The sequence below is a fragment of the Thunnus albacares genome, chromosome 12 (assembly GCF_914725855.1).
Source record: "Thunnus albacares chromosome 12, fThuAlb1.1, whole genome shotgun sequence".
NCBI lineage: Eukaryota > Metazoa > Chordata > Actinopteri > Scombriformes > Scombridae > Thunnus > Thunnus albacares.
The window spans coordinates 9,746,258-9,988,250 of record NC_058117.1 but is presented as its reverse complement, the minus strand read 5'-3'; the positions used below and the strand labels follow the sequence as shown (position 1 = coordinate 9,988,250).

At 39.8% G+C, this 241,993-nt stretch overlaps 15 protein-coding genes and 4 long non-coding RNA genes across 28 annotated transcripts; 8 read left to right on the top strand and 11 right to left on the bottom strand.

Moving 5' to 3' along the window:
• Positions 1–1,308: 1,308 nt before the first annotated feature.
• kcnmb3 (potassium calcium-activated channel subfamily M regulatory beta subunit 3) lies at positions 1,309–5,671 on the bottom strand. Of its 2 annotated transcripts, none has more exons than XM_044368821.1 (4): positions 5,574–5,671; positions 3,747–3,953; positions 2,431–2,602; positions 1,309–1,804 (listed from the first exon to the last, which is right to left on the bottom strand). In XM_044368821.1, exons 1-4 carry the CDS (start codon positions 5,600–5,602, stop codon positions 1,436–1,438), a joined length of 777 nt encoding a protein of 258 aa, XP_044224756.1. In that variant the 5' UTR covers positions 5,603–5,671; the 3' UTR covers positions 1,309–1,435. The 2 variants fall into 2 exon arrangements, with proteins under 2 accessions (XP_044224756.1, XP_044224757.1); XM_044368822.1 differs by lacking the exon at positions 5,574–5,671 and adding an exon at positions 4,945–5,225 and having other exon boundaries at positions 3,747–3,947.
• A 352-nt stretch (positions 5,672–6,023) lies between these two features.
• mfsd8l2 (major facilitator superfamily domain containing 8-like 2) lies at positions 6,024–16,992 on the top strand. Its single transcript, XM_044368355.1, has 11 exons — positions 6,024–6,689; positions 6,935–7,120; positions 8,582–8,644; positions 8,798–8,917; positions 9,148–9,227; positions 9,684–9,966; positions 12,392–12,465; positions 12,929–13,142; positions 14,137–14,259; positions 14,426–14,556; positions 16,482–16,992. Exons 1-11 carry the CDS (start codon positions 6,614–6,616, stop codon positions 16,560–16,562), a joined length of 1,431 nt encoding a protein of 476 aa, XP_044224290.1. The 5' UTR covers positions 6,024–6,613; the 3' UTR covers positions 16,563–16,992.
• A 22,230-nt stretch (positions 16,993–39,222) lies between these two features.
• On the bottom strand, positions 39,223–69,742 carry ephb3a (eph receptor B3a). The gene is made up of 15 exons (XM_044368784.1): positions 68,904–69,742; positions 63,280–63,344; positions 60,473–61,145; positions 58,253–58,408; positions 56,385–56,720; positions 55,532–55,656; positions 53,370–53,526; positions 53,065–53,173; positions 52,713–52,765; positions 51,551–51,673; positions 50,579–50,826; positions 45,099–45,314; positions 44,647–44,796; positions 43,177–43,370; positions 39,223–41,015 (listed from the first exon to the last, which is right to left on the bottom strand). The coding sequence occupies exons 1-15, from the start codon at positions 68,965–68,967 to the stop codon at positions 40,904–40,906; spliced, it is 2,781 nt and encodes a 926-aa protein (XP_044224719.1). The 5' UTR covers positions 68,968–69,742; the 3' UTR covers positions 39,223–40,903.
• Positions 69,743–86,450: 16,708 nt separating this feature from the next.
• Positions 86,451–92,112, top strand: nmur1b (neuromedin U receptor 1b). The gene is made up of 4 exons (XM_044368404.1): positions 86,451–86,569; positions 87,856–88,580; positions 89,121–89,354; positions 89,664–92,112. The coding sequence occupies exons 2-4, from the start codon at positions 87,893–87,895 to the stop codon at positions 89,957–89,959; spliced, it is 1,218 nt and encodes a 405-aa protein (XP_044224339.1). The 5' UTR covers positions 86,451–86,569; positions 87,856–87,892; the 3' UTR covers positions 89,960–92,112.
• A 6,441-nt stretch (positions 92,113–98,553) lies between these two features.
• LOC122994591 (CPD photolyase) lies at positions 98,554–106,757 on the bottom strand. Its single transcript, XM_044369344.1, has 10 exons — positions 106,574–106,757; positions 105,993–106,363; positions 105,734–105,882; positions 104,741–104,923; positions 104,364–104,522; positions 103,060–103,258; positions 99,884–100,036; positions 99,622–99,743; positions 99,335–99,494; positions 98,554–99,230 (listed from the first exon to the last, which is right to left on the bottom strand). The coding sequence occupies exons 1-10, from the start codon at positions 106,594–106,596 to the stop codon at positions 99,082–99,084; spliced, it is 1,668 nt and encodes a 555-aa protein (XP_044225279.1). The 5' UTR covers positions 106,597–106,757; the 3' UTR covers positions 98,554–99,081.
• A 108-nt stretch (positions 106,758–106,865) lies between these two features.
• Positions 106,866–112,116, top strand: LOC122994592 (UAP56-interacting factor-like). Of its 2 annotated transcripts, none has more exons than XM_044369346.1 (9): positions 106,866–107,037; positions 107,182–107,322; positions 107,408–107,571; positions 109,260–109,408; positions 109,721–109,793; positions 109,936–109,991; positions 110,210–110,284; positions 110,483–110,609; positions 110,778–112,116. In XM_044369346.1, exons 1-9 carry the CDS (start codon positions 106,965–106,967, stop codon positions 110,874–110,876), a joined length of 957 nt encoding a protein of 318 aa, XP_044225281.1. In that variant the 5' UTR covers positions 106,866–106,964; the 3' UTR covers positions 110,877–112,116. The 2 variants fall into 2 exon arrangements, with proteins under 2 accessions (XP_044225281.1, XP_044225280.1); XM_044369345.1 differs by having other exon boundaries at positions 110,775–112,116.
• A 254-nt stretch (positions 112,117–112,370) lies between these two features.
• LOC122994590 (TSC22 domain family protein 2-like) lies at positions 112,371–134,654 on the bottom strand. Of its 2 annotated transcripts, XM_044369342.1 has the most exons (4): positions 132,100–134,654; positions 124,112–124,186; positions 114,142–114,193; positions 112,371–113,725 (listed from the first exon to the last, which is right to left on the bottom strand). In XM_044369342.1, exons 1-4 carry the CDS (start codon positions 133,965–133,967, stop codon positions 113,348–113,350), a joined length of 2,373 nt encoding a protein of 790 aa, XP_044225277.1. In that variant the 5' UTR covers positions 133,968–134,654; the 3' UTR covers positions 112,371–113,347. The 2 variants fall into 2 exon arrangements, with proteins under 2 accessions (XP_044225277.1, XP_044225278.1); XM_044369343.1 differs by lacking the exon at positions 124,112–124,186 and having other exon boundaries at positions 132,100–134,650.
• A 6,337-nt stretch (positions 134,655–140,991) lies between these two features.
• On the top strand, positions 140,992–146,719 carry LOC122993789 (profilin-2-like). 2 transcript variants are annotated; one of them, XM_044368236.1, is made up of 3 exons: positions 140,992–141,374; positions 142,703–142,895; positions 144,591–144,907. In XM_044368236.1, exons 1-3 carry the CDS (start codon positions 141,246–141,248, stop codon positions 144,686–144,688), a joined length of 420 nt encoding a protein of 139 aa, XP_044224171.1. In that variant the 5' UTR covers positions 140,992–141,245; the 3' UTR covers positions 144,689–144,907. The 2 variants fall into 2 exon arrangements, with proteins under 2 accessions (XP_044224171.1, XP_044224170.1); XM_044368235.1 differs by lacking the exon at positions 144,591–144,907 and adding an exon at positions 144,919–146,719 and having other exon boundaries at positions 140,993–141,374.
• Positions 146,720–147,750: 1,031 nt separating this feature from the next.
• Positions 147,751–154,332, top strand: LOC122994219 (titin-like). 3 transcript variants are annotated; one of them, XM_044368795.1, is made up of 8 exons: positions 147,751–148,123; positions 148,296–148,472; positions 148,604–148,725; positions 148,803–148,968; positions 149,718–149,833; positions 149,912–150,773; positions 151,152–154,154; positions 154,245–154,332. In XM_044368795.1, exons 1-8 carry the CDS (start codon positions 147,856–147,858, stop codon positions 154,292–154,294), a joined length of 4,764 nt encoding a protein of 1,587 aa, XP_044224730.1. In that variant the 5' UTR covers positions 147,751–147,855; the 3' UTR covers positions 154,295–154,332. The 3 variants fall into 3 exon arrangements, with proteins under 3 accessions (XP_044224730.1, XP_044224731.1, XP_044224732.1); XM_044368796.1 differs by having other exon boundaries at positions 149,912–150,789; positions 151,168–154,154; XM_044368797.1 differs by having other exon boundaries at positions 147,752–148,123; positions 151,152–154,147.
• Positions 154,333–155,153: 821 nt separating this feature from the next.
• Positions 155,154–161,656, bottom strand: ahsg2 (alpha-2-HS-glycoprotein 2). 2 transcript variants are annotated; one of them, XM_044367643.1, is made up of 9 exons: positions 160,256–161,656; positions 158,225–158,452; positions 157,621–157,820; positions 157,064–157,174; positions 156,828–156,909; positions 156,547–156,701; positions 156,356–156,451; positions 156,056–156,127; positions 155,154–155,943 (listed from the first exon to the last, which is right to left on the bottom strand). In XM_044367643.1, exons 3-9 carry the CDS (start codon positions 157,816–157,818, stop codon positions 155,500–155,502), a joined length of 1,158 nt encoding a protein of 385 aa, XP_044223578.1. In that variant the 5' UTR covers positions 157,819–157,820; positions 158,225–158,452; positions 160,256–161,656; the 3' UTR covers positions 155,154–155,499. The 2 variants fall into 2 exon arrangements, with proteins under 2 accessions (XP_044223578.1, XP_044223579.1); XM_044367644.1 differs by lacking the exons at positions 158,225–158,452; positions 160,256–161,656 and having other exon boundaries at positions 157,621–157,963.
• LOC122993473 (sentrin-specific protease 5-like) lies at positions 159,848–166,223 on the top strand. Of its 2 annotated transcripts, none has more exons than XM_044367642.1 (10): positions 159,848–160,042; positions 161,672–162,842; positions 162,961–163,066; positions 163,533–163,680; positions 163,809–163,856; positions 164,535–164,612; positions 164,787–164,924; positions 165,064–165,147; positions 165,323–165,373; positions 165,488–166,223. In XM_044367642.1, exons 2-10 carry the CDS (start codon positions 162,023–162,025, stop codon positions 165,602–165,604), a joined length of 1,590 nt encoding a protein of 529 aa, XP_044223577.1. In that variant the 5' UTR covers positions 159,848–160,042; positions 161,672–162,022; the 3' UTR covers positions 165,605–166,223. The 2 variants fall into 2 exon arrangements, with proteins under 2 accessions (XP_044223577.1, XP_044223576.1); XM_044367641.1 differs by having other exon boundaries at positions 161,669–162,842.
• LOC122993470 (protein crumbs homolog 1-like) lies at positions 166,022–174,159 on the bottom strand. Its single transcript, XM_044367638.1, has 7 exons — positions 173,109–174,159; positions 171,581–172,131; positions 171,266–171,431; positions 168,683–169,580; positions 168,533–168,574; positions 168,294–168,413; positions 166,022–167,424 (listed from the first exon to the last, which is right to left on the bottom strand). The coding sequence occupies exons 1-7, from the start codon at positions 174,151–174,153 to the stop codon at positions 167,172–167,174; spliced, it is 3,075 nt and encodes a 1,024-aa protein (XP_044223573.1). The 5' UTR covers positions 174,154–174,159; the 3' UTR covers positions 166,022–167,171.
• On the top strand, positions 169,367–185,404 carry zbtb41 (zinc finger and BTB domain containing 41). 2 transcript variants are annotated; one of them, XM_044367640.1, is made up of 11 exons: positions 169,367–169,428; positions 178,260–179,540; positions 180,379–180,586; positions 180,974–181,043; positions 181,193–181,340; positions 181,585–181,714; positions 181,896–181,991; positions 182,109–182,215; positions 182,658–182,763; positions 182,910–182,998; positions 183,163–185,404. In XM_044367640.1, the coding sequence occupies exons 2-11, from the start codon at positions 178,292–178,294 to the stop codon at positions 183,795–183,797; spliced, it is 2,838 nt and encodes a 945-aa protein (XP_044223575.1). In that variant the 5' UTR covers positions 169,367–169,428; positions 178,260–178,291; the 3' UTR covers positions 183,798–185,404. The 2 variants fall into 2 exon arrangements, with proteins under 2 accessions (XP_044223575.1, XP_044223574.1); XM_044367639.1 differs by lacking the exon at positions 169,367–169,428 and adding an exon at positions 177,378–177,766.
• A 149-nt stretch (positions 185,405–185,553) lies between these two features.
• Positions 185,554–186,270, bottom strand: LOC122994580. Its single transcript, XR_006406621.1, has 2 exons — positions 186,030–186,270; positions 185,554–185,844 (listed from the first exon to the last, which is right to left on the bottom strand). It is a non-coding gene; the product is annotated as an uncharacterized LOC122994580 (long non-coding RNA).
• A 956-nt stretch (positions 186,271–187,226) lies between these two features.
• On the bottom strand, positions 187,227–205,823 carry LOC122993369 (complement factor H-like). The gene is made up of 13 exons (XM_044367497.1): positions 205,585–205,823; positions 205,302–205,493; positions 191,871–192,047; positions 191,530–191,721; positions 190,656–190,712; positions 190,153–190,209; positions 189,633–189,689; positions 189,130–189,186; positions 188,610–188,666; positions 188,330–188,386; positions 187,896–188,057; positions 187,643–187,813; positions 187,227–187,243 (listed from the first exon to the last, which is right to left on the bottom strand). Exons 1-13 carry the CDS (start codon positions 205,640–205,642, stop codon positions 187,227–187,229), a joined length of 1,311 nt encoding a protein of 436 aa, XP_044223432.1. The 5' UTR covers positions 205,643–205,823.
• On the top strand, positions 196,766–201,314 carry LOC122994596. The gene is made up of 4 exons (XR_006406631.1): positions 196,766–197,160; positions 197,735–197,791; positions 198,672–198,741; positions 201,229–201,314. It is a non-coding gene; the product is annotated as an uncharacterized LOC122994596 (long non-coding RNA).
• Positions 198,875–199,445, bottom strand: LOC122994598. The gene is made up of 2 exons (XR_006406633.1): positions 199,350–199,445; positions 198,875–199,164 (listed from the first exon to the last, which is right to left on the bottom strand). It is a non-coding gene; the product is annotated as an uncharacterized LOC122994598 (long non-coding RNA).
• Positions 205,824–207,659: 1,836 nt separating the features above from the next.
• LOC122993368 (complement factor H-like) lies at positions 207,660–237,971 on the bottom strand. Its single transcript, XM_044367496.1, has 16 exons — positions 237,868–237,971; positions 237,590–237,775; positions 234,543–234,707; positions 234,225–234,416; positions 233,232–233,309; positions 232,215–232,298; positions 231,210–231,287; positions 222,363–222,410; positions 221,933–222,094; positions 220,616–220,663; positions 220,186–220,347; positions 211,859–211,906; positions 210,079–210,240; positions 209,820–209,978; positions 207,869–207,894; positions 207,660–207,701 (listed from the first exon to the last, which is right to left on the bottom strand). Exons 1-16 carry the CDS (start codon positions 237,920–237,922, stop codon positions 207,660–207,662), a joined length of 1,695 nt encoding a protein of 564 aa, XP_044223431.1. The 5' UTR covers positions 237,923–237,971.
• On the bottom strand, positions 216,979–220,145 carry LOC122994597. The gene is made up of 3 exons (XR_006406632.1): positions 219,927–220,145; positions 218,019–218,044; positions 216,979–217,851 (listed from the first exon to the last, which is right to left on the bottom strand). It is a non-coding gene; the product is annotated as an uncharacterized LOC122994597 (long non-coding RNA).
• Positions 237,972–241,993: the final 4,022 nt, after the last annotated feature.

Here is a 241,993-nt window from a genome sequence, read left to right as displayed (position 1 = left end):
GGTAAACTGAGCTGATATGTATACATTTGCAAAGAAATTGTTTTGGGAATAGTCCCAAATAAATTCTTAGTAAAAAAGTAGGACGTAGTAGATACCTAAAGTAACTTGAGTACAATCATATCGACCTAAAATTTCCTCCCACAAGCACTGAATTCAGCTAATAGCAGCTTCATACACGCCTTGTCATGATGAAAGTTAAAGGATAGGTTCACAATTTTTCAAGTCTGTCTTAAAACAATAGTCAGGTACAACATGAACAATGAAACAGGTTTTTCTTGCTGTAATCATTCCTCCTGTTCATACTGGCCACTTAAAGATCCTTTCCTAATGCACTTTCAATGTAAGTGATAGGGGACGAAATCCACATCCCTCTTTTTGTGCAAAAGTGTATTTAAAATTTTATGTGAAACTGATATGAAGCTGTCCAAATTAGTCAAATCAAGTGGATATCCCTCAAAGTTAGTCTTTTTAGTACCAAAGTCCCATTTTTCCCATTTTCCCAAATTCCCATTTTTGTTATGATCCTTCCACTACAGCTGAGACAGAGTGAATTATATATTAAAAAGAAGATATACACTTGATTTGACTAACTCAGACTACTGAAGCATCATATTAGCTTCATATAAACTTTTGAAAACATTTTTGCATGAAAGGAGAAGGAGGGTTGTGGATTTTGTCCCTCATCACTTACACTGACAGCGCATTAGGAAAGGATGGTCAGTATGAACAGCAGGAAAACCCAGTTTAATGTTAATATGGGAACCTGACTATTGTTTTAAGACAGACTTGAAAAACTGTGAACTTATCCTTTAAGACTACTCGTCATTCATTGTATCCAACCTTATATATGCTTGAATAATATTGAAGCACTCAAGAACAAAGCTTATATAAAATATTTCCCTCTACAGTTATTTTGACAACATCATGTAAGATATTTAGGATATTATTCCTAAAAAATAAAGTAACACCAGGCTGAAAAGTTGTGTTTCACTGTCCTTTCTGGTTGAAAGTTTTGAGTCTGGTTCACCAGTGTGCTCTCTTGCACCTGTAACCACACCGAGCAGTGATGTCACAGTGTACTGAAACACCCTGGAGTACATTTCTACATCACTGCAGCAAGGTGAGAAGTTAAACTTAAGACTGGAGATCAGCAAAACAAGATTTTCAGATGGTGTTAGGTTAGTCTTAAAAGAAGTCAGAGAAGGATATAGTAATCATTTGAAGTGAAAACTTCTATGGATGTTTGCAGGTTTCTGCATGACAATGATTGTTAATTGTAAGAATAACAGCAAAATTTAATTTTGATGCGCTTAAGAGCAAAATTTTATGCTTTTATACATACTGGCCCTAGTTAACAGTATGTACCAGTTACATGATAACAATCTGTATTTTTGGCTTGTTGCTACAGTCCTTGGCAACAGTAACACTGGTTATCTCATGAGGGAGACTGCACGCTGGACCTCTGCATAAGTTTGTACAGGTTGCCCTGGGTGTGTCTTGAAGTCAGCTTGTTTCCTGCAGTCTCACTGCACATCTCAGGGGACAGCTGAGCAAGGTACTGTGTCAGCTTCACAAGGCCCACCAGCAGAGCTCCGCCACCCAGCATCAAACCAGGCCACGTCAATGCAAACAAGGTCTTCCTCAAAGTGTACTTCCTGCTCAGGATGACGTCATTTGGGTGCCTTGTGAGGTCAACAAAACATGATGATTTGCTCCCTAGGTGAGCGTCCAAGCTCTTTTTTACTCTCTGGACTTCATCTTGAAGTTCTGTCCGATCCATCCGACATTTGGGTATGTAGAAACACTGTGGAAAAAAGGATATGATTCAAGTGTCATTTTTATCAAGTGACCTGCTTGTCACAGTTGGAAGTGCTGATTGCAATCAGCAAGACGAGCTGCAAGGTTCTTTTTTGATTCAGTTTTTTGTCTGTTAAAGATTGAACAGTCCCTCTTTGCTTCCACGCTGCACTGATACTGAAAATTGTTTCATACAATTCCTCTGAATGGAGCAGGAGTTCAGCATGAGAGCAGCAAGCATCTTCCAATAATGTCTGCTGGCTTATTCACAAGCACACATGAATCATGAGCACTGCTACTTTTTCATCCCGTGAGCTTGTTCACTGAAGTTTTTTACCTTTATTACTTTCACAGGTATAAGTCCCTGCTATGGCTATGGCTATAATATGAAAACTAGGATGTCCTGAGTCCTGAGTAGCAGAATTTAGAGCTACTGTGCCTAGTGGTCCTACATGTCAGTTGTACATAGACATAAAGCCCTAAAGCTCTTATCCACTCGAGGGTTACTATCTTGCAGGCGTTCTTCCCTGACAGTCGACAATCCACACCTGGTGTGAAGTAGATCCAAACCTGACGCCAGTAAAGCTCTAAGGTAAGACCTAAAACCTGGAATTTGCTTCCATAAATCCCCACCTCAGGAGCGAGAAGAACCGACTCCTCGTCAAAGTGTAGAGAAGCCGTCTTATTGGAGTCTGTGAGGTTAACCGTCACATCGAGGCACGGCACAGTGCTCACACCCCTGCAGTCCACCCACTCCTGCAGGATTTCTGTCTTCAGCAGCACACAGCTGGCCTCCTTCCAGTTACTGGAAGACAAGAGCCAGGAAAAGTTCAAGGTACCCAATCCACGTGTCCCCCAACACATGCAAATAAACTCACACCAGAAAGACAACTGATGTTTCTTATTAGATCTCTGATGATAGGTGAAATGGAAACTTATACCCTTATGTTGTGGTCTTAGGATTATGTTATACTGCCTTTATTGCCCAAAGCACATTATAAGACTTTTCTCTCACTGCTGCCTGTGTGAAGATGTTCCCAACAGGTACCATCAAAGGTGAGCTGTGGGACTTGGTCACTGTTACTTTACTGCTCATTAGACAGAGGCAGAGGAGGAAACTTCTTAGGGAGGAAAGGCAGATAAGGATTCAGCTTTCAACTTTTAATTCTCAGGAGACGAAAGAAACTCCCTACAGAGACGGTGAATTAATTAAAAGGAACCTATTAGGGTGACGAATATGGGATGATAATGACGCATGTAGCTGTGTGTACAAATACTGACACTGAACTTCATACAGTATCTCTTCAGCATAGCAAACTGGGGGATCCGCATATGCAAATGTGAACTGGTTACTGCAATGAAACTCTGAAAGACAACTTGCTCTCTGTGAATTCATCTTTAAATTTCCCTGACAATAGGCCTTATGGAAGCTCATCTCTGCCAGGAGAATAAAAAGATGAAAACGTGTGCATAATAAAACAAACTAACAAAAAATCAAATCAAAACTATGAGGTACTTACTATCCCATAATTTTGACTTTATTTTTTATTTCGTCTCTGCAGTTTGGCCGTTTCTCTTTTTCACTTACTTCTGCTTGATCTGGAGAGGAGTTTCTCCATAATATCTAAACTGTGAGTCATAAAATGACTTTATTCAGACAGAATTCGAATCATCAGTTTTGATGATTGAAAAAAAAACCCCAGAAAAACTAATATTTGCTGGTTCCAGCTTCACAAATGTAAAACTTTGCTACAGTTTTGGACTGTTGGTGAGGCATTTTTAGAAATGATTTCTCAATCAATCAAAAAATAGAAAATGTAAATCTACCACCGTTACCTTTATGAAGCTATTTGCATGAGTAAACCAATGTGTAATAACATCTCTACTATAATCCTTCATATTACTGTGTTATATACAGTATCCTCTAGCAGGAACAGACTACAGTGTACCTGTTAACATAAGGTTTGATTATAGCGATGCCGACCACAAACAACATGAGCACCGAGAAGGCCATCATGGTGAAGCCCAGCAGGATGGCTCTGTCCTCCCCGACACTTGACACCAGCAAGGTACGAGCTCGCTGACCCCCACGTCCACCCACACCTCTGCTCCACTCCTGCTCCTGTGCTCCCACTGTGTGGATGAACTCCCTGTGTCTTTCATACACACACATACACACACACACACACACACACACACACACACACACACACAAATTCAAAAACTTCAAATATCTGAACAGATCCAGTCAGATTTATATTTAAGTAAAAAAACATGTATGCCTAACACCAACACCAAGGTCATTTTCAAGGTCAAACTTTGGCATCTCAATATCTCCATATGATATTTTCAACATCTTCCTGGATAGATCATGTAAATGACCAAACCACAAAAATAAAAAAACTATTCAACAAAAAAACTATAACTAACTACATTCTTCCTTTAGCATTTCCTCTTTATATTTAGCTTTGCACAACAGAGAACTCATTAAACATTTAGCCAGTCAAAACTAGTGCTTTTTACGACATTTCTTAGCAGTATAAACACAAGTCAATAGGTAATGTTTCAATGACAAGACACACTTTAAAGGGGCACTCCAGAAATGTAGTTATACTACCACCTGAATTGTGAGAGACAGACTTAAAAAAAAAAAAAAGATCAAAATCGAAGCAGCAGAGACCAAGATATCTGTCTTTCAGCTCTAAAAACACCGGACCCTACATTTCCCATAATGCAACAATGTGACAGCATCTTTCATTGGACCCTCTAAGCCTGGTAAATACACACATCATCAATTCCACAACCCCAGTTCATAACACAGGCTCTCTGGAAGATTTAAGACTTCAAGCCCAATGAAAGATTATTTTCTCAGAGAGCTCCAGGGAGCCGCAGAAGACATTTTACAACTATTTACCATCTCTTCATGACAAGTAAACTGAACTTAAGGTGTAAAATCAACGGGATATTCATTTGTTTTTTTACAACCCTAACATACAGTATGTACAATCATGGATACTCATATATGCTCAAGCTCAGTTAGAAATCTGAATGTGAAGCTTTATTAAACAATGTTTTTCCTTCACAATAAACTATTTCCATCAGTAGTCTCAAAGCCTTGCCGGCTGACCCAGTCGATTGCCCTCTTACCGTGTCTGCCGCCTACGAGCACCCTGCAGGTTGATGTTAATGGGGATACTGAACGACCTCCGGGGAGAAGCTGTGTTCAAGAACATGCCCACTCCTATCTCAGTCACCACCCAGCCCCAAGTATCTGTATCCACCTAACAAGCTCTTCTCTCTCTATCTGAAAGTCAAATGTCCCTCTGTCAGCAGCTGATCATTTCGTATCTCCGTCAGGCTCCAGTGCAGTGAACGCAGTGACTGACTGAGTGGACTAGATTGCAGTTTATTCTTAGGGGAACACCTTGCTGTTTACCAAGGCTCAAAGGTGAGTGCAAAAACACCTTCCACCCTCTTGTCTGTTTCTATAGAAACCAACACAGGTAAGCCAGGTAGGATGCTAATGGCCTTTCAGTGGGCCCGTGAGATTCAGCTACATGCAGCAGTTGATGGAAAAGTCACGGAAAAGCAGAGTTGCATGAATCCTTTCTCGATTATTAACTTTTAAAACAGAATAAAACAGCATGATTACACTGTTCAGAGTCAGAAAATATTCTCTGTGAAGTCAGCTTTAATGGGCATTAAGTAGCAATTGTGTGCCAAATCAATAATCTTTACACACACTCACATTCACACACCACAGAAGACGTACTGACCCAAACACATGAGTCCTACGACATCCCATTATGCCGTTGGCCTGTTAAGCGTGAAACCTCTCGGACCCGGCAGTCCCGACGCTGTGTGATATGAGAGGAAGATGCTGAGTGAGTTTATATGTGTTATTCAAACAATCGGAACTTCTTGTATTATTCATGGGTTGCAGGAAAAACATATGGAGGTATTGTGACATTTCTGTTTAATATAACATGCCCAAGGCTAGGAACACCACAGCAGGTTGAAAATGGAGCCAACCATTCAATAACACGGACAGCACTGTCATACCAATTTATTCAGTATTGAATACAATACAAGTGTTATTTTGAATATTTTCCATACACCCTGGTGTTAAAGCTTCATATTCTCAGAAATGTACTTTGGTTTATCCAATATATTATATTACTTGTATGTTTTCATGACTTGTATTTATTTATTGTATTTGTGGCAAATGGAGTCTCTTTTTTTTTGTAAAACAGCAAAGTTATTCATACCTGTAACCTACTAGAGGGCAGATAAGCCTGGCACATTTCACCCCAGCGTCTCCTCAGGGTTGCGGGAGAATCAAGTGCTTTTGATGAAACTGAAGAAAACAAGATTAAATATGTATAGAGCTCAGTGTACTTTACCTCAACCTGGTAACCTGAGACATTGCCTTGACCGTGAGGCTCACGGCTTGGTGCTGCAATGCGGACGTGACTCTACTAGAACATAACATAAATGCCTAATGCAAACGGACTACTGCAATCATTTCAGGCTGCACTGTTTTCTTTCCGACGCTGATTTGAATTATTCTGCCCTGTGTCGCCCCTGCTGAGCCTCCTCTATAGGAGAAACCTCACATGATCTCTGTTTTCCACTTCTAAGAAGTTCTGAGATGACCTTGTACAATGGTGCGACAAATTCCTCTGATTATCCGGACTAGCAGTTGTAATTGGACGCACAGTGTCTCTTGTTATCTGATTATGCCACTGAACAACATTTCGGAACAACATGCGCAGACAGAGGTCGGTGTATAAAAGGCAGCAAGTCACTGAGCAAAATGGATAATCACCAAAAGAAGAATCTAACTTTTCTAACCATTGGACTGATATTTATGCTGAGCGGCATAGAGTACGGTAAGTTCATTATGACAGCTTTATAGACTTGAAGACATGAGATAATGGTCTCATTAGAGCAGACTGGAATAAGAATCTGCCCGGCATTTTTGGCTGTGTGCTCACATCACAGAGGATATCGCATCAGATTTAATTGAAATATATTTTGCTGTGGGTAAATGAGGCATGTCATTTGCTCCCCTCCCTCCCCCCTGGTTTTCTTTCCTCCACACTTATCCTCCTCCATCCATTTCTGATGGTCTCAGCTGTCATTCTGCCAACAATATGGAGGTATCTCCAGATTTTGGAGGCCCCTCCATACTTCCTGGGTCTGGGTCTGTCAGCGTTCAGTCTGAGCGGGCTGCTCACGGGCCCGCTGTTTGGGGTCTGGTCAGACCGGAGCAAAACTACGAAGTCCATCATCCTGTTCTCCAATTTCTTTGAGATTGTCGGTGAGTCGCCGAACCACAAGACAAATCACATGACAAAAAGGGTCAGATTTTAGAAGACACTGGCATGACTGTATGTTTGTCTGTTATGTGAAAGTCTGTAGCTCCTATTTGGGCTTCGTCAGAAATTATTCACTTACTTATTTACTATTCACTCCATACCATAATGGTAAGTCAACGAAGAGGATTATAAATGGCTTTAGATGGCAAAATAAAAACAATGTCAGGTCATTTCTTTCATCTGGCAGCCTGAGCAAGACATGATAGTGGTTACCTTTCACCTACAACAACACTACAACAGCCAGGAGCACTAATGAACCAAGTGGTATCTATAACCTTGATAACGACCCCACAGAGGTTAAATATCTGCAACTCCCTATCAGTCAGTTAGAACTGAAGAAGCCCCTTGAATGAGGGCTGAAACAGCTTCATCTTCAACCAAATCCAGTTACCCTCAATAACTGATAATCTTCATATAGTTACCTTTCAGTTAGTGACCATGAATTCTACACTGTATACTTTTTTTTTTTTTTTTTTTTTTACAATACATTGTAGAGATAATTTGAGGTTAAAAAAGAAGACATGATGCTTACAAGACATTTGGGCAACACTACAGCTTAGCAAACACACTAGTAGACTAAAGTTAGTAACAAGAGTCTACAGCCATGCTAGCAGCTCTGTGAGGCTATATTATATCATGGATGTATTAAAAAAACTGGATTCAGCAACGCCACTCAGCCTTGCAGCCAATTTTTTTCCAATTTTTTTCCTCAAACTGCAAATAAGATGAATTATTACTCTTTTTATGATGAATTTTCAATCCATGTAAAACTTTCCTGGAGCCTAGAAAAGCTTGCTGCACATATTCAGTGGGCTGCACAACTGGGAAGGAAACCAGGAAGCTAGAAAACTTTTTTGGCTTATGTGCCAGGCAAATGATTGAACACGTCTGACATCCAGTTCCTATAATACATACATTAGCTATACTTAGACATGTTGGTGTTTGCTAAATGCAAATGCCAGCATGCTAACACCCTCACACTGACGATGCTAACATGCTGATGTGTAGCAGCTATAGTTTTTACTATGGTCACCATCAAGTTTAGCAATTTAGCATACTAACATTTGGTAATTAACACTAAATAAAGGCATAAATGGAAATATTGGTCAAATTAAAAATTTGACCTGATGGTGGCAGTAGATGAAAAGTTAAGGGGTCCCCATAGTTATCACTGTTCATCCTGAGGGAGACATGAGTGTGTGTACATAATTTCATAACAATCCATCCAATTGTTGTTGAAATATTTCAGTCTGGACCAAATCAGTGGACCCATTTGTCGGACCGTCACGCCGCCAGCATTGCTAAAAACAATTTTTGGATACAACCTTCAAGTCAAGCATTTGTTTCACACCTGAGAAGCATTTTGTTTCCCAAACATGATTTTCATTTTTATTTGTCCTCAGGAAACTTCATGTATTTTCTTGGATATTCAAAGTGGCTGTTGTTGTGCAGTCGGCTTGTAGCAGGTAACACACACACACACACACACACACACACACATACATACACACACACACACATACATACATGCATGCAGTGAAATAACACCCAAACATGCACTATATCAGCATGTGTGGAAGGTGTGAAGGTGAAACAGAAGGATGCTGTTTTCCTCTCAGGTATCGGTGCAGGAGCAGGCTCCTCCATCTTTGGTTTCCTGACTCGGAGCACTCGGCCAGAGGAGCGAGCGGGTATCTTCGCAGCCATCATGGCGTGTCGACAAGCCGGCCTCCTTGTCGGTCAGTTTCCCCTCTTCATCCTAACAGTGAGACTGGTGTCATTTCTCTATCTCCTCTGTCTTCTGAAAAATATCAGACACCAGGAAGAATTTTGTGATGTCCTCTTTGATGTTTAGTTTCAACTGTGAGCAGGAGACACTCAATAAAATCACTAAGGTGGAGGCTACTGTATCCACGTCTTCTGTTTTTATTCCATCTCCTCTTCAAAGTGCTTCCTCCTGTCTCTCCAGGGCCGGCGTTCAACCTGTTCCTGAGGCTGTGTGATTTCAAACTGGGGCCCTTTGTTGTGAACAAGTATACGTCTCCTGGGGTAACAGCATCCAGATAATCAGTAATCTAAGGTTCTCCGAAAGCCTCATGAATACAGAAACAATCTTCAGAAATAGTCGCTCCTCTTTCTGCACTCATGTATTTTTTTCTTTGTTCTCTTCAGAGTAAGAGGAATACAAAACACCTGCAGCGATACTCAGGCCCGTAACAACCTGTATCGATCTATTTCCGTCTCATGAGTCTTTCTGAATAAAACACCTGTAGCACGGATGTAGCTTAAATGAGATATAACAAAGCAACTCTACGCCTACTTCCATTTTCCACATAATTTGACACTGCACGTCTCTCTTGATTTCACTGTGGCAGGTTATATTATTCTTTGAGCACTCATAGTCTCTCTCTCCAGATAGTTTTCTGGTATTTTGATATTGTAAAAAGAACTTTCTTTTTTTGGCTGTTAACTTATAAAATATTTAAGGGCACTTTTTTTTCTCAGATCTTCATGTGCCTGTTGTGGGTGCTGCTCCAGTTTGCTGTCCTGGCTATGTACTGGGATGTACCACCCATCAGCTCCACAGAGGGGGGAGCGGCGATGATGGAGATGAAACAGGAGGAGGATGAGGAGGAGATGCCGCTGATGGGGTCCGACGAAGAGCCGGTGCACACCTACAGAGCTGTCATCTCCGACCAATCGGAGACCTCCGCCTCATCTGAAATGCAGCCCTTCCACGGCGCCTCGGCGGTTTCAAACCCTTTCAAAAACTTCAGCGCCAGCAGAGGTGAGTGAGGAGGTTTGACTGCCTGTCCTAAGCAATGATTGTCAGCTTTCCTCTGCCCTGTTTGTGGGATTCAGGTAGGATGAGGTGTCACTGCCAATGCACATGTTTCGTATCTGCTCTATTGATTTTCTCGCATGCACACACACACTTTCAATGCTCCAGGTCTCTCTGTGGATTGGTGTGTGGCATGTCAGATCAGATTCCCCATGTATTGATTGGACCTGTGTGTATATGTCTGTTTTATGTCAGATTGTGTGTATATATGTGATGTCAGATGTCTTATTGGATTAGTGTCATAGTAAATTTACATAGGATGCAAGCAGTGATTGTGTGCCGCTATTGATTGACTTTTTCTGTACTTTGTTAGTCTCCAAACTGTGTGTGTGTGTGTGTTTGTGTGCACGTGTCAAACCTTGGTATCGATTCTCTCACTCTTTGAAGATGTGGCAAAGGGATGGATAACAGACTTCCTTTTTTATTGACTTGCTTGCTGTGGTTGACTTGTGGATGAAATGGAGACAGAATTGGTAATGTGGCCAACATTCGTCTTATTGATTCCTTTTTGTTTTGAAGAAAATCTACAACACCAGAAACTCCAGAGCAAAACTGGAGGATGTCTGCAGCTCTTGCACATACTGTAGCAGTGCCTGTTGGCTGTTAGCAGTGTGCCTGGTATTCGCTTTCCTGAATTATTGATCTTCCCTGACTTTTTGTGTATCGGTGAGGAACCTTTGAAACTCAAGCAGATCTTTCACTTTCTTTCATTCAGTTTTTTCTATTCCCGATCAGAGCACAAAAAACACAAGTAAAAGCTGTGAGATTTTTTTTATTTTTTATTTTTGGGAAGGAAGGAGAATGATACAAGTGTGTCAAATGTTTTTTTCCCTCTACCCCTGGTACCTACGCTTTGGCAACAGTGTGACAGTTGAAAGTCACACTGTTGCCAAAGCGTTGGGTCTGAGTTGGGTCAGTATTTCTTATTTAGCATTAATAAGTATACAAACAATTAATAATGGTTTAAAGGAACAGTCTGACATTTTAGGAAATACACTAGGTAGATTTTTTAACCGCTGACAGAGCCAGGCTAGCTGATTCCTCCTGTTTCCAGTCTTTGTGCTAAGCTAAGCTAACCGGCTCTTGACTGTAGCTTCATATTTAACCGACTCATATGAGTGTGGTATCAAAATTCTCATCTAATTTTCAGAATGAAAGTGAGTGAGAATATTTTCCAAAATGTTGAATTGTTCCTTTAATTAATGCTTTTTTTAAGTAAAACATAATTCTTATCATATGTAATGAAAGGTGGTTTAAACACATTTATGAATGGTTTTAAACCTGCCATTTGTACATGTGTACAGTTAATAATGCTTTAAATAACACACTGTAAAATTGTTTTTAGCCACTATACAAATTTCTTTTTAATGGGTTATACAAAAAATATTTTTAAGTTAAAAGTGTTACTCCACCAGTTTTACAGATGAAGATTAGATTACTTTTCATGAGGTGTACTGCTCAGCTCTGGAGGAGCCTTCAGTGTTGGAGTTACACATTTTTAACAGAAAGTCTGAATTACAAACTAGGGGCATGGAGTTGTGGGTGTTTACCAGGCAGGGAGGATCTGAAGGAAATACTCTGGGAGCTTGACCAATTTCTAGACGCTAAAAGTCAGGATATCTCAGCCTCTGCTTTGTTTTTCTTTTAATCTGTCTCTGCAAGGCCTCCAACTTTAAGGAAATACAATACTAAATGATTTGAGGTCCCCTTTAAACCCATATAATAAATATTAAAACACATAACCTTTATTTACCTTCAAAGAACATGTCCACGGGCCTCTGTATTTATGCACACATGCGCATGCAGTGGCTTACTAAAATTAAATCTCATAAATAATAGTGCACCACACTAATAACTGAACCATAGTAGATCACACACTGATAACTGAACCATAGAAGATCACACACTGTAATATTGAGCCATTCCTCCAGCCATCTGGCACATACTTCCAAATTTAGCAGCAAGCCCAGCTCATTTTTCCTCCTCTCCAAGTCCATAATGGAGATTTTGTTCCAGAAAAAAGCTGGTATCAAAATTTGGAATTCATTAAAAAAAATTTTTTCTGTGTTATCATGTTTTGAACATAAGAAAAAAGCAGAACTCTCACTTATCTCTTCCAAAAGAAATAGACAGTTTATTGAACCAGAGGATCAACATGACCAACCAGCCAGGATTCGTCACACCTCCCTCTTTCAATCTTGACATTACTTTCAGATAGTCCAAGTTTTCATTTCTCTTTAAACTTCTTTATCTCAACATAGCTTGCCAGTTGAAACTTTCAATTTATTGGTGCCACTTGAGCTCGTTTTATGGGTTTTCTCTTTGGTTTTCTGGTTTTATCCAGTATATCTCTCTGTCTTTCACTCTGTAGAGTTCCTGAGAGAGGAGGTGGTTGTACTCCTCACGGCTCAGTTCATCACTCTCTTCAATCAGACAGCGCTGGAGGTGAGAGCAGCCACCGTTGAGATCCATCAGCCAGAGTTTCCAAACATTTCACACAATGTCAAACTATTTTACCCTGGATTTCTTCCACACTGCATCAATCTGGGCCTTACCTGGAAAGACCTGCTCTGTTAGAATATAATCAAGTATCATTTAATACTCAGAGTAAAACTGATGTAACAAGTGAACCTAATCAGTCTCTGTGTCCTGAACATGAAGAGTGAAGACACCTTCTCTCCTCTCATTAAATCGTGGTGACTGGATAGTCGCACAGTGCTGACCTGGATTGTAAAATCGCTTTAATATCAAAACAGAACAATTCTTTTGATCTGGCCTGAGTGAAACATTTGAAGGACTTAAAAAGGTGCTCATTTCAGCTCTAATAAGAGTCTCTCCTCTTCTACCACTGACTGAATCACTTTATCTAACTGACTGACCTTGCAAACATCTTTCTAAAACCCCCCAGACCATGGTGACTCCTCTGACGCAGCGCTACTTCAGCTTTAGTGAGCTGGGCAACAGCCTGATGTACAGCTTGTGTGGGGTGGAGGTCATCCTGGGCTTCTTCTTTGTGCGCTGGCTGAGCAGGAAGGTGGCGGACCGCGTCGTGCTGGCCGTGGGCCTGGTCATCTGCTGCGCCGCCTGTATCTGGTGCCTCATCTTCCTCTGCAAACCTCGAGGTGCTACCCTGCCCGGGACACATACAAACACACAAACAGACACACTCATGCAAAGGTACACACAGGCTCAAAAACGCATCAATTTCTGTGCCAGATCCTTTCTGTGAGGCTGGTGTTGGTGTATAGAGCACAGCGGAGCCAATATTGGGTTACACACTGGCTGAATTGACTGTGCTCTGTAAATGATATCGCTTAGCTCTCGCAGGCCAGCAGGAGATCATACAGGCAAACTGGATCCTGTATGTTCATGTTGGCCTGCGTCTGTTGCAGCTCGTCACGTTTATCGCTCTGATTACAAGTGACAGGTGCTGGAGCCAGGGAGTGCCTGAGTACATATAAAAGGATTACAGTAATCTAATTAGACAAAAATGCTATTTGTTAAAGCATATCCTACATTTGTTTGCTATTTGTTACAGTTACAGTTAAAACAGCCAAACAAAGAAACAAAACCTAAAAGGGGAGATACCTGCAAAAAATTATTTTCATTTGGACCACTAAGAAACATGTTTGATTGGTGAAATTGCATTTTGATAATAAGATTATAGGCTTCCAGCTTAGACGGGAACATCCAACATTTTGAGTGGGCACAAATTCACACAAACATGTGCATGATGCAAAGCAGCAGAGAACAAAAATCTAGTGGCTGCCAGCTTGGCAGTGGTTTCGTCTTCAGATAGAGCTATCTCTGGTGGTGCCAACTCATTTGTGGAAGGAACTTAAAAACCAAGAGAAGAGAGGCTTGATAACTGAAGTATGATCTGTCACATATACTCTGATACATTATCATTATGTACCATAAATAAAAAGCAACAAAAACTAATTGAATAGCTGTGTTTTACCAAATATATGAATCTTATGAATCTTAATCATATGTGAGAGATTGGGTTAGATGACAGTCTGTAAATATCATTGTGCAGTGTTGTAATCCATATAATTTTGGGGCAAACTATTGTGATTCAGTAAAACCTCAGTATTATCTTTCGGTCCCTGCCAGGTGGTTATGGATGGGAGCTGTCGGCCTTCATCATCGGAGTGTTTCTGCAGCTGTTGGGGCTTCCCTTTGTGGCCGTGTCTCAGGTGTCTCTCTTCTCCAAAGTCACTGCAGAAAAAACACAAGGTTGGCTCATTTTACCATGGCACCTTTTGCATGTTTCAACATATTAAAACAACAGACTGCTATTTGATATAAAGAAACGGTTATACATACAGTACTTTGAAACCATATTTTAATGTCTGGACATGAGGGAAATAAGCTTTAATTCTTTGTGATGTGTCACCAAAAGGATTCAGCCAAGGTGTCAGACGCTCAGTTGGGGGCTTGGCCACCATCTTGGGTCCTCTGTGGGCTGGAGGATTGACCAATAATTTATACATAATGCTGGGCATGATGCTAGCTCTCCTCATAATGATCACAGTAAGTAGAATACAGCTCATTATATTATTTCATAGCATCAAACAGATTGAAAATTGCCAACATGAATTAAAGGTATTGTTTGAAATATTGGGGAACACGTTTATTTGCTTTCTTGCTGTCCAAAGGTAACAAAATCAGACTGCCAGCACCTCTAACGCTCATTATTAAGCTTATATCTTGTTTTTTTAATCCGTACAAAAACCAAATGTAAAGATAAAAAGCTATAGTCCTGTCATCACTGTAAAATTGTTATTTTTACACTTTGCCTTTTCTACAGATAAAACAACCCAGATGTAATATGTTATTTAGTGAGCTTTAGAGGTGCTGATAGTCTGGTTTTACTTCTCGGACAGAGCCAGACTAGCTGTTTCTCTCTGATTCCAGTCTTTTTGCTATACTAAGCTAAGCCAATCATCTCCTGGCCATGGCCTCATATTTAACAGACAGATATGACAGTGGTATTGAATCTTCTCATCTAACTTTCAGCAAGAAAGTAAATAGGGGAGAACTGGGTCGAAAGTAACACAGTAATTTTCTCAGAGCCCATACAAGTTTGATATGTCTAACTGTGTCAGCACGCAACACTTACCAGAACCGCAAAAAATCATGTGGATACTTTCACAGAGTTTTACCTGATGACGGTAAGTAAATTCACTCATGTGGTGAATTTTTTTAAATGACAAGTTGTGTTTATTGTTTCATGTGTCACAGTCATGATTTTAACAGGTGTCTCTTCAGTCCCTCTACAGTAGTAATGTCATCTTCATCATCGACGAGGTCGAAAGTAACAATGTGCAAGTTCCAGTCAAAGTCAAATTATACCGAAGTCGTTCCACATTTGTACAAAATAGCACCTGTCTGTAATGTTAAAAATGACGTTTATCTGAAAAGTATTACATTTGTCCTGGTTCTCCCCTAAGTGTATTTCTCAAAATATTTAACTATTGAGTTAATTTTAATAGTGTGAAGAAGCTGGAACTGACATAATTAAAACATTATCTCAATGCTTTTACTTTCCTACCCTATAAGTACATTTTCTATTAGAAACCAATCAAAACTGGCTTAAGAAAACAGATTTTTCCCCCATTCCCAAATTGAAAAATAGTAGCTTCAGGGGTGCGCTTGCTTATAAAATCCTTAAAAGTATACTATGCAGGATTTTCCTAAAAAACAATGTACAGACTCATACAAAAATAATCCCTCTCAATCATCACTTATGACCCACTAGAATTGTGTGGTGGTGTATTTATCTGAAGAAACCCTTCCCTCTGCCTGTATTTTCTTATTATTTAAGTATTCAGGACATCTTCTGGGCATCGACCTTTGGGCAGTGGGTGTGTAGCCTCTAGCTAATAACAGCACGCAGGTGTGAGGTCGGGACTCGTAGCATAGAGACCAGGTTACATCACTGTCTCCGTCTCTCTCCTCTGCTCCGCTCTGCCCTCTGTCTCTGTGTCACGGATGTAAAAAGAGCTGCAGGTCTGTGTGTCTGCTTGACGGAAGGTGAGGCTGAGCGACACACACACAGAGCAGAGAGGCCACAGGATGAAGCTCTAAATTCACATAAAATCCGGCAATACGGCACCTTCCTGCAGGGTTGTGCGGAGATGTGGGCGTATTTATTTGTGCTTTAGAATGTAACCACCATGAAACAATAAGAAAATAATGTTTTATTTATCTGATTCACGGCTTTGTTCTCGCCAGTGCTGCTCCCTCTTTTCATTCACTCCCTAGCTCTCTCTCTCTCTCTCTGTCTCTCGCTCGCTTGTTGAGCCGGGGAGGAGAGGCCAACTTTACAAACACACAGCATTCAAACTGACAAATCCTGCATAGTATTCCTTTAACTCAGCACGCCTTTGATGGCCTCTTCTTATTGCTTGGAGCTCTCTATTCTCTAAAGCGATATCATGCTGTACATTTTACAGGTTATGACGGTGCTGTCCTACGACCGCCTGACTGAGCCCAGGGCAGTGCAGTGCGCCCAGAGCTGTGACAACGGAGGATAGAGCTGCAGTTTGTCTGAAGAGCCGGAGAGGCTAAAGACAGACAGCATGAATGCCCTTCACTTCTGAGAGAATCAGTATAAGTTTACTGCAGAGGAAAGTGTACGACTGCGGAATAAAAATGTTCAGATAACATATGTACCTCAGAGCCTGTCATAGAGGGGATCTTCAGATTTTATTAGAATCTATCTTGTATGCACATCACTATTAGACTATTAATTATATTTTACACAAGGGGGCACCATTGCTCTCATATTGAATATTCAGAGGCGTAATTGAAGATGAAAGCCATTATTTTTAAACTAAACTATTTATACTCCCAGGTGTTGATGAAAAGATAAGAGAGCAGATTCTTCCATGTGACCTGTGTATCAAATTTTCATTTCTTGTCCCTCATCTTTCTTTCTCCAGAAAAAACAAACAAACAAACAAACAAAAAAAAACACATGCTGACAATGAAACAGTTGACACAATGAGTGCAGAAGTGGAGTTGTCAACATTTTAGCAGCTCCATATCAGTGGAGCTGATAGAAGAAGAAGGTGAAAGAGAGTGATGAAATACATATTTGGAGATATTTATTTGTACAGTGTTGGAGACTAAATGCATTTACATGGTTCAAATAAAACTCAAAGCCTTGTGTGTGTCTAATCCGTTCCCCCATATCATATGTGCAAATGAGGAACTCCTGAATTAAAACCAAATCTAAAAAATGTTAATTTGTAATCTCTATTGTTTTGTTTTTTTTAAATCTTTTTAAAGTTTAATCACCTGCATTGATAATACAAAACATGACGAGGTGTGACTTGTGTATAGTCAGCTGTTCTAGCCTGTATTCTCCTGTAGGATGTGCTGTATGCTACACATCTGCATCTGAGAGGAGAATGCTGTAAGCAACATCAATGCATTGTAGATTCCCTTTGTACCAATGAATATGGGTTTGGCCAATCTCTGTGTTTTTGCATAATTGCAGATAAGGCTCAGTAACCTTTCCAGTTTTCTACACTCAGCATGTGATGTTTGGCTTTCCAGAGGCTTTTTCGCCTGAAATGGAAATTCTAATCTCTAGGACTGAAGGACATAATATTTATAAGTACTTTCATGCCCTGATCAGCGTATTCAGGTACTTGACATTTTAAGGGAGATAACAGGGTGTATAGAATCAGGTCAAACCTGAATTCACTCTCTTTGAACTAGCTCGCTTTTTCAGCATGATTCCAGCTGCTTTGTGTTCGTGAGGAAATGCCTATACAACAACCCCCTGAAAACTCAGATTTAAATCATGAGTATTTCTCTATAACATTAAATATTAATGAATAAATAAGCATCATTCAAAGTTAAAGTTAAAAAACACAGCATTAGTTAATATTTATTAATGGTTTAACACTCAAAATGTCATCTTACCTGCTTCATTAGGACTGTGTAGGTGTGATTTGAACAGATTCTAGGTGAACTGAGTGCAGAAGTAAACCAGCTGCAATCACTGTGGTAACCCCTCTGCTTAAACCTACGTGATAAAATGATATAAAAGAAGTTTATTTCTAAAGGCTTTTGTCAAGAAATTTGACCACGTGTAGAAATTGTTGCTTGTTGAAAACATGGTTGTCAAAGTGACATTGAAATGAAGGTTATAATTTAAAACACTTAGAACACGAAATTTAGTCCAGTTTTAAAGGAGAGGTTCACAATTCTTCAAGTATGTCTTTAAACAACAGTCAGGAGCCCAAATGAGCATTGAAACAGATTTTTCTTGCTGTAATCATTCTTCATACTGACCATTAGAAGATCCCCTCGAAAATTATTTTAAACGTTTATCTGAAGCTAATATGAGGCTTCAGTCGACCACATTAGTCAGAATAAGTGGATATCCTCCAAAGTGTTTTTAGTATAAAACTCCCTCATCATGTTTCCATGGACAGTGTTTCTCTGTTGAGTGGCAGTGAGAGGATAGTAATAAAAAGAGGGAAATTTGCAAGTATAAAGGTGGTAACTTTGGAACATGTCCACTTGATTCTACTAGTTTGGACCACCAAAGCTTCACATTAGCTTCTGATTAACTTTCAAATACATTTTTATACAAAACAAGGACTTTGAATTTTGGCCCCCATCACTTACATTGAAGTCACATTAAGAATGGATCTTTTAATGGTCAGTATGAACAAGAGGAATGATTACAGCAAGCAAAACCACTTTCAATGTTCATTCTGGCACCTGACTATCATTTTAAGACAAACTTGGGAAATTGTGAACCTGTCCTTTAATAGCTGCTAGGCCTCTGCTATATGACATTAATTTCAATTTACTTTATCTCCATTATATCCTCACTTTAGCATTTTGAGCAACATGTTGACAATGAGCCTATCAGACACTGCTAAACACAGATGTATCTGATCTCTTGCTAGCTGAGTTCATCCTGTTTTTTGTTAAAACTTCCACTACATGTGTTTCCGATTTTTTATTAAATGATATATTGCATCAGATTACAACACAAGAAATAATGGATTGCAAGCTTGTTGATTTATGACCATAAGCTAGCCGGTAATGTTGGCCAGGTTTAATTACTACACAGCGCTTTCACATCCTCCCCAAGGAGCTCGGAGCATTTTTTTCCCCCAAAGCTATCACAATCGATTTCAAACTAGTGATCTGAGACTGAAAAACTTCCACCATTACTTGGGTCCATGGCTAATTTCATTTATCAGGGGGGGTGATCGCTGACTGCAGTCAATCCAAACTTATTTCAGAGTCAGTTTGATTGTGCCACTGCAGTAATGGTGGCATCACTAGAGAGCACAACACTTAAAGATGACCTCCAGACATGCTTTAAGAAATGTAAAAAATACTCTGCTTGGAAAAATAATGTGTTTCTGACATAGTTTTTCTACAAAAAAAGTTGAATAACCTTGTTAAAATCCTTAAAATCATATCTACTCTGTCTCCATCATTGAAACATCCAGAATCTATGAATATGCAAATATTGTTTGTTTCACAAGTTTAACTGCTGGACTCAAGTTGTCTCCTACCTCACTGTAAAGTCTCAGTGTTTTTGCACTGGAGGCTTTGAATTTCTACATCACACTTGTGAATGTTATATACTGGACCATGACTGGCTTTCAAAACAGGTTGTGATGTCACAAATCGTGCTCTATGGTACACGTGTTAAACTGAGATTCAAGGAGAGCCCAGAGAAACTTTCCCTCTTCAGCAGATGAAAGTGAAATCAGCCTTCTAGTGTCAAACTCAGCATATAAATCATTCTGCACAGTGAAGCTCAAACATCAGATTGAAGGAACAGGAATAAAAATATATATTCGAGTGGAAGGGGGACTTTAAACTTTAAATTCGTCTACAGACTGAGCTGGCCACATATAGCAAACAACCCCACAACTATCACTATCACATTTGGATTCAAATGTTTCTAAACTCTGATTGGTGCACAGAAGTACATTACATCAACTTTTTCCAGTTGAGCCCCACCCACTTAAAGCCAATAAGAAAAGCAAGAACAAAAACGCAAATACAGAAATCTTTCACTTTAAATAACCAAAACTGTTCTAAGTTTGGCAGGAAATAGTGTGTTCATGTGGGACCCCATCACTCAGAGTGAGGAGCTGATTGAGAAAATATGTTTTCTGGCCTCTAAATGTATAGTCTCGTTAATATAATTCAAAATAACTGATCAGATGTGGCACCAGCATATGAGGCACAAACCAAGACAAAGTGCTTGTGTTCTGTATAGTGCTTCTCCTGATTTCATACAAAGATTGTCTGGATCGGTGCATCAACTCATCCTCTGTAACGGCCTATAGAGGTGGCACACAACCCCCCCGAGGACATAAATAGAAAAGTCACAGGCCTTGGGCTTTTATGTTAAATATACCAAAGGTAGGCACAGACGCACAAGTTATGAAATTTTAAAGATACACAGAACAACCATTTGATGCAGGAGGCAACAATTATTTCTGTGAACCATGGACGAGGGTCTGTCGCTATGGAGATGGGATTTTGTGAGGTAAGTAAAAGCCAGAGATAAAATAATGTTATGTAATTGAAGAGTGGAAACCCTGGTTGCTCTCGTGTGGAGCCGGTCGAGGAACAGATGCAGGTGTAGAGGAAGGATGTGCAAGTTGTACTACTATGTGACTATAAATGACTCAATCTGCTTTCCGTACACTACGATATTTTCATGCCAGGTTGAGGAAGAATAACTCGGCAGCTGCCAGCGGTTATTTTAGTTATTCAGTAGAGTGTGAAAATATGTTGGTAGCTTTAACCATAATTAAGTGTTTACTATTTTTGTGTTGCTGCATATGTGCAATGAACTGAACTGTAAACAGTGAAGTAACTACAGTTCAGAGGTGGTCCAGCTCACTCACCACTTAAGTGGCTTATCTTTAATAAATATCCTCTTTTTATCAAAGGGAAATTTACCAGAGGCTGTTTTCACTTATTTGCATTGACTAGCTCTGAAGGCAAATTGATGCTGTCATCTAACAAAGATAAAGGTAATTGGTTGCAAAGAGAAAAACAGCATTTGACTGGAGCCAATGTATAACAATTATGTTAGCGGCAGCAGAGGGGCAGAGTGGCTCTTCTCTTCCTGATGGTATTAGCTGGATTGAAGATGGTTGTTAATGGCTCGTAGATGATAGATGAGTTATAGTCTGGCGAAAAACATGAAGGGGGGTGAAATCAGGCCAGCTATATTCATTCCATGATTCATTTTCCTCTGCTGCTATCTATATTTTGTGCGGAAAGATTTGTCCTTACAAATCATTTATTAAGAGATTTAATTTTACAAGAATATATTTATTCAGGGTGTCATTTTGTTTCCGCGGTTAAGGCGATTCATTAAAAAAATCTTTTAAATAGATGTCAGGGGTTGGTCAACAGCCAGCTCGGTCAAAGATTTACTGTTTCACCGTCATTGTTGCTGACTTAAGAACCTGACTTCTGGATGTCTTTGCCAGGGTGTGGCTCCAGTCCAATGATGCGCATGTGTGTGTGTGTGTGTGTGTGTGTGAGAGAGAGATTTAGAGGAACTGCTTGTCACATACACGGAGAGAAATTTGTGACCAATTATGTGAAAGTTTTTCTTGATCTAATTCACGGTGTTATAAGTGCGAGCAGGCATAATTGGATGAGGGTTTGGATAACTACACCTTATAGCAATATCGAGATGGGCTACTAATGAGCTGACAGGGGAGTGGGGGGAAAAAAGAGAAGGAGAGGAGAGGGGACAGTGTGTGCTCATGGCTCGCTATTGGTAATACAAATCACAATTTTTCATGTCTCTTTCTTATAAGCAGTTTCAGATTCAAAAACAGGACTCGCTGGTGGGAAGGCAAATGATTTGATTTATTGCATGTGAAGCCGGCGCTCTGGGGTTTGTGTATGTGCAGAGGCAACAGTCGCTCAGGTAGCCCCCTTCTTGCATTTCTTATAGCTCCCATGACTGTGTGTTTGTATTCCGCACGGCTGGCATCGCCTCAGATACATTGAATCAATTGCCTCCACCCACACCGACCATCCACCCCCGTACTCATATATGAGCCTTGGTGAAATGAATGCCTTTGGGACACACACATACACGTAGTTTAAGGCATCCTCGCTCATTGATTGGAGCCCATTGTAATATCAATGGAAATATATTCAGATAATTATCAGGCTCATTTAGATATGTGGCTGAACCTTGTGTTGCTTTGTGCAGACACACAGAGAGAGTTTCTTTTTGTAGCAGCAGCAGCAGCAGCAGCAGCAGCAGAGAGCCTCAGAGCTGACAGTAAATTTGCTCATCAACCAGTTTCGTTCCAGTGTGAGGTAAAATTATCCAATATTTCACGGTCTGGCCCTTTTGAAGGTGGTGTTACTCAGCAAAGCTCGATTTGCTATGAAGCCAATAAATAGTGCTCCAACCAACACTTTATTTTCATGGGTAGATGCAGGCCTGTCCATCCTGCCGGCGGTAAACAAATCAAGTAAACAGCTAATCCTCATGTTTCACTTCACCCTCCTTCATCCTCCTTTCATCCTCCTGTGGCTGTAAAAAGCTCGGTCATGCTTGTTGTCTGACAGCGTTAAGGTCAAGGTTTATCTGTGGATGGACCTGTGGGAGCCCACTGATCTCATTAACAGTATGTGTGAAGAATATTATAAAATGATGAGAACTTCATAGGAGGTCAGCCAAGGATCAATATTAAATCCTATCTCATTTATAATCCTGCTGAGCAGAGGCTCTGCGGGGCTTAGCTGCTTAAAGAAGACAGCATTTGACAATTTACTTTAATGCTCATATGAATAGATGTAATGACACACAAATGCTTTGAGATGGATTTTTTTATTGTCTGTTTGCAGGCACTTTAGTACTGTTCAATTGTCATCAAATGCACTATAAATACACTGATGGATGATGGAGAAGCTTGACCACGGAGTGCACACACACGCACACACACACGCACACACACACGCATGCACACACACACACACACACACACACACACACACACATACATACACACACACACACACACAACACACAACACACAACACAGACACACAAACAAATATGATCAAGGAAAGTATTGACATAATGTAGCAGCAATTTGAAATTAAAATCAATTCATTAGATGTTTGTTACATCTGCTGCCATCTATTTTTAAGGAGATTTGGCTGCTCTTATCTGTTATCTCCACCCTCTTAGACACAGAATCTTCAGATCAAGGATTAAGCTTCTCATTATACATATCACTTAGAGGATTAACCCTTTCGCACACTCTCATCTCCCCAAGTTATGAATCTGACCACTGATGGATGCAAAATTTGATGGGGGAGGGTTGATTTTGAGACAAATACCAGCAGCAGGCAACTGCGAAGAAACTTTTTCACCCGCTTCTCTCCCAAAATCTAGAGAATTTAACCTTTGATTTTGTATGTTTCTGAGCCAATTAAGCTGTGAGATTTGTTTGAAGTCGTGGATTGAAAGGAAAGCTCGCCGGTTGCAGGACGAAACAGTGAAGGGAGACCACAGGGGTCCAGGTTCCCAGAGCCTGCATGTGTAATCCAGTCTAACATGCATGCAAATCTCATCTGTGCCCGCACACAATGGCCTGTCTGTGTGGAGGAGGGAGCGAGGGAAGGGGAAGCACAGAGAGAGATGAAAAAGCTGTAAGTGTGTGTCCACTGTGCCAGAGCATATGCCATGATAGATCTTGGGAGACAGCGCACACACAAAGTAAGGTTCACAGACTAGTAGTGTTTAGTGGGGTTGATATTTAAACATCTGCATAATTAATCCAATATCTGCGAAGCTCTCTGAGGAGACAAAACACAGCATCGCCTGTGGTAAAGAGAGCATTGTAAATTCCTGGCACTGCTCTGAGTGTAGTTCTACTTCTCCGCCACGTAAAAACAAAAGTTGGCAACCCAGATCTCAGGGGAAATTAAAAATCTTTGTCTTATCCAGCCAATTAAATGAAATACACTTTCTGTACATGGCTGGAGCTGGCCCCCGGAATCTATTTATGACTGTGTTGTGGTTACCACTTCTACTACGATCTTCACCGCACAGTTTCACTTCACTTCACAACGCAGGGGGTGAGGTATACAAGCTGGAAATCAGGGGTTTGGGTGAGAGGTGTGGGGTATTTTTTTTTTTTTTTTCCCAGAGGCAGAGACACAGAGAACTTACTTTCCATCTGTCTCAATCATATAGATTTATAGGATTAGGCCAAATGCTGTTTTAGTCCTCAGCAGAGGCTCAACTCTTTCATGTGAAACATTGGATTAGATAGCAAGGGAGCCTTTGTGTGTGTTGTCTCTGCTTCTTCCAATGGCTCCTTTTTTCTCTGGCATCTTATCATTGTGTGCGAGGGTCTTTCTGTATGCACGCCACGCCTTGAACTTTATTACATTTCGATAACTTTATACATGTGTGTGTGTGTGTGTGTCTTTATTCTCCCAAGCTAGCACCTCTGCTCTATTGGGACCCCAGTGGGCAGACCATAGCTCAGCAGGGGGCCTTCACTCCAATTTGCCATCGTTTGTCACCATTTGTTCGTCCTGACAAACAAAATGTTGGCCCTCGCTCCCCTCCCGTCGGCCACATTCGCACATGAGATCAGCTGCTCTCCTCTTCTCATGGCTCTATCGCCTCTCTTTTACTGAATAACTGGGCTCCACATGCTAGCAGGGCAGACGTGCTTAAAATAGTTTCCCCCCCGTCTAATTACCTCATTTCATCTGACATTAATATTGTAGCATGTTACTGTTGCATTATTGATACAGTGTTTGTCTTGGTCTTGGAGATGTTAATTAAAAGATAAACTGGAGCTGCGGCTGTATGACAGTTTCTTTTCTCTAACCCTGTCTCCTCAGTCTATTGTTGATGCAGTCAGATGTCTCCTCTAGCCTCAGCGTCATTGTGCACTCGGTGAATATCTCTATTACAGAGCCCTTAGATTCCAAGGTAATTGCATAATGCAATTTAAAGCCAGTTTTATGATAAACTACAGCTGGACAGGCCTGCATGCACAACAGGCCAGCTGGGCTGAGCACTGACAAATGTGGTCGAGATGTTTTGGGCTGATACCGGGCTCTGTGTAGCAGACCATCTCCGCGGTCAGATAGCTGATGCTGATTTCAAGCCTCATGTCACATCTTGCATCTTAGCCGGTGTAGCAGAGAAACTAAAACATGTTAAATTGCTCCTCAGCTCCATAAAAACACAGGAAGGTCAAGCAGTTAAGGAGCTTTCTGAAGCTTCCTGGGAGAGTAGAGCCTCTCTTTGGATTGCTTGCAAATGGACAGGCAATAAACTTTAGGTGACTTTACGGTGTTAACAGCAAGGAGTGAATCCAGTCAGGGATTTGGTTTCACTCTCCCTCCTCCTCCTCTTCCACCGCTCCTCTCTGATGTTCAGTGTCGTAAGGTTTTAGCTGTGAGTTGCGAGATGAACCGACAGATGACCGTACCATTAGGCTGAGTGGCTGGCTGGTTCTCTGGTCAATGAGGCCACAGTGACAAATATGTTGGCAAAGATTTAGACAGAGGCTCCTTGGCACCAAGGCCCTGGCTGCTTCTTTTTTCGGCCCAATGAGGGACGAAGAACAGATGTCTGGTTTAAAGCCACAGAGTTTCTCTTTAGCTGCAAATTTTGTCTTGTTTGAAGTGAGCCCCGAGGCATATCTCATTTTCAGCCCTTGTACCAAATCATATGCATACCTTTATTCACATCTTGAAGACTCTCATTACGTGAAATGAAGAGTGTCAGATATGGAGGAAGCTATTAAGGAAGAGCAGCGAGCCCAGTGGTCTGTCGTAATTGGAGACACTAGTGTTGAGATGAGCTTTATATTACCAACGCCAGAGTAAATACTGACCTTGCTGTTTTCATGTTTGTAGCCTCGAGGGCGTTTTTAGTCTCTAGTTGTGATTCATGGAAAAGTAATAGTGAAACATAAATTCAGTCTCAGGAAAATACAAGAGCAAATATGTTGGCTTTGGCCAAACAGAACAAAAAGATGTCTTGATCATTAAAAGGATTTATGTATTAGAAACTCACCACGCTCAGAGGATAAATCTGGTGGTATGTATTTTGTTATTGTCAACAATTCCCACGAAAAGATCAAAACCAAGAATGTATTCATCTACTAACAAGTATTGTCTGTGTCGCCAGAGCCTGATATATGTTATTCCTCTGTGTCACAGAGCTCCGTTGTTGTCCAAAAACAATTAAAATCACATCAATGAGCCACACTATCACACTAACTGACATGTTCCTTCATTACGATGAACATAGTTTATTTCACACATGCACTGTTCTCCTGCTGTAAATACTCACTTAGAGCGCCAAATGTGTATTAATCGCCAGCTGAAAATGATTATTAAAAAATGCACTATTTACTCCTGCTTAAGTCAAATATGCTAAAAAGTACAGTGCCCAGCTGTTTTAGGAAATTACTGAGGCTTTTTTAACCAGACTAAAGCCTCATTCGGACTGGATTACCAGCAAGTGAGGAGGACCAGCGAGTTCCCCACAAAACAGAAGATCATTTCAGCCGTAATTATCACCGACCCACACACGTGCTCCGGACATTAGAAAATGCATTCAAAACCAAGATCCTCAATATGGTCATTACTCTCTGTAGGAGCATTTGTTCCATATGGCTTTACTACTTACTTTACTTTATTTTAATTTAACTTCAGTTATTGAATTAAATAGCAACAATAAAGTCTCATCAGCAGATTCATTTTAACTGACAGAAACAAGGGGATAGTTTTGTCCCGCTTCAGCTGATTTATGTTTTAGGTGGGTTTTTATTGGCGTTGAAATACACCCTAGGGGCATTAATGTGAAATGATCTCCATTTATAAATTCTCTTTTCACTTAACCCTCCTCCACAGGGAGGGTCAGAGGTCTGAGTCCTTATTCGGACTCAGTGTTTTGCTCTCCAACAGAGGATTGAAAGTGCCCTGTCTCCTCTCTTTTCAGTGCACCACACTGCGGCCACAACATCCATATATCATCAATCTGATGTAAGTTGATGCAATGTTGGTAAAAAGCAACCACTCCTGAAATAGGCGAGCACAGTTCTCAGAGTGTTGATACTTTTTTTTAAAAAGTAGATGAATGATTTTGAGGTTGTATAAATGCTTGTAATGTAAATTATAAGTTAATACTTGTTGGTGTCGGTGTTAAAGGGTCTGTTTTAGGAGAAGTGCAATCAGTGACTGTAGTACAAAACACTTCCAACTTCAATTAACAGAGGTATTCTAGCCTACATTTCATAACTATGCACCATTTTCTAATCAAATCGCTTTCATCAGGAGCTCATCTAGTTGTTGTAAACTATGTTAATGTGTTAAAATGAGCAGAGGATTCACCAGTGCAGTTGCAATCAGCACAGACTTTCATTACTGTATGTTAGAAAATAATGGGAAGGCACAGCCGAGGAAAAACAAGACGATTATGAGTAGCAGCGGGAAAAAATCTTCCTCCTAATTAAATCAAGTGTGCCCTTCACTAAACTTTCATATCTTGTTTTGATCGTGCAGTGACTGCTGGTAACCTGCACGGGACATTTGAAAAATAAAGTCTCAGCTTTAAGCTTGCAGAATGAGGTTAAACTCTGGTGCTTGCTGTATTCATCAGCATCCTCAAATGGAAATCGCTCAAGAAGAAGGTGTGTTTTGTGTCGACAGAAGGTCGCTTCATCTTGGACCTCTAACTGGCAGCTATAAGACACAGACTTCAAATAGAGGCTTAACCACTGCATTTCAAAAGGGGCTTAAAAAGAAATTGATTAATCTTTTTCAATGTTTTCTTCTTCACTCACAGCAAACACCAGGATAGTTCACATTCAATTATAGATATATAATACATCACATTATTAGAACTGTGTTGGGATACATTTAATGAAACTTCTGTCCTCTAAACGGCTGCACATCTTGCTATGAAGTGTATTTGCATATTGGGGAATATGCATTGCATGCCAAGTGAATTGTTTTGCAGGACTTCATCTGCAGAATATGGTCATGATTTCAAATTATGGTATCACTTTTCTTATTTACTGATGCTATAAACACCAATATTGTGAGTCATTCAAACACAACAGCTTGGCTTGTTTGAAGTTATAAATATATAAGTGATTAATAATTATAATAATTATGAATTGTTAATAATTGTATAGTGTCATTCATTCAACACTCCCTGCTTAGTAAATGCATACATTCAAATACCACGCGTCCAGGTTGTAAAGCAGGTTTTTCTTATTCATTTGTAGCCTCAAAGCCCAAGCAGATAACCCTGATGACATCACTATGACATCATCCGGGCTGTTTTCTAAGCCTTGTATTTTGTATTTATGTATTTATTGGGACCATGTACAGTGTTAAACATAAATGTTACAATTTGTTGTACTGTACCAGAGTTAGCTTATAGCTAATTTTCATCTGCAGTCCCTTCAGCAAGTCATGATTAAAACATATAACAGCACAATAACAAACAGTACAAAGCAAAAAAACACACAGGACACAGTCCTGACAAAGCTCCTCCAGAGACAACGTTATACAACTGTTTTCACAAACCGATTCGTTCTTGTGGCCTTTAAGTTGACTTGGAAGGATCGATATACAGTAATACAACATTATCATGTGACTGTAGAGGTCGAAATGTTGTTTATGATTATTTACTGTGTGAAAACAGCTTCACCTTCTATATGCATCCTCTTTATATTAACACACATCTGCACACGCACAGCAAACATCTCTCTTGCGTTTTCTCTCAGCTGCCTGATTGTTTATACTAAAACCAGCAGGAAAGTATCTTTCTCAACAGTCTCCCTAAAATCAGATTACAGGCAGTCTGAATTCCTGCCTTTGATGACCAGGACACGATGAAGACATGAAGATTTACACAAAAACATCTTTTCTTAGAACTTCATGGAAACAGAAAATGTATTTAGCTACACTGAGTTTAACTTGGTAAATAAAAAAAAGGGTCAATATCTGTTTTCAGCAACATGGCAAATAAAAGCTTTCAGGCTATCAGCAGTCAGCATCAAGAGGGCAGCGCTGTTGTCCTTCAGAGTGACCGTCATTTATAGATCCAGTACAGGAAGTGGTAAGTATGAGCAACAAGCTTTGCTGCCAAAGAGAAGCATCTGTCAGTGTAACATTGACAACACTCTGACTATAAATAATTAATTCTTAAAGAGTTAAATTAGTTTAATTATGTCAGACAAATGACAGATTTAACAGGTTTTTTAGCATACTGCTAATTGAGATTACTTCTATATAAGAGGAAACTGGATTATAAAGGGTGAGCATGTCATGCATTGTACTGTTTCTGAAATATTTTTCATTTAGAGGACTGATTGGATTAACTATTTGACCGCAGCTACAGTAAGATGTCAGCAGCTGTGTGATTAGTGTGTGTGCAAAATGAAGATGAATATTAAAAAGACTATTCTTTTGAGAGTTTAGAAATCTATTTGGGCATATATTATATTTCTTCTTGACCGAGTGCGTGCCATGATGATTTATTTGTTTGTCAATAAGTTGGGTTTCAATGGATAAATCACTAAATAAGTCTAAAGGGACACACTATGCTACATACTGCATGATCCTGTCAGACAGATGACTGAAAAATAACAAACAAAACGCTGACACAAATGTAATGATTATAATTATCATGATCATAGTGTGTGACATGTGAAAGCATCTGTGTGTAACAACTACACTGCAACATCTGTCAGAAAAAAACACCAATCACACAATTAAGGCGATCATCACTAAGAAAAAATAAATAAATAAATAAATAAATATATATATACACTGAATGAAACCTGCCCAGCTGAAAATAAACTATGACAAACACATTTGCACAGATTTGTGTTCAGTGGAAAGATATGAAGATTCCCTGTGGACACACACAGACAAATTCACTTTATTTAACTGTTTCTACTTTGCCTTCTGGCTGTACTTTTTATTTTATTTTATTTTTTTTTAACATTTACATTTTCATTAGCATAGCAAAAAGCTCATTTACATGTTTTTAGTGAAGTCAGCTTTCAAGTTTGTTGTGTTCGTTCACTTAGCTGCAGCCGTTGTGTCAGTCTGGCTGAGATCCTGAAATCATATTTACTCTCCTTCACTGAACAAAATGTGCAAATGATGTTTTCTGTCTTATGAAATGCCTAGTGTGATTCCATAGCTTGATTTTAACAGAAGAGATTTACCATTTAGCTGTAAATCATGTATTGCTGTCCATGGAAATTGGAGGTTTAAGGGCTGCTACAACACTTGCTGGACAACATGTTGTTCAGTGAAGAACAAGTCCTGCAGTCCTCATGCTGAATCTCCCATCTTCTCCTGACTTTTCATTATCCTTACAAATCTCCCAGTGTGCTAACAAGCCGCTACGCTCACTGAGTGAACAGACGGAGCTAAGGGGGGAGAAGAGGATCAGAGAGACTTGGAGCTCTTGGGTTGGTGTGTGCTTAGAGATTCACATCTCTCTTTTTTTTTGAACATACAGCTGGGGCTCAATTAGTGTCCATTTTTACTAATTAAGTACACTCTGCCTGAATCAGTGGTGCAAAAACTAACGTTGTTTGTCAAATCATACGCTGTATCCGGCTTGCTGCCCCTGAGGCAGGCTGGAGGCCCTTCTACTGTACGTTGCTCTTCCTCTTCCTCCTTTCTCTCTCTGCTCATGTGTTCAGAGACAAATAGGGGAAATAAAGGATTCCCAGCGGTTTTCCATAGCTAGTAAGTCTTTTTTTTTCAATCTTGTTTACACAAAGTCCTGCTTGCAAGGAGTGCACTTTTAACAAATAAGGGAAGAACTAGAGTGTCGATATTTAATTTGTGGCCTTATGTGACTCTGCCCGTTTAAAAACTTGAGTCCCTGATGTTGAACATCTATTTCTGCATGAGAACCGTTTTGTAGCACCGTGCTAAAGCACAGCTAAAGGCATGGTAGTGGAGTTTTGTGCATATTTTCATAACAATGTTAAACAGGGTAAGCTTGGCACAGCAGATAAATCCTAAAGGACTTGAAGAAGAGACCCACAGTCACAGACATTTACAGTGTGAAAATACCCTCACTAGTGTCTGAAGTTAACACTTTGTAGTATGATATGTGTTAAATTGCTCCCACAGGGAGAAGTGGGTCCGAGACTGTCAATCTCTACACACCATCTGCGTATGGTATTAATTTCCCAGACAAGACGACGGTCCTTCTGCAGAAGGGTCAGACTTCTCCAAAATGATCTGTCAACCCCTTCATCCCCTGTCGCACTCTTATCAGTGCCGCACACTCTCCACTGTTGCCATGGCTACGGTTTGGCAGGGATGAGTGGTATCAAAAGCGCCCTGGAGTTTAGCGAAGACTCCTCTCCACACTTACCTCTGTTATGTAGCTCTAATCCCTTCCTTTTGATCTTCTTTTGATGGAGACATTAAACCTGGAGGAATTCAGGATGTACCTTAGAAAACCTTATGCTACTGTTTGACTGGATGAGACGCCGATTCTCCTCGGACTGATGCTCTGGTCCGGCTGGGCTGCTCTCCACCGGCTACCAGATACCGTCTCATTATCTGCAGTCCACAGCTAGGGAACCTCACAGCAGCCAGGAGCACCGCTTTCTTCTACTCCACTCTTTGAAGCGGAAGCAAAAACAATGAACTTCAAAATTCCAGCTCAACGAAACCTTTAAAAAGCAGAACTCTTTGTGCCAAATTATGACTTTAAAAATACAGGCTTTGGGAAAAAGTCTGACATCTTGATGTAAGCAAGACTAAGATTCTACAGCCATGCCAGCTGCTCTGTCAGGTTGTGTTTTGAGCTAAATTTTAAATGTTAGCATGCTAATGTGCTGATGTTTATCAAGTACAATGTTAACAATGTTCACCATCTTAACATATAGATGCTGACATTTGCTAATTAGCAATAAACACAAAGTACAGCTGATGTTATTTGATGTTATTAGTTTTACAAGAAGTACAAAGTACTTGACAAAGTACGGAGCAAACTGAAATTTTGACCTGATGATGGCGCTTGACGAAAAGTTACGGAAGTTAGTTGTAAGTTATTAGAAATAATTATGAATGGAGCATGAATGTGTGTACCAAATTTCCTGATAATCCAACCAATAGTTGTTGAGACATTGAAATCCACAAATGTCAACTTCATGGTGGTGCTAGAGGAGAAGTCAGAGGACCACCAAAGTCAGTAGGATTCATCCTCTGGAGAACATGAACATCTGCAGAATATGTTACAGTAATACTTCCAATAGTTGTTGAGATATTTCAGTCTGGACTAAAGTGATGGATTGATCGACTGACAGACTGTTCAGGTACTGCACTTAAAATGGCTATAATCAATATTTTTAATAATAACAATATATCAAATGACAATACTTAATGTGAGAGATGCTACTTGAACTGATGAACCTACAGAGAATTACCACCCGACTCTGCAGCTCTGCTCGGCTTTACGGAGCTTTATAACAAGTTTCAGCTCATTGTTGAGCGGTCTGGCTGCAGCGTTACTGTTTTGGTTCACTCTCACTACTCTCATAGCGTCATTATTGGCCGCAGCAGGCAGCTGTTTTCAGAGAAAAAACTGTAAAAACCCACTGTACACTACCTACTCAGCATCAAACGGCAAACAGACACAGTTCGCGGATTGCTGGTGAACATAGTGGAGCATTTAACAGCTAAAGAGACAGATAATTCCCTCAGGAGTTGGTAGAGAGCAAAAACAGAGAACTAAAAGAGAGTGAATATTGGATTTACACTCACCAGGTAGACAGAAACACAACTCCCAATGAATGTTAATGTTTCTCTGTAACTGCTGAATGTGTAAATAAGCATGTTAGCTAACAAGTTTAAAAGGTTATGATGTGTTGTATTTGCACCTTTTTTCCGCTGCTCCAAGTGGCCAATAAACAGTTAAAGCAGGTTTAAGCACAATTTTGACATACTTATACTTGAGTATTCTCATTTTCTTGTTCTTCATATTGCTACTGTTGACTCCACTACATTTATTTGACAGCCGTAGTTACTTTGTGGATTATGATATAGATTAATATACCCGACACATATATATTATAGAGTAATTTAACTGCCAAAGTTGTGTACTTGTGTACTTTTACTTAAGCTTTGAATGCAAGACTGTACCTGAGTATTTCTATATGTGTGCTCTCACCACTGACTAAAACTGATTGCAGTCCAGTATTAAACCTCCGGTCTCTATATGCGTCCCCAGACTCAGTGTGAAGGAGTGATGAGAAGATGTGTATGACTACATCCACAAATATTTCCTCACTCCTTTCCTTCATCCTGAGCCCTGTAGCCCTTGCTGAGAAACATCAATATCACTGACAGATGGTTGAAGCACAGCGAAAGAAAAAATAACAGCACCAGCACAGTACCTACAGTAGGACTATTTGTGCTATGTGTGCAACCTTATCTAATTTAAAACCAAAGAATTTCCATTTTGTGTTAATGCTAAATGAGGCTCTGATTCCTGAATATTCATCTACCGGTGCTGCACGCTCGAGCGGCTGATAGAAACTATAGCATCTCATTAGAGTCAATGTCATCTTCACAAATTCACTTTCACCTGTCACATTAACGTTAATGACTGACAATTATTGTTGAGGATGCTGCATGATGCAACATGACACACGCACCTCCAAGCAAACGCACACACACGCAGCCGAGCTCTTTGATTCTGAGTGCATCATCATGCGCAGACATGTTTTGTGTGGCTATTTGTCAGCAGCGGGTATAAAAACTTGACTGTGTGACTTGTTGTTGTGAATATGCTGGAGTTTATATGGGCTGCATGATGAATAGCTGGTGTCAGGTGTTACCATGGGGATGATTACTTGAAAGCAGCCAAGGCAGTATAAGCATTTGGGATTTCTAGCCAACCCATCAAATGCTTGGCAGGCCATTTATTTCAAATATACAGGTAGTTTCAGGCGATAAGAATATGCGTGTGTGTGTGTTTGTGTCTCTTTGTGATATAGACAAAAAGAGATCAGGCTGTATTTCAGTCAAACAGCCTCCTCCTATTTAATTACAAACCTACGGTGAAACATATCACTGTCAACATGAGTGCGATTGACCCCGGTAACACGACTAGACAGTGTGACATACTGGCTCGCCGCTGCTCTCAGCTCGGACGGTGAGGAAGTGTTTTTGTTCCCTGTCTCTCCTCATCTTTCCAGCGAACTGTAAAGCCCTCCACATGTAGAGGAGAGTCCCTGAAGCCAGCCAGCCAGCCTTCTCACTCACGGCCTTGTTGCTAACACGCCCCACGGGCCACAACAAAAGGGCCTCTGAAAACAACCTCTCAAAACTTTGACTGGCAGCCTGGCGATGCGATCCGCCCCAACGCTCCACACAGATACTTTGCAGATTTAGGAGGATAGGAGTTAAGCTCGGGATCCACCAATCCCTTTGGTCTTCTTTTCTTTTCTTTGCCAATTTGGGACATCTGCTCTGAGACCACAGCATCATACACCCCCACTACGTTTACTCAAAAGCCTAAAGTCTGTCTCTTCCTGCTCTTCTCTATCCATGGCCTTTCCCCTCCCCTGGTGGGGATTTGTGATTCAAACTGGGTTGAGGGACCTAAACCCCTCTATCTCATCAGCAAACATACAAATGCATAATCTGTTCTTTCTTTCCAGCCCCATTCACATGCATGCTAATGATCTCTGTTGGCCCCTCTTTTCACCAAGAGCTCAACGCTTTGGTGCTTTGAAACACACCCAGGTCTTTTAGATGCTCCCTCAGACTAGATTCTGTTATATTTTACAGTGTACAATAAACAATGTCATGTCTGTTTTCTGATTTTTCACTTCATGGCAACATGACAGCATAGTCATGACGAACACACACAGAGCTCAGCAGTGAAATGTCACATCCTCACCCTGTCCAAGTCACAATTACCAGCTGCCAATTAAAGGAATAGTTCAATATTTTGGAAAAAACACTTACCAGCTTTCTCACTGAAAGTTAGATGAAATGATTAATACCATTTTTATGTCTGTATGGTAAATATGTGGCTATAGAGCCAGCAGATTAGCTTAAACTTAGCGAAAAACTGGAAAGACAGGGAAACAGCTAGCTAAAAAAAATCCAGCACCTCTAAAGTTCACTACTTAACACGTTATATCTCGATTGTTTAATCCTTACAAAAACTGTTATGTAAAAATGACAATTCAGTATTTTACAAGGGGTTATGTGCCAGACTATTTCCTGGCCAGGACCAGGAAGTTAATGGCTCCAGCCAAGAAATAGTCCAACACATTCCTTTAAACCTGTAAAATGCGAACGTCATTTTTACACTTTGGGTTTTGTACGAAAGTGTAAAAACACCAGAATAACTGTTCCCTTGTTTCCAGTCATTGTGCTAAGGTAAGCTAAGCTAAGCTAAGCTAATCAAGTGCTGGCTGTAGCTTCTTATTTACCATACAGACATAAGAGTGGCATCAATCTCTTCATCTAACATCCAGCAGTGTAATAAGCATATTTCTAGAGATGTCCAACTATTCTTTTAATTGGCTGCTGCTAATCGTGACTTGGACAGAGTGAGGATGTGACATTTCACTGCTGAGCTGTGTGTGTGTGTGTTTTTGACTGGGATGCCATGGTTACGCTGTCATGTTGCCATGAGGTGAAAAGTCAGAAATCTTTGTCCTTGTACACTGTAAAATATAACAAAATCTACAGACACGATTGAGTTGCATCAATCTTCCCGTCTAACTCCTGGCAAGAAGGCCAATGAGCATATTTCCCAAAACTATTCCTTTAACAGTGATTTATCCTCAATCTCTCATCTTTACATTTATACCCCTCTCCTCCGTCCTCCCTCGCTCCCTTCCTCCTGCCCTCATTTGCTGTCCTGTCCCTGCTGATTCTCCTCAAACTGTGGGTGGCTGTGGCCCAGAGATCAGCCACCCTGGCAGCAATAGTGTATCAGGGGTGGTGGTGGTGGTGGCGAGGGTGGGGGGTTAGCAGCTAGTAGCCACTTTTCTGATGCACAGCGCACCATCCTTCAAACCCAACAGGGTACTGACACCCGTTAATCAATGGCTGGGGCTTCAGAGGCCATTTAATGGATCACACACACTGCAGAGATGCAGCCAGAGACGGCAGAGGTGGGGAAGCCTCTCTGAGCACAAAGTGCACTGTCATGCTAATCATCAGTCCCTGCAACACTAAAGGCTTTCAGGAGGAAAGTGCTGCGAGGTAAAGGCGAAATTGGGAAGCATTATTTACCACAGCAGACATGTGTGTGTGTGTGTGTATATGTGTGTGTGCGTTTGAGGGTGTTTCTGTGTTGCGGCTTTTTTAATTAAATGTGAACAAATCATTTGAGGGGAAAATTGAGTATTTCTGTAATGAGATGTTTTGCAGCTCTCCATTTATATTTTTCATTAGAGGTGATGCTGCAGAAAAGATTACAGTGGCATTCAGTGGTAGCTGCTCTACTGAAATATATTCAGATATAATACTTGAAGACCAGGGTTACGGAGTAACGGATTATCTTTAACAAGATTACAATAATCTGGTTACAAGAAATGGTAAATGTAATCCATTAATTTGGATTAAAAAAGAAGAATGTCTCAGAACTTGTGGCTTTATTCTGAATTGAGTTAAATGTAAAATTATGGATAAATTAGAAAATTATACACCATTTTCTAAAGATTCATATTGCTTAATTAGTGTCTGTGAAAATGGATGCCTTTAGTGGGAATAAGTAAGTGCTGTAATAGATTACAGTACATAATTTTTGTCAGATATCATATAGCACAACTGCAGTAATTAATGTTTTATGCCATGTTGAGTGCAGAAAATGATCCTGTAAACGTTGCGTTCTATGATACTTCTTCTCATTCTGGTGCATATCATCAAATATATGAATATGCATGGATAAAATCTGGGTTTTATAAACTTTACTGACAATATAGCTAACCCTTTCAAAAAAACAAAAAAAGATAAACTCAAAAATGCATAACTGTCAAGGTCAAAGCCAAGCTGCTTTTAATAAAACAATAAAAAATCACATCTGATTTAAAGATAAAAGGTTTCACCTCTTGTCTGTTTGCAACGTTTCTTTCATTTGCTGCCTTCCCACCATGACACTCCTGTACAGCGTCTCAGAATATTCCATTAAAACACAGACAGTTTTACATAAAAATTATTGCTGAAAAGACTTTGATTTCCATTTGTGCTTGCGGTGCAGAGATGCAGAAATTCCTCCACACACAGTATGAAAAAGAGCCGGTACCGACTCGTTAAAAGCCTGATATTTTTGTGTCTCTCCTCACGGTTTCGGCTTAGTGCTGCATGCGCTTTACCATAAAGAGGGTAGTTTTCCATTGATGAGCCGGCACAGGCAGCTTCAGCACCACCAGCAGCAAATCACTACTCTGTTAAAAGGCCCTGATGCGTAGCAAACTCTCCTGCCAAGCCTCCTCGCTCCAAATCTGCCTGCTTGCAGACCCCCTGTAATTGGAGGCATTAAACTTGCTTTGGACAGGATGGCAAATGAATGCTTTGAGCTTGGAAGAAAACTGACTGGTGCATTCAGAAGGGGTACACAAGTAGATGCAGCTAAATCTGACAAATCACTGCCAATCCACCAGATCTGTGCGTGAAGTGGGGAGGAGGGGGGGGGGGGGTTACCAGTGTGTATAGTTATGCATATGAATATGCATTTGTATATGCAGTGCGCCTATGTGTCTTTTTTTCCTGTGTGCCCTGTCTTGGCTGGTGTTTGTGTGTGATTATGTACATCCAGTATAACGGCCCAGCTGCTGCTAATCTTGCAGTAATCGTGGGGATCACTCTGGTGATGTAGGGATTTGACGTGGAACCGCAAACTGTCTGGTCACTGAGGAGCAACCAGCAGCCATGAAATAAAAACTGTGTCATCCTGTCATCACATCCTCACTTTTCCCTCCACCGAGCACGCTCATTAAATTCTCTGTGAGAAACTGTCGCAGCTGATTTCTCATCGCTTAATGGTCTGTAATACGATAATGAGATATTTTCCTTTAGGTTTGCTGCCATTTTGCATCATCTTTAGGATGCCGTGGTGTAAAATATTACATATCTGGCTCGGCTGCGAACGTTTTCTCTGGTGAGCAGAGAGCCAGATGCTGGAAAAGCTTCAAATGTTTAATGGTAAACAGGATGCAACACTTCACTTTTGACATTGTGTCAATGAAAAATGCCAAGCAAACATTTAAAAATAGGCTCCCCTTGGTGTTTTTGGACTTGATTAAAAGCTGGGCTCCCTTCAAAATATGTCTTTTGCAGCTTTTCACTGGAAGACTTCCTCCTCAGCAGACTTGTATGCAGAATATTACTCTCCAAGGTCAAGCACATCTTCTTTTTTACATCAAGGAAAGAGCAGCTAAACCACCACAGAGCATTTATCTGCTGCCTATCTGCAAAGCTTTTGGCACACATGATAAATGCCACGCTTCGCAGGTCACCCGATGATGTTACATTCAGCGGCTCCGTGTCTGCATATATTGCGCGTTTCGATCTGTGTGCTTCTGAGGGCCTTTGTGTTCACCTGGTGTGTATAACATCCTGTGAGAGCGACAGAGATGATTAAGGAACATACAGAGAACACGACACCAGCAGCGCTCCCTTTGGTGGCTGATCATGCAGCCGTTGTCTGAGCAGCGAGTCAAAAATGGTTAAGTATGAACCCAGCGAGCCCCCCTCCCGATAGTTGAGCTTCCTCACAGTCAATAAAAACAGGAGGTGACAGCTCCACTCATCTGCATTCTCATCTGAGAGAGACCGTGTATGTGTCCCGTCTGACAGATTAAAGCCAAACAACACTGACATTTGGTGTGAAGCCAGATTAACTTTGCCTCCTTGAAGCCTCTCATGCAACAGAGGCTGAAATCCCCAGAATAGTCCTGTGGTCTCGCTAATTGGCGAGCTGCGTGGACCAGTCTTTGATTAATCTTAAAACTTAATGAGTCCATCCAAAGCTGCTGTGATATTCCGACTGAGGAGGTAAAACACACTCCCTTTTTTTTTCATCCTTTGGCTGGATGAGAGGAGACCTGGAACTTCAGCCTGGTGAACCCGCCGAGAAATCAAAGAGAATACCAGAGATCCGTTTAATAATTTATTTGCATATGATTATCGTAAAAATACTGAAACAGAAATGCTTATTTTTGTTCTAGTTTTCTGGCATTTTTTTTACAATCTAATACACCTTTAATTGCACAGGAAAAAGTCTGCCCTAACAGACACACATTTTCTTATTTCATTGTGACATATAGTTTCAGATATGTAATGACTGGACTGTAATTTCTCTCATTGTTTGCTCCTCAACAATAAACAAACAAGCATATAAACCAGGGTCATACTGTAGAGAGGCCAAAGTCAGGTCAGATAGTTGTAAATGCTGAGCGGATTGGTCTAATAGAAGTATAGTGTTATATACAAGCAGTCGTTTAAATAGGAACTGCATTGACAGCTGGCGTGCTGAAGAAAACACGTCAGGAGAAATGAACCAATGAGTGATTTGTCTTTACATTAATGTTTGTAGGTCAGGTCGATATTAAGGTCGCAAAGCCACCATCGGGATAGTGACCTTTTTAATTCCCACTGATCTGCAACACATTCGCCAAAGTAAAAATATACAACACGGCACTACCACGGGCGCTTTTCTTTTTTTTTTTTTTAAAAAAAAAGGCCAAAGAACAATCTGGACAAAGTCTTCTCGGTGTTTTTAAAAGGTAATAATTCTGTCTGAGCAGAACTTCTCCTGCTAATCTCACTCATTCATGTCTGTCTGGTTTGTTAATGACTGAAAAAAGCAAACAAACATTATAATAAAAAAGTTAAGCCCCGGCACTTGTAAAAAAAACACAAAAAACACCTCTTTGCGATAATAGATAATAACTTAGCATTCAAAACAATGCGTATATGAATCAAACAAGGTTAAGAAAACGTGGACATTAAAAGTCCTTACAGCAAACGCCACCGAAGCAACAGTTAATGTGGAACTTATTGGTACGTTTGCTTGTTTTTCTCATGAAGAAGTTTCCACTTTGGCATGCACATGACGTGTCCCGCACAGTGTCAGTGACGTCTCTCCTCTGGCAGAGAGACAACGTGAAGACTCGGATGCTTTGTACAGAATTGTAACACGTATGTCTCCCAGTACATGTGGAAGACAGTATTTAAGAGGAAGCGGATGAAAGTGTTTTTTTTTTTTTCTTTTTTTGTCTTGGTTCCAAAAAAATGTAAAACAGTAAAAGAATAGTTGGTTGGGTTAAAAAAAAAAAAAAAAAAAGAAGATTGATTGGATTGAAGGTCTACAGATGTGTGGCTGTCTTAAAGGAGTAAGTTTTAAGCAAACATTTGCTTGGTCTTGGCACTGTTGTATCTTTCTAGACACTGAATCCTATCATCTGTGTGAGCTCTCTCGTCCTCAGTGTGAGGAACCGGGCGAAGCGAAGAAAAAGACTGATTCCCAACCAGCAGAAAAACACATGCAGACATGCAAACACAACCTGAGAGGGGGGGCAACAGGAAGTTTGGCTTTATGTCAACAGTCACAAATCCACAAAGTGTCAAGTAATGAACACACACACTTGCGATGGGAAGTTCTCTTTTAACGGACATTAAATCCCCCAGTCGCTCACGGAAAGAAACGTCCGTAACGGTCCTCTCGCTGTAGCTGTAGCTTCCTTCTTTTTATTTTCTTCTTTTTATTTTACATTGAGCTCTTCACGTCAGAGTTTCTAGGTAGTTTTAAATCTGTATCCTCCAGGTTGGCAGCAGCTCACACTCTGATGGGGAGAGTTTGGCTCATCTGTTGCCGAATGACTTCCTGACTGCTGTCCGGACTCTTCCTGTTGTGTCCTGGCAGCGTGCCTCCCAGCCGCAGCAGGTCCCTGCAAACACAAAACCACACAGGTCAGCGGCAGGTTCACAGCCACTTTAAACAAAACATGCAGCTCATTGTTACTCCTCTAAGTGCTTCCAACCAGCGGATAAAGGTCTAATCCATCTTAGTGTTATATATCCCGCATAAACCTAAAACCTCATGGCTACAAACAATAAAATGCCAAATCTATTCATCACATTTTTAGTTTTAATAAAAGTTCGACATATTTCTCAGCTGTCTTGGAGAGAGCGCCGCAGCATCTGACTGTCCTTTGTTCCTCAGCCAGTGTCCTTGTTTTTAAGGCCCTCATAGCTGAAGATACTTTACAGATAGCAGTGCATCTCATATCCTCTCTCTCTCTCCGCTATCTGCCCTAACATCATTGAGCAGCCAATGGCAGGTGAGGAGCAGCGGCGATATGTGAGCGTTCGCACACGCAAACACCGGGGACGCTCTCTAAATCATGCTCTGACAACATGATCCTTTCTCTTTCCCTCTCCTCCTCCTCCTCCTGCTCCTTTTCTGTCTATCTCTCGCTGTTGCATACAGATGAGGCCATAAATTAATCATTGGCATGTCAGCGACACGAAGCATAACATGCATACACACACAAGCATCACACACACACACACACACACACACACCCTTCTCCTATTCGCCCATCACAGCATTGGGCGCGCCCTCCCCCGATGCATTAAAAAGCTCATTAGCAACCTAATTAAACACATTCCTCTCTTTTAGCTTCTCCTCAATCTCCCTTATTACTCACACTTCATCACCTCCTGCTTTTCCACATCAGCAGCTCTGGCTGCTGTCTGTCCTATCACCTACATTCCAGCATCCAGCCAAGTATAGGGGGAATTAAACCGAGGTCAGCCATTACATTTCCACACACAATTAGCTTCACTGAGCCCAAATCCTGGCATAGGAATTGCCCTTGGGGCTCGGTGTTAGAGTGAAACTGTAAGCCAAGGAGCTGGCACAAGACCTGGATACTGTACATATGAATTCTGTCTTTTGTGCCGGTTGGAAACAGGAAACTATTGCATAGGCAGAGCCACACACTTTGAGGATGTGCGCTTGGTTCATAACACATCCCTACAGTCTGAGGATCTTGCATCTAAACCAACAGCAATCATACTGTTGACTGAGTGCCAGGATAACAAAATTCAGAACAAACACGTCAGTAAGAATGGCTGGAATATTTGGAGTCACCGCGCTCAAAGCTGAAAAACAACTTTTCAGTGTGAGGACAGCTACCTATGAATAAGTCAACTTCTATACTTCCAAGGGAAGTGTCAGTGGAAAAGAGGCAGACGTCTGTCTGGCAGCGAAACCCTTCAGCTCAAAGAGGTATCCTCCCAAATCAACCAGAAGCATAAAACAAGCCAAATCCAACAACCATGAACCTTGTTGTGCCTGTCTTTAGGCCAGCCATAATTTTTTTACTGTGACATCTTATTCCAGCAACCCAGCGGCGCAGCTCTGCTCGTCTCTCCGCGAGCAGGAGTCTTCATCCTGCACTTCACAGGCGCCATACACAATACAGGAGGACGATTTCACACAAGGTGAGAGAGAAGGAATTGCATCACCTCTTTTTTATGTTTGCACTACTCTGCTGCTGCCGTGGAAAAACCTCAAAAGCATTATGCATATATTTTCCACAACTGTAGCTGCCAAGTCAGCCAACAGCACAACAAACTGCAACGAATACTGACTTTCTGTTTAGGCTTCCTGTGAATTTGTTAACAAATACAACAAAATGTCTACCACTGGAGTCTGCATTTAAAGCCTGGTTGCTGTTGTAACTGCTGAAGTCACACTCCATGTGATGTATGCTCCTCTAAAAAAACCAAAATGACCAGATGTTGCGAGATAATTTTGCAGTAATTTCCACATCTATTTAGTGCAATCCTCTATAGAATATAAACTCAGTCAGATTTAAAGCTGCAGCTATTTAGAAAATAAACTCAGCAACCAAGTCTGTAAATTTCCTAAATCTTGCAACAGACATGCCAAGGTGTCATCAGTGAAATTCCTAAAAAGAGCTGAGATATAACACGTTTCCAAAAGCAGAGACTTGCCATCCACCTTGCAACTTCTCCACATTCACTTCAACGTAAGAAAGGCAGTTCTGATTCAAGGCTTGTTCCTGTGTGTCAACTCACCCTGAGTAGGTGCTGGTCACCACCTTGAGGCTGGCGGCGTTGCGGAGCAGCTTGTCCAGGGTGCTGACGATGCGGGAGAACTTGGGCCTTAGGTTTCTCTCCTTCATCCAGCACTCCAGCATCAGCTGGTGCAGCACCATGGGACAGTCCATGGGCGGGGGCAGCCGGTAGTCCTGCTCTACTGCCGTCATCACCTGAGGGACAGGAAGTCATTGTTAAAAACATGGAATTAATAGAAAATATATATATATATTAGTATTGACCCAGAATATAGTCCACACAAGGGTTTAAGCAGATTTCATGTGTGTGTGTGTTAACATTTGGCTCTGACTCATTTGTATTATGTTCATTCTGTTTGGCCTTTGTTAACGCGGTGGAAAAATAATCCCCAGTTACTGTATTATGGATTACATTAGACAGTTTCTCGGCCCATGCTGTCACATATTCCAATCTTCCTTTCAGTATCTGTACGAAACCATAAAAACAATATTCTCAAGTATTCTCAAACTTGTCACTTCAAAACCGGTGTGATTGATGGGAGAGACAATAAGTGGAGGATGGAAACGTTTGCTCATTGATTTGATTTCGCCTAGCAACTGCATTTCTATCCATAAGCTCCGTATGGGTTTTAACTCCCCACAACAATAAAAAAACGCCATTTGGGAACAATAAAGCATTTCTGCTGCACTCCTCTTCTCCTGCTGCTCGTCCTTTGATTTTGATGTCGTGCTTCTCGTCGGCGAGTACCTCTGTTTATATCTTGTATTTGTTGGCTCTGTTGCTTATTGAGCGATGACTGTGGCACAAAGGCTATTGGGAACAATAGAGGGCCTCCACTTTGATGCTTTCATTACTGCATGTGGGTTTTGTTATGAAAGTTATACATACATTACTGGCATTTTTCATTCTGGCTCCTCTTTGCTTTATTGCTATCAGCGTTCCAACTCTCTTTTTGAAGCACAATACAGAGCAGCTATTCCACAGAGAATAAAGTGGAGGTGTACACATTGCTTCAGTACTTTGTTCAGGGAGGAGGAACCAAGAGATTTCTTTCTCTTTCCTGCGAGCTCACTGCTGTAGTTACGATGTCTGTGCAGTGCAGATAGCCTACAGGTAACAACATCCGTAAAAAAAACCTTTTCCTGAGTATGCCTTTGTGTGTATGTCTGTGAGTGTGTCAGGAGGGAGCTTTGCAGTATGGATTTGTAGGGGGTGGGCAGGCTAGGGCTGTAAATAAGGTGGTAAAAACTAGAACACAGGCACACAGCTGCACCAGCATCTGCTGTGAGGAGATAAAGACAGCAGAGCAGGCCCAGGTCCAACATGTCACGCTGGAAATCAAAGCCACAACGGCTCAGCTGAAACTCCCAGCTAGCCCTAAACTTAGACATAAAACTCCCCGCATGAGCATTTGGTCTATAGATATGTGTTTGTAGCATGTTTGCTCATGAGGCTGTCGGGTTAACTCACATCCTGGTTGCTCATATCCCAGTAAGGCCTCTCTCCATACGACACCACCTCCCACATGACGATGCCGTAACTCCAGACGTCACTGGCAGAGGTGAACTTCCTGAAGGCGATGGCCTCTGGCGCCGTCCACCGAATGGGAATCTTCCCTCCCTGCTCACACACACACGAACACACAAACACAAAGAGGGGGATGGTATCAACACCCTGGGAGACACTGTAGTCACATAACAACACACACTTGCAGAAGCTAATGCAAATTTCACAGACGGTCTTGCGTGCTAACGCAAATATTGGCACACATGAGCAGTCACACATGCATCCATATGCACATGTGAAACAACTGAACGAGATCAAATTAACAAGCTCAATTAAACTTGCGCAGAGTATGCAAACACAGAGCAGAGTTAGCACACAAACACACACTCACACACTCACATACACACATTACTAACCAGGGAGCTTGTGTACGTGGGGTCAGCTGAAGTGTCGTCCAGAAAACGTGACAGGCCAAAGTCAGAGACCTTGCAGACCAAGTTACTGTTGACCAGGATATTCCGGGCAGCGAGGTCTCTGTGAACATAGTTCATGTCCGACAGGTATTTCATCCCTGCAGCGATGCCACGCAGCATCCCGACCAGCTGTGTCATCGTGAAGCGCCCGTCGTTCAGCTACAAAAACACAGCCAAAGCGTGAGGGAGAGAGGATAAGAAAAGACAGTTAATGAACATAGAGGAAAACGAAGGAGTGAAAAATGATAAAGAGAATAAAAAATGTGTTGAAATATGAAGAAGTAGAAAATAGAAGCGCGTGTATGAGATAAGGGGGAGGGAGAAAGCACCAGAGACGGCCAATCAGTCACTGAGGCCACATAAACATGACATCTGTCATAATGCTTCATGGCTGTTCCTGACAGTCAGTGACAGCTGACCTTTTCATGCATGCTGTCCAATTAGCTGATTAATTAGACTCTTTACTGTTGTACTAAAGCCATTAAGGCCCAATATTGAACCCAGATGAAAACAGAGAAGGAGCTCCAACCCTCAAATCAAAAACAGACAACAGCAGTTATTTTTTTCTCTCTAAAACTAGTTGCAGGTACTGGCAGTGCACGGTTGTTAACATGACTTCCTCAGGCGAAAAGCTTTGTTTGCATTTTTTTTTTTTGTTTGTGAACATTAAAGCAAAACTGGCCCGTTGACTGAATAAGAATGGCATGTTGCTCAAAGCTCATTTTCCCATTTGAAAGCCCTCGATTTGCAGAATTTTCCCTTTTGTGTTAACATTCGAGAAGCATGAAACAAATCTGAGATTAGGGCTTTCAGGGTTTAATTTACAATTCTCTACATTTATGAAGCGTGCCACAGTAGGATAAACTCTAGATCGTAATAAATCAGCACTCCAACCTGTGAGGGCATGTGAAACCTGAGGTGTGTGAATTAAACTAATCAATGCCAAGTCAATACACAATTAAGGGCTGGAAAAAAATGTGGAAAATTTCTGCAAAGCTGAGACTACAGTGAGCTTCTATTTCTTGACCTGAATACTTAATTCAAGTAGGATTTGGAAGAGAAAAAAAAAACAGTTTTCAACATAATCAATCCCTTCTTTGACTCCACAAAAAGAAAGCAAAGAATTCAAGACGTGACATGACAAAACCATAAACATTCGGCTTTGTAGTCTGCACACTCCAATGAAGTCTGACAGCAAAATAAGCCGGGATAGATGGATGTATAAACAACCATGATTCATAGCAGGCCTTCAGAGCCATGGTGGTGTGTACGCATGAGTGTGTATCTGTTATGTTTCTACATGTGCATATGTCGTGTGTGTGTGTAAGTGTGTCCGTGTCTCCGGGGAGCTGAAGTACGAGCTCTCCTGTGTGTGTGACACACATGAACAGTTTGTGTGAGTCTCTAAAGTCTCCTCATTAGACCAGAACTCCGATTCCCTGTGAGTCACAGGCAGCGTGTCAGTGGCGGGAGCGGGGGTGAGTGCAGCACAGTACTGGACAGGCCGTGGAGTTGTTTGTAGGACAGCTGACTGAGAGGAGTGAGTGAGAAGGAGGGAAGAGGCTCAGACTGGACACTCAAATGTAGGTCTGCAACAAATGATTGTTTTCATTATCATTTGATCTACTGATTATTTTCTAAATTAATTGTTTAAAAAATGTCAGCAAATAGAGAAAAATGCGGACTGAGAAAATATTCACTTTTGAGAAGCAGGAACCAGTCAGTTTTCCATATTTTTTGCTTAAAAACTACTCAAACAATCAATCGTCTATCAAAAATGCTGATGATGAATTTTACTGTAATCAACAAATTGTTTCAGCTGAAATTGTTATCATTACCAATTAATCAGTTGATTGTTTTTTCAATGAATTGATAAATTATTTGGTCAATAAAATGGCAGAAAGTAGTAGAAATGACCCACAAATTCCCAGTGCTCAAGGTGACGTCTTATTTTGCTGGAACAAAACCCAAAGATATTCAATCTTCAAAGCTGACTAAAGCAGCAAATTGGTAAGCCATCGAGATCCCCTCCAGTTTTAAAACATTTAAAAATACTCTGCTTGTAGTAATTAATTGTGTCTGATATGGTTTTTCCACAAAAAATGCTCAATATTTTGTTAAAATCCTTAAAATTCCATCTACTCATTTTAACTCTACTCTACTCCTTTTAAAAATCCAGACTCTATGAATATGTAATCATTTTAAGTTTCAAAAGTTTAACCACTGAACAAACATGTGTGCACTGGAGGCTTCAAGTTTCCACATCGCACTTTCTGCAAATTGCATACTAGACCACGATTGGCTATAAACTAGTTGTGATGTCAGAAATCCTGCTCGTAGGTACACGCCTTAAACTCTGATTTTCCGTGAGAACAGAGAAACTTTCCACTTTCAGCAGATGAATGTGAAAACAGACTTCTAGTATCAAACTCTGCACATACATCATTCTGCACTGTGAAGCCTAAAAATTCAAGTCAAGTAACTATAAGCAAAACACATTTTTGAGTGGAGGGGGACTTTAATAAATTACTTAAATAATCAAACATTTGCCAAAATGTGTCTGCAGCCACAAGAATCAACAGCTGTCAAGTACCAAAAGTTAAAACTGAATGTCTGGTCAGATTTGTAGTTTTGTTTACTTATAATTTAATCGTATATTCACTGATTTGCTTTTTTGTAATGACTGAAATGTGTTGGTAGCACTGAGTTCTGATTTCGAGAATCAGGCTCATAATCTCTTGTGTTCTTTCTTTATTTTATTTAGCCACACTTGTAAAACTACTTGTGTTTTGACAACATTTAACATTTGAGAAGTTTGTTAAATAGCAATAGTATTGAAAATTTCAAACAATACCCAGCCCTACAAAATGATCAAAGGTCCAATCATTTTTATAAAATTTCTCGGTAATTTTTTCCTTAATGTGTACCAACAGACAGGAAACATGGTCACTCACTAAAGCAAAGAGATATTAGGACAAGATGATCATTGTCAAGGCTCATCAGTTTTATTGAAAACACTACCCAAAATTCCTCATCATCTCTGGTAACAATCAGCTGTACTGTCACTGAAACAACAACTGTGTTTAAAAGACTAGTGCAGTGCCTGTTCAAAAGGTGCCTGTTCAAAACGGGGTGATTGCTTATTATTTCTCGAGAACTATATATATATGTATATGTATATATATATAAATGTGACAAATGTATCAATTACAATGATAAGGATTTAATAAATTAGATGGTTTTAATCCAGACAGACACTTAACCAGTGAGACTAAACAGAGGTTGAACCATAGAAACAGTTTACGGCCTTCCATTGGTTGATTCTGCTGCCAATCAAACGTATCTGCGTATCTGGGTAGTTTTACTGTCTCCGGCTCCTGTGTGTGCTCATTCTTCCCTCTCCGGCAGTTTAACTGAGTGGGGCTCATGCCTTTGTCCTGCTCACCCTCTCTCTCTCTTTTTCTCATCTTTTTTAAAATGAGTCGGGAAACCCACAACAAATCCTAACTTTTAACGTCATCAAACAAAGAGAGATGGTGTCCCCTCATATCTCTCATGGCAGGGTTGTACAGCTCTGATCATGACATGCAGTCGCAGAGCCCAGAGGCCCCGCCCAGCTGCTGCAGAGCAGAGTCTGATTGCTTTTTTATTCAGAGTTAAACTTTATTAATATTAATCATGCCGCATTTCCAAATTGCCCCCAAAGTCGACACTGCACTCCCTTTGTTCCCCAGCAATGCACCCGCCAAGTGTGGAGTTGATTGGATGAACAGTTCAAGACACAGGTGAAGGACATACAGACAGAGATTCCTTCCTTTAGTAGATAGATATGGCTGGCAATTTTTTCTATTTTTGTTTTTGTCAACAAATCTCATGTCAGAGCCAAACCAACAATGAATGTGCATAAATTTACTTTGTGCTACATTGTATATCACTTAAATAACTTTGGTGTAAAGTCCAGACGTTGTGATATGTAACACAACAAGATGGAAGAGCGTTCCCATGCATGCACAATGGCGTCTGCCTTACACAGAACTACTCTCCAGAGACTGAAAACATGATCGCTGTTATAAGTCTTTGAAGCCGTTTCTAAACAAACATGCCCACACACACACACAATACGTGTAAGTAGGATGAGTTCATTGTTGGTTTGGCTTTGCACATGATATTTGTTGACAATAATGAAAACATAGAAAATCACCAGCCATATCCTTTAAGACCAGCAACATTGCATTGATTCAGCACAGGCATTAAAGGCATACTATGCAGGATTTGGGGGTTGGCATTTGTAAACACACAGTATTCAAAGTTGGCCCCTCCTCCCTGGCTCAACAAGCGAGAGAGAGAGAGAGCAGGGGTGGTCCAGTGAGTTAGAGAGTGAATGAAGAGATGGAGTGGCACTGGTGAAAACAAAGCCGTGAATCAGAGAAATAAAACGTTATTTTCCGATTGTTTCACGTCGGTTACGTTCTAAAGCACCAATAAACACGCCCACACCTCTGCACCATCTTGTGGGACGGTGCAGAATTAAATGAATGCAGTGCTTCATCCTGTCCGCTGTGGCCTCTCTGCTCTGCGTGTGTGTAGCTCAGCCCCGCCCTCAGGACACAGAGAGCAGAGTGGAGCAGAGGAGAGAGACAGAGACAGCGATGTAACCTGGTTGCTTCACTATGAGTCTCGACCTCACACCCTGCATGCTGTTATTGGCTGCAGGCTGCACACCCATACAGGCAGCGGGCAGGGTCTCTGCAGATAAATACAGTGCCACACACCTTCACTGGGTCATTATTTTCATTATTTTTGTATGAGTCTAAACATTGTTTTTTAGGAAAATCCTGCATAGTATACTTTTAAGTAACCTCATCCAGCCTAACAGCTACAGTAACTACACTTCTTCACAGTGTAGCCATGCAAGAAAACACATTTTATTAAATGTAATTGACATGTAATAGCCCCCACACAGCTGAGGAAGTACTGTGTGACACCTCATTTCTCATCTTGCCTTTGTTCAGCGTTTTGTGTAGGTGTTGTGTGGTGGTGGTCTAAACCGAAAACTCTGATCAGTAATGTATTCTGTAGTCATACAAAGACGCTCTAATACACTGAAGCAAACCTATCCAAAGGTCTGGTGTGTGACAGTTTTCCACTAGGAGTTTGTACATTTGAAAACCTGTCAGCATCAGTCAGTCACGTCAAGCCGAGACACTATGCCTGTCTCCAGGCGTTATATTGCACATTTAATCTCCATCACTCAGCAAGTGAGCGCCTCGGGGTGTTTTACAGAGAGTAAAACATTCCGATAACCCAGAGGTGTCGTGATCGTGAATGACTGTCAGTGTGTGTGTTCCTCTCATCTTTGATACAAACAGAAAGTAATCTTCTCTGTCAGAGGTGTTGCAGCACGCACCTCCTGCCATACTTACCCTGAGGAAGGAATCGAGTGCTCCATTCTCCATGAATTCAGTGATGATGAGGACAGGGCAACTTCGCGTCAGGACACCTTCCAGTCGGATCACGTTTGGGTGGTCAAACTGGCCCATGATTGAGGCCTCGGCAAGGAAATCCCGCCTCTGGCGCTCAGTGTAGCCGGCTTTCAGTGTCTTAATCGCCACCACCATCTCCCTGCGGCCAGGTTGCTTGAGCCGTCCGCGGCACACTTCGCCGAATTCACCTGGGGTAAGACAACAGGGTGGGGGCGAGGGGAAGGGGAGGGGGGTGAGGGTGATGGGGGAGAGGGGTTGAGTGAGCAGAGGAAAGAAGAGGAGGGGTGGAGGGAAAGAGGAGGTTGGGGAAAGTGCAGGGAGAGGGAACATTACTGGTCGGATTCGGGAGTGAGGGAGCTGATTTGAAAGAGTCGGGGTCGGCTTCAACTGTGGAGGAGGATTAGAAAAGAGGAGAGGAAAGACCGACAGGCAGGAGGTCAAGGGTCAAAGATGTTGGGGAGAGAGGGAGTGACTGGTATCGATCGAGTGAACAACCTCGGAGCAGTGGAGGGAGAGAGAGGATGGGCGAGGAACCTGGGGGTTTTGCGTTTGGTGCCTGAGTACAAATGTTTACGAGGGAGAGAGAAAGAGAAAGAAAGACAGAAAAGACAGGGAGGGAGGAAGGTTGAACGAGCAGGAGCAGACTGTCATTTGAGGTGAAGTTAGGACACAACATGCCACTGGAGAGAAAAAAAAACAGACTAGAGGGGAAGAGCTACAGAGAAGATTTTCACTTCAGTCCTTCCCACCCGCAGCTCTCAAGCACACTCTGAATCCTAACCCTTTTCTCCCAGAGAAGACTCTCTTACAGAGCAGACCTCGGGGCTTGATGGCACACTCCTGTTCAAATAAATGATTAATTAACCTGAATCCTTCTCCGTCCCCTTGGACAAAAACAACGTCTGTGTTTACCTGCACCAATGACTTCTTCTATTTTCACGCAGGAGATGTCTATTTCTTTGGCAAACTCGTGGATGGCGTCGTTGGGGTCCTCGTAGGTGAATGGGTCGATGTACACTTTGACCCCTGGAGAAACTGAGGCAGAAAGGGAAAAGTGCCTTTATAATATGGCTGAAATCAATGTCACAATATTAACAAATTTTATTGTATCAAACCTACATCATAATATGGGAAACAAATTACTATAAATGATCATAAAAAAATTACACATGAAATACTTAAAACTGATGTTCAATAAGAACAGCAGCCAGTTAGCTTAGCTTAGCATAGAGACTGGGAACAGGGGGAAACAGCTAGCCCAAAGCTCACTAATTAACAAGTTCTAGCCATACTTATACACTTATATGCAAAAACAACAATTTGTGTTTTTGCAGGGCATTATGTGCCAGTCTGTTTCTGGGCTGGAGTCTGAGCTGGTTGGCTGGTGACGGTGAAAACAAGACTACCAGTGCCTGGCAACTTCATTTTATTTAATGACTTAAATAAATGAGATACGTGATAATTAGTGAGTTTAAGAGGTGCTGGTGGGCTGATTTTTTATCTTCGGACAGAGCCAGGTTAGCTGTTGTCCAGTTTCCAGGCTTTATGCTAAGCTAACCATCTGGTGGCTATAGCTTCATATAAATATGAGAAGGGTACTGATCTTCGTGCAGCAAGAAAACAAATAAGTATATCTCCCAAAATGTTGAATTATTTCTTTAATTGCAACAGAGTTTTGTACAATTTAACATGATATGATACAATCATATCAGCCTGATGCAATTCAATAGAAAGTTGATATAGAATAATCTATATGTGTCTTCTTTTTATTTTACAACTGATATAATCTGTTTGATCTTAAATTCATCTATTTTTGAATTTCATTAGTTTACTGATCAGGGGCAATGCTCACAGAGGAATGTTACAAAGACACTCTAAACAACATATCTTATACACAACATATAAAAAAGGATTGTGTGGACAACATGGTCACGGCTTCCTCTGAGCAAACACAGAAATGGTTTCCTGCCTCAATCAGGTGATTGGATAATTGATTGAATCAGTTGGTTAACTGTACTGGCGTGACCAACAGACTGCAGAGGAGACGGTTCCCAAGGAGAACACATAAACTTACTGTATTGCTGCAGTTTCTCAGTGTACTCCAGCTCTGAGCCGCTGCGCTGCTTCCTGTAAACAAGCAGCACATAAACAAAGTCACATTCACATAATCAGTCTTGACCCTTTCAAGGTACAGCGAATCAAACTAATATCTAACGTTACTATCAGATGAATCCACATACTGCCAGGGAAAGAACACACAGAGCAGTTCTGTTTCTTTTTTCTTCCAAAGCTCCTTTTTGAAGCTTAAGAGTAAGTATACACCCTTTGAAAGCATGTAAAAATTTAATGAGCCTCTTTGTTCAGACTCTAACTAACAAAATGAAACATGTAGTTCAGGCTGTCAGTAATAAAAATCAAACACTTACTTAAGGCAGACAACAGCGATTACCACCAAGGCAACAATGACCACCAGACCTGCGGAGGCCGAGCCGATGATGAGAGGCAGCTGGTCCTGCACTGACTTCTGAGGGTCACCTGGACCAGATAACACACACAGACACAAATGAGTAAATAACAGCTGAAAAACGACTTGAGGGATTAGAGGGTAGCCTGTGCTGCATGGGTAATGGCTACCAATTAAGGCAGCCATAAAAACTATTAAGTCTGAACCCTCATCAAGAAAACTGTAGCAGCAGATCATCAAGAACAGAAGCAGAGAGGTTGTCCGTACTGTGTAGGCTGGTGCTGAAATCCATGGGGTTGCTGTAGCGTCCGTATCCAGCAACAGTGCGAGCTCGGACCTGCACCACGTAGGGTGTGGCGGCCCTCAGCCCCTCCACCCTGGCTGAGCTGCGCTGGGATGTTACAGTGTGCGACATCGCCTGGCCCTGAAATACAACAAAAGACGTTTATAAAGTAACAATTGTCAAGTTCTTCCTGATAATTTTCAGATGCCACATGTGAGGAATCCAGCTTTTTTTCTTTCTCAGTTAATATCATGATAAAAAACTAAATTGGACCACTGCTGACAATGAATAAATGACCCTTTTTTAGCCTAAAGCTGAATGTTTTGCTTGCTAGCAAGACAATGTAACTATATAGTTAAAAGTTGAATTCATAAAACGCACTTTTGCTCATTTCAATACACACAGGGGTTTTGCTGCTACAGCCTCAATTGGTCTGGTATGAGAGGTAGCTTATGGTAGCTTATGGTAGCTAACATAGGATACTGCTGAGTAACTGATATTACTGAGTCACTTTGCTGATCATATGACTCCTCTCTACTTGTGTGACTGACTACATTTTGGAATTAGCCGTTATCCGGTAATTGTCACTTGTGGTTTAACATAAGTTACACTGACTACATTTACATGCACAAAATATTCCAGTTTTTGCCCTTATTCTGAAAAAGACAATATTCCTACTAAGCTGTTTACATGGTTAATGAAAATGAATATTCCATTAATATTTCCGTTTACACGCAGAGGGTTTTCAGGGTTTCCCTCTGCTCCAGTGGGAACTGGATTCACAAGATCTCCACAGGCAGTTAAGTAAACCAGCGAGGTGGAAAACATTAGTGAGCTGCTGCCAGATATTTATAAGTGATATTGATATGAGTGATATAAATTTATAGTTACAGGCACATCCAGTACCAAGGTTATCCCATGATGTTTACTTCACTGCTGAGTGTTTTTGGTGCATCACACCGAGTCGTCACTGTCAGTCTATGGCTGCATGTCAGGATAATAACCAATCCCCTCCGTCCCCGTCATGGAGAAGGTACGCTTTGTTTTTCCAGCCCGCCCTGAACAGCTCTCTGCTCTCCTCTCATTCCTGTCCTCTGTCTGCCTTCCCACTCCAGCACAGAAGTGCTTTACACAGCCAGCCCGTCATGCATCTCTATCCCAGACTCCCCAACTAACTGTTGGCTAGTTGGTTTGTTTACAACGCACGGGGCTGATCGCAAACAGGCAAGAGGCAGTGTGTCAAAAACTGCGGTTAAAACCCCAAGTGAGACACATATTCTGAATGTGCTGTATACATGTCCAAAGAATGCTCCTAAAACCCGAATAATATTGGCTTATCCCATGTGTACTACATTCTGAATAAGGCCAATTCGGAATATCTAAATGTAATATGCTGTTTACATGATCCGTATCAAATTTGGAATATTCTTATATTCGGAATAATAGTGGAATATTATTGTGCATGTAAATGTAGTCACTGTCTAAGTATACAGCTATGTAGCTTTTCAAAAAATAAATAACACAGTAATCCTAAAACAAAGAAAAAGTTTAATTCATAAGCAATAAAACACAACTTCTTCATTTCATTAGACTCAGTTTCTTTTGATGGCTAACCTTACTTAACGTTAGCTAACTCTAGTTAACGTTAGCTAACTCTAGTTAACGTTAGCTAACTTGTAATAGCTATTGATAACCAACACAACTGAGTCAGTTTGATTTTATGATGCTTCTCGACTTGTGCAACTGCTACACTACGTTTTAGCATATAGCCATTATCCCATATTTATAGCTTGTGACAACAGTGGTTTAGGAAAGTACACACTTTTGGCCAATCATGTCCTGTTAGACTTTACTTTTACCATCAAAGGTATTAAAATGGCCATATATATCTGCAGGGCATTACTAGGAAATTTGATCAATATCAATGACTCAACACTCACACCAGTGGCTGAAACTGACCAGTACATACTCCAACAATAGAAACTTGTACATTCCCCCAATCTCCCACACAAATCATTTCAAAATTACATTTCTCAGCATCTACAAAAATGTTGCCCTCTGCACAAGGCTGGAAAAGTAGATTTTCAAATTCAATAAGGCGCACTGTCACCTCCATTAAGGCAACAGCTAAAAAGTCAGTGCTTACCCTCTCATGGTATTTAATCTCATAGTCGAGGATGACCCCGTTGGGTTTCTCAGGGGGCAGCCACGACAGGCTGAGGGTGTCTGAGGTGGAGCGCATCAGATGGACGGTCGGCACTGCTGAAGGTGCTGCGGGTGGACATCAAAGAGGAGACAAATTTACATTTTACTGTTAGGCACCAGAAAGTTACTTCACCTACGAGTGTTGGGATTGTAACTTCAAGTTCTGAGTCGCTAGGATCTTCTCTTATTCACAAACCATCACAGTAAGATAATCATTATTCAAAATTCTCCAACCGGAGTGGTTTTAGAAAAACGGTACATGTTTCACCTTCACTGTTCTGCAGTTTATTGATTTGTGAGGCCTGAAAGTGACTCAATTGACAGTCATTGTCCTGGGTCCATAAACTGCAGTAAGGTGGATTAAGTGCAGGTTAACTGGGAGAGTAATTATAGTCTATGAAAGGTGCTAAGCAGTTTGGTTGATGATGACGCTGCAAATATTAAGAGGAGATGTTCAAAGGTGACATTGTCAAGATGCCTGGTTGACAATGTGCTGAATGCTGACGGTGGAGATAAAAAGTATACTTTGCGTTTTATCTGCCTGTCTCAGAAAAGCAGAGAATTTTTTTTCCATCTGTTGCTCTCACTGAGCTTGTTCGACAATCTTTTTTGCTAGTGTTAATACCACTCTGGATACTGAGAGCTCATTAAGACACTCACTAACATTGACTGAATGTAGGATCCACTAACCAGCCTGTTTCATCGTGATGTTAAGTGGTATTGATCAGGGTAAGCTATATGAATTAACTTGGTTTGTGGACACATTCAATGTCATTGACAGATCTTCTACTGACCGGCTTGGTTAGTGGTGATGTTGACTGTGGAGTAGCTGGGTGAGGTGGGGTTCTTCCCGGAGACCCCGTTGACAGCCTGCACCTCGAAGCTGTAGCGGGTATGAGCCTGCAGATTCCTCACCACCACCTTCCTCTGCCTCAGCCCCAGCCTGCGAGGAGCGATGTCCACATTGTCGTCGCAGCGCGTGCATGGACTCCGGTCTCGCAGACATTTCTTACACACCACGTTATACACCAGGTCACTCCTCCCACCTGTGTCCTCGGGTTCCTCCCACTCCAAGGACAGCGAGGTCTCATTCACGCTGGATATAACGTTGCGAGGCGCTGAGGGGATAGCTGCACAAACACACACACGTTAAAGAAGGTGGGCAGAGTAAAGAAACATACAACATAGGCTTTAGTCATGCTCCCTATGCAGTGCTTACATTATCTTACCTCCACAATGATGACAGAGAAAAGCTTAATACCTATATAAGAAGGCAACAAGGCGTAGTACTTAATGTACAGAAATAGGCAAATATCATAATCCTCTTCTGTTTATAGAGGCCTTTTGCACAAATAAAATGCTCCACACAAATCCTCAAGATGCAGCAACGCACGTGGATACATGTAAAACACCACAATAGGGAAAAATCTTTTCATGGTGCAAATAAATAAATCAACACATTCAGAAACAGGAGGATAAATACAACTTGTCATGCACAAACAGAACACCACTCATCATCATTTAGTAATGTTCCTTAAAGAAAAGCAGAATCCTGTGCAGCTCTGCAGTGTGACCATTTCTATGCATAAACCTTCTCGGTGCTTGTGGAACTGGGCTAATCCACTCTGATAGAAAGTCATGTTCTTATATCAGTATAACCCAAGGCCACCGCGTTTCAATAAGCAGTGCTGCGTTTTGAGTGACAAGTGTTTGAAACCTGGATAAAGTACGATAACTACAGAGGGAGGCAACAAAGATTGCTTCTGCAAACGCGCTTTTCATCCTATTACAGCGAAAAAAAAAGAGAAGGGCTCTCTCTCTCTGAGCTTCCAGTGGCAGAAAGTCTAACCTGTCTCGAAGCAAGAAGAGAGAGAGAGAGAGAGCGAGAGAGAGAGAGGGAAGGGAAAGCTCTCAGGGCATCGGCTCTTCTCGGCCAAATATGCCTGTCCGCTGAATTCAGCCCCTCAGCCGGCTTGCTCTGAGCCGCAATTCCACTCGCCCTGTCCTTTCTAATTAGGCAGAATCAGTTCAGAGTGGAGGCTCTTCTAATTGGACACCCATCTAAAACACACGCTGAGCCCAAGCTGCCGGCCATTGACTGGCTGAGCCTCGCTTGTGCAACACACCGCTTCCAACACAAAGCACAGGCTGCCTGGCACAAGCTCTGACAGACCGCAGGGACAGAACTGTCAGGCCTGTGTGTGTGTGTGTATGTATGTGTGTGTGTGTGTGTTTAGTTGGAGGTGGTGCTTGTGTCCCTGCCCAGCCTGTCTGTGCGCGCTGGTCAATGTCAGAGTCCACACTGTTCCTGTGACGAGGATCTGGGGAAGACAGTCGCGGGCTGCGTGTGTCATTTAATGCGGCGAAAAGCCCCTAGGGGGTGATTTTACACAGTCAAGGCAGCACATCGCTCTCCATCAGCACAACTGCTGGGACTTCTCTTAAAGGTCTGGACAGGCTGGTCAACACCAGACCGGCTTAGTTACCACATATCCATTTGAAACATGCAGCTGCAGATTTGTCATTTGAAACAAAATGACAGCGAGAACCTGGCGCGGATAACCTAGTACATTACTAGAGTTCTTGTCTTACTTTTCAAAAAAAGACTCAGCACTAAAAAACCTGAGGATTTTTTCAGTCTGTGCAGCAGAGGATGACTTACTGGTGCAGGCAGAGTCAGGGGGGTCACTGTCAGCGCGGTAGAAACCATTCTGGCAGGGGCAAATATTGGCTCCTCGGGCGCTGGTGCGACTGTTGGAAGGGCAGGGAGCACAGGATCCCTCCCCGAATTTGGATTTGAAAGTCCCAGGGATGCAAGCTGGATGAAAGGGAGAGAAAATAAAAAAAGACAATAAGGACAAAAAAATAAAAACTTAACAAAGCTGTCACTCGTGTAAAAGACAAGCAGCTATCACATCTGTCACGGATCAAAAAATGTACAGACGGAGCCCGATATTTATGGAGAAAATGTTGATACGTAAGTGAGGAATGGCGAACACATGAGCATAAGGTCTTATCTATACATTTGCATCTGCTCTCTCATTTTCACACTCCACTCCAGGTGACATTAATCTCCCACCAAAAAGAGCACCGGGGTGACAGCAAAGTTTCATGTTGAAGAGGAGGAAAAGGAGGATAAAGATGGAGATAGACTGCTGACAGGAGATTGCTGTTGTCAGACAAACAGGGATGGAGAATGCTTCTGAGAAAAGGGATACACCCTAAACCCATCAATCAGTGTCTGTTCAGTCCTCAGCTCTCCAAACCACACCGCTGCATACAAACAAGGCCTCTAAATGCATGCAGAGCAGCTCCATAATAAGCCAATAAATCAATTCAAATGAAGGGACATCAGACCAGACATAAATTAGCTGAGATGAGTTATTAGAAAAATATACAAAGTACGGTAATCTTAGACGATGTGTCCAAGCATTTCATTTGAATTCCAAAGTGTCACGCAGAAGGTTGGCTGATATCAAGTCTAAAGGATAAACCAGCATAAGCCGAGACTAAAGAAGGATTCAGATAAAGGGGATTAGCAGCAAAAGGTTTGGATATATCAGCCTCCAGAGCCCCGCGTTTTACTGTTTGCCACATTCCTAACTGATGGTGTAAAAGTGGGGTCTCTGGCAAACATCTGTCCTGTCAGCGTGAGGGCTCATAAAACGCAGTCAGTGAGAGAGAAAGTGTGTGATTAACTAGTTGGGCTAAGTGGTCTTTCCATCCTAATTCCCAACAATGGCACTTTTAGGAAAATCAGCGCAGCTAATGGCCCCCGCATTGTAGCTCTAAAACCGTGCAATAAATAGCAAAAGAAGATAAGATGAAAATGTACTCTTTTTTTTTTTTCTCTCATAATGCACCGAGACCTTTAGGCCCTACACTCTCTGATCTGATTTATTTTTCTTCTATTACACAGTGCATCATCATTATATTTTATTTGTTTGTTTTCCTCGCTTCTTTCGAGAGGGTGCTGAATCACCCCCACTGTCTTGCTTCAATCCATTAACCTCTTTGGAGGGCACGATGATTTCCCTGTTTTTGATACACTAATGTTTCCCTCTCTTCTAATGTCGGTCTCTCTTCCGCTCCTCTTTTCTCCTCTGCTCTTCTTCTCTGCCTTCTCTCCATCTCATGCGGCGTTTGGCTCCGAGCGGCGGCGGGACTGAGGTAAGAAATGAAATGTCTCAGTGATTAATGTTAGCGTGGCAGTGTTGGCTCACGTTGGTCTGAATGGTGTTAATGAGTGTGGCCGCCTGTAGATTAACTAACGGGAGGCCGCGGAGGAAATTACACTTCCTCATCGCAACCGCTGGCTGAGGCCCTAGAGAGCTTTTTATCAGGCATTGGCGGCAAGCTTTTAACCTTGAGCCGCCAAATGGCAACGAATGAGCTCTCCAGCGCGTGTTAGACACTATTTCTCACGCCCAGGTGAGAGAAGGCTTTGCTTGTCTGTCTTTGACTTCCTGCAGCCCTCCTCCCTTTTCATTCTTCCTCTTTCTGCAGCTGTTTCCGTCCCATCCTTGGCAATGTGCACCTTTTAACTCGCGCTATCTCTCTTTCTCTGTTAATATCTCTTTTCTCTGGGCTCCAAACGCCTATCCCTCCTATTATCTGCATTTTCCTCGCGCAAATCTATTGGCTCTCCATTTTGTGCCTTCCCACTATCTTTCTCTCCCTTCTGTCCTGCTCTCACAATATTTGTATGCTGCTCCTCTCTGCAACACCTCATTAATTCATACTCTCCTCCACCCTCCTTCACCCCCTTTCAGGAGCCACACAATAAATGCAGAGAAGAGGGCACAGACGGAGGTGACTTGCACTGAGCATATAAAGGAGGTTTGGTTAAATAAAAGTCCAAATGTCTGTTAAATACACATACCCTGGCACTGAGTGCTGTCTGCAGAAGGTTCGAAGCCAGCGACGCAGGTGCACGAGCCCACGGGAACCATCCACTCGCCGTCCCCGTTGCAGTAAAGTTTCAGAGGGACAGACACCTCCATGGCATTGGTCACACAGGCCCCCGGAGCAATCACTAAGGAAGTAGCTTCTGCACCTGTAGCGGTCTCAGGGAAGACGGCGAAATTGGCAATGGTGGTGGAGCACTTCTTGAAGAAAACCCTGACTGAGATGAGTGACATGCAGGCGCCGAGGTCCTGGAATGCCAGGTAGAAGCCGGCCTTAGAGAGCGGACCGAAGCTGCGTACTTTGGTGTTGATCCTTCCCGCTTCCAGAAGAGAGAAACTCTCATCTGGGGCTATAGTATCCACCTTCACATATGGGTTCTCCCTCCACAGAGGGCTGGTGTCTGTAGCTGTGTCCCCTTCTGACTCATAGTAAAACAGATTAAAGGTCTCTTTACAGGAGCCCGGGATGTTGGGGATGCTGGCGCAGTCACGGACGGAAAACTTGAGCTCCACGTAGACACGCAGCACGCCCTTGCGGGGGATAAAGTCTGTCCTCAGCCAGTTGTTCTGGTTGGGCTGTCGGACATTACACACCTGGTAGGTTCTGATTGGGCTCATGGAGTCATCATAGCCACTAACCTCCTCCCACTGTGGAAACAACAGAGACATACTGTGACACAAGAGGATATGACAGCAGGGAAATTCAGAATCTCAAAGACAACTGATGGAGGCAATGAGTAGAATAACGTTAAGCGCATTTTAATTGATAATCTAATGTTTTTTTCTTAATGCGATAACAGTCCTACTTCTCATTGAGAAACAACTGAACTCACTTATCTAATATGTTGTTAATTAATAGTGAGTAATGTTAAATGCAGAGCAACAGAATGGAAACCATTCAAGCATACAGGGCATTAAAAACAGTAAAGTGAAATCTGATATACACATAATATAAAAATGCAACACACATATTCCCACAGTGTGATGTGTATGTGCGGCCTGTGAGGAATCATTTGCAGCTAAAATGTTTCTAATTGCATGAATCATTCAGAAAATTCCAATCATTACGGACTATTAATAGAAAACATTTCCCCATTAAAACACATTTCACGCATTATGCCTATTTGACTAACAGTTATGATGCTGATCACGTGTCAGCAGTTTGGAGGTTGTTTTGCATCGAGGATCATCATAAATATATTGGTGAGGGCTTTATCTACCTGTAAAAGCTATGAAATAAACCACAGACGCGTCTATAGGAAACAGCTATTATGTCTATAACTGCTGCAGAACAGATCGAAACAGACTCAAAAGGAGATTTGGTGTCTATAACATATAAATTTGTTATCTGCACTAAGAGATGAGAGTATAAAACTGTACATCCTCATATATCTATAATACAAACAGTAAGTTATTTATTAAAATGGCCATCTAAATGCAATGCTGTGAGTGTGATTGCACCATGGCAGCACTCCTGAGCACTTCAGGTTATACAGATTATATTATAGTTATTTTCTCATGCCTACACATATAGTCTGAGTGCAGGTATTTGCATCTGTTGTGTTTAATATACCAGGTAGACTGATGTCTTTTTACCTCATGTAGCTTTCACTTTAGTAATTTAATCATTGATTGATTGATTTTTTTAATATGTGTCAATATCAAAAGATCAGAACCATGGATAGTTTTATATGGTGGTAACAGTGGTCTTGGTAACTAACATTACAGTCTATGATAAATGGTCCAATTGGTCAATAAATTTAGTCCATTAGGAAATAACCTTGTGAGAAGTCAATCTTTTTTGATTTTTTTCCTAATTCCCCCATGGACTGAATGCTTCGTTTCCATAACAAATGAGGTTCCTAGAAATTGATTATTTCAACTGGAAGAAAATAATGCATAACTCATCTCACGTCTCTGAGCTCCTGTGCAATTTATTCCCAAACGATGAGCCCAAGAGTCAGCATTAGATGTCGTAAATCACCGGCAACACGTTGATGCACTACCTGACAAATATGATAATTGCCGGCCCCCGAACGTATGGGCTTGTCAGGCATGAGGAGAGGGGCTGCCTCACCAGTCGTGACATATGACTTCATGGATGCTAGGACATTCAGACTCGGCCCTTGTAGGGAAAGGAAAGAGCCGGGGCTGCCGAAGATCGTTTCCATGGAAACCCACCATTTCCATTGACTGACTTTGCGCTCACGTAGCGAAGACAAATTACACTGGCCGGGAGTGGGGGAGGTCTGTCAGGCTGTTAGCCCTGGGGTCAAATTCATGTTGTTTTATTTTCTCACCATTCCTATAGGGGGTATCAACTGAAAACCTTAATTTCTGCCTGTAATGCGCTCTTGGGCCCATATTATAAAAGACACAGACACATGCTTTCAATTATCAGGCTCTCTATCCTGGGGAGGCGTGCAAGGTGGAGCCTACCTAATAGTCCTCACACACTGGGGGATTTTCTTTTTGTATCTGCATGTTTGCTCACTTGTTTGTTTAGATTCTTTGCAGTTCATCAAGCATTTTACATTTTGCTAAATACTGAAAATCTACTGAAAAAATTTCTTCCCCCACAATGTCACACAGTGTGTTTCTCATTTGTTTTTTAGTATCCAAGAAAGCAAACATACACTGCAAAAACAAAGATATAAAACAGTAGGAGGTGAGCTGTTCAAGGAAGACTGGGCTCTATTAACTAGCAAATGGAACAAACGTTATTAAAGAAAAAAAGGGCAGACAAAAGAAACCAAACACACACACGCACACACTTACTCACCCCGCTCTCTGGAAATGTGGTCCAGGCTAGCTCTGTGGTTGCCCACCGACTGTCCATAAGGGTTTCTGCAAATTAAGAGTAGGAGGAAGGTTGACAAACTGGTATTAAATGGTGTGAAGAGGGAAAAGCAAATTGCTGTACAGCATTAAAGACCACACACACACACACACACACACACACACACACACACACACAAGTTCCCTCCCTCTGCTTGACAAAGGATGCAGGTAAAACTTCCTCTCCCTCTCTTTCATAACCTCCACCCACATGCACTCAGATTTTGAAAGCCTCGCTACTCTGACAATCACGGCATATCTGTGATGTCGCCTAATTAAGGCTTTCTCTCTCTGAAAAATAAAAATGTGTATTTGGCACACGCAAATGCACTTCTTTCAATGTTCCTTTGTGGAGATAAGAACAAAGCATCCTCAAAAGATGCCTTCAGAGGGTTCAGAGAGGTCATATAAGCACCGGGGCATAAATCTGACACCTGAAATTCGACTTAAGACGTTATCTCAGAGGTCGTTTTCTTCACCTACGGCTGTTTACGACTTTGCGAGGAGGTGAGAGCAGGACAGACAATCAGAGGACAGATGAAGAATAAACAGCAGGATCAATGGGCATTGTTGTCAGCTTGCCAATCAGTTGTCGCATGGTCCAGTGAGTTCACTACACCTCAGAAGAACCAACCTCTCAATGTTCTCAACATACAGCTGTTGCCGTGTTGACTCCCATTGTTATGTTGCTGTTAGCACATAATTACTGAAACAATTACACTTTCTTCATGGAGACTCAATGACACGACGCCTGCTGTGCACCATTTGCTCACAAGTTGTTGATAACGGCGCTAAAGGAGGGTGTGAGAGGGTAAACAAATAACATGTCCTGTGTAGAAAAACAGTAACATGGCAGTAAAATGAAGCTGCGCTCTTTCCAAGAAATGTGGCTTTTTGTTCCGGGCCCATACTGTTGGTTGATGTTTTTGTTTCAAAGGTAGAAGACAATGCAGTTAAAAGTACAATGTGTCCTTGGCTTTGTGTGTCAATAATAGACGTTGTTTGATTGAGTGAATAGATCACTGGTCCATCTGTAGCTGCTGAGCTGGAGATTGCACAGTGTTTACAGTCTGTGCTGCAGTGTTCATTAGAGAAACCACAATGGCTCATTTTTCCTTTTAGAAGACTGAGGGATAATGAATAGTGATCTGTGCATCCAACAAGATAGATTACATCTGAGGGATTCAACTGAGTCAACAGTGTATTTGAATCCTAACCAAAGACTGTAGAAAGATGCAGGTAGTGAGAGAAGTAAATACAGTTCTCTGTCCTCGTTTTACATCTCTGTATGGTGAAACTCACACTGCAGTCATAGAGGAAAAACTAGTAAGATTTGTTTCTATGCAAATTTGCCTGCTTTGTGTGTTAATGGGAGCACGAGTTGACAACTAGTATCTGATGTACAGGGATAAACTACTTGTGTAATGCTCTCAGAACCATTTGTTCCTCTTGAAAACAATGGTTAGTTTGGCAGATCATAGTCCAAGGTTGGGAACACTTAACGAGAAGGGTACAAAACAGATGCTACAGTAATGCATAACTAAAGCATGATTCATGAGGATTTAATGCATGAATTAACGTGAATTCCTGTTGCTCACCATTAAAAAATGAGCAAGTCAAAATTAGTTTACGTGATTTGTTCACACAATTACCATCAGTGACCACTGGGTCATGCAGCAACATATAGATGTTTGTAGAACTGCAACGATTAGTCGATTAATCAATTAGTTGCCAACCATTAAATGAATCGCCAACTATTTTGACAATCGATTAATCTTTTTGAGTCATTTTTTTTAAAGAAAATAAAAGTCCAAATTCCCTGATTCCAGCTTCTCAAATGTGAATATTTTCTGGTTTCTTTGGTCCTTTTCTATGACAGTAAACTAAATATTTTTGGGTTGTGGACTGTCGGGACAAAAGAATTTGAGGATGTCATCACCTTGGGCTTTGGAAAATGTGATCAACATTTGTCACTTTCACCACTTAAATTTTATACACCAAACAACTTCGAGAAAAATCGAGAAAATAATCAACAGATTAATCAATAATGAAAATGATCATTAGTTGCAGCCCTAGATGTTTGTATTTCACCACTGCTTTGATAAAAAAAAACAGCTTCATATTTCTATTAAAACAGGTACTGCTCTGCTTTCATAAAGGCTGATCAAATGCACGGATCTGAAATGCTTTTTTCTATGTAACTGGATTCCAGTTCATTTGATGGCATATAAATCAAAGTAACTGTGAAAAAACAATCATTAATAGATGGTTCATTAAGCATTAACTAAACATAAACACTAGTCTCAGTCATGACACATCCTGCATTAATTCATGCATTAAATCACCATAAATCAGGCTTAAGTCATGTATAGAATGCAATATTTCAAGAGATGAAAAGTGAGTGGGTAGGTTTGAATAAACAGATGAATAGCACTGCATAAAGTAAAAATCGTTCAATTTAAAAAGAAATAAGTGGCTCAGTCTTTGTGGACGGTGGGGATCACATTTATCTCTGCATGACATTTAATAACTAATAATCATGCACAAAAGAAATTTGGCACTACAATAACTGACAGGGCTTTAAATACAAAAGCAAAGTCTTGTAGCTCGTTTCTAAAAGACTTCTCAGTCTTCTAAAGACATGAACGACAGCAGTTAATAACTTCAGTTGTCGAGTTTAAATACACGATTGGGAACGAAGTTGTTTTACTGATTAGCACGACTTGAGCCGGAGAGGAGGAACTAATCAGTACAACTAATCAGTGAATCAGCGGCTGTTGTGTTTGCTTGGCTACACTCGGCCCTCGGTGGCACACAGCTGACTGCTGCTGGACTACACGCTGCTGATCCATGTATCACACTCGTCCCTTGAGTGTCTGATCCAGCTAACCACCGGTCTGACCTGATGCTCCTTTAAACAGGCTTCACCTCACACTATGCACATGCAGGGGCAGCAGGGTGACCATCCTGCATCTGTAAAAGCTAGGTTCAAGCCCCCATGAAAGCAGGATTTTACCCTGCTGAAGCATCCAACATCCCTAGCAGCTCCAGAGGTGTCCTCCCTGTGCAAGAAAAGTAAGGAATCCTGGTATTGTTACAAAAACTATTGTTACCCAGCAGGAGTGGATGACACTGTATATCCTCAAGCTTGACATTTAAGTTCAGGCTCGCTGTAATACACTAAAATTTCAGTACAATACAAAGGTTTTTGTTCATGCTATCGTCAACTCACTCAATCCTAGAAACCGGTTAAGATTGAAAAAGATCCCATTTGTTCCACAGCTCCCCCCTCTCTGTTAAATTTACAATGCCTTTGAGATTGCCTCGCTGCCATAACTCAAATCCAGAAATCTCCCCCCTCTCCCATAAAACTACAGCAGCGGTGGAGTCACTCTGCTCCTGGGTAAAGAAAACAATGCTGCAGTGGCAACTTTAGAGCATCACCACCCGTGGCATTTTGATCACCAGAGCCAAAATGCCACACATCTCTGAATTCTCAGTGCGCTTTGGGAGCTCACACATGCTTATGTTTTATTCACTTTGTGAGAGCGGGTGCATCATGAAAGGGAGGCCTCGCCTCGTACTACACTGACACTCGCTGCCAACAAGCAAACATATGAAATATTAACAGCCAAACATCATCATCATCAGTGATCGGAGGATGATCAAATGTGTGGATATAAATAGGTGAAGAAAATCTGAGGTTTGGGCTCAAACATTCGACTTCTGGACTCACACGGAGCAACGGTTCATTTGTACATAAGTGCATGTTTCTCTGTATAGAATCTCAGCGAGTGTGACGCTTCATTTGTCACTTGATGAGGAGTTTTTGAACAAGTCAAGCTGACCTAATTCCATCTCTCTTCCGGGCTGCTTACATCTGCCTTTACAGGTCAACAAATAATTATTCTTGCTGATATTCTGATTTATAGAAAGCAGGGAAATGTGAATAAAGCTCTCTTTCAACGTGAAAATTATCTAATGATTCTTCTACAGTACATACATCCTTTAGATTATTTCATAAATACTTTCTGAGTGGTCATCCGTCTAGTTTACGAGCTTTTAAAATAACAGTAAACACCGACTGTAAATGAGAGTAATACAGCATAAAAATGTCACAGTTGCTGAGGCTTTTACTGCAGTCTGTTGGTGCGAGCTGGAGATAACTCATCACTTGGAGCTTTTGTAAATAAGCACACACTTCAAGTTGCAGTCCAGCTTGCATCATCCATGCGCAAACACTTGCCAATCTGAAAAAACAAATTCCAGATTCCAGCCATGTGTTGAAATCTACCGAGTAAGCAGCTAAATAACGGCAGGCAACCTGCTGAAAAAGGCCTCCCTTTTCCACTCATTTAAACCCATCCGACGATCTGCCCTTCATGTTTATCCTCAGAGGACAAACATTAGTTAACCCCTGAGCCTTGAGTAACAGTAAGTGGCCGGGTTGGGAAACGGGCTGATCATCTCTGCGTGAGAGTCCACTGGGACTCGGAGGGCTGCTGCCGCTGCATTGATTTACTTGCTGACACCAGAATTGATGAGGGATCAGGCTGGCCATGGTCCAGGAGAGGCAGATTGGACAGGGAGGAAAAAGGAGGCAAAGCAGAGAAATGTAGCTACAGCTCAGAGAGGAGGAGCCGGGTGGGTGGGTGGGTAGCGGAGCAGGCAGAGGGTGGGCTTCTCCCCGGAGCAACAATCCCTCGGTGATGGAGAGAGCTTCGGGGGCTGCAGCATACTTGTTAAGCCATTGACCTTTAATTCACACTTGTCATCTAATATGTTTCACATGTGTGTCCCTGTGGCGCTTCAGGGGGGCCGGGATTGATCCGCTCTGGTCTGTGTTTAAGCATCCACAGCACTGATTGGTAGTGGGTGAACCCAACCAGCAGGTTTTAAACCTTTTGGCGTGCATCATATGAGCAGTGTATTTCTATTTTACAGTGGCAGCAGAGGAAAAACCCACTCTGCTGTCTCTGTGGGGTGAATGGAACCTCTGTGGGGCTGTGGGGGGAGGAAAGGTGGGGCAGGTGGGCACCCTCACACTTAGCTTGTGGGTGTGACAACAACAGGGACAATAGCAACAGGGCAGTCCTTCAGCCGCAATGGGAACACTGGGATGTCATCACACACATACACACACACACACACACACACCAAACACACCACACACAGAGGGAACGGGACGTGCTGATACATGTGTACATGGATTAGAATCAGCAAGCAAATTGATACTCAGCATAATTGCCTATTTAACAGAGCGGGACCCGCATGATATTAACAGCTTTAATTAACCAAAACATGAAGGGAGTCTTGCTTACAGATCTGATTCCACCTATAGAAACATGCATAAATGACTGATGTGGTGATTAAACTGACGGGATGGACTGACCCAAATATGATTTAAATGATCAGATGTATACACACACTCTCTACTTTTTCTCTCTGTGCATTGTATATCTTGTATCTTGTGTTTTTATTGCCAAATTCAGATCCAGCTTAACAGTCCATTGTTCATCAGCGGGAGAAAAAAAAAAAAAGTAGTGATCAAAATATAAAGCGACATACCTTCTACAGCCAGCACCACAGGAACAATGAGGCTGCACACCCACAGCAAGTAATCCATTGTCATAAAACTGGCTTTTGCAACATGAATAAAGGTGTGTAGACTGGACCCTTCGGATGGATGGAGACTCAAACACAGACCACCGCAGCCGAGCTTTTTGTTCCTCTCCCAATTCTCATGTCTTCAGTTACCAGGAGGGCTCTCATCGCCCCATTTCTACCAAAAAAATCCACACAAAATAAGCAAACGCGTCTTTTTTTTCTCCCCCATTCAACCAGGTCCCGTTATTCCTCCGGAGTTGTGAATGCGATGGTACAGGAGCGCTACACTGCGTCCTTTCTCAGTCTCATTCTCTTTATCTGACTTTACGGACACCGAGCCTCTGTCCAGGGGCGCATCTCTCGGCTGCTGCCCTCCCCGAGCAGAGGATGGAAACCTGGATCTGAGACCGTCTCTGTCCGCAGGGGGGGATGCAGTGTATGTACTTTGTATGTGTAAAGTCCACTTTGACCAAGCTGTTGCTCCTCTCCGAGGGATGTGCGTCGGAATGGCAGCACTGGGACAGAGACACAGAAGGGGGCTGGGGGCTCAGGCGGGGTCAAGACAGAAACAATGAACAGCCCGCTTCCAGTTAAGATTTTCAAAATGATAGCACACATTACTTTATTTATCAGGGGCAGCATCAATATGGTGTAAATGTGCCAGACTTAACCAAAAAAAACCAGCATTGTCACTTTTTAATACCATTGTAATAACAGTAAATGTAAAAGGGAAAATAATGTATAATGGTCTGTTGTATTATATTACAACCTCCTTGTCTCCTTAATTTATTGTGTGAATTCACTTCATAGTTAGCAACTCTTTATGTTTGGTGCAGTCCATATAATATTCATTACTTTGTTATTATTGTTTTTGCATAAATCATTTGATTGTATGCAGTATTCTTCTTTATAGGCCTATAATATTCTACATCTGCTACTATAGCACTTTGATTTTCCTGCATGGGATCTTTATCTTATCTCATCTCAACAGAAAAGTCTGATTTGTATGTTTGATGTAAAATGTAGATAATCTTTACAAACAGCTGTGTTGCTTCTTTGATTGCAATTTACTTTCCCCCTCTATTTTATAGCAGTCATCCTTCTTTATTATTCTATGTTGTGATGTTAATCACACATTTTCTGTGCCAAAGCAGTAATCACAGATTAGTTTAGTTATAATATATGCTAACAGACAATATAAATGAATGAATTGGGAATTTATTTCTTAAGGCTATTTTTGTTCAGACCAGCAACTTATATCTTAGCCCAGTGGTTCTCATACTTTTTCACGTCAAGGACCCCTAAACGTTATTACACCTTATTACAGAGAGTATATGAAATCCATGATCAAAATAGTCATACATTCTGTCATTATTACTTATAGAGGGAATGACAGTGAAAATAAATTATTCACCTTTTGCTGGGGCCCCCCTGGAACCCTCTCAAGGGCCCACTTTGAAAACCACTGCTTCAGTCTATCTATTAGGCACTTCCTCATCACAAAATTCCAGTTTTTTTTCACAATACAGTAAACTTCTGAACCATTGTTCATTGTTTCACCTCATATTAATTAGATAGCAATTCAGCAGCTGTCCAAAGATGACCTCATCCTAAATGGTGATGTCATGGCAGATGTTTTCCATCACCTGTCTAATTACCTTGCTCTGACATCACTGGTTGGAGGTGACGTAATTCATCGCTAATTCATTCCATCAATCATCTATTCCCCCCAAATATTGTTTATCACAAAGCATATTTAACCTTCTATTGTGAAGTCAAAACAGCCACACTTCCGGCTTTCCTCCGGATGTCTCTGCTTCACTTGACGAAGCTGGCGGAGGATGAGGGGGTGAGGAGGAGGAGGAGGAGGAGGAGGGTGAGGAGGAGGAGGAGGAGGCTTGTTGGCCAGCAGACTGAGGCGGCCACCAGCCCGCAGTGTTTGTCCGTCCTGGCAGCAGCTATCACCGGCCTGGACGCTCCGCTCACCGCCGTTAAGCGTCGATCAATTCTGTTATTAAATGGCTTGTGGTCGCACTGACGGAGAACGTCAATACGAGCGCTGATAACAATGGATAGACAGCGCCTCCCGCGGGTTATTGAATAGCCTTTGAGGCTGATACTGCATAATAACCATCTGTGGGTTGAGTTGCACATGGTGATTTAACAAAAGCAAATTCACAGATCTGACTCTGTCTTACCAAATCAATCAGGATGATGGAAATCATAGTAAATATTAGAGGATTAGGCTATTTGATTAATTTCACAATAATGTAGACCTACAATAAGGCCACTGAAGCCTCATTATTGAGTAGCACAGACACGCTGAAGCCCATAGACATACAGTCAGAACACAGACGGGGTTTCCTTTGGGGATTTTAAGAAAGGAGGTAAAGTTTACTACTCGTCAAAGTGATATCTTCAATGCAAAAGCAATGTCTTGACAGTCTGCCTCCCCTCGTTAGTTCATGTCATACTTTGACCTTTTGCAGTCTCTGTCTCACAGTCTCTCCTTTTAGGTCCCTCTCCACCGGACCCACCCAGTCTTTTGTCCCTCTGCGGGCTCCAGCAGAGAGTATGTGAGTGCTGGCTGGTAGTAGCTCTCAGCTCAGGGACAAGGCTCCCCTTCACACTGCTAATTCATCTGTCTGTACCCCCCCTCCCTCCCCTCCCTCCCACTGCTTCAACCCCCTCCCCTGCTGTACCCCTACACACAGGATCACACACACACACAAACACACACACACACACACACACACACAAAGTTTCCCCCCAAAAGTCTCTCTGTCTTACGAACTCAAGATCCCCCACCTAACCCCCCTCTCTCCCAAATCTTCACCCCCTCCGCTCCCCCCAAAGTTTCTTTGTCCCCCCGGCTTTGTGCACTAATTAACTACAGTTCAGTTCCCAGCAGGCTTGGGTCAGCCTGCACTACTGAAACCAGTGATGGACAGCTTCCTTTAACCAGCTATATTCAAACTAAGACAAAAAAAAAGGACAGACAGTGTCCTTCATGGCAGCATCGGTACAGTCGTTATAAACAGGTCATGTAAATAATGACGTACAGAAAGTGCAGAAATCAGCTGCTGCTGCTGTATTTGTTAAATATCCCTCATTGACTGCAGTTTGCTTATTTATGTGTATTTTCTAAGAAGCTCCTTCGAGACTAAAGAGAGTGTTTTGACAAAATTCTGCTTGTGAATTCAGCCTCGCGACAGTCCTTGAATTCCCCCAGTATCCTAAAGCATACAGTGCAGGGAGGAATTTCAACCTGTTAATGGATTTTAAAAAAAATCCAATATCACTGCCATGTTTTCTATTACTATGAAATATCCTGACAAGCAAACATTTGACTGATGGGGATTGCAGAGTGTACAAAGCCGATTAAATTTGATGTCCTTTTGTGGGGGGAAAAAAGTGTCCAACTTTATCTCTCTGACTACAGAGGGACCCCATGTAGTCATGCCTTCAAGTTCATCCGTGCTGTATCTTCAGGTGTTGTTCCACTGCAGACTCTGACCTCCTCAGATATGATGAACTGGCAGTCAAATCCCGAGCTTTACAGTTGCTGACTGGACTGGGATTGTGTGTGCTTCAGTTGTTGCTGTGACAGGTGGAATAAAGAATTGCTGCTCTGGAGAGTCTTTCCATCCTGCTGCAGATGAGAAATCAGTTCTTTACCTCAGGGGGAAAAATACATATTTTACAGAGCATGGAGAGGAGACATGAAGAGCCAAGGATGAGGTGGAGGGAATGAAAACTAGCTCTGTGGGACAACAGTGTTAAGCTGACAAGATGGGATGACAGAACATCTCCACAAAGCCAGACTGTCTCCTGCAAACTACTCGTGAATTATGGAGTCTGTCCAGCACACCATACTGTGTGTGTATGTGTGTGTGTGTGTGTGTGTGTGTGTGTGTGTGTGTTATAAACATGCACATGCACATATAACTTGTGTGCATGTTGTACTTGTGGATTTGTGTTAGACACATGCAGCCATTTTCCTTAGTGATGTTTTAGGCTTATGCTCTATGTATGTTAAATGTTTCTGTCTTCTGCAAAACAGCTATCGTGTGAATTTTAAAAAATCAAACACACAAAAACAATCTTTATTCATACTCATTCATTTATTCATGATGTTCTTCCTACAGGCATAATTTACAATAATATACAGCAGGGAGCACATGGCTATGTGAACTAGTCATTGACAAGTGGAATCTTTCAAATAAAATCTGTTTAAATCCAACAAAGAATATCAATAACTTCTGGTTATTTGTAATGTTAAACTGCAATCTGTTCCACCAAAAAAATTTAAATTAACCTTGAACATAAAAAATTCAGCACAAGGTCTGGAGCTTTTGATCATATCCCCTGATTTTCATCAGCAGATGGAGTTTGCACAGTTGTAATGAAATTGTTGAAGGGTTACTAAATGCTGAGATTGTTTTCTGTTGTTTTCTGCCAAACTTTGAACTTCGGTTGAACATAAAAGTTTAGATACGCTTGCAGCAAGCCAGTAAAACATGACCTGCAACTATAAACAGCTATAAACAGCTATGTGAATGGTTTCTTTCTTAGTGATGGACTCAAAGAGAATAATCACCTGACTTTGCAGATATACGTGGCCCTAATGTGCGTCTTTCATGCATTAGCATTACTTTCGAGTCACAGAGCTACAAGCATCTGATTTGCCAAAAATAAACACCTTGTAATCTTTGAAAAACACTAACAATCTGGATGAATGAATATTCTGCCTGCTGCACAAAAATACTGATTTTTCATAATAGAAACAAAGATGTTAGCTGGAAATGTTCGATTTTTATAATGGGAACCAAAATTAAACTTTATTATCAGTTATACTGGTATATACTGATGTTTTCCCCCCAATCATTGCCAGGTATTTATTTTTCAGAAAATTGGATGCCTGGCTCAGTAAATCTGTATTGGCAATAATACAAAACTGCGGCTAAACTCTCTGAGCTTTTTTTTTTTTTTTTTTTTTACTGTTTTCATCTCTTAGTTTTGGATTTCTGGCTTGCACCAGCAGCTGTTTTCAGTGAAAGCTCTTAAAACTCAAAGTATGCTACCTGCACAACCAAAAGGCAGACAGACAAAATAATAACTAGCTACCTGGTGAACAGAGTGGAGCTTTAGCAGCTGAAGAGACAGATATATCCCTCAGGAGTTGGTGGGCTACAAATAAAACTAGAAGGAGAGTGAATATCAGACTTACATTCAGCAGGTCACCAGATGTGACTTCAAATGAATGCTAATGTCTCTCCGTATCTGCTGGAGGTGGAAATAAGCACCTGTTTGCTAACACTATATCAACATATTAAAATACAGGTATTTCAGGTTTAAATACAGCAAATATTTAATCTGCTTAATCCTCTATGTCACAATAAAAATATAAGCACAACTGTGGCAAAGCTGCTAAAAAGCCAGGCTATAAAACACTTTCAATTCTCTCTTTTCACGACAAAAAACTTTCAGATGATCTGTTTTCTTCGGGGCTGCTGATGTGAGAAAACCAGAAAATGATCTGTCAACAAAACACTGGGGGACAAAGTTAATGGGGAACAACAGTGACAGATAATGAGGGAGAAACAATCAGGAAAAGATTCTCTCACATAATCCTGCATCTATTTGAATGTTTGTCATTGTCTGTCTGAGCTCCTTGTTTGCTAACAAGGCCAAAATAAAGAGCTCGGAGTCCTCACAAGTGCTGCTAAAACGAGACATGAAGTGGTGCAGGAGTGGCGTTTTGCTCCATTGATTGGAAAAGTAATGATTCATGATTATGTTCAGACAGGTAGCTGGCTGTTAGCTGGTGCTTAAGGGCACGGGCGATGCTGGGCTGTTCACAAACTGTTGTCAGTGTGTTGTTCTGTGCAAAGCTGATTGACTGAATATGTATCCGTGTTGGTTTTGGGTGAGCTCGACATGTTTGTCTCACCGAAAACTGCTCCAGAATCGACACTTCTTGTGATGCTGCGAGTGTCAGCCACAGCTCCGGGTTGGGGTATGCAGAGAGCTCCACCACATACCGGCTGCACTTCCTCTGACTCCCCCAAACTTCACAGCTAATCAGAGGAAAGCTGTCAGTTATTTCATAGGAACTTGAATAATGGGGGATTTCAGCGGGAGATTTCAGGATTGCAGGTAATCTAAGCTGAAAATGAGCGGAGCCTGCTTGTGAAATAATGAGTGCTCATCCAGAGAGTGAGGCAACACACAGCAAAAACTAATTAAGAACAATTCCATTTTAGTGGGCACTAAAATGTTTTTCAGCAGAAGTCTTTTTCCTTCAGAATTATTCACAGGAGGTGTTATTGATGATTCGCCACATTCGGCAATTTTCCCACCATTCTCCTCCTCCATTATTCATCCACCTCTACTTTTTAATCTCCTGTGAGCTGACTCAGAACTCCACTTCCATTTGCAGACTGTTCCTCCTCTATGCTCATGTCTGCAGCATTGATTAAATGGACCCCAGTGGGCTGGGGATTACATCGGGGTCTATTTGAAATGGCATTTCTACAGTGTTTTTCCATTACTGAGCATAGTATTGGAATTTAGATAAACTGGGTATAGGTTTGTTTATTTCTGAGTTTATTTGGCTGGTTCACATGGGGTCCATTTGCTGCAATTTAACAATTACTGGCTTTAGCGTGTTTGCTAATTTTCTATGTTCATGTCCCTCACCAGTCCAGAGCGCAGCCAACTGGGCTCCCACAGGAAGACACAGGAGAGGAGAAGGGAATAGCGGAGGCAGAAAATGAATACAGACAATTGTTTTCCATCAGCTGAGATGGAGCAGGGACACGATCAAACAGGAATGAGACAAATTAGATAAGAGATGACTGGGAGTGAAAGACAGCATGTCTACTGTTTCTGCTGCTGGTTCTATCTTGTAAACATATTTTTGGTTTTAACTATGAGCTCAACGCTGGTTGTTATTGGATGATTGGCTCCCACATACTTTCAAATGGAGAAATAGTTTTACTGTTTGCTGCCACAACAGGTCAAAGTGAAGTAGCCCAGTGGTCATTACATGTGCGTCAGTTCACTCTGTTTACTCACACTGTACACAACTAAATGCATATATGTTCACGAGAGCAGGCCCGTCATGTAATTCATTTTCTGGTCATGTTGCATATCTGAGTCTCTCATGCTGAGGAACGTGACATCCACAGCTTTTTCTACATCTATTATTAACACTTGCTAATGATCAGTATCCAAGAAACCCGAAGGTGTTTGACCCCTTTATCACAGATGATTTTCCCTGACAAAGTGTCCAGTTAAGCTGTGTCTGCCACACTATCCGACAGCTTCTCCACTCCCACCACAGGTGGAGTAATTGGTGTCAGATGGTTTCCACACTTTAACAGAGTATTTCCTCACCCTGCACAGACTGCAAAATGATTTGAGTAAGGCAGCATCCTCCACTTCAGTTTCTACTCAAGCACAAAAATGATCATGCAGGCTGAGCAGATTGCTGCAGAGCCGGCTCGTGTGTTCCCTGAGGCTAAACTCAGCCGATACAAGAGGTTATGTCTCCTTGACTGTTAGAGCCGTGGACACATGACAAGCAGGTCAATCCCAAAATGCCACAAAATGTAATGTATCATAAGTTCTTATGATGATTCCTGTAATTTTTATTGGTCAGCACAGGGCACATAGTGGTCAGATATCATGTACTTATGTTTTCTTTAATACAGCTGATAGTGTATTTTCAAAGCTTCTTTGTGGGAACATAAAAAATAAACTGAACATGTCACATAATGCTTTCTGATGCTCTGTTATTCTTTCCTATGAATACAAATCAGATATGGTTTGTTTTTATGGAGTCCCAAAGTGTTCAATATAATTTAAATACATATAACATTATGAAATAAACATTCATATGAATAAATAGAAACTATATGAAACAACTACACAACAAGTTGTAAAATAACATACTCAGCACATTACAATGATTTTTTTTTCAGCAATAATTTCAGTTTTATTGGAGTTGTTGTTTCTTTACAGAATTTCTTATTTCAAAATGCCATTTTTCAAACATATCATTTTTTCCTAATGACACTTTCATTTCATATTGTGACTTTTCATGACAGCGGTGTTGCCACCTTTCAGCAAATCACATGTCCTCTGCTAGACAACCAGCTAGCTCCTGTTGGCTAAAACAACCAAAGAGAAAGATTCTGTGTGTTTATGCTCTTCACAAAATTGTGTCTTTCTCTGAGGAACATTTTTAGAATCAAAACGCTGCCAAGGTAACTCTAAATTAGCTGGTCCCACTAGAATTACTTTGTTGTAGCTCTGCCCAACTGGCTAAATTTGGTAGGATGTGTTGAGCTTGCTAAAAGAGGCTGATCGGCCGCTATGAGAAAAAAACCTGAAACATTTGTAAAGGACATTCTGAAATTAATATATATGTGGCGGTATAAAAATGAACTCCCAGTAAGCTATATCTATTTCTAACTCTATTTGTATTTTCATATGATGATTTATTTCATGAAGTCTTGTTTATTGATTTGATATTGAACAGTTGGGGCTCCATATGTTTTATCTTCCATAAACTCGTATTGTGTTTGCCCCCATAGAGCAAGACTTTTAGTCCCTCCATCAACAGCAGGAGCTGTGTATCAAACATCACTTTCCCCCTGGAGACCCACCTGACCTCATGATCCTCATCTTGGAGGAAGAAGCAGAGGAGTCGATCTGTGGGTCGAAGGCTGTCTGAAACCTTTTCATAATGAGGTCAGGGTGATGCCGTGTGCCCCATGTGTGTATGAGTCAAACGCCTTGAGAACGGTTTATTTCATGTTTGAGTGGATTAGCCAGGCGAGACCCCCTGGGAGAAACGTGGGTTGCAATAACTTACACGTGGCAGCAATGACTCCACAGCCAGATATAAAGCTAGTGGTGATGATGATGAGCACTTCTGACTGTCTGCCCCCTCTGAGCCTCCCGCTTCCTTTCATACCTGCGACGGGTGGTGACACAGAACGAGGGGAGGGAGAAGTCTTGTTACGCAAACTGAAATTTGGGTTGGGACTCGGTAATTTTATCTGGCATGAGGACACAGGGAATATTACATCATGATGCAACCTGCTGTATGCTTCAGTAGGTCTGCATATGCCTCATGCCTTCAGCGGATGATTGTTCACTCATGGACCATGAGCGCCTCCTACTGTCACACAAGTTAAGTGCAATAACTAAACTCCATAATACAAACTCATTCTAAGCTGGATTTAAATGAATAGAGGGTGAAGTCAGTATCAGTACATAATAAATCTGTGTGATTTTTGAGTGTAGTGTTGATTATGTTGATATGTTGCAGATTGCATTTTGCATGCAAGGTGCTTTATTGTTTATACAAACATCATGCATCATTGATAAAAAAAACAAAAAACAAAAAACATAATAATGAAGACTAAAGAAACACAAAATATAAAATAAGTAAAAATTAAATTTGGCTGCATCTATATACAGCCTCACAGAGCTGCTAGCATGGCTGTAGACTTTTATTTATGTTATCTTATGGATGTTATGGTCATTTTATACTGTTGTTTCATATTTGTGTGATTGTCTTCTGCACTGGAAAGCTCCTTGTTTGAAAAGTGTTATATAAAATAACAAATAGTTTCAGCATCATTTATGAAATTGTGACACAGCTTCATTAATTGATGGAGACTGAAGGGCAAAGTAAATACAGATTTTTTTTAAAAATTACATGTGATGCAAATATGGTGTCTTTTTATGTTCAGCCTCACAATGAAAAGACCAAGAGGACTTTGTTTCTTTTTGTGTGAAGTCAAGGGCTTGCAGGCTTGCCTTCAGTGCTCGTCCCATGAGAAGTGGGCCTGTAAACAAAGCTGTCATGTTATTGTAAAGGCTATAGTACAAAGGGGCTACTGAACCCTGCTCTGTAATGTTGGAGGAAGAATCAAAAGCTCATTTTAAGGGCAACAACTGAATCCTCCCCATGTGGCAGTGAAACAAAGGCATATAAACAAAACAGGGACCAGCAGGGCGCTCTGAGTCGTGCAATTATGCTCCAGGTGACAGTAAGTCTAACACACCCATCATATCTCCTGGCATTGATTTGGTAGTCTATTTAAAGGCCTTCATGCTCACATTGTAAATGTGAGAGAGCTTGTGAGAAACTTGCGCTGCGCTGTTGCCCCTTTCACCCGGATATCCTCACTGGAACATGGTCTTCATCGCTCTATTATTTCCCACAGGGAGATCATTTATGAAGCTGCTTGCATGTTGTTTATCACAGTGTATTCAATACTGTCACGCAATGTTAACACAACTGAAAGCATCTGTAAGAGCAGAAGCACACCATCAAGTCACACTATACCGTCGCCTGATTTTGTGAATGATCCCTGGCAGGCCTTTCTGAAGAATTTCCTTAAGAACCAATCATGAGAGTGTTTGAAGTGAGTGAATATCTGGCACCCAGGCAACATACTCTTTTGTAAACTGTGGCTGATTCTAAAAAAAGCTCATACCCAAGTTTGGAGAAGCAATAGTATGGCAGTATCACTACTGCCCTTTCTATTCAAGTCAGTAGCGATGACAGAAAGTCTTACATCCTCTGCAAAAGGGGGGATAAACATAATTATGGATTACACAGTTTTGAGCTGTTGAAGCAGACAGATAGCTGAATTGCACCAGCAGTATGCCGCACTGAGTAAATTATCTAGCATACATACCCTGCATGATTCTGAGGTTACATCAGGTCACCCTGAAATCTGCCTGTTCACTGTCATGCAATGTTTTCTGTTTGTGAAGACACCTGTTGGCGTTCAGTCTTCATTCAAATCTTTCTGTTTAATGAACCAACCCGTAAGACCCATCATGAATTTATTCAACTCCAGCAGCGTTTTGCACTTTCAGACTAGCAGTCTATCAGCATGACATAAATATATAATTTAAACTCTAATATACATATTCTAGCTGTTGAGTTGAATCCTTGTGTGCATGTTTTTTTTTTGTTATTGTTGTAGTCAGGAACCAAGGCAGTGGTGCAGTTTTCAGCTTGAATGGCATAAGCAGTGATAGGCGTTCAAATTGGGGCTTATATAAGTACAAGGGTTATTGACATTTTATAATAACCAACGGTAAGTGGTTCTTCAAAAGAAGTTAAACAATAAAGTTCCCCATTACCAGTAAAAAATAAACCACTTGTATTAAAATTCTCTTTTATAAAAGGATCTTAAAGTTTTTTGTCTTTTCATCACTATCATCAGGTTGACACATGGCCGCAGTGTGTGAACATGTGTGCATTTAAGAAAATGGACTGACTGAAGGCTTGAATCTAAAAAAAACACTGACTCATGCAAGACCTTGGATATTGAAGGTCCTCTTGTATTTTGTTCAGTAGCACATTCGCCACATTTATGTCAATTGTTACATTCATGTCTATTTGTATAAGTAATGTGAAATAATTGAACAAACTGCTGTGGTGAAATAATTCTGCATTCATATGCATAACGCTATTTGTGGTGTATTGCAGATGCTATAGCTACCTCTTAGCTGACACTGATTAAAGGCCTGTGAAAGAAACACACATTGTTATGATTGTTGGGTAACATTCGCCGAAAATGATTAAATTGAGTGTTTGTCATTTGTGAAATTATTTAACTCTGCTGCTTTGATTTTGACCGTTATTTTAAAAATGTCTCTTGTGAGTCCTCCTAATTTCTGGAGTACCTCTTAAAGTCAGTCAGAATCATGAATCATGTTTGTTGCATGTGTATTATGTTAATGTTGGTAAAAAAAAAAAAAAAAGAGAGAGAGAGAAGAAAAAAGAAAGCCCACTGCTTCAAGCCCCCTTGCAATGAAAATCCAGCCACTAAACAAGAAAATCATGAAATACAACAAACGTTTTCCAATGTCCCCTCAGAATGTCAATGTCACTTCAGAAAAAAAAACCCAAGAAGAAAGGAAGGAAGTAAGAAAATAAACAGTATGTACCTATACAGCTGTGCCCACCCAGAACAAAATATATTGCTGCCACAATATTTACATAGACACTGTTGTCATGCTGGTTGTCTGCTCTCAGCTAGTGGTTCACTTTATCCTTTTTTGTGCTTTGTTTACAATATTTTCTTAATGCACAATGTTGCTGCAACTATTTATTCGACAAAACACCAGAGAATAGTGAAAAATGACAAAAACAAAAAGGGTTTTTCAAAATTTCCCAAAGCCTAAGGCCCATGTTGCATCTTTTGCACAACAAACAGTCCAAATCCCTAAAATATTTTGTTTACAAACTGTCACACATCCTATCATTGGAGGAGCTGAAACCAGAGAATGTTTTGCTGGATAATTTATTCAAATGTTTAATAATCTCACTAATACTATATTCATGTTCATTTACACATACATACAAACAATCTAAAATCAACGTGAAACAAGTCTGTAAATGCAACCCTGAAACACCAGTTGGAGTCAGAAAGCCATTTTACCATCTATGTGTTCATCAGGGGATATATCTCCACCATGCACCCAGCAGCTGCACCTCTGAGGAGCCACTAGACACAGTGTGACACCGGACACACTCCAACAGCCTCCCCAACTGTGTCTCCGTTCATAACGGACACTGTGATGGAGGTGTGCTGCTTGGACTGACTCACAGGGAGGATGTAAAAACTGAGACTGACCTTTATAATAGACTGACTCATTTAACAGTAGTGCATGCGAAGTGTATGTTAGTACGTTAAAGATGCAATTAGAAACATCGAGAGAGTGCTCTTAAATGTGATTTGTGTAGAAGTAGATGTATTCACTGCTGTAAAAATGCCAGCGTATAAATACCCTTCTGCCATGCTGTCAGTGTATAAACAAGGACCCTTCATTAAAGGCTGTCAGTAACTCAAATTTTAAAATTTTCTCTCTCCTTTCTTTTTACAATAGAATGGACCCAGTGAGTTTACATGTGTTCCTAAGGTAGCAGTTTTAGCACATGTGTTGATTTTTCTTTTTTAAAAAAAGAGGTTTAATATGTAATTAAGCTCTCACTGTGAAATGGCACACAATTACTTACTCCTATAATAAAAATCACTCACCAGGAAACCATGAAAATACTATACAGTAGATTAATGGATTAGCACAAGTGTGCACCCATTGAATATGCACAAGAAGAGCGATGGGAAGCCTTCAAGAGCTGTTTACAGCAATTGACCTATCACAACGTTCATTTTGGACAGAGTTCACATTTTAAAGACTCCTCCACTTACAGTAAATTAAATCTGCAAGTCGGTGATGAGTGAGCACGTCGTTCCCATTAACAAAATGATAACAAACATATAAACCACACTGAGTCCAGGCTGGGTTTTATTTCCATGCCTTCATGCAGCCTCCATGGGTACAGGTGGAGCCCAAGAGGAGCTGTCTGCAATTAAAATAAATTCTCCTGACATAAATCCTCTTGATATCCATTCTTCTGGGATGCTGCAAACAAAACGATGCCGGCATGGAGGAAATGTCACACTGTGAGCCGCCTTCAGGATGGTTTGCCTTCAGGATAATATATTTTAAAAAAACCAGGGCGACATTATTATTTGGGACACTTTTTCTTACATCACGCTGCTGTTGTATGCCACAGGTCCAAAAAACAATCCTAGAATCTCAAATCTGTTCCTTCCACCTTGTTTGCTATTCTTCAGCCATACTGAAAAGTTTTTCCTTATCACAGAGGAGAAGGAGCAGTATGTGACAGAATTTCATACGAGAAGGAAAATTGTCTCCCTGGCAAGACATGTTTGTGCTGTCTGTGACAGTGGCAGCAGGCTAAGACAGTACAGGTGATGAGTGAGTGGATCTTTCATTCTCGTGTGTTAATCTGTCTGCTGTTCCTTGATTTACATGGTTAATATACATGATATTGTATTTTCAATTACAGTTACAGTTAACAATGTGTAGAGTTTGGTGTGAAGGGCGTGTAGTCCCTGATTCACTGCAGAAGCAAGTTTTGATAGTAAGAAAACAAGGAGATTGTTTGTTTCTTCTTCTTTCCTATCTTCTTAACCATCTTGCAACCCCTCAGATTTATGTTATTACCTTTTAGGGGGTTAGTGGTTTTTATCCATGTGGATAGCTTTGGTTTTCTTTGGCCAGGATCTGATAAAACTGTCTCTGACACCAAAACAATTGTGGCGAGTGGAATTTTGTTTGGGGTACTAAGCTGATTACATCATCAACAGAAAGTAGTTCCAATGAAAACTCTTAACAAGGAGATTTGTGGAGTATCCAGAGAAACAGGGACATAGTTGCTGGAAAGATAAGTTGAAAGACAAATAAAACCAAAACTATCTAAGTTTTCTTTTTAATTTACAAAGTAAAGTCATTGCATCGTTTTGGATCATAACATACTGCGTGTACGTTTGTACAGTTCACAGTGTGACATTTGGTTATGTTGTCACAGTCTGGGAATTTGGGATTTTTTACTCATCTTTTAGGAGAAACTGCACTCGTCACACATTGAAATGACAAATCACTGTGAAGCCAAATTAAGAAAAAGCCAGCGTTGACCAGGGAGGATGTTGAGGGAGTCTCGTCACAATCAAAACTTTTTGTCTTAGTCAGTCTGACACAGAAGCCTAATTAATGTTTGGCTAAATGGAGGCACCAATCAGAACATGTCAGTTTCCTGCTGGGGAAGTATTGGAGCAACTGCATTGGGATTAAAAGATGTGATTGAATTAGGCACCACCACACAGGGAGGCAGAGAAATGGAGAGCATGGATGGGAGGCTTCAAGTCATATGATTCTGTGCAACTGTGAAGTTTGTGCCCTCTGACAGGAGTTCTGTTGATGATTTATTACACACAGAACTCCCTGTTCCTGTCCTTGCTTGCCTGTAAATGCGCTGCGTAGGATGTGTCTCATTGGGCTGATCTATTAGCCAAACAATACTCAGCATGTCAGATGTTTCCTCAACTCTGCCTTGGACACATGCAGGAATATCCCCCCACTTTGCTCTTCTTCTTCATCATTCTTTTAGTTTGGCAGTAGGGAAATTACTCCTCTGAGCCTCATGGATGAAAGTATTTTACTTTGCAAACATAGCAAGACACCTGATGACTCACATGTTGTATGTTTAATGCAGAAAGACAAAGTACTGTATAGTCACACTGAGATATTTTTACCTGGATTTTCAATCTCTGCCAACAAGAAGTGACTGCAGATGGAATGAAATAAGATGTAATGCAAATATGCTGATCACAGTGCTGCTTAGATTAGATAGCCTACTTAATTTTGTTTAAAAAATGAAAATAATGCAAAACTGTAACCATACCTATAGTTTGACACATACCAATTTGCTACAAGAAAAACCTAATAAAAACCTATTAATTCAGTAGCAGCACTGCTCATTGCTTGAGGTCCATCTCAGTGGTTGGTATTTGACTGAAATGTAGCACACAAATATTAAATATATCTCTTCCTGCATATTTTTCATGTACTTGCTAATTTGTGGTTAGCATGTACTTGCTAATCTGTGCTAGTAAGGCAATATGCTCATGATGACAATGCAAACATGTTTAGCATGTTTAGCAGGTATAATGTTTATTATGTTCACCATCTTGGTTTAGCATGTTAATATGTGTTACCATATATCTGTGCACCAGAACTGTTTTTAAGTCTTTTGGTCCAAGTCTGCGTCAAGTCTCAGGTCTTTGAGATATGACTTGCAAGTCAAAAAAGAAGTATTTTGTTCTATCAAGGATTTCAAGGAATTCCATTAGCAGATGGCCAAAATCAAAACAGATACTTATGTAGAGTTCAATGTAGTGTTTTCATCGGAACACATCCTTGCTTGGTCACATTAAATCAAGGATCAGTGACAAGTTGTGATGATTAAGCAGCATAGTGTACTTAAAACTGATTTACTGTAAAAGTATTAAGAAACAGTCTGACTCTGGTGCTTTATTCTGGCGCTAGCAGCTGCAACTGAAAATGTGTATTGGGTTATGGAGACATTGTGCATTGGCAGTGCTCCAAAAGGCTCAGTATGTCCAGTGTAGCAGTACAGTGCATTTGGACCATGGTGGTGGACCAACCAACTGGTCATGTCACATTGCACTAGTTACAAAAACAACAGAACAAAAATGGGAAAAAAATGTGATGCATGACAAATCTAAAGCTTTTAAGCTGTGATCTATACTACACCGTGTTCAAATTAAACCTTTATTTTATATGTGATGCAAAATTTCAACAAATAAGTGACACGCATCTGTTTGTTTGTTTGTTTGTTTGTTTGTTTGTTTTATTTGTTGTATTGCAGTTATTGTCACCATTTGCTGCCTATTCTCTGGGCAACTTGAAAAAATAGGATAGGTGTATGTATGTATGTATATGTATATATGTATGTGTGTGTACACACACACATACATATATACATATACATACACATATATATACATACCTACACACACGTATGTATTAGGGATGTGCAGAGGGCCCAGTATTTTTATTTGTATCTTATTTGTTGAGGCAGCAAAAATTATTTGCATTTGTATTTGTATTCGAATAAAAGTGGAAAGAGGTTTAAAAATCCTGTTTTTGTTTTTATTATGCTTTTAATTTTAGAAAATTAAAGTGTTACATTAAGCATTCATGAAGTGTTCCCTTGGGAACACTTTACTTGTGTCAGTAGCTCAGCTTTATCTATGGGGAACACCCCCGACTCCGGGAGTGATGTCCAAATTAGGAAATGTGCGTCATATAGCTGGTGGATGTGACTCCTCTCGTTGAGACCTGCTGATAGACGTAACAGTGGAACAGAGGAGAGAGACTGACATAGTGACAACTGACCTGTGCGCTGGTATTTAACATGTTTTATTTTTTCTTCCTGAAAACTAATAATTTTTAAAATATTTGTATGAAACAAATATTCGTAAAAAACCCACTATTTGTGCTTTGGTGAATAGCGTATTTGTATTCAGGCACACCTGTAATATGTATGTATGTATGGGTGTATGTGTGTGTGTGTGTGTGTGTGTGTGCATATATATATATATATATATATATATATACTACTCTGTATACTGCAGAGTACTGTGTAATCTGTATATTTTTTTTTCTATACTCCCACACTCCACATACACATTCAGGCCGCAGGGTTGCAGGGTCAAAGCAATCTCAACCTTAATTTTCACACTGGCGCAATACGTGGTCTTTCAATGGGAAAAGTAATAGAATGGAGGATGACAAGGTATAGAATCTCTATGGGTCCACATATAAAGATAATAAAAGAGTGTGTTTATCTGAATGAGAGCGAGAGAGAAAAAACGGTGAGAGGAAGTTGATTGAATGGGAGTCGAGAAAGATGAAGAAGGCAGCTAATGGTGAGGCCTGCAAACAAGATGATCTGGTGATGAAGAGAGAGAGAGCGAGAGAAAGAGAGAGAGAGAGAGAGAGGTGGGGTAAACACAAGCACTCAAATACGGAAAGTCGAGGCAGCTGTGACACAGTGAAGCACTAAAGCAGCAAGATAAAGTGCCAGAATAAAGAGGAATATGATGATCACGCATCTTCTTACATTTCTTCAAATGTTGTTCATCTTGTCAAAAAGAAGAGGATAAATACCTGGAGGACTCCACAAATTACAGGTGATTTTTTATGTTATTAACATGAACTTGTCTTAATAATTATACTTGCATGTTAAATAGGTAAACAAATCCAGTGTGGGAATCTAAACAAAATTCTTTCTGGAATCTGTGTTGAGCTGGACACAAATTTCTAATCCACAAACACTTTGACCGCTTTGTTAATCTTGAAGTCATTTTTCTGAGTGTGAAGACAAGCAAGTATACCAAACATAGTCAAAAAATATAGAAAGTTACATGTCTAAGCCGAAGAGAACACTCATTTGAAAGGATTTTATTGCTGCTGTGGTGATTCATCATCTACCATTCATTAATCAAATGGATTAGACAGCTTTTTGTCTGCATGCTGCTTCCACATATAAACATAATGAACATAGTTTCACTGCTAGTTTCTGTAGGTGAGGGCTACAGTAATTTACAACTGCCTGGTAACAGGAGTCTGCGTTGTGAATACTGTATATGAAATGGTGAACTGAAATTAGTATATCACTGTTTAAGTATTACATGCCTTTGGGGGGGATTCTTTTTTGGTAGAATGTAAAGTGTAGGGGTCCAAATATATTGTTATATATCTGAATACTATTGCAATTAATAGAGTCAGTAGCAAGAAATCATTGTTCAAGTCCAACAGCCCTCAAATGTAGTGTTTAAGGAAACATAAGTAGCCGCAAGCAACAAAAAAACATTCTGCCCTATTACTGGCTCTCATTCTGAGTCTCATTTTCATTCTTATTCTCCACTTTCATAAGACAAATAGGAATTTTGTGGGCGACAAGGTAACAGTGTAATGCATCTGTGCCTTTCTCTGCTTAAAGGAGTATTCCAGGCTGATTTAGTATTCCACTTCCAAAAGGTTTGGGGGACTCACAGGATGAGGATTTAAATCTCCTCTCTTTTAGTCTTTACTATGGGTCAAGCTCTAAATCCACTGGATCCTACAATTCCCATGATGCCACTGGCTAATGTCTTTTGTTAGCCCATCATTGCCTGGTGACCACATTGGGGGGCAGGGACAACCACATCTTTCAAACTCCACATCTCCAGTTTTTAATGTAGGTTTTCTGTTATAGACTGTCAGTGAGTGTAAGCTGAATATGAAAAAACAACCCAGATGATGTCATCAGGGTAATTTTTTCAGAGAGCTCCCTCCAGAGCCACAACAGCCACACGTTAAACAATTGTTTTCACAGGCTGAGCAGCACTCCTCATGATGAGTAAACTGAACTGTATTTGTAAAAATCAATGAAGTGCCCCTTTAAAATCCACAGTCTCTTTATTCTTCCCATTAGGTTTAAAATCCATCCAACCTTCCTGCCAATCACCAAGATGCTAGGACTGAATTGCTCCTATGCAGCTCTTTTCACAACTGAGGACACAGTTTTCAATGGCTCAGGCTGCCCTGAAGCTGCTGTGATATGCGGGATGAATATCTCCTGGTTATTGGCTAACAGTTCTGTGCAGGATGTAGAAGAAATGTGCATGAGCGAGGAGGAGTACCTGGCCTTACGAAGGGGGCTTCCAAGGTCCCCTGTGTTCCTTCCAGTCTGCGTCACCTACCTCATCATCTTCATGGTGGGCGTCCTGGGCAATGCCCTGACCTGCACGGTCATTTTGCGCTACAGGGTGATGCAGACGCCCACCAACTACTACCTGCTAAGCCTGGCGGTGTCTGACCTGCTAGTTCTGCTGTTTGGCATGCCATTAGAGCTCTACGATATGTGGCAGAACTACCCTTTCCTGCTCGGGGAGGTTGGCTGCTACTTCAAAACCTTCCTGTTTGAGACTGTGTGCTTCGCCTCCATCCTCAACGTCACAGCACTCAGTGTGGAGCGTTACTTGGCGGTGGTGCACCCCCTCAAAGTCAAACACATGACCACACGTGCCCATGTCAAGAGGGTCATCATCATGCTGTGGGTGCTGTCCATGGTGTGTGCTGTGCCCAACACAAGTCTGCATGGGATTTCGGTGCTGCCGCCAAAGTTTGGACGACAGTTCCCTCGATCTGCTATGTGTTGTATGTATAGAACTGTTATTATTGCTGCACTTGCAGATAGAAAGGGCTTTGCATTGGTATATTAAAGTTGAGATGAAATGAAAAATGCCTTTTTAACCCTTTTAGATCACATCCCTGGTCATATTGTGCACCTATTTAACAATATATGCCAAAAAAATACAATTTTTATATCAAAATCCAATCATGTTTTCTTCCTGTAAAACAAAATATGACATGTCCTTATATAGGCTTGAACCAATCAGTTTCAACCAATAACATCATGACATCCACCCATCAATCAATCTTCAAGTTTTAGCAGCACAGAGCTAAGATTTATTATGACACGCCCACTTTTCAATGTTCAAATCAAATTCCTCCCAGCGTTATGTCCCCCCGTCTATCCTGTTTCACTCGGAAATACATCACGATACGAAAGCTAGATACTCTCAAAATGCTGTTTCATCTGAACTTTAATCTATAACATCCATGGTGTACCTGGGATCATGCCCAGACTCAAATCTTCTTACTGTTAATAAAATACAAATCCATCTCAATCCTCAGCTTTGGTCAAGCCCCCCTGGATGTACAAGCTGATCATCCTGATTTCCACGCTGGCCTTCTTCTTCCTGCCCATGCTGATAATCAGCATTCTCTACCTACTTATTGGCATGCAGCTGCATAGGGAGAAGGTATTGACCATGGTGGACAACAGGTGCAGCTTTGGATCCGACGGTCTCTCTAGGTCCCACAAGCAGAAGATGTGCAAACGCAACGTGCAAATTACCAAAATGCTGTGTGGGTGCCATTTTAATTGTTTTCTCCAAATTACCATGGAGCAGAAAACAGAATTTGAATTGACTGTGTGTATGTGTGTACAGATATGAATATTAATATCCATTGGGGCCATATGCATTTGTTATTTTTCAGCCTATTTTCCATTTTACTATTTTTAACTTACATGCATATCTGTCTCAGCTTTGTCTTGTCGTCTGCCACACGCTGGTGATTGAAGACATGATTTGCAGCATTTCTAGGAATATCATGGATGTGTGCATGTGTGGTTACATTTGCCTGTTGTCTATTTGTCTACCTTACCCTATCCAGGTGTGCTGGTGGTTGTGTTTGGCTTTTGCTGGGCTCCCTTCCACGTGGACCGCCTGATATGGAACTACATTGACAATTCATTCGAACAGCACGCCGAGATCTTTGGGTATATCCACATTGTCTCCGGAGTCTGCTTCTACTTGAGCTCTGCCATCAACCCCATCCTCTACAACCTCATGTCCACCAGGTTCAGAGAAATGTTCAGTCACGTCTGTTACTCTAAAACCTGGAAGCCAAGCTCTAGCATACAGATGAGCCAACGTAGCGCCTTAAGCGAGAGAACAACCTGTGGTTAGAAATGGACTTAAACCTCTTTGAGCAAATCTGCGGCAAAGCAAGTCGAAGTACATTTAACACAGATGAGTGACAAATTAAAGCAAAAATCAGAATAAACTTGATTGCAGATGTTTTCCATACAGGGCACAAGGGCTCATTGAATGGTTTGATGACTACAGCATAAAAATGATGTGAATTACCTGCTATGGCTTAAGAAGTCACCAGATTGCAACCCAATTAGACAGCTGTGGGAGATTTTGGACCAACATGTTAGAAAGGAAAGGAGCAAAATAAGGGAACATATTTTGGAAGAACAGTGTTCAAGAGACTTGGAGAATCTTTGCCAAGAAGCACTGAAGCGGTTTGGGAGGCTTGCAGTGCCTCAACAGCTTACTGAGGCAATTATGTTGGTTTTTCCTTAGATTTTAGTCACCCTTTTGTATATAAAAGCAGCCTAGAGACTTGAAAATGGGAAGGTCTTAGTCCCACATAGAAAGATATCACTCTACACATGAATGTGACGAGATGTTGCCCTAAAGATTTCTTGCATGCTGCAAATTTTCTGTATATTTAGACTCTCCTACTGTGTTTGGAGGTCCTCCAAGCTGCAGAAATACACAGCAACAGTGTTTAGATGAACAATGAAATTATCATACAAATGATACAACCGTATTTTGATGAATATGTAATGTAACCCATCCGCTTCCTCAAAAGTAAATAATTTCTGTTTGAGTATTAGGTGAATGTTTTCATTGTATATACTGTATAATGTGAAAGGAGTCATTTCCATCCTTTCCCATTTCCTGCTGTACAGCTCCCAGTGCCGACATTAACATGCTTTCACGGCAAAGAATGAATGCATATTAACTCTGGTGTGTAAGCAAGAGTGCTTTTTTTGTCTGAACACTGGGAATGAATGTGAGGTGAAAATGAAAGTCAATTAGGTATAAGAGAGGAATAAACCTGGATGGTTTGTTTGTGGTATTTATAGCCTGCTGTGACAAAGCTGAATAGTCATGTGCCTTACAAGTATTCAAATTCTATTCTGAAAATACTTGGGGTAAAATGATTTCATAAGCCAGTTGCCACATACTGTGGCATATTTGATAAGTGTACTGTGTAATTAGTCATACAATGTACAAACATACTGTTTTAAACATAGTGAAGAAAATATCCATCATAATTTTAGAAAGTACGTAAAAGCTTTTAATGGAGCTTATAAATGTGTTGACAGATTCTCTTAAAGGCAGCACCTGTATATAGGACATGTGAATATTTATCAACTCTTGTATTCATGCACAGGATCTGTGGCAGCGCTCTCGACTATTTAATGAAAGCATGTATGTTTTTCTCAATGTGTACCCTCGAAACAGCCATATGATTCCATGACGTGCTTTTGAACATCAGTGCTGCTGGTAAGATGTGCCGGCAGAGTTATTGAGCTTCATTCACCAATCGTTCATGGAGAAGGAAGTTCTTCTCAAAATCCACTTATGCAGTTTTCACGAAGATTCTGACATTCACCAATGTTCTCTTATTTGGGATTCGTTCTTAATTAAGAACAAATCACACACTCAAGAGCACACTTACACACATTTGAGTGTTGACATGTTCATGTGCAAAATAATTGGTTATTGCGTTTTCTTCAATTCTACAGCTGTATAACATTGTGGGATTTAAATTACAATAATATTTTTATCATTGAAAATATTTGTAATAATTATTTTTTATTATTTTACAAAGCATTATGGTCTTTTAAAACAAATAAACAACAAGAGGATGTGTGTCCTCACTCACTCCAGGGACAACAGACTTGCTGTCCAAGTGCGACAGCAATTAATTGCTTTTTTTTTCTAAAATCAATTTTGCAGTGTGATTACTTATAGCTTACAATTAATCTCAAGAAAGAAACACATCACTTAAGAAATTAAGTTTCAGTGCATGTCTTTATATGTATTATTATATTATTATTTCTATTAATTTCTTCAAGTGTCTCAGAGTGTGTGGTCAGTGTAGAGACTATCTGTGAAGGTGTTTGGGCCTTTCTCTCCTGGTTGTCCAGGATCACATCTGAGATCAGACATGGGACAGTTGAACAGGAGACACACATGGAGGTACTGTTGCAGGAAGGTACTGGCTGAGAGATGCTGGGTTCAGCCTCAGAGATTTGTTGCCTCATCAGGAATCCATATGTAAATAAATCATAAAAATCAAACCATTGTAGTGGGTTTTTATTTTTATAGGAGGTTTCAGTTATGCAATGTTTGGTCTATGTTGCAAAAACAAATGTTTAAATTTTAAAACTAAGCACTTAGGTAACACTTTCACACATGTTGAAGAGGAGAACACTTATCACACAAATAATCACCCGCCTTTAGGTTTGACACACTGGTGCTTACATGTTAAATGTGTCACATGTTCGATGGTTTTACAGATACAGCTTTTAGATCAAATATACCATCAAATTGTATTAATTCTGAAAAAAAAACAGCTTACCTTCTGATTCTGCGATAGGAGATGAAACCACTGACACGGGCCCCAGGTCTGTGTCCAGATGCTCAACTGACGGCACACCCGAGAGCAATGTCTCTCCAATAACGGCTCCTACACGCTGGTCCGGCTCAGATAAGTCTCCAGTGGTCAGCATCTCTCTTCTGTCTTTGGCAATATCTTTTTTGGCCTCAGATTTGAGATCAAAATTTTTTTTTTGCTTCATCAGCTGTGTGCCCTTCTCCGGATACAGCGTTTACTGAATGAGTAATAGTAAAAGTAATCTCATGCATATTTTTCTGTTATTTTATATCCACTTCTGACGCTGCTGCATATGACAGCTCGTTTGATGTTCACTTCCTGCAGCAGAACCTCCACTTCACAACTATTGAAGTTTTTTTTCACATTTGGAGTCCGGTGCTCCACCCTCTTTAGACTTTGGGACTTCTCTCAATTTTTCTTTTCAATTTCTGTGTGTGGTTTCCGTGTGTGCACACAGCCCTGAGGTCTCATGCCCTTTTATGTGGATTGGTGTGGCGTTTACCTCCACTAATTAGGATCACTTGGCATATGCTTTCAACTTATTACGAGGACAATGGGATTCATCATTATAAGAGCATATGTACAAACAATTCTGTGGTTTAAGAACATGTCATGAATCTGATATTTTTAGGACCTTTCTTAAGAAAAAAATTAAGAAAAAAGAAGATATTGGTGAATATTCCTGGTTTAACTACTGTAAGGAGTCTTTGAACTTGTTTTTTTATGTTCAGAGTCCGATCATCCAGCTCCAGGACAGAAATTTCTCCTGTGTAAACACCAAGTTCTGCCCTGAACAATACAAGTTATTTAGGATTAATAAGAATCTTTCCACTAGGCTGTCTCATTTCAACTTTATGTGACCCACAGTGCAGAAGACATGGTAAATTGTACAAATAGATATGATTATGAGGGGTAGAGAGGGAAGAGGAAAGCTGATGTCACCAGGTCAATAATTTGGAAAGAAAAAATGAAATAATGAATGCGTAGATGAAGTAGGAGGAAGACAGAAGTCAAAGATGAGCTAACTGATGGAAAGTGACAAATCAGTTTGTAATGACAGAGTGTTATCAGTGTGCCACACCAGCACTAATGAACAGCAATCTACCCACAACTTCCATCATCATAACAGTGATGTACACTGTTTACCCACTGGCTCTGCAAATAGATTCATTTAAGAGGCTGCATTACAGTATCGCTCAATAGCCCAGTTATTACTACCACCCATGGCACTTTGATATGACAATATGAAGCAGACAATATCATTTAACTTTAAGGAATTATGTAAGCAGAATGTGGGCGCTGTGAAATTAAAGTACAAATCAAGACAAATGAGAAATATGATGTGTTTCATTTGACTTTCTCCCACAGAAATTAGCAAAGATTTGGAAATGTCTGCATGTGGAAGAACCATAAAATCCCACAATTGGAAACATTAAAAAGTCAATGTGATGCTCTGTAGGAGTTTAAGGAGAGACAAATCGCAAAGTTTTTGGCTTCACATCAGTGCTTTTGTTGTTCAAATCCAACCTTCAGAGAAATTTGTGTTAGTAATTTACATGCATCATCCTGACATGTTTTGACTCATAACATAATGACAAGTAGTGGGTTACAATTTTTAATTTAGAAACTTAATTGCCACAGTGAATGCAACCGTAAACCCATATGTAATGTCTATTAAAGCAGCGGATGATAAGGGATGGAAACCTAAGAGCTACAGCACTCCTACAATATTCTTATGACAGCGAGACAATAATTTGACACGAAGTGAGTGCTAGGAGAGGAAGTAATGTAAAAGTGACAAAGAAATATGAGGATGATGTGAGGTGTCCTGATGTCTTAAGCAGAGAGAAACAACAGGGACTGGGCTGTGACCTATAGCTTTACAGGCGTTGGTGGTGTTAAATTCAGTACCAACAGCCACAGGTAGCACTGCATAAACTGAACTTAAAGCTGCACTAATCAATATTTTTATATTAACAACAGATCAATTATTGTAATGTGTAATGTAAAAGCGGCTGCTGTATATAGGCAGCTCCCCTTGACTTTATAGAGCTTGTTAGCGTCTTTTACAGCCCACAAATTAGCTGTCACCCACTCTCATCTACCTTGTTTCTGGCAGTATTCTGCTAAAGCTACTCTATGTTACCTGCTTAGCACCAAATGGCGAACAAACTGTTAATGGTTAGCTAGTGAATGGTGGAAGAGTCAGATATTTTTCTTAGAAGTTGGTGGAGACAAAAACGGAGCTAAAAGGAGAGTGAACATTGGACTTACATTCACCAGGTGGACAGAAACATGATTCCAAATGAAGGTCTATTTTGCTCAGTGTCCAGCAGACAAACAGCAAAATGAGCGTTCAATAGTGTAACTAGGCAACTTTATAAGATGGTAATATGTCAGTGTTGTGGTCACAGCTTGCCCCCTGGAGGCTGAAATAAAACCAAAACAAAAAAACACAATTAATGCTACTTTTGGCTCAATTTAGATGCACTTACAAGATTAACAGCTCTTATATTTGGGTTCCTGTAATTGCAAAACGCTTCTTCTTCTACATTTCTGCAACTTCTTAGCTTCACAACCTTTAAACATGAGCAGCTAAAAAGCCTTCAGATTTTTTGCTTGATTCATTCTTTGACATTAAATCTACTAATAAAGAAACCATAGGGTTAATATACTCCCAAATATCTATATACTGTATATTGTGTATATGTTTTTACAGGTTTTGAGTGACTCTGTCTACACTGGAAGAGAAGCGATAGCAGCAGTGCAGCAGCAGTAGCATCGGTCCTAAAGCACTAAATTAACTTCACACAAACCTCTGTTTTAAATGTAGTATAAGTCCTCATTTCACCACTTGTGAAACTATTAAAATGAGAAAATGATATATATTGTATATATATATATATATACAATACTGTGCAAAAGTTTTAGGCACTAAAAGTCCATTACAGGACTCTTTTTTCTTCTTGTTGATGAAGATAGTTCTTTATAACTGTGGCTGTATGTTTGGGGTTGTTGACATGCTGTGGAATACATTTGGGACTGATCAAAGGCCTCCCTGATGGTATTGCGTGACGGATACGAATCTAAACATCTAAAGTGCCTAAAATGTTTGCACAGTGAATCACTGTTTAGCACTGTTGCCTCACCCAATATAAACCTACAGTGTTATTTTTGTATGCTTTCCATGTTCTCTCTGTATGTGGTTTTCTTGTCACAGTCCAAAGACATGCAGGTAAGGTTGATTAAAAAACTCAACATAGGGTGTATCATTGGCCTCTCAGCTAGTGCATGCTACCACCTCCTCCTCCTCCAGTGACCCTGAACACAGGAACCAGGTGTAGAGAATGAATGGCTAGAAAATAATTGTGGAAAAATGCCAGAATACAAATATGTGACCTCTGATTCCAGGAAAAATGTAGAGCTATGATGAATGAATTTCCCTTTAAAGAAACCTGGTCATGATAATGTAAGAAATCCTATTTGAAGGAGTTTCCTCTCCCTCCCTCCTGTAAATTGCTTGTACCGACCAGTACTGGGGTGTCAAGGTTGTTCCACATCATTATTCAGCTGGGTAGCTGGTGCAAATCTCACTTACTTGCAGAAAAATGCATCTAACATTACAGCAAATGTCAGTGTGAGCAAAAAGTAATTGAGGAACTGTAAATATTGGTTGATAAAAGGGAAAAGGGATATCAACAGCACATTGATTAAACTCTGGCACCGCTTCCCTGTTTTCATTTTGTCCTTGTTACACCAGTCTTAGTGGGTGAGATTAGCTCTGCACTCAATTTTACACAAGCTATTTCACAAAAGACAAATAAATCCTAGGACTCAGGAGTTCTGCTGTGATTGCATTCTTCCTACGTCTATGATGCTCTTGCGCTGAAATGACTCATACACCTGCAAAGTCAAGTGGGAGAAAGTCCCCAGGAGAGCAGGAGAAAGTCACAGTTCACATATCTCATCTTCTTGTTTTCAGCCACACTAGCAGCTCTAGGGCTGTTGGTCCAACACTTGATAAAATATCTCAACAACTATAGGATGATTCCCATTAAACTTTGTACGTACATTCATTAACCAAATGACTTTGGTGACCCCCTGACTTTTTCTATATTTCCTATATATATAAAATGTCTTGATAACTGTGAAATGGATTACCATGAAATTGGTGCACACATTCATGTCCCCTTCAAGATAAATTAGAACTACTCTGGTGGTCCCAACTACCTGCAAAGCTAATGACATTCCCCTCAGTTGTACTTTGTTTTTAGAGCTAATTAGCTTATGGTAGCATGCAGAAATGCTCTGTGTAATTTTGTAAAATCCCTATGGTGATGTAGTTTTAATAATTCATTGGAAATAAAGCACAGGCCTGGCCAAAAAAAAAAAAAAACCCAAAGAAAAATTTTAACAGGTAAACATCAGCATATTAACATTCTCATTGTGAGCATTTAGCTAAAAGCACTCCTGTGCCTAAGTACAGCCTCACAGGGCTACTAGCATGACTCTTGACAGTCACCTAGCAACAGGACTACTGAAGAGATGTGAGCATTTAAAAAGTTCAAAGACAGAGTTTATAGTCAGTTTATATGTGAGAAGCAGCACAAGCACAAGAGATGTGATTGGTAGAATTACACAAATGATCTAATTTCAGATGTGTAATCTTCATTAATTCTAAAACCTTTTGTGAAGCCCTAAAAGACTCAGCTGCATATTTTCCTTCCAGAAACCAAAGATCTGCCACAATAATTATGGCAGTAACTTCAAACCTCAGTGAAAAAATACTATGACTGATCTTCACACAGGAAGTGACTTCCAGTAGTTTTCTGTCACTCAGCCATGAACTTTTTCATAAAGCAGAAGAGCCAGTGTAGTCCACCCACCAAAAATAACTTGAAGATTACCAGCATAATCCTTGATGTACCTATGTTTGTGAAATGTTCAGTGTTAAAGTCAAACATGGATATTCCAGTGGGTCTATTGTTTCAGCACTAGATAAAGAAGTCAGTACATAAAACATGGTGCATGTTTACAGTTGCACTACAGCATCTATATATGGACATCTTCGGCAGCTCATATATCCACACTGGTCACCATTTTAACAACAACTCTATTAATGGACTGGTTAGGGGAACACATCGAATAAGATTCATATATACCAAAAGTAGTGATAACTTGTTTTTACTGTACATTTTGCTTCTTGAGTTTAAGCGACAAAATCTAATTTCCTCTAGGAAGGTAATTAGTATGTGAAAACTCAGCCCTTAATACAACTCAATCTTTTCCTCTAATCGTTGTGTGATTTATGTCGTTCTGATCTCATGTTCATCTTCAACAGTATGTGGAGGTACATTGACCAGTATGAAACTCAGAACTAAGTCCTGAGGAGCTCGAAAGCAGTAAATTAAAGTATATCACACTGTAATATTCTTATTCCCTATAACCATACCAGAGACTAGTTTCAGCTAATTAGTACAAAAAAACAATCTTGGGAGACATGGATCTCTTTCTTCTGAAATGAACTAACATTACAAAAAGGCCCATAGCATAGAGAGAGATTCATATTGTAATTTGCGAAATGGTTTTAAGTGTGTTGTTTCCTGAAGGGATTGTTTTCATCTACTGTTGAGGGTGCAGTTAATTAGGTTGGGCGGAGGTGGTTTTTGTTTCGATGCATTATGTCAGTGTTCACTACAACCACATTTGCAATGGTGATGCAACTCAGTCTCTGCTAATGTGACCATATAATACTGCACATATTTGTCTTCTTTTTGTTTCCCTTTTTGGATTAGAGAATACGTACATGGAATAAAGAGTTTCTTAAATCCAAATTATTTTCTGTCATCCATTCTTGGTTTAAAAAAAGAAAAAAAAAATCATGAATATGTGTTTAAGAAACAATCGCATCACTGTGCTGAACTGATAACATTATTTTGAAACACACTGATCTATCACAGTAGCTTGTAGACAACAATACATAAAAGTGTGGCTATACTTAAATCTAAATTCAATTTAAAGATAATCGAGTCTTAATGATTGTGGGTGCATATAATCTTTTAAGTAAAGAACACTCACACACTTTTAATGTAACATATGATGTATTGCAGGTCTTACAGACAGATGATAATGAGAGAACTGCAAACAAATAAAAAAAAATTGTGACTTACAGAAAGTATACAGAAAAAGTCAAATCTCCTAAAAGAAAAGCATGTTTTGTTGAGCCACTATATCCATAAACAAGGCATAATGTGTAGAAAATTAAATATAAAAAGTAAAAAGCAGTACTAATAAAAAAGTAATAAAGTAAAAAGGCCTTTCTCATCCTCGCCAAGTAGGCACCACAGATAATCATCTAAATGATGAGCTCACTTTACAGTAAAATACCAGCTTACAGTCTTGATAAGCATAAACATGTCTGAATATTCAGTAAAAGCAACAGCCCATAAAAATTTATACTGAAAGTTTTTTGACAAGACAAACAGCGAAGAACAAAGAAAAAGAAGAACATCAGCAGCTAAAAGGCTGTAAAAATGCTCCCTGAGGTAAAAGGTGTAGGAGATGTAGGCTGTCAGGCATTTTACTCTTGTCCTTGAAAACATTTCATACTTCAAAGGTTTTTGGGACAGTACTTTCTCTCAAACCGAGCTACGTCAAACTTCCTGAGGCAGCCTTTGTAGTTCATGTATCGGATCTTTCCGAAAACGGGTCTCTCTGCCCAGCCCTGGTCATGGATGCCACAAATAGACCACATGCAACCTAAGAAGAAGGGTAAACACAGCGGAGAGGGCATGGATTAGAGAGACGAGGAATTCAGTAAACAAGTAGCCACCCTTACATGTATGAGGTCATCTGTGCCTTACCGACAAAGCCGTTGGGGTCCTGGCCATCCAACTCGTAGCGATCGTTGAGGTACAGGGCAATTGAGAGCGCCTCCTCTGGTGAAGAAGTCCACTCCAGAATCTTTTTGGCCCAGTACATCCTCAGGAAACCGTGCATCTTCCCCTCACTGACCATCTGATACTAATGAAGTGATGCAATAAACAGCGGTAAGAAAAAAATGTGTTTTAATCCCTCAGATAATTGAAACACTTTGAATAAAAAGGGCACTGTGAGATCTGTTGGCTGTGTTTTAGACTAAATGCTGCACCTGAGCTCCGTTCCACAGCTTGTCATGTGTCTTTGCTTTCTCCAGCTGTTCTCGTGTATAGAGATATGGCCTCTTGTCTTTGGCGTGATCTTTCAAGGTCTTCTGTGCCCACTCATAAGCACCTGAATACAACATAAAAAAAAAGAGTTGAGACATACTCTGAAACATATTGTGAGCAGATGATTCAACTGAACAATGTCACAAATGGGACACTCATCACAACGGAGTGAACCGTATGAAATTTCATGAGATCTGAACCGACCCTCCACGCTGTCGTATTTCTTGTTGTAGAAGCAGAAGTTGTCTGTCAGCTCCCTGCGAACCACCAGCTCTTCGATGAAGGAGGGGACAGACTGACCTGCGTTCTTCCCACTTCGCTGAACTTGCAGTGCCACACGCTGGGCTGACAGGTGTCCTGATGGGATGGAGGAGAGATGGATGAAAAGGATGAGAAAGGAGGCAGATGACAGAAGATGGACAGAATGAGGAGGCAAAGATAAAAGGGTCCACAATGACGAAGATGGAGGAAGTTTTACCTAATCAGGAACTCAAGATGTCTTTTACAAGAGAGACCTCAGAAGACAAGGTGTGTCCAAACTTTTGACTGGTACTTTATGTGGTGACTGGTACTGATCCAGATTACCTACAATCATAAACCTTCATTGCAATCCACTCCGAATAAGATGGCGTTAATCTATGCAAGGTCGGCGTGTGATAAAACTTTTGTTTCTCATGATGTGGATTTTTGGTTTATTACTGAGAACTGGATGAAATGTGGTGACAACATGGCCTTGACTGAACTGGGTCCCATAGACTTTGTCAGTGCGCCCAGGATGTCCGGTCGCGGAGGAGGCCTAGCTGCTGCTACATGGACATAGTAGAGTTCAACACTTTTGAAGTGTATATGCTCAGGATGGGACCAACTAATCCTTTTTACTGTGTGTTGATTTACTGCCCACCTGGCCCAAATGAAGGCTTTCTACTTGAATTTGCAGAGTTTTTATCTTCAGTGGTTATTAAATTTAAGCACCACTCAGTTGTTAAATTTAATGCGACATGTATCAGGGCCAAGCCACAATCATAGTCACACTCTTGATTTGGTTTTTACTTTAGGTCTGAATCTTAAGCTTCATTAATACTCCCGAGTGGACGCATACACGGACAGCTGCGGACACCACAGACAGATAGTTGTTCTGTTTATACTACTTTCTGGGGTCCGCTTGGAGGATGCGTTCCACACATGTGCAGCAGATTGGCATCTACAGGGAGATAGCAGAGTGACAGCACGGACGCAACAGATGTCCACATGGAGCCTATGCACACACCCTGTGATGACGAAATTTATGTCACACAGACCCTAGCGGACCCTCACAGATGCAGAAACTATGATTTCAGCTTATAGGGCTTTTTCGTATCTGACCACAAATGTATTATTTTTTGATACTTTCTTCAACGCTGACACTCAATCCATAAAAACGCATGACCCGTTCTCGCACTCTCAGCAGCCACTTTGCAGACAAATTTGCCTCTGTCTTTGCAGACCTTAATAAGGATATTGCTTTCCCTGCCCAGACTAATGACATAGTCTGCTCCTTTAATAACATCTGTTTGTCGACTCTAGATGTGTTGCTCCACTTAAAAACAAATCCATTCGTTGTCATTTTATTTACATGAAGGAACTACTTTTGTCTTTTAATAAGAAAATGAACGACAAAAAAAGAGGTTAGAACTGCTTTTTTTTCTTATTTGATTGATTGCCATAAAAAAAAAAAATCCCAGAGCTTTGATTAGCACTATTGATAGATTGGTTTACCCTGCCCCTTCCCCTGTATCGCTCTTTTCAAATAATGACTGTGAAATGTTTTTATCATTTTTTGTGGACAAGGTCACTGATATAAGGTCTAAAATATTGCCTTCTTGTTCCCCTGGAATAGACTGTCTGGCCCGTGTTTCTTTATTGAGCCAGTTTAGCCCAATATCATTGCAAGATCTCACAGCCATTGTCTCTCCACACCCCTCCTCTAGCTCTCTTGACATTGTTCCATCCTTTTTGTAAAAATGTTTTGAGTTCCTTAAGACCATATTTCCTCTCTATTGTAAATAGTTCCCTTAGCTTTGGCTGTGTGCCCGATTATTATGAGCATGCAATTATTCAGCCACTCTTAAAAAAGCCAAGCCTCAACCCGCTGCCTCTTGGTAACTACAGACCTATTTCAAAACTTCCTTTTATTTCCAAGGTCTTGGAAGTAGTTTGTTATTATTACTATTTATACATGTCCTGGACAGCAATGAAATCTTTGATAAGTACCAGTCTGGTTTTCGTGTGGGGCACAGTACTGAAACTGCTTAGGCTTTCAAACGATATTTTAACGCGTGCCAAGGTTGGCGAATGTTCAGTTCTGTTGCTGCTTGACCTAAGTGCAGCTTTCCAATCAGCGTTGCTGATTGATGTCACACTAGCAGAGACCAGAAAAAAAAACAATACGTCGCTTTACAGACAATCGTATTGAAGAGCAAGTCTGGTGCGTTGGCTCCACCTACCCTCTCTGGCAGATCAACGACTGGATGATGGAAAACACATCACAAAATGCGTCACTTGTGATTGGAATGCATGGCGGGAAAGTTGCCACTGACAACTGTTTAATAATAATCATAATACTGGGAATGCAAGAGCTTTCATCAGTGGGCCTTATGATTAATCACCATTGTGTTACCTCATCTGGCGAAAGATTGTGACTTAACAGACATTTATTTAAATGGAAATCTTTGGAGATATTCGAGATTGCCCCTTTAAAATCAATTATCCAACCAAATTCTGATGTATTGTAATGGAAATCAAATAGATACAGTGCAGAATCATGAGTATGATGGAGTAGGAACATCAAAACTGTTGTTAAATGCCTCAATATGGTCTTTTTAAAAATTTAAAACAGTATTTAAATTAATAAAGAAGGTTTGAAGGTCCTCAAAAGCAGACTGTAACCTGGACAAAGCCTGGTTTTTAGTAGACCTGATTGTAAATGGTATCATCAGCATAAAAATTAACATCACATCAGTTGGAGAAAAAAACAAAACAAAAAAGAGGTAAACAGCAGGGGGCCTAATACTGATCATTGTGGGACACCTTGAATCTAAACCAGCAGCAGTAACACTCTGAACTCAGTCTGAACAGAACCAATGGAAAGCAGCTTATTTAACAAAGCATGCTGCTTTTTATCAAGTCTGCCATCCTCAAGCTCAGTTGCAAGAGTATAGTTGATTAGATCACAAGTGCAGAAGAAAGTGGATGTTAATGTGAGAAAGAGGTAATGATAATATAAATAACACATTTATAAGTGCTAATACAGAGTTGCTGCAGATTTTTACAAAACCACATTTTTTCCCCAATGATATATGTGAAATTCACATGCACTATTTTTTTTTCATGGTAGTACTGACCAAAGCGGATCCAGGGGGAGAGCTGGCTGAGGGCGGCAGCGTTTGGGTCGTTGCGTTGGGTGCCGAACATTTTGAGCCGTACATCAATGAAGGACTCCAACATGGCAATCCCCGCCTTGGTGCCTGGCTTAGCCCACTCCGGCTCTCCTACTGTTCTGTCCACCTGCAGGGAGGCCAGGGTTTCTGCCCAGTCTACTGGCTGTAAGGTGAAGATGGGAGAGAAGAGAAAAACTCAGCAGGGGTCACAGCTGACAGTAATGAGCTCAAATATACATTCTGGTGTTAAAAAAGAAATGCGAGATTCAAAATTTGTGAAAAAAGTCTAAAGCCTTTCACATAGCTCACATAATCTGGAGGCTAAAACCATTGAACGGCATATCAAGTGCAAATCTGCAGTGAGAGCACACACCCTGCAGCTTTAATATCTGGTGCTGGGAAAGAAATGTAAACAGTGGACAGTCACAAAAAACCTACTGTTTATATTCAGTTGTCAACAAGTATGGGATGATGTGAAAATTTCATGTCATGATTATTCAGATCATGCTTAAAACTCTTAACATGGCACTAAAACATACTGGAATCACTTAACCTTACATTCTGTTAAGATACAAATATTTTTATTGCATCTTAGGACACGTCTTGTTTTTCTGAACATCCTTTTTAGTGAAACACAAGCAATGCCAGATTCAGACTCTCCTCAACACCCACAAGGTAATCACAATGAGAGAGAGAAAAAAATCCATCAATAAAAAGAATCTACTATCAACCTGATATTCAAGCTTTCACATTCTGAGCCTTCAGCCATGGTGATAAATGACAGGAAAGATGTGAGCTCCCCCTTGTGGCAAATGGCAATTCAAACTAACTCAGGAAATCAATAGTACTGTATGTTAGAGAGCTAGACAACTTTTTCAAGTCACTCATGTGATATTCATGATTATCCTGATAATGGACCACGATTAAATTCTTGTGTTTTTATCCCAGTATAAGACCAAATCTTAAATCCTCCCATCCCTCATCATCAATAAATAATGTGAGAGGAGAGAAAGCGCCTGAAGGTTGAAAGGAAGTGCTTTATTGAAGCAGTCTGACTTCCAAATCCTCCCCCATCAATGAGCCCACTGACAGCTTACTTTTCCATGTATTGATCTTAGAAAACATTTCCAAAGCAGTGAATGTTTCCAGGAAAAAATATTGAAAGACACGTCATGAATGTGCTGTCTTGGCTGATTTTTTTTCTTACAAAAGCATATTTATAATCACAGCAGTCTGAATGTGACCTTCACCGTTGCTGCAGCACTTACTTTGGCGGTTCTTGTAGCTGTGTAGGGGTGTTTCCCTACCAGGGGAAAATCGGTGAGGAACTCTGGCAAGAGATTGGTAATTTTTCCCCGGATCGTTCTGGCGGAGTACTCAAGTTTAGGAGATGCTACCCAGCAGGGAACAATATTGTGGGCATCAACCTATGAATGGAAAAGAGGTGTTCAACTCATATGACAGATAATAAAACAGTAGTGAGCGCACATATGGACACACATGAAAGCAACAGGCATTAAATGAGAATTGAATCCTTTTTCATAATCAGTTCTTTGTGAAAATGATGAGGACAACAAATGATCAGGGAAAGGCAGGAGGACAATCAAACAAAAATATCCGACAGAAAGTTCAGAGTTTTTTTTACCTGTATGAGGGGAATGTCCTTTGGAAGCTTCTTTTTCAAATCCTCCAACCACTGCAGTGGCTCCCTGAGAGGGGAGAAGTCTGTCACCACCGCCCCCAGGCCACGGTCAGACACAAAGCCAGGCAGTACTTCCCCCCCTGAACCGTGCAGCAGATGGAACTGGATGCCTAAGTGTTTACATTTCTGTTTGGCAGGGGCAGAATGACAGCACTAAGTCTCAAAGACTTCAATGTGGGTTCAACTATATGCATCACAAACCACTGAGGAAAGTGTTGAGGACATTGGATGGCATGTATGCAGTGTGTTTGACTTGTGTGCCATCTAAATGGCCCAATCCACACACCTACACTTATACTCAGTAAGGAAAGACGTGATGACTTCCTTATTCTGACTGTTCTAATGATTGTTTTTTCTCATCTTATTACTTGTTTAACTAGTGCTGGAATTACTTTTATTATCCATTGATTGGTTGAATTTTTTTTAATTAATCAATTTATTGTTTAGACTATAAAACCTAAGAAATTCGTGAAAAAAAGCCTGTCCCAATTTTCCAGAGACCAAGGTAACATCTTCAAATTGCTTGCTTTGACTGACAATTTGTCTAAAACCCTAGGATATTTCATTTTCAATTATTAAATACAAAGAAAAAACAACAAATCCTGTCATTTGAAAAGCTGGAACTAGAGAGTTTTTAGCATTTTTGCTTGATAATAGACTTTAATGATTAGTAGACAGAACAAATCTTACCAGAGTAACATGAAATTCATCGTATAATAATGATTAAGTCTGGAAAATGTTCATTTTATGATTAAAGTCCCTTTTGTTGATCCCTCGAGTGTCTGGTGTTACTATTTGCTTAGTTAACATATTACAATATAATTGGAAATATATTACAATGATGGCAATAAAATTAACATGGATTAATTAAATCTTTTCTGCACTACTTGAATCTATAGCTGGAGTCAGTGCTTCAAATAATCATGAAGTTTGTACCTTTTCAACTTCTTCCAGACCTTTCAGCATAAAGCTGTAATGTCTGAGGGTGGACAGCTCTGATTTTGGGACAACCAGGCAGACACAGACATGCAGAGGAAGGTCCTCTTTTAAAGCAAGCCGCTGAGCGTAGATCATTGCCCAGTTATCTGTAACAGAAAGTTAAAACACACAACAAAACATATCAAACATGGAGGAAATGGTTAAATGGTTAAAATGGTTTCTTCTTACAGGATTGATAGTTGTTATAGGTATTTACCTTGTACTCTGTGGTCTCTTGACATCCAGTACAAAACACCCTCTGAGCCTTGTTTTATCTTCTGGGTGTCAGATAGAAAACGCAGACGCTTCTTGTTGAATTTCATCTCCTTCTTCTCTGTCCTCTGCTGTCTCACAAGCTCTTGCAGCCAACCAGCAGCTCTCTGCGTCTTCTCCTCCTTCATGGGAGCCAACTTCTGCTGCTTGGCACTGGGCTCTTTAGCCACAGCAGATGTTGCCTTGCGTTTTTTGTCTGCCATGGTGTTTTCACTGGTGAATGAGTTGGTAAGGCAGGAGAAAACTGAGCCGGGCCTCTGTCTATTGTGGATAACAAGCCTCAGGTACAGCCTCGGTGAAGACGAAAAAGGTGAGCTGCAGGTAAACCACAGTGAGAGTTGTGAAAAGCTCGATAAAACTCGGCGGCCGTTTGCAAAACAGAAAAAAAAACTACAAATGTAAGACAAAATTGTGAAGAAATAAATATACATCAAGAAACACAGGCAGTTTTCATGTTAAGGTAAACTGGCTAACAACACGACAACACTGGAATCCCTTCATTCATATAAACGGTGTTTCACTTACCTCCTACAAAAGCAATGCAACATACAGGGTGCAAAAACTAAAAGTACCAAGTTATGTAAAGTTAAACTGCCAAAACTCTAATGTGAGATAGATTTGAAGCCAAGGAAGTAGCAGCCCAGCCACAGAAACACTGTCGTCTTTCCCCTTTACACAACCAGTTACATGAGCACGCTGATGTTCAGGTTTTGTAACACTGTGTTTTTGTTGGGTTGAACTACATTTCCCACAATGCAGCTGTACTGTCTTTACAGAGCATGCGCAGCGCAGTTTACGTTAGGAGGAGGTTTGTTCGGACTGCCGTAGCTTTAGAGGGGACGAGCAGTTAGCCAGGGTACCAACTGCTGTTGTGCTTCTTGTTGCCCCCGGTGTCGTCTGTCGGTTTTTTTTAAGTATGAACAGGGGTGATTTTACAGCAGGTCGGGGGAGAAAACCAGCGGTTCCCGATAAAGTCGACATGTCACTAGGTAAGGTCCTCGACATAAAACGTTACAGAAATAAAGTAGCTACTAACGTTAGCTATCGTTAATGTTAGCTAACTTAACAGTTACTCAGCTAGATCATTTGAGGATTCAGACGTTTATCATTGCTCGTGTGATAACTTTTAACAGATGACATCATTCGGTTGAACAAAAAAGAGCAACAGTTAAAAAGAAGACAGGCCACCATGAACCGCCGACCAGTGAAGAAGAAAGGCCTGTTAACCCAGGGGAAGGGAGTTTCGTCGAGGACTGGTGGACCAGTCCAAAGAGGTTTGTACCAACCCTGTTGTTTATTTTTTTTTCCTGGCGATTCATCTCTGTGCATGTGTAATGTAGCTAATATTATCTTTAACAGGAGGTGGCGTGTCCCGAGGAGGAGCATCCAAATTAAGAAACAGAAGGGTCCCTCCCCTCCCGGGTCGACGGCGGGGTCAGGGGGTTATCACTGGGCTGGCAGCCAGGAGGCCAGCTGCCCTGCTCAAACGAGTCGGCACACTCAACAGAGCAGCAATCAACCAGGTACTACAGGACATACTGCAGTGCACAGCAAGCCACGCACTGATATTATCCTCTGACATTTGCCTGAAACTTCATTGTAGACCACTAGCAGCACCGGCCCTTCTGCACAGATCTTGATTGCTCAGAATATAGGATTCATCACTATATACCCATCCTCCAGACTGTGTCCAGGGCTGGTCCTGACTATGTTGGTGCCCTAGGTGAGATTTTAGATTGAGACACTTGTTTTCTAACATAGTGTTAACGTTTTATAATCAATTTGCACAGGCACATAGACACAGGATGCATGCTCACACGCACTGAATGCGCTGCCATATATAGTAAATAACACTATTGTAAAGTTAGCAATTGGTGAGCACTTAGTTTTTACAACTTAGCTCTGTCCCTCAGCAGAAAATCTACACAGGGAAGGCGTTTTCCAGTCCATCTGTGCTTTGTTCTGACAAATCTGTTCAAAACACATTGGTTCTTGTGCAGCTATGATTTTGGTTTTGGTAGCAAAAATGCCATGTGGGTGGCGTTGCCTTATATTTAAAAAAAAAAAAAAAAAAAAAAAAAAGTAAAACATCCCAGTTGTTTGGCGCCCTAGGTGACCACCTATGTGTCCTATGCCACAGGCCGCCCCTGACTGTGTCTCTGTGATGGTGTAAGATGTAAGTACAGCAAGCAGGCAAAATATATTGAGAAATCTGACATGGAGCATACTTTAAACGGTTAAGGTATCTCTTGTGTCTGACTGACAAATGCAAACACTGATACAGCGTTACATACATCTTTCTAAAGCAATGTTCAAGTACCTTGTGCAGCCCTAAAATAGTATGTCAACTCCAAACTAGTGGAGCAAATCCTTTTCTCCTGGTGAAATGACAAATGTATAAAACTCACCTGTTTCTTTAAAAAAAGAAACATTAAACAACCAAAGTACAGAGAAAGTAAAATGAAAAAAGGGAAGAAACCGTACCAAAGATTAAACATTGAATATTGAGTCTACAATGAAACTTTGTCTATGCAGTGCTGGCATTGTACTGAAGCTTGATCCACTTCTGCAAGACCTTATTCCTACACTAGATGACAAAGAAAGACTCAAAAAGCACAGAGCTGAAATACTTAACAAAAACATCTGTATCATTATTTGTTACACTGGTAACAAAAGCTAGTCTTTCTTGTCTTGTCTACAATCAAGCACACTGTACTCCTCCTGCTTTGATGACCTGGATCTGCCTGACCTCTGTCACACCCAGAGGCAGAATTTTCTCCACATACTGTTGCCTGGCAACAGACATCAGCAGCCGCCTTTTGATATCCTCTCCTCCTGTTGTCTTGTCCAAACTGCTCTAGAAAGTTGTCCATTTTGCTGCCCATCATCGCAGAATGATCAGCTGTTGCTGAATCCACAACATCCTTAGTCTTTTTGTTTCTGTTTTTCCATCTTGAATGTGAGCACATGATTGTTAGCTGATTTACCTACTAAATATTCAGTTATGGTATTTACTTTCTTTTAGTTGTTATCAAAGTTAAACTGAAGTTTAAAAAAAGTGGATTTCTATTTTTAACCAAACAACTTAAAATTACCTTTTTGTTTTGATCCTTTATCTCACTCAGCAGGATGTAGTAGCATTTGGTTTTTCAAGCATTTCCCCTTTGCCTATATCTATATTAAAGATCATCCACTGCACCTCCCTTTTCAGAAAATGAGACAGAGAACAAGGCCGTTCATTCAACGCACTGAAACCCAGTACAGGAAGCCAGAGGTCCAGAGGCGGCCGTACAGGCAGCCCGATTTACAGAGAACCCAGAACGCACCAGCAGTCAGGAGACCATTTCAGCTGCGACGGCGGTGAGTACACCTCACAACAACTTGTATACAGTCCCACGGTGCACTGTGACAATGTGTTTTTTCTCTGTGAAAGAATGGAGAACAGTGTTGTTGGGATATGTTGCATTTATTTACATTTAGTTTGAAGTTGCAAGTATTCTGAAGAAGTTTGTTTGCACACTGGTAGAGAGGAGTGAAGACATAACCACATAAAGTGATACGTTTGGGTTTAACTGCACTGCGCATACACTATTACACACAATGAACTGTGATAGACCTACATTGATTACACAGCTGTTTTTCAATGCAGTCTTTTGTGTTCCGCTCATGCAGACCGCTGCCGCCTGTCCAGCAGACTCAGAGGGAAGCGCGCCAGGCCACATTTCTTTTCCGCAGAGGACTCAAAGTACGAGATGTTCACGCATTGACCTTGAGAGTTGATACATTTATCTGCAGATTAAAACTGAAAGTGTTGAGGATTTCCTGTGTGCGCTGTCAACGCCTCACTGTGTTAATTCTTGTGTCTTGTCCTTTGCTCCACATCTCAGGTACAAGCCCAGGTGCAAAAACCAATTCCTCGTGCTCCTCCAGTCAGAACTCGCCAGTGAGTTTTCTTACACCTCACAGTCTGTATTGGCTTTAGTTGTCAAAGTGTCTTGACTCCTTGTGTCACTCACTGTTGTACGTGCTCGTGTGAGGGAGAGGAAACTGCACTGCGGATATGAATCATTTGGAGGGGCAAGAAGACCATTGTTTGCCATTTCAGGGTCAGTGTCTGTGGTGTCTGTGAGATACCTTACACCTTTTCTGTTTATCCACTAGGTGGCGTACATCAACAACCAACAATGGAATCTTGACTGTTTCAATTGACAACCCCACAGCCAGGACCCAGCCGGAGTACGTATCAGTCAACACAAACCCTGCAGAATCCTTACACACTGGTTGAAGACATCATTTAGGAAATCACTGTTTTTATTCATATTGTTATTAATAAAGTGCTGTATCATGGTGATATGATGTTGATTATGACATTAAAACACCACCTTTAAGAAACTTGTAGATAAAACAATGACTGTTTGTGTGACTTCTCCGTAGGCCTCCCACCGCTTGGACCCTGCATCCCCCGACTGCCAGCTCTGCTTCTGTCAAGGTGGAAACTGTGGAGAAGAAAATACCAAAAGGAGTGCCTCTCCAATTTGACATCAACAGTGTTGGGAAACCGGTGAGAGCAGAGAGAGATTTCTGTATGGCTGAATGCTCACAGATCATTGGACATGTGTTCATAAACGAGGTTCACCAGCAATTACAGAACTCAAAATTTAGATCGATTGAGCATCATATGCTAACACGTCTCCCCTGCATTTTTTATTTTTATTTCTATCCACAGCAGACATCGATGACCTTGAATGAGCGATTCCGTATCCTAAAAGATCAGCGCACCGCCACAGCACAGAGTGGCAAAGGCAGCCGATTCGTTACCGTGGGTTAGACGGCAAGAAGAGGGTGACTAATAATACTCTGAAGCCCTTTTTTTGTCCTGCCCAGACCTGCGCAGTGAACCCCACCCTTCTATGGATGGATGGTACGTGCTGACCCACTAATTGACTTTACTAACAGGAGGGAGAGCAACTGTGGGACAAATGAGTACAGAGTGCACAATTGCTCTACTGTGAGAACTCAAGTGTGCAAGTGTCACTGGAAGAGTTTGTTTTAAATCAGTTCCCATTCTCTGTTCATATCATTGTACTCAGCTGTGTGTGTTGTGGATGTCCAATACCGGGATAGAGTCATTTTATCCCCTTTGGACATGGAACTGTTGACACTATTTTGAAGACTGCTTGAAAGTATTTCTTTTCAGAGAAGATTGCTATGTATTTGCTATGGAGGCATGTATGTCCTGAGTACCTTTTTTGACATTTTTGAGAATTGTTTTGTAATGTTTATTCAAATAAATGAGTTTCTCTTGTAAAAAAAAAAAAAAAAAAGTGTATATTTACTGTAGCTTGAGATTAGTTTGTTTCAAACTGCTGTCTTCTCTTGTCATCAAACAGTACCATCAAGCTGTGAAACATATTCTTTGAATCTGTAAATTGCATCCCGGTGTAGCTGTCGGGTTTATGAACAGGAGAAAGAGGAAACGTGATGCTTTATCAAGAACACTCTGAGCTTCCACAAGTTCATCTTTTTCAGGTGGTTTCCCAGTGAACAGTAAAAGGTTTCAAATGTCCGTACAACTATTAGATTTGACAAAAAACAGACACACTTTGGAATCTGAATATTGCTTTTATTTAAATACATTAAAATTTGCAATGTAACAAAACTATTGGCATATGAAATTCAAACACCATTTAAATGAACAAAACATGGCTCACTTCATTTTCTGTGACTAGTGTCAGTAACACTAGGTTATTTTTCTCTCTGCCGCCGCCAACACTCTGCTCGACATCGTTTCCCCCCCCCCCCCCTCACCCCCATTTACACTGTTCACAGACTATCTTACAATAAGAGTGCTGAATAAAAATGAGGTAAGAAAGTGGTTTGAAGATTACAGATCATGCAGAACATGCTGAACAGCAACAAAATATTTTGTGATGGAGGAAGTAACAAAAAAAAAAAAAAAACATGAGTGTGCATTTAAAAGTAATCAATTTACACAGCTTTGCATCTTTGGTTACAAAGTAGGTTGAATGATTTCACAGCTTTTCCCCCCCTGGCCCCCTCAGGAAAAACATTGGAGAAAAAAAAACATGAAGTAAGGAAGGGGGGTATGGCAATACTAAATTCACTCTTAGATTAACTAGCAACAGAATTCAATCTTCATCAAATGCCTTCTGTTGACTCACGTTAAGATTTGATATCAACAGGTGAAGAGTCACCCATCAAGGCTCTTAATACTTTATACTATACAAAAAAAATGTACATTCATACTGGATCTTGACTTGAGCTATGAATTGGCAACTGCAGCGTAAAATTTGAGTTAGTGTTAAACATTTGTCAGAATTTCTTTTTGCCCACATTTTTTTTTTTTTTTTTAGCAATTCCATATAAAGCATTGCCCCTGGGAAGTGTGGCCTATCGTTTGAAACACTGTAAAGGAAAAGAGGAAATAAGTCAACGGGCTACTGTTAAGCAGGTTTTGTGAAATTGTTCATTTATGAAAATAGCAGCCCCGTAATAAATAAAACACTTAACAGTAGAACTCAAAAAAAGACTGATGCAAGGGTTGGACTTCATGTGAAAGTAACGGCAGCGGTAGCGCTCCGAAAAAACAGACTCTCTCTCTCTCTCTCTCTCTCTCCCACTTCTTACGTTATAACATGAAACAGCAAGGCTAAAAATGCCCCTTTACCCCACTCAATTATCTCATTTAAAAAAATATCGCTCTCTTTTGACAATCACTCCTGTTTGTCCCTTATGTGATGCGAACTCCTCCCTTTCCACACCCGTGGGTTGAAAGCAGGTTTCAGGTCAGGTCGCGGGTCGGTCTGGCTCAGGCTTCGTCTGAGAAGAAGCATCCTGTCCCACAAGCTTGGACCCAGCGGTCAACCAATCCGGGAAGCTGGCCAAGATCCAAATAAACACCCAGAACCTTCCCTGACACTCTGTCTCTACACACACTTTCTCTCTCTATCCAAGTCTCTCTGTCTCTCTCTCGATGATTGCATTAACACTGGAAAGGCCCACAGTACAGATGCATACGCACTTACATTCCGACACCGATTCACAGTCACGCCTGTTTGCGAACTCACCCTGACATGGACACACATACACACGCACGCACGCACGCACACTCACAAGCACTGTACTTTGTGGTCAAGCTGGTGGCTAAGAAGACAAAGTTTGTTTTTTTTTCTTCTTTTTAATTTCACATACACTAATTGTAATAAGTTGTAGAGAAGATGCTCTTCTTTTTTCTTTTCTTTTTTTTTTCTGCCCTATGCGAAGCAGGGCAGATGCACTTCAAGCGGAGGTGACGTTGGGTTGCAGCTGTTGGCTGGGATCGAGCTGAGTCTGGAGCTGCTGGGGTTTGGGGTGGGGTTGGAGCTGGGGGTGCGACTGCGACTGCGGCTGAGCTTGAAGTGGAGGCTGGGCCTGCTGCTGGGCCTGCTGCTGGGACAGCGCCTGAGGCTGGCTGAGTCCTTGCAGGGGGGGCGTGGTGCCGGAGCTGGTGGCCGACTGGGCAGGCAGCTGAGACAGCTGCTCGCTGTTGGCCAGAGATTTCAACACAGCGTTCTCCCTCTCCAGCACAGAGTTCCTCTCAAACAGCTCCTTGATCTGCTCCTTTAAGACCTCCACCTCTTCACGCACCGCATACATCAGATGGCTTTTCACCAGGTCCTGGAGGAGAGGAGAGCAGGACATGAAATGTGCCACTGTGTCAACAACATATAGTATCTGACAGGAGGCAGAGCAGTCATATAACGTTATATATACTGTTACAACACGCACCCGACAAAGATGTCAGAGAGAAGCTCTGGGCTTAAGGCTACAGTTTTTCATGTATTCGTTCTAGCTGTGCATTCAGTGGAACAGTATGTTTATGCTTTAAGGCAAAGACAAACAGAATATAAAAAGCTTATAGTTCTTCAACTCCTTCCAAGAATATTAAGTAGGAAAATGACCCAAATGACTTAAAATTATGAAAAATGTGCCTGTCTTCCTATTTAACTGAATACCTTGATACATTTTAAGCTGAAATGTGAGGCAGCATTTTACTCAGCAGGTGTATAATCACTGGTGAACGGAGTACTCACCATTGCCTGTTCAATTTTATTATCAATGGCAACAACATTGGTTCCAGAGGCACTGTAAAAAAAAAAAAAGAAGAGACAGATAAGGTCATGTTAGAATTAATCTCATAGTTTCCGGGGTTTGTTTAAGGATTCAAAACCTCATAGGGAAAACCATTTCTCTGCTCTCGACATAGTTCTGCTTTCTTGCCTTTTTCATTAAAAGATAATAAAAGCAGTGAACATTGGAAAACATGCAGAGGAACAAGAATCTCCCTTTGAAACAAATGATGAATTAAATTAAAAAAAAATATGTGAAATATTGTCGGTCGAGCCACCTGTCCTCAGCTCACCACTGGAATCTAGGACAGATGATATAAAATGACCTGTCATTACATTATAACTCCAATCTAGGTCAGACCACTGAGTTTAAAAGGAGAGAAGCTTGGCTGCAGGCAACACGACAGATCCAAGTTGATGCATATAATGTGTTTTGTTATATTCAGTGTAGATGTGGTAATGTGTCAAATGGCAAACAGCCAGCAATCCCAACAGCATGTAAAACACTGAGAAAAATACCTGCAACATCTTCCACCATGAATCAATATAAAAAGCTTTGATTAGTCGCATGATTCTTTGATCAGACTCCTTTGACTCCATCTGAATTAATTTTTTGCAGACACAGCAACAGGTACTGTGCATGTGGAGTGCAGCATGGACCCAGCAGCCTGCTGTTACCTGCGGCGTGTCCGATGGGAGAACGGCGGGTCACAGGTCGCATGCCGGGTCGCCTCTTCGGGGCAGCACGGTGGTTTATAGGAAAACGTACACGGCATGATTTGTCTGTGAGCACAGACCGCTTCATCGGCAGCGACGGAGAGAAGGCCACCGTAAGGACAGGAGGCAGTTAGTGGCGTAACTGTGACCACATTTAGAAGAAAGAAACATGAACCGTCGGCTGGAGAAGAAAGAGGAGCTGACAGGAGGCGGGGAGATATCTCTGAAATGATCTCTGGCTCCGCCCGCTTCATAGTGACATTACTGTATGTGTCTGCAGGGGGGAGTGTTACTACATACTGTGTCTGCCATGAATCCATTCAGAAAGGTGCAAACAGATGGGTACTTGGATGAAATCAACAATTTTAAATTCTATTAATAAATTAACTGAAAAAAGGATTTGTAGTGTAATGTTCTATTAAATCTTTGTTAAATGATTTATAATATTATTACAAAGTTAAAGAAGAATTTTACAATCTGTCAATGAACCAGTATTTAATTATTATTTAATTTTTTCACTGTGGGGCCAAACTATTTTCAGACATGTGTCACAGAGGTCGTCTTTTAGTTTAGTTTGTCACGACTACTTATTATTACAAGTGGTGATTGATCGAACCAGTTTGATATTAAAACTGGCATACAGCCAGCCTTCTTCCAAAGATTTATCTAAAAAAAGATCATGGAAAGCACCACTTACAAAATAAACATGAGTCTACAGCCACACTAGCAGTTCTGCGAGGCTAAGCACCACTGTGCCTTGTGTCAGCATGCTAACATGCTGATGTTCAGCAGGAATAATGTTTACCATGTTCATCATCTTAGTTTAACGAGGAAGCATTCTAACGTGCTAATTAGCACTAAACACAAAATACAGCTGAGGTGGATGGGAATATCATTAGTTTTGCAGGTATTTGGTCGTAAACCAAAGTATTGGACAAGCTGATTTTGACCAAATGATGGAGCCAGAGGAAGTCAGGGCATCACCAAAGTTATCACAATTCATCCTGAGGAGACTATGAACACCTTTAACAAATTTTCTGCCAACCATCGATAAATGGATGTGGAGATATTGAACTCACAACCAAAAACGTCTCCCTCATGGCGGCGCAAGGGAAAAGGCAGGAGATCACCAAAGTGATTAGGAGTCAACCACTGGGGACCATGAATGTCTGTACGTGATTTCATGACAATCCATCCAATAGTTGGTTAGATATTTCAGTCTGGATCAAAGTGGAAATGTCTTGTTGCTAACGTGGATAAAAATTATTAGCAGATATTAACTTATCACAGATGTATTCGTATCAGCAGATCTATCAGTTGATTAGTAGAATTGTTCCAATACCGATACCAGTAAAACACAGCAGCTTACAAAGCAAGATGCACTGTGCAGCCACTGGCAACAACTGTTTTAGAGCAGTGAAGAAGAATTGATCTCCGATAAATAGTGTAATGTTAGTCGTTAGTTATCAATTAGTAACAAATAGTTGCAGATTAAAAATACCGAAAATACTATACAGTATTGTTATAGGTATGTTAGAAATGATATTGCCATTACACAGTTTGTCCACCAGAGGGTGGTTTTCATCTATGAAATGATCTGCTCAGCACATACCTGAAACAATCACTACATACTGATACTGTGTACATACACAATGAATTTTTTTACCCTTGAACATACTGGTATCAACAATCCAGTATCATTCGAGCCGCAATAAAAATAAAAAAACCCCAACAAAAACGTAAATGTAGGGTGATCACCTAGTTTCATAGACCCGATGATCAGTGCCACCATGTGGTAGGAAGATGCCTGCGAGTAGACGCAGCGTTGACTATAGACTCCCCTGGAGGACAAGATGTTCTGTTCCTCCACACCATCCAATTTATGTGTGTGAGGCCAGCGGAAGCACTCAGTAGATTGTTATCAGCGGGCTGCACCAGGGAAGGAATGTTCCCCATACCTCTGCTGCTACGTAACGCCGTCACTCACATCACTTGTCCTATACTACCGCCTTTGATCTGACAGATATGACAGTGTCTTACATGAGCTACATGCAAGTACATCAGACAATGACCAAAGCTGACATGTGTTGAATATGATATACATGCTGTCACACTGACACACACACAAACACACCATCGCTTCAAGAGATACATTTCAAACAAGAATGCACACTTGAGCAGCCACTATTCACTCATTAGTATGTCTTTCTCTCCCTCAGACCACATTATGTGCCCCCCCACAAGTGGTTACATAACCAAACGTTGCATCAACCTCAGCTTCACCCTGCTGCAAATGTGTGTTTAATTTAGATGAGGCGTCACACACAGGCCCCTCGTATAGTTTTCCTCCCTAACAGGAGTTTTCAAGAGGCGTGTGCCCAGAGGAATCTCTCACTCTATAAAACACAGACCCTGGATGGACTCTCTGGGCTACACCCTTGTTGCTTCACCAGCAGCATCAGACTGTACGGAAGACAAAAGCCTCCATTAACAGAATTCCACTTTATAGAAGTAAAACACGCTGTGCACTATATTTCACGCACACAGTGACGTGTAAAAATGGACGCAATACAACTATTTTTTTTCCTGGAACCTAAATGACATCAAGTCATTTTTTGACAAAAAAAGAACAAGGAATAAGAGATGGGAATTTTAAGTTTGTAAGTTCATAGCAAACAAAAGGAAAATTAAGATCCACTTTGTATTAATGTAAAATGCAGGACAACAATTCATTACTGCATGATTTAGACCCACACATGTAGATACTTTATTTTTTGGGAATTTGGATGAAATTGGGCTACGAAATATGAAGAGAATGCATAATTACTGGTTATTAAAGTCATTTGAATGGTTGTCATGGTCTTTTTTGTGCAAGAATGCAAAGTGGAGTATATCAGGAAGTACAACACCACATTCTGTATGTAAACTTCATATTTGAATAAGCAGTTGGGGACTGACATGCTAATGATCCACATTTAGATATCAGGGGTTTACAGTAGTTCACATAATTTCACTACAGATAGCTGGAAAAACATTAAAACATAATTTATTATAGGTTAAACTAATTATTGCTTTCTTGATTATCTAATTAATTGTTCGGTCTATAATTTTAGAGAACAGTCAAATATGCTCATTACAGTTTCCAAGAATGCAATTTACTGTTTTCAAATTGCTTGTTCTGTCTGACTAAAAACATAATATTCAGTTTACTAAAATAGAAAACAAAGAAATGAAGCTTGAACCAGTAAATTTTAGTCATATTTGCTTGAAAATAAAATACCAATTAGTTCATTTGTAACTGTTTCAGCTGTATTGTCATCTAAACTTGAAAGTGATACTTGGTCTTGGTTCCTTATGTCTGAATGACTGTGAATGTCATTAGTGCCATGAAATCAGAGAGTATGAAGCTGTTTCTCTTGAGGTTTTCCTCCAGCTGGCTTCAGTATGGAGATGTAGTGAGACTACTGAGATCCAAGTGGAGAATAACACGCATATGTACTGTCAAGTGGGACATGTGACAGGCTAGTGATGGGTTTGTAACTATGGAGCCTGGAAAACATCAATAACGCAATAATACTTTTTCAAAGTGCCTTGAGATAGATTTTCACAGTGCCGGGAGCCAAGACTTGGAAGATAAACTGTAGTCCTGCTTCCTGGAGTCAAAGTGGGTAAGATGAGTAGGGGCTGATTTGGTCATGTCAAGTCATGATGGTTTGGACGGCTTCTCTTTACTTCAGCTGCAAACGTACTTGGTACAGTGAAGTGAGCAGGGATCACAATCAAGTCAAACCATATTAGGACACCATCTGGTACTCCAAGTAGAACTTCCAAGAACAACTGGCACAGGGGGGAAGATTTTGGAAACTACAGTATGAGTGAGTAGTGTTTTGGAGTAGTTGTACTTTTGTCAGCTATTTTTTAATTTAATAATTTTAGTCTTGTGTCAAATGTCCTTCTTAGTTTTTATCATATTTAGTCAACGTCATCCTGGTTTTTGTTTTGAGTTTTAGTTCACTGAAAGTCTTTTAGTCTTATCTTAGTCAATGAAAACCATAACTATTTTAGTTGTGTTAATCAATGAAAACTGTTGATATTTTAGTCTTTTAGCCATCAGATTATATTAAACATCTCAGTCAATTTAGTTTATTATTTGACATAAGATTGTATCTTATTATCTGATGAAAAACAAAGGTTGAATGATTAAGAACGCAGCTTTACAGAAAGTGTCTGGTCTGATGGTAATTTAAGGAATACATCCAGACATGGAAAATATTCTGATTTGCTTATTTATTTTGAACCAACACAATTCATCAACTGGGAACCAATAACTACTATTATTATTAAACTATTATAAAACAATGAGAGCTGTACATACAATAAAATGTTTTGAAACTAATTTTTTGGCTGCACAAAGTACAAACTGACCTTTCTGTTCTGAACACGGAAATAAAACTAGTTAGCCTAATAAAACTGAAAAGAATACTGTACACACACCGATTACAATCTACTGGCATTAAAGTTTCACATCGGCATTCCCCCGCATATAACCGACACACTCTCTCTCTCTCTCTCTCTTTCATACACACGGATATTTGGATTGTAATTCAGAAAAAAAAAAAAACAGTCTATAATATTTTGTCTCCTCTTTTTTTGTCAACGAAAACAAAAAGATATTTTGGAAAAGTTTTTATTTTAGTCTTGTCTTTTTTCATCAACAATATTGCATGTTGATATAGTCAGTCAGTGTTTAATGATGTCAGTGCCATCTCGTCATCGTCTCGACTCAAGTCATGGAAAAAAAAGGTTGTTCACAACATTTTGAGTCAAAGTTTTCATTAACAATATTAACACTATTTTGGAGCTCAACAGAGCGACTGTGCTTGCTCAAAGCGCCACTCCTGACACACATGATCTTGTTTAAGCCTCTAGAGCTCATGTCAAAGCCACGGACTTGTTTGAGCGCCTGACTTTAAAACAAAACATGTTGAATACATCCTGTTTTACCAGCGTAAAAAAGTAAACAGTATATAACTACTGATGTAAGTAAGGTCAAGCCCCAGAGGGCTGAGGGGCCGGGCTGAGATAAAACAGAAGGCTAATGAGGGCTTGAACTTATCCTGCCACTGATTACGCAAGCATTGCCTCTGTAAACTTCACCTTCTACATTAACAAGACTTCGGGTAGAGTTTGGTGCTTCCCTGTACAGTGTTCGCTGTAAAATAGGAATGTCAATAAAAAAAGTCCATTAGAGACAGGAAAGTTTACACTCACATGGACTGTGGGCAAGCGGAGCAATGAGGGTGAACAACTCATCTGAACATCAAATAGTTGTCATTCCTTGCCTCTGGCAGAACTGCTGGCATATGTAAGAGCAGTAGGCCTCCTTCAGCAACACAGTAAAAACAAAGCTACGTCTGTTTAACTAAGCCTGAGACATGATAAAACAAGTTCAGAGCTTAAAAATAGAGGTAGGCCCAAGGACAACAGGTGCACAAGTCAATCTTACCTAAACACTTGTAAACCATGAATACCTCTTTATTTTAAAGCAGAAATGCAAGTCTTTGTTAATCTGTGCTTATATGTCTTTCTCACACTCATATCAAATGTGCATATATTTACTTTCATTTTACCCCAGTCCCAACAACTTCCACTATTAATGCTACATTACATTACACAGCAGTGAATGTAAAACTGCACTGAAATTAAAAGGCAGAGAACAAATGTGGAAGTGCTAAAGCAACAATCGAGCAAACATCAAGGTTATCTGAGAATGGCAGGATGACTCAGGTCTAACTGCAGAGTGAGAAGGAAATATTTATTACAAAAGGTTGGTTTATGAGGGATTTATATGTAGTTTACATTGTTTGCACCCAGGCAAGGAAGACATAAGCTACAGTGAAGCAATTAGCGAACCACATATAATGGAAAAGATATAAATATAGGATCTAAATCAAGCAGCAACCTCCGGGGCTGAAAAATGACACCAATGCAGAAGTGCGAAAAACTGCAGTTCCTCGAATGGCCACTTGAGGCTCCAAAAGCGAGTCAATCCCCATAGACCACCATGTTAAAATGCCAAACTTTACAGCAGAAATTAACATGTTTACAGCCTGGTACAAAAAAGGGTTTTGGTCTCTATAGCTAATTTCCCCTTTCATGACAACTGTACCGGGGTCGATGTTTTTATAACTCACCCGTTTAAATTTTATTAAGCATATGCATAATTAAGGATGTGGCCTCTTTGAGGTCGCTAACCGCTAGGTGGCTTGTTTCAGCAACCAGGCTTCATTCGGCCTGCTTCAGCTCCGCCTCTTTGACCACTTTGGATTAGCTGGGAATTAGGCAGAGTCAAGCTCTGCCAAGATGGCGACAGCCAGAGCCGCCCACTTTGAGCTTCAAAACCGCTCTTCAGAAACCAATGGGTGATGTCACGATGGCTACGTCCATATTTTTTACAGTCAAAAGAATACAGTCAATATGTACATCAGGTTTGGTAGCATTTGGACATAACATTTTGGAGCTGACTAATTTTGCATATTAAAGAAAAAAACAGCAATAAACTTCTTTGAATCTGTCTGCAAAGTTTGGTTGTTGTTGCTTGTTTACTTGCACAGAATAAGATTCATCAGAATAGTAACAGTAACAATTCAAACAACTCCAGTAAGTGTAGTACTGTCTCTCTGTCTCTTCAGTATGCTGACCCCTACATATCAGCACGTATGTCTGTATTGCCTAAAGCTAGTGCCTGTATAATTTTCTTTTTGAGATAGATTGATTGCCAAGATTGATGAGGAAGGAAAAACGAAAAAGAAATAAGTTGTCTGCCAGGAACAGTGCTAAATGAGCCACAAGGATGCCCAAATGAAGGACTTCTATTTTGACAGTGCAGTGCATCTGTTCTAGTTCTACTGAGGGGCAGTCGGTCAGGCTTAAAGGACCAGTGTGTAGAATTTAGTGGCATCTAGCAGTGAGGTTGCAGATTACAACCAACTGATAACCCCTCCCCTCCCTTCCCCTTCCCCTTCACAAAAAATGCGAAAGGCCCTCTCTAGAGCCAGTGTTTGGTTTTTCTGTTGTGGGCTACTGTAGCAACATGAAAGTGCAACATAGCGGGCTCCGTGGAAGAAGAGCCACTCCCTATGTAGATATAAAGGGCTCATTCTAAGGTAACGAAAACACAACAATTCTTATTTTCGGGTGATTATAGACTAATTAAAACATACTTATGAATATTTATGAATATATCTGTTCCACTAGATGCCACTAAATTCTACACACTGCACCTTTAAAATATCAATTACAGTAACGTTACAGTCGTAAACAAATATACATTAGTATAATAAATGTATGTTTTCTATACGTTACATACATACATTTTATATACATTTGACTACAGGTGTTAAATAGCTGACCATGTGGTCTGACTCTCATGGTGCAGAGATTTCCATATAGGGATTTATAAAGAACCATATTATGGAAAAAATGTGGAGAAAAAAAAAGTGTGTTGCTCTGCCAAAATGTCATAAATATTTGAGTAAAATTTCACTTTCACAATCTCTTTTATGACTACATTTAGCTCTCTGACATAATCCCAAAAGGACCTGAATAAAATAAACTGATTGAGGAGTCAATACCAAAGGCCATCGTCAAGATCAACCAAACACAGACACTAAAACAAAGCTCTGGTTATCTTTGCTTCCATGGAAACAAAAGCAGCCCTAGTTGGCAGAACAGTGTATCCACAACAGCACGGCTGAAAAAAAAAAAAAAAAAAAAAAAAAAAAAGAAGTGAAGCACACAGTTCATAGCAGCACTATTTGTGTCATCCTGCCATTTTGCTGCCCTCCTTTGAGAGTGGAAATCACATTAAAATGGGCAAATGAAGGTAGCAAAACATTAAGAATGAATAAAAGTTAAACAAAAAATATAAGTAATAACACTACACACAGCATCTCAGCTTAGATAATGCCATCACAATGTTGATTTACCTGTTTATATCTCTACACCAAGGCAGAAAATGGACTGAACTTATATGTGTGTGTGTGTGTGTGTGAGTGTGTGTGTGCGTGCACGGTTCCTCAGTGACTGGTGATGGTATGTCAGCTGTATATTTCTCTAAAAGCAGTTTCATTTCCTGTCGCTCAGATAGAGTTTCACATGCTTCCCTTTTCATATTGGTAAAAAGGCATTATAAAAAGTGTTTTGCCCTTTTGAAGGCTGATAATGTGACAGAATTAACAGTTTGTGTGTCACCGAGTGTCTGTGGGTCCAGACACTTCCAGTGCCACTTATAAATGTAGTAATTTAATGATAAATTTAAAATGCAGCTGTGAATAAAAGTCATTTGACAGAAGCAGTGACTCAGTGGAGAGAGTGAGAGTGATGCACTAGAAACCGGGCCTTGCTCAGGTTGTCATTTAAGATCCGTGTCTAGAGGTTATAGATAGCATGCACACACTCTTCAGCCTCGTGGACTGCTTGAAAGCTGAAAGCAACAAGTTGAAGATGCCAAAAAAACAGATTTTCCAACAATTATCTTCATAGTTTCAGCCATTCGTATAAATTATTCATTAAAAAGCTTTTACGTAACGGATAAACTGCTGAGATTTTTTGGACATGGAGACTAAAACTGGGTCTAATACTGCAGGCAACATGAACCGTCAGATGATCAGGCAGGTCGTCAGTCTTACCAGATTACTTACTGGGAAGTGAAAATAAACGTGGTGAATGTGAACTTTCATACCAAGTGTCTGTTGTACATAATTAGACTGCAGAACTACTTCCTGATTCAATTTAGATCCTCTCATCTGTGCTTAAAGTGTCAACCTATTACAAAATATGGTCTGACCACTCGTGTTGCTTGCTGTATTTCGCTTAATTCTCTCTGTATTACAAGATCTCAGCAATTAGGGAGGCGACTAATGGTAGGCAGTGGCCAAACCTATGAAAAATAACCCCCAGGCAGTAAACATAACAGGATTTTTAAGTGACACATACAGAAAGAGAGAGTGTCAAAGACAGAACCAGAGTGAGATTAAGAGAAAGACAGAGATGTTGTTGAGAAGTCTATTGGCCAATCCTGTGCTTGCTGCCAGGCTCCGTTTTCCAAACTCAATCCATGCACGTGGAGGAAGCAAAGCTCACTACTACTGAACACTGCACACACATTGTTACACTCTTGCAGGCCTGTCCAGTCCAATCCAGTATAGTACTGTACCTATCACTGTGGGCCTTTGAGTCCCTTAATCTGCTGCCAGACTGGAAGGCCTGGTAGAAAGCCTTGGAGGGGTTCCTGTGTCAACCAGATTCGGGAGAAGAGAGAAGAGACAGAGATATGAAGAGCTATAAACAGTGAAACCAGACTACAGTTTGCCATCTCAAATGTGATTCCTAGAAATGTTCCCTTGGGTAACTTCACTGCCTGTCAGAAAACTCCTTCTGTGCTCGTATTGTGAGGTTAACTTGGCTGGAGAAAAGGCTCTTAGCCTTTGATAAAACATGTGGGACATTTGAACAGTTCAAAGTGAAGGGGCAGGGGGGGAAAGAGAGTCTTGACCTAAACATAGTATGTTGAGAGGTGGAAACAGCTTCATAAACTTGAAGGGCCTCCCTCAGGCTGTTCACCGACAGTATGCTGCCTATCTCTCATGCTTAGGTTGTTTTCCTCAAGAGCAAATATACAAGAAAAGAAAAACCTCTGGTGTATTTAAATAAGTTAGAATCCTTTTTATTTGTGTCGAGAAATGACTGGTTCATTCACAGAGTTGAAGCTGAAATTTGTTCACTTTTTTTGGTTCAAATACTGACAAATTAACTTTACCTCCTATATGTCTGGTGATTAACTATGAGTACACTATGTTCTATGTCAAGGGATGTATGTCGGGAAGGGGAAAGGAAATCCCTACTCTGACCCCTACATTCACTTATATACACACACATACACATACACACACACACACACACACACACACACTTCATCTACTCCCAGCTTGTCCCTTTCAAAACTAACTGCTTCTCTCTCAACTTCACACTAAATGTAAACGCACACTGACATGAGCATATGCGCGCACATAAAGCAGCATGCCAACACACCCAGAGTTCCACATACACATGGACGTGCACACACGCACGCAGCACAGGGGAATAAGGAGTTGATTTACAGCATGTGTGTGAATATTATAGCGCAGCCAAGGCTCCTTTCCTAGAAATCTTTGGCACAAACTCTCTTTGTCACATTACCTCATGACTAAACACTCTCACAAACCTCCTCCTATGCCTCTGCTTAATTTTACTTTGCGGGCAATGGCAAAAAAAAAAAAACAAAAAAAAACGCACACGTGTGTAAGCACACACCTCCACAGAAAACCTCTCTCTTTCACGGATAAAACTCAGAGCTCTGTACTGGCCAGCAGTCAGCTGAAACAGTCGAGGTCATAAGACTGGGAGTCCAGCAGCCTCCTCATGAATGAGGTAAGAACTGGAAGAGTCATCATTCCCTGTTTTTAAGTAGCAAACACTCGCCTCTCAATGGTTCTCTTTGTAACTCTAAAATGTAACATGTCAATATCCATTTATGAAAGGCCTCTTTGTAAATCTTAAACCAGTCAATGTGCCATCTCCCTCATAAACCCTGGTTATGGAGCGCGTGGACGACAGAAAGACAAGGAAGTAACCTATCAGACATGTACAACCCAAGAGCAAAATCTCCTTTCTCTTTCTAAAACTCTCTCTCAAAGCTAAACTGACACAAAAACCATGGTTGCACAATACTCAGGCTATGCCCCGATACTGCCCCAAAGCAAATGTATGACCTGGCAGTGGACGAAAATAACCTTCTGGTGCATTCTTGCTAGCTGATGTCATACATCTCTCTGGAGCATGACACATGGTTTTTCCTTCAGTGTGCCTGCGCTGCAAACCAGTGGCCGCGTCAAAAGGTTCAGTTTCATGGGTGCTGAACCTCTTAATAACCTTGCTAACTCATCAAGCACGTGAAAACCTGCAGTAGCCTTAAATGATGAGCGCAGAGAGGAGGATGAGGAGGAGGAGGAGGGGTTGGGGGGAGGTTCTTCTGAGGAGGGAAGTGCAAGTAAAAGTGCAAGAAGAGAAAATGGGAGAGAGCAAAGAGCGAGAGGAAAGTACACAGCAAGACAAAAGGTGTCAAAATATACTTCTGCATCAACATGTTGCGGAGGCGTCATGGGCTCCACCAAGGCTGACACTTTGAAACTTAACTACAGGTTGGGGCTGTGCAAGCTTCTGTGATTGGTCGACTTGGGCTGCTTATGTTTTCTTATATGTTTCCAGTTCCACTGAAGAGTGTTGATATGAAGAATTTCCAACCTTCCCATTCTACTCTATTTAACAAAGTGAGTGACTTGGTGAGGCTTTAGTGTGTTGAAGCACAGAGAAGTACGCTGAGGGATAACTGGCAAAGTGGGAGTGGCAGTGGATGGGCAAGTAGAGTAATTGGGAGGCAGGAGGAAGAGGGAGAGGTTAACATAGACTGTTGAAAGCTCTCACTGTTGGTGCTCAAGGTTCTCAGCGCACAGCCACAGAGCAGAAGTAGGTCAAAACTATTTAGATTTCAGCTGCCCAGTGGGAGTTTCTTTCAACAGGTTCTGGGTTGGAAATGAGGGAGATGGAGTACAGGGAGGACCCGGTACCACTGTGCGATTACAACATGACCACCAGAGGAGATTGGGAGCTTGGATGCTAAGATCCCACTAGCATAAGCCAGTGCAAGGGAACCTGGGAACTTTCTGAAGAAATCAGGAACTGAAAACTCCCTCGCTATAGTTCCCCCAAAAGTCCCTTCTTCCAATGTACTTCCCAGAACTATGGAGGTGGAATTTTGCAGTACTGAACGACACCGATTGGTCACACACAAGCTGATCCCACTGATGTATGAACAATAGTTGGGCAGCTGACTTCCCAAACTGAAAAATTGAGAAAAAGTGTTCAAACTTATTAGAAAACAAAGTTAGACTTTATTTTCCAATAGTTTCATAGCAGCAATGCCTTAAAAGGGACAGGAAGAAGAAAAAAAGTTAGCATATCCTTGCTACTTGGATTTTTTTTGCATTTGACCCTGATCCTTTTCAGCACTGCATTGCTCCTTTGCAACTCTCAGACTTCTATCAGCTACAAGTTATAAAGGAAACACAATGACCTCAACCTCATCCATGTTTATTGCATGGTCTGATTACGTGCAAAAATAATGTCTTAACCTGGTCACTTTCTCATCTGTTATTGCCTAATCTTTGCCATTCTGGAGATGAAATGTGCTAAACAAACTTCTTGCCCCTGTTATACTTTGGTCTGAAACCATTTGTTCAAAACTATGGACAAAAACCTATCATTTTTACTTAGATGATTACATGACATTTGTATTCTTTTCCGATTTATAAAACACTTAATTAATTAATGAAAAACATAATAATTTATCATTAAAACAAGTATTTGTCTCAAACCCAACACTTCTTAATCTCAAATCTGCCAGCTAGCACAAATCCAGAAGTACAAAATAGCTGAAAAGTGAGTCTTCAACATAATCCTTTGAGTCACTGAAGTGTCACTTTCCAAAAACAAGATAACAAGCAAATTCTCAGCTGAGCTTATCTACAGCACAGCACATCCCCAGCTTAAAGCGTGGCTCAAGCCATTAAAACTTTGAGTGAGTTGGTTGTGTTCTCCTTCTTGTCGGAACAATGGAAGGCCTTCGTACCTGGGGTGGAGGTGATGACTGACGCAAAGCCTACAGACCTACAGACTCCAAGCATCAGTCCAACTAGGACAATACGTCTTTCTTTTGAAAATAGCTTTAAGGCAGACAGGAGGCTGGGGTCACACAGGATGAACAACTTCAACTAGTGTGAACAGAAACAGTGTTAGAGAAGCAGAAGATTATTTATTACACTGTTGCTAAATATACTCATTTGCCAGTTTATTAGGTGCTGTATCTAAAAACTACTGCAGTCATACACCACAGCCTTGCAATAAATCCTACCTTCATGAAGGTTATAATGCTCAGTTTTTTGCTGAAATTGCTGTAGCGAGGTGTTGATTCAACTTTTTGGAGGTTGTAGTTTTAGTGCTATTCAATTGTATTTAAATTATTACAGAGAAGTACTAGAAACACCTTTCAGTTTAACAGTTTCAACAAAAACTGAACATTATATTCTTCATGAGGATACGATTTATTGCAGGGCTGTTGAGTTAGTTTTAGCTATGTACAGGTAACGGTTGTGGCACTGCATTGCTCAAAAAGTAAAGTTTTAAAACATTAAAGCTTGCAGCCGGGGTTAGTACTCTGATTTTTTACTGAGGCCACCGATGTGCAACAAAGAATGTGTGTACCTTCAGCTCTGTGAGGCACTCTGGATAAAATGTGCCCACCAAATGTCATATGATATGACCAGAGAGCCCCAGCACGGAAGTGGGGAGTGAGCTGAGGAATATGAAATGAATAGAAGGTGGAGAGCAGTGCGAGGGACTCTTGACTGAAAACAGGATACAGCAGTAAAGCAGAGGTCACAGTGGAGAGGGAAAGACCCTGTGGTACATGTTGTCTCTTTGTGTCACTCTCTAACACACACACACACACACACACACCCACCCACTTCCACCACAACATTATACGAATAAGCTTGTTGAATGTCTACGGTGAAGTTAAATGCCACACAATGCAACTTTCCTCAGCGAGAGGCCCCCACCCCCAACATGGATACTTCTGCACACACTACTGAGCCAACCCATCCCCTTCTGAAGACACACCCCTTTTCCACCCACACAGACACAGTCTCTCAATTCACAGTGGCAGCAACTGCTTCGCTACACCGAAGACCTGCCTCCCCCTCCCCTCCCCTACCTCCTAAAGAGTCTGATTTAACATAAGCTGCCATTATGTGAGGACAATAAAACATACCTCCTCAGCATGAGTTCGATTAAACACAGGCTACAGATGCAACACATTTATGCAAATGATCCCGCAAAATAGAAGCAACTCTGCTGTGAGTACAACAAAGACATTATGACAATCCAACAATGTTATTTTACGCCCTCATTTGTTGAAGCCATCTGGGAGACATTAGGCTGAGCGAATCATATTCTAAGTATGAGGACAACATCATCAGTCTGTAGTCTATATCTCCGCTGTTTCGCTTTAATTACTTGCAGAGACAACTACAGGGTGAAGGAAGATAGGGACAAACAATCGGGCTTACCAAATGGGCAAGAAAATTGTTCCAGGTTGTGCAAGCTGTGTAAAGTCTAAATAACTCCCTTAACTGGGTGCATGTGCCCAGCTAGGTAGTACAGATTACAGATATTAGCTACTGAAGTAGTCCATTAAATGGGAAGAGTGGTTCGTCTCCAGAGGGAGATATTTTGTTGTTGTGTGGTGTTTGTTATATGGGGGCAGACAAAATAAACAGTGCAGAGGAAATGTAGAAATTAAACAAGAGACATAAAAGTGTGGGGGGAAGGAGGGGGAGGGGGGGGGGAGAGGATGGTGTATCAAGCATAGCTAAGATGCCTGCTGAAGTGAGGCACGACAAGTTTCACTCTGCAGCTTCCTCCGTGTCTTTTGAGCATACCACAGATGCTGCTGCAAGGGAATGTCATTCAGCACTTCATCTGTACATTAACAACTGTCATGCCTCGTCCGTCAGTCAGTCTGCGGGGTAGTAGGTACAAAGCACCGACTGCACTGATGCTGCGCAAGGGGTAAAACAAACTATAACCAATTACTGCAGTCAGCTATGGCCCTGAGTGACGTGTTCATAATACCCATATCTCTTACAGGGTGTGTGTGTTTAACTATTTCAAAAGGCCCTAAAATGAATATACAGTTATGTAGCTGCAGCTCACATTGCAAAAGAAAAGGGCCACAACGTGACAACAAGCACAGTTGGTTGACACACCCCACTGACAGGCCTCTTATCGGCAGAATAGGGGCACAGTGGAAAGACTACTGCTCACTGTCTGATAGGGCTTTGCTGAGGTAAGAGACCCCTGCTCTTATCAGCCTGGGAGCTGTGTCTTCTCACAAGCAATACAAAGGTACTCCAAAAACACACTTCCTTCAGTCAGAGGTATTGTCACACAAAATATTGTCACAAAATTGGAATAAGAATACATAAACTAAGTTGGGAAGATGTATTTACAAATTAACTAAGAGCTCATGTGAGGAGCATGAACATTCAAAAAGTGTTTAAATTGTCTTCAACAAGTACTTGAATAGGAGATTTTTGTAAACACTGCTTAGAGAACAACACTGGAAGTTTTCAGGAGATAAAATAAGTCTCCCATTAGTCTGAAGTGTCAAACTTACTTCTGACACTCGCCGTGCGTGTGTAAAGTAACTTAGCATTTGATGTTTGGTGGTTCGATGCTCCTAATTTGTATAAAAAGGAAAATTATAAAGTTGTGATCAGAGACGAATAAGTGTAAGCTTCCCTGAAGTGCACCTGAGACACTGAAACACTTCAAAATGTTGTTCAAGAGGTTGTCCACCCGCACGTGAAGAAAACAGTGCCAGTGTTCTGCAGTCTGAATACCCTATCTGGTCTACATTCAATGGAAACCACTGAGAGACTTCAGGCACTGTACCATTTCCGCTCATGCCTGCCATCTACTACAAGTGAAACAAAGCGCTAAAACTCAGGAATTGAGAGAAAGCTTACTTTTGGAAAGGAAGTGAATGCTGTGACACCTCAGAACTCAAAGGAGAATTACAACAATATTTCTTATGAGTCACGTCTCAACAGTCCTCCCATTTAAATTCTTAACCATCATGTCTGCTGTGGGTTATATTCCTCTGTACATTCACACACAGTCTGTGCAAAAAAAAAAAATCATCATTAGATAACATAATCTACAGTATGAAGCTATTCAACAGTTATTTTAAATCCTCTGTAAACATTTTCCTGAGTGGAGCCTCAAGGGGCTTAGAGTGGAAACCATTGATATCATAAATGTGGCAACACAAAATCAAACATTCTCAACTATGTTTGTATTAGAAAGTCTTTTCCAGAGCAGGAACTAACTTATTAAAAGGTCAGACATGCAGTATGTTTACCGAGTAGCCAGGAGTAGCCTGAGACTAACAGAAAGCTGAGCTAACTCTACACACAGTAGCAGCTAGCAACACATCTTTGATGTGTGCAGCCAAGGCCATCACCTCAGACGCTGTCCTGGAGGGTGATAGCTTAAGTGGGAGGAAGAAGACTTACTGTTTGAGACCTGAAACAAAAGCTAAACTCACGACAACAAAACACACAGCCCTCCACACAAGCAACGTCAGTATTACAGGAGTCATGTGTATGTTTAACAAGTTGTTGCCTGTGCAGTGGAAGCCATGGGTGTTTTCCTGAAGTGTGCTACACTCCACTTACTTTTTTAAGCACTAATGAGAAAAAACAAACATTATATTTCCTTCCTGTGTGCCACTTCTCTCTTCCTTCTACACCCTCCCACCAAACCTCCCTGAAACTAAGGGAAAACCCCTGCTCATCTGACAAACATAATGACGGACACTGATGTGCTGCACAGAGAGTTTATAGCTATTGCTAATTTTCAACTCTTGCCCCTAGTTGAGTTTTACATATACAGTGTGATTAAAATATACAGTTAAAACACTTCTCTACTGTTTTGCTTTAATAACTTGCAGAGACAACTACAAGAGGGAAATAGGGACAAGCAACCAAGCTTACCAAATGGACAAGAAATTGTTCCAGGTTGTGCAAGGTGTGTAAAGTAACTGGGTGCATGTGCCTTGTTAGGTAGAACAGATTATAGATATTTGCTAGTCCATTACAGGGGATGTGTGGTGCATCTTCAAAAGGAGACATTTTGTTGTTGTGTGGCGTGTGTTACATGGGGGCAGACAAAATAAACAGAGCGGAGGAAATGTAGAAATTCAGTGGGCGACTATCTAAAACACTTTGGTTCACATACCAAGATTCACCTTTCTCTGACCACAACACACACACCTGCTATGTCAGGCTTCTCCCCTGCTGTACACTGAAACAGACACAGTTAGGCCTCACACTGCCTGTATGTGACCGTTCAAAGAGTGTGTGACCAGGACAGACATGGCGATGATGCTGTAAAGCTCATCAGAGACTAGAATATCCTGATACCAAGTGATCTGTGAATAAAAATGTTCAGGGAACAGTAACATTTATGTGTGGAGGCTGTTACCTGTCCTCATCCCCGTCCACAGGTATGTGGATTCCAAACAGGCTGTTGACAGTCGGAGTGGCGAGCTGCAGGCCCTCAGGCATGAAGGGCTTCACCGCTTCCTTCCCAGGGACAACAGGAGAATGTGTGTTGAAGAGACCCTCTGACTTCCTTCCGCTGCCACCCTCCACCAGTCCAAATCCAGTTGCTGGGAGGCCCTGTGCCCCCAAAGCCCCCGGAGTCTTGCCATGGAGTATCTGAGCTGGCAAACTGGAAGTCGTCACATTTGGCATGGCTGCACTGGAGGCACTGGGCACAGCAGCGGGCACGGTGGTGGGCACACTGGAGCTCGCTGCGATGGCAGGCACATTTTGTACACCGGAGGATGCAGGGTGGAGGCCCTGTGGTTGAGGCTGTCCAGCGGCGGCGTACTGACCGACAGTCTGCTGCTGCAAAGTGGATCCTCCAACCAGTATGGAGCCCATGACACCTCCCATTCCTCCAGTCTGCTGCTGCAAGAGGCTTGGAGTAGGTACAGATCCTCCTCCGGCTCCAGCAACATCTCCGACCTGACTTGGCACCGAAGCCCCTCCAGAGCCTGGAGGCATGACCGAAGAGGGTCCTTGTCCTACATTCTGTAGCCCCGCAGCCAGACTGGATACTGACAGTGGCTGGCCAGTGGGAAGCCCTGGCTGCATGGAAGCTGGCTGCTGCTGCTGCTGCTGATAGTACTCCGTTTGGTTCTGTATCAATCCAGGCGACTGGCTGGTCAGGTGGTGCCCCATAGGAAGCTGCTGTGGCTGCTGCTGCTGCTGGGGAGGGTAAGCGATGGGCTGGGCTGAAGGGGGCATGATGGGGGACTTCTGTAAGTGGAGAACAGACTGAGGCAGGCCGTTTTGTCCGACAGGCAGCACACTCTGGGGTGCAGAGGGCTGGAGACTTCCCACGGTTGGCTGAGCCTGCTGCTGTGGGACAGCTGTGGGCTTGCTGCTGGAGAACGCACTCTGTGTAACAGACCCACTAACACCCTGTTGCCGGGTGCTGTAGTTTTGATGATGGATCTGTTGCTGCTGCTGCTGCTGCTGCTGCGGTAGTGTCTCCACTGAATGCATGCGGGGTGAGGAGAGTGAAGCATCCGCCATGGAGCCCAAGCCCTGACCTGAGTGTGTTGCCAGGGCAACCACAGAGCCTCCTGTATGCCCGAGCCCACTGTCTCTGTCCGCAGCAGGGTCCAGTGTTGCACTGGCATGTCTAATGCTATCTACAGTCCTACTAACTACAGAACCCTCAGAGTCTTTCTCATAAAACTCTGTGCACGTCCACCTGCCTCTCCGAAAGGGTTCTCCAGTACCATGATCGAGTTTAATGACCCTGAAGCGTGAAGTGAAGCTTGCCGTGGAGGTGGCAGGAGGAGGAGCTGAACTGGTCACTGTGGCTGGTTGGGATGTGTTTACTGACACACTGGCTGCTGGAGCAGGCTGTTGCTGCATTGCCCCAGGCTGAGTGATAGGGTTTAAACCGGTTGTGACGCCAATCCCCGGCGGCTGTTGACCACCGTGAGTTGAACCCACCTTTCGAAACTCCCCCACGGTGTTGCTTGACAGCGCAGGTAACTGCCCGGCTTGAGGTATGTGTGATGGGGCCATAACGCCGGTCGCCTCTGGCTCACCAACATTATTCAGGGCTTCTTCAGATGAACTTCTGTCACACGCTGGCTCGTACTCAGCCCGTGACATGTCGTATATTTCCGACGACATATCTTCAGTCCGTGACTCGTCTGGGTCGTCCAGGCTCTCCGTGTCGTCGGCAGCACCTACAGCCGCCACCTGGGCCTGTGTCACACTGGTGATCTGAAAGCAGCTCTTCTTCTTGGCCGGCATTTTCGACATATTGACAGCCTTGATTCCAAGTCTCGTATGGCTATGTTTATCCTCCGTCAAAAAAAGGGGGGAAGAGCTGGCTGCAGTTTCCAAAACGTTAAATCATATCAAAACAGCACACTTGCATCTGTTTTACTTCGCCTGGCTAACTGTAGTCGAGATGAATCTGCGCCATCCCTCTTCTTCTGTCGGTCTCCTGTTGCGTTTCATGAGCTCATAACGTAACGACACGAAGCAATGCGGCTTCAGACACTGACCCCAACAGCCTGTACGATGACTGACGCAGAGTTTTCCGTCAGTCCGGACCGGCCTGCTAGTCTCCCGGCTGTGCAGTTGTCAAACGGCCGCTGTCGCAGAGTGTGTTGCCCAGCTGCAGCCGCTACTTTAGGCTGAGGAGGGCCCACAGCCCTCCACTCACCGAGCTAGCTGCACACTCCCCCTACGTCGGGACAAGTCTGTGAGACATCTTCTCCGAAGCAGACCGTCGTAGCCGCTCACTTCACCAGCTTACAGTCACTCGGTGGCGACACTTACGTTCAAGCTAACGCTGGAGGAGGGAAAAAAACGATCATAAATTTCGCTGTTTAAAACAAGTGAGAATCCCAACAGCGCCCACAGTTACCTCCCTCACTCAGACACTCTTGACAAGATGGCTATGTTGTATGCAGCCGCGCTGCATCGTGGGTAGGTACGGTGCGCAAGGATGTTTACGTACAACGCGTTTCAGAATTCCCCTTCATGCTGCCTTCAGGAACCTCGGAAAAGATAGACCTTTACAATCTTTGTAAAGACAACCGTCTGGGAGGCGAGTATTATATTTTGATTGAACGTAAGAATGTAAGCATAATTAATTGTAAAGAAAGGCACTTGCCAAAGTATCATTTAAACCGCATATCTATATTTAAATTAATTTTGTTATTACAATCAGATGAGCCAAAAGTTATTTGTAAATTAGGTGCCTTTTTGAAAAGTACTTCGATTGTTTAAAGATCTCCTCCAGACATGTATTAAGATGTATATAAAATACTCTACTTTGAATAATAATTTGTACCTGATATGGTTTACCATGGAAAAAAGTTCAATTATCTTATTAAAATCCTTAAAATTATATCTACTCCCTCTCCCTCAATAAACATTCCAGAATCTATGAATATGCAAATATATTTCATTTCAAAAGTTTAACTGCTGGACACAACATGTCTGAGCTTCCCCCTTCACTCAAAAATATGTTTTTTTTTCTTGTTCCTACAGGTTAATGTTTAGCTTCACTTTGCGGAATTATGTATGTGCAGAGTTTGACATTTGTTTTCACATTCATCTGCTGAAAGTGGAAAGTTTCTGTGCTCACTGAAAATCCACTTTTCTGGCACAATATGTAAACATTAAAACTGAGAATTGACTTTACTGTGAAGTAGGAGACATCTTGTGTGAAGTATTTAAGCTGAAATGAAATATATTTACATACTCATAGAGTAACCCTAACCCTAACCCTTTTTAATGTGGGAGAAGGAGTAGGATTTTAACATACTTTTTTTGTGGAAAAACCAAATCAGACACACAATATTGTTCTGAGCAGAGTTTTTTAACACACCTGGAGGGGAACTTTAAGTAGAAGTACATTGGCAAAATGTACTTGAGGTATTAAAGGTAAAGGTATTTATTATACAGGCAGAATTAATCCTGTCAGCGTCACATTAATATATATTGTAACACTGGATTGTTATTACTGATAAATTAATATGCAAGCAGTACTTAACTGTTGCCGTTGGTCAGGCTGGCACTGGTTTTAACAATTTTACATATTTTTGGGTAGTTTAATCTATAACAATACATTATATTTCATAAGATGATGATACAGATTGAGTGTAAAATACTCATCTGAAAAGTAAATAGTTAAGACAAATGTAGTGGAATAAAAAGTACAACAGATCCCTCTGAAATGAAGTGGAGTTCAAGTAGGGAAGCCTAGCATAAAATAAAAATACTGAAGTAAAGTATAAGTGCATCAGAATTGTGCAATGCTTGAATGAATGTAGTTAGTTCTATTGTGCTTAAATTTCCATTTTCCGGAGCATTTTTAAGGACCTCTTGTTCATGTTGTTTTAAAAGTTCATCCTTGGATGATTCACACATCTACAGTTTCCATAACCACTGGGCTAACTCCATCTGCTGAGGAAGATCAAGAGATACGATCAGAAGTTCCAGAACAGCAACTAAATGAGCCCTGAGATGAGTTTAAATTGTCAAATCTAGCAAATGTTGTAAAAAAAACACCTTATGGCTTTGTCTGTTGACATTTTCCTAAATTGGTTATATTCCAAAACAAAATTTCTCTCAAATTAGCACAAACCAGGTGACTCACAGGAAGTTTTCAGTGTTCCTGGAGTAATGGAAGAAATTGTGGAAATAGTAATGGAATTTATTATTATCAAGTAGTGATATGTATTCTGTATGAATAAGTGGTATTGTTGCAAATTTCCCCTTGTTGTTTGATGTTGAGTTGAAATACATTTTCTCATAAACATCAGTGACATGACTTCTGCACATTTTCCATTCTATTACTATTACAGTTGTGACATTTCAATTCTTCAACACAACAGCCACCGGAATCATGAATTTTACTTGGCACTATTTTTTCCATCGTAATTTCTGCTAACTACAGAAGGCAGACTTTTTTAGAGGGCATTTGAAGGCATCAACTCTTTCCCCACCCCTCCCTCTGTATGCGGCAGTGTTACTACTATATGTTAGGTGATATTATCAGAGTACATTTTACAGAGTTGTACAGTACCCTCATAAAATTAATAGATTCTATAGTCTTGTTCTGTGAGGGTGCTTTGTTAAAAAAAAAAAATCTTAGTGGGAATTCTTTCCCTGCACTTTTATAGACTCTTGCAACGGATCATGTAACTTCTGAAGAAGGAGCTCAGCAACAACCCCTTCACTCTTCTTACACTTACAGGGTCTTTGAGCCTGCAAATAATTATCTTTACTCTGAGGTGCACATCTGAAGCCATGTGTTCAAAATGCTTTACATCTAAAAGAGTGTAAAGGAGGTTCAGTTATAGGATAAATGCATAATATTAATTGTAGAAAATTATTTTTGCCATTTTCAGGTAGTTATACATAACAGTGTTGTGTAGAATGGGATAAGGAATAGGTTACATTAGACACATATACTAGCTGATAAAACACTAATTAATGTTGCAGATGATTCAAAATATATAGTGCAAGGAAACTTTTAGACAGATTAACCTCTGTTGAAATGATCCCTCACTAACGAAGACCATGTGGTTCACAGCAGTCTATTCTGAGGTTCTGATACAGACATGTTATTTTATTATGAAATAATTATAAAATAATCCTCCTTGATATTTTCTGAGCTCTCGCCTATCGTAACCGTTATCTGTACCAGCACTGCAGTCCATCTCTGTAGGTTGTCTCTGGGCTTCAATAGTTTCTGTTTTATTTGACATCATCCAGATCCGTTGATATAAAGCTATTATTCACAATACAGCATAGGTCAGTTTATTCCTCAAACCTAACAGGCTGACCTTCAACATAAGTTACCCTAACCTTTTTTCCATGATAAAAGAAATTTTAGGTGCGCAGTTGCTCTTGTATGCTGGTCCTTACTTTGTTGGTTTTGGGGGTTGATAAGATCCAGCATGTGGCAGAGGATGCAGCAACTCCCGTGACCACCATATGACTTTGTAGTTTTTACTAATTGGTCAAGCCAAATAAAAACATTGTCAGTATGTCATAGAAAGCAGCATGTTCTAAGTGAAATGACAAGAGGCTGATTCACTGAGTTGTGGTTGAAGGAGTAGTATTTCATCATGCATGACTAAGTCATAGTACTGCATTACATCTGCAGCATTTGTTGAGGTGAAATGGGAGCTCTGCATGGGCCTTTTGCTACCCAAACTCAAAAGAAAAAGATACTTAGGTCTATATAATGTGACAAATGTTGGCAGGTATCTAAGGTTTGTCAAGTCTGAATAGAAATTTTAAATATTGTAAACAAATTATATCTTTAACATTCATAGAATGCCAGTTTCAGTTTTGTGTTTTCATTTTAAAGATGCCCTTTATCAAATATCCCTTAAATTGTCAAAGGAATAAATACATCTTTTTAAAGCTTCAGGCTTTTGGTTTAGCTCTGCACCAGAGAAATGCTGTAGAGCAGTCATGAATGTTCACAAACCATAGGGAACACTGCCCCTGGTGGCTAAGGAGTGTATTTTTCAGGGTATCATACTTCTTTTTCCTTTTTTGGTTATCTTGAATGAACCTTGAACTCTCCTCCAGCCACATCGGCTTATATGCCTGAATGCTCCGGTTAAATGCCTATTAACAGCATATCAATAGCAAATACAAATTTGTTGGTCCAACAGTGTGTATTTTAACTAGTCTATCATTGATGATCAGACAGATATGAACCCAACAACACAGTGAAAATGTACCATAATATATTTGTATTAGAAATAACACCACACATTTTACACATGTATCACCTCACATCATGTAGTTCCATCACATGCCACAGGCCAGCCCTGACTGTTAATGATCTAGTTCTCATGTACAATAAACTTCCTGACAGCCATCCCAATCATTACATTGGTCAACCCAACGAAGCCTCAAACCCATGCCCATAAAACTGAAACAAGGAAATGTGTAGCTTTTTTTTATTTTTATAATGCAGATATTTGCATTGAGTTTTACATACAGGAAAAACCTGAACACTTGTACACAATGTACAATATACTGAAATTATTGTTTTCCTCAAGAGACACATCCTTAATTTGCTCATGAAGGGATTATTTCCAATTCCCAATGATTATATGTTTAGCTGCACAAATGTGCTACATGACATGGTTCAAATCAATCTTTGTATCTGTGTGGAAAATGATAAAAGGTATAGGAGATCTACAATGTTAACTTAAAGAAAAGGAGTGAACCACTTTCACTCATCAGCTCTACCAAAAATAATCTTTTGACTTGCATTGTAATTCATGAGCCTTTATGTGGTTGGATGGTTGTGTCTTTTACTTTGATTTGCCTACAGGGGTCATAAATGAGCATGTAATGAATCTTATTATTTACGCAGTGGAGTCATAAACAGTCACTCACAGATGAAGAGAATAACAGTGTGACTCTGTGTGCATTCAGTCCAGTTTGCCAGCTTCTTCACAGAGCCTGAGTATAATAACAGATCATCTCAAATGGCGAAATCTCTTTGCTCTGGGATTATAATAAAATGACCATTTGTTTTTATCACTTAATCTGACCAGAGTAGAAGCAGAAGGAAATATGGCATTAAAGATACAGAGACTGGCCAAGGAGCCTGGTTTGATCCCTGGTTTTGATGAAGATGAAGATGGGCTGAGAAATTACTCTTTCAGAAGGCACTTTACAGCAATGCTCCACTGCATGTATGTGTATGGGAATATGGAATAAGACAAACTTTTACTTGTGTTTTCTTGAAAGTGGCTTTACTTTCTCATTGTTTGGAGTCCCACAGACCCCAATGCTCTATGTCTAATAATAATCATTATTATTATTATTTCAAAATCAACAGTGTGTTATTCCAGATATTATTTTTCTTGTCTTCTGTCCGTATTAATGTAGAAAGTGTTGAAGTGGTAACTTTTCCTTTTGCTACAAACTGAATTTGCATGTTTTATAAAGGCAATAAAATACAGGAATTAGCATAAAGCATTGATATTACACCAAGTAAGTAATAAGTATTTTATGTTTTATATATACACATAAATATAACATTTGTATGTGCATGCTTTTGATTGCCAAACAGTCATCCACATTCAAATGTATCCTGCATAGTGACGTTACTTATATTTAGGTAAAGTAAATCCCCAAAAGAACCAATTCATAATTCTCTACAGCAGACTTTTGAAAAATGTCATCTGTTCAAATCATGTTTATAAGCAAATATCATAAAATAAGGAAAAGTCATGAAGTACTAAGCTGATAAAACAACGTTAAATATACCCTCCATGTTTGCTTTATTCTACTTTGAATAATAATTTGTGTCTACTATGGTTTTTCCACAAAAAGGTCTTGTTAAAATCTCTTAAATTATACCTCTGTCCTTCTCCCTCATTGAAAAATCCAGAATGTATGAATATGCAAATGTATTTCCCCTGAAACTACTAGAAACAAGATGTCTCCTACTTCACTGAAAAGTCCTCTGTATGTGCTCTGGAGGATTGAAATTTTCACATCACACTTGTATATCACATGGTATAATATGATGCATACTGGTGATGATGCATGTTTGAAGCTTAAACTCAGATTTTGTGAGAAGTGAGCATAGAGAAACTGTTCCCCAAACTCTGCACATACATCATTCTGCACAGCTTTAACCTCTTATATTAACTTATAATGACCTTTTGGTTGTAAAATTAAAAGATTTACATTTAAAATGAGACCAGGTTTATGACTGTAATTAAAAGGGTTTATTTTGGGTAAATTATTTTCAGGCATGTGCACAAAAATGGGGTGCCTGGTAAGAAGTTAAACTAATTAGACTTTAAATAGACCCATGTTGAGCTGGAGCCTCCAGGACCCCAAAAAGAACATTAGGATTACTGCAGATACATTGTTGAGTGACATATTTGTGTATCTCAAATTCTTTTCAGTGAGTCCGTTTTAATGGGAGAAATTGGCTGATTAGCAGCCATCCGTGAGCAACTTTCAACCACGCTTGTGCCATTTCAAAGGTGTTTTTAGGAGTACTATATTTGTGAGAGTGAAAAGACCATTTTGGAATCCATCAGCCACATGGACCACAGAGCTTATTCCTGTATAGCCTTGATGGCAGTCAGCCACACAAACCTCTGGTGTGAGTATTTGTCATGTTATTCCTACAGCATGAAAACACGTCCGATGAATGAAAGACTGAAAGACTAAATGGTTCAATCAGTAAATCCCCATTAGCCTTCATGTGTACCCCGGCCTTCCCTCAAACAGTTGACTCTTGGCTGAGCTGATAAGTCCCTCTTTATTCCGCCGCCTGCTGCCATAAAAGCGCCGGGAGCTCATTGTGCGGAGGGATCTGATACGGACTACACCCAGCCGCTGCCTCACTGCCCTGGCTTTCTTTGCTGCCCCAGCCTTGACGTTGCACAACGTCGAAGTGCGGGTTAGATTGGAGACTCTAAATTCGTCTGTAGGGCTTTTCCCCCCTCAATTTGGCTGCCTCTCGTTTGGTAACCTCACTTCCAAAGCGGTAGGGCTTTTTTATACAGCATCAATTTCTTGAATATGTCTTGGCAAAGCTACGTGGAAAACCTGATGGCCGATGGCAGCTGTCAGGATAGCGCCATTGTTGGGTATACGGACGCCAAATATGTTTGGGCAGCACATGCCGGTGGTACTTTCAACAATATCACGGTAAGAAGGCAAAAATGAAGTAATTCCTGCGAAGGTATGGTTCCGTTTGACAGTGTTGTTATGAATCACCCACGCAGACGCTCGCCAGACTGAATAGCGCTAAAACCGTTACCTCGCAGGATCTACATGACGAGCGAGCTAACGGTACCGTGTTAGCGGAGGGGGCTCCAGCTAGCTTATCGGTGGCCTGCCGCGGCTATTTCCTGCTAAGGAAACATTGCAGGATTAGACCTCGTGTGGATCAGATAAGACTTCACTCATTGTAGCTTGCATGTACCTAAGGGTATAAGGCATTTAGTTACCTTCTTAATAAACACTACTCAAAAAAAAAATTAAGACACTGATAAATGAACCTAACGCTAATTTTAAACCAGCGAGTAGACGGTGTCTGACTTAAAGGAAGCGTGCATGCTTTTGTGTGCACGGCCGCTTTGATTAGTTAACGTTAAGCCGCTGCTTTACCGGCTACCTGTGGTTAAAACGGCTAACACTGCCTTGCGTTTGGTCAGTCTGCGGTAAACTCTCCCTATTGTTAACACGGGGAATGTAGCAGCATATTTACACATGAATATTCTGAGTGAGGATGTCATTGTGTGTTTTTTAATTCATTGAGAGGGCTGGCATGAGTGCTAGTCCGGTGCACACACACATACGTCACTTCACTTCCGTTACTCACTGCAGGCAGAGGCTGCAAGCTAACATTATTGCTTGGGTTGTGTAAAGTTACAGACAATTGTGATAACAGTATCTAAAGTGTTGCACGTTTCCAAGCTCTGCTCTCAAACCTCACCTCTCTCTCAATATCAGGCATGAATAATTGGTCCCAGCTTTGCAGTTTTGCCAACAAGGGCAGCAACCAGCAATTGATTTAATAACAATTATTCTGTGGAAAATGGTGAAATATGCTCACTGATTTCTTGCATATTAAAAATTGCTTGTTTTTCTGCTGACAAACAGTCCAAAACCCAAACATATTCAGTTTAGTGTCATACATGATAAAGGAAAGCAGTGTATCATCACACTTCAGAAGCTGGAATCAGCAAATATTTGACATGGTTGCTTGTTAAATGACTGAAATAATAAATTACTATGAAATTGGTTACTGATTAATTTCCTGTCAATCAACTAATCAATTAATTGACTAATAATTTCAGTTGTGTTTGGAAGTATGACAACATGAGTTGTTGTTTTTTTTAATATACTTTTGAATATTGTACTGTTGTAATATTATGAACGTTACTGGTTATCTAACTGGCAGCATATTTGTTGCATCTATCTGAGGATCCATCTGCAGTCTTTTCAATTCTGTGGCTTTGTGTGTATTTCAGTCTCAAGAAATTGATGTCCTTATCGGTAAGGACAGGGAGACCTTTTACACCAGCGGTCTCACTCTGGGCTCAAAGAAGTGTTCGGTCCTCAGAGACAGCCTCCATGACGACGGAGACTGGACAATGGACATCAGGACAAAGAGCCAAGGAGGAGAGCCTACATACAATATCTCTGTGGGGAGAGCCGGAAAAGGTAAACGTCTAGTTTCAAAACAGTTGATTTATTGCAGTTACTAAAACGCTGCTTTTGTGGGTCAGGACACCTTATTGTTTTTTTTTTTTTTTTTCCTCTATTGTGAAAACATCACATGGTACCAACCAGGTACCTGTCAACAGATAGGAAACACTTTATCATTCAAGTGATTGAGTCACACCTTTGTGACTTAGGAAAGTGCAAAATGAAAAGTGGGTCCGTTTCACCAAATTTGCAACATGAGGTTATTTTCACCTGTTTGTTTTTGATGCATGATAATCAAAACAAATAGCATACCTGTGGGCCATACCTGTATTTTCTTGATTAATTGATGAATCATTTGTTAAAAAAAAAATCCGAAAATTATTTTTAAAAAAGCCCATCTCAGTTTCCTAGAGCTCAAGTGGACATTTTCAAATTGTCTTTAATCCAATCAATAGTCCAGATTCAAAGATATTCAATTCACTTTAATGTAAGACTAGCAAAAGCAAGTTCTCACATTTGAGAAACTGGAATATTTATTAATTTTCTGTTAATCGACTAATCTTCTCAGTTCTAATGGCAACATTTTGTGATCTGCAGGTAACAGGGCTCTAAATCTTTTGTGAAACGGGCCCCAAAATCACATCATCCTACATTGCTCTCAGGCAAAGAGACATAGATGCAGACTTGTCAAGTTAAAATATTTTACATATAGTCTGATTTGCATCCTAAACCTCATGTAAGCCAAGGTTTGCCTACTCCGTCTGTTTGCCCTCGTGGTCCTCAGTGTCTGATATGCTTCAGTGTTTCTCACAATTTGAGAATTAGTGCAGGTCTGACGTCAACGACTTGGACAGTTTGTACAAAATGACATTTCTAGTCTATATAATCATACTTAATCAAGAAAACGATGGCAGACTTGTGAGAAATGCTGATTGCAATCAAAATCAAACTGTTTTTCCTTTTCATTTTCCTAAAAGGTGCTCCTTTTTTCTATTCAGAGATTTCCACCTGTCACCTTCCTGCTCTGCATGTTGTAGTTTAAGGATAGTCACAAGCACAAATGAAACATTGCATGTACCAACAAGTGCAATGAGACTCTATAGTCTTAACACATAATCGTATAGAATGCTCCTCCTTCATTAGTCTCTGGCATGTATCTTTTCATAGTCTTGATTTAACAGAATGAGCCAGTCCCGGCTTGAGTGCTGTACCCTCTGACAATAAAGGTTTTCTTTGCATTATTTTCTTTGCAGTATTCACTGGCTCATTAGTGTTAAGTTACATCTGGTTTGCTGTTAAAAGCAAGAGGTCTGTCTGGACCAGTCAAGTGTGCTTTTCTTCCCTGCAGCTTATAATGGTTACATTTATTTAAAAAAAAAAAAAGCTTCACAGGTGATATTCAGCTAAAGGCTATGGAGGATCAGGGCTGTATGGGAAATTGCTCACTTGTTCGCACATTGATTATTGAATATTTAACAACACTAGTGAGTAATAAATTACAATTTTTGAAACTACATTGTGTCAATTGGTAAAAATGACCTAGTACAGTCTACCGTTGCAAAGAACACCTGCAGACATGAGCCCTGCATATAGCACACAGTAAAATATCCCTGCACTGCACACTTCTGGTGAAAATACCTTTACTTGGAATGCCTTTCCTTTACTTTTCACTTTCTTAACTGTCCCTTTTTTCTATCTCTTCTCTTTCAGTTTTGGTTCTTGTAATGGGCAAAGAAGGGGTCCATGGAGGCGGATTGAATAAGAAGGCTTACTCAATGGCAAAATACTTGAGGGATTCAGGGTTTTAATGTTTTCAAGCTCACTTAGATAAAAATTGAGGGACAAAAAGAAGAGAAAAGAAAATATTGCTGTTAAGATTTCTCCTGCAAGCAGTCAAAATGTCTTGGAAACGTTTTAATAGCAATGAAGAGTGGTAAGATACTGTGTCACCTTTGTCCCTCCCCCCTTCATCATGTGGGGTGGGGGGGGGAGACTCTTCAATTTTGTTCATTTCTCTTTTTTTCCTTGTGTGCTCCAGTATTGGTTGTAGTCATGGGAAAGGAGGCGGTCCATGGTGGAGTTCTTAACCAGAAAGCATATTCAATGGCTGATTACCTGAGGAAGACTGGATATTAAGCAACCTCTCCACCCATCCATCAACTTAGCAGCTCACTCCCACTCACCGCATTGTGTTTGACACTACTTCCAGGATTAGATGACAAACAATGTTACTTCCTCCCCAGTGTACTTTTATACACAGCCTTTTGTTTGCTCCCTCATCCTCCTTTTGTTCCCCACTTTAACATTGTACTTCTCATGTTTTTGGCACTACAGTAATGGCATGTTCATTGAAATGGTTTAAATGTTTATTAACCAAAGGAATGTGCAAAAAAAAAATGATAGCAAAGTGTAATAAAAGTGTACAACAAATTTGGACTCGCCTTGTATAACATTCACTTAGCAAGTGGCTAATACTCCAAGGGGAAGTACACATGTAATGGTGGTGTCAGTTTGCATAGTTTTGCTTTTTGAGCATAACTAAGAGATGCCGGGTTCTTTTTGTTTTTTTTTTTTTTTCTCATCAGCATGTCGGCATTTAAAAGTTGCATGCATACTCTCTCCAGTATACAGATCCCAGCCCTGTCCCCTCTCTGTCGAAGCGTTATATTCCAGCCAAAACCATCTTCTCATCTGCCTCCATCTTCAATTTTGTTAAAGCCTCCATTAAAGAAATGACAAATTTCCTCTGACAAAGTCCTGTATGTGTGTACCAATTTGCCACCCTCAAGCGCAACTTGTTTTACCCTCCATCACATGCTTTTCGCTGTTGTACCTGAATGTGGTCTTAAAAGTTAATGATGTGGTGTTGGGCTGTTGTTTGAGTGTAGTGTAAGGTCAGCATTGCTGAAGTCTCAAGATATCGTCATAATACTTCACCACATCCTGGAGTCTCAGTGGACATTCCACCTCTGTGACAGCTCCGACATTTGTCAGTCAGCTCCTGCTATTTGTAAATTTTGCTGTAAATCACTACACACTAATGTTATGTAAAGTTTTTTTTTTTTTTCTCTCCCCTTCGGACCAATTGTCATAGAAGAGGGTTATCAGAATTGCTTCAGCTCATTCTGATAGTTGATTGTTGGCATCACTGTAAATCATTAAGGCAACTTCAGATAACTGTAAAACATTTAACTGCTTCTTTAGACTTCAACACTACTTAAACTTTTCATCACTAATTAATTTGTTGCTAACTTCATGTTCATTAACCAATGAAACGGCAATGTCATTTTACTACAGTATGAATGCATTTTGACTGTAAACCCAGGCTGTTGGACTCCAACACCTTGGAATTATTTGCCTTGTGCTTTAGTCATCAAAGGTGTATTCACAAATTGTCATAGTACGGTACTTAGAAGTATATTTAAAAGAAAAAATGATGCTGTGTACACTAAACATATTGAAAATGGTGTTGGTTGGAATAAGAACATTTGTAAGTTGTCTTGTGAAAATTTTCTGAGAATAACTGTGTATTCTGTGCCATAAAATCGATCTGATCTGTTGCTACTACGAGTTGGATTTTTAACTGCTGCCCCAGCAAGAAGTAACTTTTAATGGCACTTTCCTAAGGGATATTTTGGCATCAGTAATCTCCAGACTTTGTGGAATATGTACAGAATTAAACGACAGAAAAAAACATTTGCAATATTTTTTCTTTTTTTTTTTTTTCTTTTTTTTTGAGTTGGAAATTCCTTCCGCCACAAAATCTGCTATTTCAAATGCCATGAATTGATGAGACATCTTGTTTACAGACAGATCAAATAAAAGTTATTCCAACCAGAGGTAAAGCAAGTATGTCCCGTCTGTTGCTGTGAGTACAAACTTGTCTGTGGACTGATTCAGTCTATAGTTCAGTCTCAAGTATTCAGTTCAAAATTATTTTATCAATGACACACTACATGAAATGTTTGCTTGAAAAATTAAAGTGTTAGGGGATGTAGTCAAGTAATATCTCATTGTGTTTATGAGTGTGACTGTAAATAAGTAGCCCCAAGTTGTGAGAGAAGTCAACCACATTTTCATGGGTGACAGACTGTCATTGAAATGAATTACTTTGGAGTGACCCCACTTACTCCAGATGTGTCACACAATTTAATAATTTGCATCAGCTTTTTTTCAAAGTGAAGCTTAGACACTAACCTGACTTGTGGCTTTGAAATGAGTTGATCAGTCCAAAGGAAAGGGGACGTATTGATGTTGATTACACCAAAGGAATTAATTATTGGCTTTCACAAACAGTTTTTACCCTATTAAACTCTGAAGAAAGTGAAACCCATACACAACATGAAGAATGCTGAATCTTTAATCAGACTTTGTTAGGCTAAACATAGTAAAATATAAATAGCCTATACTGAAAAAACTAATCAGGCCATATTTTAGTGCTACAAGGTGTATATTTCCTAAAAAACTAACTCTCCCCATGTTGGTGAAACAAAACCTACAGGCCATGACCTGAAAAGTAGCTACATCCCTGCATAACACAGGTGTACAAGCAGGTAGGTAGGCCTGAAAAAGGCAGCAATAGACACCATCAACATCGTAAGTGTCTAAATTTTTTCATATGTCAAGTAATTGCCAGGGATTTTAGATTTTGAAGTTATCAAGTTATCATCAAGTTATCACAGGCTCAGGAAAACCCGGACAGATCAGGTATTCAGGCCTAAGAAAAATCAAATATCATTACTCAAGGCATGGAAATGGACAAGACTATCAAACAGGAGTTGAGTGTTCTATTTGACAATTCTGCCCCGCCCTTAATTGCGCTATAGGCAGCACCTGTTGTGGTCAGGATTTTTAATTTGTGGCTAATTAGGACCCGCGTGCTGCCAATAGGAACTATCTGCGGAGGAGAGGAGATTTCGGCGTTTTCGGCACACTGCTGAGGAAATCTTCCCGTGTGCAGTGTTTCTTTGTTCTAATGGCGTGTAGAGAGAGCGGGGGTTCCAAGATTTTACTATGTTTAGGACTTTTTGTGGTCGCTAGTTCGTTGTGCTCTTGCACAAAATTGACAAGGCTTAAGACAGTTAAATGGAGAGAAAACTCGACACTTAGTCAAAGTCAAGACATTGATCTACACCATGGAAGACTCTTAATTGGGCAAGATCCTCTGCGACATGCTAAACTCAAAGGAACCAAAGCCACAAAGAACTACATGGATGTAAATTCAGGTTACCAAGCAGACATGGGTATGTAAAATTTAAGTGCTGATTATAATTTGATACAAAATACACTGAAGTTATTAATCATTTCTACCACAGTGCTGATGACACATTTAGTCCCATGCATGCACTGTATTGTGCATCAGTGTTAAAATGGCGTTCTCTGAATTTATATAATAATACAGTCTTATTATTGAAGGCTGGGAGATGTCCAGGCAACCTAAAGGACAGGGTGATGGCTCTTCAAAGGCTGATAACTCTGCAGTGGAACAGCTGCTGAAAATGGAACCAAAGGTTGAATGTACAGGAGACTCCATGAAACTTAAAGTCCAAGATGCTGCGTCCACTTCTGGATCTCTGTTTCTTGTAGACAGAGGTGAGTTTTTTTAAATTTTTTATATGGACTCAACCCTCACAACTTTTCTACTATACACAGTACTTGAAGTATTCGCAGATTAGTTTTAATGTGAATTCTCAACTATGTTATGTTGAATTTTAATCTCTCAGGAAGTCACCTGTCTCCCTTGCCTCTGTCCAAGTTGCCATCAAGCTGTGGTTACACCATCGGATCAACACGGAGAGATATGGTCTTAGTTGCACCTTATGATGGTTGCTTTGTCACACTTGAGGTATGATTCTCTGGTCTGAAAGTGATGCACACATGTATTGTAATGTTGACTGTGTTCAAAATTCTTGCTGGTTTCAGGAAGACAGTTATGTACTCCCATTGCGTTGGTGCGGATTACCAGTGAGGATGTCATGCCCTTTGATGAGACAGTCTTCGCCTAACCCTCCAATGGTTACCTGCCATGCAGAGGGCATGGTTGTAAAAATGGAATGGGCCACATCTGTAGATAAGATTAAAGTAAAATGTAAGTTTTGTATTTTCTCAATATTCCAGTATTCTATTAAAATAAACCAACACTTAATAAAAGCTTAGATGATGCTCACATTTTGACTGTCAAACGCTGGTGTAGCTAATCACAAATAATGGCTGCATCCATTGAGGTGTTGGGACCCTTGTATTGTCTATGCTGGCTTACTGGCACACCAAAATGAAACAGAGCCATCATTAGTGACACCTGTGCTTATCTTGCTATGTCTGCAATGAGAAAGGACTGTTTGAAACTGTGACACTATTGGGTTGCTTTATGAAATATCATAGCTGTCACAACTCTAACACAAGGCAATGAAAGCTGTATTTGAGCATATTCTATTTTTCAGTCTTTTTTGTTAAACTTTTATTTCTGACTCATAAGAACGGGCCATGATTTTTCAATTTAAATTTAATCATTTTCTTAGCCATAAGTGGTGTGACTAAACTTGTAGATGCTTTTACCTACTGGTAAGCTGCTTTCATATAAAAACGGTCTGATAACCCTCTATTGTGTGTTTTAACAGTAGCACTGAAATTACACATTAATGGGAAATGCTTAGGAGGATGGATATTCATTGTGCAATCTATTACAAGATATGTCAAATGAGGCCTATTTAAATTATACAATTTAAATAAGTAAGCCCCCTTCAGTGGCTTACTTTTTGGCATCTAATTCATTTTGAGACAGGAAGACTTGATCACTACTTTTGAAAGTGTGCTTGACAGTAATGTATTACTGTGTAGTGTATGGCAGCTGGGAGCCACTGATGAGGGAATCGCCCAGATGTGGCTTCAGTGTAGTTGTCCATCCTGAAGGTGTGGTCATCTCGGTTCGCTATGCACCCTGTGTGGAGAAAAAGGTAAAGGCACACATTTCTTCATAATTATGATATCCCCTTTTTAAATGTTTAGTTAAACATTGACATTTTGTGTCCCAGGATGGAATGTACACCATTGAACTGGCTGGAGATGGAGAAACCAAGATTTCCTGCCCAGCATTGTCACCAGCTCAACCTGGACCCACAAAAAGCCCAATAAAGGGCCCACAACAGCAAACTGAAATACCAGGCAAAGGGGTGTATCCCTCTAACCAATCACATAACTTGCCTTCAACTCGTGCTCCTGATCAAACCCTGAAAAATCCGGTGCAAACTGTAGTTCCCCAGGTCCCAGGCATTCCTCAGAATCCAGAGGTTCCTAACCAGAAACAAAATCAGGGGCCAAAAGATGTTGTTCAGCCTCAGTTACCTTACTTTTACCCCAATTTCTTTTACCCCCAGCCTGCAAATCCAGAAAATAGACCCACTGTACAGCCAAACCCCACTCCTGTAACAAAGAAAAAGGAGTCACAACAAACAATCCCTGCAAAGCTGCCGGTGACTCCTGAGGGACAAGTGCCCCAATTAATTTCTTTACCGTTTTACCCCTGGCCAGCCAAGCCTGAGGTGCCTGTTAAAGAAACTCCCGTGCTGCCTCGAGCCACCCAACCACCTAATAGCCAAGTGGAACAACCTTTTTACCCTTATCCATTCTACGTTATGCCAAACCCTGATGTTGCTCCTGCACACAGGACTGAACTGAAACCTACACCTACATCTCCTCCAGTTACCCAAACTACTCAAGGCCAAAGAAAGCAACCTTTCTACCCTTTACCATTTTATCCTCAACCTGCTAAGCCTGACAATCCCCCAACACAGCCACCAGTAACTAAGCATTTCCTCCCATATCCGTCTAACCCCCCATCTGGGCCTACCCAGAAACCTGTAGAACCACCTGCAAGCCAGTCTGAAGCCCCTCAGGGTCAAGTGCACCAGACATTTTACCCCTATCCCTTCTACCCTGTGCCAGTGCCTGAAAATCAACCTGCTACAAAGCCCACTGCTGCTCCAGAGCCTCCAAAACCACCACAGCCTGAAGACCCTCAGGGTCAAGTGCACCAGACATTTTACCCCTATCCCTTCTACCCTGTGCCAGTGCCTGAAAATCAACCAGCTACAAAGCCCACTGCTGTTCCAGAGCCTCCAAAACCACCACAGCCTGAAGACCCTCAGGGTCAAGTGCAGCAGCCATTTTACCCCCATCCCTTCTACCCTGTGCCAGTGCCTGAAAATCAACCTGCTACAAAGCCCACTGCTGCTCCAGAGCCTCCAAAACCACCACAGTCTGAAGACCCTCAGGGTCAAGTGCACCAGACATTTTACCCCTATCCCTTCTACCCTGTGCCAGTGCCTGAAAATCAACCAGCTACAAAGCCCACTGCTGTTCCAGAGCCTCCAAAACCACCACAGCCTGAAGACCCTCAGGGTCAAGTGCAGCAGCCATTTTACCCCCATCCCTTCTACCCTGTGCCAGTGCCTGAAAATCAACCTGCTACAAAGCCCACTGCTGCTCCAGAGCCTCCAAAACCACCACAGCCTGAAGCCCCTCAGGGTCAAGTGCACCAGACATCATACCCCTATCCCCTCTACCCTGTGCCAGTGCCTGAAAATCAACCTGCTACAAAGCCCACTGCTGCTCCAGAGCCTCCAAAACCACCACAGCCTGAAGACCCTCAGGGTCAAGTGCAGCAGCCATTGTACCCCTATCCCTTCTACCCTGTGCCAGTGCCTGAAAATCAACCAGCTTCAAAGCCCACCGCTGCTCCAGAGCCTCCAAAACCACCACAGCCTGAAGACCCTCAGGGTCAAGTGCAGCAGCCATTGTACCCCTATCCCTTCTACCCTGTGCCAGTGCCTGAAAATCAACCAGCTACAAAGCCCACTGCTGCTCCAGAGCCTCCAAAACCACCACAGCCTGAAGCCCCTCAGGGTCAAGTGCAGCAGCCATTGTACCCCTATCCCTTCTACCCTGTGCCAGTGCCTGAAAATCAACCAGCTACAAAGCCCACTGCTGCTCCAGAGCCTCCAAAACCACCACAGCCTGAAGCCCCTCAGGGTCAAGTGCAGCAGCCATCGTACCCCTATCCCTTCTACCCTGTGCCAGTGCCTGAAAATCAACCAGCTACAAAGCCCACTGCTGCTCCAGAGCCTCCAAAACCACCACAGCCTGAAGCCCCTCAGGGTCAAGTGCAGCAGCCATCGTACCCCTATCCCTTCTACCCTGTGCCAGTGCCTGAAAATCAAGCAGCTTCAAAGCCCACTGCTGCTCCAGAGCCTCCAAAACCACCACAGCCTGAAGCCCCTCAGGGTCAAGTGCAGCAGCCATTGTACCCCTATCCCTTCTACCCTGTGCCAGTGCCTGAAAATCAACCAGCTACAAAGCCCACTGCTGCTCCAGAGCCTCCAAAACCACCACAGCCTGAAGCCCCTCAGGGTCAAGTGCAGCAGCCATTGTACCCCTATCCCTTCTACCCTGTGCCAGTGCCTGAAAATCAACCAGCTACAAAGCCCACTGCTGCTCCAGAGCCTCCAAAACCACCACAGCCTGAAGCCCCTCAGGGTCAAGTGCAGCAGCCATTGTACCCCTATCCCTTCTACCCTGTGCCAGTGCCTGAAAATCAACCAGCTACAAAGCCCACTGCTGCTCCAGAGCCTCCAAAACCACCACAGCCTGAAGCCCCTCAGGGTCAAGTGCAGCAGCCATTGTACCCCTATCCCTTCTACCCTGTGCCAGTGCCTGAAAATCAACCAGCTACAAAGCCCACCTCTTTTACAGAGTCCCCAGCAACTGAAACTCCTAAGGGACAGCCTGTAACATTACCCCCAACTTCCTCTGCCCAGCAACCACAATGGATCACTCCAGCCAGTGATCAAAAAACCCCGGGGTCCACCATTCAACAACCTAGTAATGTTATAGTCCCACAAGGTCCTCAACCGGGCACTCCAAATATGCCACCGGTTTATTGCCCCCAGGTTTGCCCATCTGGATTTTCTAATTGTTGTCCACAAATTGCTTTTCATCAACATCTCCATCATATTGTCCCTGCTGGACTTGGCAGTAAAGATACACCTCCAATATATACAGGACTTCCATTCCTTTCTCCAATGTCATATTATGTATTTGGCAATGGCTTAAGTTCTGCTCCTCTTCCTCAAAAACCAAATGGAGAAACAAAAATTGAAGCTGGGATCACCTCTGCACCTATTTCACCTCAGTCCTTTCCATCTGAAAATAGAAAGCAGCCCCATCTCCAGCCACCAGATGGCAACCCTGCTGCACTACCTGGGAGTAATCCAACCAAGCCAACACACCCTGCACTACCAATTTACCCTTATTTTGTACCCAATTCTGATTGGCGATATCTACCACAAAATGGTGACTGGCAAAATTTACCACAAAGCCAATCACAAACTCGCTTTAATGTGCCCTCTACACCTCAGACTTCAGTTAATGACCCGGTAAATCCAGTGGTGCAATATGAATTATATAATGTACAGCCTCCAAAGCAGCAAAATGGCCAACTGTCATCTTATGTTGCCCAATATCTACAACGGCAATATACAAAGAATCAAAATAAACCTACAGTCAAGGAAGTGCAGCCATCTAACAAAAAACCCAGTGAATCTAAATCACCAGCACATCATAAGGCTCAAAGTGAACTTGATCCTCGTTTGTTCCCTTACTACATGCTTCAAGATGCTCAAGCACCTACTCATAACAAGTCATTGTTCCCTAACAACTCTTTACAACCACCGCCATCAGTGAGTGGCTCAAAGAATTCCTCTAAACATGAACAGACTGTGCACTCCTATTCTGAGCCAAAGAGTTATATTCTCCTACAGCATGGTCCACCAGGTAGAGAGCCTAATGGTTTTGCTAAATCTCCGCAGCCTTTTAGGGATCTGGTTCGTGACACAAATGTCCTAGCACAAAACTTTGCAACGCATCACAATAGTGAAGCCCAACATCCTCAGGGTTTAAGCCTACAACAAGGGAAACCCCAAAACCTTAAATGGTTGGACAAAGGAATGACTAATCCCTTACCTGGTAATGTCAACTACATGCCAAGGCCTGGTGATAGATCAGGTTTGCCATTTTTCACAGCTTTGGATGGAGTTCATTCAGTGCCTTTGCCTCAGGACCTCTCTTTCAGTGCAACACAAAAAAAACCTAAATTCCTAGACTCTTTCAAAGACTCCTGGAAGCCCATTGCACCCCTAGGCTCCAGCCGCAGGACTCCACCACATGTTCCTAGAAAGGCATTTCAACAATGGAGCTCTGCAGCTGACCACCAGGTAAATGGTATGTTAATGTTTTTTGTTTTGTTTTTGTTTGCTTGTTTTTTTTCTGTATAAACCTAATCATTCATACTAATATACTTGTTTCTTGCAGGGCTGAACCAACCCATCCAGAGAGAAGGTGGAAATCAGAAGCAGAAATGAGTTGCCTTCAATATGAATAAACAGTTTAGACTACCTGAGCTTGTGCTGTGTGTGGTTTTATTTTAAATGACCATAGGAGTTGGTGTTTCAGAGTGTGGGAGTGTAAGAGCAGAATGTTACAGAAGTCATGTCTTTTGGCATGGGCAGTCAAGGACTTCATTTTTCTTTCTTTGACTAGTTTCAAAGTATAAGTTTACTCTGTACCTTTTTAGCATGATATACTTTTGATTTAAAAGAGGAGGAAAAAAAGTGCATTGCCCTTGTACTTATTTGTCTGGTTTATTTCGCCTCACCATGAACTGGTGCTCCCTGAACATTGACCCATTCATGTAAATACACTTACTAGAATTTAACCTTTTATCAACTGTGGCCTCAGAAAGTGCAACCCTAAAATCTTGTTTATAAAGCTTTTCTTGACGTTTCAATAACCCACAGTGTTAGTACAGTCACTTCTTACTTTTTCTTATTCTTAGCTGTGTTGTTACAGGTTAACTGTTAAGAGATGTTGTAAGGTAAAGGCTTTTTCCTCATTTTAACATTTTGATCATAAAATGGAAATTTTTAATGACTTAATTCATGTAACTGAACTGCCCTTCAAAAGACTTGAACTTTGGCTGTTAAAGAATCTGTGTAAACACACATTTAAAATGTTTAAAATATTGAACAGTCTTACACATGGAGTCATGCAGGTTTGATTTTGACATGATTTAGGTCATGGATTGTTTTATTTTTTTTGCTGTTAGTGGAAATGCCAATGGGTTCATAGGAGTGTCATTGGCATGAGTCAACACAATCAGCAAACAGCTCTGTTTTGCAATCACCCTTGGAGATGCATTTTGGTACCAGTGTTTTCATTCAGTTTTCCATATAGAGTATTAGTATCATGCATTTTTAAAAACATAACGTGTGATACTAAACAAAAGAGATGAGAGATTGAGATGAGATATTAAGTAGCATTAAATGCAAATCTTTATTCATTTTACAGAGGTTTCAACAGTTATGCAATACATAATGCTCGTGTGATTTGGTGATTTGATTTCAGTTAACAGACTATTCCTTCATAGCAGGCCAGCTGTATTGGTGTTACATCCACCTACCACAAGACATATTCTTTTATGAATGACAGTTACTAGTTACACTAGTGCCAGTGTTTCTGAAAGAGGCCAGGATAGAGAGTCTGTGTGCCATGGAAGGGATCTGAAATCTTAGAAGAATCTGATCCTTCCTGGGCAAGTTGGCACGAGAACAATGGGGTCTGTTTGGACCACAGGGGCACCAAAAATCACAGAGGCGGGTGAGGCAGGTACATCTCTCTTAAATTTAATAGTACGCTCCATACTATTCTCAGACTTAGATCCACTGTCAGCAGCTGGAGCAGGGTCTGCAGCTGGTGCAGGATCAGCTGCAGGTGCAGCTGGATCAGCAGCTGGTGGAGCAGCTGCAGCGGCATCAACTACTGCAGGGACCACAGGTACCACTTCAGCTGACTCTGCTGACTCCGCAGACAAAAATCCGCTTAGCAGAGGGTCATGGAGAGTAGTGAGTTGGTGGTGTCTCAGACCGTGCTTGCGTGACAGGCTGCCAGCATGTATGTGGACTGTTGGTGGCAAGGCAGGAGCTGCAGTACTGTTGGCATCTACAACAGGTATCTGAAAAGATGAATGCATCAACAGAGGCTTAGAAAAAAACATCTATATAAATGTAGTATGGTAAAGTAAATACTCATTGTTGGTCATATTTGGACAAGTGAATATGTTTTACCAGAGTGGGAAACATCTTGCAGTCGACTTGAGGAGCAGTGCTCTGGCCGGTAGCAGTACAAATACCATGTTCCTGATAGAGAAAGCAAAGACATGATTTTTTCCCAAAGTTTTGTCAAATTTTAACTGTTGCAAGGGGCATTTGGTGACCAGATTTATTATTTCCCTATCCTCTTGGATAAGCTTGTGAGCAGGGTTAAAATGTACATAATCAATTATTCAAAGAACTACTCCTTCAAAAACTTTGTTTTAAAATGTTGTCTTTCTTGTGGAAAACTAAACCAGTGCTTTGTGTACTTACAGCCATGGTATCATTCAGGGGCACACAGGCATCATCGGTGCAATTAGCCTCAACGACAACATATTCTACTGAATAGACTGGTCCACCAACCGCAAACTGAAACAAGTTATTGAGAACAATAATGTGTTGACAGGCACAAAGAAAAACGTGCAGGTGCATTAAAATTGTAAAAAATTTATGCTTGAGCCCACCCGTGATGACATCCTTCCAACCTCAAGAACAGTGTATGTTACATTGTCTGTAATGTTGTTGAAGGTTGCCAGAGAAACATGGACAAAGTCCAGCGCAAGGGTATCATTCAGGGGAAGGAGGAATGAACAGCCTGGACAAATGTCCTCTGTTGATTCTATATGTCATCAAAGAGAAGAAAGTGTAGGTTTTTGTCTGGAGGGTTACACATGTGGGGCGTATTGTGTAAGTATGTGTGTATGTCTGTGTTCATATAGTTAAGAGTATGATCTTTAAGTTTTACCCTCTGTTTTGCACTTGAATGCTGTGACAGTCAGAGCTCCTCCAACCCTCTTCAGCACCACATCACAGTCTCCTTCTACAGCCTGATTTGAGACAAGGAATCAATACAAATAGCACAAAAAGTATTTGATGATATTTTTCAGTATTATTATCCTAAACTTGTAATTATCTTTACATTTGGTTGAATTCCTGCAGCTCAAGTATGAGAGCTTCTGTGTACGAAGCATGCAGTCTCACCGTCAAAAATTTGGACCTGACTGTGCAGTTGGCAACAGGTGTAGGGTCCAACACGTGACAGTCTGTCTCCAGCAGGTTGATTTCCATGACATATATGTCATCTCCAACAGGCTAAGGGGTGAGACAAAACATTGCTTTTATTTTTTTTAAATCTACTGTATCAGACACATATTTGACAGAAATCTGCTGTACCTTGTATATACATATATCATGTCAATGGTGTCATATTTGCCTGAATGAAGATGCATACCTAGTGTCTAATAACACTGGGAAATAGAGTGTAGTTCAAATGTTAGATGTATTATGTCTTAATTGGGGTGCTGACAAGTAACACAATGTGTCTACATCATCTCAATACAAAGTCACACATTCATATCATAGTTCTTCTGCCAAATTGTGTGACCCTTTTATCCAGTGGTCAAGAGGAAATACATGTAATACACTACCGTATTTTGCTATATTCTGCATTTTATGTTCAAAGTTGAAAAACAGTAATAATCTGTATAAATGTGTTTGCCATGTTTCTCACTACACAACCTCTACACTCGCTGACTCACCCCAGGGTGGATCTTGATGTCCTCGATCCTGTTCAGTGCATACTTGTAGCCATGAGTGTGCTGGGCATTGAGGTAATCCTGAGCCACCAGAGCAGCCTCCTCTGCCTCAAGGGAGTCGCACTGAGGCCGTAGCGTAACAACCTGAGCCCATGCCCCCACCAGTAGTCCCAGAACCACAGTGATGCCCAGGGGATTCATTTCTGTGAGAGATAAACGCGTAAGAGGAATCAGAGTAGTTGAGCAGATATGACAATGAAGGACAGGAAGAGCACATGCAGCCTGTGGTGTATATATCTTGTACTTTAAACAGGAAAACAGCCAAGTTAAACACTGTGGTCATCCCTTGTGACTCCTGCGTCACATGTGGGTCGTACACTGTTTTAGGATTTCTGCCAAAACAAATGTAAGCTGACAAAGTCTGGCGTGGGATGAATGGACTCCAGTTTAAAACATTCACTGTGAGATATGGCAAGATCAATGAAGCTAGAAACATCTCTACTATGTGTGATTTGCATTTGATAGCTATGACCATATCTGGCATGAATGTTTCTAGCATTTAAATATCATACAAAATATGTGAAGGGTTCCATGTTCATATACCCACACTGGGTAACCAGCTGTCTCTCCACAGAGGTCAGAGGATAGGTCAGCATAGAGCAGGGCACCACCGTCAGCAGGAATTCAGAGATTTGCTCAATGACACTTCAGCAAAAAGGATGTTTGCCAACTGGGGAGCGTAGTTAGGGACAGGGACACTCATTGATGGTGCCCACATATTTGCTCTGCCGCGGATCTGCAAAATACACTGGTGTCAGTCCAGGTCAGGACCAAGCTACAAACAGAGATAGTGATGAAAGAATGATGAGTAAAAAGGGCAGTGTCGTCTCAAATTCAGCACCATCCTGATTTCAGCCATAAACCACAGACAAAAGACATCTATATTTTATTTATTTCCACAGCTATTTGAGATCACAGTGTTGCCAATCTCACTAGAATTCCTTTATGACTTCTACAGAATATATAGCTGTTTCATCCGCATTTAAAGCGCATATAGAATACTTTGAGTGACCTATTGAGACACCTTAAGTGGTGGTTTAACACTGATTTTAATGACAGGTAGATTTTAGGCCACATGTACTGGTGTAGTGTTGTGTGGTTTGGTAATGCATCAGTAGTGGAGTGCTAAGATTTCAAAACAATGTAAGATTTGTTAACTAGAATGAGACCATATGAGACAATATTATTAAAAATTACCAAGTAAAGTGAACATTTAAAATAGGAATATGTAAAAGAATACATGTATGTTACATCAGAAGGAAACAAATATAATTGAATTATCTATATAGTTAAGTCAGTTATGTTTGTGTTGGCCTTTGGATTGAATGCATGTAGTTGCTGTCTATAATGGCAGTGAGAATGATTTTTGAGAGAGAACAAAAATAAATGTTATTGCTTAATTCTCAGCAATGGGGTGTATTTTTCGTTTTCAATTGTATTGTGATATATGATATTGTAATTGAACATTTCAACACAGTATAGACTTTTAATAAACGTCAACATCTTTTAATGTCTTGTTTTATTAGTTGTTAACTTTAGTTTCCCTCTGTAAAAAGTGTAAATTATTATTCCAGCAGAAAAAAACATTCATGTTGTCCATTTTATTTATTTATTTATTTCTCAAATGTATTGACAACATTCAAACTCAAACAACAGTAACATATAAGCAAGTTTTAAGAATGAAAAGAGGAAACAAAGTGCCAGGGAATTCAGTTATGACATAAAAAATAAAATAAAAAAACATTCGATAAAGGGACTGTGCAAGAAGCTTTACATTCAATAAAAGCAAAACAATAGGAGGATAAATAAATAAATACATAAAGGGGCACAGATCGATAATTAAGTAACTAACATTAGTCGATAATTTTATGTGTTTCAAATGTTGTTTGGGTCTTTGTCGCTTTTCTATTTTTCAGCTTGACCACAGAATTGTAATAGAGGTTAATATCAATTAGAAATAAGGTAACGTTTGGTTTTCTATTGGTCCATTTAATTTTCTATAGATTAAATTTACCAAAAATTATAAATAGTTGGATTAAAACGCTAACATTGTTGTCCTTGGGTTAATTTCAAGATGAATTAAGATATCACTACCATAAAGCATGACCGTTTGGTTTGTTTTTTATTCTTCTTTTTGTCCATTTTATTTGAGTAAACTCTAATTGGTCGGTGCGCGAGTGACGCAATCCACACGCGACTACCAACGTGCAACGACTTGTATTCATGACACCAAACGCGGTGCAGGTTGAGGGGTCAAACAGCTAAACACGCCGTGAAATGAATTGTTTAGTAGTTAATTTTCTGAGCATTATCAAACAAGAGTTCACCCCGTGCCGAGGTTTCAGTGAGCCAGGCGAGACTAACGGTAAGGCAGAGTGGTTAACGTCATGGCTAGCAGCTCACCATTTGTTACACACAGTTGTTGTAGCAGCTATGTTAACTGATGTAGCAAGGCTCTTTGCTTGGAAACACGTGTCGAGAAGAAAAAAAAACTGAACAAAACCATGAGCCATGTCTAGTCTAACAGCCTGGAGAGAATCAAATAACTTTATTGTAGCCAAGCAGCTTGTTAACTTACCTTACTGTGATATGTGTGGAAGCCCAGACTCTCTCTCTCTCTCACACACACGCACACACACACACACACACTAGGTCTTATAGCTGTTGAATTTTACTAAAGCATTTCTTTGTGAAAATACTTGTTGCTAATACATCTGTATCACAGATGTTTTGTGCAGCTGCAAATGCACTCCCAAGTTGCAGTGATCCAACTCAGTGGCAGCAGTGGAAGAAGTATTCAGATCATTAAAGTAAAAGTAGCAAAAGTCCAACAGTCAAATCCTTCCTGAAGTAAAAGTACTCAACAAAATGTGCTTAAAGCATCAAAAGTGTGTACTATGTAGCAGGATTCCCCCTGTCAATGTTATGTTATTGTATATTATATTATATCATCATAATTCCTGATGTGTTAACATGTTTGCATCTTTTCCATGTTGCTGCTGATCAACTGAGATCTGAGATTTTAATTGCATAATATATGTGTTTGGTAGTTTAATTTGTAACCATGTTTAAATGTTACACATTGACCATAGGTTTTATATGTCAAATCTATAAAGTAACCAATATCTACAGCTGTCAAACAATTTGTAGATGGTGGAGTAAAAGGTGCAATATTTTCCTCTGAAATGTCACAGTACAATTATGAAGCAGCGGAAAATGGAAATAAAGCAACACTCAAGTATCTCAAAATTGGGCTTTAGCCGTCACGTTCATGCATAACATTGAAAGCTGATCAAAATCTTATAAATCGGGGGGGGAAAACATCTTTATTGGTCAAAGTGTGTGAAAGTTATAATTTAAGTCAGATGAATATGTGTTGGAGCTGTGTGTTTAATCTGAGAAGAAGAGGCGATGTGAATACCCTCCTGCTCCAAAGAGAGAGTTAGTGTCAATTTTCTTGATGTTACATGATGTAGTTAATATTTTATAGAAGGGAGGTGTTTTCTTGCACAAAAATTTCCCTTCCCTCTAGCTTATTATGGTATATTTTTGAACATATGTGATGTTGATTTTAATACATGTGATGATGAATCTGATGTCTTTGATTTTTTATATTTTTCATAGAATTGTTTTTTGAGGTATGGCATTGCTATTCCTGCTCTTTTTTGATGTACTCTATGTAATTGTTAATTGCTTTGAGGTGTTTATCACCGTGGGCGGGTTGAATGATTGACCACACTTGTCATCATAGAGCTTGTCAGCCTATTGGTATGAATGGATGTATAAATATAGGTGTGTTTTTCCATTTTCACAAAGGAAGATCCAAGCATGATTGAAAGTTGCCCTGATTAAATTTTGTGGCTTGGAGTAAGTGTGTAAGCGTTACTTTGTTCATTGACACTGCTTTCTAATAGCCTTGCACCTACGTGATGTGTGTATAATTACTCTCCCTCAGCCCTGTGTGTAATGACGCATTTGTTCTGTTTTGCAGCAGATGTTCACACTGTGCATGACTTTACTGGGAAAGCCATCAGAAGCAGAAACAAATACAAGGACAGCTAGGTGGGGTATGAAAATCCAACACTAGTATTCACCTTTTTCACTCAAGGTCCACTCTGAAGCAGTGTGTAGCAGCGGACCCATCAACAGAAAGTTAAACCGGAGACAGAGACAGTGGACCATGGCTTTGAAATTGAGAGTCCCTCTGTTACAAAGAAGACACAAACAAATCCAGATTCAGCACTGTTGTGTGCGAGCTGTCTGACTCAGACCTGCTGTTCCAGCAGCGGAAAGGATACTCATAATTCCATGTTCTCATGTGACCCTCCATTGTTTACTCAAATCAATGGTCAATTTCTCCCAAATGCACCGAACACAGAGCTACCGGAGTAAAGCAAAATACCTAAAGAGAAGGAAGGCATTCATGTCTTCAGTCAAGGGAGTTTCTCATCTCTCTAGGCGAGCCAAGAGACGCTTGTATTGTAAATTGCAGCTTTGGATGTGGAGGAAGTGGAGAGAGAAATGCCGTTTTGGGATAGTAAGAGGCAAGAAACTAGCAAGTGGCATCAGCTCCAGGTCCTGCCTCAATTTAAAGACAGAATCGCGGAAAAATAAAAGGAAACTTCCAACCTACGGTACACCAAACCTAGAACATTCACAAGTCAGAACATCTGTTCTTGTATCACCTCTGGGATGTGATACTGAAGATTCAGTGCTTAGAAGACAGAATTGCCTTGTGAAACCATGTGAATCTGTCAGTCTGTCAGAAACATGCATCGCCTCAAACCTGCTGCAGAACCCGGTTACGGACACAGATGTTGCTGCAGATGCCATCAGTCAAACCACGCCAACAGCAATGGCGCTGTCTCAAAGAACGGAAATCTGTGTACAGTTTGGTAAAATAGGCGACCTGTCAGAACTTTCTTACACTGTCAAACCCCTGCGGAGCACAGACAGTGATGCATGTGGGGTAATTACTCATTTTAAGAAACCAAGGACAGTGATACCAGCTGAAATGCTTGAGATTAATGGCCCAGCAGGACAACACACTACCATCTCTCAGGACCAGGCTACAAACAGGGATCCTGATAAGAAAATCACCAGCAAAAAGACAGTGTCCCCTCAGACTGATGCTGGCCTTAAAGCACTGACAAAAGACATCCATGGTATATCTTTTTTTTAAATTTTTTTTTTTAACATATATACTCTTTTCTCCTTGTCTTTTGGTTTACATTTCTGGTTTTTTGCAGCTATTTCAAATCACAATGTTTTCAATCTCTCTAGAATTTCTCGATGACTTCTACAGAATATACGGAAGTTTCATCCCTCTACAGAAGAGTGACGTGTTCAGACACCTGAAGAGGAAGTTTAACACTGATTTCAATGACAGGTAAATGTTTGGCCCTCATGTCTAAGTTAAGGCATCAGTATGCTTCAGACGAAGTACGTGTCAGATTTCTTTTTTTAAGAATTTTTTTTGGCATTTTGCCTTTATTTGAGAGTCAATGTAGTCAACAAGGGTCCCCTGGCTGGGAATCAAACCATGAACGTTGCAGTTATATGTTTTGTGCCTAAACCATTAGGCCACCAGAGTGCCCCGCATGTCAGATTTTCTAACATCTGAAGCCTTTCCAATGTCAGAATTTGGGGGGGGGGGGGGGTCTCATGAACACTCTGTCGAGCTTACTTTTTCATTCAGATTAAATATCCAAAGGTAAAAAATCTTAATCCCTCTTTCTTGAATCTCTAATTGTGTGATAGAACTTTTCCTTTTGTGTTTATGGTTGGAACATTCAGAGTTGTCTGTAATGATTTTATTCCCAGACCAGTCATTTGAAATTTCTCTACTCGTGCAGGAAAAATCTCGCCCTATCAGAGGTTAACAAATACCGAACTGCCATGGTTCAGAAACCTATTCCCTCCTTCCAAGTGGTCTACAAGAAACACACTCTGACACTGGATGATTTGTTGACACTGGCGGATCAGAACTGGCTCAACGACCAGGTTACCATCTAACACAGAGCATTTCAGTTTGTCATGCAGATTTTTGACTGGAAAGATTTATGTGGTGAACAAAACCCTGCATGTTTATGCTGAATGTAACTGGTATGTATTTCTTGTTTCTGCTGAAGGTCATGAACATGTATGGCGAATTGATTATGGAATCTGCCCATCATAAGGTAATCTTAAATGCTATGTCGATGACAAACTGTTTTTTCTTTTCTAATTATACCTGAACCTCCAGATGGGTCAAGTTCGTATTGCCAGGCTTTTTCAAATATTGTCACTGATTGAAGGCAAAGTTTGACATTTTGGGAAAATTTGGGAAGATTGATATCACTCTCATGCCTACATGGTAAATATGAAGCTACCAGCAGTTGATGCTTAGCTTAGCATTAAGACTGGAAACAGGGAGACGGCTACTACCACCTGTATTGTTTTTTTAATCCATGCAAAAACTGAAGTGTAAAAATGGCAATGTGTGGTTTTATGGAGGCTTATGTGTGAGACTATTTCACTGTCAGGTGCAGGGATCTCCAGAAGACTTGTCATCACCCACATGACAAACATGTTTCCCAAAAATGTTGAACTATTCCTTGTCTTCCTTGTCTGTGATATTGATTGTGTCACAGTCAGAGAATTGTCCTATCTTTTGAGTATTTGAAGAACCTTAAGACAATAACAATTTTGCAAGTGCTGGCCCAGGTCTATTTGTTTTGAAGCTGACCCAATGTGTTTGACTTGACATAATCTGACTAGAATAGGTTTTAAACAAATAAGCACACATGTAAGACACACATAGACCTGTTGTCTCATAATTGTAGTTTGATTTTTATCCCTGTTTTTATCACTCCCAGGTCCATTTTCTCAACAGCTTCTTCCACCGGCAGCTCATGACCAAAGGATATGATGGCGTTAAGAGATGGACAAAGCAGGTTAGGTCTAAGATGGTTTGCAATATAGATTGCTGTTGTCGTGTAGATTTGGAAAAAAAACAGAGAATAAATAACTTTAACATGATCAGTTTTTAAAAGGTGAGAGTGACTTTAGAAATTGAGAGAGAATGCTGTGAGTGGATTTAACCCGACCCTGGGTCTCTTCTTGGGCAGGTTGATTTGTTTTCAAAGAGCCTGCTTTTGGTGCCCATCCACCTGGAGGTTCACTGGTGTCTGGTGACTGCTGACATTGTCAAAAAGAAGATCTGCCTTTACGACTCTCAAGGGAATGCGCTCCAGAAGGTTGCAAGGGTAATAACATATTCTTTATATTTTCAGTCACTCCACCAGTATCCATAATAAATATTTAATTAGCTTCCCCTGAAGTGGTTATAAGTCAATGTATGTAAGACATTGTAAAACTGTTTACTTTATGTTTTTGTTTCAATAGAACATCTTGAAATACTTGATGACAGAAGCAAAAGAGAAGCAGCAAACAGCATTTGAAAATGGTTGGACAGTGTCGTTCGATGAGGTATGTTTCATTGATGTGATATCCCATAATAACAGACTACAAAAGCTTGTGGCACAAAAGGAACAAAATGTATGTGCCAGAGGCCATATCAGGGATAAAAACGTCACCTGCTGCTCACTTTCAGCTGACACACTCACTGACATGATGTCTTGTCTCCCCCTGCTGTTCTTCACAGAAAATCCCACAACAGACCAATGAAAATGACTGTGGAGTTTTTGTCTTGGAGGTACCAGAATTCTTTTTTTCATCTTAGTATGCCCGACTCCAATCGTTATTGTGTCTGATTTGTTTTCATCCATTCATATATTACATCATCACTCCCTTCTGCCCTCTCTCTCAGTATTCCAGATGCCTTGCCCTGGCACAACCACTCCAGTTTTCACAGAAAGACATACCAAAGATACGTAAGAGGATCTACAAGGAGCTCTGTGATTGTAAACTCCATGAACAGGGCTGAGGAGTATCTTGCAGTTACATGTACAATATGTATTGCTGATAATATGTGCTGCTTCCCATTAGGGTATGAAATCATCATTCAACACTTGTCTGTTTAAGGCTCCATTGCTGTTCTGTAGCACTGTGAGTGCATATGGATGATCCCAGTCAGTCTTGTAGCAGATGCACTGTTCATGCTAAATCCTAATCTTTATACGATCACTGTATTTATATTATCTGTATTTAATCAGGCATGTTATTTAAGAGAAAAATTGTATTGTTCATGTAACAGTTCAAACATCTACTGAAGGAAACGGTGCAACGACAGAGCCTTATTAAATGGACTGATCTTATAGATTATAACTCTCTAAATAACTGTCTGTTGAAATGGATTTAATCTTTCATCATTTGTTTCTGTGGTTAGGTGTAACTTATTTTCTGTAGAGATATTTATACACCTTATTTGCACATTTTTTAAGTCTAATTGCATTATCCCCTTGTGGTTTGGGATGTTTTTGCGTTGTAGTTCATCCGTTAGCACCAGGTGATGGAATAGATGCTGTGTGTATTTTGTTTGTGAAGAAAGTTAAGTTGTCCAAACTATTGTTTTTATTTGTTGCTCAATAGAAATATGTACAAAAAGGTTTAAATAAAAGCAGACAGTTTGCAACAAAGTTTATTTTATGTTTTCATCTTACATGTCAGGTACTGCATGCACTGCATCCAGAGTTGCCTTCATCAATTTATCATAGAGTGAATAAATTACTTTCTAGCTATAGACAGATATTTTATTAATCTCCAGTGGATTATAACTGTATGTGAATGTGTCCCTGAACAGTTATAAGACATGCACTGATTAGAAAGCAGTGCTCAGGATAAAAGGTGGAGATTTAAGGCACAAGAGGAACTCTCTCTAACGTGTGGTTTTCAGTATGAGAACCAGATAAAATGCATTATTATACTGAGTGAAATATGGTGCAATATGTAACATTCAATCGCATAAATCTGTTCACAACAGACACATTTCTACTGACCTTGTCAGTACACTAGTTATTATGAGTTACAGTTTCACAGATAATATATATTTATTGCACAAAATGCAACTTTTTCCTGTCTCTTGTTTTTTTAATAATCCAAAAGAAAATTATTAAACAATTTTAGTTCTTGTGTTAATGGTTCTTTATAGAGCTGAGAGCACAACAACTGTCCTTGGTGTAAGACTATCAAGAAAACTGGTCAGAACAATCTGACTCATATAATGGAGTGGCACTGGATGTGTGCACATAGGGAACTAGTTTTACACCAGTTTTTAGAACCAATACATAGCCTCTTGGTTTACTGTCAAAGAGGATTAATGATAACCTATGCAGCAGTAAACAAGTGGTCTGTCCCCAAAAATCTGGATTCACCGGCAGTTGTTTTAGTTCTTTTGTCCTTTTGGTATTTTTTGGTGTAATGGGCCTATTGATGTACCATGTGCAGTTTACAACAAATCATTTCTGTGTATTGACATTTTTAAAAATGTAATTCAGTGTAACACCTTATCCAGATTTATAGTCCAGTTTGATCACACTATCCCAGCAGGAGTCCTAATCATTGACGTGGAATCCCCACTCAATTTCTGGCTCATCATCGAGGCGTATGATAAGGTAGGACATCAGCTGGAACAGGTTCTGCCACAGGCCCAAGAAGATGTACAAGTAGAAGTCACTGACATCCATTTGGCAGTGTATCCCTGAGTAATTCATATCACACACACACTCAAAACTGTTCACGTAATTGATACAGAAGCCTCCATTCAGACACGGCTCCGAGGCACATTCATCCACATCCTTCTCACACCTAGAAGGAGGAGAAAGAATGAGAGAAGAATTAAGAACATGAAACACCGTGTAACTTAATAGTTCTTATGATACATTCATGTGCTGCACATGTCTAAGAAAGTGTTGAAATTTTACACAAAATCCAAATCGGAAATTTAAACATGCAGTAATTAATTTTTTGGCCACTTGGGAGCAGCGGAAACAAGCTGATCCCAACACAACATTGACCAGTAGATACATGGCAAACTTGTTACAATATGGTGGCATTTTTACACATCCAGCAGATATGAAGCAACAGTAGCATTTATTTGTAATTATTCTTTTGGCCACCTGATGAATGTAAGTCTTTGTTTTTAAAAAATGGATTTTTGAGTTTTTTCGCTGAGCAGCTGCATCTAAAAGCGACACAGATGAGAGCAGTGAGAATGAACCACAACAGTAAAGTTGCTGGTCAGAAAACCAAAACAAATAATATAATAAAAAATAATTTGGTTTGGTTTGGTGATAATTTTCTGTGGGTTCGTCACTTCAAGCAACACCTTTAACATAACACCTAGTCATTAGAGCCATTGTTAATATAGACATATTGATTACAGCAGATTTAAACGCAGGCTTTAGTGCAGAGTTTTATCAACCTTTTCTGGCTCATGACCCTGGTTTCAGGTCTCAAAAGTCTCTTGTGTCGAGGTAACCTAGATTTTTTTTTACATTTAATTTAAAGAATACACGGACGTCAATATACCAGTCTTAAATCTAATATGAGCATCCCTGTTTGCATGTCTAGCAACCTCATGTGGTACCATTTGGTCCTAACGTGGAGTGTGAGGAACCTCGGGGTCAGGACCTTCGGGCGGCAAAGAGGATTAAGAATCATGATGCATGACCTACCACTGTCCTGTGAAACCAGGCAGGCAGTAGCAGGCGTCTGCTTCAGAACAGTTCCCTCCATTAAAGCAGCTGTAGTTCCATCTTGTTCCCATGCACGTAGATACAGGCAACCGAGGAAGTCTTGATAGATCGACGAATAAAAACAATGTCAATGCCATCATCAATTATTTAGTAGTACATTAGTATAGCGAAACAAAGGAAATGTGTTTATTTTTGGTATTTAATGTAAAAACACTTACGGGTTTGTCTCAATGTACCATGGGATCTCAGGAATCTTCTCACTGTTAGAGACAAGTTAGTGCCATATAGTACAATTCTGGTTAGTAAAATTCTGGTTTTAGGTTGTGCTACTGTAACTTTGTTGTTATTAACAAAGTGGAAGAACTCACTCGCAGTATTGGCCTGTCAGATTCTGGGGGCAGAGGCATGTGTAGCTTTGGAAACCTTTGAGGCACGTGGCACCACTGCTGCAATTGCTATTTTCACACAAATCAACTTCTGTCTCACACTGTTCACCAGTGTACCCCTGCTCACACACACATTTGTATCCGTCAGATAGGTTGGTGCAGTCACCGTAGATGCAGGGGCTGGAGGCGCACTTGTCTGTCGGGTCTTGGCATAGCGGCCCTGTCCACTCGGAGGGACACATGCAGTGAGGCAGGTCGAACAGGTCCTCACACGCACCCTCGTTCTGACAGGGGTTGGCCGCACACACATTGGCTCCCCAGCAGCCGTATCGTGGGGCAGCGTTGATGTTTATCCTCGCAAACTGCTCCTCCTGAGGTCTGGGGAGGTTCAGCTCTGTGTCCAAGTGGAAAGGAAGAAGAAGGCCTCCAACCTCCACAGGGCCCAGACACCCAGACAAGCTCACTGTAGCATCCAGGCCCCCGAGGAAGATGTCTACTCCATCCCTAAGAAAATCCAGGTTCCCAGCAGTTATCTTGGACACCTCCTCTTTACCTCTATCCACAGCCATGATCCACCGGGAGGTCTGGTTGTCCATACTGAGCTCCACAATGTGCCACTCTCCATCACTGACTGAACCCTGGCTCTGTACAGTCATCTTGAGGGAATCCTTGTCAACACTAGCCTGGTGCTCCATGACCACATGAGAGTCCTGGAGGGAGATGGTGAGGTAGGCTGAGCCCTTTTGTGCATGCAGTATGGTGGCAGCAAACTGTCTTGTGCGGAAGCTGAGGGAGACACTGGTGAGGCTGCGCTTAATCTTCCCATTGCTCCGATAGAGCAAAACTTCACTCTCAGCCCGAAATGTCACATTAGATAAACCTGTAGGAGAGAAAGAGAAGAGACTTAATGGAACTGAAATTACATGTTACGATTTATTGTTTTCCTGTGTGCTTTGTTGCACCTGTAACCACACCCAAGAATGATGTCATGGTGTCCTGGAGTACACCTGTGCATCACTGCAGGATGGTGAAAACGTAAACCACTGGATATCAGCAAAGGCAAGATTTACAGGAGGTGTTACATTACTCTTACAAAAAAAAAAAAAGAGGTATTATTTAAGATTACTTAGACCAATCTGTTCCACCAGGAGTATGCGGGTGTGGTTTGATCAGAATTGATTGACAGTAGAGCTGCATGATTAGTCAACTAATTGATTGGTTGCCAACTATTAAATTAATTACCAACTATTTTGATCACTGATTCATTGTTTTGAGTCCCAAATTCTCTGTTTCAAGCTTCTCAAATGGGAATATTTCTCTATAACAGTAAACTGAATATCTTTGGTCTGTGGACTGTTGTTCAGGATAAAAGAAGATATTTGAGGACATCAATTTGGGCTTTGGGAAATGATGATGATCATTTTTCACCATTTTGTGACATTTTATGGAGCACCAACTAATCAATTAATCGATAATGAAAATAATCGTTAGTTGCAGCCCTAATTGACTGCTGGCAACATTAACCAACAACCCAACAACTGTCCTCACAATTTGATTCAAACATTGCTCAATCCTCATTGCGCATGGAAGTACGTCACCTTTCTCTAGCCGAGCACTGCCAACTTCAAACCAGTGAAAAAAGCACAAATACAGAAATCTGTCACGTGAAAAACTGAAAAAAACTGTTGTAACTTTGGCAAAAGTTGTGTGTTCATGTAGGACAGGATCGCTCATAATACAAAGCTAAATAAGAAAACAGTTAGTTACAGTTTGTTTTGTCGGGTAAATTGCGCAATAGTCAAAACAGACTTTAGGCACCTGCGTACAATGTGATTTGCTGGGTCCTTGGTTGCGAACATGTGACATGCAGGAATCCACAACCAACTGTGGAAAAAAAGCTTCCCAGACCAGGTCAGTAATTCCAAAAAAAAAAAGAGGGGAGCAGATAAATGCAGAAAAGTGTGAAAATATACTTAACGTGCACAAATGCAGGCACGTAATGGTATGAAGAACATAGAAAAAAAGGCTTAGATTGGCAGCTTCTCCGGATCAACAGCTCCCCTATTTTTCTCTTGGTGAACATGTGACATTTCCAGGAAGAGCTGTCATCACAAACTTCCACGGGCATGTGGCAGCAGACTTAATCTGACAAGGGATTACCACGTCTTAGAGGAATCCTATGTAGGATCCCTGCCTCACCTCTGTTCCCTACTGTAATCAGCCACACTGTAATTAATCAGTGCCTGCACCAGTGAGCGGCCTGAAGGGACTGCACACTGCAGGCAGTCCCTTCAGTGGATACAAACCAAGATCAGATATGGGTTGGTATAATAATAGGCTTACACATTTATTATGGATCCTATTCCTGAGTGATGTTTTTACAAGTCATATATAGGAATAGTGACGGTACCTGCACACAATATAGTATTTATAGCATAGATCCTATTTCTCGGCCATTCTTAGAGAGTCTCTAGACTTTTTTTATCCCATGGTTATGTATTTTTAAGACTGTGGTCTTTCTGAGACAGGAATAGTGCACAACAACACTTATCTCAGGACGCTCACATTCAAAGCCCTGTGGGCGGGGCTGGCACACAGCAGTGGCAGGGCAGGGAGACAGCTCACACCATTTCACCTCCTCACAGCGCTGGCCTGCAGTGTTGGGGGGGCAGTTACAGATGAAGTCGTCCCACATGGAGTAACACACTCCAGCATTGAGACAGGGGTTAACCTAATGAAGTGAAAAGAGCCCAAATCAATCGAGACATGCCTCTGTCAGTTCTACAGTGTTCTCTACCATTATTGGTGCAGATTAGAAATGAAAAGACAACACAATAAACATGACTAGATTGCTATATGAATGCTCTGTCAGCTACTCACAGCACAGGCATTGTCACTGCTGCATCCTTGTTCGATGTTGATGAGTTTCTCCAGGTTGTAAGATTCCACTGAAGTTTTCATGGGATAAAACTGCAGTCGTTTGCTGTTAATCCTCAGATCCTGGATGCATCCCTTAAAGTAGCCACCAAATGAAGCAGAGGCCCTTGGGTCTGGTAGCCCCCCAACAAAGACCAGATCACCAGAATGGGCTTGGATCTGCCTAATGGGCATAGAGCCCTGGCTCTGGGCTGACTGGAGCAAAATAGCTACCATTCCCTCCAGCTTCACAGTCACCAGGTGGAAATGGCCGTCAGTGACCACACCATGGCCAACCAGGGTCTCAAAGTTGTTCACCTGAACTTTGACCCTGCCCTTCTCAAGCCAGAGGCGGAGGTACTGGCTGGTGCTGTTGGCCAGGATGAGGAGGAGGCTGCTGGACTGTCTGGTGCGAATGAACATGGATATGGTCACAGTATCATCTGGGTCATTGTCTAATGAGAAGACAGCATAACTCTCCAAGTCTTTGCTTCCAAACCTTGCAGTGATATACTCTATGTGGGCGCAGGGAAGAGAGAAAAAAATTCTTCCTGATTAGTACATCAGCAATTTAATACTAAAACATTAAGTTTTTGTGCAGTTATTAACTGAATGGATAGACTACAACCAGCCAAAAGCTTGTATTGAAAGACAGGTGATGTTAAGGACTATTTCCAGCACTGTTTTGACAGAGACAAGTGTTCTCTGCTAATTCTGTTCATTGAAAAGTACAGTCAGAGCTGCTCTAGATGCCAACCAACCATAATGTCCCTGCATGGTGTGAGACAGCAAGACTCCCTGATTTGCCAAAGCAAAGGTGTTCCAGGTCAGCTACTGAAACCCACGTTTTTTTAATCCTTGGCTCAGGTGTTACTGAATGCCTCCTAATTGCATGACTCTATGGCTGAACTCTGTGCTATTTCTACTGGCTGTAAGCTCCTTTAAAGTCTACTGACTAAATTTATCATCCTGTAGGGTGGATCTCCTCATAGCTACCCATTGAGACTTCTGCAGTGATGTGACTGAGGTTGAACTTGACTCAACCTATACCTGTTTTTACAGCATAGGTCTTCCAGTAGTTCTGCCTATAGAAATGTTCCTTCTCAAGATAATATATACCGATATTACACCACTGAAACCTTCACTCTTAAAGTGATATGCCAGTCAAAAACATCATAGATCAGTTTCATGATTATCTGGGGACAGGAAACTATGAGTGAAATAACAATATCTATAACAGGTTATTTTGAGAGATACCTAAAGGTTCCTTTTGTGTTACATTGTTTGTGTCATTTGTGGCAAGATAGCTAACAATTTGCACTTACAATACATTGTGTACAGTAGGTGGTTGGCAATCAGGTTTTCTTTGAGGAAATGAAGCAAAATAGAAGAAGATGGTGCTGGGAACTTAATGGCTGAACTGGTTGGATTGATTTTGAGACATCGAAATGGAATGCAGTGTTGTTAGTATGTGTGTGTGTGTACGACTTACCCTCTGCACAGTTGGTGCCCTCATACGGTCTGAGACACTCACACATGTAGCTCCTCCAGCCCTGGCTCACACAGCGCCCTCGGTTCTGACATGGGCTGTCATCGCACTTGTCTTTGTCGCTGCATCCCACAGTGATGTTTGCCTGGACATCTGAATCTTCTGCCTCTATAACAGGCACCACCAGACGTGAGTCCACAAACACATCTCTGAAGCAGCCCACAAAAGCAGGCAGGTAGTCTGCTTCATCCACTGCTCTGCCAAGGCCCCAGTTAACCCCAACTGCTCCTATGAAGAGACTTTGATGAACTGTTCCTGGCTGGGGGAGAGCAGCAGAGGTTTGCTCAAACAGCTGGACTTCAGCGCTGGTGTCCATGGTGCAGCTTCCTTCAGTACAGAGCAGCCTGATGAGGCTGACCACGCCGCCCAGTGACGCCTCCACCGTGTGCCACTTGTTGTTGGACATGTACTCTGGGAGCTCCTGAACCAGTGTGCTGGACCCTTGGCCTCTCAGACTGCGGAGGCAAAGTTTTCCATCCATCAGCTCAATGCTGAGAAGCAGGTCATCCACTCTACGCTGCAGGAGGGTGCCGACAGGTCTTTCTGTCCTGAAGCTGAATGTCACATTAAGAGGGGCCTCTGGGTCTAAGAGCTGAGTCTCTATGTACATGTAGCCTCTAGACTCAAATGAAAAGACGGTGGTGGTCTCGCATTTAGGGCCTGTAAAGCCAGCAAGGCAGATGCATGTATAAGTGTGCTCATCATTTACAAATAAGGGGGAGCATATTCCTCCATTCTCGCATTGGTTGTCATCACAGCCTGAAAGTGCAATTGTGCAGGTCTCCCCCCCATATAGGCGCCCACTTTGGCTCTGCTGGGAGCAAAGGCATCTGAAACCTCCATTGTGACTCTCACATACGCCACCGTTTTGGCATGGCTGCTGTTCACATCCATTGATGTCCTCATCAGAGAAAGTGCCTGGAGAGACAATTACAGTACATGATTTAAAACAATGAAAAATTAAACTGCATTCAGATTTGAAACCCATGTGTCAGTAAGGGTCAGCACACAGTTACAAACATGTGTGGAGCAGTAGATATAAATCTACAGAATTAAGATGAGAAATTAAAAGAGAAAGAAACTCAAACTTTAAATTTTAGAAATCTAAAAAAATGTAATTTAGTTTAGACATACAAAATGAATCTAGAATTGAAACCAGCTACACAAATTTCTGTTGTGCATTATAACATACACTAATTGAGCACCTCAGCCAAACAGAATGACAATAAAAGAAAAATACACTAATTATTGTTCTGCATATACACTAATTATTACCCTACTGATACAACACATTTAACAGCTACATTGATGAAGGACATGATGAACATTTGCAAATAATATTCAACAATTATTACCACATACATTCTGTAGATTACCTGCACAAAGAAACCATAACATCCAAACATGTACGCTGAATCTCAACATTGTCCTCAACAAATCCTCCAACTTAAAAGATGTTTAGTAATATCTTCATTTTAAGTCAAAGACAGGTGGAGAATGCTCATGTGTGCAGCTCCATCTTCAGCTCCGCTCCTCCATGCCTGTGTGTGTTCACCGCCAGATAGGATGGATTAAGCTAATGCACTTACAATGTCTTACACATTAAATGAGTTGGCAAAGGGAGGGGTTCAGCCCGGAGGCTAATTTGAGAAACTCCAGACATCTTTCCTAGATAGAACTCTGATCTACACTTATATAAGTGACAGCCAAGGCACATTTGAAGAAAACAATGGCATGTGTGTATATACATATATATATATATATATATATATATATATATATAGTAAGAGAGAGAGAGACATACAGAGAGAGAGAGACACAGAGAGAGAGAGACCTGGCCAAGAGAGGAGCATAAACATTGTTACAACAATAAACACAAACAATACAAACAGACAAATACACCTGTCACAAACAGCATTTGTTCCTATAAAAGAAACTGAATTTAAATTTCAGCTTGGAAACAAGCTTTTCAGTGTGTGATTTGAATGACAAGTTCTGATCAATAATAATAATACCTAAATACTTATATGTTGTGACCATTTCAATTTCAACCCCTTGAGCAGTTGAGATCTTAGGGAAGTTAGATGGTAACTCTTTGGCTTTTGAAAATAGCATGAATTTGGATTTGTCTGCATTTAACACCAACTTAATTTGAGTTAAATGAGAATGAACAACATCAAAGGCAGACTGCAGAAAATCAAGGGTTTGTACTACTGAAGGGGATGAGCAATAGATAATGTATCGTGCATAAAAATGGAACGCAGCATTTGCTAAGTTATCACAAGGATTATTTACATATATGGAGAACAGCAGTGGTCCTAGTATGGAACCCTGGGGCACATCCTTTGATACAGGGAGGAAGGAAGAGGAAGACCCAGCTAATTTGAAAACCAGCTTATAGCATAACCGGATAAGCCAATATTGTAGAGTCTATCCACCAAGGTGACATGGTAAACTGTGTCCAAAGCCTTGGACAGTCTTGTTTTGCAGTTCAGTGCCTCAATAATGTCATTCACCACTTTAACAGAAGCGGCTATTGTGCCGTGTTGTTTTCCAAAGCCTGACTGATGCTGTGATGAAGAATATGATTTGTGTCTAAAAATTCTTTGAGTTGTTCACTAACAAGCTCTTCAAGGACTTCAGCTAAAACACATAATTGAGAGATCGGCCTGTAGTTATTAACTGAGATATCCCTTCCTTTCAGCAAAGGGAGAACATAGGCAGATTTCCATATGTTAGGAGTCTTATTGTTGGAAAGGGTAAGATTAAAAATATGAATCAGATGTTCTGCTAAAAAGTCTGCTATAAAAAAGTAAGGATCAAGCTTGTCATTTGTTAGGATCCAGTTGCTTTAAGGCTCTATGGACCTCTATCACATCAAGAGGAGTAAAATTGAATGGTTGAACCATAGAATTAATTGGGGTAAGTGTTTTGGTACAGATGATGAATCTTAACACTCAGTTTCTCTTTATAACTTCAGTCTTCTGTAGAGAGAAATATTCTCAGTCTTACTGAGACTCTTTAGCAAATAAAGTATTTTTTTTTTTGGCAAATAAAGTACTCTATCTCTAGAGAGAAATATTCCCACATCCTAACTCCACATACATGGAACATAGACATAAGTACAGTTTCACGTGTGCACATGAATGCATACATGCCCACATACATGAGTGTGTCCTCAGTTAATTACTATTTGGCCACAGCAGTTGGCTGGACCGAGGCCCAGTCTCTGAAAGAAATCAACTGAAGCCAGTAGTTCTAATCTGGGAAGTATCTCTGTCATTAAAACGTCACTGACGTCATCTCGTGTAATTTCTCTGAAGAGCTCTGAGAACATTCAATTTGTGCATTAATGATACTAATGGCCTTACTGCTGTTTTTGTTGTTACTTAATTTACAATTGCCCTGGGACAGGATTTACAGTGGCACTCACGGTATGCTATAGACCAGAACTAAGGGTTATGATCCAGGGCCTGACTGATGCTGGATTTTTGGGGCTGATACCAAAATTAGGGAGTTAAAAAATTCTGATATTGATATATCGGCCAATAATCTTATATATACACAGAATATATACATAAATACACATTTTTTGCAATGATCGCTGAAATGTGGTTATCAAACACTTGTGACAAAGATATGTAATGGAAGCATGATATTTTACAGTTTAACAATAAACTTTATTGTATAAAATAACATTGGTGCACTGATACAGTAAACTTCACTGGGAATTTAATAACGATAAATAACTATAAATAAAAAAACATAGAACAAAAAAACCATATGTATGTACATATTAAACTTGAAGAAAGAAAAAGGATCCAATATACATAAAATGCTGCCTATATAACTTAAAAAAAAATACATATATATATCGGCGCATATCGGACAACATATACGCTGATACCAATACATCTGTGATAGCCCAATATTGGTCAATAATATCGGCTGACTGATATATTGGTCGGGCTCTACTATGATCAAATATGTGTGAAAAAACAACTATTAAATAAAGTGCAAGTGTTATTATGCCAGAGGATATATTAATTTAGGAAATATGTAAGGTATGCACAGATAGATAGATAGATAGACAGATGTTATACAATAAAAACAGAGTCAATGACTGATATATCACACTGCTGTAGAGCAGGTAATGGAGGTAGGCTATCAGCATCCAGACTACATTACCCAAGATACCCTGCTGTCATGAACGCTCTACTCGACGGCAACACGTTCTCCTCTTCGTGCAATAAAGCGAAAAAAAGAAAAACGTCTTCCTCTTTGTTTAGTTTTAATTCTTGTTTTACTTTTTATGCGTTTCATAGGAAATGAAGTAGTTAAAGTGGTATCAGTGCTTGTACTTCTCTCGCTGTCTGTTACATTTTTTACGTGTGTTTACGCCTCCAAATAAGAGCTTTCGAGGACAAAAGCTGAAACAGCCAATGGGCGAGTTGTTTGTTACGATGTTCGACATTTCTGGTGGGATGGGGAGGTGTGGCGTTACAGTTGTTCAGGAAATTATTATTCATCCGTTTATTGCCCACATGACTAATGCCAGCCGGGGTGTGCAGTGCTTTATAAACACGGCTCGCATCTCTAAGGTAAGATTTTGTTTAAAACACCCCAACATAGACGTTAATTTCCAAGGTAGCAGTGAGGGTCGTTTGTCGACACTCTCCTCGGAGGGGGCCCGCCGTCAGGCTGATAACATATGTTAGGGGTCCTTGAGGTGGGGAGCGAAGGTGCAAATGCAACCGACTTGCTTAATAATTCAGGACAGCAACATGGTTACAATCTTAATTTTCACATTTAACGTACGCCTCTGTTGCCTGACGAGTGTAGCATTTGAATAATAATTGGAAGAAATATCTCTCAAATGTTAGCAATGTATCGTTATTGTGCATTTTTTCATGCACAGCTATGAACTTTCCACCACAGTGGCCTCTTCATGTCAGCTTCATGCTGTTAATACAATTGTTGTATCCATTTAGTTACATGTTGGCCATTTTGTCCTATCAGAACCGAATCAAAGCCCAATACGTGGGAGGTTAGCATGTTCAATTTCAGCACGGTTTCTCTTCCTCTGGTTTTCAGGAGTGATTCATGGTAGCCTGTCAGACACACCAATGAAGAAAAAACCTTGTAATCCTCTGCGTCCCAAACGCAGCAGACAGGGCAGTGCCAGCAATGAACGGATGACAGAGACGGGCACTGTGCCGGGCTCCAACTTCCCACCAAACTCTGAAACTGTCCCAGAATCAGCTTCACAAAACAGGCACCTGAGGATGTCACAGCACAGTCACAACCTCCTTAAGTTCTTGAATGAGGACCGGACACGCCAGAGGTTCTGCGATGTGTTTGTGTCGGTGGGTGGGAAGCTCTACAGTGCCCACAAGGTGGTGTTGGCCCATGGGAGCAGCTACTTCCACGCTGAGCTGTCCAAGAACCCAGCCACAGCACATGTGACTCTGGACCATGTGGAGGACTCTGTGTTCCAGCACCTGCTTGGCTTTTTGTACACCTCTGAGTGTGTCGTCACAGAGATGGAGCTCCCGGCTCTGACTGAAGCGGCCCGATTCCTGGACATGATGGATATACTAAAGCTGCTGTGTGAAGAAGGGGACAACAACCCAGTAAGTGTGATCCAAGTCCAGGCTGAGTCCGGAGGGTCTCCTGAGGTGGAGATGACGTCCAGTGACTCGCCAGCAGGTGACATGGACAGCCAAAGCCCGCCTGATGTTCGGTGCTCCCTGTGCAGTCGCCAGTTTAGCACTGAAAACTCCCTGCAGAACCACTTGGCTGAGAGTCACACTGATGAACAGCAGCGAACCCCAACTGAGACAGAGAAGACGTCAGGTCAGAGGGCTGCTACGATGCGGAGGTCAGCTCGCAGGAGGAGAACACCCACTAAGTATAAGAAAGACGATGCGGAGCACACTATCAACACTCCTGAGGAAAAACAAAGGACTGTATCACCAAGAGAGCAGGGTGAAGAAAGAGAGGAAGAAGCAGGAGAGGTGGTCATGAAAAACCAAACGTCCAAACGTTTGGATGTGAAAGAGACATTTAAACCAACTCTGGTGGAAGATGTAGTGGAGGAGGAAGATGAAGAGGAGGGGGACATGAATGAGGACTTGGCTGCCCAGAAGAAAGTTGCTGAGGTTTGTGCAGCAGACAGGAGTGCAGATCAGCAGGGTTCAGATGTGGAAAGGACAGAGCAGCAGGCTGTTCCAGAGGTGGAAGTGCCAGCGCCAGCAGCAGGAAGCTCAAACCAGAGTCCAGTGTACCCTGAAGGTCTGGCTCCAGTCATCATCCAAACCTCCAGCAAGAAGACTCTCAAGTGCCCCAAATGTGACAAGACCTTTGACCGTGCAGGTGAGTACGATGGAGTGGAGCACAGATTAATAGTAGTTTTTGTACCACTAGTATGACCTAAAAGGATATTCTCTCTTACATGGTTGGGGCTAGGGCTGCAACTAATTACTATTTTCTTTATTAATTAATGTGTTGATGTGAAAAAAATAATGAAAAATGCCCATCACGCTTAACAACAGCCCAAGATAACACCACAGAGAATCCACAATGCAAAGTTATTCAATTTACGATGATGTGAAGAAGAAAAAAAAACAGTAAATTCTAGCAAATGTTATTATATTCACTTTGCTAATCGACTAATCATGTTGATTGTAGTCCACCAGTCCACTAGTTCATTAAATGTTCATGTGTAGCGTCTCTACTATGTTGTCAACTAAGTCTATTGTTGATATGCTTTAAACAAGCAAATTAGATCACAGTAAAGGCAGTATGTTGTAGAGCTGCAACAATTAGTCGATTAATTGGCAACTATCTACATATTATCGTTTCAGTCATTTTTCAAAAAAGAATACCAAGAATTTGCTGGTTGCAGCTTCTCAAATGTGAGAATTTTAAGCTTTTTTGTGTCATACATGGTAGTAAACTGAATATCTTTGGATTTTGGACTGTTGAGTGGACTAAAGAAGACAGATTAATCGATAATGAAAGTTATCATTAGTTTCAGCCCTAATTTGTTACACTTTATCTCACATGGTATTGTCAGTGTAAAGTGCTTCCTGTCTGAAATATGATGTTGCTACAGTTTCCTTTTCCCCCTGTTAAAAGAGTAAGAGAGTCTCTTCACCTGTTGTGACTAATTATTTTTCATTGTAAATGAGTCCTTCCTGCATTTTTTTAGGGAAGTATGAGAGTCACACCCGAGTGCACACAGGGGAGAAACCCTTCCAGTGTGACATCTGTCTTCAGCGCTACTCCACCAAGTCCAACCTGACCGTACACAAGAAGAAACACGCCAGCGACGCTCCCTTCCAGAAGAAAGAGCACAAGTGCCCCTTCTGTAACAAACTGCATGCTAGCAAGAAAACTCTGGCTAAGCATGTTAGGAGGTGAGGACATGGCCAGATCATTCCAGACAGTATGGTGACATTACACCAGGCAGTCATACTGATCCTCATAAGCAACAGGAGCTATTTTACACTTAAATCCGGTGCAGCAGTTTAGACCAATTTAGAGAAAGTCATTTTTTCCCCATTTTTATCTTGATGTTTTGTCATGTACCTGTAATCATAATCCAATCATAGTCATGTGTAAAAATACACCGTTTTACACCTTAACACAGGTGTATAATTAGGAAAAGTATTGAAATAAGAGATTTGTAGTCCTGAAATTTTGAAAAAGACTTGGGTACTGTACATATTCTCTATATTGTGGTTTCCACGTTTTAGTGCTAATACATGTTGTTACATGATCATGTGTCTTCACTGTCCTGCCAGATTTCATCCAGACCACATCCAAGAGTTTCTCACCAAGAGAAAGAGGAAGAGTGAAGGCTGGAAATGTGCTGTAAGACCAATGTTTGATCACTTGAATATACTTGGAATATGTGTTCATGAATAGGTATGATGAATTAATAACTATCCAGTGTTTGTTCTGATTTTAACAGTTCATAACCTCACTCCCTCCTCCTGCTCCCATTCCTATTTCCAATCCAGATTTGTCTGAAGAGCTTCACCCGCAGGCCTCATCTGCAGGAGCACATGATCCTGCACACCCAAGACCGGCCCTTCAAATGCTCCTTCTGTGACGAACACTTCAAGTCCAGGTTTGCCCGGCTGAAGCACCAGGAAAAGTACCATTTAGGTGAGCAATAGAGAGAGAAATGAATTCTTAAGCTCCTAGGAATAAAACAATTATCTTTACTCTTTCTAATGGAAAAGCTTTTTAACAATTAAATAATGAAACAGAAAAATCAGGAGATAAAACATGTGGCATTTTTGAATCGTTCCTTTCTATCTTTCTGAAGCTGTCATTGATTACAGTAGCAGGCATCCATGTTGCTGTAGCAAACTATGCATAAGAAGTTTGTATAATATCTCATTTTCAGGCCCTTTTCCCTGCGAGATCTGTGGCCGACAGTTTAATGACACAGGCAACAGAAAGAGGCACATCGAATGTACACATGGAGGCAAAAGAAAGTGGACCTGCTATGTTTGTGGGAAATCAGTAAGGGAAAGGTGAGTCTCTGTCCTGATACTTTCCTCACATCTTCCTACAAGAGCATCATGTTGTCTAAGGGTTTAAAACACATATTTTGACATGCCTAGTTGTAAAAATGTTGAATTTTCTGCTGCTCTATTGGCAAATTCTCAAAGCAAATGCACACATTAAAAAGCAGATGTGTTTTTCTCCTCGTAGGACAACTTTGAGGGAGCACTTGCGGATCCACAGTGGGGAGAAGCCTCACCTGTGTAGTATCTGTGGGCAGAGTTTCCGTCATGGCAGCTCCTATAGGTGGGTCCAGGGAAGTTTGAAGAATGTGTTTGATGCTTGTGTTTGCAGCCATGTCATGTTTTATTGGCTGTGTCATTATTAGAATCCCCTAAAATCAGCAATCTGTTTCGTGGACAGGCTCCACCTGAGAGTGCATCATGATGACAAGCGCTATGAGTGTGACGAATGCGGGAAAACCTTCATACGCCATGATCACCTGACCAAACATCAGAAAATACACTCCGGTACAGTATAAGACATACAGCAGTGGGATTCAAGTTTAATCTTGTTTCTTGTTACAATACAACACACTGGGAAGTTTCAGGAGAGATATCATTAATAGTCAATCCTATTATTTATAAGATATATATTTATCTTGTATCTTAATAGTTAAAAGGCTACAGTATGCCAGACTATTTTGAGATAACATTTAAATCTGTACACCCTCTTTGATAGAGTGAAATAAATGACATGGTATACCTGTATCAGTGTGTTTCTGTTGTGACAATAGTACTGCAGTCTATTCTGTTGCAGATGTGCATTTCAGTTGCACGCGTAATAAAAGAGAGAATGCCTTGAAAACTAGAGTAATTAAATGTATACTGTTGATATTATATTCACTCAGTTGAATAATCCTTTTACTGCATCTAGTCTGTATTTTTTTAACGTAGACCATGTTTATTCCAGGTGAGAAAGCACATCAATGTGAAGAATGTGGGAAGTGCTTCAGGCGCCATGATCATCTGACGGTCCATTACAAAAGTGTTCATTTGGGAGAGAAAGTTTGGCAGAAGTATGTTATCATACAAATCACTTAGTTTTGGTCATGTTGTAATAGCTGTAATTTTTCCTCTGGCTGCTACCTCAAAGATTAACCTGGAAGTTTATCAAAATTCCTGTTAAAGTCCATGTTAATTAATTTTTTCCCCTTTTTTTAAGGTATAAAACTGCTGTGCATCAGTGTGAGGTCTGCAAGAAAGAATTTAAAGGAAAGTCCAGTCTAGAAATGCACTTCAGGACCCACTCAGGTAAGGAAACAAAGAACAAAAATTGACAGTTAGATGATTCACGAGGCAAGCCATAGTTTTTTTTTCTTATTAGTCTTTAAAAATTGGCTTTTCAATAGGAGAGGCAATCTAAATTATACTTTTTTAATATTTTCACACTGATATTCTCTTGTGTTCATGTAAAGGTGAGAAACCCCACAGATGTCCTGAGTGCGACCAGACATTTCGGATCAAGAAGACCTTGACAAAGCACATGGTGATTCACTCAGACGCTCGTCCTTTTAACTGCCCCCACTGCAGTGCCACCTTTAAAAGAAAAGACAAGCTCAAGTACCATGTGGACCACGTGCACAGCACCCGCTTTACTGAGCAGCCCCTCACGACGCTCAGCGAGGACAAAATAGTGTCTATTCCCTTTGAGGAAACCTCAAAGGTATATCGTGCTGAACCTAAGTCAACCCTCCAGAGCAGCCCCCCTCCTACGAATGTCTGCGTGCCTGTCACTTTAGTTCCTGTCCAGATGGCAGGAGGAGCGCAGGGCAACTTGAACACTCACGGCGCCACGTCTCTCTCCTCCCAAACTCACAGTGTTGTGGGCATACAGGCACAAGGACAGCAGCAGAACTCTGGTTACCAGGCCGCTACAGACCTGGCCTTCTTAGAAAAGTACACCCTCACCCCCCAGCCCACCAACATTGTCCACCCTGTGAGGCCGGATCAGATGCTGGACCCCCGAGAGCAGTCTTACCTGGGCACGCTGCTGGGACTGGATTCAGCTTCCTCTGTGCAGAACATCTCCAACTCTGATCACACCAACTGATGTTCTACAACCAAAAACTGGACCAGTCCAACCAACTCAAACAATTATTTGGTCAGAGGAACAGAAGCTACGTTATAGAACCACTGATAAATATCTACATTTCAAGAATAGCCAATTATTGACCTCCATGTAAAATGATTAAATTAAAACTAAACTACTGCACTTGATTTATTTTGGTTCTGCTGTGACATAGAGAGATAACTTGCATTGTGCTCAGCCTGATCTCACAGAAAACTCACACCTTATTGTTGAAAAAATAAACATATTTGTGTGACATGTTTGAAAGCAGGATTCAGACAGGGCTGTTTTCAGTTTAGCTAAAGCAAAAACATTGCTTTTCAACATCATCATCCTTTCATACAGTATGCATTACACCGTCTTCTTTATGTTGTTGCTTGGAGTATTCACTTTTTTAAAATCCTCTTCACATTTTCTTCTCGTTCTCACTGATGTTTGGGGCTTTGTTGCCACAGAATAACTTGTTTGTAAGTGTTTGCTGTTTTTTTTTTTTTTGTTATTTCTATTTGAGCTGGAACAATTAGCTTTTTAATGGATTCATTGATTGACAGAAAATTTGAATTTTGATAAATTGAAGTCATTTATCCTGTAAAAAATCATTTGCTGGTTCTAGTTTATCAATCTAGGTTTTAATGACTTATGATGAACAGTTACTGTTTTAACATTTGTTTGGACTGAACATTTAATTGAATTGCCAAATAGATAAATATCCATAGTTAAGATTTAAAAATATCACTAGTGGCAGTCTGTTACTGAGGAGACTTAAATTGTGTAAGTTTTGTACTGCCTGTACAACCTGTCTCTCAGTTGTAAAATCATGTAAAATGTGATCGAAGAAATGGAATCACATTTTGTTAACGTTTTTAGTATTTAAACCTGCATTAAGTGATTTTTTGGCCTCTGAGGGGCAGCGGAAAGAAGTTGTGATTGCAAAACTCATATTTTCACCTTTTACATTGATACAGCGAACTTCTCAGCAAATGTGCTTATTTTCACATCCAGCAGTCACGAAGCCAAGTTAGCATTCATTTGGAGTCCTGTTTCTGTCTACCTGGTGAATGTACTGCATTCACTCAGCTCTGTTTTTGGTCTCTATCAACTCCTGAGGGAAATATCTTACTCTTTAGCTGCCAAATGCTCCACTATGTTCACAGCTAGTCCTTAACTGTCTGTTTGCCTTTTTGGTGCTGAACAGGTAGTGTACAGTGGGTTTTAAGAGCTTTTTTGCTAATTCAGCTGCCTACTGCAGCCAAAAATGTTGCTATCGGAGCAGTGAGAGTGAATCTAAAGAGTAAAGCTGTGGATTGGAAAGCTTAACAATGAGTGGAAACTCACTAAAAAGCTTTAAGGAGTGGAAGAATCAACAAAAACAGTAAAGTGGAATCACTACCACACAATGTGGTGAAATATTTGTTGCATCTGAGGGTGGTTTTGCTGGTGGGTCTTAATTTTGTGGCAGTTACAAGCATTTCTTCAGAATTCATTGTCGGAGAGTTACAGTAGAGTTGAAACAGTTCACCTTCACAATCTGAAATAGTGGTCTTTTCAAACTTTGTGTCATGATCAATAAAATCAGAAATGAAAACAGATGATTGTGTGTGTTAGCCCTTAGACCTGAGAACCTCCAGCCACTGACAACCCTGAACAGGATAAGTGGGTGTGGATGATAGATGGATGGATGGGTTGCTACTGGGGGCGATTTGGGCACAAAAACTCTGCAGACACAGTTGTAGAAACATTAGTTTTGACATTCCAGTCGAAGATTTTATTCAGGCCAGTCCATCAAATATGCACCATATTTATCTGTCAAGTTATTTTCACAGCTTTGAGCACACAGACAGACCATATGCTCCTAAATTATGTAGGCATTCATCAATTAAAATGAAAAGCCAGAAATGTTTCTTGAGAAGCCCAGCACAGTGTGTGACAGCATGATCATAACTTAATGTTTCCAGGCTGGTTTTCAGTTGGTTGTGCATAAATCCAAAGGCAGCATTGTCTTCCCCTTTGTGATACAGCCTTAGCAACCCTGTTTACAAAATAGAGGATTTACAAACATTAACAACTCCAATAAAAGATAATAAAAAAGTAATATATAAATACATAATCATAAATGTAAATAAAAGTTCAAGAAATAGTAGTGATGCTTCAAATGGAAGACAACATTAGTGTAAGTACAGCGTGTTTCAAAGTAGACTCAGGAGTAATACTCACTATAGCATGTTCAATCCTGTTACAACCTGGAAACAATCATATAGAAGCACAGCAGTGAATTTGTGGAACAGCTTATTTACTTTAATTGTAGAAGAACTGTATCTCTGGTTCTGCTGCATCGATTCAGATTTTCTGATTTTTTAAGAAGTCCATTTCAAGTCAGACAGTGTTATAGGAGTGCAATGCTAAATCAGTGGAATAAAAGAATAGTCCAACATTTTGGGAAATGCACTTATTCGTTTTCTTGAAGAGTGTTAGATGAGAAGATCAATACCTGTCTCTCAGCAAGAAAGTGAATAATAATACTTCCTAAAATGTCAAACTTCCTTTAAAGGGGCCATATAATGCTTTTTGTGATTTTCTGTTATTTATATACTGTTATGATATCTGTGCTAAACATGGTTAAAATTCCAAAAGGTATGTAGAAATGCTCCCTGCAAGTCAAAAGCCCAGGCTTCAACCAAGTCCCCAGGAACTGCACTGGGCTGTGAAGCCATGGATGTATAAAGAAAACTGAATATAGCGTCAGAGGCGGGGCCCTGTTCATTCCTATAAAAGTTGCTCAGTGGCGCATGAAGCCAAAAAAGCCATTTCCCGCTATAAAGAAATTAGCTGGATGAAAACATACTGTGCAGGCTCTATGGGCCCTATGAGAGCATGCTCACTAGAGACTTCAGCTGGATCAAATTCTGATAGTGAAACAAATCATTTCATGGGGGTTGTGATGTAAAATGTATCCACTGTTTTACAGCTGCTCCTTTTCCCATGATTGTGTGCGGGAAAAATGCTTTTTGTGCTCCTGTTGGACCCAAAAGTTGTAATTCCACAGTTTGGCCACCATGTCAAATTGGCTTCAAAGCCCGGCGCTGTTCCTGAGGACTTGTGTGAAGCAAATTTGACATAGTGGCCAAACTGTATAATTACAACTTCTGAGTCAGTCATGTGATGCACACTGGCCCAAAAAGCATTTTCCCACACACAATCATTGAAAATGGAGCAGCTGTAAAACAGTGAATACAATTTTTTGAGCCTCATAACCCCCAGGAAACGACTTGTTTTATTATCAGAATTTGATCCATTTGGTCCAATAACATTTGTGTTATTGTCACAATATGGTAACAGATCCTGAGCTGTCCGGGCTCAAGGCAGAGCACCTAACCATTTAGAGCCTGATCAGCAAACTACTTAACCGGCAAGCTAAACGTCACTGGAGACTGCTGGACAAGACCCAAAATGAACACTGTAAGTGGACTACTTGATTACTATAAGCAAATTATTTAAACAGCATTTGTATAGGAATGATTCTGTCCTGAGCTTTTTGATCCATATAACTGATTGATCACTGTAACCATGATCACTATAAACGGTTTCCACTGTATTTGAGAAGTTGACATTTCGAGTAAAGAACAAGAAAAAGTAATGAAATCCTACTATTACAGTTTGTTTCATAGTTTGTTGACAAAGCTTCTGGATCCTAACCAATCAGAATGATTGTAATATGAATGGAATATTAATATATTATAATATAATAATATATAATAATATAAATATCTGTATTTCTGTTTATAGAATATTAATATATTAAAATGTAAAGAGCTTAAAGTGATACTTACAGCCAGTAAATCTCATTCTTCTATAAGTGCACAGGCCGAAAGAATAATGTGGAAGCGACCACCTGTACGGTTTCACACATTCAAATCTCTTTCTCTCACCATATTCTAAAAATACAACTCCAACAGATTGAAAGCCATCTTTTTCAGCAGTGTCGACAGAACAGTAGGCAGCTGCACAAAAGAAACAACAACGAATTTAGCAACTTTATTCCCCAGTCAACTTCTTTGAGCTTAACAGTTGACTTGTTCATACCTTTGCAGGTGGGTACTTCTGACCACGTGCCATTGCTGTAGCAGCTCACTGTCTCTCGACCCACGAGTTTGTGAAAAGAACTGCATCGGTATTTAATAGACATTTCATGTTTTTCCACAACATCTCCATCAGAAATTTGGGGGAATCTTCCACATTTGTCAACTAAAATGGAAAAATAAAAAGGTTTCTGAAAACAAATATTTCATGCTGCCAAAGTATTTAATCTATTTAAAATGTTTTTGATTTTCTCAGCCTTTTACTGCCAGCCTCACTGATGGACCCAATCTATCCCTAAATAACTCAGTAAGGCTGCTGATAAGAGCTACTGATATAAGGTTTAATTTATTGATTAAAAAGACAACTAACCTGTTTAGAAATCCTGATCAATTAGAACATTACGTGATGAAAAAGTAGAAATGAATGTACTGATTTACTTGTTGTGAATTGAGTTCCTCCCTCTCTCCCATTCGATCCGGAGCTGACAGATGATCCTGTAAGATACATTAGATGCACCAGTTAGTATCGCACTGAGATGCTGTTTTCATCTTATTCTTCCAGAATCAGAGTAATGTCTAAACATTTTACCATCATGTTTTCAAAAATTTGAAGATACTAATGTTTTTCTGGCCAGGGGAAATATTAGCCTCAATCAGTGACATGGAGATTAAAAATATTATGTTCTTCATTCATATTTGATATAGATCAATAACCTACCTCCACCTGTAGGTTGTGTCCTGTCACCATGCCCAGTACCTGGTCTGGTTCCACTGCCTGACAGGAAAACAGAAAACTCATTAGGTGTACATACAGTACATATTCTAGAGAGAAACTGGACTGGAGAGATAAATGGACATTCATTCATACTGTATTTAATACATTGTACAGTATGTGTGGTCATCTGAATCTGCAGACGGTATTATTTTAGACTTAACCAACCCCGAACTGAGCTCCATCAGATTCTTGTCTAGAATGTGGGTCCATTGACGTTCCAGCTTGTATGCAAATGTCTGATCATTGTTGAATCCTTTTTTTTGTGTACTTGTTCTTTTTTAGATATATTATTTTAAAATATATATATATATATTATTCATTTTATTTATCTATTTATTATTTATTTATTTATTTGAAGATAGTAACATTTTTCTGGCTAGAGGAAATATTAGCCTCAATCAGTGACATGGAGATTAAAAATATTATGCTCTACATTCATATTTGATATAGATCAATAACCTACCTCCACCTGTAGGTTGTGTCCTGTCACCATGCCCAGTACCTGGTCTGGTTCCACTGCCTGACAGGAAAACAGAAAACTCATTAGGTGTACATACAGTACATATTCTAGAGAGAAACTGGACTGGAGAGATAAATGGACATTCATTCATACTGTATTTAATACATTGTACAGTATGTGTAGGTCATCTGAATCTGCAGACGGTATTATTTTAGACTTAACCAACCCCGAACTGAGCTCCATCAGATTCTTGTCTAGAATGTGGGTCCATTGACGTTCCAGCTTGTATGCAAGTGTCTGATCATTGTTGAATCCTTTTTTTGTGTACTTGTTCTTTTTTAGATATATTACTTTTAAATATATATATATATTTATTATTCATTTTATTTATTTATTTGAAGATACTAATGTTTTTCTGGCCAGGGGAAATATTAGCCTCAATCAGTGACATGGAGATTAAAAATATTATGTTCTTCATTCATATTTGATATAGATCAATAACCTACCTCCACCTGTAGGTTGTGTCCTGCCACCATGCCCAGTACCTGGTCTGGTTCCACTGCCTGACAGGAAAACAGAAAACTCATTAGGTGTACATACAGTACATATTCTAGAGAGAAACTGGACTGGAGAGATAAATGGACATTCATTCATACTGTATTTAATACATTGTACAGTATGTGTGGTCATCTGAATCTGCAGACGGTATTATTTTAGACTTAACCAACCCCGAACTGAGCTCCATCAGATTCTTGTCTAGAATGTGGGTCCATTGACGTTCCAGCTTGTATGCAAATGTCTGATCATTGTTGAATCCTTTTTTTTGTGTACTTGTTCTTTTTTAGATATATTATTTTAAAATATATATATATATATTATTCATTTTATTTATCTATTTATTATTTATTTATTTATTTGAAGATAGTAACATTTTTCTGGCTAGAGGAAATATTAGCCTCAATCAGTGACATGGAGATTAAAAATATTATGCTCTACATTCATATTTGATATAGATCAATAACCTACCTCCACCTGTAGGTTGTGTCCTGTCACCATGCCCAGTACCTGGTCTGGTTCCACTGCCTGACAGGAAAACAGAAAACTCATTAGGTGTACATACAGTACATATTCTAGAGAGAAACTGGACTGGAGAGATAAATGGACATTCATTCATACTGTATTTAATACATTGTACAGTATGTGTAGGTCATCTGAATCTGCAGACGGTATTATTTTAGACTTAACCAACCCCGAACTGAGCTCCATCAGATTCTTGTCTAGAATGTGGGTCCATTGACGTTCCAGCTTGTATGCAAGTGTCTGATCATTGTTGAATCCTTTTTTTGTGTACTTGTTCTTTTTTAGATATATTACTTTTAAATATATATATATATTTATTATTCATTTTATTTATTTATTTGAAGATACTAATGTTTTTCTGGCCAGGGGAAATATTAGCCTCAATCAGTGACATGGAGATTAAAAATATTATGTTCTTCATTCATATTTGATATAGATCAATAACCTACCTCCACCTGTAGGTTGTGTCCTGCCACCATGCCCAGTACCTGGTCTGGTTCCACTGCCTGACAGGAAAACAGAAAACTCATTAGGTGTACATACAGTACATATTCTAGAGAGAAACTGGACTAGAGAGATAAATGGACATTCATTCATACTGTATTTAATACATTGTACAGTATGTGTAGGTCATCTGAATCTGCAGACGGTATTATTTTAGACTTAACCAACCCCGAACTGAGCTCCATCAGATTCTTGTCTAGAATGTGGGTCCATTGACGTTCCAGCTTGTATGCAAATGTCTGATCATTGTTGAATCCTTTTTTTGTGTACTTGATCTTTTTTAGATATATTACTTTTAAATATACATATATTTATTATTCATTTTATTTATTTATTTGAAGATACTAATGTTTTTCTGGCTAGATGAAATATTAGCCTCAATCAGTGACATGGAGATTAAAAATATTATGTTCTTCATTCATATTTGATATAGATCAATAACCTACCTCCACCTGCAAACCCACAGCCAGGTGATGTAGTCACCTGTTCCCCCCTACAGCCACTAATTTAAAATAAAGTATTTTCATCACCGTATATATATATATATATATATATATATATATATATATATATATATATATATATATATATATATCTCACAACATTGTCCACTTACTGCATTGGCCTTTTGTCCATTTTCCAGCCCTATAAATGATGGTTTTGTTGTATATTTATTTTATGTCTTATTGTATTTTATTGTTCTATGGACCCCCGTGAGCTGTGTCCTTAACAAAGTTTGAATTTAATTAGTTAAAATAGTAGTTATTACAACAATACAACGTATCTCCATTACTGCATATCTCAATATTGTCCACTTACTGCACGGTGGGCCTGTAGTCCAGTTTCCAGCAATACAAATGATTTTTTTTTTGGTGTCTGTTCCTTCTACAGTATATCCATTTTCACATTCATACTTGACTTCTGAATCTGCAGCAAACACATCCTGGTATTCCTGATTAATGATTACTGTGTGGGGGATTTTAGGAGGCGCACCGCATGCTTGGAGACTTTCTGTAAAAATAAACAAATATATCATAACTTAGAAGAGGAAAAGTTGTCCAGATGTATGAGATAGGTTTCAGATTTAGACACAGATATTATTGTGGTTACTGTAATTATGTTTTCACAGCTAACTTGAGTAACACATCTCACAGACTTACTCTCACAGACCGGCACAGAGGACCATGTTCCATTTATACATTCAGCAGTGGCATCCTGGTTTTTATCTTGATATCCTTTGTCACATGTTATTATTATGTGTCCTTCTTCATACCAACCATTTGAGTTTTCAGTGTATTTTGCATGAGGGATAGTTGGTGGAATGCAGGCTTTTTCATCTGATGAAAAAAGAACAAAACTACAGTCAACATTTTCAGACTTTTTTACAAAACGACTTTTATGAATGTGTAGTACTGATACTTTCTAAATACAAAATAATATCTACTTGTGACGCCTCATAACAGGAAGCAAGTTGAGAATAGTTCAATTTAAGAGTGATGTTTCCTTATTAGTTTCATTGGTGTTAAGATATTAAACTACATAGTTTGACAACAAAGAGGTAAACAGAGAAAAATAAAAATAACTTTGTGTAACAGAATTCTTTTTTTTTTTTTTCTTATTTCCTACTAGTGACACCTTAGATTCATCTTGTGACTCCTTGTGGGGTTTGGAACCCCAGTTCGAAACTAGCATAATATCAATAAATGTCAATAGGCATGTAGCCATAAATTACTTGCTTTTTAAAGGTTATGAAGCATGTGGTTGCTCCTGGAAGATATTTTATATTTGCGTTTTAGAACATTTATTACTGTGGTTAATTTGCATTTTTACCAGCGTTTATAGACAATACACACAGTACAACAGAAATAAGATGTGTCGACATCTTATTTTTTTTTTTTTACATTTAGACGCTGACCTCTTTGAAAAAGTTGCATCCAAAACAAGATGCCCTGTCATCCAGAAATGCCATTTTTATTGTGCATGTTTATTTAATTTCTGAAATGATCTGAAATAATTTCCTTGAATCTGTTGACCTATTTTCAGTTCATCTTGTGTATTTAGATAATTCATGATATTATAACTTTGCAGCCTACACAAAATTCCACAAGCACCTTCAATTTAAATGACCTAAAGGAAACCTTTCAGCTCCTTCAAGCGACCCAATAGACATATACTGTATATTAAACACTTACCTATACATTGTGGTTCATGAGACCATTTCCCATCTTGACATATACTTGTTGCCCACCAACCTTCCACTACTGGCTTATGCCCCTTATCACAGGCATAAATGAGCTCATGAGGAGTCCCTTCTTCAAGGACAAAATAACCATTATCCAGTTTGGGAGCAAGACAACCTTGTTGTCCTCTTTGTGCTGAAATACAATGATAAACAAGCGTACATACTAGATACATATATATTTATAAATAAAAATGTTTCTAATTGACAGAATTTAATGTTCTCACCATGCAGCGCTCCAGGAAACCAAATCAGAAGAAGAAATCCAAGATACCTCACACACATTTTGTCAAGTACTAAACCGTCACGACAAAGCAGATGGACCACAGTGAGAGACTAGCTGAGATCAGGGCCAGTTAATAATTGCTGGTGGCATTTCCCCAAAGAGTTACGAAATTAAGAAATAGTAAACAGTACGCTGAGTAACTGTCAACAAACTGTTGCTCGGAAGTCAACAAACAAATGTACAAATAGGCTACATGTACACTGGTCAGATCAGTGTCTTGATCATTTGAGCTTCCTTACAAATGGTAACATGTTCTTAAAGCACACAGATCAATGTTCTGTAGAGTTGATGCTTCTGATGCTGTCGAATTTCAGTTTTTTTTTTTTGTTTTTTTTTATCAAAATCACCATAAAAATATCTAAGAGGCAGATTAATAATATTCTAGAAAACACTGCTCTTATTATTGCACATTTAATTTGTTTGAGAAATGCCCATGGTGATTCATTTGTCTCTAGATTTTGCAAACAATGTTTTCTACAAAAATCTATGAGATCGTTTAGAGTCCAGATTTCGTAATGACTTTCCGGAGTGCTGTGATCAGAGGTCAGCATTATGAAACACTAAAACACAGTCACATTAGAAGACTTTAGAAACAGAGGTGAAATTCTGCAAAGATACATTTACTTATAAAACAAAAGTAGAGAGGAAATCATGTTCCATATTAGCTCTTAGTCATGGGATATTTACCTTGTGGTCATATGGTTAGTCATACAGTGACTTCCATTTTAGACTCTGACTGCCATCTGCTGGATCCTCACATGCCCTGCATTGTGTCATTTAGTCCTAAGATACAAATTCCTGGAGCCTGAATCAGTTGTAATTGCTGGTTCAGCTCCATGAGGGCCCAGTTAGGTGAGAATTGAAGAGTGGAGGATGAAGGTGATCCAACACTTTGAAGGAGAGCAGAGCAGCATGCATGCATCAAACGCAAAAGTCATTGTTGATCTCACAACTTGGTAAAACAGAAATAAACCTAGTTAGGCCTGAGCTAAGCTGGAGTTGCACTAACACTTCCATTGCACAACTGAGGCTGGCACTGAATCCTACTAAATGTAGAGGGCTATATGGGCACTAATAGTACAAAATGATTAAAATTTAATTAAATTTTAAATTAAGATTTAAAGATCACAACAGAGCCTGATTCCTTGATGGCAGCGAAAAGTTTATTCCAAAATATGATGGCACAATATGGAAACCTTTAAAGTGGTTGAGAGGCCTAGAAGGTTAGGAGGACATTTTGACATGTCACAGTAGGAAAATCACAGGAGTAAACAAAATGAATAAAGGCTGAAATAAATTTAGCAGCAAAGAAGCCACTATGGTTTTAAGAGGAATGTTTCTACAAATATTGGATTGATTGCTATGAAATTTAGTACACACATTATTGTCCCCCTCAGTGTGAATTTTAATAACTTTGGTGATCCCTTAACTTTTCACCTAGTGTCATTGTCAGGTCAAACATTTTCCAGTTCCTTAGTTAATTACCAGATGGAAAACTAACAATCCTCCCATCAGCGTGTACTTTGTGTTTTTCGCTAATTAGGCAACGTTAGCATGCTAACGTGCTATACTAAGATGGTTAACACAGTAACCATTAGGCTATACCTGCTGAAACCAGCATTTTAACATTGTCACCATGAGCATGCAAAGAAAATAACAAATTATCTCTGGAAGATGATAAAGTTGCAAGTTGTGCATGTTTAATGAATGATCAATTTCCCCAACAGAAAACACAGCTGTTCAAAATCTGTCAGTACATTCAAAACCAAATTTAAAAATCTGCTAAAAACTACTCAGCTCTGTAACCACTGAATCTAAATTTCATCTGATGGTCTTCTCATATAATCTCTAATAATCTTGCTTTTAATTTGACAAGTTTACATTATTAATTTCTAGTTGTGGGTGTATGTGATGTGCTATTGTGTGTAGTTTTGTATTTTGTATAATGTGTCCTGTGTGTTTTTTGCTTTGTACTGTTTGTTATTGTGCTGTTATGTTTTATTTGTAAGGGAGTGCAGATGAAAATTAGCTTTAAAGCTAACTCTGGTACAGTAAATAAAATGTTAACATTTGTTTAAAACTGTACATTGTCCCAATAAATACAATTCAAAAGTACTGTGGAACAAAATAATATCACCACATGTAAAGGAAGCTCACTCAACAATTTTAGTTTCTCTTTGGTATATGAACAGATGAAGAATAATGTTAGCATGCAAAGGTTGTATAATGGCTGTTTTTGTATAATTGCAAAAACAAGTATGTGCATCATTATCAAAATAAAACTGAATATAATGAAATTCACTGCATGTTAATACTTCTACTTTCATTGAAGCAAAGACTGTTGGTTAGTAGATAGTGGATGTGCCTGTAAACCCACCATACGGAAAATACACTGTGTATTGCTTTAATTACAGTGTGAAATTATTTTTTAAATCACACCTAAAATTATATTTCACACAGTAGCACTGTAGAAGTCAAAAAAGAGAACATTATCAATGGCATTCAAATGGTGCATAACAGACCAGATATTCTTCCCCATCTATCTTTTATAATACAAGGATTTGAGTCTGTGAACAATACGTCTGCTGTTCCAAACAGCTCCCATATGTGGAATAAAGTAAATAAAGTCTTTTCTAATACCAGTTGACCTGCTGATGAAATAACACAATTACCTGTTGCGAAAATAAAAAGAGGCAGTTCTGAAATAACAAAATCACAATGCAAGACAAATTCCCTAAATACCAGCCAATTCCCTACAGATCTCTCTGGATTCACTGACCCAAAACTGTTGTTATTCGAGAGAAATTAAGCTTCATCATGCTATCTATACATTTGAAATTGGTAGCTTGATGGCCACCATTTTGTTATGAAAATGTTTCTTTTTTGTTCTATTCTGTACACACATCTGCACATCTGTCTGTCCTGGGAGAGGGATCCCTCCTCAGTTCTTCCATTTTTTCCCCCTGTTAAAGAGCTTTTTGAGGGAGTTCTTCCTCATTCAAATCGAGGGTCTAAGGACAGAGGATGTTGTATTGTTGTACAGACTGTAAAAGCCTTCTGAGGCAAATTTGTGATTTGTGATATTGGGCTATAAATAAAATTGACTTGACTTGATTGAAAACTGCTGTGCATCAGCGTGAGGTTTGCAAGAAAGAATTTAAAGGAAAGTCTAGAAATGCACTTCAGGACCCACTCAGGTAAGGAAACAAAGAAGTCAGTGGTTCACTTTCAAGTACCCGCTCTGTATCTTACTCTGGGATACGCCTCCCTGCGCAGCCACAACTCGCTGGCAGCTGTGATGCTGGTGTTCAGAGAAGGAACACTATTAGTACTCGAGTCCTGATTTTCAGGACTTGTGACTCGGACTCGGACTTGGACTCGAGCATTGACTGCATTCGGACTCGGAAGTTGAAGACGAGGACTCGAACTTGTTAATTGATAAAGAAATAATATATATCGGATGTTTTGCCGTCAAATTTTCACATAGCCACACTATGGTTCACGTCATGCACACAGCAGCAGCTGCGGCACAGACATTATAGACACACACACACACACACACACACACACACACACACACACACATGCAGACGCGAACACAGCGTAAAGACATCACAGCCACAAATACACATCGTCGTTTGTATGGAAGTTCTTTAGCGTGAGTGAAGAGGACACAAAGCTCGCAATTTGTAATACCTTTAAGTCCAAAAAACAAAACAAAAAAATTCTTCTTTAATTCTTATAAAGAAAATCAGAATCGCCAAAAATCCAAGAAAAATTGCAATCGGTGCATCATTAATATTAATATGAAATCACAGCTGTGCCATTTTTGTTTACTGTAGACCTTTTCTATTGTATGGCAGCTCTTTGTGCCAGAGTGGAGCACTGGAGCCCATCTGGGAACTCAACTCGGACTCGGACTCAGGTAATGGGGACTTGACTTGGACTCGGATTCCAGTGTGTACCGATAGGCTGTTTGTGAGACATTTAGGGAACATCGATAAGTTGTAGCGTCTACTGATAGCCATGCTTTGAGGCGTTTTGGGGACCGGGGACAGGCACTGTTCTCTTTAGGTACTGAGAAATTGGCCTGTTCTGAACAAGCATGTTTTGAACGGGCACTGCACTAGTATTACATAAACACATTAAATATTGCCATCTGTAGAGTACTCTATACAATATTTCAAATAAACCAAAATAGACCAAAGCAAATATGTAAAACATTGTAGCCTACATGTGATGCTAGTCATTTAGTCTGTTAGCTCTTAATTAGCTCAACTGAAGCATCCAACAATTCCCATAACAACAGAATAAAGTCAGTGCTGACAACTCAACACTTGTGTTACAAACACAATACTATGTAATATTACTAATAATATAACTGTTAAGCAGCACTTAAAGGCATATGTAATCCATATTCCACCAAGGAAAGGAAAGCGATGAACTGCATGCTTGTTCAACTAAAACAAATGTTTTTTTTCCCCATATATGTCCACAAGGTGGCACTAAACCGCCTTAAATGAGACCGGCGCAAGGTCACTTTACAACTGCAAATGGTGAGTATTTGTGGAATAGTGCTTTGGATGCCAGACCATATAATTCAGTTGCCCTTTGGCAGTTGCCCCGTCATTTCTGCAGGATCTGCTGAACAAAGGGATGGCATTTTCTACCATAAAGGTTTATCTGGCGGCTATTTCCACCCGTCACGTTGTTTGTCACTTTTACTTTTTTACAACTACCACAGCTTGAGGGTGAAACCAATGTGGAAATACCTTAAAGTAATACCACTGACAGCTCCAAAAAGTCCCCAGCTCCAACTGACTCCCAATCAAAAAGAGTCAACTTCTCACTAGAAATATTAAGTTAATAGTGTTTTTCAACAAGACATTATGGACTCAATCACTAAATTCCCACCATCTAATAGGTGTGCTGGTGGTCATTTTGGAAATTATTGCTCCATTAATAAGATTTGAATTGAGATTAGAAGCTCTGATGTCTGCTGTGTGGGTGTTGATTGACAGTTTGCTCACCTGCTGCTCTCCCCAGCTCCCACCCTCACAAACACACACACACACACCTACCTAAACACATGCATGCTGCAATAAGAAGATCTAAGCCAAATATTAACCTTTTTTTGTTTGTTTGTTTGCTCTTATGCTGTTCTTGTTGCTTCTGTTTTGCCTTTTTTCTTTTTTGTTTTGGTTTCTTCGAGTCTAGTTTTCTCTGTTGTCCTGTGCTCTGTTGTCAGATGTTATTTGTTTTCATATTGGTACAAGAACAGAAAAGAAAAGAATTAAACTATTGTTGCAATATTTTGGTAAGTTTAATGCTACTTGATTACAATACCAGCCCTATTAGCACAATTGAACTAAAGAAACCCAAGTGTGCACAGCATGGTGTTCCCAGTAAGCTAGAGTTCCATATGTATTTCCACAGCGTGAAAAGGCAACAACCTGCACTCCTTAGTGGACGGTCCTGGCTCCAAATGGAAAAGATGGCGCTGACCGTAAGTAGCAACTCTGGGCTTTAAACCGGCTCCAGTGCAAACCAATGGGTGATGTCACACCTCGCTACGTTCATCTTTACACACAGTCTATGATTTAGATACAAAAACTCTGCAGACACAGTTGTAGAAACATTAGTTTTGACATTCCAGTCGAAGATTTTATTCAGGCCAGTCTATCAAATATGCACCATATTTATCTGTCAAGTTATTTTCACAGCTTTGAGCACACAGACAGACCATATGCTCCTAAATTATGTAGGCATTCATCAATTAAAATGAAAAGCCAGAAATGTTTCTTGAGAAGCCCAGCACAGTGTGTGACAGCATGATCATAACTTAATGTTTCCAGGCTGGTTTTCAGTTGGTTGTGCATAAATCCAAAGGCAGCATTGTCTTCCCCTTTGTGATACAGCCTTAGCAACCCTGTTTACAAAATAGAGGATTTACAAACATTAACAACTCCAATAAAAGATAATAAAAAAGTAATATATAAATACATAATCATAAATGTAAATAAAAGTTCAAGAAATAGTAGTGATGCTTCAAATGGAAGACAACATTAGTGTAAGTACAGCGTGTTTCAAAGTAGACTCAGGAGTAATACTCACTATAGCATGTTCAATCCTGTTACAACCTGGAAACAATCATATAGAAGCACAGCAGTGAATTTGTGGAACAGCTTATTTACTTTAATTGTAGAAGAACTGTATCTCTGGTTCTGCTGCATCGATTCAGATTTTCTAATTTTTTAAGAAGTCCATTTCAAGTCAGACAGTGTTATAGGAGTGCAATGCTAAATCAGTGGAATAAAAGAATAGTCCAACATTTTGGGAAATGCACTTATTCGTTTTCTTGAAGAATGTTAGATGAGAAGATCAATACCTGTCTCTCAGCAAGAAAGTGAACAATAATACTTCCTAAAATGTCAAACTTCCTTTAAAGGGGCCATATTATGCTTTTTGTGATTTTCTGTTATTTATATACTGTTATGATATCTGTGCTAAACATGGTCAAAATTCCAAAAGATATGTAGAAATGCTCCCTGCAAGTCAAAAGCCCAGGCTTCAACCAAGTCCCCAGGAACTGCACTGGGCTGTGAAGCCATGGATGTATAAAGAAAACTGGATATAGCGTCAGAGGCGGGGCCCTGTTCATTCCTATAAAAGTTGCTCAGTGGCGCATGAAGCCAAAAAAGCCATTTCCCGCTATAAAGAAATTAGCTGGATGAAAACATACTGTGCACGCTCTATGGACCCTATGAGAGCATGCTCACTAGAGACTTCAGCTGGATCAAATTCTGATAGTGAAACAAATCATTTCATGGGGGTTGTGATGCGAAAAAAAATGTATCCACCGTTTTACAGCCGCTCCTTTTCCCATGATTGTGTGCGGGAAAAATGCTTTTTGTGCTCCTGTTGGACCCAAAAGTTGTAATTCCACAGTTTGGCCACCATGTCAAATTGGCTTCAAAGCCCGGCGCTGTTCCTGGGGACTCGTGTGAAGCAAATTTGACATAGTGGCCAAACTGTATAATTACAACTTCTGAGTCAGTCATGTGATGCACACTGGCCCAAAAAGCATTTTCCCACACACAATCATTGAAAATGGAGCAGCTGTAAAACAGTGAATACAATTTTTTGAGCCTCATAACCCCCAGGAAACGACTTGTTTTATTATCAGAATTTGATCCATTTGGTCCAATAACATTTGTGTTATTGTCACAATATGGTGACGGATCCTGAGCTGTCTGGGCTCAAGGTAGAGCACCTAACCATTTAGAGCCTGATCAGCAAACTACTTAACCGGCAAACTAAACGTCACTGGAGACTGCTGGACAAGACCCAAAATGAACACTGTAAGTGGACTACTTGATTACTATAAGCAAATTATTTAAACAGCATTTGTATAGGAATGATTCTGTCCTGAGCTTTTTGATCCATATAAGTAGTTGATCACTGTAACCATGATCACTATAAGCGGTTTCCACTGTATTTGAGAAGTTGACATTTCGAGTAAAGAACAAGAAAAAGTAATGAAATCCTACTATTACAGTTTGTTTCATAGTTTGTTAACAAAGCTTCTGGATCCTAACCAATCAGAATGATTGTAATATGAATGGAATATTAATATATTATAATATAATAATATATAATAATATAAATATCTGTATTTCTGTTTATAGAATATTAATATGTTAAAATGTAAAGAGCTTAAAGTGATACTTACAGTTAGTAAATCTCATTCTTCCATAAGTGCACCGGCCGAAAGAATAACGTGGAAGCGACAAGATGGACGGTTTCACACATTCAAATCTCTTTCTCTCACCATATTCTAAAAATATAACTCCAACAGATTGAAAGCCATCTTTTTCAGCAGTGTCCACAGAACAGTAGGCAGCTGCACAAAAGAAACAACAACAAATTTAGCAACTTTATTCCCCAGTCAACTTCTTTGAGCTTAACAGTTGACTTGTTCATACCTTTGCAGGTGGGTACTTCTGACCATGTGCCATTGCTGTAGCATCTCACTGTCTCTAGACCCACGAGTTTGTAAAAAGAACTGCATCGGTATTTCAAAGACATTTCACGTTTTTCCACAACATCTCCATCAGAAATTTGGGGGAATCTTCCACATTTGTCAACTAAAATGGAAAAATAAAAAGGTTTCTGAAAACAAATATTTCATGCTGCCAAAGTATTTAATCTACTTAAAATGTTTTTGATTTTCTCAGCCTTTTACTGCCAGCCTCACTGATGGACCCAATCTATCCCTAAATAACTCAATAAGGCTGCTGATAAGAGCTACTGATATGAGGTTTAGTTTACTGATGAAAATGACAACTATGCCAGGAGTACTTGCCATTTTGTCCGAAATAACTTGTTTAGAAATCCTGATCAATTGGAATATTACATGATGAAAAAGGATAAATTAATGTACTGATTTACTTGTTGTGAATAGCTCCAAAATTAAATATTTACATTTCAGTGACAGACACCATCTAGTGGACGTCGTAACTATGACCTGGAGCAGTTACACAGTTCAGATGTCGTCTATATAAGGTGACGTCCTTGTTAGGAAGAAGTGGGTTGGGTGAATGGTTAGATAATTAGATGGCAAAAAGTGGACTTAGCTGCAGGAGTTTGCTTCCCATTTCCAACCTTGAGTTGGGGCATTTTTTATAAAGTGTGGTTTTTACTGTTGCCATGACAACAAGAGTTGCCTAACTTTTAGGAAATACCATGTTTCAAGTGAACATTTTAACATAAACCATGATCTTTCCCTAATCCTAACCAAGTGTTTTTGTGCCTAAACTTAATCAGACCTTAACCACCGCTTTGTCACATTGTAAAATATTATTATTTTTTAACAGTGATTTGAAACAGTTTCGGAAAGTGGCGTATTGCGTTCCAGTGGGTCGTTCTGAAGTGCAGGTACAAACAACCTATGTCGTTGTTTAATTTGGAGGACTTATTGCAAGGAAATAATGATCACAGCAGCAACAACAAAACTTATTTTGATAAAATGAACATTGTGCAATCGGCCTGTTATTTCAGTTCCCTAAAACTTTGCTGAGGGGCCAGAGATTTAAAAAAAAAATCAATTTAATCCCTTTTGTTGTACATTTGTATTTCCTGATTCTCCTTAACAGTGATACACAGGAACCAACAGGAAATCCATTCTATCCTTTCCAGATCCCACTCTCTCCCATGCAGGCTGCCCAACCCATAAGTAGGAGTTACAAGTGTAGTAATGATCCCTGACTGGCTTCCCACCAGCAAACACTTTTTTAATGTACTTCCAAGCCAGAGGTACCACTGCTGAGCACCAAAAACACAGCATCTGTAGTAATGAGCAAAGAGTTTGACCCAAACTTTTCCCCAAACCACTTAGTAAGTCTATAAGTGAATACTGAAGTGATACAGATCGCTTTTGAATGACTATTGGCCATAAATTCAGCTTTTTCATTCCAGTAACTGGTCAGCAAGTGAAGACATATTAAAATAGTTACACCAAGCAAATGCACAAACCAAGGAGCAATGAATATGAATGATTTACTTGTTGTGGGTAGAGGTCTGCTGTCTCTCTCAGAAGTAGTAGAAGATCCTAAAAGATAAAGAGCATAATCTTTAAGTATAAATTTATCAGTTCAATTTTTCAAGTAAAAATATTAAAAGATAATTGGTAAATTGAATAGTAAAATTGCTTTTTTTATTCATCAGATCAATGAAAGAAGGTGTGACAATGGGTGACAGCAGGCACGCCTCAGGGGCGGTTTAGTGAATGTTGAACATGTGTCTTTTCCATTCAATACAACGTATCTCCATTACTGCATATCTCAATATTGTCCACTTACTGCACGATGGGCCTGTAGTCCAGCTTCCAGCGATACAAATGATGGTTTTTGCGGTGTCTGTTCCTTCTACAGTATATCCATCTTCACATTCATACTTGACTTCTGAATCTGCAGCAAACACATCCTGGTATTCCTGATTAATGATTACTGCGTGGGGGATTTTAGGAGGCGCACCGCATGCTTGGAGACTTTCTGTAAAAATAAACAAATATATCATAACTTAGAAGAGGAAAAGTTGTCCAGATGTATGAGATGGGTTTCAGATTTAGACACAGATATTATTGTGGTTACTGTAATTATGTTTTCACAGCTAACTTGAGTAACACATCTCACAGACTTACTCTCACAGACCGGCACAGAAGACCATGTTCCATTTATACATTCAGCAGTGGCATCCTGGTTTTTATCATGATATCCTTTGTCACATGTTATTCTTATTATGTGTCCTTCTTCATACCAACCATTTGAGTTTTCAGTGTATTTTGCATTGGGGATAGTTGGTGGAATGCAGGCTTTTTCATCTGATGAAAAAAGAACAAAACTATAGTCAACATTTTTACAGAACCATTTTTATAAATGTATAATATAGATACTTTCTAAATGTGAAGTGATATCTACTTGCAACCCCTCATCAAAAGTTGAGAACAGTCAATTTAAGAGTGATGTTCCCTTATCTGTTTCAGAGGCCTAAAGATGTTAAACTATACAGATTTTCATGATATAGAAGCAAACATTACAGTCAAAAGTCTGAAAAATAAAACAATTTTTTTTTTTTATTCTCTACTGGCGACTGCTTAGATTCATCTCATGACTCTTGCAGGTGTCCCAAACCCCATGTTTGGAACCCCATTTTGAAACTAGCATAGTACCAATAAATGTCATTATAGAGGTTTATTGCATTAAACGCATAATATGTAATTTCAGTCGCTAGGGGTCTCTCAGTCAAAACAATAACAAAGATGGAGTGTGATGAAGGTGTGCAGTATCGTGGGATCATGGAAGTTGTTGTCTTCATTTTTAAACAACCAGATTCCTCAGGTTAGGATTCCTTCAGTGTTCATCGATCAGGATGTTTTTACTAGAAGCTGAATTATCTGCAGAGGTCTCCTCCTCTCCAAGATGAAATGGACCCGGTGATTAAAAAGGTAAAGACAGTGAATAAAGCAGTTTCATGATAAAAATCAATGTTGCTCTGACGCTGTTTGGCTGGCACCGGATGTCCGGAAGGGGCTGTTAGCTGAGATGCTATTAACATTTGCTCAGCTTGTTTCTCTGATACCTTGAGATCGAGACGTCTGATGATAAATGATATAGTTAAAAACGACCAAGATCTTAAAAGTTTATCATGATAATGTGGCTTAAAACTGAATAAAAGTCCATTTATAACAGTTTTTGTCGAACAACCACAACGCGTCAAGAGTATACGCGCACAACTCTTTGGTAGAGGGGGTGTGATGTCATTGACAGGCGACCAAATGAAGCGGACCGTTACCTTGATTAAAATGACAGATTTCTCTGGATTTGAAAATTGTTGGAAACATTTGGGAAAATGTAAGTACACAACTCAACAAATATAACATATATATAACATAGATCTAGTTGTTTTTGACATTTTCATGCAGAATATTTACATATTATAAATTTAAATGCTCTTTTATTTTCTAAACAACCAGTGTTTCAGTAAACATTATTCAATATTTTTATATGTTTTGTTTCATGTCTTTTTTATAAGAGGTTGATAAAGTCGTCTGATTATTGCTCATGAAAGACATTTTATACTTGAAAAACTGTGAAAGATTGAAATGTTTAAGTTTTAGAGCTTTTGATACAGTTGAAGCTCACTCTCAATTTTACCAAGAAGAACACTGAACGTGCTGATGTCATCAGGAAACTTTTTCTAGATACTTTTTACTTTTTATGAGATATGAATGTGTGCACAAAATGTCATGACAATGCATCCAAGAAAGTGTTGAGACATTTCACTCAAGCACACAAATGCGGGCCTCATGGTGGCACTGGAGGGAGAACTCAGGGAATCAGAGTCATTAAGGATTCATCCTCTGGGAACCATGAACAGTACAGAATTTCATTGTAACACATCTAAAGTTGCTGAGATTTCTGAGTCTGGACCGAAATAGTGGACCCAATGACAGACTGACATTGCCATAGAGCTGCACAACAGTAGAGATATTTAGGAAACACCTACCTATACATTGTAGTTCATGAGACCATTTGCCATTTTGACATGTGCTTGTTGCCCACCATCCCTTCACTGTTGCTTTACGTCCAGTACCACAGGTATAGGCCAGCTGTGCTCCATGAGGATAAGTCTCTTCCTTTGGGGCGAAGAAACCACCATCCAGGCTGGGAGCACTGCAGGACTGTGGTGCGCTTTGTCCTAGAATGAAATAGAAAGCACAATTATTCTACAGAAAGTTTGTTTTTAACAAATGTAAATGGTTGTTTGTGACAGTATTCAATATTCTTACCATGTAGCGCTCCAGGAAACCAGATCAGAAGAACAAATCCAAGATAACTGATGCGCATTTTGTCAGGAGTGAAATCATCCCATGAAAAATTGGAGCTAAGAGTCTAGTTCAGATCCAAATCAGTTAATTATTGTTTAGGACTTTCCCCCCAAAATGTTTGTGGAGTAAACAGTCAGACATCATGCTGTTACGCTGGATCGTAAACAAAGTTGGGAAAATAGGCTACTTGGACAAACCTCCACATACAGAAAAGGAGAAAAAACACACATATACACCAAGTTACATTTTATACATTATAGGTTTATTAAATCAGTATCATTATACACACTTAGTTGAATCTTTCTTCTTCTGAAGCATATAGAAAGTCTTGGCTTTACATCAGCACTTTTGTTAAAATTACTTAAGAAATTCAAATGATTGTTGTTATGAGAAAGACAATGTTTGAAACACTGTAGATTCAGATCAGTCACTTTTACAAGAGTATCTTGTTTACATGAGCTTCCTAACAAACATGATTTTGTTTTACATCACAGAACAGTTTTGTGATCAGTAATGATTCCTGACTTCAGATGATAGAGTTCAGTAAATCTATTCATTTAATGTCATATTATTTACTTCAAAGAGCAGCACACTTTTTGTATTTATTGTATTAATTCCACATTTGTTAATCTGTCTCAGAAAGGCCTGTGACAATGATTAATTTGTCACTAGAGTGAAGCAACCACACTACCATACAGATCACCTGCTAGAGAGCTCTGAACAAAAATTAATTTGATTATTTAAAGTCCAAATTTCAAAAGGATTTACTGGATTGGTGTGATCAGAGGTCAGTCTTGTGCCTGCCCTGATCAAACTATTTATCAAGCTGATCCTCACCATTTCCTGGATTAACAGAATATCTAAAAACACATTTTTGCCATCAGTTGCTTCTGAGAACTTCACACACATTCAATACCCATCTGAGGAGATGGATGCTCAGATCCCCATGGATATTCTACAGTTACTGTATGTGAGAATGAGACTCAACTAGAGCAAATACTTTGCTTGAGTGAAGTAATGAAAGGTTTATGGAATTTTATGTAGACTAAACCTTCAAATATTCACATTCATCATCTCACGTACAGCATGAGTGAGTTACCTCCATCTGGTCCGAGTTTATGAGACTGAACTATGTGATTCAATGACAAGTTGCACTCTTCTGGATCAAAAGACTGACTAAACAAATATTTTTTTTGAGATAATGAGATAATTTTATCACATCATTCCAATTATTAGTCCTCATTTTAGGAGAATAGCTGCAACTTCATGGAGGAATGTGCTTGAATAATTTTCATAAATTGTGGCGTTTTGTAATAAAGGATGAAGGAGGAGATGTAACTTTAAGAACTTTAGTTACTTGGATGTTTGTGGAAAAATCATATCAGACACAATTATTAAGAGCAGAGTATTTTTATTTGTCTTAAAACATGTTTGGGGGAAGATCTTTAAGTAATCAAATACAAATATGTCATCAAGGAGAGATTGTGTCTCATTTAAGTTGAATTGACATTTTTGAGGTCGAGCGGTCACCACATTCTCCGTTCACAACGTCACACATGGTTTTATATGGAAAACCAGACAGACTGTAAATTGTTTTTGGACAGCTGTGCTTTCTGTTTTAAACTACTTTGAACAACTTTGTGAGTCTGTCTGTCCAAGTGTCTGCATACTCTGCAGTGATGCTGCCTCACATATATAAATATAAGAAGAACAATACTTACTGATATATCCATATTTACTGGCATGACTGTTGTACACAGTTTGTAGACAAAATAATACAAAAGTCTGTGTTTAAATTTCTATGGAGAATTTTATTCAGACAATTGTAGGTCATAAACATTTTATTTATGTATTTAAAGTATTGATTATGTTATTAGTGTGTTAGAGCTCCAGTCATACGTTACAGCTGATAGTCTCAGAACAATCTGCTTTAACACTGTGTTTATATATTTTAATTCAAAAAAACATCAATAACGTGTTTGAAAAAAATCTAATACAATTTTTTTTGGGTGCAGTTGTTTTCTGGTGTAAATATTTCAAAAGCTTCCAAAAAGTGGCCGTCGTGCCGAGCACTGTCCCTGGTTACAACACAGACAATAAAAAATGTTAACTGTTGAATTTTGTCAAACTGCTGGATAAAATAATGTTAAAATTAAGTGTTATCCAATACTGAATATACAAAACAATTAATTAATGATAATAATAATCTATTTCTTTGAAAAGTAGAGTGAAGAATAACACTTACTTGTTGGTGATAATAACCAGTACAACCTAAAAATAACCCAATAACAGCAGTAAATCAGTTAATATTTTAGTAGGCAGGTTAATTCACACAAACTTTTGTTTTTTAAAGTCTGATTCACTAATTTTCTGCATGACTGCACCTACAGAGGAAAGTCAGTTCTGTTCTTTAAGGACAAGACTGGTGTTAATCTATATTTGTCCTTAGTGTCAACAAATTCCATGAAAAGATTTTTTGAGGTATTTAGAGTCATAAATGATGCTTGGTGAGGTTATGGGGGCAAACGTGGGGACTGTGACACGAGGAACAAGTGTGGAAAAAACTTCAGAATCATTGCAATTACTACAAACTATGCTGCTGTCCTGGCAAACGATGGGTCTTCACCTCTCTGGTTGCTGCTCTGGAGAATTGATCTGTAGGCAGAGGAGCCATGTAGGCTGCAAGCCAAACAACAGCAGTATGGTTCAGAATGGTGAGAAACGGGGTGAACGGGGGGCATGACGGAGGCTAAAGGTAAAAAGCTGTTGGTCATAGATTTTACAATAAGAAACGCAGGTTGGCCAGTTCTGGGAGGCGTGGCAGGGAAGGAAAATGTCCTGGAGTTTGGGGGGAGGGGAGGGTATAGATTGGGGGGGGGGGGGGGGGGGGGGGGGTAAAGGATAAATCACTAGAAAATGGATAGAGTGAGAGGAGGCTGAAAGTAGTGGCTGAAGAAAGGAAAGAGGAAAAGATGCTGGAATGAAAGGGTGAAAAAGAAGAAGAGAGATGAGACAGATTAGACACAAAGGGAGAAGATACGAGTGAAGGCTGAAGAGGTTTGGAGCAGCTCTTCTCTGTTCTGTGTGGAAGTGGAGTAATGAACCTGGAAGCAGGGGAGGATTTGAGAGGTGGACATGGAGTCTTTATAAAGTTGGATTCGTTTGGCCTTGTTGTTACATTGAAAACAAATCTCATATCCCTGACAGCACGCTGCAAGCGAACAACTGTCCAGTCGGACATCTTTGGCATGCGAGGTGGAGTGGAGTTGTGGCGAGCTAGGCTGACTGGATGTGTGATGTCTGACAGAGTGGTGGACTTCCATGGACAGTTTAGTCTCTATCTGGGATCATGGATTAAGGTGAGATTTCATTGATGCTGGATGGGGGAGTAAAGGACAATATCTCACTGAAGTACATGGACCTTTGAATGGGTCGAGAGACAGCTATTGATTGAGCAGACTCCAAAACGATGGATCGATCATCAAACATGTTGCTGTCTGATGGATTGAGGACCAACTCATAACCATGATGGTCAGATACAGAAAATAACTACAATGTGATGTTATGAAGATCAGTCTTTCTGAGTGCATAAAAACAAACTTGAAACAAACAGACCAACAGGAGAGAAAGGGGATAGACACACCTATAGGTGGCACAGGAAATTGTATCGAGTGAGACGTTCTTTGTTGGTGAACCTCAGTTATAATAACTTCATTAGGTGCAATATTGAGCCATCAGGACATCGTATGTGTGACTGACATGAAATAAACTACTGTGAACAGGTTCATCATAATAAAGGAACATGTCACCAGGTGCATTGTTGTGGCTCAATTATGTGTTTGTAATAGTTTTTGAACAACAATGGAGCTGTGTGGCACAGAGCAATAAGATATATCAAGTTTCAGCAGCACAGACAAATACATATAAGAAAGATCAATTACTTGTTGGTTTTGGATCTTTTCTTTTCATGGGATTTCTTAACAATTAGAAAAATATAGAATAATGCTCAGCTTCTCCTTTAAATACTCAAGTTAAAGTTCCCTTATAGTGTATTCTTTGACATTTTTTCATCATCTATCATACTTTTAGTGAATCAGATGCTGGAAAGTTAATATACATGATAGCTGACAATAAATAGGCTGAAACTAAAAGCATTAATGTAAATTAAAATATTAAGTGCTAATTTATATACTTACACTCAGTAACACTAATCTGTCTATTAGTGCATCGAAACAAGCTGTAACGATCCCAACCACAAGAAATGTACTTCTCCTCTCCTTCCGTCATGTATTGAACTCCAGAAAGTTTAAAACCTCTCCCAACCAAGTCAGCAGGATCGATGACACAGAACGATTCTGCACAGAGTTAACAGAAAATAACTCATGGATAATTGTTCAGGTAACATCTCTGATAGACTTTTTGAAATGAAGAGTTGTCGTATTGACTTGTTCATACCTTTGCAGACGGGTAGTTTTGACCAAGTACCATCGTTGTGACACACCACTGTCTCTGGTCCCTCGTATTTGTAATAATTCTGACACTGGTATTTCAAATACATTCGTTCCGTTACCACAACATCACCATGTGGAACACTTGGGTGGTCTCCACAATTGTCGACTGAAATAAAAAACAAGTTATTTAAGATTGTCAGTATGTTGTGTGTTGCTGAGGGGTCAGAGATTTAAAAAAATGAACTCAATCCTTATTTTGTTACAGGTCTCTTTTGAATAAATTCATATTCATATCCATAAATTCAGCTTTTTCATTCCAGTAACTGGTCAGCAAGTGAAAATATATTTGAATAGTTACACCAAGCAATACAAACAAAAACCAAACAAGTCTGATACAAGTGATGTAAAAGGAGCAATGAATGTGAATGATTTACTTGTTGTGAATAGAGGTCTACTGTCTCTGTCAGAAGTGGTAGAAGATCCTGAAAGAAACAGAGCATATATACTTATACAGAAGACACACCAGTTAGTCTGACTTTGGGATGTTATTTGGCATCCATTTCTATCTGATCCAGAGTGATGTCTGTCAACAAACGCTCTGCTTGTTACACACACACGGACACGCAGCAGCGCACATACATTCAAAAGATGATTTTACCTGTTACTCCATGACTGAGCATGAGGATTTGGACACACCCTAAATCTACCTGCGCCGTGTGCTTCAGACCGTGAGCTTTAGATCGTTAAAATAGGTCCATATAATGTTTCACAGTTCATTTTTTCACACAAAAAACAATAATACATTACCGGAAAATTAAATTAAATTTTCTAAAATTGTATTCTTTTTTCATCAGATCAATGAAAGCAGGTGTGATGATGGGTGAGAGCAGGCCCGCCGACCAATCAGATACAAGTTGAGTCTGGCGCTTAGATCCTTTAGGCAATCCAAGGCAGAAATAGACATAAATACTCAGATTTTCTTACTGTCTTTGTTATATTTATTTTTCTGCCCAATAGGCCATAGATAGAACATTTCAAACAATTCCAAAATCTTAATTATACATTTTCCAGTGTTTTACTGAGTAACATGGACCACTGTAAATTGCAAGTTAAAATCAACCTACAACCATTGACCATGACATCTATATTAAAATATATTTATTTTATGTCTTATTGTATTTTATTGTTCTATGGACCCCTGTGAGCTGTGTCCTTAACAAAGTTAAAAAGTCAAAGTCAAAACCTCTCCCAACCAATTTATCAGGATTGATGACACAGGATGACTCTGCACAGAGTTGACAGAAAATAACTCATGGATAATTGTTCAGGTAACATCTCTGATAGACTTTTTGAAATGAAGAGTTGTCGTATTGACTTGTTCATACCTTTGCAGACAGGTAGTTCTGACCAAGTACCATCGTTGTGACACACCACTGTCTCTGGTCCCTCCCTTTTGTAATACTTCTGACACTGGTATTTCAAATAAATTTGTTCCTTTACCACAACATCACCATGTGGAACACTTGGGTGGTCTCCACAATTGTCGACTGAAATAAAAAACAAGTTATTTAAGATTGTCAGTATGTTGTGTGTTGCTGAGGGGTCAGAGATTTAAAAAAATGAACTCAATCCTTGTTTTGTTACAGGTCTCTTTTGAATAAATTCATATTCAGCTGGTCAGCAAGTGAAAATATATTTGAATAGTTACACCAAGCAATACAAACAAAAACCAAACAAGTCTGATACAAGTGATGTAAAAGGAGCAATGAATGTGAATGATTTACTTGTTGTGAATAGAGGTCTACTGTCTCTGTCAGAAGTGGTAGAAGATCCTGAAAGAAACAGAGCATATATACTTATACAGAAGACACACCAGTTAGTCTGACTTTGGGATGTTATTTGGCATCCATTTCTATCTGATCCAGAGTGATGTCTGTCAACAAACGCTCTGCTTGTTACACACACACGGACACGCAGCAGCGCACATACATTCAAAAGATTACAAATAAAAGATTTACAACATGAAAGATTATTATTGTGTATGTCAACATATTTTAAAAAATACATGTCATAATGGTTAGTAATGACGGATAAAATTGTCTAATTATTTGACCAAATCGTAGCAATACACGCACGTATTAAACAGACGGACAACAAAGGATCAGACACAGACAACAAAGGATCAGACACAGATCTACTTTCCTTCTGCATCAATACCTGATGACATGAGGAACACATGAGATGAAAACGATGATTAAACGAAAGGAGGAAAGAACTCTGGACAGCTTCTAGCTACTGCCAGCAGCAGGATCAGCAACTTGGAGAGCTGATCTAGTCCTGAGAACTGTGTTAATGATTCTTTACATGATTAAAATTAATTATTTGTTTTTTGAACAATATTTAACAAATATTCTTTAACATTTTTGAGAGTACAGTGATCAGGTTTCCATACTTTCAGCAATTAAAACCAAGCTGATTTTACCTGTTACTCCATGACTGAGCATGAGGATTTGGACACACCCTAAATCTACCTGCGCCGTGTGCTTCAGACCGTGAGCTTTAGATCGTTAAAATAGGTCCATATAATGTTTCACAGTTAATTTTTTCACACAAAAAACAATAATACATTATCGGAAAATTAAATTAAATTTTCTAAAATTGTATTCTTTTTTCATCAGATCAATGAAAGCAGTTGTGATGATGGGTGAGAGCAGGCCCGCCGACCAATCAGATACAAGTTGAGTCTGGCGCTTAGATCCTTTAGGCAATCCAAGGCACGAATAGACATAAATACTCAGATTTTCTAACCGTCTTTGTTATATTTATTTTTCTGCCCAATAGGTCATAGATACAACATTTCAAACAATTCCAAAATCTTAATTATACATTTTCCAGTGTTTTACTGAGTAACATGGACCACTGTAAATTGCAAGTTAAAATCAACCTACTACCATTGACCATGACATTTATATTAAAATATATTTATTTTATGTCTTATTGTATTTTATTGTTCTATGGACCCCCGTGAGCTGTGTCCTTAACAAAGTTTGAATTTAATTAGTTAAAATAGTAGTTATTACAACAATACAACGTATCTCCATTACTGCATATCTCAATATTGTCCACTTACTGCACGATGGGCCTGTAGTCCAGCTTCCAGCGATACAAATGATGGTTTTTGCGGTGTCTGTTCCTTCTACAGTATATCCATCTTCACATTCATACTTGACTTCTGAATCTGCAGCAAACACATCCTGGTATTCCTGATTAATGATTACTGCGTGGGGGATTTTAGGAGGCGCACCGCATGCTTGGAGACTTTCTGTAAAAATAAACAAATATATCATAACTTAGAAGAGGAAAAGTTGTCCAGATGTATGAGATGGGTTTCAGATTTAGACACAGATATTATTGTGGTTACTGTAATTATGTTTTCACAACTAACTTGAGTAACACATCTCACAGACTTACTCTCACAGACCGGCACAGAAGACCATGTTCCATTTATACATTCAGCAGTGGCATCCTGGTTTTTATCATGATATCCTTTGTCACATGTTATTCTTATTATGTGTCCTTCTTCATACCAACCATTTGAGTTTTCAGTGTATTTTGCATTGGGGATAGTTGGTGGAATGCAGGCTTTTTCATCTGATGAAAAAAGAACAAAACTATAGTCAACATTTTTACAGAACCATTTTTATAAATGTATAATATAGATACTTTCTAAATGTGAAGTGATATCTACTTGCAACCCCTCATCAAAAGTTGAGAACAGTCAATTTAAGAGTGATGTTCCCTTATCTGTTTCAGAGGCCTAAAGATGTTAAACTATACAGATTTTCATGATATAGAAGCAAACATTACAGTCAAAAGTCTGAAAAATAAAACAATTTTTTTTTTTTATTCTCTACTGGCGACTGCTTAGATTCATCTCATGACTCTTGCAGGTGTCCCAAACCCCATGTTTGGAACCCCATTTTGAAACTAGCATAGTACCAATAAATGTCATTATAGAGGTTTATTGCATTAAACGCATAATATGTAATTTCAGTCGCTAGGGGTCTCTCAGTCAAAACAATAACAAAGATGGAGTGTGATGAAGGTGTGCAGTATCGTGGGATCATGGAAGTTGTTGTCTTCATTTTTAAACAACCAGATTCCTCAGGTTAGGATTCCTTCAGTGTTCATCGATCAGGATGTTTTTACTAGAAGCTGAATTATCTGCAGAGGTCTCCTCCTCTCCAAGATGAAATGGACCCGGTGATTAAAAAGGTAAAGACAGTGAATAAAGCAGTTTCATGATAAAAATCAATGTTGCTCTGACGCTGTTTGGCTGGCACCGGATGTCCGGAAGGGGCTGTTAGCTGAGATGCTATTAACATTTGCTCAGCTTGTTTCTCTGATACCTTGAGATCGAGACGTCTGATGATAAATGATATAGTTAAAAACGACCAAGATCTTAAAAGTTTATCATGATAATGTGGCTTAAAACTGAATAAAAGTCCATTTATAACAGTTTTTGTCGAACAACCACAACGCGTCAAGAGTATACGCGCACAACTCTTTGGTAGAGGGGGTGTGATGTCATTGACAGGCGACCAAATGAAGCGGACCGTTACCTTGATTAAAATGACAGATTTCTCTGGATTTGAAAATTGTTGGAAACATTTGGGAAAATGTAAGTACACAACTCAACAAATATAACATATATATAACATAGATCTAGTTGTTTTTGACATTTTCATGCAGAATATTTACATATTATAAATTTAAATGCTCTTTTATTTTCTAAACAACCAGTGTTTCAGTAAACATTATTCAATATTTTTATATGTTTTGTTTCATGTCTTTTTTATAAGAGGTTGATAAAGTCGTCTGATTATTGCTCATGAAAGACATTTTATACTTGAAAAACTGTGAAAGATTGAAATGTTTAAGTTTTAGAGCTTTTGATACAGTTGAAGCTCACTCTCAATTTTACCAAGAAGAACACTGAACGTGCTGATGTCATCAGGAAACTTTTTCTAGATACTTTTTACTTTTTATGAGATATGAATGTGTGCACAAAATGTCATGACAATGCATCCAAGAAAGTGTTGAGACATTTCACTCAAGCACACAAATGTGGGCCTCATGGTGGCACTGGAGGGAAAACTCAGGGAATCAGAGTCATTAAGGATTCATCCTCTGGGAACCATGAACAGTACAGAATTTCATTGTAACACATCTAAAGTTGCTGAGATTTCTGAGTCTGGACCGAAATAGTGGACCCAATGACAGACTGACATTGCCATAGAGCCGCACAACAGTAGAGATATTTAGGAAACACCTACCTATACATTGTAGTTCATGAGACCATTTGCCATTTTGACATGTGTTTGTTGCCCACCATCCCTTCACTGTTGCTTTACGTCCAGTACCACAGGTATAGGCCAGCTGTGCTCCATGAGGATAAGTCTCTTGCTTTGGGGCGAAGAAACCACCATCCAGGCTGGGAGCACTGCAGGACTGTGGTGCGCTTTGTCCTAGAATGAAATAGAAAGCACAATTATTCTACAGAAAGTTTGTTTTTAACAAATGTAAATGGTTGTTTGTGACAGTATTCAATATTCTTACCATGTAGCGCTCCAGGAAACCAGATCAGAAGAACAAATCCAAGATAACTGATGCGCATTTTGTCAGGAGTGAAATCATCCCATGAAAAATTGGAGCTAAGAGTCTAGTTCAGATCCAAATCAGTTAATTATTGTTTAGGACTTTCCCCCCAAAATGTTTGTGGAGTAAACAGTCAGACATCATGCTGTTACGCTGGATCGTAAACAAAGTTGGGAAAATAGGCTACTTGGACAAACCTCCACATACAGAAAAGGAGAAAAAACACACATATACACTAAGTTACATTTTATACATTATAGGTTTATTAAATCAGTATCATTATACACACTTAGTTGAATCTTTCCTCTTCTGAAGCATATAGAAAGTCTTGGCTTTACATCAGCACTTTTGTTAAAATTACTTAAGAAATTCAAATGATTGTGGTTATGAGAAAGACAATGTTTGAAACACTGTAGATTCAGATCAGTCACTTTTACAAGAGTATCTTGTTTACATGAGCTTCCTAACAAACATGATTTTGTTTTACATCACAGAACAGTTTTGTGATCAGTAATGATTCCTGACTTCAGATGATAGAGTTCAGTAAATCTATTCATTTAATGTCATATTATTTACTTCAAAGAACAGCACACTTTTTGTATTTATTGTATTAATTCCACATTTGTTAATCTGTCTCAGAAAGGCCTGTGACAATGATTCATTTGTCACTAGAGTGAAGCAACCACACTACCATACAGATCACCTGCTAGAGAGCTCTGAACAAAAATCAATTTGATTATTTAAAGTCCAAATTTCAAAAGGATTTACTGGATTGGTGTGATCAGAGGTCAGTCTTGTGCCTGCCCTGATCAAACTATTTATCAAGCTGATCCTCACCATTTCCTGGATTAACAGAATATCTAAAAACACATTTTTGCCATCAGTTGCTTCTGAGAACTTCACACACATTCAATACCCATCTGAGGAGATGGATGCTCAGATCCCCATGGATATTCTACAGTTACTGTATGTGAGAATGAGACTCAACTAGAGCAAATACTTTGCTTGAGTGAAGTAATGAAAGGTTTATGGAATTTTATGTAGACTAAACCTTCAAATATTCACATTCATCATCTCACGTACAGCATGAGTGAGTTACCTCCATCTGGTCCGAGTTTATGAGACTGAACTATGTGATTCAATGACAAGTTGCACTCTTCTGGATCAAAAGACTGACTAAACAAATATTTTTTTGAGATAATGAGATAATTTTATCACATCATTCCAATTATTAGTCCTCATTTTAGGAGAATAGCTGCAACTTCATGGAGGAATGTGCTTGAATAATATTCATAAATTGTGGATTTTTGTAATAAAGGATGAAGGAGGAGATGTAACTTTAAGAACTTTAGTTACTTGGATGTTTGTGGAAAAATCATATCAGACACAATTATTAAGAGCAGAGTATTTTTATTTGTCTTAAAACATGTTTGGGGGAAGATCTTTAAGTAATCAAACACGAATATGTCGTCAAGGAGAGATTGTGTCTCATTTAAGTTGAATTGACATTTTTGAGGTCCAGCGGTCACCACATTCTCCGTTCACAACGTCACACATGGTTTTATATGGAAAACCAGACAGACTGTAATTTGTTTTTGGACAGCTGTGCTTTCTGTTTTAAACTACTTTGAACAACTTTGTGAGTCTGTCTGTCCAAGTGTCTGCATACTCTGCAGTGATGCTGCCTCACATATATAAATATAAGAAGAACAATACTTACTGATATATCCATATTTACTGGCATGACTGTTGTACACAGTTTGTAGACAAAATAATACAAAAGTCTGTGTTTAAATTTCTATGGAGAATTTTATTCAGACAATTGTAGGTCATAAACATTTTATTTATGTATTTAAAGTATTGATCATGTTATTAGTGTATTAGAGCTCCAGTCATACGTTACAGCTGATAGTCTCAGAACAATCTGCTTTAACACTGTGTTTATATATTTTAATTCAAAATGAAAAAACATCAATAACGTGTTTGAAAAAAATCAAATACAATTTTTTTTGGGTGCAGTTGTTTTCTGGTGGAAATATTTCAAAAGTTTCCAACTTGATTTTTGATGTCAGTTGGTGATGAATTATCCAAAAAGTGGCTGTCGTGTTGAGCACAGTCCCTGGTTACAACACAGACAATAAAAAATGTTAACTGTTGAATTTTGTCAAACTGCTGGATAAAATAATGTTAAAATTAAGTGTTATCCAATACTGAATATACAAAACAATTAATTAATGATAATAATAATCTATTTCTTTGAAAAGTAGAGTGAAGAATAACACTTACTTGTTGGTGATAATAACCAGTACAACCTAAAAATAACCCAATAACAGCAGTAAATCAGTTAATATTTTAGTAGGCAGGTTAATTCACACAAACTTTTGTTTTTTAAAGTCTGATTCACTAATTTTCTGCATGACTGCACCTACAGAGGAAAGTCAGTTCTGTTCTTTAAGGACAAGACTGGTGTTAATCTATATTTGTCCTTAGTGTCAACAAATTCCATGAAAAGATTTTTTGAGGTATTTAGAGTCATAAATGATGCTTGGTGAGGTTATGGGGGCAAACGTGGGGACTGTGACACGAGGAACAAGTGTGGAAAAAACTTCAGAATCATTGCAATTACTACAAACTATGCTGCTGTCCTAGCAAACGATGGGTCTTCACCTCTCTGGTTGCTGCTCTGGAAAATTGATCTGTAGGCAGAGGAGCCATGTAGGCTGCAAGCCAAACAACAGCAGTATGGTTCAGAATGGTGAGAAACGGGGCGAACGGGGGGCATGACGGAGGCTAAAGGTAAAAAGCTGTTGGTCATAGAGGCGTGGCAGGGAAGGAAAATGTCCTGGAGTCTGGGGGGAGGAGAGGGTGTAGATTGGGGAGGGGGGGTGTGTGAAGGATAAATCACTAGAAAATGGATAGAGTGAGAGGAGGCTGAAAGAGCCAAGAGGGCAATATTAGTAGTGGCTGAAGTAAGGAAAGAGGAAAAGATGCTGGAATGAAAGGGTGAAAAAGAAGAAGAGAGATGAGACAGATTAGACACAAAGGGAGAAGATACGAGTGAAGGCTGAAGAGGTTTGAAGCAGCTCTTCTCTGTTCTGTGTGGAAGTGGAGTAATGAACCTGGAAGCAGGGGAGGATTTGAGAGGTGGACATGGAGACTTTATAAAGTTGGATTTGTTTGGCCTTGTTGTTACATTGAAAACAAATCTCATATCCCTGACAGCACGCTGCAAGCGAACAACTGTCCAGTCGGACATCTTTGGCATGCGAGGTGGAGTGGAGTTGTGGCGAGCTAGGCTGACTGGATGTGTGATGTCTGACAGAGTGGTGGACTTCCATGGACAGTTTAGTCTCTATCTGGGATCATGGATTAAGGTGAGATTTCATTGATGCTGGATGGGGGAGTAAAGGACAATATCTCACTGAAGTACATGGACCTTTGAATGGGTCGAGAGACAGCTATTGATTGAGCAGACTCCAAAACGATGGATCGATCATCAAACATGTCGCTGTCTGATGGATTGAGGACCAACTCATAACCGTGATGGTCAGATACAGAAAATAACTACAATGTGATGTTATGAAGATCAGTCTGTCTGAGTGCATCAAAACAAACTTGAAACAAACAAGGGGATAGACACACCTATAGGTGGCACAGGAAATTGTATCGAGTGAGACGTTCTTTGTTGGTGAACCTCAGTTATAATAACTTCATTAGGTGCAATATTGAGCATCAGGACATCGTATGTGTGACTGACATGAAATAAACTACTGTGAACAGGTTCATCATAATAAAGGAACATGTCACCAGGTGCATTGTTGTGGCTCAATTATGTGTTTGTAATAGTTTTTGAACAACAATGGAGCTGTGTGGCACAGAGCAATAAGATATATCAAGTTTCAGCAGCACAGGCAAATACATATAAGAAGGATCAATTACTTGTTGGTTTTGGTTCTTTTCTTTTCATGGGATTTCTTAACAATTAGAAAAATATAGAATAATGCTCAGCTTCTCCTTTAAATACTCAAGTTAAAGTTACCTTATAGTGTATTCTTTGACATTTTTTCATCATCTATCATACTTTTAGTGAATCAGATGCTGGAAAGTTAATATACATGATAGCTGACAATAAATAGGCTGAAACTAAAAGCATTAATGCAAATTAAAATATTAAGTGCTAATTTATATACTTACACGCAGTGAAACTAATCTGTCTATGAGTGCATCGAAACAGGCTGTAACGATCCCAACCACAATAAATGTACGTCTCCTCTCCTTCTGTCATGTATTGAACTCCAGAAAGTTCAAAACCTCTCCCAACCAATTCATCAGGATTGATGACACAGAATGACTTTGCACAGAGTTAACAGAAAATAACTCATGGATAATTGTTCAGGTAACATCTCTGATAGACTTTTTGAAATGAAGAGTTGTCGTATTGACTTGTTCATACCTTTGCAGACGGGTAGTTTTGACCAAGTACCATCGTTGTGACACACCACTGTCTCTGGTCCCTCGTATTTGTAATACTTCTGACACTGGTATTTCAAATACATTCGTTCCGTTACCACAACATCACCATGTGGAACACTTGGGTGGTCTCCACAATTGTCGACTGAAATAAAAAACAAGTTATTTAAGATTGTCAGTATGTTGTGTGTTGCTGAGGGGTCAGAGATTTAAAAAAATGAACTCAATCCTTGTTTTGTTACAGGTCTCTTTTGAATAAATTCATATTCATATCCATAAATTCAGCTTTTTCATTCCAGTAACTGGTCAGCAAGTGAAAATATATTTGAATAGTTACACCAAGCAATACAAACAAAAACCAAACAAGTCTGATACAAGTGATGTAAAAGGAGCAATGAATGTGAATGATTTACTTGTTGTGAATAGAGGTCTACTGTCTCTGTCAGAAGTGGTAGAAGATCCTGAAAGAAACAGAGCATATATACTTATACAGAAGACACACCAGTTAGTCTGACTTTGGGATGTTATTTGGCATCCATTTCTATCTGATCCAGAGTGATGTCTGTCAACATATTTTAAAAAATACATGTCATAATGGTTAGTAATGACGGATAAAATTGTCTAATTATTTGACCAAATCGTAGCAATACACGCACGTATTAAACAGACGGACAACAAAGGATCAGACACAGACAACAAAGGATCAGACACAGATCTACTTTCCTTCTGCATCAATACCTGATGACATGAGGAACACATGAGATGAAAACGATGATTAAACGAAAGGAGGAAAGAACTCTGGACAGCTTCTAGCTGCTGCCAGCAGCAGGATCAGCACCTTGGAGAGCTGATCTAGTCCTGAGAACTGTGTTAATGATTCTTTACATGATTAAAATTAATTATTTGTTTTTTGAACAATATTTAACAAATATTCTTTAACATTTTTGAGAGTACAGTGATCAGGTTTCCATACTTTCAGCAATTAAAACCAAGCTGATTTTACCTGTTACTCCATGACTGAACATGAGGATTTGGACACACCCTAAATCTACCTGCGCCGTGTGCTTCAGACCGTGAGCTTTAGATCGTTAAAATAGGTCCATATAATGTTTCACAGTTAATTTTTTCACACAAAAAACAATAATACATTATCGGAAAATTAAATTAAATTTTCTAAAATTGTATTCTTTTTTCATCAGATCAATGAAAGCAGATGTGATGATGGGTGAGAGCAGGCCCGCCGACCAATCAGATACAAGTTGAGTCTGGCGCTTAGATCCTTTAGGCAATAAAAGGCACGAATAGACATAAATACTCAGATTTTCTAACCGTCTTTGTTATATTTATTTTTCTGCCCAATAGGCCATAGATACAACATTTCAAACAATTCCAAAATCTTAATTATACATTTTCCAGTGTTTTACTGAGTAACAGGGACCACTGTAAATTGCAAGTTAAAATCAACCTACAACCATTGATCATGACATCTATATTAAAATATATTTATTTTATGTCTTATTGTATTTTATTGTTCTATGGACCCCCGTGAGCTGTGTCCTTAACAAAGTTAAAAAGTCAAAGTCAAAACGTCTCCCAACCAATTCATCAGGATTGATGACACAGAATGACTTTGCACAGAGTTAACAGAAAATAACTCATGTATAATTGTTCAGGTAACATCTCTGATAGACTTTTTGAAATGAAGAGTTGTCGTATTGACTTGTTCATACCTTTGCAGACGGGTAGTTTTGACCAAGTACCATCGTTGTGACACACCACTGTCTCTGGTCCCTCCCTTTTGTAATACTTCTGACACTGGTATTTCAAATAAATTTGTTCCTTTACCACAACATCACCATGTGGAACACTTGGGTGGTCTCCACAATTGTCGACTGAAATAAAAAACAAGTTATTTAAGATTGTCAGTATGTTGTGTGTTGCTGAGGGGTCAGAGATTTAAAAAAATGAACTCAATCCTTGTTTTGTTACAGGTCTCTTTTGAATAAATTCATATTCATATCCATAAATTCAGCTTTTTCATTCCAGTAACTGGTCAGCAAGTGAAAATATATTTGACTAGTTACACCAAGCAATACAAACAAAAACCAAACAAGTCTGATACAAGTGATGTAAAAGGAGCAATGAATGTGAATGATTTACTTGTTGTGAATAGAGGTCTACTGTCTCTGTCAGAAGTGGTAGAAGATCCTGAAAGAAACAGAGCATATATACTTATACAGAAGACACACCAGTTAGTCTGACTTTGGGATGTTATTTGGCATCCATTTCTATCTGATCCAGAGTGATGTCTGTCAACAAACGCTCTGCTTGTTACACACACACGGACACGCAGCAGCGCACATACATTCAAAAGATTACAAATAAAAGATTTACAACATGAAAGATTATTATTGTGTATGTCAACATATTTTAAAAAATACATGTCATAATGGTTAGTAATGACGGATAAAATTGTCTAATTATTTGACCAAATCGTGGCAATACACGCACGTATTAAACAGACGGACAACAAAGGATCAGACACAGATCTACTTTCCTTCTGCATCAATACCTGATGACATGAGGAACACATGAGATGAAAACGATGATTAAACGAAAGGAGGAAAGAACTCTGGACAGCTTCTAGCTGCTGCCAGCAGCAGGATCAGCACCTTGGAGAGCTGATCTAGTCCTGAGAACTGTGTTAATGATTCTTTACATGATTAAAATTAATTATTTGTTTTTTGAACAATATTTAACAAATATTCTTTAACATTTTTGAGAGCACAGTGATCAGGTTTCCATACTTTCAGCAATTAAAACCAAGCTGATTTTACCTGTTACTCCATGACTGAACATGAGGATTTGGACACACCCTAAATCTACCTGCGCCGTGTGCTTCAGACCGTGAGCTTTAGATCGTTAAAATAGGTCCATATAATGTTTCACAGTTAATTTTTTCACACAAAAAACAATAATACATTATCGGAGAATTAAATTAAATTTTCTAAAATTGTATTCTTTTTTCATCAGATCAATGAAAGCAGATGTGATGATGGGTGAGAGCAGGCCCACCGACCAATCAGATACAAGTTGAGTCTGGCGCTTAGATCCTTTAGGCAATCCAAGGCAGAAATAGACATAAATACTCAGATTTTCTAACCGTCTTTGTTATATTTATTTTTCTGCCCAATAGGTCATAGATACAACATTTCAAACAATTCCAAAATCTTAATTATACATTTTCCAGTGTTTTACTGAGTAACATGGACCACTGTAAATTGCAAGTTAAAATCAACCTACAACCATTGATCATGACATCTATATTAAAATATATTTATTTTATGTCTTATTGTATTTTATTGTTCTATGGACCCCCGTGAGCTGTGTCCTTAACAAAGTTTGAATTTAATTAGTTAAAATAGTAGTTATTACAACAATACAACGTATCTCCATTACTGCATATCTCAATATTGTCCACTTACTGCATGATGGGCCTGTAGTCCAGTTTCCAGCAATACAAATGATGGTTTTTGTGGTGTCTGCTCCTTCTACAGTATATCCATCTTCACATTCATACTTGACTTCTGAATCTGCAGCAAACACATCCTGGTATTCCTGATTAATGATTACTGCGTGGGGGATTTTAGGAGGCGCACCGCATGCTTGGAGACTTTCTGTAAAAATAAACAAATATATCATAACTTAGAAGAGGAAAAGTTGTCCAGATGTATGAGATAGGTTTCAGATTTAGACACAGATATTATTGTGGTTACTGTAATTATGTTTTCACAACTAACTTGAGTAACACATCTCACAGACTTACTCTCACAGACCGGCACAGAGGACCATGTTCCATTTATACATTCAGCAGTGGCATCCTGGTTTTTATCTTGATATCCTTTGTCACATGTTATTCTTATTATGTGTCCATTTTCATACCAACCATTTGAGTTTTCAGTGTATTTTGCATGAGGGATAGTTGGTGGAATGCAGGCTTTTTCATCTGATGAAAAAAAGAACAAAACTATAGTCAACATTTTTACAGAACCATTTTTATAAATGTATAATATAGATACTTTCTAAATGTGAAGTGATATCTACTTGCAACCCCTCATCACAAGTTGAGAACAGTCAATTTAAGAGTGATGTTCCCTTATCTGTTTCAGAGGCCTAAAGATGTTAAACTATACAGATTTTCATGATATAGACGCAAACATTACAGTCAAAAGTCTGAAAAATAAAACAATTTTTTTTTTAATTCTCTACTGGCGACTGCTTAGATTCATCTCATGACTCTTGCAGGTGTCCCAAACCCCATGTTTGGAACCCCATTTTGAAACTAGCATAGTACCAATAAATGTCATTATAGAGGTTTATTGCATTAAACGCACAATATGTAATTTCAGTCGCTAGGGGTCTCTCAGTCAAAACAATAACAAAGATGGAGTGTGATGAAGGTGTGCAGTATCGTGGGATCATGGAAGTTGTTGTCTTCATTGTTAAACAACCAGATTCTTCAGGTTATGATTCCTTCAGTGTTCATCGATCAGGATGTTTTTACTAGAAGCTGAATTATCTGCAGAGGTCTCCTCCTCTCCAAAACGAAATGGCCCCGGTGATTAAAAAGGTAAAGACAGTGAATAAAGCAGTTTCATGATAAAAATCAATGTTGCTCTGACGCTGTTTGGCTGGCACCGGATGTCCGGAAGGGGCTGTTAGCTGAGATGCTATTAACATTTGCTCAGCTTGTTTCTCTGATACCTTGAGATCGAGACGTCTGATGATAAATGATATAGTTAAAACGACCAAGATCTTAAAAGTTTATCATGATAATGTGGCTTAAAACTGAATAAAAGTCCATTTATAACAGTTTTTGTCGAACAACCACAACGCGTCAAGAGTATACGCGCACAACTCTTTGGTAGAGGGGGTGTGATGTCATTGACAGGCGACCAAATGAAGCGGACCGTTACCTTGATTAAAATTACAGATTTCTCTGGATTTGAAAATTGTTGGAAAAATTTGGGAAAATGTAAGTACACAACTCAACAAATATAACATATATATAACATAGATCTAGTTGTTTTTGACATTTTCATGCAGAATATTTACATATTATAAATTTAAATGCTCTTTTATTTTCTAAACAACCAGTGTTTCAGTAAACATTATTCAATATTTTTATATGTTTTGTTTCATGTCTTTTTTATAAGAGGTTGATAAAGTCGTCTGATTATTTCTCATGAAAGACATTTTATACTTGAAATACTGTGAAAGATTGAAATGTTTAAGTTTTAGAGCTTTTGATACAGTTGAAGCTCACTCTCAATTTTACCAAGAAGAACACTGAACGTGCTGATGTCATCAGGAAACTTTTTCTAGATACTTTTTACTTTTTATGAGATATGAATATGTACACAAAATGTCATGACAATGCATCCAAGAAAGTGTTGAGACATTTCACTCAAGCACACAAATGTGGGCCTCATGGTGGCACTGGAGGGAGAACTCAGGGAATCAGAGTCATTAAGGATTCATCCTCTGGGAACCATGAACAGTACAGAATTTCATTGTAACGCATCTAAAGTTGCTGAGATTTCTGAGTCTGGACCGAAATAGTGGACCCAATGACAGACTGACATTGCCATAGAGCCGCACAACAGTAGAGATATTTAGGAAACACCTACCTATACATTGTGGTTCATGAGACCATTTGCCATTTTGACATGTGCTTGTTGCCCACAATCCCTTCACTGTTGCTTTACGTCCAGTACCACAGGTATAGGTCAGCTGTGCTCCATGAGGATAAGTCTCTTGCTTTGGGGCGAAGAAACCACCATCCAGGCTGGGAGCACTGCAGGACTGTGGTGCGCTTTGTCCTAAAATGAAATAGAAAGCACAATTATTCTACAGAAAGTTTGTTTTTAACAAATGTAAATGGTTGTATGTGACAGTATTCAATGTTCTTACCATGTAGCGCTCCAGGAAACCAGATCAGAAGAACAAATCCAAGATAACTGATGCGCATTTTGTCAGGAGTGAAATCATCCCATGAAAAATTGGAACTAAGAGTCTAGTTCAGATCCAAATCAGTTAATTATTGTTTAGGACTTTCCCCCCAAAATGTTTGTGGAGTAAACAGTCAGACATCATGCTGTTACGCTGGATCGTAAACAAAGTTGGGAAAATAGGCTACTTGGACAAACCTCCACATACAGAAAAGGAGAAAAAACACACATATACACTAAGTTACATTTTATACATTATAGGTTTATTAAATCAGTATCATTATACACACTTAGTTGAATCTTTCTTCTTCTGAAGCATACAGAAAGTCTTGGTTTTACATCAGCACTTTTGTTAAAATTACTTAAGAAATTCAAATGATTGTTGTTATGAGAAAGACAATGTTTGAAACACTGTAGATTCAGATCAGTCACTTTTACAAGAGTATCTTGTTTACATGAGCTTCCTAACAAACATGATTTTGTTTTACATCACAGAACAGTTTTGTGATCAGTAATGATTCCTGACTTCAGATGATAGAGTTCAGTAAATCTATTCATTTAATGTCATATTATTCACTTCAAAGAGCAGCACACTTTTTGTATTTATTGTATTAATTCCACATTTGTTAATCTGTCTCAGAAAGGCCTGTGACAATGATTAATTTGTCACTAGAGTGAAGCAACCACACTACCATACAGATCACCTGCTAGAGAGCTCTGAACAAAAATCAATTTGATTATTTAAAGTCCAAATTTCAAAAGGATTTACTGGATTGGTGTGATCAGAGGTCAGTCTTGTGCCTGCCCTGATCAAACTATTTATCAAGCTGATCCTCACCATTTCCTGGATTAACAGAATATCTAAAAACACATTTTTACCATCAGTTGCTTCTGAGAACTTCACACACATTCAATACCCATCTGAGGAGATGGATGCTCAGATCCCCATGGATATTCTACAGTTACTGTATGTGAGAATGAGACTCAACTAGAGCAAATACTTTGCTTGAGTGAAGTAATGAAAGGTTTATGGAATTTTATGTAGACTAAACCTTCAAATATTCACATTCATCATCTCACGTACAGCATGAGTGAGTTACCTCCATCTGGTCCGAGTTTATGAGACTGAACTATGTGATTCAATGACAAGTTGCACTCTTCTGGATCAAAAGACTGACTAAACAAATATTTTTTTTGAGATAATGAGATAATTTTATCACATCATTCCAATTATTAGTCCTCATTTTAGGAGAATAGCTGCAACTTCATGGAGGAATGTGCTTGAATAATATTCATAAATTGTGGATTTTTGTAATAAAGGATGAAGGAGGAGATGTAACTTTAAGAACTTTAGTTACTTGGATGTTTGTGGAAAAATCATATCAGACACAATTATTAAGAGCAGAGTATTTTTATTTGTCTTAAAACATGTTTGGGGGAAGATCTTTAAGTAATCAAATACAAATATGTCGTCAAGGAGAGATTGTGTCTCATTTAAGTTGAATTGACATTTTTGAGGTCCAGCGGTCACCACATTCTCCGTTCACAATGTCACACATGGTTTTATATGGAAAACCAGACAGACTGTAAATTGTTTTTGGACAGCTGTGCTTTCTGTTTTAAACTACTTTGAACAACTTTGTGAGTCTGTCTGTCCAAGTGTCTGCATACTCTGCAGTGATGCTGCCTCACATATATAAATATAAGAAGAACAATACTTACTGATATATCCATATTTACTGGCATGACTGTTGTACACAGTTTGTAGACAAAATAATACAAAAGTCTGTGTTTAAATTTCTATGGAGAATTTTATTCAGACAATTGTAGGTCATAAACATTTTATTTATGTATTTAAAGTATTGATCATGTTATTAGTGTATTAGAGCTCCAATCATATGTTACAGCTGATAGTCTCAGAACAATCTGCTTTAACACTGTGTTTATATATTTTAATTCAAAATGAAAAAACATCAATAACGTGTCAAATACAATTTTTTTTGGGTGCAGTTGTTTTCTGGTGTAAATATTTCAAAAGTTTCCAATTTGATTTTTGATGTCAGTTGGTGATGAATTATCCAAAAAGTGGCCGTAGTGTCGAGCACAGTACCTGGTTACAACACAGACAATAAAAAATGTTAACTGTTGAATTTTGTCAAACTGCTGGATAAAATAATGTTAAAATTAAGTGTTATCCAATACTGAATATACAAAACAATTAATTAATGATAATAATAATCTATTTCTTTGAAAAGTAGAGTGAAGAATAACACTTACATGGTGGCGATTATAACCATTACAACCTAAAAATAACCCAATAACAGCAGTAAATCAGTTAATATTTTAGTAGGCAGGTTAATTCACACAAACTTTTGTTTTTTAAAGTCTGATTCACTAATTTTCTGCATGACTGCACCTACAGAGGAAAATCAGTTCTGTTCTTTAAGGACAAGACTGGTGTTAATCTATATTTGTCCTTAGTGTCAACAAATTCCATGAAAAGATTTTTTGAGGTATTTAGAGTCATAAATGATGCTTGGTGAGGTTATGGGGGCAAACGTGGGGACTGTGACACAAGGAACAAGTGTGGAAAAAACTTCAGAATCATTGCAATTACTACAAACTATGCTGCTGTCCTGGCAAACGATGGGTCTTCACCTCTCTGGTTGCTGCTCTGGAGAATTGAACTGTAGGCGGAGGAGCCATGTAGGCTGCAAGCCAAACAACAGCAGTATGGTTCAGAATGGTGAGAAACTGGGTGAACGGGGGGCATGACGGAGGCTAAAGGTAAAAAGCTGTTGGTCATAGAGGCGTGGCAGGGAAGGAAAATGTCCTGGAGTTTGGGGGGAGGAGAGGGTATAGATTGGGGGGGGGGGGGGGTGAAGGATAAATCACTAGAAAATGGATAGAGTGAGAGGAGGCTGAAAGAGCCAAGAGGGCAATATTAGTAGTGGCTGAAGTAAGGAAAGAGGAAAAGATGCTGGAATGAAAGGGTGAAAAAGAAGAAGAGAGATTAGACAGATTAGACACAAAGGGAGAAGATACGAGTGAAGGCTGAAGAGGTTTGAAGCAGCTCTTCTCTGTTCTGCGTGGAAGTGGAGTAATGAACCTGGAAGCAGGGGAGGATTTGAGAGGTGGACATGGAGTCTATATAAAGTTGGATTCGTTTGGCCTTGTTGTTACATTGAAAACAAATCTCATATCCCTGACAGCACGCTGCAAGCGAACAACTGTCCAGTCGGACATGTTTGGCATGTGAGGTGGAGTGGAGTTGTGGCGAGCTAGGCTGACTGGATGTGTGATGTCTGACAGAGTGGTGGACTTCCATGGACAGTTTAGTCTCTATCTGGGATCATGGATTAAGGTGAGATTTCATTGATGCTGGATGGGGGAGTAAAGGACAATATCTCACTGAAGTACATGGACCTTTGAATGGGTCGAGAGACAGCTATTGATTGAGCAGACTCCAAAACGATGGATCGATCATCAAACATGTCGCTGTCTGATGGATTGAGGACCAACTCATAACCATGATGGTCAGATACAGAAAATAACTACAATGTGATGTTATGAAGATCAGTCTGTCTGAGTGCATAAAAACAAACTTGAAACAAACAGACCAACAGGAGAGAAAGGGGATAGACACACCTATAGGTGGCACAGGAAATTGTATTGAGTGAGACGTTCTTTGTTGGTGAACCTCAGTTATAATAACTTCATTAGGTGCAATATTGAGCATCAGGACATCGTATGTGTGACTGACATGAAATAAACTACTGTGAACAGGTTCATCATAATAAAGGAACATGTCACCAGGTGCATTGTTGTGGCTCAATTATGTGTTTGTAATAGTTTTTGAACAACAATGGAGCTGTGTGGCACAGAGCAATAAGATATATCAAGTTTCAGCAGCACAGGCAAATACATATAAGAAAGATCAATTACTTGTTGGTTTTGGTTCTTTTCTTTTCATGGGATTTCTTAACAATTAGAAAAATATAGAATAATGCTCAGCTTCTCCTTTAAATACTCAAGTTAAAGTTCCCTTATAGTGTATTCTTTGACATTTTTTCATCATCTATCATACTTTTAGTGAATCAGATGCTGGAAAGTTAATATACATGATAGCTGACAATAAATAGGCTGAAACTAAAAGCATTAATGTAAATTAAAATATAAAGTGCTAATTTATATACTTACACGCAGTAACACTAATCTGTCCATTAGTGCATCGAAAGAAGCTGTAATGATCCTGACCACAAGGAATGTACTTCTCCTCTCCTTCCGTCATGTATTGAACTCCATAAAGTTCAAAACCTCTCCCAAACAATTGAGCAGGATTGATGACACAGAATGATCCTGCACAGAGTTAACAGAAAATAACTCATGGATAATTGTTCAGGTAACATCTCTGATAGGTAGGTCCATATAATTTTTTCACACAAAAACAATAATACATAATTGGAAAATTAAATTAAATTTTCTAAAATTGTATTCTTTTTTCATCAGATCAATGAAAGCAGATGTGATGATGGGTGAAAGCAGGCCCGTCGACCAATCAGATACAAGTTGAGTCTGGCGCTTAGATCCTTTAGGCAATCCAAGGCAGAAATAGACATAAATACTCAGATTTTCTTACTGTCTTTGTTATATTTATTTTTCTGCCCAATAGGTCATAGATACAACATTTCAAACAATTCCAAAATCTTAATTATACATTTTCCAGTGTTTCACTGAGTAACATGGACCACTGTAAATTGCAAGTTAAAATCAACCTACTACCATTGACCATGACATCTATATTAAAATATATTTATTTTGCGTCTTATTGTATATTATTGTTCTATGGACCCCTGTGAGCTGTGTCCTTAACAAAGTTTGAATTTAATTAGTTAAAGTAGTAGTTATTAATTACAGTATAGAAATATTCTATGCAGAGATTAGCTAAACTGATATCCTAAATTGTATTTAATACAGATGAATAAACCACCTCCACCTGTAGGTTGTGTCCCACTGCCAGCAGATGTAGTGTGTCCGCCACCTGTTCCCCCCACTGCAGATCCACTTCCTCTGCCTGGTTGGAAAAAAGAAAAGGCATTAGATATATAGTACACCTCATGGTTTGATCAATGCATATGCACAGCTGATACAATTCCTCTTTAGATTCCATGGAGATTAATTAGGATCTGACCATAAACCCTTTTAGGCAATTTACCTATTCTATTGTCTGTGGATAGCAACATATGTGCAAGGAAATTGGACTGGCCTAACTTAACTAAGGAGGCTCTTAAAGAATCAATTCTTCCTTTGAAAAGGAGCCCCAGATGGTCTGAAAGCTAACTATGTAAGTAGTGACACAGTGGCTAGATTTACGCTTCAATATTTGTATTTTCATACAGTACATTTCACTTTTACAAGAGAAAAACATTTAAGGATGAGGAACAACTGGAGGATTTGGCCAACACTAATTTGTAGTTGCTGAAATGTGAACTTTCCCAAAGCAATAGCCTGATATTAAGCTGGGGATGCTCACGATTGCAGTTTATGTTAGAGCAGGCCCGCCGACCAATCAGATACAAGTTGAGTCTGGCGCTTAGATCCTTTAGGCAATCCAAGGCAGAAATAGACATAAATACTCAGATTTTCTTACTGTCTTTGTTATATTTATTTTTCTGCCCAATAGGTCATAGATACAACATTTCAAACAATTCCAAAATCTTAATTATACATTTTCCAGTGTTTTACTGAGTAACATGGACCACTGTAAATTGCAAGTTAAAATCAACCTACTACCATTGACCATGACATCTATATTAAAATATATTTATTTTATGTCTTATTGTATTTTATTGTTCTATGGACCCCTGTGAGCTGTGTCCTTAACAAAGTTTGAATTTAATTAGTTAAAATAGTAGTTATTAATTACAGTATAGAAATATTCTATGCAGAGATTAGCTAAACTGATATCCTAAATTGTATTTAATACAGATGAATAAACCACCTCCACCTGTAGGTTGTGTCCCACTGCCAGCAGATGTAGTGTGTCTGCCACCTGTTCCTCCCACTGCAGATCCACTTCCTCCGCCTGGTTGGAAAAAAGAAAAGGCATTAGATATATAGTACACCTCATGGTTTGATCAATGCATATGCACAGCTGATACAATTCCTCTTTAGATTCCATGGAGATTAATTAGGATCTGACCATAAACCCTTTTAGGCAATTTACCTATTCTATTGTCTGTGGATAGCAACATATGTGCAAGGAAATTGGACTGGCCTAACTTAACTAAGGAGGATCTTAAAGAATCAATTCTTCCTTTGAAAAGGAGCCCCAGATGGTCTGAAAGCTAACTATGTAAGTAGTGACACAGTGGCTAGATTTACGCTTCAATATTTGTATTTTCATACAGTACATTTCACTTTTACAAGAGAAAAACATTTAAGGATGAGGAACAACTGGAGGATTTGGCCAACACTAATTTGTAGTTGCTGAAATGTGAACTTTCCCAAAGCAATAGCCTGATATTAAGCTGGGGATGCTCACGATTGCAGTTTATGTTAGAGCAGGCCCACCGACCAATCAGATACAAGTTGAGTCTGGCGCTTAGATCCTTTAGGCAATCCAAGGCAGAAATAGACATAAATACTCAGATTTTCTAACCGTCTTTGTTATATTTATTTTTCTGCCCAATAGGTCATAGATACAACATTTCAAACAATTCCAAAATCTTAATTATACATTTTCCAGTGTTTTACTGAGTAACATGGACCACTGTAAATTGCAAGTTAAAATCAACCTACTACCATTGACCATGACATCTATATTAAAATATATTTATTTTATGTCTTATTGTATTTTATTGTTCTATGGACCCCCGTTAGCTGTGTCCTTAACAAAGTTTGAATTTAATTAGTTAAAATAGTAGTTATTAATTACAGTATAGAAATATTCTATGCAGAGATTAGCTAAACTGATATCCTAAATTGTATTTAATACAGATGAATAAACCACCTCCACCTGTAGGTTGTGTCCCACTGCCAGCAGATGTAGTGTGTCCGCCACCTGTTCCCCCCACTGCAGATCCACTTCCTCCGCCTGGTTGGAAAAAAGAAAAGGCATTAGATATATAGTACACCTCATGGTTTGATCAATGCATATGCACAGCTGATACAATTCCTCTTTAGATTCCATGAAGATTAATTAGGATCTGACCATAAACCCTTTTAGGCAATTTACCTATTCTATTGTCTGTGGATAGCAACATATGTGCAAGGAAATTGGACTGGCCTAACTTAACTAAGGAGGATCTTAAAGAATCAATTCTTCCTTTGAAAAGGAGCCCCAGATGGTCTGAAAGCTAACTATGTAAGTAGTGACACAGTGGCTAGATTTACGCTTCAATATTTGTATTTTCATACAGTACATTTCACTTTTACAAGAGAAAAACATTTAAGGATGAGGAACAACTGGAGGATTTGGCCAACACTAATTTGTAGTTGCTGAAATGTGAACTTTCCCAAAGCAATAGCCTGATATTAAGCTGGGGATGCTCACGATTGCAGTTTATGTTAGAGCAGGCCCGCCGACCAATCAGATACAAGTTGAGTCTGGCGCTTAGATCCTTTAGGCAATCCAAGGCACGAATAGACATAAATACTCAGATTTTCTAACCGTCTTTGTTATATTTATTTTTCTGCCCAATAGGCCATAGATACAACATTTCAAACAATTCCAAAATCTTAATTATACATTTTCCAGTGTTTTGCTGAAATGTGAACTTTCCCCAAAGCAATAGCCTGATATTAAGCTGGGGATGCTCACGATTGCAGTTTATGTTACAGCAGTGCTATGGCGTATTTGGTTTTGAAAAAGACACCCTCCAAACTCTTCAGATACCGAGTATCACTCTAGTCATGACAATGGTTTCTAGCTATGATTGGACAATCTCTGCTCAGGGGCAGGGTATAAAGTATTTTCATCACTGCATATCACACAACATTGTTCACTTACTGCACGGTGGGCCTGTAGACCACTCGCTAGAGACACAAGTGATGGTTTTTTTGGTGTCTGCTCCTTCTACAGTAAATCCATCTTTACATTCATACTGTACTTCTGAATCTGCAGCAAACACATCCTGGTATTCCTGATTAATGATTACTGCGTTGGGGATTTTAGGAGGCGCACCGCATGCCTCAGGACTTTCTGTAAATAAACCAATAAAACATGAATAAGAATAGGTACAGGTGCTCCAATTAGTGGGTACGTGGTTAGAGTGAGTTTTTCAAACCTAAGAATTAAAGTTTAGACACTGATTTTATTTGGACTTACCCTCACAGACCGGCAGAGAGGACCATGTTCCATTTTCACATGTAGATGTTGCTTTCCTGCTGTCGTTTATAATATATCCTTTGTCACATGTTACCCTTATTGTTAATTCATTGTCATACTTGCATTTTGCATTGGGTATATTTGGTGAAGTGCAGGCATCTTTGCCTGAGGAAAAGAAAAGAAAGAAACAAAAACACAGTGTGACAACATTTTTACCATTGTGACTGTCTTTAACCTCTTTTGGCATTTATTTTTTTCCTTAATGCCAATATTTTCATGGTATTATCTACAAGGATAGACTATAATTACAAATATCTTAAAAGACTTGCTGTTAATTGTACCTTGATTGTGCTTATAGGATTACACTAATTGTAGCACACTCAATACTGCCAGAAAAAAATGGGGTTAGGGTTGGAGTGATTATTTAAACATGATGTCTTGACTGTCTTTTGTAAAGTATGTTAAGCAAAGGTAACGTATGTAAATTCAATGCAATTTCATTCACATTTCACGTATTTGTCCTCTTGTTGGTGGTTCAATTCAATTTTATTTATATAGCTCTAAATCATAACAAAAGTGATCTCAGGGCACTTTTCACACAGAGCAGGGGTCCGTTTCACAAAGCGGGTTTAGTGAAAACTCAGAGTTTGTTAACCCTGAAATGAGGGAAACTCTGAGTTTTCCGTTTCGAAAAGGGAGGTAACTCAAACCAGAGAAAGAGGGGTAACTCTAGCCTGTTTCACAGAGAGGGGTAACTTAAGCTCTTGGTCAGTTACCGTAGTAACAGACTCTATGAACCTAACCTGGTCGGGACCAGGTTTTTCTCAATGAACCTCGAGTTTCTCTCAGTCTCCGCCCTCTTTCAGAGCCACACACTCCATTTGATTTCCTTATACATTCAGTCAGCAGGCGAGTTTTGGCGTAGCCTAGTTCTGCCGTCTGTCATTTAAAAAAATCATTAAAAAAATCAGAGTCAGTATATTAGAAGTCCATTAGGCACAGTAGGTGGCGACTTTTTCACTAACATGGCATGTCCTTTTGATAACGATCCAGTGGATGAAGGTGCAGCATTACTGCGCAGAGAATTAAATATTCGTTGAGAGATGGTTATCAGACCACGCATAGATGTTCTAGCATTTCCAGACAATTATCTTTTGGAGCGGTACCGTTTCACGTCACAGTCCATCATCTACATACAAAACCTAATCCGTCCTTACATTTGCAACATTACCAATCGTAATCATGCTCTCACATCAAAGCAGATATTGTGTGTTGCGCTGCGTTTCTTTGCAAACGGAAGTTTTTTGTACAATGTCGGAGCCAGCCACTGGCCTTCCTATGTTCTGGCTTATGGCCAGCTCCTCTGCCTCCGTTAGAGGTGGCGGTGCTGGACCACCACCCGTTTTACGGACATCTGCCTTCTTTCTGTTGGCTGAGTAGAAGTCTGTGTTAGTTTAAATAGGATTAATTATTTAACAGAACATGATGTAGATGAGAAGACATTTATGTGTGTGAAACCAGCATTATGTTGGGGATAAAACAACTGCACAGTCAAACAGCCACTTAATATTTACTTTACAATGTAAAACATGATCAAAGTGAGGTTCCCCCATGAGATTATGCCGAGGTCTCACCTGTTTGAACAATGTTTTTATATTTTATCCTAAACTGCTGCCAAGTGCGCTTCTCCCTCGCGGGATTGGACCTAAATAAAATAAATTAATAGGCGACCAATCAAGCAGTTTTCCTCTGTAATATTATTGTGATTGCAAAGGACTACATTTAAACTTACGCATTGACCCGAGCAGCGATGTTCTCCCACGCCGTCTCCCTCTCTTTTGCAGCTGCAGCGGTGTTGCACTTCTTTTTGAAAACATGTTCAAACTCGCCGTATTATCGCATTAAGATTTCTAGCCTTAGTGGGGCGAAAAACGCAGCCCTCCGCTTCCCCGTTGCCATGGTGACTCGTTGAATCGGGGCTCAATTGATGCTGGCTTTTTATAGTTGTGGTGCACGCGCTTAACTCCAGGTGAAACTACTCCGAGTTGAATAAACTGACTCAAATCAGCTGTTCTGGAACCGGAAACTCGGAGTTTCCTATCTCAGAGTAGATCAACTCAGAGTTCAGGATTAGACTCAGAGTTTGTTGAACCTGCTTTGTGAAACGGACCCCAGGTCCAGATGGTACTCTTTAACTTAGAGAGAACCAACATTTCCCCCATGAGCAAGCACTTGGCGACAGCAGCAAGGAAAAACTTCCCTTTAACGGGAAGGAACCTCAAGCAGAACCAGGCTCTACGTGGGTGGGGGTTGGGTTGAGAGAGAAAGAAGGTGGGTGGGGGAGAGGGGGGAGAGAGACACAGAGAAGCATAACAACAACAACAATAATAATAACAAAGATAATAATAATAGAGATATGACTAGTAATAATAATGGCAATAATAGCTGGAGAAGGTGTTAAGGCAGGACACCCACAGGACCACACCACCATCCCTGCATCAGCCCTGCGGCCATTGCCCACAATTCGGATTCTGGATTTTCCTGTGATTTTCTTAGATATAATATGTGTTTCCCTCTATTTCCAGTCTTTATGCTAACCAAGGCTAATCACCTCCTAACTCCAGCTTCAGAGTAGCCTAAACCGAAATGAGATGTTATTGATCTCCTCATCTAACTCTTGGAAAGAAAGCAAACAAGTGCATTTTCCACACTGGTGAACTGTTGCTTTAGACTTTGTTTTTAAAGTCTTTGCCACAACACAGTAGGCTACACCGGCAGCGCAGCAACGGACTCATAATTGAACAGTATCATTCAGAAATATAATAACATTTAAATGTATTTTATTACTCTACAGAGTCACACAGAGACAGATGGACAAAATCATCTATTTGCAGCATAGATGACTACATTGAATAAAACTGCAAGGTTTCCACAGAATATATATAAAAAACAACAACATGAAAGGTGACATTACCTTGAAAAACATGCTGCAGGCTATCAGTTTTTCAACTCACAGCAAATAGTGGAGATATTTATGGAACACTTACCTATACATTTTGGTTCAGGATGCCATTTGCCCTCTTGACATGTGCTTGTTGCCCACCAACCTTCCACATCTGGCTTACTTCCTTTATTGCAGGCATAAGTTACCTGGTCTTTGTCAAAATAATTCTTTCGTTCAGGGAGAAAATAACCATCTTCCAGTTCAGGAGCAGGACAAGATGTTGTTTTTGCTGAAACAGTGATAAGTAAGAGAGCACTACACTGAAATGCTTTTTAAAACAATAAATGATAATGTCTAGTTGATAGAACTGAATGTTCTTACCATGTAATCCAGGAAACCAAATCAGAAGAAGATATCCAAGATATCTGATGCACATTTTGCCAGAAATTCAAATGTTCACTACAAAGGAGAGTGAAGCACCTCGTTCAGATCACCACCAGTTAATAATTGTTGTGGGCCTTTCCCCGAAAAGTGAAGCAATGAATAAACACACCCCGCAAATGTAATTTTGACATCATGGGCCAGAAGCCAATATAGAGATAAAATGCAGTATGCAAGTATATAAAGCACATTACAAAACAATTTTCACAGGATTCTTTACTATTTTTTATGCATATTGATCTTTGTATTACATGAGATAAACAGCATGGAAGAACACTTCAATGTTTCATGATATGACTTTTATCAAAATCACAATATATTTTCTCAGATTTATGAAATAGTAACTATGAATTATGACATACTAAATGATATTCACAAGATAGTACCTGATAATTATGAATTCCTCTAACAGTAATTATGGGAAAGTACTAATAAAAGTAGTAATGATGATTCAGTGTTTCAAAATTATATGATCTCCATATTGTGATGTTATCTTACTGAACAAATCATATAAACCAGGTTAGTAAGCACACTTAAACACCTTCTTCAGATGACAAGTCAGCATTGTGACAGCTGCTGTTGCTTTCCTGACCAAAGATGATATGTACATTTGGTGCCTTAAGGTTTTAGACTGAGCTCGGGTTTTGTATGTTTTAATGCCGTTTGCCCACATAGTGAGACACGGAAACGTAAACTTTGAATGTGAATACAGTTCTAGCAAACTTTGGCATGTTTACTATGTTTTGTTAAACCCACAACACTAACTTATTTGTTTAGATTTCAAAATGATTTCCCGGACTGTTGTGATCAGAGGTCAGCGTTTTGAAATACCAAACAAGGCCAGGACAAAGGTCAGACTGTAGAGACAGAGAGGTCTTATAGTTGAACTCCTTGTCAGTCTTTGATTGTCGTCTGTTGTATCTTTATGTGCTATTTCAGAGCAGCATATATCACAACTCTCACTCCTGTCTATCATCAGTACATCAGATGGAGACTTGAATGTTCACTGAAGATCTTTCCTGTGATTTTCACAGCACTGTTGTTTGGTTACAAAAGCCTCCTGCTTTAGATGTATTGCTGCCGCTCTCTTCCTTATTGTTCAGTAGGTGGCATGATAACACTTCTTGTACAATTACAAAAATTAGTGTGCCTCTAAGTACTTCCATGAGATATTTTCGGTGCGATATTTGAAGGGTTTTTTTGCCTTGCAAAAATAGAAATATATAATAGAAATAGAAATCCAAAAATACATAGCTTGTTTAAAATGATTGACACTGTATTAAAGAACATTTTCACAAAATATCAACTAAAATACTAAAAATATTTTGTTGCTAAAAATATCTGCAGCAATATATGAATTATTGAAACTTACATAGTTTCTTACACCTAAGCACTTTTGAAATAACTTTCAAAAGCAGAGAATGTAAAAGTGATTCACATAAAAGAAGAAAAATGTATATATTTATAGAGCTATACAGTACATACATTTTATTATGAGTATTTAGTATTTAGAATGCATATTTAGTATATACTTTTTAAAGAAGCCAAGAGCCTGAATGCATCAAGACAACCACAGACTCCTCCAGATGGTTTCAGAACGCTTCTTCTCTCAGGTAGTTCAAGTGAGCAAAAGATTGAGTCCGTAGTATTTAGTATATAGTTTGTTTCATTTTCTGCGTACTACGGGTGTGACCGAATACAAATACATTTTTCGGCAAAGCACAAATAGTGAGTTTCATACGAATATTTGTTTCATACAAATATTTTAAAAAATATTTGTTGGGGGTGTTACCCAGAGATAAAGCTGAGCTACTGACACATACAAAGTGCTTCCAAGGGACTCTCCATAACCTGTTGTTCCACTTCTCCTTTCAATGAGGTTGTAAAAAATAGGCAATTACTGAAAAGTGCAAAGCAATAATTGCCTTTGAAGTTCCTCCCTACGTATTACACAGTGTGCTGTCTCTGTGCTATGGGTGTATAAATAGGTAGAGGTCTGTCTGCAAGGAGGTGATGAGTAAACTTTTAGCTCAGTAGTCAGCGCAGTTGTCTATTATCTGGGAGACTCCAGTTCAAGACCTGGTGTGGGGACCTCCTTTATAAGATAGTTTATTCATGAACACTTATTGTAACACTTTAATTTCCTAAAATTAAAGGTGTAATAAAAAAAAGTAAGCTTATTTCCACTTTTATTCAAATACAAATACAGATACAAATAATTTTGCTGCCTCAACAAATAAGATACGGATACAAATACAAATACCAAGACCTCTGCACATCCCTACCGCATACTCAACCTGTTCCCTGAAAAATACATATAAATTACTTAAGAAGGGCTTTTTAAAAAGGAACCATGACTAAATGTTATTTTGTAAATTGCTATAGATTTATTTTGTACTACTGAGAAATGTTGCAGTCTCACAAGAACAAGACAGAACTTTTCTAATCTTATGTAACTGGTTGTTTAAAAGTGTTTGCACTAAAAACTCCTTTTAAGAGGAAAGTTCACACATTAACACAGAACACTTCACATTCACAAACACACACCAGAATACATACAGTACACATACATGCACCCAAATTTAAAATGTTCCTTTTTTCTTCTTCCTTTTTATAACTTCCGGCAAAGTTTATCTCATGCAGAGAAATGCACTTTTTTTTCTTGTTGTTCCCCTCCACGTAGGCATCTGTGCTGATTTCAGTGTTCCAAAGTGCAAACTACTCTGCAGGCTTTCAAACCAGGAGGAAATGAAAGCACACCATGTTTGTACACTCTGATCTGCTTCTTTTTGACACATTTTCATTTGTCACCCCATTGAAAGTGACTTGACGTATATTACTGGAACAAGCCTTAATCTTGATACTTGATACACCATATGATAATACTTGATAATTCTACTCCATCACAATTCAGAGGGAAATATTGTACTCTTTACTTTCTATTACTTTTTTTCATTTATTTGACAAGCTTTTTCTTTTCAGATAAAAATTGTATATGAAATAACATAATGATGATCAAATTAATCACACTCTACTGCAATCTTAAGATCTTAGATTAAACCACTTGTTCCAAACCTTTTTGGCTTGTGACCTCTTACAGTGTGTAGTTAGGGCTCCTTGTCATGTTTTAGATGTTCCACTAAACAGACTTCTCCCCTCTTAACTTCTCACATGGTTTCAAATAAATATCGGTAACTGTTTGATTCTCAAACACATGAAACTCTCCAATATGATAATGATGCAAAGATTTGAGAGAACAAAAGAATGCCCCTATAAAGCTGTTAAAATTAGCTCCACCCCCACCAGCGACAACAACGAAATGCTGCTTATGCAATGATGCATGAGTTAAACGTATTTAATATATCTGTTACAGTCGATTTTCTGCAAAAGAGTACTTTAATGTTTAATACTTTCAGTAAATTTAGCTAAAAATACTTCTGTACATATCAGAAGGATTTCAAATGCAGGAATTTTACTTGTAATTGAGTATTTTTACATAGTAGTATTGTTACTTTTACTAAAGGGTCTGAGTACTTCTTCCAACACTGTACCGTACTAACTGAAGCCAAGCTGTGTTTCTATGACTTTTGAATCTAAAAATGCAAAACTGAAATTTTCCATGATGGAACAAAATGGAAAATACACAACACCTGCTCACAAAACAGAACATTAATGAAAACACAATAACATTTTAGAAAACATATTAACAAAACAGAACAAAAAAAGTGGAGAAAACTAATGACCAAAACAGAAACCATAATAACATAAAAAAAAACAACAACGAACAAACACAAAAAGCATAACCAAATCAGAAAACACAACACAACAACATTTCAGAAAACAAAATTGTTTTTTAGTTTTGATTTTGTGTTTTCAGTTTAGTGTGTTTATTTCAATGTTTTTGTGTTTTGCACCCCAGGGCCACTGTAATTTCCCCTAGGACATAGTACTGATACCCGCACCAGCAGCCTGCATTTGCATCTTCTTTTACTGTGTTGTTCTTGTTATTGTGCATTCACTTATTTAATCCTGAGATCTGACATTTCATTTAGCTCTGCCAGAATTA

Bases quoted from the DNA above. Each gene is read 5' to 3' on its own strand.
- kcnmb3 (XM_044368822.1), bottom strand. From the start codon at position 5,030: ATGTTCTTGAACACAGCTTCTCCCCGGAGGTCGTTCAGTATCCCCATT. The intron at 2,603-3,746 runs GTACACTGTAGT...CTTGTCTTCCAG, and splicing joins ATCAAACCTTATGTTAACAG to TAACTGGAAGGAGGCCAGCT. The intron at 1,805-2,430 runs GTGGGGATTTAT...TTTTTTCCACAG, and splicing joins CGGTTCTTCTCGCTCCTGAG to TGTTTCTACATACCCAAATG.
- mfsd8l2 (XM_044368355.1), top strand. From the start codon at position 6,614: ATGGATAATCACCAAAAGAAGAATCTAACTTTTCTAACCATTGGACTG. The intron at 9,967-12,391 runs GTGAGTGAGGAG...TTCACTCTGTAG, and splicing joins AAACTTCAGCGCCAGCAGAG to AGTTCCTGAGAGAGGAGGTG. The intron at 12,466-12,928 runs GTGAGAGCAGCC...AAAACCCCCCAG, and splicing joins TCAATCAGACAGCGCTGGAG to ACCATGGTGACTCCTCTGAC.
- ephb3a (XM_044368784.1), bottom strand. From the start codon at position 68,967: ATGACAATGGATTACTTGCTGTGGGTGTGCAGCCTCATTGTTCCTGTG. The intron at 50,827-51,550 runs GTAAACACAGAC...GTCTTACCCCAG, and splicing joins AGAAGAAGTCATTGGTGCAG to GTGAATTCGGCGAAGTGTGC. The intron at 43,371-44,646 runs GTGAGTTAACCC...CCTGTCCCTCAG, and splicing joins GGGATATGAGCAACCAGGAT to GTGATGACGGCAGTAGAGCA.
- nmur1b (XM_044368404.1), top strand. From the start codon at position 87,893: ATGCTAGGACTGAATTGCTCCTATGCAGCTCTTTTCACAACTGAGGAC. The intron at 88,581-89,120 runs GTATGTATAGAA...CTCAATCCTCAG, and splicing joins CCCTCGATCTGCTATGTGTT to CTTTGGTCAAGCCCCCCTGG. The intron at 89,355-89,663 runs GTGGGTGCCATT...TACCCTATCCAG, and splicing joins GCAAATTACCAAAATGCTGT to GTGTGCTGGTGGTTGTGTTT.
- LOC122994591 (XM_044369344.1), bottom strand. From the start codon at position 106,596: ATGTTGCATTGCTTTTGTAGGAG. The intron at 99,744-99,883 runs GTCGGTTCAGAT...TGTTGTATTCAG, and splicing joins GAAATACGACAGCGTGGAGG to GTGCTTATGAGTGGGCACAG. The intron at 99,495-99,621 runs GTGCAGCATTTA...TCACTTCATTAG, and splicing joins AGCTGTGGAACGGAGCTCAG to TATCAGATGGTCAGTGAGGG.
- LOC122994592 (XM_044369345.1), top strand. From the start codon at position 106,965: ATGAACAGGGGTGATTTTACAGCAGGTCGGGGGAGAAAACCAGCGGTT. The intron at 107,323-107,407 runs GTTTGTACCAAC...TATCTTTAACAG, and splicing joins TGGTGGACCAGTCCAAAGAG to GAGGTGGCGTGTCCCGAGGA. The intron at 109,794-109,935 runs GTACGAGATGTT...TCCACATCTCAG, and splicing joins TTTTCCGCAGAGGACTCAAA to GTACAAGCCCAGGTGCAAAA.
- LOC122994590 (XM_044369342.1), bottom strand. From the start codon at position 133,967: ATGTCGAAAATGCCGGCCAAGAAGAAGAGCTGCTTTCAGATCACCAGT. The intron at 124,187-132,099 runs GTAACAGCCTCC...TGGTTGACACAG, and splicing joins GTGGACGGGGATGAGGACAG to GAACCCCTCCAAGGCTTTCT. The intron at 114,194-124,111 runs GTACAGTACTAT...TTTTTTTTACAG, and splicing joins TCAAAGGCCCACAGTGATAG to TGCCTCTGGAACCAATGTTG.
- LOC122993789 (XM_044368235.1), top strand. From the start codon at position 141,246: ATGTCTTGGCAAAGCTACGTGGAAAACCTGATGGCCGATGGCAGCTGT. The intron at 141,375-142,702 runs GTAAGAAGGCAA...TGTGTATTTCAG, and splicing joins GTACTTTCAACAATATCACG to TCTCAAGAAATTGATGTCCT. The intron at 142,896-144,918 runs GTAAACGTCTAG...TGTGTGCTCCAG, and splicing joins TGTGGGGAGAGCCGGAAAAG to TATTGGTTGTAGTCATGGGA.
- LOC122994219 (XM_044368795.1), top strand. From the start codon at position 147,856: ATGGCGTGTAGAGAGAGCGGGGGTTCCAAGATTTTACTATGTTTAGGA. The intron at 148,124-148,295 runs GTATGTAAAATT...TTATTATTGAAG, and splicing joins AGGTTACCAAGCAGACATGG to GCTGGGAGATGTCCAGGCAA. The intron at 150,774-151,151 runs GTCAAGTGCACC...AAGACCCTCAGG, and splicing joins CCAGTCTGAAGCCCCTCAGG to GTCAAGTGCACCAGACATTT.
- ahsg2 (XM_044367643.1), bottom strand. From the start codon at position 157,818: ATGAATCCCCTGGGCATCACTGTGGTTCTGGGACTACTGGTGGGGGCA. The intron at 156,702-156,827 runs GTAAAACTTAAA...GATGACATATAG, and splicing joins ATTCAAGTGCAAAACAGAGG to AATCAACAGAGGACATTTGT. The intron at 155,944-156,055 runs GTAAAACATATT...TCATCTTTTCAG, and splicing joins GCAAGATGTTTCCCACTCTG to ATACCTGTTGTAGATGCCAA.
- LOC122993473 (XM_044367642.1), top strand. From the start codon at position 162,023: ATGGTCAATTTCTCCCAAATGCACCGAACACAGAGCTACCGGAGTAAA. The intron at 163,681-163,808 runs GTTACCATCTAA...TTTCTGCTGAAG, and splicing joins AGAACTGGCTCAACGACCAG to GTCATGAACATGTATGGCGA. The intron at 165,148-165,322 runs GTATGTTTCATT...TGTTCTTCACAG, and splicing joins GGACAGTGTCGTTCGATGAG to AAAATCCCACAACAGACCAA.
- LOC122993470 (XM_044367638.1), bottom strand. From the start codon at position 174,153: ATGGGTTTCAAATCTGAATGCAGTTTAATTTTTCATTGTTTTAAATCA. The intron at 169,581-171,265 runs GTGAGCGTCCTG...TCTCTCCTACAG, and splicing joins CCGCCCACAGGGCTTTGAAT to GTTTATCTAATGTGACATTT. The intron at 168,414-168,532 runs GTAAGTGTTTTT...CGATCTATCAAG, and splicing joins TGGTACATTGAGACAAACCC to ACTTCCTCGGTTGCCTGTAT.
- zbtb41 (XM_044367640.1), top strand. From the start codon at position 178,292: ATGAAGAAAAAACCTTGTAATCCTCTGCGTCCCAAACGCAGCAGACAG. The intron at 181,715-181,895 runs GTGAGTCTCTGT...TTCTCCTCGTAG, and splicing joins GGGAAATCAGTAAGGGAAAG to GACAACTTTGAGGGAGCACT. The intron at 182,999-183,162 runs GTAAGGAAACAA...GTTCATGTAAAG, and splicing joins GCACTTCAGGACCCACTCAG to GTGAGAAACCCCACAGATGT.
- LOC122993369 (XM_044367497.1), bottom strand. From the start codon at position 205,642: ATGCGCATCAGTTATCTTGGATTTGTTCTTCTGATCTGGTTTCCTGGA. The intron at 205,494-205,584 runs GTAAGAATATTG...ATTTCATTCTAG, and splicing joins GTTTCCTGGAGCGCTACATG to GACAAAGCGCACCACAGTCC. The intron at 190,210-190,655 runs GTAGGTTATTGA...TTTTCCTGTCAG, and splicing joins GACACAACCTACAGGTGGAG to GCAGTGGAACCAGACCAGGT.
- LOC122993368 (XM_044367496.1), bottom strand. From the start codon at position 237,922: ATGTGCATCAGATATCTTGGATATCTTCTTCTGATTTGGTTTCCTGGA. The intron at 220,664-221,932 runs GTATGAACAAGT...TGTTTCTTTCAG, and splicing joins AAAACTACCCGTCTGCAAAG to GATCTTCTACCACTTCTGAC. The intron at 220,348-220,615 runs GTAAATCATTCA...TTTTTATTTCAG, and splicing joins TAGACCTCTATTCACAACAA to TCGACAATTGTGGAGACCAC.